A 257416-nucleotide genomic window follows, 5' to 3' on the forward strand; every position below is an offset into this window, starting at 1 on the left:
GGCCGTTGGCAGAAGGCCTGGGTGCGTGCCACATGGGCCTTCTCGTTGAGCAGCTCACAACATGGCAGGCAGCTGGCTTCCCCAGAGTGAATGATCCAAGAGAACGGCAGCCAGAAAGCAGCCACAGTGTTTTTTAAAACCTGATCTCAAAAGCGGTACGCCATCCCTCCTGCAGTACTCTGTTGGTGACATAGACCACCCCTGGTCCATAATGGGAGAGGACAACACCTGGAGGCACATGCCAGGAAGTGGCTCCCACAATCATCTGTATGTGGACCATTGCAGTAACCTCCCTCCTCCCCGGAAGGTTTCCCTGATTGTCCTGTTCCCCAGGGCATCCACAGTAATCCCTTATATAAGACAAGTCAGAGCATGTCATTCTTTTAGCATAAACCTTCCATGTGGCTTCCATGTTCCTCAGTACAAGCCAAAGCCCTAAATGATGGGTATGGCCTCTTGCCATCTCTGGCTTTTCCTCTCACTGTCCTTTGTCATTCACCCTTTGCATGTGTGGTTCCACTTTACCCACAGATACACCTGTGCCTTCTCAGAATCTCTTTCAGGTGTCTTGTCAAAAGTCCCCTCATTAGAAAGACCTGATAAATCTTTACTCTGCCCTCATTGCTCATAGTGTTGAACTAATTACACATCCGTTTGTTTCACTGTAACCATCACATGGACAGGAAGCCTTATTTTCTTATTACTGGCTCTTCAATGCCAAGGACACAGTGAATGGCTACCCTCAGGACCCCTCGTGGGGCCGGTGCTCAGGCAGGCGCTGGCCTTCCTTTCCTCGGTCCCTCCTCTTGGCTGACTCACAGGATCCAAGCTGACTACTGGAACATTCACGTGCCTTTTGTTGCCATCAGTTTGTCACACTCCAAAATTGTCTTTCAAGCTTCAGATCCACTTCTGCTTCACCTGATCTGCTAACATCCTACAGCCCTGCACCCCAGCACCAGTTTCCCATCCAGTCTACCTCCCCACTCAACCCTTCTGCTTCTCTTAAAGAGACCAAGCCCTACCCTCATCTGGATTCCCTCCTCCCTCAGCCCCAGGCATCCATTATCCATTCTCCATCTAGTGACAAAAGCAGCTCCCCAAAACACCTAGAGTGCAGCCTCTGCTTAACACTGACCTGCGCCTGCCTCTGCAGTGTCTGGTACTGTGACCCTGCCCTGTGCACCCACACTGCCCCCTGGAGGCGATTCCTGGGACGCCCCCATGCTCTCCCCATGAGCCCATCTCTTGAACGTCCCCTGGTCATCACCTTTGCCATCCCAACCTTAATACCATTATATACTTAAAAAGGCTAACTTACGTTGCGTTGCCTCCTCCTAAGCAGTATTTATGAAATCTTGTTTGATGTGCTACATTTTTTCTAATACACATTAAAATAACAATGTTAGTAAATACTTGTTCACTTACCACCTAAAATCATCCCTCGCACCACAATGGGAAACAATGGCCCACAGCCGTGCCTGCTTACCAGGCCTCAGCTCTGCCCTCTCGGCCACGGCATGTTGTGTCACAGCGTCTGCTCCAGGGACTGTCCTGCATTCCTTTGGGAAACAGTTAACGTTGATCTTGGTCACCCCATCACCCAGCAAAGGGCCCGGCGCATGCTTGAGAAACAGTTGTTAAACCACTCAAATGATTCAGTGCTTTAAACCAATCAATCAGGATATACTGTTAACAGAAAGCAGGCTGCTGCCTGGGATCCTCCTCAGTCCTCAGAGACCATGATCTAAAGCAGTGTGGCCTGGGTTGAGTGTAAGGGAGACTCACCGCACCGTGTCCTTGGGGAGCATTCGCTCCTGCCCCTTGGCCACCACTGAGGGGACTGTCTTCCCTCGTATCTTGAGGCTTCTTGCTTCTCAGCCAGAGCAGCTGTGACCCTCTGTCACCTCCCTCAGTGACACGTCCTGGCCAGTACCTCCCCGAGGGTGCCTCACCAGCCTGGCATTCTAGGCCTGGCCGCCCCTCACACCCACTCTGACCACGACCTGCACACAGGTTGGGCAGGGCCCAGCTCTCCTTGCTGACAGCAGCTGCCCTCCCCCTGCCCTGCTAACCACCCCGCGGAACCTCCCATAGCTCCTGGGCAGACATTTCAAAGGCCCCACCTCACCTCTGCAGCCTTAATCCTCACAGCTTACCCTCTCTCCACCCACCCCACTGAAGGAAGAGAGAAGCTGCCACATGCTAGGCACACCCAGAGCCCGTGTCAGGCCTTTACCCACATCCCCTCTTCACCATTTCATCTTTACAATCTGTGAGGTGTCGGTCCTGTTACTGCCCCTCAAACTTTACAGCTGAGGAAACTGACTCAGAGGTGGAGACCCTCACCCAAGTCCTACAGCTGACAAGCCTCTCAGCCTCAAGATCCAGTCCCTAGAGAGCCCCCAGGTTCTGACCATCCCTGTGGAGCTGCAGAGGGAAGCGCAGGGGCCTATGCCCCGAGCCTTCCTCCCAGGAGGCTGAGGAGGCAGGCAGATGAGAACTCCCTCCTGCTCCTCTGCATCCCTGCACAGGACCTCAGGACTCTGCCTGTCAGGATGCGGGAATTCTCCAGGCTTCGGTTAAGGCCATCCCTGGACTTCTCACTGGATCCTTACCCACTAAGGACTTTGCCCCTTAATTCTCCCGTTTCCTGCCTCTCCAAGTTTTCCTTCCCCCTGGATCTTTCTTAACAGCAAGCAAAACACATTCTGGTAGCTCCCAGAGTTAAGAGAAAGAAAGCTTTTTCTGAGTCCCTGTCTCCCCTCCCCTTACACAGAACTTCTCAGACTCGTCTCCACTGCCCGCCTCCAATCTCCCCTCTCTGTCCAGCCCTCCTCTCAGTAGCGCATGATGCTGGTGGCCACTCCCTCCCTGGCACACCTCTAAATTTCCACCCACCTCCCTTCACTGAATCCCAGCCCTCTTCTCCTTTACCAGCTCTTTCTCTTGACCTGTTATGCTGAGGTACGTGGTTCAGGCCTCCAACCTTGGTCCTCTTCTCAAACGTTAATTCCAGAGCAGTGGTTTGCTGGTTAATGTGCAACAACCAGCCTTTCAGGGTGGGGTTGGGATGGGTTGCATATATACCCATACCTTCGTTTGTCATACATTTCACTCCTATAAAGGAAATGTAGCATACAGTTTACCAGTGACAAAATATGCAATATCCTTTAAATTCCACATGGCCTACTGATTCTCACCAAAGGTTTTCACTAACTTTTGCTGAAATCTTGCAACCGCAGCATAGCCAACCTATGGCTGCAACTGAGAAACAAGTCTAGTTCTGATGTGAATGTTGGTTTACCTTAAGGAGTAAAAAAGTAAAACAACAAAAATATATGTGGGAATTTCACTTGTTTGTCAGTGAGTACTTCTTTGCAGGATTATAGTTGTCAAATACACTAAGACAATTTCCTCAATTTCCTGTGCAATCTATAGATGACACACACTAAGTTTAACATTAACCTTTTCTTATTTTCTTATGCCTATACAATTCACAGAACAATTAAGCCTTAATTTGTAGCATTTCCCAATTTCCATGGTGTTAATACTCCCACTGCATCAGATTTCCAGCCACAAGTGATGTCCTGAAGGTGGAGGTGGGAAGGGATGCACATGGGTGCACAGTTACTGTTTCCACCACCAGAAACACCAATGTAAGTCATCTCAGGAGCACAAGCAACAGTCAAATGTTAGGAAAGGATATGTTTTGAGTATTTACTACCTTGAAAATTTTTAGCTGTAAATTTATACAGAGTAAAATTCACTTTTTGGTGCACAATTCTGAGTTTTAACACATGCGAAGAGTCGTGTAACCACCACCACAATCAAGACACAGAACAGTTCCAGCACCGTCCCCAAGATTCCGCTGTGCTACCCCAGTGTCGTGGAAACATCCCGTAAATCCTGGCAAAGCCCTTTCTCTACAGTTCTGCCTTTTGAAGAATGTCATGTAAATGGAGAACAATAAGTAGCCTTTTCAATCCGGCTTCTTTCACTCAGAAAATGCATCTGAGATGCGTGGGTCTGCCGTGCACAGCAGGCCATTCCTTCCCACCGTGGGCAGAAGCAGTGCAGGGATGACCATGCTGGTCCATCCACCCCCAGGGAAGGAAGGCACATTTGAACTCTTCCTAGTTTCTTTTTTTCCTTTACAAGTAAAACTGATGTAAGTATTTCAGTACAAGTTTTTGTGTAAACAAAGATTTTCATTTATCTTGGGTAAATACCTAGGGGTGAGACTGGGTTACTGCATGATTAGTATATGTTGAACTTTATTAGAAATCACCAACCTGTTTCCCACAGCGGCTGCATCATCTGTGTTCCCACAGTGAATGAGCATTCCAGTTGCTCTGAATCCTCACCCGCACGGGGTATTGTCAGGTTGGTTGTTCAGGTTTTCCTTTTTTTAGCCACTTTAACAGGTGTCTAGACATGCCTTGCTGTGGTTTTAATTTGCATTTCCCTAACAACTAATGAGGCTGAGCATCTTTTCACTTACCTGTCATTTGTACATCTTTGCTGAAATGTCTTTTCAAATTCTTTGGCTTTTTTTTTTCTTTTTCTTAATTGGGCTGACTGTTTTCTTGTTGATGAGTTTTGAGGATTCCTTATATATTCTGGATACAAGTCCTTTGTCACATATGTAATTGGCAAGTATTTTCTCCTTGTTTGTGGCTTGTCTTTTTCTTTCACAGAACAAGTTTTTAACTATGATGTAATTCAACTTACCAATTTTTAACTTTATGAATTGTGCTTTTGGTGTTATAACTAAGAACTCTACCTAACAAAAGGTCACAAATATTTCTCTTCTATTTTCTTCTAAAAGTTGTTATAATTTTCCATTTAGGTCTGTATTTGGTTTTGAGTTAAATTTGTACAAGATGACAGATATGGGTCAAGGTTCATTTTTTAAACACGGCTGTCCATTGCTGCTGCACCGTTTCTTGAGGATGATTCTTTCTCCACTGAAGTGTCTCTGCACTTTTGTCAACTCAATGGACTACATTTGTGTGGGTATATATCTGAACTCTGTTGTGATTTATTCATCTATGTGTCTATTTTTTTGACCAATGCCACACCATCTTGATTACTATAGCTTTGTCGTAAGCCTTAAATCAGCTAGTCTGAGTAAGTCCTCCAAATTTATTCCTCTTCTTTAAAGTTGTTTTAGCTATTCCAATTCCTTTGCATTTCCATATAAATATTCAAATCACACTCTTGATATCTAAAAAATTCCTGCTGAGATTGCAATAAGTCAATTTTGGGTGGACTGATATCTTAATACTGAGTCTTCCAACCTATGAACTCAGTATGTCTATTTAGATGTTTTATAGTTTTCAGCATAAAAATCCTGCACATTATTCTGTTAGATTTATACATATTTCATTTGTTTCAATGCTACTGTCAATCATATTGTTTTTTAAATTTCATTTCTAATTGTATATAGAAATACAGTTGATTTTTGTATGTTGACCAATGAATTTGCTAAACTTACTGCTAGTCTAGGAGGGTTTTTTTTCTGGTACATTCCATGGGATTTTCTACATTGACAATCATGTTATCTGTCACTAGAGACAGTTTTATTTCTTCTTTTTCAATCTGTATGTCTTTTATTTCATTTTCTTGCCTGACTGCAATGCCCAGGACTCTTGATAACACTGAAAATAAGATGTGAGAGGGGACATTCTTGCCTTGTTCCCAGTCTTAGAAAGAAAGAAGTCAGTCTTAGATCATTAAGTTTGAGGTCTATTGTAGGTGTTCATGTGGATTCCCTTCAGGTTAAGGAAGTTCCCTTCTATTCCTAATTCACGGAGAGTTTTTATCAAGAATGGATACTGAATTTTGTCAAATTTTTTTCTGCATCTATTGGGATGACCATGTGGCTTTTTCCTCTTTAGTCTGTTTACATGGTGATCTGCGTTGAACTCGTCTTGCTTCCCCAGAATAAATGTATTCTTTTATATATTGCTACATTTGATTTGTGAATATTCTGTTGAGGAGTTCTGCCCTGAGGATTCTGAGAGGGACCTTAGAAAAATCTAAAAATCTAAAGTTCTTACCACTACCTCCAAGATACTCCTCTCCAATACCAACTTCTTCACTTACAAAGGATACTGGTTGTAGCTTTTTAACATCTTTCCCCACCCAAAGGGGAAGCAGAGAAGGGCTCTTTTTAGACCTGTGGAAAACAATCAATGATGAATTGCATGGTGGAACCAGAACCCACACCCATGCAGCCTGAGCCTGAGCCTCAGACCTGGGTCACACAGCTGTCTGTCTCCTAGGAGGGTCTGCTAAGGGCCCAGGACCAGGAAGTCAGGGGTGCAGGATGAATCTGGATGAGGCCAATGAGGAGACAGACTGCAGACCAAACTTCATCCTCCCTGATGCCTTGTTTGTGTATATATGAAGTGGGGAAAGGGGCAGAAGCAGTCAGTCCTATCACCCAGCTGTGGGTTCAGCAACCTGGCAATGGTCTGGCTCCCCTCTATGTAACCCCGATATGCTCTTTCCTTGGCCCCAGGGACCCCTGAAAGAACTGGTGGTTCAAAGTCTCTTTCTGCTTTACAGCTATGCTATTTTGTGCAGCATACCTAAGGGCAGCAGAGTTACTGGAGTCCTCAATCAGGCCTCTTCTAGTGTCACTCCTTCCATGGGGACTCCTTCCCATATCCCAGATCAGACCCGACCCTGGTGGTTATGGAAGCCTCAAGGGCTCCAGGATCCCTAGCCCTGGCCTGATGCTACCCTAGGGGTCTCTCAAAGGCCTCCTTCCACAGCTCCCTATGTTTTTGCCAGCCTTCGCCCTAACAGTGCACCTGCTCCCACAGCCTCAGTGCTCACCTCTGCCAGGAAGAGGCCCAGACCAGACTCGTTCCCAGCTGCAACCTCCCCTCTTTCCTTGTGCCAGGGCAGTCCTACCCCCCCTGCCTCACTGTTTCCCTTTCTGAAATCCACCTGCAGAGTCTCCTGACACCATCTTTAAAGTGACTCTTGGCCTTGGCCTTAGCCAAGCCACAGCACCTCCTTTTTGGACCCTGCCCTGTCATGCCATAGAACAGCTGCTCCACCGTCTCTCCTCCCTGCTCCCTCACTGCCTGTCAAGTCAAAACGATCTTCTTCTGAGCTATACATTCAAACTTTCTACAGCATGGTCAGCCCAGCAAATCCCAGCTCTGTTACTCACAAGGTATGTGACCTCAGGCAGCTCTCTGGGCCATGTCTTCCTCATCTGTAAAATGTACTTCAAAGGCTATTGAGAGGTTTTAAAGGCAGTGAGGCAGTAGGTATCCAGCACTTCATAGACTTTGGGTCTGATCCCCACTATGCCCAAGCCCTAAGGAATCCTACCCTGGCTAAACAGGCTCCTGTGCAGCCAGCAGCTCTCCCAGGCTTCCTATGTGTTGTGGCATGACGTGGGCAGGAGAGGGCCTGAGGCTGAGCAAAGTGACTGCAGGGGAGGCAGCCATGAACTTATCCCAGGTTTCTGTGGGCCTCAGTTTCCCCTCAGCTCAGTGAAGCTGAGATTTCTACAAGAAAAGCCAGGATGGGGAGATTTCTACATAGAGGCTGGGAGGGGTTGCTTGAGCAGCAGGAGTGAGCCTCTGGTGCACTGGGAAGGGCTGAAAAACAAACGCACCAGAATCCAAATCAGGAAAGCTCAGAGCAGTGGTTGCCGTGGCAACCTGCAGCAGGCTCCCAGCCTGGCGCTCAGCCTCTCTAGGGTGGGGGCCAAGACTTGTCAGGCTCGGCTGCCCCTGCCTTCACCAGCTCTGTGCAGCTCAGCAGGGACACAGGAGAGGGGCAAGGGCACAAAGAGGCACCTCCACCCCATCAGGTGGGCCCTGCAGGCCTGGGCTCCCACTACCAGCTTTAGGGAGATGACTCCTCTCCCACTCCTTGCCCAGAGCAAGGCCTATTCCCTGCGTGTGGAGATGCCCTCAGGCTTCCTCCAGTGGTCTCAAAGCAACCATGTGGGCACAGGGTAGAGGGGGCAGTGAGGTGATTCCCCAGAGCTCCCATCATAGCTGGGTAAGGGAGGGGACAAGCACGAGGTCCAGGCACTGGTGTAGTGCTTTATGTACATTTTCTCTCATTCCCCTTTGGCAGATCAGAAAAGAGGTTCAGAGAAGTTAAGTTACTTCCCAAAGTCACAGAGCCGCTGGGTGGTAAAGAGCTGGCTCCAAGCTGGGGTTTTCCAACTCCTGGACCCAGACCCTTCCCACAGGGCCTGTTACTGGATGCCCTGGACAGACTATCCAGCACGTCATCAGGGGACCCAACAATCACCACGGGGTTGTGCACAGTCTGCACACACAGAGGAAACAGACAATGGCCTTCATGCCTCCGTTTTAATGGCCAAACCAGCACTGCCCAGATGATGCCCATACCCCAGTAGGGAAGTCCTCCCTCCTGCCTGGTATCTCCTCACAAGCCCACCCAAGCTGGTGCCCTTTAGCCTTACTAGCAGCATCCCAGTCCAGTCCAAGTGTCAGCCTCATCTCAGCTCCTTCAGCAAGCTGTTGATAGAGCCCAGGAGTTCCCGGAAGTAGCCCTCATCCTCGCCGTCTTGGAGCTCCAGGGCAGCCAGTGCCTGGTACTCAGCCTGCAGGCTGACCAGCGTCCTGCTGAGCTGGGGGTCCTGACGGTAGCGGTCCCGACAGGTGGCCAGGAGGGCAACCAGCGTCTGCAGCACCTTTTCTCGGGCATCGTGCTCTGGCAGTGCCAGGAGGTGGGCAGTGATCTCGCACCAGCCCTGTTCCCGAAGGCCTGGCAGAAGGTGCACCTGGCGATACTGCTGAAGCTTCTCTGGGGACGTCTCCTGGGTCAGCTCAGCCTCCTCCTCAGCAAACATCTGCCATCCGCACGGCCAGGTGGCAGGGGTATGGGAGGGGTAAAGAACACACAGATAGCAGTTAGCTCTGCCCTTCAGACTTGAAGGCACGTGGCCGACCCATGAATCGGCACCCTCTTCTTCCATCCCCTTCATGGGAGAAATCAACTGGATTCATGGCTTCACATGTGCTCCCCAACCCATCCAAATGTCCACCCAACTGTCCATCCATCCACTCATCAAAAACAACTGTGCAATGTGCCAGGTGCTGGAAAAACCAAGATGGAGACCTAGTCCCTGTCCTCAAGGAGCTCAGGATCTAGCAGGAGAATAAAAACGAACTGAACAATTCCTACATAGCAGGATGCATTTAGTCCAGCAGGGTAGGGTGGAGGCAGACAGTCTGCATTCAAATTCCTGTTCCACCACGGACAGCTGAATGACCTCTGGCTGGCACTTAGCCTGCCTGTGACCCAACGTCATCACCTCTTACATAGAAGCGATGTGACCCCTTCAGGACTGTTGGGAGGACTCAGTGAGACAGTGAACATGCAGCCAGTCAGTGCCCAGCACCAAGAGCACACCAACAGTGTGAGCTTTGCCATCAAGTATTAACTATACCTTCTGCACCTCAACAAATGTTAGCTGTGCCAGCAGCATCAGAATCATCACCACCGTACTGATCCACTCCCTCAGGGGAGTTAGGACACAGGGGACAACGGAGGATGGCATTTCCCTGAGTCTTGAGGGGCGTGTGGGAGTTGTCCAAGAAGACAGGGGTGGAGGGTCCACACACAGAGGCAGGTTGTGACAACAGGCCTGGGCCCGCCTCATGTTTGAAGAGTGGCAGGTTGTTCTGGTGGATGAGGCATGAGGGTCAGGCTGGGGCCCAGTGTCCCTCCAAAGAGGGTGGCCACTACGCTGAGGGCCTGGGGAGCTGAGGAAAGTTTGGGCAGGAAGTCACATGCATAGCATATGTCTGTTAAGTGCAGAATCCCAGCCCCAGCAGCCTACAGTGGGTACCAATCCTGCCAGGCTCTAGAGGCAGGAAAGGAAACACCTAAAACCTGATAAGTTACCAGCTTATTTCAAATGTTGGATGAAGGCTATGTAGAGATGGAGGGTTGGAAGTGGTTAGAGATGTCCCCCATTGATTGTACTAAATATATCTGCAAGAAGAAAGGAATCACTGCTCTAACTCCAGCAGGGGAAGAGGATGGGGAAGACAAGAGGGAAGCCCAGGAAAAGACTGGGGACCACAGTGGACCACCTGCTGGTACTGGAGCCCATGGAGCTGGGAGAGGAAGCAGGGGAGGGGAGGGGTTCATCATCCTGGGACAGAAAAGGCTGAGAAGGATCTGGTAGTCCTTCCCTAACCTACTCCCAAGTCCTGCCTGCTCCACCTCCAAAACACATCCCAATCCTCACTGCACTTCTGCAGTCCGCTGCCTCCGCTCCCAGCCTACTTCTTCCAGTCTCCCAACTGCAGACAGTGCGACCCAGCCCCAAACCCTTCACAACTTGGCATTTTTGATGACAAATAATGACTCCTTTCCCTGGGACTTCAAGGCTCTGCAGGATCTGCACCTCCCCACATACGTCCTCACTCTGGCACCGTTCACATAAACTCACCCCCAGGGCCTACGCAGGTGCAGCTCCCACTCTGAGGCACACTGTCACCCAATACCAACTCCACAGTCAAACTGACTCACCCCTCAGATCTTAGCACCTCCCCTGACTCCCCAGAGAGGTCATAATCATAAGCCGCCATAGCCTACATGTTCTAGGAGATTCTCTGATAAATGTCTGCCCAAAAACACCAGGAGGGAAGGGACCATGGACTTGGCACAACATCAGGCAGGGCAGACACCCAGTCAACACTTGTGGAAGGAACCAGTGGGCAGGTCACCCCTGTGGCCATTCAGCTCCACGGAGGCATAAGAGGATGTGGGCTCATGAGCACAGGCAAGTGTCCCATCTCTGCAGGAGCCCAGATGTCAGGACACAGTCTCTCAGTAGAGGCCCTGTCAAGAGCCAACAGACAGAGGAAGAAATGCCTGGGGTCCGGCAGACTGCAGAAGGGATATGCCTGTGAGCCAAGGACCCCAACAATCTGAGAGGTAGATCCACATTCTATGGGCATTCCAAAGTTCAGCTGCTACCTCCTCACACCAGTGATGCCCTCAAGGCCCATGGTATCCCCTTTGGCAACCTGATACACCTCTACTTTCAGGCATTTCTGGATCCATCCCTGGGTGGACTAGTTCTTCATTCTTTCTGAGAAACCACAAGGACAGAGATGTCCTGACTGCCTCAAGCATACAGTATGGTTGCCATCTGTCCTCTGGCTGAAAGTCCTCCACCATACTCCTGTAGGAAGATGGCTGTCTCTGTACTGTTTGCAGAGAGACACTAGTTCCTCTGTGATCTTCACAGCACCCCTAAGACTCAAAGGCAGACTCCTGGGGCCAGCTGACTCAGAGCAGCTTTGGTAAGACTGCCAGCAGTAGCTCTCCAGGTATGAGCCACTATACCCCACTATACCAGGGCTTGGGGCAGCAAGGCACCAGAGGAGAGTAATGGGTTTCTCCTGGGAAATGCCAAGCCAATGTACACGTCCTTCCCCAGGCTCGCTGGCCCACTCCCAGGATGTCAACTGTGCCCAGGCCTTATTAATTGGATGTGAGCAGCACATGGTTGCCTGTTCTTCTCAGAAACCAGGTTTCTGCAGCTTGGAGGAGTGGAACAAGGCGGGTGGAGAGAAGGGGGAAGTGAAGAGAGAGAGAGACTAAGAAACAAGACAGGCCAGAGAGACAGAGAGGCAGAGTGAGTGAGTGCACACACACAAAAGCAAATAGCTGAACTGAGAAGCAGTGACAGGCAACCCCGATCCTCAGCCTGAGGCTTGGGGGAGGGGTGTGCAGCGCAGAGAGGGTAGGGACGAAGGGCTGGGCCCCTCTGCCTCCAGCCTTCAGCAGTGGTTGCAGTGGCTGCCCAGCCCTGCTCCATTAATCCACAGTCTGCTGTAGGGAGTGTGGCCCCAGAGAGGCAGCTGAGCAAACCCTGCCAATGCTCTCTGCAGTAGCTGAATTAAGAATCAGGCCTGGATGGTTTTACCCTCTTCTTAATTAAGTCACTTCAGGCTCACAAAGACCAAAGTGAGCTGTGTAGCAAGTCTTCTCCCAGGCGGCAAGCCCTGGGGGTCCCTTGGGCCCTTGAGGGCAGCCATTCTGAGTGTCTGCCCAGAGCCAAAGCTCCCAGAGGAGGCACCTCCAGGTTTCTAGAATCTTAAGATTCAGCATCATTCCAGCCTCTGCCTCCTCAGTCTCCTGGCTGCTCTGACGGCTTCCAGGCACAGCCACTCCATCCCACCTGTACCTTGGCACCCCGACCCTATGCTTCAGCCAAGTGACCCTTCATTCTACGAAGGGCTGATCTTGGCTATTTCTGGCCTTCAGTCATGATGACCCCTTATCAGACTGACCCATGTGCGTGCATACTTGACCCTGCTCACTGCCAGCACTCTCTACTCCCCTCCTGCTCATCAGCCCTCAGGTTTTAGCTCAGTAGTCACTTCCCAAAGGACATCTGACCTGACGTCTCAGAAATTCTGGGCTCCACAGCATCCCAGTCTGCCCATCTCAGGGCTGGCATGTTTGCTCAAGAGTACTCAGCTATGAGGATGGAGGGATGGACTGAAGAGATGGGGGACGGGAAGGATCAAACGGCCAGAAGCAAACATAAAGCAAAGTTCAGGGAGGCAGGGCAGGCCTAGGCACTCACCTTCTCAGTGACCAGGTCATAGAGCAAGGTAACCACGCGCACGGCCAGCACCTCCATGCCTTTCTCCTGGACCAGACTTCTCAAAACGTGCAGGCCCCCCAGCTTCAGGAACTGCTGCTGGGCATATGGGAAGTGTCGTAGTAGGGAGCACAGTGCAAACAGGACCTGGGGAGGCAGAGATCCAGAAGGGTGAGGGGCCATACAGATCTGGCCCTCCCCCAAGGCCAGGAAAAGGCAGCCAGAGGCGCCCCAATTTCCCCAGTCCAGCCCCCATTCTTCCTGGCCCCACCTACCACCCTCAGGTATAGCTATACCCCAGGACCCAGGTCTGTGAGAGTGAGGGGAGACATCAGACACCTCCAACATTACCCAGTGGACAAACAGAGGCCCAGGGCAGGAAGCCAGAGTGTTGGAGCTGAGACTGCACCATGGGTTGAACCCAGGCCTCCAGATGCTTCAGCATGCTGTAGTGCTGCTTTAGGGGATGGAGACATCTGCCCTACGCCACCTAGAAGATGACCAGTCAAGCCCCCAAGAATGATGTGCACAGCCTGGAAAGGAACCCTTGCCTTTTAGGGTCCACAGAGGTGCCGGGGTCTGGGTAGGAAAAAGGGAAGAGAAACGTACCTTCTTCTTTGCAGTGAGGGGCTGCTCCGTGGCCAGGATGACCAGCAACTTCTGCAGGGCTCCCCCCTCAATGGCCTCCACTTGGACCTTTGGGTTGCTGGGGGGAAACACACAGGAAAGTATGACTTCGCACCTACTTGGGGGCACATGCCTGTGACCAACCCAGGTTAGGCAGGGGTCTGGTCCCCTTGGGGTATGGAGCTCCTCGAGCACAGGGCCAGGGACCCCTTCCTCTCTCTCTGCCATCCTGGGTGGCGCACAAAGACATCACAGAGTAAACGCTTGTGGGAGGAAGGCAGGAAGAAAGAACAAGATCCAGGGAGCCTCTGAATCCCTGAGTAGATCCTAAAACAGGACCAACCCAGCTGCCTTCCTGCTGGACTCTCCACTCCAAGACAATAGCTACTGTGATTGTCCCTGTGTCTCAGAGCTCAGCACAGAGCCTGCCATGTCGTAGGGCCCTGGACAATAGGGAATGTGCGAATAAACACACGTGTACAACCATGACTGTACCAACCAACAACGAGCAACATGGAAACACTCAAAACCCAGAGCTGCCTCTGGAACTCCATTCCCGATTCTGGGCTGGAGAAAGCTCAGGAGCTTCAGTCGAACATTTCAGGCACAGCTGTCCTGGATGAAAGGATGGGGGCCTGGAGGGTGAGACCTTCTCTAGGGCTGAGCACCAAATGGTGGACATGGTGATATGATCTTACTTTCTAAGATCAAATTGGTCATCAATTAAGGAGCAAGTGCCAAGCACAGGGACCCGTATAGTTAGGCCCTCGAGAAAGGTCAAGATTCTCTCAGCAGTAGCTTATGAGGCCTCAGAAAAGAAAGTTGGTGGGAATGTAAAAAGCCTGAGACCAGCAGCAAGGGGAGGGGCCAGGCCAGAGGTCAGATGGTGGCTGTCACGTGCACCCAGACAGCAAGCACACAAAGGGCACCATGTCTCTACCTGCCTCTGGCTGCCCTATCTCAGCACAACCACCAAAAAGCACCCTGGGAGACCCCAGAAGGACCTGTTCCTCCTACCCCTGAACCCTGGGGGGCCTCACAGTATCCTGGAGAGTGAGGCAGAGTACAGACAAAACAGAGAGAGTCGACTCTTGGCTGGAAACCCAGGAAAGGGGAAGCAGGTAATCAGCAGTGCACACTGCTGCTCACAAGAGAGGGCCTGGCCCACAGCACAGCAGGCACTCCCTAAGAGCTGACCGGTTGGTATGGAAATGGGGCCCAAGTGAGTCCTCAGTGGTCCACCCTCTCCTACCAGGCATCAGCTTCAAGGTTCAAAGCAGACTTAGACACAGATCCAGTTTTCCTACTGTAAAATGGGAGGCACCTGTGTCTCTCTGCATCCTCTCTGCAGAAAGGACGTGCAGGGTGTGTGCCAGCCTGTCCTACTGCAATTCCACTTGTGTCTGAGGAGCAGCCTGGAGATGGGCTGGGGTCCCTGGGGAAGCAGGCTGACAGCTCCTCTCTAGAACAGGCAGGTGGGCGCTGATGTAGGGGGCCTGGGAGCTGAGCCTCTGCCCTGTCCCCCGTTCCCACAACTAGAGAAAGGCAGCTGCTCCATCAAAGCGTGAGCTAATTAGGGCTGTCTCTGCCATCATGTGCCTGAGGAACACTCACCCGCAACAGGCGGGGTCTAGGAAAAGAAGACGAGCACGCTGAGAAATTCACACAAACGTCAAATGCTGCCTCCCAAGGAAGGGGGACTGCGAGGCCCAGCATCGTATCAGCCTCAGGGAGCAGCATCGGGGAGCCCATCCCCAGAGGCCCTCAGAACAGCAGACACGCCCTCCAAAGACAGCACCTGAAGCTTCGTCCTTGTCTACAGATCTGCTGAGAACAAGACCCAGAGATGAGAATCACCTGACCAGCCCCAGAAGACAAGATCAGACAGGAATCGAGGGGCCTCCAAGGAGACCCAGCCTGAGCAGTTCTAGAGCAGAGCAGCAGCCCTGTCACCAAAATGAGGCAGTGCTGGGGGAGGGGCGAGACATATGCAAAGACTAGGACTTTGCCCACCCAGGTCTCACCTGGTAGGGGAGAGAAGACTCAAATCCCTAAAGAAATCAAAGTACAGACAAGAAACTACCTGGGGCAAAAGGGGAGGACACACACTGTGTAGGCAAGGATCCTTCAGAGAAAGAATAAGTCAATGAGAATAAACAAAAGATGCCAAAAGCCAAGAAGAGAAAAGGCTTCCCTGGTACTTGTGTCACAGGAGACCTGATGTGGGTTAGAGAGGGCCAGATAGCACTCTGCCCCAGCAGGGATCTAGAGGCACTGCCAGGCAGTCCTCAGAGAAGCCCCACATGTAGGACAGATCCTTGGGGACACTAAGCATGTTCTCTGCCATGCAACAACACTGAACAAGCCAGGCTCCACATGTATGAGAGACACCACACCATCATATTCCACTTAGAGGTTTCAGAGTGAATGAATGAATGACTATGTTACTTTAGGCCAGATCAGGTGACTCTGAACCTAAGGTCTGTGGGGGTTCAGAGAAAGAATTGGAAAGTCTGGTCTGGAAGAGCCAGGAGGGCTGCCTGGGAGAGGAGAGACTGCAGGAGGCTGGGATTAACAGGTGAGGAAGACAGCATGTGCTCAGGGAACAGCAGGAGCGTGTACAGAAAGGCTAGGAGATCATTCAGTGGAAGGTGGCCCTGAAGAGTCATGGAAAATGGGGCTGAGAAGTGCAGATGACACCTGACACCAGGGCAGGTCAGGAGGTCTGCTGGCAGGGACTGAGGAGGGGTGACACAGGACCCAGATCCTGCCCAGCAAGCGGAAACTGCTCCTGTTTCTCCTCCCTCAGTCCATAAAACAAGTGCATGCAGCGCACACAGACACCAGGGGAGACCCAGGAAGACAGCCTTCCTCAGGACAGTGACCCCAAGAAGGGTAGGAGATGAGCGGGGGGGACACTCTGAGCCAGGCATAGCCCACCACTCCCAGGTCAGGCTGGCGCTGCTATGTGATGTGTATCTATTATCTGCCCAGGATCCCTTCTTCCTCACCTGGCAGACACCCTTCTCCTCTGCTGCCTCTACCACTCCTTGTGGTCCTGATGGGGTGGGTCCCAATCCCACAGAACACAAGGGAGGGCCCGTGGCCCAGTGCTGCCTCATCATAGCTCCCCATCACCATGGCCTCAGTAGTCACCCAGGACTGGGCAATCAGAGCCCTCAGTCTTTTACACTGGAGTCAAGACAGACAGAAGTTCTCTTTTCCATAAGGTAGGCTGCTATAAGCCAGCAGCACCTACAGCCATGCTGTAGCCAGGTCCCGGATATCCCATCCTCACCCATCCCACCCTACCCCCAAGGAAAGAAGCCCATTTAGAGTAGGAGAGAATAGCTCTAACACAAGAGAAGTAAACCAGAGAGAGAAAGATAAAGCCAGGTGTCTTCTGCCACTTGCCAAAATCATTTTCATAAGGCAATAAATCTACCTTTTCACCTGTAGTAGAGCCCTGAAGGACCTGGGTAAGTAGAGCAGGACCATGGGCCAAAAGTGGTCGAGTGGTTGAATGTGGCCAAGTGCGACATCAGTAGCCCTGGGCTTATACCCTAAGCAACCTTTCCTCCTAACCAGCTAGAGTGAGAGCACCCACGTAACTCTGAGCCTTACCTGAGCCTTCAGGGCTTCACTAGCTCCAGGGACCCTCAGAGGTTCCACACAATACCCTTCTGAAAACAGCCTTTTAGTGATGCCCAGTCAAGTGGCTGAGAAAATGCAGGAGGAGGAGAGTGGGAAAGACCTGGCTAGCACTTCCAGATGGCACTGAGTCCATCCAGGCAGGGACAGAAGAGAAGGGAATTTACTGAGCAACCTGTCCTGGAGGGCATGATCTCTTTCTCCCCAGGCAGCTCAGTCTTGGGCTTTGAATGCTCAGTGCCGCATGCTTTGGGGGAGGAAATGCCCAAAACAGCTCAGAGTAATAGGGGATGTGCAAGGACCAGGGTCTGGAGCACTTACGGTGAGAATCCTGTCAACTATGGCCGATGACCTTGGGCAAGTCCCTTCACTTCAGTTTCCTCACTAGGAGGCAGAGCTGAAACTACCTTGTGTTAAAGATAGAATAGCTAATGAATGCCAAAATGCCAGCCAATGCATTGTGATTGAAAGATTCTAATTACAGTGGGTTTGCTACACAAAGAGCCCAGACCATATTCAGCCCAGATGCCCCAGGCACATGTACGCTGGCCTCATCCACCTCCTAGACTACAGACACAGGAACAGAGTGCAGCCCAAGCCTGGGGATGGGGGTGGGGCTTTCTTGCTGGGTGGCAGGTGGGTGCCCTGACAATTGGGGATTTGAGTGAGTTAAAAGAGCAGAGGCCTGGCATCAGTGGCGCTGGTGTGCTCAAAGTCAACAGAAGGGTATTAAGGACGCAGCTAGTCTCCAATGAGATAAATGAGAATAAACCTTGTTCAGGGCTAAGCCAGTTGGACTGAATAAATACCATTAGCACTTGGATTACTGGGATGTTCACAATCAGCAGGCGAGTCAGCTGTCTGTGTGCAGAGGGACGGCAGCAGCTGCTACTCTGTAAATCTTGGAGGCGGGGGCAGGCGGGGGCACTGCAGAAATGGAAGTGATTGCATTTGCAGAAACCAAATACTCTGGGTCAGGGTGACCGACGTGGGCAATATGCCAAGGGTGAGAGGTCATATTTTAGCTAACCAAGCTGAGCAAGTGCCTAGGGGGCAGTGAGGAAGTGGTGGAGCTGATCTCAGGGTGCACAGCCAAGCCTGGCCAGGAGGTTCATGAGACTGCTGCCCACTTCAGACTCAGGAGCTGCCTTCCTCCTTCCCTGGCACTCAGGACTGGCTACATAATGTTTATGGAAATGTGGGGTCCTTGTCCAAACTACTAGGAATTTCAAGATGGTGAGGGCAGAGCATTAACTTGAGCACAGGCCCTTTTCAGTGAGGGTCCTCTGCGATGTACGGGTCCATGAAGCAGGCACTGCTGGCACCAGGGGAGGGGCAGAGAAAGAGGAAATGCACAGAAATCCTGCTCACGCATGAATTAGAACAAGGGCTGAAAAGGGAGTTTGGATCAGTGGAAAAGGAGAAAAACTAGAAAAGGCAGAGCTTCAGGATGGAAAATAAGGATTAGGTTGACTGGTTTGATGGGCGCTGAGGAAATACTAAGGTGAAACCCCTGGCGCAGAGCCTGTGTCACCCAGAGTCCCAGTCCAAACCTAGACTTCAGGCACCTAGACTTCAGGTAAACTGCTGAACACGCTGGGGTATGTTCTCTATCATGAGTCCTTACAATATTTCTAAGCAGGACAATTATTATTTCTTTCCATTCTCTTAATAACAGAGGGAAAAACCTGCCCTTGCTCTGAAACACTCCCTGAGAAGATACTGTGCAGGGGGAAAAGGGGCACACCTCAAGGATCAGGCTTAATCATCTGTGATCCTGCCTGATGATGTGTGTGCTCACCTTCTTGCCCAGAGAGAAAGATTCCTTCTCTGATGGCCTTACCTTGTCTGGGCCCTCTTGTGTGGCCTTGATCACCAGTGAAACACAAGGGTTTGTAGGATGTGTACTCCTGAACCAGGTAGATTCATTAGGGATCTACCCTGCCATCTAGGGATTAATGGGGTTAAGGAATCAATTAATGAATCAAGACATGGATAGTTACCAACTTAAACAGAAACAGAATAGGATCACCAAAAAAATAAACGCTGCGTACAACTCTTCCACATGAAAGTGAAGTCCCCAGGAGAAACAAAACATCAAGCCTGTAACGAGCCTTGTACCACCTAAGTGTGGTGGGAACCACACTGGGCCCTCAGAAGCTCCACATGGACACTCAGAAGGAGTATCACTGGACCCATTCAAATACGGTCCCCAACCAGATGCCAGTCACATAAGCAAATATGGGGCGCCCACAGTTCACAATGATAATGCTCACAACAGTATCTCTAGGACCTTTTCCAGACAGACAGACAGACAGACAGACAGACAGACACACACACACACACACACACGATGTGATAATCTGCCCACCTCTGGAGAGAGAAAGAGGAAGAGGCACTGAAGAATCTACTTGACATCTGGCAGCTCTTAAACATAGCTCTGCAGCACAGTCACATGGGGGCATTTCTCCCCTTAAATCATTTCATACTGGGCACTTAAAAATTTAAAGAAAACTACACAGAAAAAAAAAGTAAAGAAAAGTCACACAAAAAAGGACTTCCATAAAGAGTTACCAACGTTAGAATTTTACTACATTTGCTTTTTCATTTTTTCTCTATATATTTACACTTTCCTTTCCTGGAACATTTGAAAGTAAGTTGCAGATCTGATGCCCTTTCACCCCTAAATGTATCTAGTGTGTATTTCCTAAGATCATAATAACCACAGTACAATTATCAAAATCAGGAAATTAACATTGATACATGATGTGGAGATACTCAGATTTTTGCCAACTGTCCCAGTAGTATCCTTTTTAGAAAAATAATTTTGATCCAAGGGCCAATCAGGACTTATGATGAATTTAGGAACATGTCTCTAAAATCTCCTTTAATCTTGACATGTCTTTCCTTAGCCTTTCTTTGTCTTTCACGACATTGACAGTTTTGAAGAGCACAGGCCAGTTGTAGAATGTCCCTCAGCCGAAATTTTTCTGACATTTTTCCCTGATTAGATTGAAGTAGTGAATGTTGCCATAAGTGCCACAAAAGCTATGTTGTAACTTTCTCAGTGAATCGTATCAGGAGGCACGTGATGTCACTGAGGCTCACAAATGGTTGTGTTCACTTTACTTGATCATGGTGGTATCTGCCAGATTTCTCCACTTATAAAGACACTCTTTGTCTCTTTGAAACTAATAAATATTTTGTAGGGAGACACTTTGAGATATGAAGACAGCCTGGTCCTCATCAAATTTACACCCAATAGTTTTGGCATTCATCAATAATTCTTAATTAAAATAATTAATACAATGATGTCTGTTAAATGATGATATTCAAACTCCATCACTGTTTCTATCTATATTTATTGGCACTCTACCTGAAAAAGAGGTTTTCCTTCTTTCTCACTCATTCATTCATTCATTTATATCAGGATGAATTCTTATTTAATCAATGGGTTATAATCCATTTCTATCATTATTTAAATTATACCCGATTTAATCCGAAAACAGCCTTTTCATACTGCCTTCTGTATCTTTTTGACACATTTCCATCATTCTGTGAGGACATTCTTACTTTTTGGCACGAGATATTCTTGCACAAGATAATAGTACTTTTCCTGCACCTGCTGTGGAATCAGCCATTTCTCCAAGGGGCACTTCGGGTACTTTCTGAAAATTCTAACTATTTAGAATTCTAACTTTCTGAAAATTCTAAGAGTCTAACCCTCACCCTACACATACTGAATCACAATTTCAGAAGACAGGGCTCAAAAACCTGATTTTCATAAATGTCTCATATGAGCCTTACCAGTAGGCCTGGCATTGATGTGAGCACCATCATTTGGGACAACTAGACCCAATGCCCAACTTTTATCCAGTACAGCACCTCTGATAACTGGCTGCCCAGCTGAAGATTACAGCAGGAGGGAGCTCACCATCAAATATGGCAGCCTTATGCTAGTTTTAAGTTCTTCCCATTGCTAGAAAAATGTCTTCCCTTACTGAGCCAAAATCTGCTTTCGGTTGCAAGTCTGCCCTCTCTAAGTAGAGCGGGTCACCTGAACCTACCCTGACAAATAAGCCCTTCTGAACCTTAGGAGCAGCCAACTGCCCAGAGAAATCTCTCCTCTCACAAACCTACTGTGATGGGATCCTGCAGTCATTCTTCATGTGACTTGAAATCCTTTGCTGTCCTGACAATGCTCTATGAAACTCTTCTCCAAGTACCCACACCTTACCCACAGGGCTCCATCTTGGCCAATCAACCCTTCAGAGTCCAGTGGGCCCAGCCACTCTGCACCAGGGTCATCTGCTCCTAATGCCTGAGGCACACCTAGGTTTTTGGCAGTAGTGTCAGAAAACTGACTTACACTGGGCCTGCCTAGGGTCAAATGCCTGGAGGCTGTTCACATGATCCTCTGATGAGCCAAGGATCCCCCAATATGGCCCTGAATACAGGTACAGAAGGAAAAAAGCAAGTTAAAAATGGTATGGGTGGCTTGACACCTTGTATCTGCTTTTGGGTGGTAAGATTTATTTTTTTAAACAACGAATATGGGTTATTTATAAAACTAAAAATTTACTAACAACAAAATTTTAATATCATTTTAGAATATGAAAATGAATATATGTATAATCATGCATGACTGAAGCATTGTGCTGTACACCAAAAATTGACACAACATTGTAAACTGACTATAACTCAATTTAAAAAAAAAATGTCGCTTTGCTACCTGGGCCCTTCATCCTAGCCTGTCACTATTCTTTTGCACCCTCATTCTGTCATGTATCCAGCATGTTGGTTATCCCTTCCTAGTCTATGTCATCACTCTCATGTCCTCACATAAGAACCTGAATGCAGGCTGGACAGGACAGAGTCTGACATGAGCTCTTTGGCACATCACTACGTGAAGGCTCTGTTGACACTTAACCATTTATAAACAAACATTATTAAGTCTGATTGTTCAAGTAGCTACAAATCCACATATCTTTATCATCTATTTCTCTACCTGATCTATTAGATCATCATGAGATTCTGACAAGTGCTTTTGAAATGCAGATTCTCTCTGTGTCTGTAACATTGGTCTAATCTCCCAGGTCGACAAATCTTTCTGAAAAAAGAAATTAGAATTGGGAAGGAGCATGAGAGTTCTAGGGTGCTGACAAAAGTTCTATTTCTTGACTCAGGTGGTAGTTACATGAGTGTGTTCACTTTTAAAAAGCCATCAAGTATTCTGTAGAAAGAAGGGCAAGAGGGAGGAAGGGATTAAGCTTTAAGCTAGTCTATTTTCATGGAACCCACACTAGCTCCCAAAGATCAATTCTTATCTTTAGAAATGTTCATCAATAAAGCCTCAAAAACTTGGCCTGTTAATCTGAAAACCATAATAGTTACTATCCCGTCTCCTTGCTCCTTTCTCAATGATGCTTCAAGAGTCACACAAATATAGGTCTCATGATAATGTCCTTAGGTTTTCATTTGATTTTTCAGACCCTAACTAATTTGAAGAAGCTGTTAGCTCTTTCCTCCTTCCTCACACTCTTGGGCTCATATTCTTCTTAATCATGTTTGTTCTACTCTTTCTCTCAGGAAGGCCATTCTCCCTTAAAGGTTAGAGGCAAAACAGAAAGAGAAGAGAGGACGGTGACGCCCTTTCTGTCATCTGCCACACTGAATCATTTGACTGAAGCAGGTGGCCCAACGCCTTCCCTGCCATTCCTCTGACTCTGAACATTAACTACCCAGGCAGGTCCCCTGTTCTTAGCATCCCAGGTCCCACCCACCTGGTACTCCTGACAGTGTTCTCAGAGGAATACACCCTTACTCTCTATTTGTTCTTAGTTATAGGCTCCTTTATCATCTCTTAGACAAAAGCTCAACTCTAACTGCTCCCCATGTGGCCATGCTGGTCTGTTTAGGTGTCTCGTCTCTGACTCTTGCAGTTATCACTTGTGACAGTATTTAGCACATTTCATTGTTCAGACTATAAGTCATCATTCCTTTCAAAGCTCTCCCCCAAATATTACATCCTTTTTCCTGGACCTTCTACAATCTGCTTATCCCCAAACTCTGCATTTCCCTTGGCTTCTCCAAACATGGTCACTTTCTATTAAGGTTCCCAACACTTTCACTTTACCAAACAAATCCTTCTTGATGCTCAGAATTTAATTTCAGTGAGGCCCGTTTCTCTATTCTTCTGAGAGATAAAACTGTCAGAAAAGTGAGTTAAGAATTGAAGCAAGTCAATAATACCAGAGTCTTGGTTTTTGCAGAAAGAGATTTTCAGCTGCTCAGATACGTAAAGACCTATAGCACCACACCAACTTGCTTCTGCACCAAGTTTTATAATCTCAGTTCAAAAAGCCTCTTTTACAGTGAGGGTAGATAGCTGACATCTTATCCCAGGGTTAATATGTTTGTTTTTCGGTGGGTTAAGAGCCAGTGATCTGGAACTCCGTTTTACCAAAGAGCCCTAACTCGGTAAGCAAACTACTGAGTAAGAACTGATCTGGAGTCAGAGAGACCTGAGTTCAAGTCCTAGTTCCAGCATTTTCAAGCTGTGTGCCTGTGGCATGTTACTTAATTTCTTTGGACCTCAGTTTCTTCATCTGTAAAATGAGGATTAATAATAATAATATTTATCTCACGAGATTGTTGTGGGGATAAAAAGAAAAACATAAAAAGATTAGCACACTTCCTGGCAAATACCAAGCATTCCAATAATAGTTGTTATATCAAAATATATTATACTATTTAATGAGAATTACTATTTTTACTTTTCTGCCAAGAAAGGCAGAGTGCCTGGGTTTTCAGGCTTTTCAAAAGTGGGAAGGGCTACCTGTGGGAGAGGACAAAGAAGAATGTACCATCTCCCACTCAGCAGCCCTAGGTTCTCATTCTCAGCTCCTCTGGCTAGACTGACAAAGTCAGTACAGGAAGAATGCATAGGGGAGAAATATAATTAACAAGCTAGAGGGCGAGACAGGGAGGAAGGATCAAAGAAGCTAATTAGAACTGGCTAAAGGGAGACCACAGGGTGGGGAACATGGAAGATAGGGCTAAAGAGAAATTATCTGTGGCCTATAATTATTCAATAAATGTCTCCTAGTAATTGTCTCAGGCAGTTTGAGGGAAGCAAGGTAGGATCAACAAGATTAAGCAGAAGAAAATGTAGGCTAAAACATATGGGAGAGTTTTCACAGTGAGATTTACCAGGTTTATTAGAGAACACAGAGAGGGTGTCAGTTTAGGTCATCTATACCAGTTGGTGGTGTAACTATCCCCTTGTGTGCTGAAGGCTGAGGGAGAGCAGGCTGGTCCAGCAAGGTAAGAGGGCTACAGGAAATCACCTGGCCAATCCTTTTCCAAGCTACAGGCAATATACCTTCTCAACAGGCCCTGTGTGTCTCAGGAAGGAATCTCCTTACTCCCCTCAGACCTTGCTCTCTGGGGTTCTAAGTGTGCTGGGATATCACTCACCTTTCCTTCCAATCTCCTCAATCAGAACCAGTGGCATCAAGCGGGGCCTGTTTTGCTTTAGCCACACAACTGCAGAAATGTTCATGAATGAGCCATCTCTTAATAGCAAAAGAAAAGGCAACGATCGTGGGATGGTCTATAGCTGAAAATGACAACACTGAAATGCTTCATTTACAGGATTTGGAAGTCATATAGACTACAAATCTCTCTGCTGTGCAACATACATAACAAGTCCCCAAAATATCCTTTGTTTGCCAAGGTTCTGCTCAGATATTTAAGGTTTCTGACAGTTTAAATATGGTGAAAATACGGTGAACCATCCAAATATTTTGCATCACTGGTATTTGGAAAGATCTTTGGGAACAATGAGTTCTAGTTCTGAGAGGGAAGTATGGTGCCCAGGCTCCTAGTTTTCCATGGGGTCAGATCAACATGGCCTCCTTGGCCAGCTCCATTTCATGTGGCCGATCTCACGGCTTGAGTGAGCACTGGTCTCCTGCTCCTAGCCACTTCTGTCACGTTGCAGCAGAGGAGGAAAATGGATGGAGTGGGTCTGCTGACTCCCTGGCCACGCTCAGGCTCACCATGTCTCCTCTAGGTTAAGAAGGACACAGAGTTTCCCTGATTCAGAAACAAAATTTGGAGGCCTGGTCTTGCCGTTATATCTGACTCACTAGACACCGGAATGGGGGCAAAAAAGGAAAGTGAAGACTTCCCACTATGTGAAGATATTTAAGAACTGGAGAAAAGACCCAAAGGTTCACAGCTTCTGAAGACAGAACAATGGATGGTTTCCTTTGTGAGCATGTTATTTGTCTGAGGCTGTTTGTCCAGTTAGCTGGTCAACAAATTCTGATTGGGCCCAGAGTGCACAGGGTCCTCGGCTAAGCATCTTGGGGCCAGAGCAAGGAAGAGAAATAGTTCTTGCCCCTACTAGACAAAATTAACAGCTGACAGAGACAAGCACAGAGGCACTCTATTAGACAAGTCACTGTGCAAGATGGTGGCTTCAATATTAGGTATAATCTGAAACATGGAGGGCTTGACCAGGAGGGTGTTCTGGAAGAATGATCACAACAAGATCAAAAGTCATCCAGACAGGAGGAGAAAGGCAAAAAGTCTATATGTATTACCCAATTCAATTCAGATAAAAATCTACTTTTTTTTTTCTTTAAAGAAATGTTAAGAATCACCTTCCACATATCCCTTTTAACTCTTTTACTAATAAGTCATTAAAAGGCCTTCTGTGGAATCATTCTAATGTCAACAAAAAAGTTACACTCATAAAATAGTTAATGTCAAAATGGAAATGGTTTGTTTAAGATTCAGCAATTGTTGCTGAATCAAACACAAAATCTCTGTGGCTTGAATAGCAAGGGAAACAAAAGGCTTGACGATTTAGTGCTCGTTAAAGCCTGTCTGGCTAAATTTTAGATTGCAACTTAAAAGAAAAAACATTAAACCAGTTCAAGTGTAAACTGACATATGCACAGCAGTTTTCAGCTGCCTGCAGATGGGCCAAGGACACAGTCTGGAATGTGACTTGCACACGCCAAGGCTGTGAGAGGGTGTGGTCCCTTACTGGGTCCACAATACAGGGGTAGGGCCGAGGTAAGCAGAACCTCAGACAAGAAAGCACTGGGACGTGGAGCCCAGGCTCCCACCAGGGCTTGAGTTGAGCACTGTGGAAAGGGCCAACCCCAGTTATATTTCTCCTGTAGCAAGGCTACAGGACTTCAGGACAGCCAAATGCTACCCTGGGGCTCGCTTCTGCCTGGGAGACGTGGGAAAGCATAAGCTTTTTGCACTTCCTCTCCTCTTCTGGCCTGGCTTGTCAGACACTTCCATGAGGCCACAGTGGGACTCCTGCTTTGATAAATCTGATTCAGGCCTTATAACCTCACAGGCCTCAAGTCTGATCTTAGAAATAGTCCTTTTTCTATAGTAGTAGGTTGTGGGGTGCTGAGCAGAACCTCTAAATCTTCTTGCCCACTGGCCTACAAAAGTGCTTAATTTTACCATCTAGGGTTTGTTTCTTTGAGTCTTAGAGATAATTCTGTCTTTCAGGGTCCCTTATTAAAATGCCACAGCCCCTAGGTTGGGACAACAAGTCGTGTGTAAGCAGGGTGACCACATAATTTACTGTCCAAACTGGGACACTTTCAAGAGTGAAAAAGAGGCACTACTAATTACTGGGACAAGAGGCATAAACAGAACGTATGTTCACCCTATGTATAAGGCTTAGTGCTGAGTTCTATGACAATACGAAGGTGAATAAAGAACTTGCACAGTCCTGGACTCTGGACACTAAGCAGAGGAGCAAAAGATGCTGGGAACAGGTCAAGATTAGGCACCCATGGGAGGGGGAAAATGGCATCCCAAAAGGAAACATCATGACAGAATTCAAGGAGGCAGCTTTACAAAGCTGGGCTCCAGAGCCAGGGAGACCCGAGTTTGAATCTCAGACCTTCTTTCTGTATAACTATAATTAACCTATCTTTGCCCAAGTGTTCTCATCTGTAAAATGAGGATTATTTCATAAAGTCATTGAGAGGATTAAAAGAGGTATCCAATGTAATAGTGCACATAGTTTAATATTCAATTAGTTTAATATTACTAGCATCATCAAGACTAGCTCTCTACGTAAAACCCCAGCTAGCTCTACACATGCCCCAGTCAGAGAAAAACACTTAAACAGCAGGCCAGGCTTCTCTTCCTTGCAAACTAACCCCTGAAGGGCCACTCCAGGGCTGAGTGCTCAAGGGCCTCAACTGCAGCAGCTCCTGAGGAGTGAACTGATGACCTGGCCACTTGCTCTCCTGGTTTTAGACTTCACACACTGGCCCAGCCCAGCAGCTACAGCTCCATCTTCAACTCCTGGAGGCACATTCTATCCATCTGGCTTCCTCTGTGCCAGTTCCCTCAGCAGGGACCACAGAGAAGAGCCTTTCCAAAGTGACTGAGACTTGTCCTGATGGCCCGAGATAATGCTGTGGGTTGAGTACATTCTCCTGGGCCTCTTGTGACAACAGAAAGCAAAATTAAGGGCAGCCCCTCATAGCCATTAGGAGAACGAAAGTGAGTGCTTTTCAGATGTTAAGTCACATAATCCTCATAACAACTCTAGGTGGCAAATACTATTATTACCACCATTTTACCAATCAATAAACTGAGTCATAGAAAGTTAACTAATTTTTCCCAAGGTTACATAAGCACTAAGTGGCAGAGTCCTGAAAGCTCAAGAATAGGAGCAAAGAGACCTGGATTCCACTGGGGCTATAGCACAAACTACTAGCTGAATAGCCAGGAAAGAGTCCTTAACTTGTCTGAAATTTACTTCCATTATTTGCCAAAAAGCTGTGCTACTAAACCAAGAGATCAGTATCAAAAGATACAGGGCAAGTGAAATCACCGTAGAAGTATTTAAATATTATAATGCCACTGCCAACACCCACCATCATTTAGTTATGGAGAGCTGGACCCAGTACAGAGAAGATGGAACCTGATACCCACAATTCTCCCATCCCTAGGACTCTTGCTCAAGGTAAGGGAGGAATTGTAATACAATGGTTTTCAAAGTGTGGTCTCTGGACCAGAATCACCTGGAACTAGTGTGAAGTAAAAATTCTCAAGGCCCCAGCCAAGACTTACTGAATCAGAAACTTTAGGGAAGGGGCCTGGCAATCTGTATTTTAACAAGCCTTCCAGGTGCTTCTGACACATGCTTAAGTTTGAGAGCTATTAGGCTGGAGTGTCCCCGGACAGATGACAGGCTAGGCCTTCTTTAGCCCTGCCCGGAGAGGCCTGCTGCAGGGGCCTGAGACAGAGCCCAGCTTTTTCAAGAAGACCCAGGCTCCAGGGGCCACTGCTAAGAAGATGAAAAGCTCCCAATAAAACCCAGACCTACATGGCCACACTGATTAAAATACAATAAAGAAGAAAAGTGAGAAATCTGACAAAAGGAAAATGCAGCTTCGGTGGGGGACAAAATACAACAATCTTCTGTGGGAGATGAGAAGCACAAAAGGGATGTTAGATGTTCAAAGAACCAAATGTCGAAATGACAAAAAATACAAGAATAAAGACAAAGTGTGGACATCAATGCCACTTGGGCCTCAGTCTAATGACGGCAGTGGCAGGCAAAATCAGTCCCCCCCATCCCATCCAAGACTAAAGCCTGTTCTCCCCCACCCCCAAAACGACAGCCTATATAAATAGAGTCTTGACAAAAAAACTACCAGCAATTAGTCACTGAATCCTGTTTGTTGGAATGAGTAAAGCTTGTGAAAAGTCACCAGAGGCTCTGGTGAGAAAAGCTTGACTAAGGAGGCCATGCAGACTGAGGGCAGGAGCAAGATCATTAAGGCAGAAGGCCTGTGGGGTGCTCCTGGCAGTTTTTGATGCCTGCCAAGTCTTAACCTGGAAGGGAAATGGAGGGCTCAGCCACAGGGCTATAATGAGCTCCAATGTGGACCCACATCCAAGTCAGGAGGCCTTTAATGTGGGCTTGGGCCGGAGGCAGGGTGGGGGTATGGAGTGGGGGACAGAGGAAGACAGAAAGGAAGAGTCCAGTGTAGCAGGCCCAGCCCTGGGCTATGTGTGCCTTGGAGGATGAGGCAGCAGAACACAGAGCCTCTGACCAAAGTGCCTCCATACAGAAAGCCTATTTGGCCACACATAGGTCATCCCTCAGGCCCTGAGGGTATGTGTTTTGCAATCGGAAAAGCAGCCTCAGTGCTTCCATCCCTGAAAGGAATGCTGAAAATGACCCTGTGTAAGGACCAAAAATAGACCTACCTCCACGATGCATTTCTCAACTCAAATGTGCAGTGCTCTCTACTGCCTCTCTGCCTGGTGTCCTCCCCACAACTCTCCTTATCCCTGCCCCCAACTTCATCAAGCTAGTTCGTACTCCTACAGATCTCTCTCCAACAATTTCCTCAGAGAAACCTTTGCTGATCCCCTGACCCACATAAGGCCCCTGTTACACATTCCTGGGGACCCCATTTTCCTTCATTACACCCAACACCTGGTCAAAGTCTGTTTCCCCTACTAAACTGTCACCCTCCCTTGAGGACATGGACTGTGCCTTGTTGCCTGCTCACCTGTAATCTCACTCTCCTAGATGGTCTAGCCCAAGGCCCAGTACTTAGTTAGCAGGATGAGGCTGGCTTGGTGTCACTTCCCTGCTTGGACACTGAGGCTTAGACTGCCCGGCCCCACAAATAGGTGTGTGGATGGGCTGGGCACACAACTGCCCTCCCTTTCTGAGTACCTTATCCAAGAGCTCACACAGGGCAGACCCCAGCCAATATTCTAAATTTTACCTTCTCTTCCCTCTGTCCTCTAGTTTGATTTCCTTAACCAACTCCCTGTGTGTCCCCATCATCAAAGATCCCCATCTGCTTGAGAAAAGGGATACAGCAGAGGTGTTCAATGACCCCTGGGGTACCCTTCTGGGAGTATCTGTATTTGCCCAAAGAGAAGTAGCAGATGTATTAAAAAAAAAAAAACAAGAAATTCATTTCCAACAGTATTAACAGAATTTTAGGCAGCAGCAGGAAGAAAAAAAGATTTGGGGGCCAGGATCTTCCACATGGTTCCTGAAATCATCCTCTGGTAGGAAACTTCCACCTCTACTGTGTCTAAGATCAGCTCTGACTCAATCCTAATCTTAGGCACTGAGTGCCAGTCATGGCGGGGCCATCACAGACATGTCTGCAGGTAGCTAATGTCATTTTCTTTCAGCCTGACCTCACCTGGCTGCCCTCCTTGACAAGAGGCCTTGACCAGAAAACCTAGGCTACAACTTCTGTTTCCTTTTCTGGTACTCTGATACCAATCCAACTTTCCAGACCAATGTCAGGTCAGCACGGCATCAGAGGTGCTCCTTGGCTACTCTCCTCCTTCTGCAATACTCTAAGCACCACAAACCTCTCTGCTCCATCTGAGAGCCACTCACAGTCAGCTCTGCCTGGGGACCCTAATAGACTGACGTGCTGAGGATCCATTGAGGAAGTGGCACAGAGCCACCCAGAGGAGCACAAACACTGGAAGAGGGCAAGGTCAAGTTAACAAATATCATACAATGAGAGAGAACTACATGAACCGCAGTGGCATAATGTAGCATAACAGATGGATAATTAGATTTATTCTAAGAGCTATAAAAGTAAGTAATTAAATAAAAATATGGAACAATGAATCTGCCACAGAGAGACACCTAACAGCCTCATGAGGGCCCTGCAGCTGGCACAAGCAGCTTGGGAAAGAAGCAGTGGGCAAGGAACCTCTAACACTGCCCCGATGTTCTAGGGACAATAAATTCAGCACCAGCTCAAGCTGGGCACCAGGGGACAGCCTGATTTCAGAGGGAGATAATCAGACCTGTGGCCACAAATAGCATTGTGCCATGGGAGTATGGTCCCATGTCTACATATGGAAGATGGGAGCCTGAGGTAGACTGATACACTCCCCATCAATGGCATGTTTGGCAAGGCCCCTGCAAAGCAAGATTTACAGATTTTATTTATCTCTGCAGAAGCAGAGGGAGGAGGTGAAAAATGCATGCACAAATGACAGTATTAACTGACACCAAGAAGGCTGGCACAGGTCTCCATCCTCCTCCCTCCCAGAGGTTGGCAGCAGGTGGTAAGGGTGCTGTTACCCATGTAAGAAACATGAAGTGAGCACCCAGTGTGTGTGAAGTACCACGTTTTGCACAGGGTTTCACCAATGAAGTAGCTTCCCTGGACATGATATTAGGTATTTGGAAGCAAATAGCTTAGCTGGAAGCTATTTCCTATTACTCAGGACTCTTTTTGAGGGACCAAAACTGAACTCAAACTCATGTAAGGGAAGAAGTAAGTTTGCTGGATCTAATCATGAAGAATGACAACTAAAGTAAAAGTACACACAACTGTCCAGAGTCTCAAACAATGTGTCTGGACCCTCCTCTTCCTGCCCACTCCCCGCCACCCACTCAGGCTGCATTTTTAGGCTTTGCTTCCCTCTCTAGATGAAGCTGCTTTCTCCAGGCAGGGATGAGTCTAATGGACACTGGTAGCCCCTAAACACATCAATTCCAGCATAAAGAGTTCGCCCTTTCAAATGGTACAGAATTCTGCGGCAGGACTTTGATTGGCCCTGCCTGTGCCACAAGCCAACCCCTGGACCAATCACTATACAGATGGAAGTGGCACTATGAATGGCTAGTCTCAGTCATATGAACAGCCCTAACTGGAAAGGGAAGAGGTGGGGCACAAAGATTAAAAGCCTTACCTGACCACATCTTTCTGATAAAGAGATTCCCAAAGGAAGAAATTATTTGCCAAAGGAAGAAGATAGAAAAACATGTTGAGAGGCCAAAAACAACAAAAATCAGGGGACTTCATAGCTCACCACACCACTTCAAACTATGATACTGGATAATAATTTGCTCTTTGGGGCTAGATTGGGAGTCAGGCCAGGTATGTAACAGTGTGGCTGGGGCTCTCTTTGCAGAGATCCAGTTTGACCCTACCAACTTTGACTGCTCCAAAGGCTCTGGTGCTTGTCCCTTTAACAGCAGCCCATCCTTGGAGACCTGTTCTCATGGACCAAGGACAGGACCATGAGGACACCAAGCAGCTTCATACTTAGGAAACTCACACCGTACTAAAGCATAAAGCTCACAGGCAGCCAGCTCTGAAATGGAGCAGGACCCAGTGGGGGCCTTCCTAGGACAGATCCTTCCATGTCCTTGGCCTGTCCTTTGTAGAAAAACTTTAGCCACAGAATACATTAAGTCAGAAGTGAGAAAATGCAGAAGCAAAGGAAAACAATCAAACAAAACCAAATAATAATAGTTGAATCATTAAACAAAGTCAAGGACCTTTAGCTCTTCCACATGGGCTACAGATAATATTCTGAGCCACATCCTATGAGCTGTTTTGTAGATACTGAAACCCCGACCAGGTGGAAGAAGGTAACTACATGATGACCAGACTGTAGCCATGATGTAAGCTGCCACAATTCTGAGAACTGGCCTCAAGGAAATGGGAACAAAACAACCCTGGAACTGAAGATTAATTGTACTTAAAAAACGATCAAGACTATGCTAATCAGACCACCACATGACTAACTTCAAGCTGATTGCTGGAGCTGACTGTGTTGTTCTGCAAACAACTGCCTCCCTCTGCCAATACACCCCTGAAACTCCCCTTTAAAAGCTCTTGCCCACTGATTAACAGTGGGGAGTTGGCCTCTGGACAAAAGTTTGCCTTCTCCCCTGGTTGCCAGCCTCTAGAATAAATCAAACTTTCCTTTCTACCAACGCTTGCCTCTCGAGTACTGGCTTTTGAGTGGTGAATAGCTGAACTTGAGTCCAGTAACAATTCCTTGGAGGTTTTCTGCACCCACTAACTTGAATCTCTTTCCCAGAGCACCAACCACAGAGAATAAACACCCCTAATCTGGAAACCTCAGCTCAGCACCTTTGATAAGGAGCCAAGGATAGGGATAATGTTCAGTCCAGAACCATTCCCCTTCATTTCAATGGTTCCACACGGTAGCTCTCTATTCCAAGATACTCCTACCACTTACAGAGAGGAAGCAGATATTTTAGGTGCAGAAATAGAAAACCCACCACATCCTCTCTGCCACAAAAACTACCACTTACTCAGTACCTAGCACAAAGGGCTCAAAGTGGGGCTCTCCCCCTAATCTGGCTTGAAGGAATAGAGCCCTCGACCTTCCTCATCTCCAGTGCCCACTGCACACTCTAACTCCTTCCTCAGGCCCCAAACAACAGCCTGACTCATCTAATTATCAAAGCTAATTATTCCCTTCTCAAGGGACTTTGGGAACTCACACATTCTTCAGGCCACACATATCATACCCTTCCTTCAATGCCCAGAAAGAGTTCTGTCAGGGTTCCTAGGCAGAGCTCAGACATATTCAGGAGGCCTCTTTGTTCTAAGGGCTGCTGAGGACAGGAGATCACAGGGACCCTAAACAGCCAGACCCATAAAAGGCATCTTTAGGCTTCAGCTGCCAAGTTCTACACATTCTTAAGTGATTCTAACAACTTTATCACTGACCTAGGACCTGCCCTAAGTAGCAATGCTGGCCAACATGTGGACCAAGTTCTTTCTACTACTGAAGCCTTCTCTAGAAATAGAGGAAAATGAAGCTCAGCTCCCACATGGAGCAGCTAAATACTCTGGCTAGGCCAGGTACTCTGGGGCCATGTTTCAAGGTCTGGTCCAATGCAGCCACGCTGGGCCCAGATGTAAGAACCTCCAGCCAGGCTGAAAAGCAGCTTGCCCATAGATGGGCCCTCTGGCCCAGAGCTCTTTGAGCTGGCTCTGCTCCTGCTCCACACAAATTTATTGCCACTGTTCAGAGCCCCAGAGACAAGAAAGCGCCTGCCTCCACTTTGCCCCTGCCACTACCAAGCACATGCTAGAACCAATCACCAGCTAAAACCTGGAGTGAGCCTCAGTAACTATGAACCCCAAACTGAGATCAAACAACTTTTTGTGAGCTACAAACTAAATGAAAGTATTTTAACTCAGAAACAGTTTAAACAGCACCTAACCTTCCCCTCTGCTTTAAAATTATTGAACTTGGATAAACCACATACACCAAAATAGTATCTGAATCAAGAGCTTAATCTTCCTTCCCAGAGGCAAAGAGGTGACCAGGTGGATAACTTCAGGGTAACTCTGGGTCCAGCAGATGCCAGGCAAATGGTTCCTGGGGTCTCAAGGAAGGAGAAGAGAGAAGGGTAGTAAGAGAAGGAGGGAAGACAGCAACCACAGGGCTAAGGCACTGGTGACTGCGGGTAATAAGGGTTTGTCCCCAGTAAGGAGAATAGGACTCTAACAGAGCCTGGACCATGGTATTCATGAATAACACTCTCAGTAGCCACCTGGCTAAAGGGATCTGAACAAAGTTTACTGAGTCCACCTCAAAACTCAAACCAATTAAAGGTTGTGTACCATAACAGTTCAAAGGGCTGATACCGGAAAATTCAGTAGCAACTTCTCTTATGTGTTTTAATTTCATTGTATCTTTAAATTAGAAAATAATATAAGCCCATGGTAAAAAAAAAAAAAATCCCTAAGTACAGGAGGTGCAGAATGGAAAAGTTCCTCTTTCTCATACCCTCATTCTTCATACCTTCAGAGGTGAAATCTGATTTTCATATTATATATTTATATGCACTATAAATTTATACATAAATCTTCACTCATTTACTTTTTATATGAATGAAACATTAATGTAAATGCCATTTTCAATGTAGAGGCCTTACTTTACAGAAAGGAAAGGCTCCTCAGGTCTCCTAATGCCAAACAGAGCAGCAAATAGAGTGGTCAATCATATTTTAAAAGACTTCAGGAAGATCTAACATTTCAGAGTGAAAGTTAAATCCAAAGAGTTCCTTAGGGAAACATGATCCTTGGTTCCAATGGGGCCTCTCCCTCTGGCCCAGGGGAGAGAAAAGGCACCTTTGTAAACCATTCCTCCCTGGCTCTCTTGCTCTGTAGTTAGCAGCTTTGCCTCCTCTGCCTCATCCTTCACCCTCAAGCCTGTCACCATCTCTGTCCTCTCCCCTCGGGCTCTGCTCCACAGCCTCCATGCTCCTCTGAACCAACACCACTGGCAGGGCTGAGCAACTGAGAAAACAGGAGATGACCTCACGACCTTCACATTCTAACGTCAGTTCCCAATTACTTGTACTGCTGAATAACTGAAAGAGGAGAATAATCCACTCAGCTGATTTGAAAAGCTGGCCAGGCACACAGATTATCTTAGAGTAAATTATTCACACTAGACAACTGGGAGTAGCCCAAACTTCTATTTGTAGTTCTTCACGTGGAAGAAAATTCAAGCTGGAAACTAAGAATTATGGAAGAGGAAAGGAGACCTTGCTCCCAGGCTCAGATTCCCTTTGTGTTGCTAGGTAAGTCAGTGCCCCTCGCTTAGTCGCCCTTAGGGTCAAAGAGTGTAATAATAATGGTGATGATGATGAGACTGATGCCAATATTATTAGTGACAGCTCTTAATGTATTTATCATTTGCCATGCTCTGTGCTAGGAGCTTTATTTATATTATATGTACATTATCCCATTTAATCATAGTGAGTCAGTGAAGCACTACTGTCTTCTCTACTTCTCAGCTGAGGAAGCTGAGGGTTAGACAAGTTAAGGAACTTGCTCAGAATAGTGTCAAGCTGTCTATCCAGAGCCCAGGCTCTTAACTGAGAAGCTCTTCTGCCACCCAACTCTCACCTCTCCCACTTTGTAAGGGAGAGCCTTCATTACAGAATATAAGAAACGATAATGAATGAAAGTAGCTCTTTTAAAGTATAATTCCATCTACCGTCATCTTGAAAAGACTGGATTTCAATGTATCCCAAATGGCTCCCTGTTCTGAAAGCAAGAAGCCTGTAGGAAGAGGGTGGTCAGCTGGTTAGTTCACTTCAAGAAATCCAGAATCTAAATGCACAAGTCATTGGCAGACTTGCAAGAGAGCACATTCTTCTATCACTCACTTCATCTATCACCATGATCAAAGACTGAAAAATAAAACCACTGTCCTTCCCGTGACATGCCACAACTACAGCCAAGAGGCAGCTCAGCACTGTGAGGACAGAGCACGGGGAGCAGTGTAGGCTCTACAAGTCACACTGAGCACTGCCCACCCTCACAGACAAGTATCTACAAAGTGACTGGGCCAGGCCCTGGACGCCCGAGATTCCCCCTCACAGTGCCTAGGAAAGGGTTCTTGGATACCAGGTATGGTAGCCAGTCTCCGAAAGGGCCACCAGCAATCCCTGCCTTCTGGTATTTATGCCTTTGTATAATTCTCTCCCACACTGAATCACGGCTGATCTGTGTGACTAAAAGAATACAGAGGGAGGTGATGGTGTTGACTTCTGAGGCTACATCATAAAGGGCACTGACACTTCTGGTTGCTCTCTTACGTTGTTCATTCTGAAGGGAGCCAGGGGGACATGTGAACAGAGAGGTTCACAGGGAGAGGAACTGAGGCCTCTCACCGACAGCCAGCACCAATCTGTCAGGCATGCGAGGTGGAAGCAGATCCGGCAACGCCAGTACCAGTCTTAACACTACACTTCAAAATTCCTGCCCCATAGAAACTGAGAAATAATAAATGAATAGTGTTGTTTTAACCCACTAGGTTTGGAAGCAATTTGTTAGAGAGCAATAAAAATCTAACAATCAACAAGAAGGAAAGGAAAGAGATGTTTCATCACGTTCTGTTTCCTGTGAGTGATACAATGGAAGAACTGGGTCTGGTATCAGGGCCATATAGGCCACCTAAAGCCTTAAGCCCTAACTAAGGTCCAGAACACTGTACAAGACAGGATACCTTTAAGGCCCAGACATCCCAGCTCTCCAGTCAAAAAACAAAACAAAACAAAAAAAACCTTGCAGAAACTACAATGCCCACACTTTCGTCTCCAGTCAGGGTAACAGTAATAATAATAATAAAATTAATATTACTGAGCATTTACTGGCTGCCCAGGACGTGCTAGGCGTTCTTTTTACATTATCTCCCTCAGAGGATGCACATAATAGGCACTCAATAAATATTTGTTGCATGAGTGAATAAACTATCATTATGCAGTTCTTCCCTACAAATGCCCTACATCCGCTGAAATAATTTCACCTTTCTATATTACTTATTACTTTAACGTTTGGAAAGCTTACACTGAGCATCATACTACTTTGAGTCAGAGGAAACAATACATAAGAAATTTTAAAAAATTTATTTGCAGGGCAAGTAAAGCTCTAAAGACTATGCACCATCCACTGCCTTCCCAAGAGAAGCGCAAATCCGTCCTGAGCAGACTCTTTGAGATAATGTTTGGGTGAACAAAAAGAAGATAATAATAGCAGTTAAAACTCTCTGATCACTACTTGCCAGGCATTCTTCTAAATGCTTTACAAGTGTCAACACATTTAATACTCTGTAATAACCAACCCTAGGCAAGTTGGCTATCCTCACATCTAATGAGTAGTGGAGTCCAGATTCAAATCGAGGCCATGCTGCTTTTGTCTTATGTTCTAACTCACCCAATCACAGGCCTCTCAAGAGCTACCCGGAGCTGAAAAGAAGTTCATTCCAACTCTGACACTGGGTTGTGGGACTTCAACACAGCACTCTGTGTTGCTTACCCTCCAGACTGTCCTCAACCTCAGAGGAACAAACTAGGTATGCTGGTAGCTGGTGGCGGCCAAAGGATTGCCCTTTTCATCTTACAGCCAAGGTACCAGGTCCAGAGCCAGCTCCAGCACTGGAAAACCAAGGAGATACCATGGTCCTGAGTTTGGGAAGCCAACCACATCATAAAAGTAGCCACATCCATGGAGAGATAATCAATTTTAAAGCATTTTCACTCTCCCTCAAAACCCATACCTAGCAGTCACTCCCCATATCTCCCCAACTCCTTCTCTCCCAGGATTAGACAACCACTAACCTACTTTCTGGCTCTATAATTTGCCTAGTCTGAACATATCATATAAACAAATTCCTACAATATGTGGTCCCCTGCGGTTGGCTTCGTTCACTTAGCATGTAAAGTTTCATCCATGTGTAGCATGTATCAGTACTTCATTTCTTTTTATTGTCAAATAATATTCCATTATATGGATAAACCACATTTATTTATCCATTTATCAGGTGATAGACTTTTGGGTTGTTTCTGCTTTTTGGCTATTATGAATAATGCTGCTGTGAGCATTTATGTATCAGTTTTTGTGTGGACATATGTTTTCATTTGTCTTAGTAATACACCCAGTGGAACTGCTAGGTCATATGGTAACTCTGTGCTTACCCATCTGAAGAACTGAGAGTTTTCCAAAGTGGCTGGATCATTTTACATCCCCATTACCAGCATATAAGAGTTCCAATTTCTCCACATTCTCACCAACACTTGTTATTCTGACAATAGTCATCCTAATGAGTGTAAAGTGCTATCTCATTGGGGTTTTATTTGCATTTCCCTGGTGGCTAATGATGTTGAACACCTTTTCAAGTACTTACTGGCAATTGTGTATCTTCTTTGGACAGCTGTCTATTCAGATCATTTGCCTATTTTTAAACTGGGTTATTTGTCTTTTTTATTATTGAATTATTAGAGTTCTTTGCATATTCTAGCTATAAATCCCTTATCAGATAGTTGATTTGTCAAATTTTTCTCCCATTCTATGGGTTGTCTTCATTTTCTTGATGGTATCCTTTGAGGTACAAAAGTTTTTAATTTTGATGATGTATGTTGACTCTTGAACAACTCGGGGGTTGGGGCGCTGACCTCTGTGGAGTTGAAAATCCACTTATAACTTTATAGTTGGCCCTATTTATCCACAGTTTATATCCACAGACTCAACCAGTCATGGATTCAACTAACCACACATTGAACCAACCTTGGATCATGCAGTATTGTAGTAAATATTTAAGAAAAAAAATTCATGTAATTCATGTATAAGTGGACCTAAGCAGTTCCAACCCGTGTTGTTCAAGGGTCAACTGTATTAACTGACTTTCAAAAATTAATTTCTGACTAAAAGGTAAACTATTTAAGTAGCAAAACCTATCTGTCTTGTTCACCACTATATTCCCAGTACAGCAGAAAGTGTGGAACATGGTAAGTACTCAATACATATATTTTTAATAAATGAATGAATTTTTAAGACCAGAAAAGGTTAAATGTGAGATGGGCTATAAGAGATGGCTTCTCTGCTAGGAGATGGGTAAATAAGATGACATCTGAAATCATTTCTGGTCTAGAGAATATATTAAGAGGGAGAGAATGCAGACTTCCACTGGAGCAGAGGGAAAGAACACTGAGGGATGCTAGACGCAACACACCCGAGAAATATACATCATCAACAATAAATGCCTTATTTAAATGCTTAGTCATTCTTTCTTTTCAGCCACTCTGGAGAGCCAAAAGACAGAACAGTGGCTCAGGAAGGGGGCCATCCTAGGCATAGGGGCCCAGCCACAGCGGGAGGTTCTCTCCAGAGTCCTCAGCTCAGCACAACATCCCTGAGGCAGACTCCAGGCTCCTCTGTTGTTCAGAATTGCTAGAGCTTGTATGTCACTGTAGCTGACAAGCAGAGGTTTCACTGAGGGGAAAAAAGGGGTGAAAACTGGCTCCCTACTCCTCTTGCCTAGCCTTTGCCAAGAAAAACAACAACAAAAAATCTGAAGAGCAGAACGTCCACGCCAGGGTACCTCATCAAAGCACTTCAAGGATCCTGGACTTGACTGCCAAGGGGAGGCATTTCACCAGCCAGGCAAAGAGGGTAGAGGTATGGTAAGGGAGCTCAAGCTTGGCTGCGTTTTGGAGAAACTTCGGACAAGCAGGGCTGGGGAAGAGGTAATTTCGAAGACAATAAGGAATGTGGAACAGAGGTGTGGTAATTTGTCAGTTGCAGCATCAAAGAAAGGGGTTCGAAGACAAGGGACCTTCCTTTCCATTGTGTCACCTTTCATGGTAAGAAAGAAAGGAGGAGCAGAATGAGTTTGAAAAGTGCACACAAACACACACACATACACACATACATATGTGGAGTTGCCTCTAGGAGAGTAAATAAATATTCATGAACAGTTCAGTGTGTGAAAAGCAAGGACAGACGATGACAAATGGTGCCAATTAGAAAGAAAGGGTGGTATCTATTTTTAAAGTGGCTGAATAAACAATAAAGGATAGCTTGTTAAAAATACTGTGCTTGACCCTCTTCCCAATGGCAGGGTCCCCCTCCTGTGCTTGGTGACAACAGGCAAACTCTCATCCCAGTGTGGTGGGTCCCATGTTGCCACGGCAGCCTCATATTTACATTACAGGTTCACCCTGGCTACTTCTCTCCAGCAATAAGGAGATGATTTCTTCTGAGAATGATCTGGGCCCAAGACCACAAGCTGACATGGGCACTCACACTCTCAGTTATTCCAAAAAGAGCCCTTGATGAGGAAGGGGCAAGTTAATGAAGGACCCCAATGGAAAATTCAACTACAGAGGCAATAGAATCTAATGTATCAAAAAAGGAGGTAAGAAATCGCAAACTACCTTCCCTAGGGCACAAAGTCCCTTCATGACAGGAATGTTTGATTAGGGGGTTGGTGAGCCACCAAAAACAGGTTTCTTATCTAGTGCTCATTCCTGATACATATCTTTATTTGCCTCCTAGAATTGGATCTGACCTATGACAAACGGAAAAAAAGGCAAAGAATAAAGCTGATTATCACTCACAGGCAGAAAAAATAAGAGCAACCCAGATATCTAGCTAACTCTCTCAATCTCTCTCCTCCCCTTCATACTCTCTCCCAACTCCCCTCCTCCTTTCTCGCTCTCTCCTTCTCTCTCTGTGTCTATCTCTCTCTCTTTCAGTGTCTGTGTTTCTCCTTCACCATTTATCATCAGCATGGCACAGTGGTTAAAAACTTGGATTTGAGTTACATTGCCAGGGTGTATATCTTAGCTCTAACAAGGTCTAGCTATGTGACCCTAAGGAAGCACTTGACCTCTCTAGGTCTTACTTTCCTCAAATGTAAAATGGAAATGATAATTGTATTTATTCATAATAGTACTTACTTGGATAAATTCAATGAGAAAATTTATGTAAGCCTCTTAGCTCAGTGTCTGGAATATTGTAGGTACTGTGGTTATTTCTAAACATTCTTCATGCCTTGATCTAGACTCTAAATATTTTGAGGGCAATAAATATGCGAAATCCATCTTTCTGGCTCCTTGGAATATAACGAGAGCTGAAATTCAGTAAACATTTGTCAGATGAGTTGGCCTCTCTCAGCCTGTTTGCCATGGACAATAAGCACAGCCACCAAATTATTTTGCCCAATTCACAGTTCCACTGTGCTCATTACCTCATGGATAATCCTCCCAATCATCAGTGAGGTGCACAAGGCAGGCAGCATCTGCCCCTCCTTTCATTAGGAAAAGGTGAGAATAAATTGGAAAACAAACAGGCGCGGGCAGTACTTGCAGTTCCTCTGAGTGATGCCCTATCGATTTTCAAGTGTCACTATTTATAATAACAACAACTGGCAGAGATACAGCATTTTTCTTCCAAGACAATCAGAGCATTTTAAAGGGATAAGCTCATCCTTCTCCATGGCCCCAGCAGGTAGAGGAAAATATTCCCCACTTCCAATGAAGAGCACAAAAAGGCCATGGGCTTTGGCTAAGGTCCCTGTGCAAGTCAATGGGACCCTGGTGCTCCTGGCTTCTGGGTCCCTCTGCATCCCTGGATAGCATCTCTGCTTCCTGCAGGGCTTCCCCACCCATGGTTCTTTTGGTATGCTGAGCAGAGCCACTTCTTAACAATACACCCAGAACACTCCCTCACACCATACACAAAAATAAACTCAAAATGGCTTAAAGACTTAAACATAAGACACACTATAAACCTCTTAGAAGAAAACATAAGCAAAACATTTTCTGACATAAATCTTAGCAAAACCTTCTTGGGGCAGTCTACCCAGGCAATAGAAATAAGAGCAAAAATAAACATGGGACCTAATTAAACTTAACAAGCTTTTGTACAGCAAAGAAAACCATAAGCAAAACAAAACGACAGCCTATGGAATGGGAGAAAATATCTGCAAAAGATGAGACTGACAAGGGCTTACTTTCCAGAATATACAAACAGCTCATCCAATTTAATAAGAAAAAAGTAAACAACTCAATCCAAAAATGGGCAGAAGACCTAAACAAGCAATTCTCCAATGAAGACATACAAATGGCCAATAGGAACATGAAAAAATGCTCAATATCGCTAATTCTCAGAGAAAAGCAAATTAAAACTAGAATGAGGTATCACCTCACACCAGTCAGGATGGCTGTCATTAAAAAGTCCACACATGATAAATGCTGGAGAGGGTGTAGAGAAAAGGGAATGCTCCTACACCATTGGTGGGAATGTAGTTTGGTGCAGCCATTATGGAAGACAGTATGGAGATTCCTCAAAAGATTAAAAATAGACTCATCATATAATCCAGCAATCCCACTCCTGGGCATATATCCAGAGGGAACTCTAATGCGAAAATCTTTTGTACCCCAATGTTGATAACAGCACTATTTACAATAGCCAAGACATGGAAACAACCTAAATGTCTATCAACAGATGACTGCATAAAGAAGTTGTGGTGTATTTATACAATGGAATACTACTCAGCCATAAAAAATAATAAAATAATGCCATCTGCAGCAACGTGGATGGACCTGGAGATTGTCATTCTAAGTGAAGCCAGAAAGAGAAAGAAAAATACCATATGATATCACTTATATGTAGAATCTAAAAAAAAAAAAAAAGACAAGCGAACTTATCTGCAAAACAAACTCTCAAAGAGAACTTGTGGTTACCAGGGAGGATGAAGGTGGGAGGGAATAAATTGGGAGTTTGAGATCTGCAGATACTAACTAATATATACAGAATAAATAAACAACAAGTTCATGCTGTATAGCACAGGGAACTATATTCAATATCCTGTAGTAACTTATGGTGAAAAAAATATGAAAACAAATATACATATGTTCATGTATGACTGAAGCATTGTGCTGTACACCACAAATTGACACAACAGTGTAAACTGACTATACTTCAATTTAAAAAAAACCAAACCAAACCAACACACCCATGGTAGGAGGTGGCATCTGGTACTATTCCAAAAAGCATCCCTCTTGGTGGGAAGCCCTTAGGCATGACTGCTACCTGACTTAGTCCTCCTCTTCCAGCCTGTCATCAAGAATCACATTTCTACAGCAATCCAGAGACTAGGGTGTCACACAGAGAGGGGACCAGGGCAAGGACAGGTCCCTCATACATACCAGAGATATGTGTCCAAATAGATGTCTGTCCTACACCACCTATCCCACACAATGGTGTCCTGTGTTCCAGCCCTGCCCAATAGAGCTTGTCTACCTACCCAGTCACAATAGAGAACACTACCTTCAAGAGAAGAAAAGTGACAGCAAGGCCTAGCAGAAACTGAATGTGAATAAAAATGATGCCTAAGCAGAAAGAGACAATCTCTGTGAGACACAAGCCTAGTAGAGACAGATCTTAAACACTCCTGGATGAGAGTTTACTCTGCTGGGAATAGCTCGCTCAGCCATCTCTCTGACACAAACCCAGCAGGGACACAATAGCTACAAGTAGCGTGTGTCATCCTGGAGGCTAAAGAAGAGCTTCCTATCACATTAGGCTTCACTGAAGGATTAGCAAAGGTGGCTAGAATTTCCCTCTGCCCCAGAGGACAGATTCCAACCAAAATCTATAGAACTGAAGGCTAAGGAAGGCACCACTAAGTTCCTCTTCCACCTTTTATAACCAGCAGGGTTAAGTGTCTAGCCTGTCCTGCTGTCAGGCTGTTGAACAGAGAAGCTGCATTTCTAGGACTCCAGAAGTTGCTCTAGGCAGATGAGGGGTAACATCTAGGCTCAAGTACAAAAAGAAAAATGCGTACTAAGATCCTGGATGCCAAGGATGACTTAGTCTCAGGCAAGACTGGCATTGTACCACCAATTCCTCCCTTTCCCCTACATGTTTAAAGCCTTTCAAGGTCCAGGAAATCAGGCATGGCCCCTAAGCAGGACTGCCATCCCCTCCCCATCCATCCTCACATACTCACAAAAAAGCAAGGAGGAAAATCTGCTGAGCACTGCTTGCTCTTGGGGTCCAGGCTGGAGTGAGGCAAAGGGTCCAGCTAAGGCTGAGCTGGCAAGGGAGGAGATGCTGCTGACAAAAACAAAGGCTGTATCAGACACAGGGGGATTAGATACTTCTCAGCTCAGGGCATTAGACACTATTCTTCACAAAAGAGACTCCAACAAAATAGGCAAATTAAACTCCTTTGTGCCTGACACAATGGTAGCAGTGGAAACTACAGCCAGAGCAACTAGCAGGGCCAAGGTGACGGGAGGACATGGCAGTGGGAAAACGGGGAGAAAGGAAGCAAGGCTCAGTTCTTAGCTCTACAGTGGCCTGAGCGTGTGGTTTCACCTTCTCTGATGTGGGACCAAGAAACCTCACCTCCTTCCCTTGGGGATAGTGCTAAGTCTGTTCAATTTGGAGAATGCCAGGGTTGAGAAACGTCATCAAGGAATATTTTTTTCACCTCCTTCTGAGGTGCTTTGCTGTAGTCATTTCCATCTAGGGATGAGTGAGATTCCTTGTAATTAATTCCCTCTGACCTGCCTAGTTAGCATTTCAACAGGAAAACACCTCCCACGGCAAAATGAACTAGACTTCAAGCCGCTTTCCTTCTGGCTGTCTCCTATGTAAATGAGTTGCCTGCAGCCTGACTCAGAAGAGCTCAAAATGGAAAAATGAACAGGAAAAAAAAAAAAAAAAAAAAGCACAGTTCGAAGGTAAGGGTGAGGCTTGCCAACCAGACAGGGCTTCTATGGGCCTAAACCCAGCATGTTGCCAGGGACTTAGCACCAGCACCAGCACTTGGAAGACAACTCAGAAAGGAAAGGGATAGAGGCACACTTCTCTGGCCAGGAAGAACCTCAGATACCTGATACTCCTCTTGTTTTTATAGGTAAAATGATTACGCAAATGTCAGTTAGCTGGTTGTAGACCTGAGATCATGACCCAGGTGTCCAGACTCCTGAGTACAGGATTAGATCAGAATCATCCTTGGGATCAGGATTCTCTGACCCACATCCTACCCCAAGGCCAAGTTTAGGATTAGTAGTGGCAGAGGGTTAAGAGGGAACTTGGGCTTCCTCCCTCAGGTCCTGGCCCAGGAAGTGTAGCCTGTGCATGAAAGCAAACCCAAGCTCTCTAGCTCCACAGATGATGTTATGCATCAAGAGGCCCCACGGCAAGACACCAGGGCACCCATCACCTTAATGGACTTAGTGATTAACGTGGCTGTAGTCCCCCACAGTACCAGGCCTTCTCCTTTCCCACCCCAGGATGGCAGGGTCTCCAGGGGCAGAAGCTGCCCTAGGTGACTGTTTGATCCAAACATTAAGAAAGAACACATCTATCTATTCACTATAGAGAAGAGACAGTCATTTCAAACCTATACATCAAGCATCCCTGCTGGAAAGAAAAAAAGAACAAAATTAAATTTAAATTCTCTCTGGAAGACTTCTGTCCCCAAAGACAAAAAAAGCACTCTACAGTTTGTACCTAGTTCCCAACCCCAAGAAGCTCTCTGCTCCCCTTCTCTCTTCCCCTTCTGGACAGCTCCAGATGTGTCACGGAGTTTCAATGATTCACTCTAACGATAACGCACCCTCAGAACAATCATGGACTCTGATTGATTTAGGAGGCAACTTGTACAAATACCTGTAATCTAGTTCTAATCTTGTTTGTTTCCATTCCAATTAACCTGCATCAATGGTTTAAAAATGGGAACTGCCTGGTGAATACATCCAATCCATTTTAATAGAGAATAAATCTGGGTTATTGTGACCCTTTCTTCTCTCAGACTCAGGACAGCACCAGCTGTCTCAAGGCGCTGATTGGACCAAATCAGCTTTAACTGTATTCAACTCTTCAAGGATTCAATTAATCATAAAGCCAATTCCATTCTGAGCTCCATCTGTCTTGCCTCCTTCAGGGACTAATAATCACTCACTGTGTGTTTTTACAAACCAGTTGAACTGAAATTAAGACTGATTTTATCATGGAGCACTGAAGAAGAAAATGTATTTCTTGGAGGAAAATTTCAGAGCTATTCTAATGTTCAGTTTGGGGAAAGATATTGTCAAGTAAACAAAAGAATATTCTTTAAAACTTCAAAATTCTTGACATTGTGAAATAATTCTTGCCACCCAAATCCTAGGAAGAGGGCAGCTCCTCAGGAGAACTAGCAACTCTCAATGTTAGATCATGCGACAGACACATTCAGTCTGTCCTCGGGCATCAGCAAGGCATACGTATACCAAAAACGTGAGGAAAAAACTGAGTCAATTTGATATTTAATGCACTACTGTAAAAAATCTAACCAGTCATCTAACCTGGGGCTAGTACACTTTATTTAAAGTTCGAAATTATTTTTATTTTGAATTACTTATTTGTGGAGACAAGGAGATTGGGGAGGGAAGATGGGCACCATATTCTTTTCAGTGTTCAGGACTTCTAGATGTCTTAAGCTGGCCCTGACGATTCTAAGCCCGCACACCCCTCTGAAGGGCAAGAAACATGGCTTTTGTCTTCTGTAAATAATCTGGCTTCCCTAGAAGCATTAAAGTGGTCACTCTGGTAAACACTCAAGATGGAGTCATCCTATCCACCCCCAACTCATTCCCCAATCTTTCTGGGATTATCTCTTTACTAAGAACACGACCACAAAAGGGCCATAGCTCAACCAGTTAGCCACCTGGGTCTGAAAGCATTCCCAACTTGTCAGCAGGCTTCAGTGGGCAAAATGTAAATAGCTAAGCTTTTAATTTTCACTTTTCACAGTTGCAAAGAAAGTATTAGGGCATCTCCAGAGTCCAAAGTGCCTAGTGGCCATTGTGTATGTAGCATAACCCTCTACAACTGATTGTTACAAAATGGTCCCAACACAGTGCAGGGAGGCACTGCAGCCATGGAGACCCAGCATGTGGCTGCTTTACTGCCTTTTTACTGCTTTAACAGGTTTTAAACTAAAATTCTGAATTGCACAAACTCCGAATCAGAACTAATGACACAGTCATTCTAAACTTATCATCAAAGATGCTTTGTGAGTCATACTGGCTCTAAAAAGCCATCAGTAATCACTTCTTAGACACAACAGTCAAATACATCCTTCATTTAAACCATAAGTTGTGCCTAGTAATAAGTCTAATTAAATGGAGCACTGTCATTTACATGGGTCAATGCACACACTTTCCCAAAAGTTTCGACCTGAGTCATTCTACATTTAAGACAGAAGCCATAACCTAAGAATCTCTTTATATACTGATAAAGAATTGTATCTAAAATAGACTGTTAAATGGAAAAAAGCAAGGTGTAGAATCATGTATATATAATAACCTACCTTTGTGTAAAAACACTACATGGGTGTATTTGCTTAAATAAGTATAAATATCTCTAGAAGAACCTGGCAAAACTGGTTGTCTTGAGGAAGCGAAGCTGGATGGCACAAAGATGGGGTGGGTTTAAGTGTTTTCACCATGCCCTTTGTTGTTTTTAACTTTTTTTTTATTGAGTTATAGTCATTTTACAATGTTGTGTCAAATTTCAGTGTAGAGCACAATTTTTCAGTTATACATGAACATACATACATTGTCACATTCTCTTTCGCTGTGAGCCACCACGAGATCCAGTATATATTTCCCTGTGCTATACAGTACAATCTTGTTTATCTATTCTACATTTGGAAATCCCAGTCCCTTCCCACCCCCCATCCCCCTGGCAACCACAAGTTTGTATTCTGTGTCTATGAGTCTGTTTCTGTTTTGTATTTACTTACTTTTTTTTTTAGATTCTGCATATGAGCAATCTCATATGGTATTTTTCTTTCTCTTTCTGGCTTACTTCTCTTAGAATGACATTCTCCAGTAATATCCATGTTGCTGCAAATGGTGTTATGTTGTTGGTTTTTATGGCTGAATAGTATTCCATTGTATAAATATACCACATCTTCTTTATCCAGTCATCTGGTGATGGACATTTAGGCTGTTCCCATGTCTTGGCTATTGTAAATAGTGCTGCTATGAACATTGGGGTGCAGGTGTCATTTTGAAGTAGGGTTCCTTCTGCATACATGCCCAGGAGCGGGATTCCTGGATCATACGGTAAGTCTATTCCTAGTCTTTTGAGGAATCTCCATACTGTTTTCCACAGTGGCTGCACCAAACTGCATTCCCACTAGCAGCATAGGAGGGTTCCCTTTTCTTCACAGCCTCCCCAGCATTTGTCATTTGTGGACTTTTGAATGATGGCCATTCTGACTGGTGTGAGGTGATACCTCACTGTAATTTTGATTTGCATTTCTCTGATAATTAGTGATACTGAGCATTTTTTCATGTGCCTATTGATCATTTGTATGTCTTCCTTGGAGAATTGCTTGTTTAGGTCTTCTGCCCATTTTTGAATTGGGTTGTTTGTTTTCTTCTTCTTAAGTTGTATGAGCTGCTTATATATTCTGGAGATCAAGCCTTTGTTGGTTTCACTTGCAAAAATTTTCTTCCATTCCATAGGTTGTCGTTTTGTTTTACTTATGGTTCCTTTGCTGTGCAGAAGCTTGTAAGTTTAATTAGGTCCCATTTGTTTATTCTTGCTTTTATTTCTATTGCTTGGGTAGACTGCCCTAGGAGATCATTTTTGAGATGTATGTCAGATAATGTTTTGCCTATATTTTCTTCTATGAGATTTATTGTATCTTGTCTTATGTTTGAGTCTTTGATCCATTTCGAGTTTATTTTTGTGTATGGTGTAAGGAAGTGTTCTAGCTTCATTGATTTACATGCTGCTGTCCAGTTTTTCCAGCACCATTTGCTGAAGAGACTGTCTTTATTCCATTGTATATTCTTGCCTCCTTTGTTGAAGATTAGTTGACCAAAAGTTTGTGGGTTCATTTCTGGGCTCTCTATTCTGTTCCATTGGTCCATATGCCTGTTTTTGTACCAATACCATGCTATCTTGATTCCTGTAGCTCTGTAGTATTGTCTGAAGTCTGGGAGAGTTATTCCTCCAGCCTCTTTTTCTTCAGTAATGTTTTGGCAATTCTAGGTCTTTTGTGGTTCCATATAAATTTTATTGTGATTTGTTCTAGTTCTGTGAAATATATCCTGGGTAATTTGATAGGGATTGCATTAAATCTGTAGATTGCCTTGGGCAGTATGACCATTTTAACAATATTGATTCTTCCAATGCAGGAGCATGGGATATCTTTACATTTTTTTAAGTCTTCTTTAATTTCCTTAATCAGTGTTTTATAGTTTTCCGTGTATAAGTCTTTCACCTCCTTGGTTAGATTTACTCCTAGGTATTTTATTACTTTGGGTGCTATTTTAAAGGGGATTGTTTCTTTACTTTCTTTTTCTGTTGATTCATCATTAGTGTAAAGAAATGCAACTGATTTTTGAATGTTAATCTTGTAACCTGTTACCTTGCTGAATTCTTCGATTATTTCTAGTAGTTTCTGTGTGGTCACCATGCCCTTTGAATTGTGAACCATGTGAATATATTATCAAATCAGAGCTGAACACATAAAATTTAAATTTAAGTAAATCACATCATAGATGCTAATCTGGAAATTTACCAGAGTACTACAGAGAAGTCTGACACATTCCATGGAGAAAACAAGAGTCTTACACATCTCTTAGCCATGCAGTTTTAGTGAACCTTCAGGTGCAGACGTCCAAGAATGCAGGACCACAATTAGCCATAGCAAGCGAGATGTAGGGACCCAAGATGTCACTATGAATATCTGAAGTCAGGCTGTAGCAACAAAGGAGGGAGGAGAAAGAAAAGAGCAGGGAAAGGAGAAGGAGGGAGGGCTGGCAGACTGGACAACTTTGTATAAGATACCCATTGCCCTTTGAGGCACCATCTAGCTTGATAAGCCCTCAACAGTTTCTCATCTTTGCAAAAAGGGAACTGAAGCTCATCTACGGCACAGTTCATTGTGAGTTACAGGACTGAAGAAAGGAGCTTTATCTGAATCTTATAAGAACACATTGTTCCAGATCCTAGTAGTTCTCTGACTGAGCAGAAAATGCTACCTGAAGGCCATATCTTAGCCTGAAAAATCAGAGCCTCTAATTCATTTTCTCATTTTGTTTGCCAGCTGGCTCCATGGTCTTGAACAAATCGCTTCAACAGAGGCACTGAGAGGGTTCTGAAGCTCCTGCATTCAGCCATTGTCCATAATTCTTTGGCAAGAACATCTGTGCAATAAGGATTTCATGTTAAATGGCACAGGTATGCACCAGGGCTTGCTGATTCCTGTCCTCTCTTCCTGGCTGAGAGATGCCCAGCAAGTTCACTCCTGGGCCCACTTTCTACTTGGCCTTTGTTTCTCTTTGAATTTTAATGTGCACTCCAGTGTGGGCATGCATTTACTCAAGAGTTCTCCACAAAGACAATGAGGACTGTGAAAGACACTTGCTCAGAGTGAAGGTACCAGAGAGACCATCATGAAGGAAAATCTCTCAGGATGCCCCTAGAACTCCCAACCAAACAGAAGCCCTACAGGGCAGGCTTTACCCTAAACTCCTTGCTGCGAGAATCTAAATGACCTAACCACAAAAGGTAACTTGGAGAGGACTCCTGAGAATTGGGCAGGTGGCTTGCATTTTATTTTTCATGTATTTTCCAGTTGGTTTTTAAAAATGAGGCTTCAGCTTTCCCTTTATCCTTCCCATATTCTGGGTGCTTTGCAAAGGGAAGGCTCCACGACAGCCTAAACCACCCTGCACTTGCCAGTCAAAGAGAACAGGAAGCCTCTCAGACATTCTGTGTTCTGGCATGTTGGCCAGATGCTCTAGATGAGGCTAGGGCATGAGGGCCCAGCTATAATCCTTTTCTGGCAAGCCTGGCTGAAGTGGCAGTGGGAGTAAAGCAACTGATTAAATGCAGTATAAAAGCTGAGAGAAAATGAGATAGAAATAAATTAGCTTTAAACTCAAGGCTGTGTACACAAATGAAGTGCAGTGGGGGTTGGAAGGCAGCCTGGGAAGTCAGTCTTAGAGATTCCCTTGAAACAAAGGGATTATGGATTGTCCAATATGAGGGAATCCTTCTGTTCCACAGCCACATGACAGCCTTTTACCCAGTGCTGTTCACTGAACACTTTACACACATTCTGAGATAATGGGATGTAGCCAACTTCCTGAAAAAGCCCTGAAACTCCCCTCACCCACCAGCAAGGTTTTTAACCAGGCAGCGCAAGCTGCAAAGCATAGTTGTCATCAACAGGGACAGGGTCACTATCTTCTGCCATCTTCCAATTACTGCCCCCCTCTTCCCTTTATGTATTCTCCTGTTTAAGTTTTGGACTACTATTACCTGCAGAAGAAAGGCTGGGAGAGGAAATTTCTAATTGATCAGAATTCAATAAATAAAACACTCTGCAGTACTTGAAGTAAGGCAAGGAAGAGAGAAATTAAGACAGGAGAAATTTCCCCATGTCTGATCTCATGACTTAAATGTCGTAGAGAAACAACTTAGCAGAGGCTTAATTGTTTTGAAAAATGAACCAGAGCAGCAGAGTTCGAAACATGCCTGCCTAGTCTGAGCAGGCCTATTTCTGGAAAGGTTGGTCAGACCTTCTTTTCAGGATTCATTTCCAATGGGCAGAAGCCTTTGGCTATGAAATCCCTAATGAGGCTCAATCCAGCCAGTGCCCTCTGGACACTTACTAATGCATACGCAGATCACTGAAGGAAAGGAAGGTACAGAAAAGGCTTATGAAATCACATCCTAACCACAACTCAGACTGTTGGCTATTGGAGCTAGCCTACATAAGGAGACCTTTCCATAAATCCCATCCGTTCCCTCTCCGTCTCATTCCCTACAACCTCAAAATATCAAAGTCAAAAGCTTTTGTGTGACTGATGACTAAAAAGACTAGGATCTCACTCAAGACCCGTAGATGCATGGCCCTCTCTATGGGAGTCCAGTATCTCCTCAAACTAAAAAAAGAACATGGGCTTTGACATCAAAGCTCTGGGTTTAAAGTGTAGCCCTCCCATAAATTATCTGACTGCCCTTGGGCAAGTATCCTTTCTGTAAAGCCAGAATACTATTACCCACCCCAAGAGTTGCTGCAAGGATTAAATAAGATAATATATGTAAAGTCCCTGCCCACAGTAGGCTCCTTTCCTAAAACCAACCTTTCTCATATCCACACTGTCTGGTCCAGGTTAGTCCAGTCCTCTCTGGCATACTGTGCTCTTCAAGTCCTTCCCATTCTACAGAAAATGAGTCACTGGTAATTTCTCAAATTATTTTTTCAAATCTCAAAAAATGGACAATTTTATGCTAAACTATTCCAGAGTAAAGAGAATTATTATTTTTTTAATTTTAATTTTTAGCTTAAAGCTAATTACGGTAGAAACTGCTAGTCATTCCTCACGATCTGTTCTCCCATTCCTCCACCATAGCCAAATTTTTGCTGGGCAAATAAAGTATAAGTATAAAAACTACATTTGACCAATGGGGTATATCAGAAATATCATTTGCCAGCTTTTAGGATTCTCCTTAAAAGACTTAAGTGTCACTGGTTTCCTTGTCTATGTCCCTTCTTCCACTCTGCCCCCCTAGAATGCAGATCTGGCCATCTAGGATGATGAAGAAAGGATTACTCCTTAGGGATGGCATCACAGTGTGACTAGAAGGAATTTAAGACTCTTGTGTCTACCTGGAACAGGGCTGCCACATCAACCTTAGGCTACTGACCTGAAGATGATGTTTAGGTCTATCTTACGTACAATATTAGAAAGAGAAATTAACATCTATCTTACATACTATATTTTCTGTTACTTGAAGCCAATTCATAATGTCTAGACCAAAATCAGGCACATTCTCCTTAAGTGAGAAATATGACTTACTTCTAACCAACACAGCAAAGGTGACAGGTTGTATGTGAATATGTGTATGTTATCACACTACCTAACACTGTAAGGTCTGTTTCGCTGAGAATTCTCTCCTTGCTGGCTTTGCAAAAAGCAAGCTGCCATGTTGTGTGCTCTTTATGGAGATGGCCATGTGGAGGGATAAACTGGGAGTTCAGGATTTGCAGGTACTAACTACGATATATAAAACAGATAAACAGTAAGGTCCTACTGTTTAGCACAGGGAACTATTTTCAATACCTTGTGATAGCCTAAAATGAAAAAAACAATATAAAAAGGAATATATATATATGACTGAATTACTATGCTGTACACCAGAAGAAATTAATACAACATTACAAACCGACAATACTTAGAAAAAAAAAGAAAGAAACTGAGGGCCCTAAGCTGATAATCTGCAAAAAACTGAATTCTGCCAACAACCACATGAGTTTAGAAAGAGATCCTTCCCAGTCAAGCCCCAGACTCCAGCTACTAGTTATGCAGAGGACCCATAAAGTCATGCCTGGATTCCTGACCCACAGAAACTGATATAATAAATATGCATTGTTTAAGCAGCTAACTTTGTGGTAATTAGTTATGTAGTAATAGATAACTAATACAAATCAAGAAAATTCATTACAGATGTGTAAAGATGATTCACTATTGGGTAATATATAAATATAACTCATGAAACAAGTGGTCACAGTAGCAGGATATCATATAGTCATCTTGGTAGATTGCAAAAGGCATAAAATTCACCATAAATTCCTCTTAGATCACCTCACTGAAAATGAAGTTTATGTATACATACTTAACACTAATGTAACATACTTACTTAATATAAACATATGTAATACAAACAACTACACAAATAAATAAACACATTCACATCAAACACCAGCATCATATATAATTACAAGATACCAAAAGGATTCCTGCCAAAAACAAACACAAATAAAAGTACCTATTATCACCACTATTACTAAAAAAGAAAATATTTATTATTCCTTGCAGGTATTTTGACTATATAAATTAAAGAATAAACTGAAAAGCTTTTAGAAACAATAAAATGATTTAGTAAGGTAGCCTGCAAGTTTGTTTAAATCGATAGTCAACTCTCATTTCCAGTAACAGTGAGTTAGATTATTCAACCCACTATTTGAAAATAATCAAAATAACTATGAGAAAAAAAACTCCCTAAAAAGATCAGAAAAGCAACAAAATGATTAGGAACTACAAAACCAAAAGCTAAGGAAGAGAAGGAATTCAGAAAATTATTGAAGCTACTCAGGCCTACAGCATTCATGGACTCAGTCAAACTTGGGTTTTGGTTTTGGCAGCCTTGTGGGGAAAGGAAAACATAGTCAAGGTCTAGAGCCACCCAAAGTGGAAACCTTCCCCACATTTATCTTGAGCATGTAGTCTTTTGACGTTTCTAGCTTAAAGGTGAGTCAGAATGCACTGTCAATAAGCAATAAAATGGAGGAAAAAGAGGAAAAAGAAAATAGGAAAAGAAAGACCTCGAAAAGTTGAAGCCACGATCCAACCTTCACATGATTTACAAGCTAGGTTTACATCCTTTGGGCAGATTGGGAAACCTCAAGTTGTGAACTTTACTTGAGATGGTCCCAGATTGTTAATTATCTCCAGAAACCTGGCAGAAGAAAACCCAAAACATCTCAGGCCCCCCAAAATTTTTAACAACCAATGAGTAATACATTATAAAATAACCATGCACATAAGGAAATAAGGCACCATTGACATAAACTTGCAGAAAAAGACTTGGAATTGTAAAAATATAAATCATAAAATATGTTTACAATGTTTAAATAAATAAAAGACATCTTTAAAAATATCAGCAGTGAATAGGAAACTTAAAGGTGTAAGTCAGACTTTGAAAAAGATGCAAATAACATTTCTAAAAATTAGAACTATAAATCTGTAATTGAGCACTTGATGAACAGATTCAGCAGTAGATTAAACACAGCAGAAGGGAAAATAAACTAGAATATAGGTCACACAAAATTATCTAGATTTCAGTAGAAATGTGGCATATACATGGAAAATATAGAAAATAGGTACTGTACATAAAAGACTGATAATTAAATACAACTGAAAAACCTTAAAACAATCAGGTGAAAAATGACTGCCTACAGAAGGAAAAACTATTAGACTGGCAATAGATTTTTCATCAATAACTACAGGTACCAGAAGGATAACTAGATATACTACCATTCAAGAAAGAGGGCAAAATGATGCCAGTTTCAGGAAAATCTAAGGGAGTTTACCAGCGCAAGACATTTGGTGAAAGAATAACTAGAGGAAATTGAACTTCAGAAGGAAAAAGTAGGCAAAAAAAAAGGTAAATATGAACAAGCATGAACTGTAAAATATTAGCACTGATTATGACAATGACTAATTTATGAAGTTGGTTAAAAAACAAGGTGGAAACAAAAATATTAGCAAGTAATATGGAAAATGTAGAAATTGGAGTTAAAGCATTCTTAAAGTCATTACACTGAGAGGAGGTAAAAAACTTTACACTTCAGCAGCACAAACAAGCATGTTAAAAATTTAAACGTAATCACTGAAACAGCAAAAATAATCTAAATATGTCAGTAAGTCATAATAAAAGAAACTGTATTAAATTCACCTATTAAAAACAAAGATATTTAATTAGATGAATAAAATCTAGCTATATGCTATGTAAAGATTATGTGTAAAATATTATGGGAGAAATATTGAAAGAAAAGGGATGAAAAAGATATACCAAGAAAAAACTAACAGAAAGAAAGCTGCTAGATTTATTAATATAAGATGAAATAGATTTCAAGGCAAAAATTACTTATTAGGGGTCAAAAGATGGATCATAATTCACTGTTATAAGGCACAATTTACCAGGGGGGTCAGAAGAATCCTGAATCTATACACATTTAATAATGTGGCTCAAAATAAAGCAAAAATTGAGCAAATATAAGAAGAAAATAATATATAATCATAGATATTTCATTACTAATTTCTCAGAAAAGAAAGGCTGGCCACATATTAGTAAGAAAATAGGAGACATGAACATCTTACACACAAAATTGAATTCACATATCCAAGTATATAAAGCAAAAAAAAACTATGTATGTCCATGTATCCAACAAATAAAACACTCATTCTTTAGAAGCACTTACAGGATATGCACAAAATCTAATGACTTGGCAAGCAAAAAAGGAAATCTCAGCAAATACTAAAGAATCATTATCACTCTTTGCTTACAAGGCAAACTACATACGTACCAACACACATACGTACATACACACAGAGAAGGAAATACGGTATAGCTGACCCTCAAACAACACAAGGGTTTAGGGGTGCTGACCCTCTGTGCAGTGGAAAATTCATGTATAAATTGTAGTTGGCCTTCAAAATATGTGATTCCTCCATATCTGAGGGTTCGGCATCTGTGGATTCAACCAATCACAAATCAAGTAGTACTGTAGTATTTACTACTGAAAAACATCTGTGCGTTAAGTGGACCTGTGCAGTTCAAACCTGTGTTTTTCAAGGGTTAACTGCATTTGGGAAACTAAAACCGCATTACTAAATAATTCATGGATTCAAAATTAACCAACGAAACAAACAAAAATGATACAAATTACAGACTTTATATAACTAAAATAGGAAAACTACAGGCTTATATTAATTTTCAAATATAAAAATATTGACTATTAATAAGCCAAGCATTCAACCAGAAAGAGTTACAAAAAGAACAAAAGAATGAACCCAAAGAGAGTATATAAACAAAGTAAGTTAACTGCAGAAGTAAATTAAATAAAAACAAAGGTTAAAAAAAAAAGAACTAACAAAACCAAAACACTATTACAAGATAAACCTATAGCAAGACTGGCCAAATAAATAAGGAGATAAGCACAGATAAATAAAATTAGAAATAAAAAGGGAGACATAACTATAGATGCAGTACAGATGAAAATTTAAAAACCTAAGATAATACTTTAAACAAATTTATGTCAAAGAATTAAATACAATATAGAGGGAAAATGACCAAAATTGACTCAAGAAGAGACAGAAAATCTAAAGATGCTTAATTATTAATGATATTATGAATGAATATAAAAAAAAAAATCAACCCACACAGAAAGGTACCAAGCCCAAATAGTTCTACAGGTGAGTTTCATCAGGCCTTTATGGAACTGGCAACCCCATCTTGTACAGAATGTTCTAGACATCAGAAAAGGAAAGAAAGCATTTTAAATTCTTTTATAATATCACTATAAACTTATAGAACCATGTAAGAATAATACGACAAAAACAAAACAAAACAATATGACAAAGAAAAATCACACAACAAATATCATTTATAATCACAGATTTAAAATTTTTAAGTTAAAAATTAACAAACTAAATCCAACAAAATACTAAAGATAATAATACATCACAGCCAAGTAGGACATTAGAGAACTTCCTAATGCAATTCATCACATTAGCAAAGTAACAGAAACAAAATCATATAATCACTGCTATAAATGTAAGAGATTATCAACAGAATCTAATACCAAAGTATGATTTTAAAAAAAACTTACCAAACTAAGAATAGAAGACAATGTTTTTAGTCCATTAAAAACCTACCATGTGGTAGACTATGTGCTTAGCATGCACGTAGTCCTAGATTCAATCCCTAGTACCTTCATTGAAAAAAAATAATAATAAATCTAATTACCACCCTCCCCAAAAAAACAAATTTAAAAAATGTTTTAAAACTACCATAAATATCATATCTAATGGTAAAATAATTAGAATCATTCCTACTTAAGAAGAGAATAGGACAGGAATGCCTATTAATATTTTAATAAACATTATATTAAAGATGCTAAAAAATATAAGAAAAAGACAAATGGGGATAAAGATGAGAAAGAAAACTTCTTTTTAAGTGATGATTGTCTACAAAGAACATTCAAGAAAAGACACAGGTTAACTATTAAAAGTAGTAAGATTTCAGCAAATTTGTTAGATACAAAAATCATATACCAGCAATGACAAATTAAAAAATGAAAACTTGAAAATAATCCTATTTACAGTAACAAATACTGTAACATACTTAAGGATAACAAAAGAGATTCAATACCTATGTGGAAAATTTATGAAGCTTTAGCAGAAGATTTTAAAATATTTAAGTAGAAAAATTAGCCATGTTCATAGATGGGAACACAACTTTGTAAATATGTTGATTCTCACAAATTTTATCTTATAAATTTACTGTAATTCTAATGGAAATACCTGGAGTTTTTGTGGACCCTAACAGAATGTGCCTAAAATCCATATGGAAGAGTAAATGGACAAAAATATTCAAGGCAATTTTTAAAAAGAATAACAGAAAAGGATTCGTTTTCCCTGATACAGAAACATATACAGCCATAGAAATGGAAATAATATGAGATTGGTGTGAAGATAAAAAAAGAGACCGATGGATCAGAATACAAATCCATACAAACAAGGGAACTTGTTATGTGGTAGAGGAACCATTATAATTCACTGGGGTAAAGACAGACTACTCATTACATGGTGTCAGGACATCTAGCTGGCCACTTGGTAAGAACTAAAATCTATGTATCACAGCACAGAACAAACAAGTTTTAGAATAAAAATCTAAGTGTCAAAACTTAATTTTCTTAGAAGGTAACATAAGAGAACATCTTTACACCTTAAGGTAATAGAGTTTGTTAAAATATAAAGAAAATAAATTATAAACAAAAAATGGTAACTTTGACTTTATAAAAGTACTTTAAAACATCTATAACAATAGGCAACATAAACAATGTTAAACTACCAACCACATTCTAGAAGATATTTGCTATGCTCATAACTGACAAAATACTAGATTATATATAATTTACATGAAAATATATGTACTTTATATAAGCATCTAGATTTTACCTATTTTAAAAATACTTACTAAGCATTAAAGAAAACATTCAATGAAAAAATGGGCAAAAGATCTGAAGAAGTAATTCAAAAAAGTGCAGCCATGATGGCACAAAAACATACAAAAAATGTACTCATCAAAAAAAAAAGGAACAGAGGAAAGAAGGGAAGGAGGGAGAGAGGAAGGAAATCTCTGAGTAGTAGGTATAGTGTGATTCCAATTCTGGGGGAAAAATTTCTCAACCTCTACAGTAGTCAGGGAAAAGTGAAATAAAAAAAGAATGAGATACTGTTGCAGGAAAAAAAGGCACCAGAGGATGGTCATGTCCCAGGTCTCAGGGAGTCCCTGGGACGCACTTCGCCAAGAGAGGGTCCTTGGCTTTGCACAGGAAAGAATTCAAGAGTGAGCCACAGTAAAGTGAAAACAGTTTTAGACAGATACACATCCTATAGACAGAATTCTCTCAGATGGGAGAGAGGCCCCAGGATGCAGGGTTAGTTTTTATGGGCTGGGTAACTTCATGTGCTAGCAAGTGGGAGAATTACTCCAAGTATTTTGGGGGAGGGGCAGTGATTTCCAGGAATTTGGCCACTGCCCATCTTTTGGCCTTTTATGGTCAGCCTCAGAACTGGCATGGTGCCCGTGGGTGTGTCATTCACCATGCTAATGTATTACAATGAGCATATAATAAGGCTCAAGGTCTCCTGGAAGTTAAATCTTCCACCATCTTGGGCCTAGTAGTTCGAACCAATTTTTGTCTTGTCCTCAACGGTTGTGTTATTCTTTTAATGGTTGTGCCCTGCCTGCTTCCCTCCTGTCTCAATACCATTTTACACCCATCAGACTGGCAAAAACTTAAATATATACACACACGTACATGCACACACACAGGCAGATACTATAAAAATATGTATAATACACACAAAATTCAGAAGAGTGGTTACCGCTAGGGAAGAAGAAAGGGAAATAGAAAGGATTATGAAAGGGTTTTCAACTGTACTTAGTATCTTATATGAGAAGTCTGAAGCAAATATAGCAAATTTTAGTTTATTAAATCTGGGTAGTGAGCATAAGATTTTCTAAACTCCTCATGTTTGAAATATTTCCTATTTTTGAAGTAATATGAAGAAAAAACGTTTATATGCTCTTGGTGTAGAAAAGGCTTTACTAAGTGTGTCATAAAAAACAGAAACCATGAAGTTATAGATGAACAACTTTGTCACATAAACATTTTTAAACTTCCATATTGTAAAGTACTGAAAGAGAAATGGCAAACTTGGAAAAAATACTTCCAACACAAAAGGTTAACTTCTAAAATATAAAGAGCTCTACTGCTTCAACAATGCCTGGGGCATAAATTGTTCAACAAACTAATCCTATCAATGTATGACTCCTTTGAAGGAATAGTTTCTGAGGTCCCTGTTTGATGTTTCTACGGACCCTGGAGGGCCCCTCCCAACTGTCTTACTCTTAGTTCCTTCTGCAAACTACCTGGCCTACAGTCTAGGCTGTATCTTTGCTAAATCCATCCATCTCCTCCCAGGTGCCTTTTAACACAACCTCCACTGTTCTTGGGAGTGTCCTCAGGTTTGAACTTCTGCACACTCTGTTGCAAATGAAGTCAGTTCCACTGGGAAGAGATTAGAATGACCTCTTTTATGGCCTCACTTTCCCCAGGCAAAATCTGAGCCAGGGATCTGGAGCTGAAAGTGGGGACAATGAGAAGCTTCCGAATGACACTCCCAATCCAGGAGTTGAGGGCTCAGTGGGTTGGGGGCATAGCTGAGATCCTGTCAGCTTGCCTCTTCCAACAAGGAACTACAACCTCCTGAGCCAAGGAAAAGGCGACTGGGCCCCAGTACTCTCAGCACTCCACACCCAAGGTAGAGCTTTCCTTCCACAAGTCGGGGGTGGGCAAAAGGGGACCCCTCTGCCCCCAGTCTGGAATGTGCTCACCTACAACTTAGCTTCGGCCACAGGTAGCTCACAACAGGATGAGAAATGATGAACTTCTGCTCTTTCTTGGAAGGAAGCCCTCCAACTGGGAGCTGGGGATAAAGGGAATCCCAGATTCCTGGCTGCAGCAGTTTGCAATACAGTCTCTACCTCACTGAGCTTGCAGTGGGGAGGCAGGAAGCTGTCTTGGTTCAAACAACACAGATTCTCACCTTTCTTACCAAATTTCAGTGGATTTCTATGAGCAGGTTTCTTTATTTGCTGTTTGCCCATAGGTCTATTTTCAGAAGCTTTATTTTTTACTATTATTTTAAAAAATAATTTTCCCCAGTCTTACTGGGGAGTGGGTTAGCAAATTTCCTCACACTGTTATGCCAAAGTCACTCTCCTATATCACTTAAAAGTTTATGACAAGCAAGTCTATTCTCTACAAAATCATCAACACTTTAATAGAAAATAGAAAAATAGACAAAAATAGAAAAAGAGAAAGAAACTGAGGTTGGTAGGAATTAAGAAGAAAGTAGGAACAAAATATATAGAAAAGCCCATGCTGGCAGCCTCCCCACCGGACTGAAGTTCCACTATTCTCTTTCCTCAACGAGATAAATTACTTTCTTTCCAATAATCTCAGCCCATGAACAGGCACTTAATGAGAAACCTGGCAGGCCTGAAGTACCTTCAACTTTAGGGAGCATGGTGGATTCTTCCTTAAATCCAGGTGTCTAATGGGATACACATGGAACCAAGAAAGAAATGTCACAGGCAATGGATTCATGGTGTCAACTGCTGCCTAGAACTGATGAAAATGACGTCAGAGCCTAATTCTCAGGCCAAGCAACTAGGCTAAGAGTACCCAGAGCAAAGTTGTTTTCCCTCTTTTTATCAAATATGGCTCCTAGTACTTTGGAGATTCTGTTTTTTTTCTAGCTGTTTTTATGAGTCCAGTTTTCTACAGTTTCACTATGTTGCTAGAAATATATTTTTTCTTAATCATTCTGCTTGGGATTTAGTGGGATTCCTGAATCAGAATTCATGTATTTCATCAGTTTTAGAAAAGTACCAGCCAAGCCTCTTCAAATATAGCTTCTCCCACGTTCTCTTTATCCTTCTGGAACTCATGTTAGACCTTTTCATTCTATTCTCCATGTCTCAACCTCTATTTCATTTTTAATTTTTCAATTTCTGTCAATTCTATATTAAAGTTTACTTAATTACTCTTCAGCATATCTCACTAGTTATTTACCTTATCCACTGAATTCCTAACTGCAATTATATTTTCCACTTCTGTACATTTAGAACTTTTTCAAATCTTCCTGGATATTATCATTTTTAATAGTCTATTATTCTTTGCTCATACTTTTGTTACTTTAAACATATTAAAAGAATTGTTTTATATTCTGTACTCTCAAAACTTTACTGTGTATAGCGTTACAGGTTTGATACATAGTTTCTGCTATCTTTTACTCATGATGCCTTATTTCTCGTGTGTGCTCTGTGATATTTTGATTGTAAGCTGATAACTACTACAATTTGTTTTTCTTTGTGGAGATGCTTTCAGGCCTGCATTTAAGATGTGTTCCTTCAAAGAGGATTTATATATGTTTCAGTAACCTGTAAATTCTGCCAATTTGAAACTACTTTAAAAAAAAAACTTTTTCTTATGGAAATTTTCATCTACAGGCTAAAGCAGAGAGGATGGTATAATGATCACCAACTTTAAAAGTTATGAAGTCATGGCCAGTCTTGTTTCATTTATACCCTATACCATCTATACCCATCTATACCCACCCACTTACTCACCTCCTCCAGATAAGTATAAAGCAAAATTCAGACATCCTATCATTTTACCCATAAAATTTTCAGTACATTTCTCTAAAATGATTTTTTTAAGAAACATAACCACATTACCATTTCACATTAAAAACTTTTAACAAAAATTCCTTAACATTATCAAATACAAAGTAATTGTTTAAATGGCCACAATTATCTCACAAAATTTTTTTTAACATTGCTGATTTGGTCAGGTGCTAAACACAGTGTAATTGGTTGATACTTAGCTATCTTTTAATTTATGGTTTCATTCCTTCCATTTTTGTCTCACAATTTATTTGTTGAAAAATCCAGTAGTTCTACAGTTTCCAACATTCTAAACTTTGCTGATTACATGTCCGTTATATCATTTAACATATCCCCTGTCTCCAGTATTTCCTTTGTGGGGGGGGGGTGTGGAGTAGGTAATTAGGTTTACTTTTATTTATATGTATTTTTAAATTTTTAGAGTATTGTTTTTTTGGGGGGAGGGGATTAGTTTTATTTATTGATTTTTAAAGGTGGTACTGGGGATTGAATCCAGGACCTCATGCATGCTAAGCACATACTCTACCACTGAGCTATACCCTTTCCCCAACTAGTATTTCCTTTATATTACAAGATGGATCTTGATCAGATTCAGATTTTATTTTCTATCAAGACCACTTCATGGGCAGTGGTGTGTACTTTTATCAGGAGATATGTCAAAGTCAGGTTCCCTAAGAAACAGACTCTAAGATTTGTGGTCAAGTGGTTTACTGAAGACTACTCTTGGGGGCAATACCTGTGAGGGTGAGGGAAGCAGGATTAGCCAATGGGAGAAGCTGAACTGTGATGCAGTTACAACAGAGGTCTCAACTGAGCTCTGGATCTAGGATGGTCTTTCAGAGTTTCCTCCTTTGAGATAAGGGTAGAAGCCCTTTGAACCCCTGCACTGTGTCATTGGAAGCAGGCTGCCCCCAGGAAGGGGCCAGAACCTTGGGCAAGTCATCTCCCTTCTGAATTAATTCTTGTAGGAACTGACTCTTGAGCCTTGAGGAGCCAACACTCCCAGATTTGGGGAAATAAATGGTTTGGTCCTAAAGGTACATCATCACATCATTCACTACAAGGCACATAATGTTTGATTGTCTTTCTTTTCACAGCCATTGATGATCATTAACAAGATGCATTAATTCATTTAAGGTTAGAGAATGTTAATATTCTAATTGTATCACTTTCCCTTTTTTAGTTAAAATTTCAATATAAAGATAAACTTCCTCTCAACTATTTGAAATACACCAAAGTTTAGTTCAGTTTGGAAAGGCAACATAAACAAAAATGCTTTATTTTTTCTATTTATTTGCCACTTTTGATTAAGAACTGGTTCCCTAACCAATACTCTCCAAAGATGACCAATGAGGTTTAATCTGTTCTTTTAAGTATCACGATGAACTTAGGGATTTAAACATATTTGATTTACTTCAATTCATTGCAGTTATTATCCTTCTTGAAATTCCCAGTGTTGCACTTATGGCCAATGGGAACTTTTTTAGGTTGAACCCTGAGTCCTAGACCCTAGTAGGCTTTGAGAACTTACTTGCTTTAGATTATGACACGATATCTAGGATCATTTTGCACATGTTTTACTCCACACTTGGAATGAGCCATCACAGTTCCTTTTAGTGGAAAATGCTATTTTAGAGGGAGAAGTTATTTAGAAAATACAATCTAGGAGTCAGAGCTGATCACTGTTAACCGGTTTATTCTTTTTCCCTTCTGGATCTTTTCAGTGGACAGTGCTAAAACTACATTTTTTAAAGAAAAAAACCTATTATGAATTCATACTAATACTTTCGATTCAAAATTAGAACTAACAGGGATTTTACCCAATATCCAATTTTATATCAGTATCTCCCTTCTATTATGCTGGAAGTCCTGGTTCTCAGAAAAACCAGCCTGATTATTCATCTGCTTTATCCCACAATACACACTACAGGCTCAGAATAACAATACCAACAATTCCATCAACAAGATTTCTGAAAAATTTTACAGGTTTTTTGGTCTTTAAAATATATCCAAATAGGGATGTATCGTCAAATTATTCAACTGTAAAATCACATGAAATAGTTCTTCCCTGCGTGATTATGCCACCAATTTCATAGACAGATTCAATTGTTTCACTCTGTTCTCAATTTTTATGAGAAATATTTTTGTAATTATTTTAATTGAGCTTTTGAATTACATAAAATGTATGCATGATTGCAAAGCTCCTCTTCCTACAGCAACCTTTTATCCTTCATTTTTAAAAACTATTAGCACATAATACACATGCTTAATAGCAGTTATTCATACTTTTCTTTTTTTTTTTCCATTTAACAATATATCCTGGGATATATCACAAAAGAAATATTCTGACGTTAGAACACTTCCTCACACCATACCCAAAAATAAACTCAAAATGGCTTAAAGACTTAAATAACAAAACAAGAAATTATAAACCTCCTAGAAGAAAACATAAGCAAAACATTTTCTGGACATAAATCTCAGCTATGTTCTCCAAGGGCAGTCTACCCACACAATAGAAATAAAAGCAAAAAATTAACAAATGGACCTAATCAAACGTATAAGCTTTTGCATAGCAAAGGAGACCAGAAGCAAAACAAAGTGACAACCTACAGAATGGAGAAAATATTTGCAAATGATGCAGCTGACAAGGGCTTACTTTCCAGAATATATATGTACATCTCATAAAACTTAATAAGAAAAAAACAAACAACCCAATCCAAAAATGGGCAGAAGACCTAAACAAGCAATTCTCCAATGAAGACATACAAATGGCCAATAGGCACATGAAAAAATGCTCAATATCACTAATTCTCAGAGAAAAGCAAATTAAAACTAGAATGAGGTATCATCTCACACCAGTCAGGATGGCTGTCATCAAAAAGTCCACAAATGATAAATCCTGGAGAGGGTGTGGAGAAAAGGGAACCCTTCTACACTGCTGGGAATGTAGTTTGGTGCAGCGAATATGGAAAACAGTACGGAAATTCCTAAAAAAACTGAAAATAGACTTACTATATAATCCAGCAATTCCACTCCTGGGCATACATCCAGAGGGAACTCTAATGTGAAAAGATACATGCATCCCAATGTTCATAGCAGCACTACTTACAATAGTCAAGACATGGAAGCAACCTAAATGTCCATCGACAGATAACTAGATAAAGAAGTTGTGGTATATTTATATAATGGAATACTACTCAGCCATAAAAAAGAATAAAATGCCATTTGAAGCAACATGGCTGGAACTGGAGATTGTCATTCTAAGTGAAATAAGCCAGAAAGAGAAAGAAAAATACCATATGATATCACTTATATATGGAATCTTAAAAAAAAAAAAAAAGACACAAATGAACATATTCACAAAACAGAAACAGACTCATAGACATAGAAAACAAACTTATAGTTACCAGGGAAGAAAGTGGGTGGGAAGGGATAAATTGGGAGTTCAAGATTTGCAGATATTAACTACTATATATAAAATAAACAATGTTTCTATTGTATAGTACAGGAAACTATATTCAATATCTTGCAGTAACCTATAATGAAAAAGAAATGAAAAGGAATATATGTATGTATATGGATGCCTGAAACATTATGCTGTATACCAGAAACTGATACAACATTGTAAACTGACTACAGTTCGATTAAAAAGAAATTGTATTATACAACAATATTCTTAAATTTTTCTACAACTATATAGTACTCCATGGAATAAATTATACAGTTATTCAATCAACTCCATGCTGATGGATATCTGGGATGATTCCCATTTTTTGCTACAACAAATAGTGCTATAATGAAAAACCTTGAGCATACATAGGTCTTTTCTTATCTTTATCACTGTACTTTAGAGGTAGAATTCTAGAAGTAGGAATAATATTTCAAAGGGTAAAAAAATATATTTATGTATGTGTATGTATACATATATGCAATTTTGCTAGATACTGCGAACTTTCCTTCTGTAAGGGTTGTAGCATTTTACAGTTCTATCACCAATGTATGAAAGCCTATTTCCCCACAGTTTCACAAACAGAACATGCTATTAACTTTTGGACTTCTGCTATTCTGACAGGTGAGAAACAGTGTCTCGGTATAGTTTTAATTGGTCTTTCTCTTCCTATGAGTGGGGTTTTTTAATACGGTTAAACCATCTACATTTCTTTTATTCTGCAGTGTGTATCTATCCCATTTTTCCATAATGTTACTAGTGTGTTTAATTCTCTATTTTTACATGCTCTCTATATATATCAGGAATATTAATGTTATATCTGTCATATTAGTTACAAACATTTTTTCCAGTTTTTTATTATTATCAAGAACATTTTAAACTAAATTTGCAGTTTGGAGATTTTTAGGCCACAAAAGGAGTATGATTTCCAGCCCCAACGCACTCAAGGTTGAAGAATTTACTTGGAAATTTTTCTACCTTCCATTCAAAGCCAAATTGCCTTTAATACCTCTCCTTCTGAGTATAAGACTTTCATTTTTCTAATTCTCCCTTTCATAGGCTGACCCCAACATAAAGCCTGTTGAAACAAGAGATCTTGGCCACCAGGGAATGACAAGCATCCCCAGCACAGCTATAAGTTTCAGCACCCCTTATCTCCTAGAATTTTTGTTTTCCATTATATTTGTCTTTGGAACTTCTCTCACTTTCTTGCAGCATCACCATATAATGAATATGTTATTTATTTCCCCCTTAGTTATGCAAAGTAGTGGCCCTACAGTTTCTTGTCAGGTGAATTAAGCATCTAAGGAAATGTTTATAAATTTATAAATCCAGCATCTTCAAGTATTCTGAATCAAGAATGCTTCTTAGGAAATGTAAACCACCATTTGCTAGATACATAAGTCTTCTATTCTATTTGTTTTGTTACTTATTATTTAAATTTTAAATACAAATATAGATACATACTCACTGGAGGAAAAAATCATACAAAATAGAAAATAAAATAAAAAGCTTCCCTGCTCTTAGTAGTTTCATTCATCCCACTGATTTTTGGTGATTCCAGCTTTTGTGGACCATTTAGTTTGTACTATGAAATGCTCTAAGCAACTGCATGAAACCTACCCTCTAAAGGTGCTGTGGGTACCACAGACTTGGGTCCTAGCTTCCGCTCTCAATAAGCCCTCCATTCTAATGAGGAAACAGAGGAAAGAACTGGCATACATAGAGAATTAGATATATAAGAGACATTTTAGGATTCCAAACAACAAATGCTAGCAAAGTCCAAAGAAAAGAACTCTGTGGGCTGGAGTTATGCAGGGAAGAAACTAAGAAGGTAGCGAATAATGAAAAAATCTGAAAGCAGCCACATGGAGGACGTGGAGGAGGCAAGGGCACGTTAGAGATAGATTCAAAAGAAATACAGAAGGGACAAGTTCATTAAGAAAGAGGTGCCTCCCTCTCTAGAATGAAGCTTTGGTTTCTTTAGTACTAAAGGAAGCTGGTCAGGGTTAGAGCTCATTTTCCATCTGTTATTAACTGCCACTTGGAAAAAGAAATCTGACTTTGAATGCAACTTTAAAAGCTATAAGGCTATCCAACTGCCTAAGCCAATTTGGTTAATATGCTGATTAATTTATGAGATACAGAATGGTTTGAGCACCTTCCTTGTCACTACAGGAATGTGAAAAATTAGGTCCTGCAGTCAAAATGTCAGAACTAGTCCTAGGAATCATACTTGAACTTTTATTCAAATGCTGACATCTCCAACACCTGACCTCATGCCAATCTCTAACCTTCTATTTTCTAGGCCTTCAGTTGGGGGCAGGGGGCTATATACACATTTCCATGGCCTTAGATTTTTAAATCACGGTGAAGTAACTGAACCATCCACTGTTATATCATTAATAATAAAGACAGCACTCTCCACTCAGCTCTCATATGCTATCTGAAAAAAATTTTTCATTTCCCAAATATCACTTTATTCTTTTGTTTATTCATTTATTTATTTATTAATTATTTCCTAGCATTCAATGCTAGCTCCTGTGCTACATATCAGGCAGACAGCAAGATTAAGATAGAAAATAAATCCTATCCTCCTCAAACTGTCTAGCAGGTGTTATCAACAGTAAATAGGTAATCAAACAAATATTTAATTGCAAATTGAGATGAGTGCTATGAAGAAACAAGGGTATTTAAAATGAATTTTAAAATCTGAGATTTTGAAAATTGATTAATATGAATACGTACAGTTGCAAGTAAAAGAATAATGACTAACATTGTTTCTTTTTTTTTTTTTTTTTTAAGATATTTAATTATCTCTCACAACAGAAGTCTGGAAGTAGATGGTTCCAAAATCAGTATAGTAGCTAAACTAAATCATAAAGGAGCTAGTCTCCTTCTGTCTTTCCCCTCTTTTATCCTCCTCAGCATGGCAGTCTTTTGTCCTTGTGCTCTTTATCTCACTGGTCGAAGCTAGCTATAGCTCCAAGACAACTGCAATAAAGGCAGAAAGAAGTGGACAAGGTCTCTTTACTATCTTTTTATAAGAGAACAAAATCCTTCCCAGAAGCTTTCCCAGCAAATATGTTTTTATGTCTCATTGGTCAGAACTGGGTCACATGCCTATCTTTAAATCAATCTACATTCGTGGAAAATGGGATTACAATGCTTCGTTTAGACTATTCAGGGCTCATTTCCCAGCATCTGAAGAGGGAATCCCCTCCCTAAACACTGTTGCTGCTCTTACAATATCAAGGCTCCTCAGAATAGATTTTTTAAAAAGGAAATCATTGTTTAGTAGGTAACAACAGTGAAAATAAAAATCCACAGGACTCAGTCACAAACTAACTAAACAGGGAGAAAGATGGCTCAAGTATCACCACTCAGAAGTTTCAAGCTTTGGTAACAAAGATTATCATATTACCAGGAATAGATTAAAAAGTGGGAGGAAAAATCTACTTTGTGAGACAGATGAAACTGAATTCCACTTTCTTCTTGAGTCTGAGGTACAATGTCAGAGTCTGGTAGAAATGGACCTGAGGAGAAGGGGTGGACTTAGACTCTGGAGTCACCCACAATGAGGCAGAATTTGAAACTATAGGAAGAGGTAGGCCCATTGGTGGAGAAAATTAAGACTGGAATAGGCACAAAGCCATATAATCTTGGTGAATAGCTATAATTAAAAGATAGTGAGACGATGTTGCTATAAAAAGAAAAGAAGAGGGAGTAATTAACAGATATCCAAGAACCAACGGACTACAATCACACAGCAGTGAACGACTTAAGTTTCCAAAAAAAAGCGGTGGTCAACATTGTTGAATGTTATGGAGATGTCAATGATGCCAAAATACTCTTGAAAAACTTCAGGGATGGTTGCTCATGGGCACTTATTTGGATTTCTTTTTGTCTACTCTTTAAAAAAGTTTGGAAGGGAAGGAAAATATGGTTGGCAGGTTGGAGGCAATGAACAAGTTGGTGATAGGACATGGGTCAGTAGACAGGTAATTGAGAACATCTGTGGGCTAAGAGAAAGGCGCCTACAGGGAGGGAAGACAGTGAGGAACACTCACAGTGAGGCTAGAGGTCAGGATATGGATAAAAACCATATTTAACAAGAGATGAAAATGTGAAGACATGATGGAGGTAGTCAGAGAATATGAGATGTTGGAAAACATGGGAAATGAGTTTCAAGATACCTATTGGATGACAGTGTTATAAAGCTAAATGTCAATGGAATAGTGAATGCTAATCCCCAGCAAACTTACAAAAGCCATCAGGAAAGACAGAGGAGAGAAGATAACATATGAGCACTGAAATTAACATATGAGGACGACAGGAAAAAAAATTTGGAAATAGGAGGCCAAAAAATGGAAAAGGGACACAATCATCTGGTACTGGCCAAATGGTTAAAATTTATTGGTAAAACATCAGTGGGAAGAGTACAACTGAGGAAACCAGAGACACAACAAAGCATGGGGTAAGAGGTTGCAGGTCAGCAGTGGGGTAAACATTCATTATATAAAGAGATGTATGCAATCCAGTATCTGCTAAGGAAGCTCCAAGGAAGATGTCAAAGAGAGTGTAGTACGTAATCCTGTTTCAGGAGTCCGTCAGAACATAACTGCACTATGACTGACTGATGGCACATGTACCTCCCTTCTTGTACCAGGCACAAGTTTATGACTCATTACAAACTATGGATGGTTAAAAAAAAAAAAAAAAAAAAAAAAGGCACTGCATACAGTGAGCAATTACTGTTGCAAAAAAATGTGTTACAGCTGGGTGTTACAGCTCAGTTGTTAACAGCAACCTAGATCAGGATGAGAGACCAAGCAGCACTTGGAGAGTTGGAGAACTCAGGTTTATTATGCCAGCGTGCCCAGATGAGTTAACACTTCAAGCTCTGGACCCTGTCTATAGGTTTACACAGGCCTTTTATAGGCTGCCAGTTTTACACTTTGCAACATCATATGTAACTAAAGTATAACAGAAGTTGACCAACCAGGAACAAGCTTTGTAGAAATAGCCCAATCAGGAGTGAGATAAATAACCAATCAGGAGTGAGCTCCATGCAAATGAAGTACTGCAAATCGACCAATCAGAAGTTACGGAAGTGGACCAATCAGAAGTGAGAGTAACAACCAATCAGGAGTGAAAGAAATAACCAATCAGAAATGAGCTCAGGGAACCAATAGAATTTTAGTTGTAAGTTAGCCGCTTTAGAGGCAAAGAGTAAGATAGAGCCTCTGGGCCAGGGAACCGGATGGTGCTGGGAGGAGAGCAGTGGCCCTGCCTAGGGGTCCTGCTGGTCTTTTTATGGGGCTTCCTGCCTCATTACAAGCCCACCTAATTTCATAATAATTCATACAAATGCATATGAGAATTTGAGTTATTAAAAATGGATATAGCAGAGATGGGAACAGGAGTAATACATACATCTTTGATATAAAAAAGTGGATATAGGACACCAAAAGTCACAGAGAGGCAGGGCCATGAAAACAGCAAAAGCCAGGGATAAGCATACCAGTTTCTTGATAATTTAATTCCTAATAGTTAGAAGGTAAAGGCCACATACAGGGAGATAAGAGGAAAACAAAAGGAGGAGGCTGGTTTGCTGAGAAGTAAAACCAAAACCAGATTACAGAAGGCTGCATGGCTTCTAAAATTCACAAGGCCTTCCCAAACACAGAAACACAATGACCTGCCCGGGACTCGAGTCAAGTCATAGGAAGACCAATGAAAATATCCAACTTGAAGAAAGGAGAAAGGGAGGGAGGGAGGAAAGAAAAAGAAAAGATGAAAATGTTAAAGGCATCAAACACCTCTCTCTCTACCTCTGCTTATCTTCTCATGCAAGAGCTTGACTTGCCTTATGCACCGACAACAAAAACATGGGCAGCAGAAAATAAAAGTGTATGATCCATAATAAGTGTGAATGACATTTAAATAAGGGAACAAACTATTTCAGTGGTCATATAACAGTAAGTGGCCATGTCAATTACATTTATGTCCATTCTTTCTTCTTGATCTTGGAATAACTGCTTCACATTTAACACCACAGAAGAGATCTCTTCATCCACAGAAATCTGTGTGGAGGCCTTATTAAGCAATTAACCCAGGTAGGTAAATACATACCTTCATGAAGAAACAAGATTAACACCAAGGGACATATGTGGTAGAACATAAGCACTTTATAGAAGAGAAAATAAGGAAGATAAAGGTTTGCAGTATAAAAACAAAAGAAATAAAAATTGCCTTATGGTGAAAATTCAGAAAAAAGGACACACAATGAGCATGATTATGTTATACCCCTTATCATTGACAGGTGCTTTATAAGGACTTATTATTGTATATTATTTCATATTCATTCAACCTCATGAAATGCAGAGGATATCTACTATTGTTTCTAGTTAACAAATGAAAAAAATGAGGCTTAGAAAGGTGAAATCACTTGCCTATAGGCAAAAAGCCAGGAAATGATAGAGACTGGACTTGAACCTAGATTTTCTGGCTCTAGGTACAATGGTCTGTATAATCCTCCCAAATACGGAAACATCTGGACTGACTGAGCAGCATTCTTGCCTATCAGCAGAAAACTGGAAGGAATGACCTCCAAATAACATCCCCAAACTGTGAGACTCCGTGATTCCAACATGCTCACTGTCCCTTAAATGCCCTCTTGGTAAAGAGCAAGTTCGTCCAATCACTTTGTGCATGCACACATGCATACATGTGTGCTATGTGTGTGCACTTATGCCTGCTGGGGACAGGTAGGGAGCTGCAGAACCAATACTTAAGACATCAAAAATAAATAATGAATATCAGACTAGAGCACTGAAACCTGCCTCTTTACATAGAAATATTCTTACCTTTCATCAAGTTCCTCTTTGCATAAAACACTGACATTTTCATGATGTTCGGGAGCCTGCTGTTGGCTTCCAAAAGCATGGCGCCATACCATGCTGTCACTGTAACTGCCCTCCAGTGAGCCACCAAAATCCCGGCTAGAACATTTTGAATACAGCAGTTTGCTTGCCACCTAAACACTAAATTGCAGTATTTTATATTTATCTCTATTTAAATTTTAGTGATGCTGCATAAACGTTAACACAGTCTTATGCTAATACAATCACAGAAAACTCTTAATTAAAACCACATATTGGCACAGCCCTGTGGTGAGTCATGGCTGATAAGCAGGTCCAATGTATCCTTCTCAAGTCACTTAGCCCCCTTTAACTAAAATGTGACACCAAGACTTTTCCCCCAAGAAATGTATTTCCAGAAGCAATGGCAAGGGAAATCTAGGATTATTTGTTCACATTCACAGTGAAAAGAGAGTACTCAGGATTACAGAAAAGATTTCCAAAAAAAGTCTGGGGGAAAGAGGTTAAAAATGTTTGAATCAATTCTTCTACGGCTTGAGAAACAAAAAGTAAGCCTCAGTAAGTTCTCAAGCCTCTAAAGTCTCAAAAGAATAAGAACCTTATTGTCCAGGGCTGAAATCACAGCTACCAATGACAAATTCCTAGATTCTTCACTTAACCAGTAGATGCACAGGCAGTGATTTCCCTGTCTGGCTCTGGTTAATACTTAATGAGGTATGCCCTGGAGTCCACAGGACAACCAGGGCTTGAAGATCAGGCAAGCTGGCAAAAAGGGAAACAAAGGTCTGCTGTGCTCCCAGACTCTCCACATGGAACAATTCTTCCAGCGTCCTGAGCTGTGCCTATCAATTTACTAAGAAAATATGCTTAAGTCTTTCAGAATGAGAGGACATCAGATTGAAATTCTGATGAAATAAGCAGAGATGAAAGGCAAAGGAAAATCTTTCCAAAACAAAGGCTCAATGGTAAAAATGTTCAGAATAGCCTTTCTCCTGCAACATCACAATCCCTGCATCCAAGCAGGGCAACCCATCCAAGCCACCACCCATGCCCTGACGAAGAGCAAGAACCAGAATACGGGTTCCTGTTTTAGAGGAACAAATGGTCGTAGGAGTAGATTTTCAAAAATGGAAGGAACTATAGCTCCAATGCACCAATTGCAGCTTGAAGACACACCGACTTTTTTTGGATGACTATAATGATGTGGTACTCAGATCTCTTTCTGCATCCACTCTTTGAATATGCTGTCTCCTTACTCCTCTTGCTTGATCAGTCTTCTAGCACAAGTCAGACTAACTGAAATTTAAACAACTTCCAACCTAGAGAATGTGATAACCTGACTTCATGTTGATTGGTTCCAGGCAATTAGGGGAACACACATTTCCCCCCAAAAGGCCCTCTTTGGTCAGGTTCATCATTTATTCATCATCAAATGTAGCTTTACTGCCAAAAGGATCAGCTCTTGGAGTTCATTCCCCTCCCTCTCAACTATCTACGGTTGGTCTAACTTCTAATTAGCTTTGAATAAAACAGAGAATGTGACCTAAAATACGGTACTAAATGCCCATACATTTAAGATGAGGGGGAACAGAGTTACAGATGATGACAACATGGGTGAAAATTCTCATCTTCTTAAAATAAGTGCAGAATCCAATTCTTATTCTTGTTTCATTGGGATTACACTGAAATATGGATAGGGATGTGCATGAGTTCAAATGCAACCTTCTTCCAGGCAAATCAGGCCAAGATTAAAGCTAGACTTCACCTGAAGGGTCCAAAGGATCCTGACCAATGGGATGTCCATCCATGCCACTCACCTGGAAAAGGCAGCCCCCAGCACAAACGCAGCATACTCCTTCACCAGGGGCTCCGTGCTGTTCAGCCCATTGATCACCACTTGAAGACCACCGAAGGAAAGCAGGTCCTGTGCATTATCCATCTGCAACAGAGGCACTGCTTAGTATAGTACAGAGATCAAGAAAAGAAGAGCTTTTCTTACACCTTTTCTTCTGGTGACCATTCAAGAACAAACTAAAAAGTCAAGTAAAAAGTATTTGGTGGCCTTTCTGACTAATTAGGAAAGGATTTGTAAAAACAAACTAAATTGTAAACAATGTTAAATATGAGAACTCCCAATTCACCTAATATGATTTATGAGCACCTGTGTGAGAACTGGCAGAAATGGCACCTAGCTATTGCTTATGCTAAACATGTCCCGAGAAATTCTAATACCATAATGAGTCACAAAGCTTACTCCTAATGTACAAGCTGTTAACACAAAGATCTGGCGTTATCAGCATTAGTAAATATGGTGCCATGCTTCCTGTTGATGTCCTGCCTTAATGTGGGCAATGGAAGCAGTAGACACTTAAAAAAAAAAAGCTAATTTTTAATTAGAAGTCAGGGACTATAAAAGCAACTCTGTTGCAGGGGGAGGGCTGGAAGAGTGCTGGGAGAAGAATAACGACGGTACCCTTCTCTTCTCTCTTCCTCACCTCATCGTCTAAGCTGACTGAATCTGAGGACATTTGTGATAAATTTACACAAGTCTCTCCCTTAAAAGCTTTAGGCTAGGTCTATGCTACTCTATGCTATTATTGGACAGTGCAGAACATTTCCATCATCCCATAAAGTTCGATATAACAGCACTGGTCTAGGCTATACATAAGGTCCAAATTCCCAAGTCTACACTTTCTTTTATTCTATAGGGGATCCACTCCCCCATGCTTCATTAGTATCCTGAAACAGGAAGGTCACTGGATCCTGTTTCCCCCATGCAGTAGCTACATTTCCCTTGAAAATATCTTTGTTGCTACAAAGGCTGCCTCTTGCTCATATGCTGATCCCACTCTACAAATCATCAGAAAAGCACAGGAAGCTAGAGCCCAACTACATGTAACTACTACTCACCTTCTTCCTCCAGATGCCATAGAGGCTTTTCCTACCTGACTGTATCCTTCTGAAAAGGAAGAGGACTCTAAAAGACAAATCCAGTTTAAAGAGCTGTATTTGACTCTGCCTATGTTTAGGGGTAGGCCTAGCTTGTTTTTACCACTTGAAGATCATCTTATATATTCTGATATAATTTCCACAGAAGCAGGGGCTTTTGTCTGTCTGTCCACTGGTTTAAGTCCAGTGACTAGAACATTACTAAGCATATAGTTAAGTGTTCAATAAATAATCACAAAACCAATGAATAAATTTTATCAGAAAAAAACAATGTTACTGAAATAAACTCCACCGTGAATAAAAAAGGCAATCTAGGGTATGTATGCCAACAAAATGGATGGGTCCTTGGTACCACAGACCTAAAGAAATGGCCAATCCAGGGCCATGAAGTAAGCATGGAGTCTGCTCTACTATCAAATCCCCAAGCCAGGGTTGGGATTTGTCTGCCCTAATCCGTCCTTATGAAAAAGAATGATTATTGGTCCATAGTCTAGCTAACTAGGGAGACTCAGCTGGGTGCTTTGCTAACATAAGCACAAATAATACTTATTGACGCTTCCTTCCTCACATACTCTGATTTTAAAATCTAAGAACTCACTACCTCTCCTTTGATCCTCCTTCTTCCAGGTTTTCTAGATACCAAACCATGGCTTAGAGTCTTGTCACTCCATGCCTGAGGTGGCTACTTATCAAAACTGGTATGAGTTCCTAACAGAGCAGATGCTACCCTAATAGCCCCAAACACACTCTGGGCAACACAGCCCAGAGTCACAGAGCTTCTATTCTGGACTATTTATTACCCCAAAGATAAATCAGGGTATTATAAATGCTAACATTTATATAATCACTTCAGCATTTCCAAGATGTTTTCTTATTTGTTATTTCACTGGAGATGAGGAGGAAGAGTCGTTCTGCCCACTGTACACCCAAGCTCCAAAATCTGGGCCCTTCCCAGTATCACACAGGAGAAGGCATGGCCAGGAACTGGGTATGCAGCTCCCCAGCTGGGTCTGGGGCCAGAACTTTTCCCAGGCTGCTTTCAGGATGGAGGTGGGACAGGCAGAAAGGAGCTCAAGGTAGATGGAGGGAAAACATAAAGAAGGAGGCAGTAGGGAACCGTGCCAACACTCAGGAGGGAAAAAGAAAGGCAGAGCACTAACAAGATAGTGAGAGAACAAGGAGAAGAGAGAAAGGGAGAGATGAGGGCAAATAATCAGAGTCACGTAAGAGAAGGCAAACACATTGCCCCAGGGTGGATGGGGCCCACAGTGACCATTCCTCATAAGTAACTCACAAACGGTTTCCACACACATGGTTTTGCTTTTCACAAATCCTGTTTAATAATTCAAACATGGCTGTGAGGAATCTCCTTGGGCAGATCCAGTCTGGATCTAGTTTGGGCCCATGACTCCTCAAAACATCTAATCAGAGAGTCTAGAATAGGAGTGGACTAAGGAAGTTCCTGGCAAGAAAAGTCCTATCTTCCTCAAAGCTAGCACTATATCACCCCAACTCCCCATTGCAACTGGAACTTAAGGCCGAGCTGTGTCTTCTTTAATCCCTCTGTGAAATCACAACTTAACACTGTTGCACAGAAGCCTGACACACCAGCCCAAACCAAAGATCTCATCCATATTTCCAACCAAAAGGCCAATGACCTAGAACACTTGTGACACTTCTGCCAACAGATCAAGTTTGGCCTCCACCAGGGGACTGGTTCCTGGGCTGACAACAGGTTAAATTTGGTGAAGTCAAAAAATCTGTTAACCCCACCCAGTAAACCATGAAAGCAGAAGGGGATGTCACCCTAGAGATGACACTTCCAGGTAACCAAACAACTTGCAGGGGAAATAAAATTTATTAGGGCCCTGCTAGCCACCTGTGTACTCACTCCCCTCTAGGTAAGATAAGCTCTCATAAAAGGTGGCCTTTTATGCTGCAACTAAAGGAAGAGGCTACAGAAACCTGATACCTAAAGGTCCATCCAAATATGTTAAGATGAGAAAAAAATAAAAGCTGTCAACATCAGAGCAGGACTGAGTTGGCCAATAACCCCTAGGATCCTTAATCCTTTAAATATCTATAACGGAAAAGCTGTTAGAATTTTTGTTTTCTAACCTGCAGAGTAAGAATGGAAAGAGGAAAGAGAACCCAGGTCTATTTTTTTTCCTCTAAAAGGATCACAGGTCTGCTATTTGAGTCCTGAGAAAGAGTTATGAGCAGAGAGAGATGAAGAGGCCACCCCATAATTCCTGCAGATACAGTACACACTCATCCTCTCACCACAAAGGCTGGCAAAATCCTAAAGAAAGAATGTCTTTTAGCCTAGTTTATAGAGAACAAGGATGCTGTCAGGTGTGGGAGGATGTTGAACATCTATGTCTTGATGAGGATCTCAAAACAAGCCTTTGATTATGATTACACAGCCTTCCTGGGCCACCATCGCCCCTAGTCTGGATTAGAGCAATAGCCTCCTATCTAGTTTCCCTGCTTCTACCCATGCCCTTGGCCTACAGTCCAATTCTCAACACAGAAGCTAGGCGAATCCTTTAAAAGTCAGATCAAGTCTTTCTTCTGTTCAACATCCTCCAAATAGTGCCCAGTATCAGTCTTTTCAATGGCCTACAAGGTGCTCCATGATCTTCCCCCCATTATCTCTGAACTTCATCTACTTCTCTTCCCCTTCTCTCAGCTCCAGCCACACTGCTGTTCCTCAAACACACTAGATATGCTCCCACCTTAGGGCTTTGGTACTTGCTGCTTCTCCTGTCTGAGATCCTCCTTCTCAACACTGCCAATCTATCCCCTGCTCTACTTTTTATTTTTCCGTAGTATTTATCACCTTCAAACATATTATTTGTAATTTACTTATTAGTTATGTATATTGTCTATCTGCATCTGCTAGAAGGTAAGCTTCAATTTTGTTCACAAATGTATCTTAAGTGCCTGGAACTTAACAGGCATGCAGTAAATCAATTTACTGAATAAATAAATGGCTTCTCTCGGCTCCTTCAACTTAGATTCACCTATACTCTTCTGAGCTTCATTCAGATGGTACCAGTATTCTGTGTGAGGCAGAAGGGCCAAAAGGTCAGACAGACCTTGTTGCAAATTCCAGCTCTACCACTCACTAACTGGGTGACCTTGGGCAATCACAGGTGACCTGTAATTTATTTACCTCAGTTACAAGATGGGATTAATAGTAGTGCCCACTCAAAGGCAGGTGTGGAAGCCAGTGAATTAATTTGTACAAGGCATTTGAATATGTGCCTTGTATACAATAATAATCAATAAATATTATAATTGTGGCACAAGTCTGACCAGTCATTTCCCTGCTTCAAATTCTCCTATGGTTATTAGGATCAAGGATAAAATCATGAAGAGCATGATTTTCCCATCCCCACCTCTGTGACTCCCTGACCTTTCCACTTTATCGATGACACCCCACCTTCTGGTCTCTGTGCTCCAGTCACCACCGTATTTTCCAGGTCCTCAAGCTCATCAAGCTTTTCTCTGACTCAGAATTTCTGCACATGCTATTTCCTCTGCCTGGAATGCTCTAATCCAATGGGTGGCAAACTTTTCCTAAAGGGCCTGATAGTAAATATTTTTGGTTTTGTGAGCCATATGGTTTCTGTCACAACTACTCAACTCTGCTATTGTGGCATAAAAACAGTCAAAAACAATTTAAAAAAAATACATAAACAAATAGGTGTGACTGTGTTCCAATAAAACCTTGTTTACAAAAGCAGGTCATAGTTTGCCACCCCCTACTCTAATCTCCTCTCTTTGCCTAGCCAACCCCTAATCACCCTTTAATGCTCATCCTAAATGTCACATCTTCAGAGATGCCTTCACCAATATCCCTGACTAGGCCTAGGTCCCCTGTTATATACTCCTACATGACCCTCTGGAGCCCTTATCACAATGTTAAACTATCTCATTAAACTGTTCATTTGTTCATTGTTCAATTGTTCATTATTGAATTGCTCTCTTCAGATTAGAAGCTACGTGGAATAAGGATCACATCTATTTTACCTCTGCTGTATCCTCAGTGTTGAAAAATTAAACAAAGTAACACTCCAAATGAAAAAGAAGCTGGCCCCAGTCTCTAAGAATCTGTCTTACTACAATATATATTGGCCTAGATTAAAAATGCTGCACACCTCGGGACAGAAGTAAAGATGCCAACAATATTTTCTTAGAGCCTAGGATAGAGGAGTTATTTTTGGAGTTGTTAGTTAAAAGTCAGACTTACAGACAATGAAATACAATACCTGATGGACATAATATTCAAGATCAAAGAGTGCAGCAATCTTTTCTTCCAGGCTGGAGCTGGAACTATTGAACTTGTTGATCAGCCGTACCATGATCTGCATGTCAGTCTCAATGACAACATTCAGCTCCTCAAAGTCCTTCTTCAGCTCCTCAATGGGGCGGAAGAGCCGTTTAACCTTGGCCTGCCTTGCCTAAGGAGAAGAGCAAAGGGATGATTAATTAAATCAATTGGGAACATCTCCCCAAGACTCCTGTGGTCTACCATGGATGCCCATCCTCAACTGCTGCTCCAGGACACAACTTTCTTTAATCTGCGCTATCAAGAATCCTAATGCCTTCTAAGATGCCCAGAGGAGAGAGCTCTCAGAGTCTACCTGTATAGCCTTCTGCCCTAAGGACACACTCAAGATTTTCGAAGGTTCACTTACCACAGTCTGACTTCCAATGCTCAGGAAGAATGTAAAGTCTTCTTGTTACAATCACTGAGGTCAGGGGAAGCAATGCAAGCTTACATCCAACCCCTAACGTCACATGGGAAGACTGAAGTCTAAAGTGGAATAATCTACACCTTGGTCCTCTTTCTTCTAGAAATCATAGAGTATCTTTGCTTTGCGCCCTGCCCAATCCAGCAACATTTTAGGGAAACCCGGAATAGGATACCGTGGGTAAAGAGCTGTCAGAGTGGGAGCAATCTGCTGATGAAAATTAAATCATTGTCATTACTGTCAATCTAACTACAGGTGTACAATTTGTTCAACTGTTTGAAGTGGCTAAATTACTGTATGTACTATACTGAAGCCTCAAACAATTTTCGCTCACTCCCTCCCCACCCCACACACATATAAAGATTTAAAAAATGAAGTTATGTTGGAGGTGAATAAAAGACTTTAATTTATTTTATACATGTGACACTCCCTGTTTTCTTAACAGTTTTAGATAGTGCTTATAAAGAAAATCTGAAAGGTCACATGGGTTTGGGTCTATCTTCCAAGAATAATTAAAAGGTACATATATTTATAAAAAGCAGGATGATGAGTAGCTGTCAGCTCCAAATTGCTCATCTATTACCATTAGGTTTTCTCCCCAGTGATAAGCACTCCACAGAAACACCAACCAAAGAAATGAATCAGCCTCTCTTAAAAAAGGACAAGTTCCCAGCAGGGCGATCACATCTATACGGTGCCATATTTTTCTCTTTTAGGCTAAAACAACAGTGAAATGCTCTCCCTATCTCCAGCTAGAGGAGTCTGGGTGGCTGCCAAAGGCCAGGCTAAGGGATCTGGGAAAGCTGAGTCACTGCCTAGAGCTGTGGGATGACAGACAAGTGAGCAGGATAAGAAACTAGTCACCTTTGCCTCAAAAATGATGTATGCCTGGCCCTCAGGAAGGCCTTTAACAAAACTATTTTTTTTACTTTGCAATAATTATAAACTCACAGGAAGTTATAAAAATAGTACAGAGAGTACTATGTACCCTTCATTCAGCTTCCCCCGATGGTAATATCTTATGTAACAACAGAACAATGTCAAAACCAAGAAAATGACATAGGTACTAGACCACATACCTCATTCAGGTACAATTAACTAGACTACATACCTTATTCAGATTTCACCAGCTTTTATATGTACACATTTCCATGGATGTGTGTTTATCATTCTATACAATTTTATGTAATATACAGATTCATGTAACCACCAGAACAATGAAGCTATAGAACTGTTCCATCACCATGAAACAACTTCACTGTGCTCCTTTACAGCTGCACCTCATGCTCTCACCCTCTCCCTCCTGTCTCTATACCTGGCAACCACTAACTTGTTCTCCATCTCTACAATTCTGGCATTTGGAGAATGTTATATAGATAGAACCATACAGTCTGTAAGTTTTTTGAGATTGGCCTTTTTTACTGAACATAATGCATTTCAGATCTATCCAAGTTACTGCACATATCAATGGTTTATTTCTTTTTAATGCTGAACAGTATTCCATTGTAAAAGATGTACAGATGTTAAACCATTCACCTGTTCAAGAATGTTTGAGTTGTTTCCAGGTTTGGGATATTATGAATAAAACTGAATGAACATTTGTATAGGGGTTTTTAAAATAAACTTAAATTCTTATTTCTCTGGGATAAATGCCCAAGAGTGCAACTGCTGGGTCGTATGATTGGTTTCATAAGAAACAGCCAAACTATCTTCCAGAGTGTCTGTACCACTTCCTACTCCCACCAATAATGTATAAAAGACCCAGATTCTCCACATCCTCACTAGGATTTAGTATTATTTTTATTATAGGTATTCTAATAGATGTCTGTGGATTGGTGGTGGATTTAATTTGCAAATCTCTAACAGCTAATGACGTTAAAATTTTTTTCAGGTACTTATTTGCCATCCACATATCCTCTTCAGTGAAATGTTTGTTCATATCCTCTGCCCATTTTCAAACTGGTTATTGGTTGTTACTATCGAGTTTTAAGAGTTCTTTTTATGTTCTAGATAGATACAAGTCTTTTATCAGACAGACAGTCCTTGCTTTGCACAGATCTGATATGCATCAATTTCAAATACCACAGCTTAAATAACACTAGTCTCCCAACATGACTTGTGTTTCAGTTGTCACTTCAGTTGTCATATTTACTTTAATTGTATTAAGTACCAACGTTGCTGATAGCTCTTCAGTCCATAAGTCACTATGTAAATAACATAAATGCAAACCATGATCAGTGGCTGATCACATCACTTTTTTCAAAGTCTGTCAGGGACTGGTCACTTACTGTGCATTCATTATTCAAATCATACACAGATGTCAATGTGTGGTTGTATGGCCTCCTCATCCCCCAAGGATAAACCCATATTAATATTTCATAAAAATGGATAATTTAAAAAGAGAGAACTAATCAACAAAGCTGACAGAGTGCAGCACAGAAACAAAAAGTGATAAGTCTGGCAGTGAAATTCATATTGAACATATATGGGACTACAGATGACATAATTTTTGCTTCAATAATCAAACATAATTTAAAGAACTCCAGAGAAGGACAGTCTATTATATTTTCCCTTATTGTTATTCATTTGATTGTTCTTTGCTTTTTCCTGATGGTTCACGTTTATTCCTGATGGTCTTGTTTCCTTCTATTATTATTTCCCTTCTATTTAAAGAATATTCTTTAGTCATTCTTTAGGTAGGTTGACTGGTAATAAATACTCATAATTTTCTTTTGTATGAGAACATCCTGATTTCCTTCCTTCCACTCCTGAAGGATATTTTCACTGGCTATAGAATTCTGAGTGGAGAGTTTTTTTTCTGCACTTGAAAAATGTGCCACATACTTTTGGTGTCTGTGGTATCAGATGAAAACTATGTTGTCATTCAATCATTGCTCCCTGTAGATAAGGTGTTGTTTCTATCCAGCTGATTTCAAAGTTGTTTTTTTTTTAACATTTTTTATTGAGTTATAGTCATTTTACAATGTTGTGACAAATTCCAGTGTAGAGTACAATTTTTCAATTATACATGAACATACATGTATTCATTGTCACTTTTTTTTTTCACAAAGTTTTTTTTTTCTGTCTTTAGTTTTCAGAAGGTTGACTGTGATGTGTCATGGTGTTTACTTCTTTGAATTTATCTGTTATAGAATTCATTCAGCTTCATAAATCTGTGGGTTTATATCTTTCACCAATGTGGGGAGTTTTCCATCTCTTTTCTTTGATTAATTTTTCAGCCCCATATTCTTTCTCCTCTCCTTCTGAAACTCTGAGACACAAATGTTAGATTTTCTGTTTTCCTACAAGTCCTTAAGTCTCTGTTCATTTTTTTCCAACCTATTTTCTATTATTTAGAATATTTTTTATCTGTCATCAGGTTCACTAATTCTTTTCTAAGTCTCCTCTCTATTCTACAATTAAGACTATGCTGTGATTTTTTCCCTAATTTTTAGTTGTATTTTTCAATTCTAAAATTCCATTCTTTCTATATCTTTTATTTCTTTGCTGAGGTTATCATTTGTTTCAAGAGTATTTATAATTGCTTGAAGCATTTTTATGACAGCTATTTTAAAATCCTTGTTATCTAACACCAACTTCTGAGTCATCTCACTGTTTGCATCAGTTAATTGTCTTTTCTAATTCGAGTTCTGATTTTTCTGGTTCTTGGTATGATGAGTGATTTTCGGTATCCTGGACATTTTGAGTCTTACAGTACTCTGAATTCTACCCAATGTTTCTTTTCAGTAGGCAGTCACACTGTTTAGGTTTAATATCTTAGTTCTAGCCTTCTTGTATGGTTGTGACCCCAAGACAATTTAGTTTTCAGAGCCTTTGCAGTGTTATTTTGGTCTGCTTCCTTTGTGTGTTACCCAAAGCTAATCTAGAAATCTGGGCAGTATTCAACACTGTGGGTCAGTTCTCAAATCTTCTGCTGTATTAATTCTAGTCAGTTTCTCTTGTGGGCCACCAGCAAGTATGCCCAGGACTTCATTTACAAAATATCTTTCTCCAGCTCCCTTCTCTCCCAAATTCTGCCATCAATCTCCAGTTAGGAGAAGGAAAAGCATCACCTGCCACCACCAGACATTCAACATTGGGAATGGAAGTCCTTCCTTGGCCTCTCCTAACATCACCCTGGTGAGGGAACTGAAACACTGCCTCATTGCTGCTGATCTGGGGATAGAAGTTCAGGTTCCTCACTTACCCTACTGACATTGCCCCATGTGGGGAGCAGAATGCTGCCTCATGCTGCCTTGTTCCCACCAGCTGGAGGGTAGAAGCACAGACTCTCTATTCAACCCCCACTGGCATCAGCGCAGCTAAGAGAACTGAAAAACTACCTTGTTGCTGCCAGACAGAGGATGGACATTCAGGTTCCCTTCTTGGCCTCTACTGACACCATCCTAACAGGACAAGCAGCTTGCTACACCCATGTGGAAGGTACAAAGCTAGGCTCCACACTTGTCTTTGTTGGTACCACACCAGTGGGAGAAGCAGAGAATAGCACTATACCACTGAGCAGAGGGTAGAAATTCAGCTCAATTCCTGCCAACACCACCTTGGTTGAGGTAGCAAAGCACTGCCTGACATCGTCTACCGCCACCAGAGGGGGTGCAATTTCAGGCTCCCCACTCAGCTTCTGCTGACACCACTCTGGTGGAGGAATCAGAGTACAGCTTTGCTACACTATACAAGGTGGAAGGTGGAAATCCAACTTCCCCATTCAACTTCCACTAGCACTCAGGGAGGTGGGGAGATTTCCATGGTCTTTGGCTAAAGCAGAATAGATATTGTCAAAAGGTTTTTTCTCTATTAGGCTGCCCTTTTCCTGAAAGAGCAGACTTTTCTTAGGGCCTTTTTTCTATCTGCACCTGTTGGCATTTCCATGATATGGGCTTCTCCAGTGCCTACTCTGGGATACACAGAGGGAAAAAAGAAAGCCAGGACTCACTAGCATGTCATCCCTCAAATTCCAGAGTCCCTAGCCAATCTACCTTCTTCTTCCCACCTTTAAAGTCTTCTTATATTGCTTTTAGTATTATGTCCAGGGCTTTTAGTTGTTCTTAGCAGGAGGAATACAGAGAAATGAGTCTACCTCACCTTGTCCAGAATCAAAAGTTTAAGAAGGCTCTATTTTTAAATGGAGCAATTTATGGACACAGATGAACAACAGGTGACATGATAAAGCATAAAGCATCAAGCAATTTGTATGATAATAGGGGGATGAAGAGATCAGATTCAACAACAATGATCCAAATGTGTTGGGCAAGACTGAGCTTTTCCTCAAAGCATGGAACTCTGGGAAGGACTGATTCACTTAGATCCAATAAGGTACCAATGGATATAATGGAATTGATGTCCTCCCTCCCCAAATCAAGTACAAAAGAAATCCACTCAGTTGATATAACATGACACAATATCTCACAGTACTGTCTTTATATATAAAGTAAAAGCACCATCCTGTATTTGCAACTTACCATGCAAAGATCTTCTTTAAAGACCGAACAAAAAGTATAATGGCATCTCCAGCCAGGAGCCTGAGACACGTAAGGAACTCTCCAACCTACTTCAAGTTAATTTATTTGCCAGTCCCAATGCACTGGCAGTGAGCTGAGTCAGTCCAGAAAGGCTCCAAATGAAAGTGGGAGAAAGACCCCAAGACCCAGCACCTTAGTGAAAGAGCTAACCACCTAAGCTCCACAAAAGTAAAAGAGAGAGTGTGGCAGCCATAGCTCAGAAGTGGCTGCTGACTCAAATTAGCTGGTACAGGGGTGCTGCATTTAGTTACCAGGATTGCGATCTTTCCTTGCACAGGGAAAGGATTATTTTTAAATTAAAAAAACAGCAACTGAAAACTTAAATAATCCTTTGCTTTTGCATTTAAAAATATTTTCATAATATTCATATTTTTCTACAGTAACTGAATTATGGGAGAAGAATGTCACTAAAGAGAACAAAGAGAAGAGACAGGGCCCTCCATCCGCAGAGAAGACATCAAACAAGGAATGACTTTTATGTTCCCATCAGCCCCATGTGGTGCTCATGGTAAGGGAGTATCGAGTAGGAATGAGCCCAACCCATGGCCATAGAAACACCAATTTCTACTCTAGGCACCTGGGTATGCACTGCTCTTCTCTGCTGGCCTCACAATTACATGGTAGGGGATTTGCTTTTTCTCACCACCTGCCCCTTCCCCTAGTTACTATACCTACAGTAGGATATAATTTTATGCATCACCTTCCTTCACCACCACTGCTGCCATTCCGCTACTCACCTTCTCATACCACATATACTTTCCACACTGGGAGATGTGACTTTAGTAAAGACATGAAGACTTGGCCTGCGTATTAACACCCCCTCCTTAGGTCCTCCCCAACACCAAAAAGGAAAAAAAGTCTATTCGTCTCAGAAATATTTTGTTCTGAAGGATCTGAGGAATGTAAGGCTTCCTTCACTAACCAATAGGCTATCAGGAACCTGATGCTGCCCCTTTAAAATACTGCCAGAATTATGGGGTGGGGACAGAGAGATACACAAGGCAAAGGGTGCTGTGAAGAGGGAAAGAGGGAGGGAGAACTTAGAAAGGTCTGCAAGGCAGCCATGGGAGGAGGTTCTTTTAAGGACAAGAATCAAGTGGAAATGTAAAAAATGATTTGCAACATTTTCTGGCTATCACATGCATTCATAATCCATCTAAGAGTAAGATTTCTTTCTGGTAGGTGGGTATCTACATTCCATTCCAGACATTATGGGGGATAACCAAGGGGCTGCAAATTTCCTTCTCATTCCCTTAGCTTGTAAACAAATTTAAAGCTGGAGGAAACCTCAGCTATCCTCTTGCCCCAGCCCTGTGTTGTACATTTAAGGAACCTGAGGCCTGTAAAAAGTTTGCTACATATTCAAAGGACAAGGATAAAGACAAGGACTTGGGCTTCTTCCTTCCTGGCCTAGTTCCTCTGTCCTTTAAGCTTGTGTCTAATCCCAGTGTAAGTGAAGAGACTTGGGTTTTAATCTCTATTCTCCTCACTCATATCTGTGATAATGGAGAGTATGGCTATCTCTGCTTTGTGCGTCAATTTTCAAGTATGTATCAGGAAGTTGGATCCTAACCTAAACAATGACAGAAATGGTCCCAGCATCTTTTTAATAGTCTATAAAGGGTTATTTAGACGATATTAACTGCTCTTTAAATTATTTTACAATATTACTATTACTCTCCCATGTTTATTGCAAAAGCTTCAGGAAATCCTTCAAGGCCATCATACAGGATTATACTAATTCTCTATAAAGAACATCATATACCTTGTCTTCCTTTGAACTCTCCATCTCTGCCCCCTCCTTGAATTTTGCCAGTGCACTCTTGAGGTCCTGAGACGTGTAGGTGTTACCGTTGATGTCCAGCCTGTCCAAAGAGAAGCTGCAAGTCAGAAGGGAGGCACCATCTTTCCCAAGAAAGAAAACCCTGGGTTGCTGGCACTCCAAGGAGAGCTAAGTCAGGCCAGCTCTAACTCAGAGCATGCTATTCTATCTTCGCCAGGTTCAGCCCAAAGTCCAACAGGATGATCTTACCTTGAAGCTAGAGGAGGAAAGAGATGAAGATGGGGTCACGTCATGAAAGAGGAAGAAATGGCATGGGGCAGACAGAGGCACATCTTGAACAAAGAGCTCTCAGCCAACTCCTCAGGCAGAAAGAAGTCTGGAATGTCTGTGCAATGCTGCTCTCAGCACATGCAAGATTAAGACCTCCTAGAGGGCACAAACAGAGGAACTAACATACACCCTATTTATATTCTTCTAGGAAAGGGACCAACAAGGACCTGAGCCTCCTAAGCATGTACCTGACCTGATTCGATAAGTCAGTCTGTCCTTACAAAAATAAGTTGGATAACTTCATACCTTTAAGACCAACCCCTGAGCACAGAATAGATGCAGGAGACATGGGTCAACGTGACAAAGGAATGGGTTTGAGATATCAAGGACTAAAATCAAAGCCAACCACCCTCCATAGCCAGCCTCCAAGGAGAGAGAGGAAAGGAATCAATGTGGATATAACGTTAGGAACCTGGCAAAGACTATAAGGGCACCCTCATGAAGACCCCTGGAGCTGATCCAAACCACAACCATTCATCCTGACTACAGAGAAGGCATTCATGGGTTGGGAGGTGGAAGACAGATTTTGCCACCAGCACTCATTTCAGTTCACTGAAGAAAGGTAAGAAAAAGAGTGATACAAACAGACAAAGGGAAGTGTGGAATGTGGGCTGTGCTTGACAAGACTGTCCAGCCGGTATGGTGGTTACGTTCAACCTAGGAGAAACACAAAAGGTTGGGGAAGACAGGACTACTCGACTGCTCCACTCCAGGCGAGATAAGCACATCAGTCTTGTGGTCCAAGATCCTAGCAGGCCTCAGTTCTCATGAGAGGTACTCACTCAGTCTTTGATCCATCCTAGAGACCCCCTTAGGGCCCTGAGAAAAACGCTTGTCTTCTTTAAACCTCAGTCCTCCTAAACTAATTAATAACAGCTAATTATCCCATTAATTGAGCAATTAACCATGTGTCAGGCACTATTTTAATCTTTTGGAAGTAATATTTCATTTAAATCACTACTACCATTTTATCAGGAAGGGGAAAGAATCCCCCTCCTGCCAGATGCATGAGGATTCCACTGCCCTGCCTCTTGCCCGTAAAAGTGAGCTAAGTATTTAGGGCCATAACTTTAATAGATTATCTCCTCCTTCCTCCAAGACTTGGTCAGGAATAATCTTATCATGTCTGTATCTCTGTTTACTGCCTAAAGTCCCACTCTCCTAGGCCATCTATCATCACCCACTCTCAGCCCCAACTACACACAAACAAGTGTGCACATGTGTGCCTCCATGCTAACAGGCACACACACTATCCTCAGCTGGTATTCTCACGTCATTCTTCACTAAGAAAAATAGATGTTAACATCAAGTATTCCCTCTTCCTCCCAGCATCAGCTCTATACATCAACCTGCATCTGAATCTACATTTTCTGTTATCCTTTCTATTAGGATGGATGACTGTGTTCCTGCTCCTACTAAACTTAGGCTGGATATCCCAGTTACCTTATCAAAAGCTTTAACTCCCATAATTATACCACTCCCACCTGCCTGCATCAATTGTTCCTTGACTGAATTATTCCCACCAGCATACCAATACTCCTTTGACTCCACAATTTCTATCTATCATGCAAATTCCCTGATCCTGTTCAGAGTAAAACTACATGAACACATTGTCTTCATTCACTATCCACACCTCCTTCAATGTTATTTACATTGCCATATGCATTGACCTGGATTCTGCAGGTCTACTAAACTCTACTAAACAACTACTAAAACTGCTCACCAGAATTACCAATAATTGGTGGCCAAATTCCTCAGCCACTAAGCAGCATTTACAGTTCCCTCCTTAAAATACCCTCCTTTCCTGGCTTCTTATTGCCACACACTCCTGGTTCTTCCCCTTCCTTACTCCTTCTCTAATTCCTCTTGTCAATTCCTTGTCTCCTGCCTGAACCGTATATGCTGAACAGCTTGGGAGTTCAACCCTGGACAATCTTTTCTTCTCTATCTCTATAGTCTTCCCTAGATCTTTTAAAATATCTATCGAGCAGTGATGCCCAAATGTGTATCTTTGACCCAAACTGCTCCCCTGAGTACCAGCCAGACTCCTGTATAACTACCTAACTGACACATCTTGGATCGAGGATGTTTAACAGCCACTCCACACTTACTACATCTAAAACCTAGGTCTTGATGGTTCTCCCCATATATGTGTCCCTCTCACAATCTTTTCTATTTCAATAAATATTACCTTCAAGTACCTAGCTGTACAAATCCCAATATGAAGCTTTACCCTGAATGCCTACCCCTTTTTTCAACCCCTACATCCTAATCATAAGCAAGTCCTATTGCCACTACCTACAAATTAAATCTCCTAATCCATCCACTCCTCAACTATGACACCCTAGACTGAGCCACCATTATGTTCTGCCTGACCCACTTAAATGACATTCCAACTGTCTCTGTGCATTGTCTTCTGTCCACTTCAATCTATTCTCCATATACCTAGAAACTAGAGTGATCTTGCTAAACTACATTACATTAAATTACTGTCCCATCCAAAATCCTCCAAAGGCTTTCCATTACTGTTCTACTTAACTGAAGAACATTCAACATGCTCCTCAAAATTCCACATGACCTGGCCCCTTCTACCTTTCCAATCTCATCTCATATTAGTCTTCTTCCTTCTCCTACTCTCTACTCATCTTGATCATTTCCCTGTTTCTTCAACTTGACAAAGCCCTTTCCATAACAAAGCCAGGAACTCTTCTTGTTCTTTCTGCCTGAAATGCTGTAACCCTAAACCTATAAAATTAACCCTTTGCGTGACTAAATGCCCCTCATTCTTCAGGTCTCAGTTCAAACTTCATCTTGACAAGGACTTCTCAAACCATCCTATCTACAGCAGCCTCCCCCAGGGACTAGTCACCTTGTTTATTTCTTCCCTAGTATTTATTACAATCTGTAATTACCTTACCTTTGTGTTTATTTATCTCTTTTCCTGCCTGCCAGCCTCAGTGAATCCAGCATCTTGTCTGTTTTGTTTACTAGTGTACCTCCAATGCCTGGAACATAGGCACTCCATAGGTGCTTTGTGAGATGAGTGAACGGAGTAAGTAAATGGCTCTCTCCTTGGCCCACTCCCTTAACTACATACCGTATTATACCATGGTAAATGTTCAATCCAAGATGGAACAACTTCGATGTAGTTTGTCCCCTATTCCTCTAAACACAGGAGAATGATTCAAAGAAGCTGGTTTTCTAGGGCAAAAAAAGAGATGGAGAGGTACTATGGAGAGGTTGCAGGAACATAGACTAAGACCAGTGGCAATGGCAATGCTAATACATTAAGAGTAAGAGGAAAACCTACTGGGTGCCAACTATACACTGAATGTAGGCAGTGCCAAGAGAATCCTCTGGGACAAGTCAGATTCAGGGAACCTGTCTCAAGCTTTAGAGTCCACAGGCATTATAGCCCTAGGTAGTAGCGTGGCCAGTCACACGTCCAGCAGAACTAACTAGTGGAGAAGCTGCCACGGATTGGGCTGAATGGACTATTCCTACCCCTCTCTAGCTAGTGGTTCTTAACTATGCAGGATCACCAACTTTGACAATCTCATGTAAAGCTGTGAATCTTGTTCCCCAAACACTGTAACAATTTTGAAAATTAGCTGTGCCATTTGGCCTCTGTTCCCACTCCAGAACTAAAGAGGCAGGAAGACGCCGTGAAGTGGAATTGAAGGAACACAGGATGAGGTCTATCCCAGGTGGAAGAAGTCACCACCAAAGACAACGAGAGACTCAGAGCTCACAGCGGTGAACACCCATACTACCTTGTCAGTGCCTTTGGGCTTCTGTTCAGACAGGCTTGCCACTGGTAATAAATGCTAAGAAGGAAGAGGGCATGTCCAGCATATCCTGGAGGATATCCATTCCAAGGCAGAGCCCTCAGAAACATTCCAAAGGAGAAAAGTAGAGAGGCAGGAATGGGGACAAATACTTCTCTCTTATGGTGTGTCTACTACAGACCACATGGATGGCTCTGCTTTGTATTCTAAAGAGGTAGGAGCCACAGACAAAGCAATAAGTGTTCCTACTGATGACCTATGGTCAGATATTGGAGAAATCACTTTCCATAGTATTAAAGCCAACCAATAAAGAGCTCCAAATTAATCAACTTCCTAACTTAATATTCTTTTTTTGCATTTAAAAAAATTTATGTATTTATTTAATAATATCATATTTTTTAAATTATAGTTGAGGTACAATATTATATGGTATAGGTATATAATATATAATTCACAATTTTTAAAGGTTATAATCATTTATAGTTATTATAAAATATTGGCTATATTCCCCATATTGGATAATACATCCTTGTTGCTTATTTTATACCTGATAGTTTTCACCTCTTAATCCTCCACCTCCATCTTTCCCCTCCCCCTTCCCTCTCCCCAATGGTAACCACTAGTTCCTTCTCTACATCTATGACTCTGCTTCTTTTCTGTTATACTCACCAGTTTGTTGTATTTTTTTTTTAGACTCCACACGTAATATCTTACAGTATTTGTGTTTCTTTGTCTTATTTCACTTAGCATAATGCCCACCAAGTCCATCCATGCTGTACACCAGAAACTAACACATTTTAAATCAACTGTACTCCAATTAAAAAGCAAACAACAACCAACCAACCCATTTAAAATATGGGCAGAAGAACTGAACAGACATTTTTCCAAACGAGGAAACGCAGATGGCCAACAGGAACATGAAAAGTTGCTCAACATCACTAATATGAGGGAAATGCAAATCAAAATCACATTGAGATATCATCTCACACCTGTCAGAATGGCCATCATCAAAGAGAACACAAATAAATGCTGGCAAGGATGTGGACAAAAGGGAATCCTTGTACACTGTTGGTAGGAATGTAAATTGGTGCAGCCACTATGGAAAGCAATACGGAGGTTTCTCAAAAAACTAAAAATAGAACCATCATATGGCCCAGCAATTCCACTCTTGGGCATATATCCGAGAAAAACAAAAACATTAATTCAAAAAGGTACATATACCTCGTTATTAGTAGCAACATTGTTTGTCATTGCTAAGATATGGAAGCATCCTAAGTGTACATCAATACATGAATGGATAAAGAAGATGCAGCATATTATATGTAATGAAATACAACTCACCTATAAAAAGGAAGGATATTTTGCCATTTGGGGCCCTTCGTTCACTTTTTTTTTTTTTTTTACTTCAAAAACCAGAATTTTGTAACTGGCATAAACATTTCTATTACATCAAAAACAAGAAAATACCTAGAAATAAACTGAACCGAAGAGGTTACCTATACTTTGAAAACTATAAAACACTGATGAAGGAAATTGAAGATAACAAAGAAATGGAAAGATATCTTGTGCTCTCAGACTGGAAGAATCAACCTTATCAAAATGGCTGTACTACCTAAAGCAATCTACAAATTCAGTGCAACCCCTGTCAAAATGCATTTTTCACAGAACTAGTACAATTTCAGAATTTATATGGAACCATAAAAGACCTCTAATTGCCAAAGCAATTTTTTGTAGGTCGTATTTTTCTCTCTTTCCTTATGGTTTGATGACTAGAGAAGTTCCTTTAACATTTGTTATAAAGCTGGTTTGGTGGTGCTGAATTCTTTAAGCTTTTGTTTATCTGTGAAGCTGTTGATTTCGCCATCAAATCTGAATGAGAACCTTGCTGGATAGAGCATTTTTGGTTGTAAGTTTCCCCCTTTCATCACTTTGAATATATCATGCCACTCCCTTCTGGCCTGTAGCATTTCTGCTGAAAAATCAGCTGATAACCTTGGGAGTTTCCTTGTATGTTATTTGTTGCTGTTCTCTTGCTGATTTTAATGTTTTCTTCTTATCCTTAATTTTTCTTAATTTGATTACTACGTGTCTCAGTGTGTTCCTCTTTGGGTTGATCCTGTGTGGAACTCTCTGCACTTCCTAGACTTGGGTGACTGTTTCCTTTCCCAAGTTAGGGAAGCTTTCGGTTATTACCTCCTCAAAAATTTTCTCAGTTTCTTTCTCTCTCTCTTCTCTTTCTGAGATCTCTATAATGAGAATACTAGTGTGCTTCATGTTGTTCCAGAGTTCTCTTAAATTATCCTCATTTCTTTCATTCCTTTTTTCTGTTCTGTGTAGTGATTTCCACTAATCTGTCTTCTAGTTTACCGATTCATTCTTCTGCCTCATTTTGTCTATTCTTGGTTCCTTCTAGTGTGTTATTCATTTCAGTGATTTTATTCTTCAACTGTGTTTGGGTAGTCTTTGTATTTTACAACTCTTTGCTAAAAATGTTGCTCTGTGCATCTGTATTCCTCTTGAGTTCTCTAAACATCTTCACCATCATTACTCTAAACTCTCTCTCAGATAGATTGCCTACCTCCTCATCACTTATCTCTTCTTCTGGGATTTTATCTTGTGCTTTGGCCTGGGAGATATTCCTCGGCTGCCTCATAGTATCTATCTTTCTATTTGTATTTTTAGGTAGGTTAGTTACGATTCTTGACCTTGGAGAGGTAGCCATCTGTGTGAGACCTCCTGTGTGTCCCAGCAGTACATTCCTCTCTTGTCACCCAAGGGCCAGGGTCCAGCCAGTCCCAGGGTAGAGTCTGGCCTGTGTCTGTGGATTCCTTCCATAGACTTTGGGATTGTTTTCTTATTTCTAGTATCTGTCCCTTGGTGGATGAGGATGGACTAGAGGCTTATGCAGGTTTCCTGTCAGGAGGAGTTGGTGCCTGACCACTGCTGGATGAATCTTGGTCCTAGACCTCTCGGGGGTAGAGCTTTGTCTAGAGGACTTTGTGGCTTAGAAAGTCAGCTGATGGGTGGGGCTGTGTTCCCACCCAGTATGTTGTTTGGCCTGAGGCTTCCCTGCAGGCTGTTGGGTGGGACTAGGTCTTGGTGCTAATAAGATGTCAGCTACCAGGAAAGCTCATGTAGATAAACAATCCTGGAATGTCCACCAGCAGCTTTTATATCCCTTAGGTGAGCTTCTGCTACCTCCTCAGGAGACCTTTCAAAACTAGCAGGCAAGTCTGGCCCAGGTTCCTATGAAATCACTGCCTCTGCCCTTGGACCTGGCACACACGAGATTCTGTGTACGCTTCCCAAAAGAATGAAGTCTCTGTTTCCCCTAGTTCTGTCAGGCTCCTGGAGTTAAGCCCCACTGTCCAAAACCAGATGTCCTGGGGTCTCCTCCTCCTACCAATGCTGGAACCCTGGGATGGGGAGCCTGACATGGGGCTCAGAACTCTCACTCCTGTGGGAAGGCCTCTGTGACTTAATTATTCTTCATCTTGTGGTTCCCCCAACCCGGGTAGGAAGGGGCCCGATTATATCGGGAGCATGACCCTCCAAACGTCCCCGCTGGGGTTTCCAGTTGAAAATCTTTTTTGCTAGGTTCCAGTCTTTTTTTTTTTTTTCCAGATGGTTGTTTTGCACTCAGTTGTGGTTCTGTAGTCACGAGAAGAGGTGAGCTCGTTGTCCTATTACTCCACCATCATGTTCGGAAAATCCTCTAACTCAATACTCTTAAACCAGGGAAAAAACAGCCTTCTCATTCAGAAAATAAGACTTGGCTTAGATGTGAGAAAAGCCTTCCTAAATACTTTGAGACACTGAAATATGTGCATATATGCATGCTAGGGATGGAGGAAGGTTGACAGGGGTCACAACAATGAGATTTGATTCTGTCTTAGATGGTTATGAGAAAGTAATCATCATATAACTACAGGTACAGGTCTATCTAGAGATATGGGTGAAAATAATGATCCTTTCCAGTTTCGGATGACTATAAGGAAGACAACTATCTCCTTATCTTATGTATCATAACATAAAGTTTAATTTTCCAACAGTGAAAACTGTCCAAATTTGATCAAGCTAGTTTGTGGGCTTATGAGTGCACATGAACAAGATGGATGACCTTTTGCCAGGTATATAAAGGAAAAGGTAAAAATTGGGTATCTAAGGTCCCTTTCTGCCTCATATCTAAATGTAAAATATTGTTGTAATAAAGAAGTCCAAAGACTGAGTTACATATTAACCCTACTAACTCCATGACTGATTCCTAATACTTACATATACAGGCATATCTCAGAGATATTGAGGGCTTGGTTCCAGACCACCACAATAAAGCTAATATTGCAATAAAACAAGTCATATGCATATTTTGGTTTCCCAGTGCATTTAAAGGTTATGTTTATATTACTATAGTCTATAAAGTGTGTGATAGCCTAAAAAACAATGTATGTACCTTAGCTAAAAAACACAAAAGTCAGTACAACCTATAGTCAATTAATCTTCAACAAAGGAGGTAAGAATATACAATGAAGAAAAGACAGTCTCTTCAGCAAGTAGTGTAGGGAAAGCTGAACAGCTGCATGTATCAGTGAATTTAAAACACTCCCTCACACCATACACAAAGATAAACTCAAAATGGCTTAAAGACTTAAATATAAGACATAACACCGTAAAACTTCTAGAAGAGAACAAAGGCAAAACATTCTTTGACCTAATTCTCTGTAGCAATGTTTTCTTAGGTCAGTTTCCCAAGGCAAAAGAATAAAAGCAAAAATAAACAAATGGGACCTAATCAAACTTATAAGCTTTTGCATAGCAAAGGAAACCATAAATAAAACAAAAAGGCAACCTATACAATGGGAGAAAATACTTGCAAATGATGCGACTGACAAGAGCTTAATTTCCAAAATATGCAAACAGTTCATACAGCTCAATATCAATAAACAAACAACCCAATCAAAAAATGGGCAGAAGACCTAAAAAGACATTTCTCCAAAGAAGACACAGATGGCCAATAGGCATGTGAAAAGATGCTTAACATCGCTAATTATTAGAAAAATGCAAAACAAAACTAAAAAGAGGTATCACCTCCCATCAGTCAGAATGGCCATCATCAAAAAAGTCTACAAACAATAAATGCTGGAGGGGGTATGGAGAAAAGGGAACCCTCCTCCATTGTTAGTGGGAATGTACATTGGTGCAGCCACTATGGAGCACAGTATGGAGTTTCCTTAAAAAACTAAAAATAGATTTACCATATGGTCCAACAATCCCACTCCTGGGTATACATCAGAAGAAAACTCTAATTCGAAAAGATACTTGCACCCCAATGTTCACAGCAGCACTATTTACAATAGCCAAGACATGGAAACAACCTAAATGTCCACTGACAGACAACTAGATAAAGAAATTGTGTTACATACATACAATGGAATACTACTCAGCCATTAAAAAGAATTAAATAATGCCATTTGCAGCAACATGATGAACAAAGAGATTATCATACTAAGTGAAGTAAATCAGAGAAAGACAAATATGTTATCTTATATGTGGAATCTGAAAAAAAAATGACAAAAATGAACTTATTTACAAAATAGAAACAGACTCAGACACAGAAAACAAACTTATGGTTACAACAGGGGAAAAGCAGGGGTACCAAGGGATAAATTAGAGGAGTTTAGAATTAGGAGATACATACTACTATATATAAAGCAGATAAACAACAAGGTCCTTCTCTATAACACAAGGAACTATATTCAATATCATATAATAAACTATAATAAAAGGGAATCTGAAAAAGAATATATACACACATATATGTAACTGAATCACTTTGCTGTATACCAGAAACTAGTGCAACACTGTATGTAAATCAACTATACTTCAATTAAAAATATATATTAAAAATACCAAAAAACCAATTACAATAGTAACATCAAAGAGCTAATCACAAATCACCATAATATAATAACAATGAAAAAGTATGAAATATTTCAAGAATTACCAAAATACGACACAGACACAGGAAGAGAGCAAATACTGTTGGAAAAATGGTACCCAAAGACTTGTCCGACACAGGGTTGCCACAAATCTTCAATTTGTGAAAAACACAATATCTGCAAAGTGTAACAAAGTGAAAGGCAATAAAACAAGATATGCTGGTACTAGACAGAACAGGAGCAGCAAACTATCTGTAGTAACTAGGTAATATTTTAGGCTTTGTGGGCTTATCAGACAATTGTTCCAACTGCTCAACTCTGCCAGCATAGCAAGAAAGCATCCAAAGACAATATATAAATGAATGAGCATGGCTATGTTCCAAAACAACTTTATTTTTATGGACACTGTAATCTGAATTTCACATAATTTTCATGAGTCATGAAATTTTCTTCTTTCATTTTTTTTTTTTCCAACCATTAAAAAAATGTTAAAAACAACTCAGCACGTGGGTCATACAAAAATAGGGAGTAGTCCCAATATGGCCTACAGGCCATAACCTGTTGGTCTCTGTGTCAGGAACTTCATGGTTGGTATTTATACTGACCTTTCAAACTGCACAATTTCAGCAGCCCCTGCAAACCCATGCCTCAACCTCCTTCTCCCTTATTGCAGAAAATAGCAAGCAAAGAAAACTTGGTAATTCAAGGCAAAGACCAGAAAAAGAGAGACTGAATTGCCCCAAATCTAATACAGTCTAAACTGATTGTTAAAAAATAAGGCAACTCTTACCATCAGAGAACTTTTATACTAGAAGAAGAGTCTGTTTTAATACGGACTAACAAGAGGAAAAGTGAGTCTGAATTAAAGACTTTAAAATGCAATTTCATTTCTCACCAAGGAAGTATTACTGCAAAACAGAAGGCCTAACAGGACTGTTTTAATGAATAGATGACTCATCTGTAATCAGTGCATTAATTGTTGGGATTCAAATGTATGCTCTTAAAGTACTGGGAAAAACAGCTTCACTTTTAAAGCAGGTTAAGCATTCCCCCTACAGCCTTTTTTAAACTATCAATTTGCTTTGCAAACTATTTCTTGCCAAAGACTGTAGAAGTAAACTTCCATAAAATCCTGACAGATTTATCACAAATTCTAAGCTATTAAATCTCAAAAATTTTAAAGGACACATGTATTTGGGTAAGAAACATTACAGTCATTACTTTCAGTACTACAAAATCAATTCTGTCAGTCTCCCATCCCTAAGGTTGACACTGTACCTTTTGCCTTTTTTCAGTCCTTTCAAATTATTTCGAAACTTGTCCTCATCTTGGAGTTTCACTTCTCTTTCCCCAGTCTGGAGATTCAGTCGCACATGGGATCCTGCAGGAACAGTCTGACCTAAAAGCCAAGAAGAGAAGGCTTATGAGGAGTACAGTGAGTGGAGGGTCACAGAAATGGAACAGGTGGCTAACAAGCCAACAGGACTTATCCATTGATCTCTCTCTCTAACACACACACCACTCACATATTCTTTTTGCTAATCCTTATTGAATAACAGAATGAGGCAAGGTAATAAAGGATATCTGCACTTCAATCCAGAGACCAATGTCTCCCAGTTAGAACTTGCATATTCAAGCTATTCTGTTTTCTTTAAATTGTGCTATAATAAGCCTTTTTCTTATGTGTAGTAGATGAATGGCGAATACCTGCTCACCCTTCAGGACACAGCTACATTACTGCCTCCTCCAACACCCTTTGTGCCCCTCCCTTGACAGCTCCACAGAACCCCAAACAACTTGTCATTCCAGCAGGCTTACACCTTACTACCCTCATCAATTTAATGAGGCTCCTTCCTCCCTAACTTCAGGGACTGCAAGTCCTCCTTTTTTATTTCCCCAGCCCCTAGGACTGAGCTTGACACATAAAAATTGTGGCATTTAACATGTATAAGAAGGGATAAAGAAGAAAGAAGAGACTGGAAGGCAGGAGGACATAGCAAGCCGAAAAAGCACATAATGGAACTGAGAGGCAAACTAAAAACCTATGCCCAGCTATCTCAGAAGAACTGCTACATTAGCTGGGAAAACAAGTGTTACGAATGGATGGGCTGGCTATTCATACACATTGTACAAAATTACCCAAGGATAGTTAAAAAGTAACTGTGCAAGATCACATACTACAAATGGAATGTTATACTTATTCAATCATTCACACATTCACTTACCAAACAACTACTATACACCAGGCCACTGTGGTAGGTTCTAGGAATACAAAGAGGAATGTTAATGGCAAGAGGAATAGAGACAATTTCAAGAAAGGGACTTTACAGTAGACTAAAAATTTAGAAGCAGAGAAGCTACTTTGACACCTGAAATTTGATTGCTTTCTCCTGCCAGTGAATGGCATTGCTTTCCTGATGCCAAGCTTGATTCAAGAATCAAAAAAGAATGACAATTTGAAAAAAACCCTTCAAGGGAATCATACAGAAAAAGTTCTCTTAGAATGATCAGGTAAGCCCTGAGTATAAAAGGCTAGTGATGTAGCAAGAATTCAAGTTTTCTCAATTCTTGCAGGACCATAATGAACTCCAAGTTCCAACAAGTGCCTCCATCAGAGAACCAAGGAGCCAAAGAAACACCATACCTAGACATGCTGTTTTGTTCCTGCTGCCCTACTTCAGCAGAGAGTTTCTGTATCTTTACCTAAAAGTTAAATGGGAGCTTGAGAGTGAGTGTATATGCATAATGATCCACTTCTAACTCCCATCCAAAATGCTACAAAGATTAAAAAAAAAAAGTATGTTCAGAATAGAAAGGGGAAACCTTTCTCTGGGGAGGCTTTCTGAATAAGGTTAAGCAAGGGGTTAAATGAGGCAAAAAATGAGAACCAGACTGGGTGAAAAAAGAACCCAAATAGATGGAACCCTGCGTGCAAAGGCTCAGACACAGAAACTGACAGGCTGCATTCAGCAGGCAGAAAGCAGAAGAGGCCAGAAGAACTGGAATGACTGTGGAGGCTGTGGTCTTGGTGCACCATTGGCAGCCCAGTCTGCAGAAGAAAATAAAAGTAATAGCTGGGGAAGTTGGTTCTCAAAAGAGATGAGGCCAAATACTGGCAAGAACAAGAAAGAATCGGTAACTTCTACCCAATTTCTACAATTATGGGACAAGAGGAAACTTCTTTAGCATTAATACAATCTCTGAATGTATGAATGGGAGAAATTATCTCACTGAAGAGATTCAAAACTGATAGAAAAACAGAGTATTTTCCCGGCTTAATGCTAGGCAGGTCACCCTTGATACTCTCTCTACTTTATCACCCCTCATAACCGATCAGTCTCCCAAATCTGTTGTTTTTCCTGCTATTCATCTCTTGAATTCATACCCTTCTCTCTGTCCTATCACTGCTCTTGTCTGAACCATCATCATATCTCTTCTGGATACTGTCATAGCCTTCCCACTAGCCTCCTCTATCTAGTCTTACCTCTGAATACAACTGTTCTTTACAATGAATGATTTTTTTTCCCCAAAATACAAATATGACTATGCCATTCCCCTGCTCCATATCTTTAATGTTCTTACTGTTCCTAAAGTTGAAAGTCCCCATGTTGGTCAATGAGGCCCTTTAGTATCTAGTCCCTGCCCGCCTCTTCAGCCTTGTCCACTCCTCATTCATGCTTTAGGTGACACTGGCCTTTTTTCCATTCCATGAAAGAATCATGCTCCCTCCTACCATGGGGCCATTCCACCTGCTATTCTCTTCACCCAGAATCTTCTTTCCAACCCCAGCTTCCATCTTCTTATCCTTCCTATGAGCTAAAAGTCTCTTCCTATGAGAGTCATTCTCTTCTTCCCCAGATTAGATATGGCTGTCCCCTAAGGCTTTCACAAGCCTTTCTTTTAAATAGCACTTACCATAATCAATAGTGACATTTTAGTGTTTTATTTATCTGGTTAATATAAATGCTCACCATTTTATCCTCAGGGTCTATCATAGAGCTAAGCATACAGTAAACCCTCAACAATTTTTTGTTGAGTGAAACATTAAATATGAAAGAGAAAATTTTAGCTTATGTAGAGATGTGTGGAACAGTAAGGATTTTCACTAGGGCAAGTAGATTCATAATAATTAGTAATCATGTTAATAGTTATTTTTAGTAGTAATTGTAAATAATAATAATAATAATAATAATAATAATAATAATAATAATAATAATAATAATAATAACAACATCTTAAATTTCCAGTCTTTTGATCAAAATTAGAAATAAAAAGGTGAAAAAGTACATGACTTTAAAAGTCTGAGCACATGACAGGAATAGGTTACACTGTGCTAAGCTGGCCAAGGAAGAGACTAGGATCTTGTGTGAATCTATTTTATTTGGGGAAAATTCCAAAATTACTCCCTTCACATAAGCCACCACAGGGGGCAAAAGCAACCACAATAACATTAACTCAAAATACAGGTTACGTTCATTTAAAATACATGAAGCCATCCACAGCAGCAGTGGCAGAGGCAGAAAAAAACAGTATTTCAAATGTTTCCACCTCATTGGGAAAAAGGCCAACTTAGAGTATAATCTGAACTGCTTCCTTTCTAGGGCCTCTGTGAAGGGATAGCAACACTGGAGAAGAATAGAGTGGAGTCAGAAAGTCACCAGATACATGCAGGTACAGAGTTAGGGATTAGGGGTAGAGAGGAAGGGGACAGGCAGAAAATAAAGATAGGAAGCCAGAAAGGCAAACAGGCCTGCAAAACCTACAGTGTCTGTTTTCCTACCACTGGTCTCTGCGGCAAGATACTGGTGGTAGACTGCATCATTGTCACCAGTTTTATTCCAACTACCTCCCTTTGCTATGTGACCTTTCAATTCTTTGTACTAGTGGTAGAGTGTACCTTCTCACCCTCTGACTTTGGACTTGGCCTGTGATGTGCTTTGGTCAGTGGGATGTTAGCAAATTTGCCAGAGGTTTGAAGTGTGCTTGTGTGTTTGGCTTGTCTCTTGGAATTGTTTATCACCATGAGAAGAACATGCTCCACTAGCATTCTGATCCAAAAAGGATAAGAGATTCATGGAGCAGACCTGGACCCAAACTGCAGACTAGAGTTGAGCCCAAACACGGTCAGCTGAGTCTAGCCTATCTGGAGACATGTGAGCAAGAATAAATGACTGGATTTCTTTTTTAACCTTTTACTTTGAACTACCTTTAAACTTATACAAAACTTGCAAAAAATAGTACAGACAGCTTCCATATATCACTCACACACTCTTTCCCAATGTTAATATCTTACACAGCCATAGACAATTACCGGGAAATTAATACCAGTAACCAAACTAAAGATCCTTTTCAAACCTTACTAGTGTTTCCACTAAGGTCCTTTTTGTTCTAGAATCCCATACGGACTGTGGATGTTATCTCTCCCTAATTTCCTGCACTCTGTAATAGTTCCTCAATCTTCCCTCGTCTTTCATGGCCCTGACACCTTCATGGAATACTGATCAGTTATTCAGGACTGTCTGGTCATTGTCATGATTAAACTCAAGTCATGCAACCATAACTGAAGTATCACAGAAATTATGTCATGTTCTCAGTGCATCGTATCAAGGAGTTTGTGATGTCGTATCTTATTCCTGGTGATACTGGCCTTGATCAACTAACAAAAGTAATCTCTACTGAGCTTTTCCACTGTGGTAAACAAAAATCATGGCAAACTACCAAACTGTGAAAAAGTCTGGCAGTTTCTCAAAAAGTTAGACACAGTTACCGTATGAACCTAGCAATTCCAAATCTAGGTGTATATCCAAGAGAACTAAAAACATATGTTCACACAAAAACTTGTACATGAATGTTTACTGCAGTGTAATGTATAATAGCCAAAATGTGGCAACAACCCAAATAACCACCAACTGAGGAATGAATAAACAAAATGTGGTCTAGCCATTGGGTGGAATACTATTCAGTAATTAAAAGGAGTAACAGACTTCAAATCATGCTGTACATCTTAAACTTATACAACTGATTTATATATGTTAATTATATATCAATAAAAGTGGAATAAATAAAATATAAAACAACTACAAAAAGGAATGAAATACTGATATAACATGGATGAACCTTGAATGTTTTACATTAAATGAAAGACAGATACAAAAAGCCACATATCATGATTCCTTTCACATGAAATGTCCAGAATAGGCAAATCAATAGACACAGTAAATTAATGATTATCAGGAGCCAGGGGAAGGGAGGAATAAGGAGTGACATCTAATGAGTATTGTTTCTTTTTGGGGTGATAAAAATGTTCTGGACTTAGACAATGGTGATGGCTGCACTATTTTGCATATACTAAAAACCCTGAATAGTTTTTAAAAAAAATCATAGGGGAAATATTTTGAGATTATACAAATCTCCTTTCCCCTCAAATTTTGCACACCATTAGGGGGATCTGTTTGCAACAAATGCCACTGTGGTGATAGTCTAATGGTAGTTTTCTACTCCCCTCCTTCCTTACACATAAATTAATCAAAATTTTACTGCAAGAGAAAACTGTCACTCTATTTTAATTATTTATTTTACCTGTATGTTCTCACAGATATATTGTTCTGTGAGTTATAATCCAATATTGTCATTATTTATTTTGTTGCTCAAATTATTTCAGCTTTGGCAATTAGGAGCTCCTTCAGGTTAGCTCTTATGTTGCTTTGACAAATCCCTTCCCCCTTCCATTTTCTTTTTTCAAGTATTTCCTTACTTTCTGGCTCCATAAGATGTTCCAAGTTCATCTTGCATTTTCCTCTCCTCAGCCTTGGCATCAACTACTTTTCAAGGATTCCTAGCTTCTTCTATTGAAGAACAGTGTTTAGAAACCACTATCTGCATGATAGGTGTGCTCATTACTACTACAGCGTCATAGCTCCAGGGGTTCTACCTCTAGGACAGGGATAAGAAATTTATGTATGTGTATACATATACATATATGCATATGTACACAATCTACATTTCTGCATCTGTCTGTGGATCTTTTAAAAACCAAAAGTTTATACCAATATCTCAGATTCCAACCTAAAATATGTCTCTCCTTTCCTTATTTGCGACTTCTTTCTCCAATAGTGAGACACCTGCCTCTTATTATCTGCAATATTTTACTTATTGTTCAATTCTAGGACACATATAAAGTAGTTTCAAAATTGCTAACCCATATCCCTGTGAGAAACACATTTACTAAACTATATGACAGCATTTATATATAGTCTCTTTATCTTGAGTTTTACAGTATCTAGTCAAGATATCATTTCACAAGGTCTTTTTCTTCCCTACCCACTTCATTATGATTATGTTTTCAATTTGTAATCTTCGGTTCATTTGTTAGTGTCTATTCCATTTTGTGGTTCCGACTCCTCCACATCATGAATGGTTTAATTTTTTATTTTGGGGCATCTGAAGGGTATGTCAAATATTACCACAGTTCTAAGAGTCAGAGCTATACAAAAAGAAATTACTGTTATTTTAAGCTGAGTTTTAAAGTGGTCTGCTTATTGTGGCAATTCATTCCAGTAGTCCTGAAACAAGGAAATTAAAAGTGTCCAATATAAAGAACAGTTCTTTCTCCTGAAATTATATCATTTCTATCTTTTTAGTGTTAAAATGTCCTTTTATAAAATGAGATAATGATGTTGATGGATGATAGTCGGTTGTTTCTATATTAAGGCCCTTAACTCAGCAAAGTAAAAAAGTTGGCTTTTGGTCTCCCAAATTTTCTTTTTAAGTTTTTCTGGTCCATGAAACACCATAGTCTAGAAACCACCCATCTATTCTACCAACCATTCCTAGGACATATGAGAATTATTCCCATTGCACACTTTAAATAAGTGAATTTTATGGTATATAAATTTTATCTCAACAAAGTTGTTTAAAAAATTCATTTCTTTGGATAAAGCAGTACTTCTCCTTTTGAATCCCAGAATGGCAATTAGTCTATCAGATACAGTTCAAGGTGACAGCAAGTATTTCTAGGGGTCAAGAAAAAGCTAAGCTCAGAGCCTAAACATAAACCCAGAATGACAGTTCAGGGTAGGGTAGGAAGAAGAAAATGGGCCTAGAAAGCCTGAAGCCATGAAACACCTGGGCAAGAAGAATCCTGGTAGAAGGGTAGATAAGAAATATTGATACAAGATTTAGAAGCCAACTCAAATGCCCATGAGAGGCAGGCAAGTAAGAGAGGTGAGTGAGGAAGGTCATCTGTAAGACAACAGGGAGTGGTGAGGGCCAAGAAAAAAATGCCTCCTCTAAAAGCATTCAAATTTTAAAATATAAAAGCCAAACAAAATGTATCTATAAATGGAATTCAGCCCACAGTCAATTTGTGTCTACTAGAAAAGATGTTTCACCTATTGACAAATCTTGCCTGACTCAGTCTTTGTCCCACCTCATCCTAGTGCCCAGTGATTGGAAACTTAGCCCTTCTGGATTCACAGTGGCAGCATCCTCCTTGGGTAGTGCCAGCAATGAGCCTGCTATGTAACCTGGCTGCCCTGCTTCACTGGAGACAGGGCTAACTGAGATGCATGTGGCAGTGCCCTTGTTTTTGCATTGGCATCAGATGCCTTGGGAGTTTTATGTCACTGGCAGGTGTAAGAAGCATGGGGTGTGTCCTCTATAGGCTTCTAACTGGAAACCTCCCCATCCAGGGACTTCCAGGCTCTTTCAAGTCATACCTGGATGCAATGGCAGAAAATCAAAGGCTGCCCTGACATGGCTTGCTCAAATGAGAACTGACCATGTGACCAAGAGCCCCGGAACTCTGCTACCCACTCAGCTCTTTGAGGGTCAGGTAAACTCAGCCAAATTTTTTTCTTTCTGAATCATCATGCCCTTATATGTCAAATGACAAGAATCTATTATGTCTGCTTTCCCTAATGTATTAGATTTGTTGTGAAGAATTAACGAGTAAACACTGTGTCGGTGCTCAGAATAAGTTAAAAGTGCTTCAGAAAACACACCTCCCAAAAGGTAAATGTCAACCAAGAGAAAAGAAAGACATTTTATCTATCAAGTCCTGAAGCTATGTGTTAACAAGAGTAAAAATTCCTGATTATGCCAAGTTTCTGAAGGGCAGGGACCAATTACTTGTGCCCACAGCTCAGGTTCAACTCCAGGCACACAGCAGGCCACAAGAAAGGTCAGCTTGAATGCCAGCCCCCTGCCCCCACTTCCAAGACCAGAAGGAATAGGAGGAATATGGGACAGGAAGCAATGCCACTCACCTCACGAGGGCCTCCATGCTCCTAACCAGGGCTCCTCAGAGCTAAGACTTCACAGACCCAGTTGCCATGACTACCACAGCCCTTGTCCTGCTTTTTTATTCAAAATCCCCAAACAAGTCCTGGCAAGATCCCTGCTTCACACAAATGAGCATCTATCCTGTCTCCAAGGCAGGACTTGAACTGAATCAGTAACAAAAAAATGTGCACAAACCTCTCTAGGGTGCTGAACCCTGAACCAATGCTTAATGTTATTTTTTCGAAGGGAAAAACAAAGAGAGAACTTTTGTGTATGCAGTAAAACATATAGTGAACCAGTCTGGATTGTAATTATATTACACATTTTTTAAAAGGACTAAACAATGACAAAATGAGAAAAAATAAAACTATCCTCCAAACTGATTTTTCACTCTGTCATATAATCTACAACTGGGGCAGGGCCTTAGAAGAGTTCTCTGACATGGCTTCCAAGCAAGGGTGGAAATCCATCACCTGCATTAAGGCCCTTCAGATCAAGAGACACCATAGTCTTCCTCTGGGAATAGCTATCCTGACAGCTCCTATCACACTCCAGAACTACTTTCCAAAATCTTATATGCAGTGACCTAACCAATGTTTCCTTCCCCATTCTCAAGAAGGATAGACAACAGTTGCTCCCCAACCTCTATATACAGAATTCACAAGAGCAGTGCCCTTCAACGACAAGGACTAGCAATGCTACTTAGAAGATTTCCTGTGCTACAGTTGGAGAGAGAACTCTGAACAGCCATCAGAATAAAAGCTCAAGGTAACCCATATATAGAACACAGTGATCTTCCTTCCACAACTGGCTAGTCAACAAGCATTTAGTGAAGATTAGATATGAGCCTCTCTGCTCTGTTCTGGGCATTCCTTCTACCACACCTTACTGAGTACCCACTGAAGAAGGTCACTTGCTGGGTTGGGCACTGGGAAGGATACCACATTAACAAGACCAACGGCTGCCAATGAGGACTGTGAAGTAAATGAGGAAGAGGGATAACAACATTTAGAGTTCCAAGTCCAGAGAACAGCTTTCAAGCAAGCAAAGAAGTGGGTATATTCAGGGGGCAATGAGTAAATCCATTTGAAGCTCAGCATATAAGACAGGGAATGTAAGAAGCAAGGAGGCCAGTTAGAAAACCATTATACTTGACCTAATCAGATGTAATAAAGCTCAAACGAGGGGAATGGGTAAGGAATGAGAAGAATGAGGTAGTAATAAAAGATGACAGTATTTTGACCAGAAAAACTAGGAATATTATCATGGCCCTGTTGGTCCTCCTTCCTCAAAAGCACCAGACTTAGGCATGTGCAGTGACTCCTCCCATCAGCCCAGGAGACCTGTTAGAGCCCCACGATTTAATAAAGCCAGGGATTGAGTAAAGGAGAACAGGGGAGAAGAGACAGATGGGCTACTTTCACCCAGAGACCCATGGCACCCCATGCCTGTTTCCTAGCCCACTGATTCCCTCCATTCCATGTCTATCTTTACCCTCAATGTGTCCCAATTTCCTCTTTAGAAGAAGATCCAGTGGGACTAACAGGTATAGCATGGCCACTTAATCAGAGCACTTGAATTTTTACATCCATGCTGGGAACTGGTTTTCAATAACCCTATTGATTGCTATAGTCTACTAGTTCCTGCCATTTCTCTTTTTTAAAATATATATTCCCCACACACCCTCTACTCTCTCAACCCTACAAAATCTTGAATATATTAAGATTTCAATTCATTTTCAATTGTGTATATGTGTATGTGTTAGGGATGAAGAGACTGGGAAATGGCTCAAGAAAATTAGAAGAGGAAAGGAATCATTAAGAGACCAAAGACAAGGCAGTTGCAAATAAACCACAGCACAGCTACACTTCTAGCTCTCTAATCCCATTTAGGAATTATTGAGTCAAATAAAATCACTTTTTAGAAAGTCTCACTATAATTGAACTTAACCATGAGACACTGGCAATGAGCTTCACTTAATAATTAGGAGGGGGGAAATGGCAAATTGGGAATGGAGGAGTTAAATATGCCCTTTTCCCAGCAGTCAGGGGCCTTAGCTCCACTACAGCGCATTTTCTGGAGAAGATTCTGGAGAAGATTCCACTGTGCCTGCATTTCCCACCCAGGCACAATTTCATTAGCAGCTCATTAGCAAGAGTGGCAACCATTCCTGACTCTTGTTTTTCATAATATTTATTGGTTAATTGACACTTTGAACACAAGTTGACTGAGAACCAAATGAAAGCGCTAAAACCACTCATTAGTCAAATTTAAAACACAAAGACTGTATTCTAAATATGCCCTTTGTTTCCATTTGTTTTCCTCAAACAGAAGTCATAATTTAATAAGGGGGTTAAGAAAGCAAAGTACCAAGATACTGCGATTTCCTTTTTTAATCCTCTCCCTACTCCAACCCTTTCAGTCCCCAGGGACCCTGACATCATAATTGGCTCTATTTGTTCCATTTTACAGTACCTGTTACCTCCACAGCCAAATACAGTTCTGTGAATTATTTCAAAACAGTATCAGCTACCCCTAACCTTTACAATTTCCCCAGTGCCTGTTGCAAAAGCCCCTTAGTTTGGAAGCTCCCTGCAGTGAAAAGAGAGGAATTTCATAGGAATGAGTTGAGCAAAATTCCTAGGCAGAATTTCTCTCTAGATCAGCTCTAAAGACAGGAATCTTAAGACTCCCTTTTTGAAGGAGGCGGGCACAGAATGCAAACCAGAATGGGAAAAGATGCAGATGGAGCAAAAGATACAGTGTGGAGAAGGAAATCAAGGAAACAAATGGTCCCAAGTCCTTGCCCCTGCATCGTCAGAGGACATCCCGTAGATGTAGGCAACTTGAACAACAGAATGAGGTTAGTCACCTGAGACTTCTTTCACCTACCAAAGTGTAATGACAATCCCAACTTGCTGCCTCTGAGCTTAAAGTTTTGGATCATGAGTATTAAGAGACCTACTAAGTAGTGCTGTGCTTTGCTCTCTTCACCTGCACTGCTAGTTTCACCAGAAGGAGCTACAGCCTCTAGCACTTAGGTGACCTGGTCAGTTATCCAGTGCAGTGGTAGAGGGCACAGAGTGAGGCAGACCTGGGCACCAGGTCTAGTTCCACAGCTTAATAGCTGTGAGATCTTGGGAAAATAAGCTCTGTGGCCCATGTACAGAATGAGGCTCAGGGTACCTACAACTTCATAGAGATCATAGAGTTGCACTGTGAGGAGTAAGAGATAATGCAAGTGGGATGCTTAGGGTTGACTCCAGAGAGCTCTCAATAATGGTGTTTGCCAGGCTCTTATCTCTCTTTGACTCGATCAGTTTTCCCAACTATGAGACAGGGACCAGTGCCATTATACAAGGTTACAGGTGTTAACAGGCTCTCAGGACGTACTTGATTAAGTGCTGTAGAGGATAGGTGAGTCCATGATTTTTACAGGATATTCATGTCAGACTGCCTTATTACGGTTGCAAAAAGTTCAATGACAGTGAAGATTTCAGGACATCCAAATTGAGGGGGCAGGTGGTTAAACCAGGCCTGTACCACCCTGTAAATACCCACTATAGCCTTCCTTGGCTGGGGCCAGCAGTAGGCCAAGCAAACCCATTTAAGATGGGACAGTGTTAACATGAAAGGACCTGGAGATGACCATTCTAAGTGAAGCCAGAAAGAGAACGAAAAATATATGTGGAATCTTAAAAAATGATACAAATGAACTTATTTACAAAAAAGAAACAGACTCAGAGACAAAGAAAACAAACTTATGGTTACCAGGGAAGAAAGGATATGGGAAGGGATAAATTGGGAGCTCGAGATTTGCAGATACTAATTACTATATACAAAATAGATAAATAACAAGTTTCTACTGGATAGCACAGGGAACTATATTCAGTATCTTGTAGTAACCTATAATGAAAAATAATATGAAAACGGATATATGTATGTATGACTGAAACATTATGCTGTACACCAGAAATTCACACAACATTGTAAACTGACTATACTTCAATCAAAAAAAAAAAAAAAAGCTGGGACGGTGTCTATCTATCCCATTCCCCAAAACATCAGAACAGAAATCAGAGGCCATACCCAGTAGCATAACCCAGGGAAACGAGGGGGAGGATTTAAATGAGAACAACTGACAGCCAGCAACAAGGGAAAAGGGTTTCAGGTTTCCCAAGGAACTTAATTCAAACACAGGATTAAGCCAGTTTTGCAACAATGCACCATAAAGCTTTATAAAAGCAGCTGCCTTGCTCAGGCTTCATGCTCCTCAGGGGACTGTGCTTGCCGGTGCCCACCCAAGCATGGGTGAGGAGGCCTGGATGTTACGGGCCACTGAGCACAAGGTTGGTGCTCCAGCAAACCTGCTGACGTGTATACTTCTGACAAGCAGCCTGCTCCACACTTCCAACCCATTGTCACAACAGCTGATGCTGCCCTCAGCTGTGCCTCCCCACAAATGTTCCCAATCCTGAGCACCTAATGTGAACTCTGCAACAAGATTTTATACACTCTACCTGCTATACACTCTTAAGTTCCCTACAATGACCCAGGCAGTGCTTGAAGTTCTAGCCTTGGTGCGTACTCCCATTCATGAGTGGATTCACTCCCTATTGAGTGCTTCTGGTCTATATATCCTTTTTGATAGAAATCACCTCACAAAAAGTCATCTCCAAGACACTCTATTTCTACCTCTCATTTCAAATTTACAAAACAGAAGGCAAAATCCTCAGAACTCCAGGGATGCCAACATCATACGCTAGAAGGAAACTTAGGAAATCATGAGGTCTAATCTCCACTGAAAAGATACATGATGCCTCCTGTGCCATGCCTTCTGCCAATGCAGCCAGGTGAAGCACCCCCCCCCCCCAGGATAACTCTGTTCGCATCCCTCTTCTTAAAAACCTTCAGTGGTTCTTTGCGAAATTCCCAAGTACCAACACCAATACCCAAGTTCAAGGCCCACCCAATGCAGTAAGGTCCCTACCTGATATTCTCTGCCTTATATCCCCTCATCCACAAATACCCAACCTCTCCAAGTTCATTCATACTTTCTTTGGTTCTTGACACTGTCTCTTTACTTGCTTTTACTCTGTCAAATTAAAATCCATTTTTTAACAACCTAGTTCAAACTTTTTAATGGCCAGTGCAGTTTTATACATTATCTTCCTTTCCTTTCAATCTTGAGTGTCTTGCTTATTCCTCTGCAATGGCACTTCCTCTATTCATTTTTTCTTACTCAGTTGGGTTCTTGTTACTCATTGAACAGATAGTTACTAACCACCTACAATATGCCATATTTTTGGGAAATTCAGGATGAGACATGGCCTCTCTACTCTTAAGGAAATCCCTGGTTTAGTGAGGGAAGCAAATCCATAAAAACATACTTGTTAAATTTTCCCCAGTAGGTTATATTCCCCTAAAAGTCAGGATATCTTTATATTCCTACACTGCTAAACAGAGTGCCTGGTACATAGTAAATGTCCATTGTTAGCTTTATGGGAAGAAAAGCAATTTCCTCTTTCTGCAATGTGGGGCAGAGGGATATATTGTTGCAAAGACAGTCTTTAACATGGAACCAGAGGAAAATAAAACCTAATTTAATAAATACAACACATATTTTTAAATGTGTTTTAATTCCACAACCCAAAAGTTAAATGAGATAGAGATACAAAGAGAAACAGAGCGAGAGATCAAAACAGAGTGAGAGAGACAAGCAGGGCTTAGCTCTTAACTGTTAGTGAAACACACACATCAGACTTCACTGTGGACTTCAGAGTATTATCACCTCTGATTACAGGCTTAGGTGGATGAATTATTGGTCATAGCTCTACAAGGGCTCTTTATCCTTAAGCTTTCAAATATTCCCAAGTCTACCAAGCAGAAGCAACAGAGAACTGGTGGTTAGGAAGGCAGCATGGACTATGTCACCTGAGATCAGTCAGCAAAGACTCTAAAATTGTATGTGAAATATTTAGGTATATAATTACATTTTTCTGGGAAGGTTTACAGCTTTCACCAGTTTCTTAAAGAGGTCTGTAAATCACTCTCCCTACACACTTATAAACGTGCATACCTTGGAGAGCCAGTAGGCCAATACTGGCAAAGCTACACAGCAACAGGCATCCTAATACACTGGAGATAAAGATATAAATCAGTGCAATTCTTTCAGGCACCTGGCAACATCTATTAAAACTGTAACTGTTCCATTTGACCCAGCAGATTCCACTTGTAGAAATTTACCTAATAGAGACATTCACGGAAGTGCACAATGATATATGGACAGAATATCCATTACAGCATTTTAATAATTACAAACAATGAGAAATAAAACAAAATGTCCACCAGTAGAGGATGTATCACATAATACAGCATATACTATCAATGAAATACAACAGTCTCCAACAAGGAGGAGACTTACACCGACAAAAAAAGACTAAGACTAAGCAAAAAGAACAAGTTGCAAATATATGATTTCATCTTTCTTTTTAAAAAACATATATGTTAATGTGGCAGCAGCATAGTTCTTAATCTATCTAAATCCTCACATTAAACAGACTCAGCAACCAGATAGCAAAACCAACCCCATAAGCAACATTTATATCAAAATGAAGTGAAAAGATATCTACAAATCCCCAAACAGAAGCAGGTGAAGACAAATCTCCAAATGACATCAGATCTGCATGGTATCAGTCTGTATAAGACAACACAGGAAGCAATGAGGTGTCTGACAAACTTGAGAAAGCAAAGTCCCAAAGTAGTCAATTAGTATTCTCACACACACACACCACAAAGTGGGCCAATGGGAGAAGAGTAGCTGAACCTCGGCAGGATTTTTCTCAGTCCAATAGTGGGCAAGTACAAGAAACCTGGTGGTAAATTTTCAAAGGGCTAGAACAATCTAGCCCCACTGAACTCTCAAATTTAATTAACCAATGCTCCTTATCAGGACAGGGAGACACTGAGAATGCATGTCTAGGAGAGGAATCAAAATTAAGTAGAACTGGGACAACAGAAATAAAGGAAAGTCCAGATAAAAGCAGAGAAAGAAAATAGAGCCAGGAGACCTCATAGAGCAAGATGCCATGTTCTTGAATACTACAAGAAAACAATAGAAAAGGAAGCAGTGTGAATTTAAAAAAATAATAATAAAGCCAAACTTCTTTCTGAAAGTTCAAGAAATCTAATCGCACATAAAAATGGTCCAAAACAAGTACTGAGGTCAAATCTTATACAATAAAGTTATTATAAAAAGAAAAACAGAATAAGGAGAAGAATAACATCCCTGCAGATAATGAAAGCAAGCCAGAAAAACATGACCATGAACAGATCAAAACTTCAACTTAGTATTTCAAAATGAGCTAAATACATTTTTTTAATGATACAAGATATTCAAGAATAAAAATAAGAAATGAGGTGCCAGAACTCAAAGAATTAGAAATAAAAGAACCAATAATTACACAAGAAAATGCCTTAAGATAGAGTGTGAAAAGAGGAAAATCTGAAAAACCAAAAATGAATGAAGTAAAAATAATAAAATTTGTCAGAAACTGGCAAACAATACAAAAAAAAAAAAACAACATTAGATAAAGATAGCCCAAAAAAGTAAAGAGAACAAATACCAAAAACTGTAATTCAAGAAAAATTTCTCCTAAAATAAAAAAATAGTTTAAAAAACTATATATTGAAAGGACACACTGTGTACCTCAGAGAATACCAACCAGTAATGTCCAACAGCAAGACATAGTCTAGTAAAACTACTGGACTTAAAAGGAAAAAAGAAAAAAGATCATTTGGACAGCTAGGCCCAAATTACGACAATTAGATTGTTATCTGTTTTTGATAACAAAGCCTACTGTCAGAACGTGAAATAACATATTTAAGATACTCAGAGTAAGAAATTGTGAACCAAGGAGTTTATATTTACCAAAGGGATTTTTGGGTATAAAGACCACAGACTAACTTATCAACACACAAGAACTCAGAGAATATTGTTTTAATGAGCCCTGCCTGAGGAATTTATGAGAAAGCCCATTTCAGATAACCAAAATAGAGAGAGACTGTCATTAAGACTGGTGTTAAGTATCAAATACATATAATTAAATAATCTGAAGAAATAAGAATAAGTATGTGTTAAAACGAAGGAAGTATATAAAGGCTATATGCTCTGACAATGTAGACACAGTACAGCTATTTACAAATGATGAGCACAGACACACAAAGGAATGTTCTTAACTTTTTTCAGTAATCATATCAGAGGTGATAGCACTGCCATTCTGAAACTGTTATATGTATAATATGACTCAGGACAAAGGAGTAATTATTAGATATTCTAACTGTATACTCCCCTGTATCCTAGAAGGAGGATTCTTAGTGTGAAAGAAAAGAGATACAGACATATTATCTAAGAGGTTAAATAAAATCCTGTACTCCTGAGTATGAATATCTGTTTGAATGCAAGAGGTATATTATCATATATATTTTCCAGCCCTCATCAACTGAAAAGGCCTAGAAACAATGATTAACACAGTAGCAATTAGCAACCCTAAAAGCCAGATTATGTCTTAAGACATCATTTCCTATACAAGAAACCAAGGCTTCCTAGAGCAATGGCTGATTCCAATGCTAAGCAGGAAATAAAAAAGAGGATGTTGTCATACCAGATAGCAAAAGGGCTATCAATAACTACTACGGTAACATCAAAAGAGCTTACTTGCAAACCATCAACTGACCAAAGTAGAGACAATTTTAGTTTCAGTAAAAATAGCTGTTGCAGTGGGTTGAAACTTATCAAATATTCTTAAAGGAAAAAAAAAAAAAACCCTCAACTAATCATCTTCAGAGGATGACTAGGAAACAACTCATAACCTTGAAAACTTATCAGTCAGGAAAAAGAACCAAGCATTTACCTTGTCTTTCCTTTATGAACTGTACCATTGGGTAACCAAATCGTATATGAGGGGAAGTGTCTTATAATCTTTATAAAAGTTATGCAGCTAAAAATAAAAAGGAAGTGACAGGTTTGAATATCATCACCTTGTAACCCCACAAAAAGAGAGGCAATCAGACATGTACTTCCTAACACAAGAATCCAAACCTATTTATAGTCCTATAATAGGGATAGAATCTGAGTCTAATTGAGCCTCTGAATAAAGCCGACAATCTGTAAGAAATAGTGAGGTCTGAGGAACATGACCAACTGCCTCACAAGTACGAAATCAGCAAAATTCAATCATGGAAATGGCCTGAGTTCTTCAAGAGGCAAACTGCAAGGATAAGGAATGGAAGGAGGAATAACCAGTGGATTCAAGAAACTTAAAGGATATAACAATTTTTTTAAATGGTTAACACTTTAGAGTCTAGGGTGTACACTTGGGTAATACACTATTTTAAAATGCAAAGAAGCAATTACTGAAAAAATCAGGGTAACAGTTCCATTTGGTAGGAAAGAGAGGCTTCTCAGGTGCTTGGTAAAGTTCCATTTCTTAACTTGGGTAGGATTTCAGGAGTGTTCGCCTTATAATAATTCATTAAGCTATACATTTTTATTTAATGTTCTGTATCTGTATTTAATTTTATAATGAAAAGGGTTTTAAAAGAGTATATTAATATATATTTTCTCTGGTGAAGAAATTGGACTTACAAGGACTCCTACATTGTATGTTATACATCTTATGACTCTTTCTTTTTAATGGTGAGCATGTATTACTTTTAGTATTAGAAAATTAAATAAAGATTTATTTTAAAAAGAAAAAAGCAAGGGAGCTGGAAAGAGCAAACCAATCAACTATTTGATGTCTCTTACTATAGAATGGGTTCATTTGGGCTCCCTTGAAATATACTGTTGTAAATGGGATTTGTCTATAAATTATGTATCAACAACACATGCATTCTAAAGTGAGAAATAATGACACAAGAGTACCATAAGAGTACCATATAGTCATAATCAACATATTCTACTCAGGTACACTCTAACACATTCTGCTAAGCAGAGATGAGTCCAACCAATCAAATGTAAATGGCATTTTTGCAATAAACTATGTCACAGGTATTTTGCTAGGGTTATGGCTTTACAAGGAGATGGTCCAGAAGGCTGGGAACATGGGCCTTGTTCAAACACAAACCAACAAGATGCTGGGTTCAATCTCAGTGCCTTTATTCCCAAATGACCCTGAATAGAGCCCTCACTCAACCAGCCAATCTGTCACTCAAGGTTTAAGCAAGAAACCAAAGAGTGGAAGAGAATGGGCACTTTAGGAGGATCTGTACCCACATTAGCAGTGGTGGGTGAGGTGGGTGTGGAGAGGATTAAAGAGTTTTTTAAATAGGACTCATTTCCTTTAAATCCCTCTTGTCTTCAGAACTAAGGATCTGAGTTATGTTTAATGCTTGCTATGGACTGAATGTTTGTGTACCCCTGCGCAATTCTTATGTTGAAACCTAATCTCCAATATGATGATATTTGGAGGTGAGGCCTTTGGGAGGTGATTAGGCCATGGAGCCCTCATGAATGGAGTTTGCACCTTTATATAAGAGACTCCTGCCCCTTCCATCAAGTGAGGCCATGAGAAGACAGCCATCTATGAACTGGAAGCAAACTCTCATCAGACACTAAGTCTGCTGGTCCCTTGATCTTGGACTTCCCAGTCTCCAGAACTGAGATATAAATTCCTGTTGTTCATCAGCCACCCAATCCACAGTATTCTGTTATAAAATTCCATACAGACTAAGATGATGCTATATGACCATAATGACTGAAATGCACAAAAAAGCAACCAGAGTCTGGTAGCATTATCCACAGAAACCTCTGAAAGAAGGGTGTCCTGACCAACCTAGACAGAGTTCAATGCAGTTCTACCTTGAGGTTGGTGGATGGAAGCAAGACTTTTCAAAAGCTTCCATCCCCTGGAACTTTATTTCTCCTCTGTAGCACAGGTAACTCAAAACAAGGACATCAGTCCAAACTGCTCTATGGAGTAACAGCAAAACTCCAAGGACTTTTCTGAGTGACAGCCACTGACAGGCATGAAAATGATATGTGTGCTTAAGTTTTTATGTCTAGCCCTACTAACTCTACAAAACTGAAACCACTTCCCTAAAAACCAACTACTCCTAGATGCCCCAAGCAGTCCCCACCACTTCCCTTGGCTCTGCAGTCATCACTAACAGAATGCGTCACAGGGAAAAAAAACAATCATAAGATAATGCTACATAAATGCTAGTGTATTTAGGGGGAATAAATGTCAAGGTAAAGCAGAAGTATTTACTTTCCATGAGGGAGATGGTGATTTTGTATGTCAATGCCTATTATGCTGAATTGATATCAGTTTTTACAAATCACTAAAATATTTCACATCATCATTTTGGATGGCTATGGTAGTCACAGTGACAGAACCTACAATGACCTTCCACAAGCTTTAGAGTCCAGACATCTGGAGTTCACAACTTCCTCTATTCTAAGGTTCCATTTTCCCAGGACACATAGTCAGGCATGGAGAACAGGGAAGTTGTGATTCCCAATGGAATTTGCCACAAGCAAGCCCATCCATCCTCTCAGCCTCTTGGCATTCCAGAGAAGCTGTGGACCCCAGGTCCAAGGACCCTAATGTCCTATTATTTAGTCCCTTCTGAAAGTTGCTTAAAAGTGACATAAAGGAAGCAGCTTAATTTACAGCCCTATTCTTTTAATCTTGGTCAGCCAGACTTTCACAGACATCAGTTTATTTCACTTTATAATATATTAGACAAAACAACAGTACCAGAATCAGCTCCAAGGCAGCAACTCACTCTCAGGGGTTTGGCTGACATTTATAAACTGATCCTATTTCTCTCTTGTGTTTTATGTTATCAGCTAAACCTGTCAACTTAAATTACTGCCTTGTAACCAAATCAGAGTTATCTATTACTCTGGTATGTGTACATTTCTGAAGCTTTGTACCTATATCAAATTTTGCAAGGGTAGAAAACAAGACCATAAATAAACAAATGGAGAACAGAATATGCTACCATTACTTCAGCAACAGAAGCTAAAAGTCAAATGCATTACATGGAAAGCCACTAAAATGGCTGAATATATAGACCTTGGGAACAGCAAAAGCTTGATACTAATATAGTCATTTGTACATTGCCCCATCCTGTGATCAATCTCTGGGCTCTGATAGTTCAAAGCATCTCCATTTAGAAGAGTAAATAACCATCCCTAGGGCCTGTGACTGGTGGGTGGACATTTGAAAAACTGGGGGCATGATGTCAAAAAGGTCAGATTTACAGCCACTCCATTTAGTTCACCAGCACAGTAACAAAGAAACCAATTTCCCTTCAACTGGTATGGCTAAACGGTCACTCTTACTCAAAGACCACTGTGACCCAAATTGACCAAAAAAATAGCCTCCAATAAGACATTTTAAAAAAAGCTATTCCCAGGGTGGGGCCAAAACAAACAAACAAACAAAAGCTATTTCCCTCTCAGGACTAATTCTGGTTATTTAACCACCACCTCCTCCACAATCTAAAAACAAAATTTCCCCCAATTTTTCTAGGATTTCATGATGCCAAATATATGATATTTCATGAACAAAATGCATAATTTCTTCTTTGTTTCCACAATAAATAACTTCAAAACAACAAAAAGTGCAAAACGATGACATACATTTCAATTTCCTCCAAATTTCTATTATCCAATACTTAAGATTTCCTCATTATTTCACCTTTTTTACACTTTACTTAACTTGTCATAAGCATCAGTTATGACTTTCAATTACAAGCTCACAGTGGCCAGGGACAGTAATTTTTTAACTTGAATATTTGTACAGTTCCCCGCCCGGCAGCATATCCCCAGAAAGCTGACTGCAGGCTCAATGGATGGAAGGGGCATTCTATGGTCTACAGAGAGGTGCTGAGGCTTGAAAGAAAAATGACCACCTGAGACACCACCCATCAAGAGGGACTGGTGTTTCTCTAAGTTCTCTTTGGCTTTCATAATGAAATTCTAACAGGCCCAAATCCTGGAAAAGTAGGCCAAAGTCCCATCCTACAACAAAACTAACTCCCCAAACTGCTCTTGTCTAGAATGTAGTTCCAATACAACAATCTTTTTCATTCTCTCTGGGAATTTACTGTTCAATCTCCCTTAGCTTTTCTTAACAGGTACCATCATACACCCACAAACCAAGGCCTTCATACACATCCAGGGTATATTTCCCCAAAGTCACCTCTATGAATAAACCTGAAAGGGCAGAGCAAAGTTCTGTGCAGAGGCACCAAAACAGTCACTAATGTGCTGAGATTTGAGAGCTACCACAAAGACACTGCAATCCCAATGCCATCCCCAAATCCTACTAATCAAATCCCATTGATAAGAGTCATCTTTTGGATCAAATCTTAAGTTCATCCTAGGACAAACAACATGTTTTAGTGCACCTTAGGAGGAGGTCATGGCAGGGTAGGAGTGGTGTATACGAGTGTGCCTTCCACTGTCCTCATTTTCTCTTAACACTGTCCAGACAAACTAAAGCAAAGATCAAGGAGGTTCATATGTAGATCTGGGATTTGGAAAGATTTTGTATGATCCCATGGACCCTCAGCACAGCAAAGATGTCCCTCCGCGGTCACTTATGCTATGGGGCTATATTTTTCCATGTAAAATCTTACATACACATTTCTGGGTACACTAAAAGCAATATTTGGTTACTATACACTCCTGTGTCTCTAATACTTGTCTAACCTAACCATGTCTGAAAAAAACTAAAGAATTATAGTGGACAAAATTGTAATTAACAAAAAAGCATCCCAATCTCTCACTGAGGTGTCAGGAAATTTTAAAAACCTTCATTTCTGGAATCATCTTAACTCTCTTAGAATGCTTCGGACTTCATTTTCACTATATACATACTGAAAGCCAAGTATCTTCCCACCTGAGCCTCTCAATTTCACGAGACTTACTTTCTTCATGCCTCTGTGCCAGAGAGAGTCAGAGCAGTAGGAAAAAGCAGGCCCCAATCTGCAGAGGCCACCCACATGGTCAGGTACAACTTCTCTGCTGAGAAACGTGGCCTCACATTGCATGTCAACTCCTCACCCATCCCAGTGGATGGAGAACCGCCACTACACGGCATACGTATAAAATGCCAGGCAGCGATCCCAGCGTTGCTCCCCATGGCTTTAGCTAGCAATATCTAGCACTTTCCACTTGAGAATTTTAAATTAATAAAGCAGCAAAATAAATGACCATCAAGCAGGTATTTAAGACACATTATAGAAAAGGAAGTTATGTTTCCACATCAGCAGTAAATTAAGGCAGACCAGCATCAGCCATCTACTTTCTAGACCAGCATAGCTCAACAGAACTTTCTGTGATGATAGAAATGTTCTAAATCCATCCTGTCCATTACAGCAGCCCCTGGTCACACATGGCTATCAAACAACTGAGATGTGACTAATGAAACTAAGGAACTGAATTTTTAATTTTAATTAATTTAAATTTAAATAGTCACAAATGGCTAGTGACTACCATATTAAACAGCACAGAAGTAGATCCTCATTTCACAAATAGCACACATCCCTGGAGTACTGTGAAGGCCCAGTCAAACACTGGATGGAAAAGGGCTTTGAGAGGCATGATGGGCAGCACAAACATAAGTTGGAGTCCTGGGGCTCTGCAGCAGAGGCTCCTTTAGGGGACTCAAATCCAGTTTACAACACTGAATATCTCTTGCCAGTTCCACTTCAGGAGACTCTAAGCCAAGGAGTAAACAAGAGCAGTGGCTGTCTAGAGGAGTCAGATAGGAGGCCAGAGATCCATTAGTACTACATCTCTTTTGAGGACAAGAATTATGGATAATTCCCCTCTCTCCAGAGCTAATTGTTATAATAGATACCTACTCCCTGAAACAAAAATGCTCAAGGGCCATCTCCATAATTTAAAGGAAGGCTGAGTGTAATTGAATACAAACATAAATAATAGATGAAAACAAGTACAGAATACCCTGCCCTCCCAAACAATTCAGATAACCCTTTCAGAGATGGAGAGGGGTGAGATGGAAAATAATTTACAAAGGAGGGGCAAAGGAATAATAAGTTGTTCTGGATTTCTTTAGTTCAGGTGGTGGCAAAAATGAACTAAATGGAAAACTGAACTCTACCTAATAACTAAAACCAAAAAGTTCAACAAAGTAAAAAAATCACTTCATAATCACATTATTCTTACACAGCCTACGGTTTTCCTCCATTTCTGAGGTCTGAAGGAATTATCTCTATTAGCAAATGTGCACTAGCTATACCAATATTTTCCAATGACCTTTTTCTTCTCCATACCAACTTCAAAGTCCCAAGAAAAGAAAAACCAAAGGGAACAGGTAGGAAAAGCGGAGATTTCTACTTTCTCTCACATAGTCACAGCTAATATCTTTCAGCAAGTCCCCTAGACCTATACTTACTTCTGATCTTAAACAAAAGAATTTCTTATGTAACTCATGGCTATGGTGTTTGGTGGTGGAGGTGGATATATGTTATTGTACTTGGCACTATATCGTGAGTGAGGTATTTTTCTCCAAATAAAGCTATATATAAACACAAAAATTGCTGGACACAGATTTTACCATCCATGGACACACTAATGAAAATACTCAAACAATTAAGATTTTTATTAAAAAGGCCAACATGTGTCCATTCATTTTTACACTGCCACAATGCACACGGTATAAAGAGAAATGGATCATTCCAGATAAAGAGCTGTAGGCTTAGGTTGTCCTGAAAGATGAAACACTGACTAGTTAGATTGTGAAAAGTCCTGGCCAAAGCTTTCAATCTTAATCTGACCACTATTTCAGTTCCTGCCAAAAACCAACCTGACAGTAGATATCTGAGGAAGGAAATCTAAAGCACAGGCTCTCTCCACTCTGCTAAGGGGATTCTACTCTGTATCCTAGTTAAAACTGAATAATCCTCACTGGATTTGTCCCCTACATAACAAATTCATTAAAACCTGCTTTCTTCCATGTCCTCAGATTTCGTTCAGGTTCTATGTAAGGAACAGATTGGAAAAAAAAATTGTGCATTTCCTGAAAAAAATCTTTAGTTAAAGACATTGTCCAGTATATGATTTAATGTCTATTATAAAAATGCTTTTAGCTAAGTAAGCCAGAAAGAGAAAGAAAAATACCATATGAGATCACTCATATATGGAATCTAAAACAAAACAAAACAAAACAAAAAACCAAACATAAATACAAAACAAAAACAGACTCATAGACATAGAATACAAACTTGTGGTTGTCAAGGGGGAGGGGAGTGGGAAGGGATAGACTGGGAGTTCAAAATTTGTAGATACTGACAGGCATATGTAGAATAGATAAACAAGATTATACTGTATAGCACAGGGAAATAAACACAAGATCTTATGGTAGCTCACAGTGAAAAAAAATGTGACAATGAATGTATGTATGTTCATGTATAACTGAAAAATTGTGTTCTACACTGGAATTTGACACAACATTGTAAAATGACTATAACTCAATAAAAAAAATGTTTAAAAATTGCTTTTAGATCAGTCATTAAGAGTACCAGGAAAAAGCTTCTTTCTCAGCAGACAACCAGTATAATTTTGGGCTATTTTATTAGATAATAATAATTATGTGATTCATCATATTTCCCTTTTTCTCCTGCCTGCCAGGACATTCAGAATTATAGTTAATGTTTAGATCCTGTAACCAAAGTAGCTAAGGTGGTTATTATATTTATTTTCCCCAATCCCATCCAATCCCATATCCACTGAGAGTTTTAATTAATTTTAATTTATATTTAAGCAGTCATATATCTTTCACTAAAAGCTACTTAAAGTTCTTTTAATTAGAAGGCAGCCTCAAAAAAGAGTTGTACTACCATATTATGAGCACGGCATTAACCACTGTTATCACAGTGTGGTATCGATGATAGTTCACTTAATAAATTCCTGAAAGTGAGTACATTCAGGGCAACAGGAAGGCAGGCATACAACAGAACACAGCATCCTTCAGGAACAACTGGGGTAGGGGAATGCTCTCAGAAAGTAAGTTTGGACGGCAGTATCAATTCTAGACAGGGCAAATATTACTTTTTTGTAGATAAGAAAACAGATGACAAAGAGCTCAAGTAACTTGCCCTAGTACCTGGATCTCTCCACTGTACCAAAGTGCTGTGCCCATGAACCCCTGCTGTGAATAGAGCCTTCACAGACCACATGGATGGCTACAAGGACCACAGAAGATAATCCTAGATGGGGAGAGAGGCCACACCAACTAAAAATGAGATATACTCAAGCCATTCTCATTGCAGCCTATTAAGTATGTTCATAATAAGTCATGATTTCTAACCTTAAGGGTATAAGAGGGGACAGGGAAGAAAAGAGGAAATTAGCAGTAACCAATTACCTCTTGATGCTAGGCATTCAAATAATAGATAGATAGATAGATAGATAGATAGACAGACAGACAGACAGACAGACAGACAGACAGACACATAGATACATCGATTGATCGATCGGATCAATCTCCATTTTCATAACAATCCTGGGGGGTAGGTATTCCCATTTTACAGATAAGAATACTTTGGTTATACTACTAGCCCAACTCAACAAATATTTACCAAATATCAAATTACCAAGCACTGTGGATTCTGCAAACCACAGTGGTTCCTGCTTAGAGTTGGCTGGTGGTAGAACTGGGTCTGCAACCCAGGTTTGTCTGGCTTCAAAAGCAGTTCTTCCACCACTGACATTGCTTCCCCCTGTCTCTAAGCCAGGCTGAGGACACACTGAGCCTGACAGTATTTCAGGAACAACCAAATCTTAACTGTCAACACCTCTGCTGCCTCTCCCCTAAAAAGCAGATTGAGGCCAAATAGCAAAGTCTCTCACTGTGTGCTGTAAGTCCTTTGATGCAAAAGACCAAAATCTATGCTGATCTGGGGCCTGGAAGCACCTGCAAAGCAGACATCATTAAAACTCATGAGAGAGATTGGTGCGCTGGTAGAATAATGGATTCCCCAAAGGCTGGACAGCTCAGCCCCTCTGGCCCAAAACTCTCCCATCATTTCCTCCTGCCATTCCTGGCAGGCACTAATCCACACTTCAATTACTTTGTGTCTTGATGGATTGCTGAATTGAATTTATCTCATGCTAGGTTAGGGCCTACGTTGCTATATGGAAATGGATTCCTCTAGGGATCAGTAAGAACACAGATGAGATTTCCAATCACATCCTTGTCAATCATAATCCCTGGGATCCTAGTCAGGAAGCTGGTAATAAATTAAAGGCCAATCGATCAGCCCCATCAGGCATACAGCTCCTGCTCAGGAAAAAGCAGGGCCTTTAGTCCCTGCCAAAGTATAGGAGCACTAAAGCCCCAGAATATCCAGATATGCCAGGGGCAAGGCAGCCCAGCTCAACCAACAGTGATGGAGCAGCCACTGAACACAGACACCTAGCCTGGCCCTAGAGGGGTTCAAGGATTCAAATGATACAACTCCCTCTGATTCAAGAGCAAGAAGGGGGAGGCCCTTTGCGCTCTCTCTCTCTCCACTTTGGAGATGGCCCGCACTCTGTCTATGGAATGTGTACCTACTTTTACTTTAACCTGAGCCCCCAATTCCCACATCTCTTTCCTTGCCTTTCTCTTGCCTTATACTCTATGCAGTATGTTATCTCTCTAAATAAATCTACCTTAATTCAAAAAAAAAAAAACAGCAAGAAGAGGGGAAATAAGGCAAATCCAAAAATTACTGTAATATGAGACTCGATGTGAGCTTCATATGAGAGGCTGTGGGGTGGGTAGAGGGGCTGAGGAGCAAGGAGTAAAAGCACCTGCTGGTGGGAGAAACCAGGGAGGAGAAAATGTAGATGAACCTTGAAGGTTGGTGACAACTTTTTTCTCACTTTTTTTCTTGCTTTATTATGCTTTATGTTTCCTGATTACTACAGAAATATATAACCATTATATTTTTAAAAATCAAACATTACAGGAATACATAATCATCCTACAATCCCTATAATCATTACTTTTCTTTAAGAATAATCATTAAAAGGACATAGTTTTCCAATTTTTTCTCTATACATTCATATACATTTATTACTAATAATCTTTTCAGGAACAGAATTATACAATATATATACTGTCATACAACATGTTTTTTTTATCATCTAGCAGTATACCTTCAATATCATTCCATGTCAGCACATATTCATCTACCTTATTTCTCAACAGTGTCACAGTATTCTACTGCAATTTATATAAATCAATATGATTTTAACAGGTAGAAATTATGTAGCCTGGGGGCAAGAGAGTGGAGAAACTGGGGAGCGGAAAATAAGTTTCAGGATGAAAAGTAACATGAGCAAGGGCAGGAAAGAAAGTCCAGGGCACAATCAGGGAAACAGAAGCAGTTCCATGGCTAGAAAATGAGGTATGTATAGGATCACAGTAGGAGGTAAGGAGGAAAGAGAGAGGTTGTGGGGCCTCACAACCCAGGCTGAGAAGTTGGACCATAACTCTCTAGGCAATGGGGAAGCATTTCAGCTTCTTCTGGGAAGTCATGCTACAATGGCTATGACAGAAGAACAGTCGCTTAGACAGACTGAAGCAGTGGCCGATATGTACAGAATGCACCTAGAAGCAGACCCACCTGGAGTTGGGGAAACTGGGCAAGGAACCACAGCTCAGTTAGAAGTCATGGGGTGGGGATAAGAAGGAACAGTGGGAAGGGAAACAAGTGATAGGACACAGCAAAGCAAAGTGACTGATGAGAATGGGCTGGTAAGGAGGGAAGGAAGGAGATGCCAAAGTTTCAAGGTAAGGTAACGGGGAGAATAATGACGCCAGGATTAAACAGGAAGAATGGGTTTTGGAGGAAAGTATTACGAGCTTGGTTTTAAAGAATGTGTAGCTATAAACAACAAGTTCATACTGTGTAACACAGGGAACTATATTCAATATCTCGTAGTAACATGGTGAAAAAGAATATGAAAATGAATATATGTATGTTCATGTATGACTGAAGCATTATGCTGTACACCAGATACTGACACAACACTGTAAACTGACTATACTTTTATATATATATATAAAAGAATGTGTAACACCAATGGGACAATTGGATATATATCAGGCAGCTGAAGACACAGGATGGGTTCAGGAGGTAAGGCTGAGGCTGGAAACGCAGGCTTGGGAGTCATCTGATAGCAATGACAGCTGAAGCCAGAAATCTGAGGCAGAAAACGAAGAGAAAAGAAACAATTCTTTCAATGGCCTTGATAAATAGCTACGTGTGAAAAGTAGGAGAGAGAAAAGGAGTCAGAAAAGAGGTAAGAATGGACTCTAGTGCAGTAACAAATGTAGAATTTGCCAAATTTAACTTCTACATAAATGAGAGGTATTAAAATAACAAATTATTATATTTATAGGCTTTCTTCCTTCTTCCCTCTTCCAGCTCCAGCTCCACTCCTAGAGCTAGCAATTAGACACCAATTTCAGCTCAGCTCCCAGGACTCTTAACTTCCACCCTATAGCCAGCCATTCTTCATTCCTAATCGTATGATCCCACCTCTTTCCCTATATGACAACAAGGTGAGGAAATCAATGGGGCTGGCAATAAATAATGACAGGTGCCATGAGGTCCATGTTACATCAAGAAGAGTGAGGCTACAAGGACACTGAGAGACTCTAAGAACCAAGATGAGGTTGATGGGCCACAGACCTGACTCCCTGAGGTAAAACAACAGCTTTTGGGAATTAGGAGTAATCAACAGACCAGAACTGGGGGGTCAGTCATATTGTTTTAAGTTCTGGAGACAGGAGGTGACAGAGTGGGTAGGACTGTGAAGCTATGGGAGAGCCACCAGAAGCAGAGGAAAGCCACATAATTCTCAAGTAATGGGGAGGGGCAAAGCCTCCCCAGAGAAAAGATAACCAGATCACTCTCTTCATATCCTAAATGGCTACCTATGGCAAGTAACCAGCCAGCCATCCACTTCCAGGTGCCCCCTCTCTCTTCCTAGAAGACAGCTGGCACCTGTCTACCCTAACTTGGGAATCTCCCTACCCGCTTCCCCCCACAGGACCACCGTGCCTCTGTTCCACACTCTATTCCTCACTCTCTCTTTCCATGTTGAGCTATTATTAAGCCTGTCAAGCTGTTATCTCTGGAGCACAGATTCCTCTAAAAAGATGACACAGAATTCTGACCCCCTGCTTCCTGTCGCTGCTCTGCCCACAATAGTTCTTTCATTCACTCGTTTAGCAAACATTTGTCAACTGCTGACTAGGTGCCCTTTCATTTTGTTCTTTCTCTGACAAAGAACAGTGAAGTCAAAAACACCATGAAACATTTTGAAAACCCAAACCACTCCTGGTTAGTTGACTGGTTGAGAATAAAACCTTTCTAATAAGCAAGATTTCACTCCCCATGGGAACTCGTTCCCAAGTCTTCAAATGCCAGGGCTCGGCTCATTCTACCTGACCTGGTGCCAACTCTACCAGCCCACCTGGCTTCTGTCCACTAGCTCAGTTTCTAAGAACACTGCCTGGGACAATTATGGGAAGAATCGTCCCAAAGAAGTCAGTTTCCCATATGCCTGAACTCCAAGCTGTTCCCAGCTACACTGCCTATACTGTGGCAAATATGTTCAGATCCCCCTTTCAAGGAAAAACTTGCTTCAGTCAGCAGGCAACCTACACTGTTAGCTCCTTCAGGGTCTGTCTCACCTCAGTCAAGGTCATAACCTTTAGGAGCAGCCTATAATTGGGTACTGAGTCAGCCATAGGTATAAAAACCTTACCATTCTGGCCTAATGCAAGACGACCAAAAAACAACACTCACTCCAGAACTCCTTGCTGGGATGGCCATGGCTTCACTGGGTTTGCATCACAGTTTGACTTCTTCCTCTTTCCAATCCTACTTCCATCCCCTTCCTTTCACAGATGTTGATCCCTCATAAATACATTGCAACTTGGCATCCATCTCAGTGGCTGCTTCAGGAGAACCCAACTCAAAAATTTTCCAACTTGTGAAGATGCTATGCTTTGTGGATCCTATTTATGGCAGGACCCCAAGCTCTGGTAGGGCTATAACACTGTCTTGTCAGAAGGAAGCAGAAACAAGTAAATAGTCCCTCTGTGACTATGCAACATTTGGAGGACTCCCTCAAAAGCCCTGAACTGAAGTAGTGGCCAAAGTGTCTAGTACCACCCACCAATTATAACCACGTTTCTCTAGTTAGCACACTCTATTCCTCTAGTCAATCATTTATTTAGAGCATCTACCCTCCCTGCAACCTGTGACTCCCCATTCTCAGTAGAGATCTGGCCTTCTACATCACAGAGCATACAGAAACTATGAGATGGAGTCTCCCCAATGTCTCCTTTCCAAAGGTAGACTCTATCCCTTTTCACTCCACACTCACTCACTCTATTCCCACCCAGTGACAACTACTGATTCTTCTTGCTCCTCATCTTATGAGATTCCGTGGCAGTACCTTACTTAAGAGATCAGTATCTAGTCCTAAAGTATTCACCCTGACTTCCTTGAGACTGCACATCACTGGTTCCCTCCTGCCTCTAAAGACTCTCCTTCCCCAGATTCCTTTGCCAGCTCATCTTCTTCTACCTACCTTTATAAAGGAGTTGACATTTCTCTGAAGTCAGTCCTTGCTGTCTTCTGGGGCTCATCATACACCCCCCCCTCCCAATAAAGCACCAAAATAAAACTAGAATGATCTACTAGACAACAAAATAAAATATATTGCAAAGTCTATATAATTAAAATGGTTTGGTAACTTACACACGAATAGACAAAAATAGGGAACAGGAAAGAAAATTCAAAAATAGACCCAATTGCCTATGGAAATCTAGTACACAGATAGTATCTCAAATATGTGGGGAAAGGAGAGACTTTTTAATAAGTGTTGGTGGGATAATTTAACAGACATATGGAATAAGACAAAATCAGTTCCATTCCTTATGCCTGTATAGCAGAATAAATTTCAAACAAATCATATTCAAATGTAAAAAATGAAACTATACAAGTATCAGGAGAAAACATAGGTGAATTCCTTTATAACCTGAGAGTAGTGAATAACTTCCTAAATATGAGTCAAAACTCCAAAAGCAATAAAAAGTATTAATAAATTTGATTATGCAAAGATAAAAATAAGTTTATAAAGTTTTAAATGCATGGAAAACAGCATGAGCAAAGTAAAAAGACAAATGACAAACTGGGAGAACCTTGCAACTTAATACGTCAGCTCTCTACATCCATGGGTTCTACAACCAACCGTGGATTGAAAAAATTCAGAAAAAAATTCCAGAAAGTTCTCAAAAGCAAACTTGAATTTGCCACGCACCCAGAACTATTTATGGAGCACTTACAATGTATTTATAACTATTTACATAGCATCTATGTTGTATTAGGTGTTTTAAGTAATCTAGAAATAACAAAGTATAAAGGAGGATGTGCATAGGATATATGAAAATACTACACCAATTTCTACAAGGAACTTGAGCAACACAAATTTTGGTATCTGTGGGAGTTCTAGAATCAATCCCCCATGCATTCCATGGGACAATTATATTATGGACAAAGTGTTAACATCTCTAATATATACAGAGCTTTTAAAAACAAAGAAGAAAAAGACCAACAACCCTATATAAAAAAGGACTGGAGATATGAACAAGCAGTTCACAGAAAAGTGAATTCAATGCCCATTAAGTATATAAAAAGATGGTCAATTTTGCTCAGAATATAAGAAAGGTCAAATAAAACTACAGTAGAAAATCATTTCCCACCTATCAGATTGGCAAATACTTATCTGCAGGTGACACTACAGGGAAACAAGCACTTGCGTACACTGCTGATAGAAATGCAAAATGTATAATCCCCATGGAAGGTAACTTGGTAATATCTAATAAAATTACAATTGGACTCGCCCTTTGACCCAGAAATCTGACTTCTAGGAATTGATTTTAAAGGCATTAGCAACAACCTGAATGATCTTCAAAGGAGATCCTTCCCCAGGGCCTTCAGAAAGAAACACGACCTGGCTGATACCCTGATTTCAGCCTGAGACCCTCAGCAGAAGATCCAGTTAACCAGTATACCTGGACTTCCAACCTACGTACACTGTGAGATAAACCACCACACCACTAAGTTTGTGGTTATTTGCTACACGCCTATAACTTGTAATATTGACCTGCAGATGGGACAAAGGATTTACATAAGACTAAGACTAAGATGGGAATAAGTCGGCTTTGCAAGATCTTAGGCAATCTAATTTGGCTGGATGGCAGGTAGGCAGAACTAGGGACTTAGAACATCTAGGTTCTGGAGGCCAGCTTTCCTTGACTGACCATCCACTGAGGGTGGGGGAGTGGAAGGTGAGGAAGAAGGTGGAGGAGGGGAAGTCCCTGGCAGGCTGCCCTGCTGGTAAAGAGCATGTGATTACTCAGACTTTGAAAGACACTCAAGAATCTTCAAGTACTTCAGTTTCTTTTTATCCCCTCTCTCCTGGACACTCAGGCTTTAAACCGGACAGCCTTAAAAAAATTTTTTCTAACAAAAACATAGTCTGTTATTCGGTACAAATTTCTCCTCTGTAAGTATTCCTTTTATATAAGTCTGCTTCTGCAGATAATTGAACCCAACTGTGATATCTGAATAGTTTTAAGAAAGTACACTCTGCTCTACTTGCAAAGGGAGTCCTTAAGACAGGCAAAATGGAAAGGGATGCAAGATGCCCTGCTAATTTGTCTCCAAGATGAATCTACTCCAGGCCCAGGCCCAATCCCTGTACCCAGCAGGGAGCAGACCTTTGCTCAGACAGCACCACAGATGTGATGGGCCCAGCACCAAAAACGTAAGGCAAAACCGCTACATCTTCGGGTTCAAGACAACCTGAAAACTACAGGAAATGGGAAATGTCAAACACAAAGGAAATATCTTTTATCTTACAGTTCTGTTGTTCCTCATGACTTTTATTCAGGCCTCGAATCTGTGTGACTCCATTCTTTGGGAAGTATGTCCTATGAAGTCTAAAAAATATATATTATGAGATATCCAGTCTCAAAGCAGGAAAAAAACAGGTGCCACTAAACAGGTGCTGCCCCAAATCCTCCAGAACTGAGTCAGGTCCATCTGTCAACCAATATTCCCCCAATTCTTGCACCTGGAAAAGTGATGACAGTACAATTTTCCACCCAACAGAAAGTTCATAAAAGCATCAGAGGAAAGCACAGGACCTCTGGCATGGGCACTGAGTATGGAAGAGATTGGTGTTCAATAGTTCAAAACTGCCTTTCCATCCCTTGCTCATTACACTGCTATCAACCACACATTTTTCTAAGAAATTTTTTAATCCATACTTTTAACCATGCATTTCCTATTTATTACGTCAGGTAGGTTTGCTTTAGTTTGTCCTAAATTTAGTTCCCTTAAGATCAAGCAATGTTGTCAGGTTCTTTTGACCAGGATTTGCTAAACCAGTCCACATTCCCACCACCTTTATCTTTTAAGTTTTCAGTGCTTGTCACAGAGAAGCTAAGTACATATTCATGATTAAATGAATTTTCCTTCACTAACCTTACTTTTCTAGATCAAAGAGTCATATGCTTCCCTCGTTGTCCTCACCACCATACACATTCTACATCTGTCATAGTGAACCAGCCAGTCTCAGATTACAGGTTTAACCATGGGTGTATATTGAGAAGGATGTCTCTCACACTCCAACCCTCACTTTTAGGGACAACAATTTCTGCCAGGAAAATAGTAAATGATATCATTCACTTGTTCTTCCTGCTGGTGGGTGAACAAATTGGAAACACACAATACACCTCTGACATGATTCTCATTCCCATCTGAGCTAAAGTAGAATAGAAACAAGTGTCATTTCCTCTATTAAAATGGGAAACCACCAGAAATCTCAAAAGAGAAAGGGAAGTCCAAACACAAAATCCTCTTGTTAACGGACAAAAGAGTGATACAGAGGAATTCATTCTTTCATTCATTAACAAATATTTATTCAACACCTGCTATGAGCTAAGCACAGTTCTGAGCCTTTAAGAGCCAGATGTGAGCCAGACAGACCAAAATCCCTATTCTCTCAGAGTTCTGTAGTGTGGAGATAGATGATAAACAATATCAGTGAAATACATAATATTAGACAGTAAGTGCTAAAGAACAAAATAATGCAGGGAAAAGATACGAAATGTCAAGGAGGGAAAAAACTTGTTTCAGATGGTAGCCAGGGAAGGCCCTGTTTCAGAAAGTCACTTTTTAATTTTTAGAATAATTTGAGGTTTAAGGAAAATTTACAATGACAGTACAGAGATTTCAAAAAAATTCTCGTACAACTCTCACCCAGTTTCAGTTCCCCTAATGTTATCATCTTCATTACTGTGGTACATTTGTCAACATTAAGAAGTCAACAGTGCAGGGTGTGGCAGAGTAGGAAGACCCTGACCAACCTCACCTCCTCCCATACACCCACCAAAAATTTAACTATTTACAGACCAACTATCAATGAGAATAACCTGAAGACTAGCAGAAAAGATTTTCCACAGCTAAACATAAAGATATAAAGAAAGAGCCACAACAAGACTGATAGGAGGGACAGAGACAAGAGAGTCAAGACCCACACCTTTGGGTAGGTGACCCACAAATGGGAATATAATCACAACTGCAGAGATTCTTCCCAAGATGTGAGGGATCCAAGTCCATACCAGACTCCCCAGTCTAGGGGTCCTGCATCAGGAAGTTGAGCCACAAGAACATCTGGCTTTGAAGGCCAGTAGGGCTTGCATATGGGAGAGATGGAGGGCTATAGGAAATAGAGACTCTGCTCTTAAAGGGCTCACACAAAATCTCACATGCTCTGAGACCCAGTGCAGAGGCAGTAATTTGAAAGGCACCTGGGTCAGACCCAATGCTGATATTGGAGAGTCTCCCAGAGAGGCAGGAGGACACCTCCAGGGACACAGGAACTGGTGACAGCCATGTTGGGGAGTTTATTCTACCACAAGGACACTGGCAATGGTAAGTACCATTTTGGAGTCCTCTCTCTAGCCCATCAGCACCAAGGGCTTACCTGCCCACCAAAGGGTGTGCACCAATCCAGGGACCGCCCCCTCCACCCCAAGTCCTGGTGCCAGTTACATCATGACCACCAGCAGGCTGGCATCAGTCCCAAGATCTCTTGGGCTGTGTAGCCAGTCATGCCATAACCCAGCTTGCCTTCCAGTGGCCAGCAGCCTTCATACAAGGCAGGGCCTGGCAGCTAGGTTCTTGGGCCAGGGGCTAGGCTAGAGGCTAACCCCACCTACCAGCACATCCACAGTGGCCGGTGCCACCAAAAGAGGAAGGCTCATGCAGCCACATTGGGGGTACTCCTAGAGCATATAGCTCTGGTGACAAGAGCAGAGTGTGCTGCTGGGCCCCAGAGGATATCTCCCACATAAGGCTACTTCTCTAAATTTGGGAAACAAAACCAACCTACTAAAACACAGAAATAAAAACAGAGAATTAGGCAAAATAAGGCAACAGAGAATGTGTTCCAAATAAATGAATAAGATAAATCTTCAGAAGAACAGCTAAGCAAAGTGGAGATAAGCCATCTACCCAATAAAGAGTTCAAGAAATGATCATAAAGATCCTCAGTGAAATCAGGAGAATGGATAAACAAAGTGAGAAATTTAATAAAAAGTCAGAAAATATAAAGAGGAACCAAATAGACATGAAGAACATAATAACTGAAATAAAGAATACAGGAAATAATTAATAGGAGATTAGATGATACAGAGGAAAAGATCAGCAAACTGTAAGACGGAGTAGTGGAACCCACCCAAGTGAATAGAAAAAAGTATTCTTAAAACTGAGGATAGTTTAAGGGCCCTCTGGGACAACATCAAGCATACTAAAATTTGCAGGATAGGGGTCCCAGAAAAAGAAGAGAGAAAGGGGCAGAGAATTTATTTGAAGAAATAATAGCTGAAAATGTCCCTAGCCTGGGAAAGGAAACAGATATTCATGTTCAGGAATCACAGGCAGTCCCAAACAAGATGAACCCAAAGAGATCCACACCAAGACACACTGTAATTAAAATTGCAAAATAAAAAAAAAAAAGAAAGAAAATAGAAAATGTGAAAAGCAAGAGAAAAGCAACTAGTTACATACAAGGGAATGTCCATAAAACTATCAGCTGATTTTTCAGCAGAAACTTTTAGGCCGTAAGGGAACAGCACGATATAGTGAAAGTGATGAAAGGAAAAACCCACAACCAAAATACTCTACCTGGCAAGATTATCATTCAGATTTTAAGGAGAGATAAAAAGTTTTATACAAAGCAAAAGCTCAAAGAGTTCAGCACCAATAAGCCAAATTAACAAGATATTTTAACGGGACTTCTCTAAGCAGAAAGATGACAATTAGAAATATGAAAATTACAAAAGAAAAAATCTCATTGGTAAAGGCAAATACACAGTATAGGTATTAGATCAACCACTTATAAAGCTAGTAGGAAAGTTAAAAGATGAAAGTAGCAAAATTATCTGTAGCCACAATAAGTAGTTAAGGGATACACAAAACAAAACAAAAAAACGAGGTAAAAAACATTAAACGTGGAGGAGAGGGTAAAAATCCAGGGCTGTTAGAATGTATTCAAAATTAAGAGATCTCCAACTTAAAAGTCAAATATGTCGACAGAAAAATAGTCATATATGTAGACAGATAAAGATACATAGATAGTTAAATATATAGTTATACATATAATTATATAAAACCTCATGGTAACCACAAACCAAAAATCTGTAATAGGTACACACACAAAAAAAGAGAAAGGAATCCAAACATAACATTAAAAACAGTCATCAAATCACAAGTGAAGAGAGCATAAAAGAAGAAACAAGAACTACAAAAACAACCAGAACACAATGAACAAAACAGCAGTAAGTACACACCTATCAATAATTATTTTAAATATAAATGGACGAGGTGCTCAATCAAAAGACAGAATGACTGAATGGATTTGAAAAAAAAAAAAAAAAAGACCCATATATTTGCTGACTACAAGAGACTCACTTCAGACCTAAAGACACCCACAGACTGAAAGTGAAGGAATGGGAAAAGGTATTCAATGCAAATGGAAATGAAAAGAAAGCTGCAGTGGCAAAACTTACATCAGATAAAATAGACTTTAAAAGAAAGACTGTTAACAAGGGACAAAGAAGGGCATTACAACTAATGACAGAGGGATCAATCCAACAAGATGATGTAACACTTATAAATATACATGTATCCAACATAAGAGCAGCTAAATACGCAAAGCAAATATTAAACAGGAAGGAAGAAATTGATAGTGACATAGTAATAGTAGGGGACTTAAACACCTCATTTACATCAATGGACAGATCATTCAGACAGAAAATCAATAAGGAAACAGTGGCCTCAAATGACACATTAGATCAGATGGATTTAATAGATACACAAAGAACATTCCATCCAAAAACAGCAGAGTACACCTTCTTTTCAAATGCACATGGAATATTATCTAGGATATGTCTCATGCTAGGCCACGAAACAGTCTCAAATTTAAAAAAACTGAAATCGTATCAAGCATCTTTTCTAACTACAACAATGACACAAGAAATCAACTAAAAGAAAAAAAAACTGCAAAAAACACAAATACTTGGAGTCTAAACAGTATGCTACTAAACAACCCAATTTTCAGTAATTTTTCCACTGAAGAAATCAAAGTAAATCAAATGAAAGCACTTAGACACAAATGAAAATGGAAACGATGATCCCGAATCTATGGGACACAGCAAAAGCAGTTTTAAAAGGCAAGCTTATAGTGATACAAACCTACCTCAGGAAACAAGAAAATCTCAAACAACCTAACCCTACATCTAAAGAAACTAGAAAAAGAAGAACAAGAAAAACTCAAAGTTACCAGGAGAAAAGAAATCACAAAAATCAGAGCAGAAATAAATAGAAACTAAAAAATAATGCAAAGATAAAATGAAACTAAGAACTGGTTCTTAAAAAGATAAATGAAATTGACAAGCCTTTAGCCAGACTCATCAAGAAGAGAGAGAGCCCAAAGAAATAAAATCAGAAAGGAAAAAGGAGAAGCTACAACTAACACCACAGAAATACAAAGGATCACAAAAGATTACTACAATCATATGCCAATAAAATAGACAATCTGAAAGAAATGGGTAAATTCCTAGAAACATACAATCTCCCAAGACTGAATCCGGAAGAAATGAAAAATATGAACAGAGCAGTTACCAGTAATGAAACTGAATCAGTAAAGCAAGCAAATAAACGAAAGGCCAGGGGAAGGCCAGGGCCGGATGCATCACAGGTGAATTCTATTAGCATAAAAAGCATGAAAAGAAGAGTTAACACCTATTCTTCTCAAACAATCCAAAAAAATTGAAGAGGAAGAAACACTTCCAAACTTACTCTACAAGGCCAACGTCACTCCGATACCAAAATCAAAGACACACACACACACAAAAATTAAAACTATAGGCCAGTATCTCTGATGAACACAGATGCAAAAATACTCAACAAAATACTAGCAAATCTGGGCAGGGGGTGGGAAGAGATAGACTGGGATTTCAAAATTGTAGAATAGATAAACAAATTATACTGTATAGCACAGGGAAATATATACAAGATCTTATGGTAGCTCACAGAGAAAAAAATGGGACAATGAATATATATATGTTCATGTATAACTGAAAAATTGTGCCCTACACTGGAATTTGACACACTGTAAAATGATTATAAATCAATAAAAAATGTTAAAAAAAATACTAGCAAATCAAATTCAAAAATACATTAAAATAATCATGCACCATGATCAAGTGGAATTTATCCCACAGATACACAGATAGTTCAATAACCACAAGTCAATGTGATATACATTAACAAACAGAAGAATAAAAATCATATAATCATCTCAATAGATGCAGAAAAAGCTTTTAACAAAATTCAACACCCATTTATGATAAAAACTCTCCACAAAGTGGGTATAGAGGGTATAAAGGCCATGTATGACAAACCCACAGCTAACATCATACTCAACAGCAAAAACCTGAAAGCATTTCCTCTAAGATCGGGAACAATACAAGGACACCCACCATCACCACATTTATTCAACATAGTACTGAAAATCCTAGCCACAGCAATAGAACAAAAAGATTGTAATATTTTCCAATCTGTAATCTCTTTTCAAATTTATACTAAAAACACCTCCAACACTAAAAAAAAAAAAAAAAAAGGATAAAACATTACTCACAATTTGAGTTTGCTGCTACAAAGGAATTCAAATTGGAAAGGAAGAAATAAAACTGTCACTGCCTGCAAATGACATGATACTATAGAAAATCCTAAAGACACCACCAAAAAATTGACTAAATGAACACAGTAAAGTTGCAGGATACAAAATTAATTTACAGAAATTTGTATACACTAACAATGAACTACAAGAAAAAGAAATTAAGTAAACAATCTTATTTATAATTGCATCAAAAAGAATATCTAAAACTAAATCTAAGGCAGTGAAAAACCTATACTCAGAAAACTGTAAGATATTGATGAAAGACACTGAAGATGACACAAAAAAATTCAAAGATATACCATACTCACAGAGTGGAAGAATTAACACTGTTCAAATGACCATACACCTCAAAGCAATTATAGATTGAATGCAATCCCTGTCAGAATACCAATGACATTTTTCACAGAACTAAAATAATTCTAAAATTTATACAAAACACAAAAGAACCCACACAGCCAAAGCAATCTAGAGAAAGTACAAAGCCTGAAGCATCATGCTCCCTGATTTCAAACTGTTCTACAAAACTATAGTAATCTAAACAATATGGTAAGGGAACAAAACTAACACACAGATAAATAGAACAGAACAGAGATCCCAGAAACAAACCCATGTTTATATGGTAAATTAATCTACGACAAAGGAGGCAAGAATATACAATGAGGAAAAGACAGACTCTTCATGAAATGGTGTTGGGAACACTGGACAGTCACATGTGAAATAATCAACCTGGACTACTTTCTCACACTGTATACAAAAATAAGCTCAAAATGGATTAAAGACATCAACGTAAGAACTGAAATCATAAAACTCATAGAAGAAAACATAGGCGGTACACTCTTTGACACTGGTCTTAGCAGTATTTTTTTGGATCTGTCTCCTCAGGCAAGGGAAACAAAATAAAAAATCAACTAATGGTACAACAACAAACTAAAAAGCTTTTGTATAGCAAAAGAAACCATCAACAAAACAAAAAGGCAGCCTAATGAATGGCGAAAGATATTTTCAAATGATAGATAAGGGGTTATACCCAAAATATACAAAGAACTCACACAACTCAACATCAAAAATAAACAATCTGATTAAAAATGGGCATAGGACCTGAACAGATATTTTTCCAAAGAAGACATATAGATGGCCAACAGATACATGAAAAAATGCTCAATGTCATGAATTATTGGGAAATGCAATCAAAACCACAATGAGGTATCACCCTATACCTGTCAGAATGGCTATTTTCAAAAAGACAACAAATAAGTGTTGGCAAGGATGTGGAGAAAATGTAATCCTTGTGCACTGTTGGTGGAAATGTAAACTGGTATAGCCACTATTAAAAAAAAAAAACCAAAAACAAAAACAGTATGGCGGCTCCTCAAAAAAATAAAAGTAGAACTAAGTACCATACAATCTGGCAATAACACTTCTGGGTATATTTCCAAAGAAAATAAAAACACTAATTCAAAAAGATATATGCACACCAATGTTCACTATCGCCTTATTTACAAAGACATATGGAAGCAACCTAAATGTCTATAGATGAATGGATAAAGGCAATGTGATATATATATTATATATATAAAACAGATTATTAGCTCTAAAAAAAGAATGAAATCTTGCCATTTCAACAACATACAGGGACTCGAAGGTTATGGATTTCATTCATACATGGACTCAAAAAACAAAACAAATGAACAAACATAACAAAACAGAAAGAGACTCAGATTCAGAGAACAAACAGGAGGTTGCCAGAGGAGAAGTGGGTAGGAAGATGAGTGAAATAGGTGAGGGAGGTAACAGGTACAAACTTCTGGTTACAAAATAAATGAGTCACAGGGATGAAATGTACAGCATGGGAAATACAGTCAATAATATTGTTACAACTTTGTAGGGTGACACACGGTAACTAGACTTACTGTGGTGATCATTTTGTAATGTACAGAAATACCAAATCACTATGTTGTATACCCAGAGCTAGCAGTGTTGTGGGTCAATTATACATAATTAAAAAAAAAGAAAAGAAAAGAAAAAAGAAACCAACATTGTTAACATTACTAGTAACTAAACTCCAGACTTGACATTTAACCAGTTTTTTCCACTAATGTCTTCTTTCTGTTCCAGCATACCATTCAAAATATCACACTGCATTTGGATATCACATCTTCTCTGGTCTATGATAGTTTCTTGGTCTTTTCTTTGTCTGTCACAACCATGATAGTTTGAGGAGTACTGGTCAGGTATTTTGTAAAATGTCCCTCAATTAGGATTTGTCTTATGTTTGTCATGATTAGAATGGGATTATTGGTTTTGACAAAAAATACCACAGAGAAGAGCCACTGTTTCCACATTATATCAATAGACGCACCATATCCACATGGCATCACTGGTGAAGTTACACTGGATTACTGTGGTAATGCTTACCAGGTTTCTTCACGGTAAAGGTACTATTTCCCCCTTTCCATAATCTATTCTTTAAAAAAAAATTATATATATATATGAAAATGAATATATGTATGTATACGCATTACTGGGACATTGTGCTGTATACCAGAAATTGACCCACTGCAACTGACTGTACTTCAATTAAATAAATAAATAAATAAATAAATAAATAAATAAATAAATAAATAAATAAATAATAAGTAAGTAAGTAAGTAAGTAAGTAAGTAAGTAAATAATCTATTCTTTAGAAATGAGTCACTAAATCCAGATCACACTCAAAAGATTTAAGCTCCACCTCCTGGAGAGGGGAAGCATCCATATATATATTATTGGAATTCTTCTGTGAGAAAGATTATCTTTTCTCTCCTATTTATGTATTTATTCATTCATTCAATCAATCATTTGTTTATATGAGTTCAGACTCACATATATTTATTTTATACTTGCAGTTATAATCCAATACCATATTACTTCTTTTGTTGCTTAAATCGTAGCTTTGGCCATTGGAAGAGAAGATCGCTTCTGAGTAAAGATCTAAGAAAAGAGAAAGAGCCACAAACCTATCTAGAAGAAGAGCATTCTCTAGATAGTGTGATGAGCCTGGTACATTCAGAGAACATGAGGGAGGCCAAGGTATCCAGAGGAGAGGGACTGTGAGGGAGAGTAGTACAAAATGAATTGACAGAGGTAATGGTGGTAATATATATCATAGAGCTGGGCAGACCACGGAAGGGAGTTTGACTTTTTTTTTTTTTACTTTCTTTTATTTTGTTTTTGCTTTGCTGGGGGGGGGGGGGTTGTAAATCAGGTTTGTTTGTTTATTTGTAATGGAGGTAATGGGGATTGAACCCAGGATCTCATGCATGCTAAGCACGCACTCTACCACTCAGCTATATCTTCCCCCTGGACTCCATATGAGAAAGAAAGCCAAAGGATATTTTTGAGCACAGGAAGACATGACAAAAGGATCATTCTGGCTGCTGTGATGAGAACTGACTGTAGGTGTTAAGGGCAGAAGGAGCAAGGCCAGTTAGGAGCCTACTACAATAATCCAGGTGAAAGATAATAGTGGTCATGGGGGTAAAAAGAAGTGGTCAGACTCCGGGTATATTTGAAGATAAAGCTGTTAGGACTTGCCATCAGATAGAATGTGAGTGTGAGAGAAAGAAAAGAGTCAAGAATGGCTATTAGGATTTTGGCCTGAGTAATTCAAAGGACAGAGTGGCCATTAACTGAGATGATGAAGGTTACAGGAACTCAGTTTTAGACATGTTAAGTTAGAGATGCCTATTAAACATCCACAAAAAGATGTCTGGTAGGCAGATGGACAGATGGGTCTAGAGTTCAGCTAAGCATAGGCTGGAAACTGAAAAAACTGTATGGGAGCCATTAGCATACAAATAAAATGTAAAGCTACTAAGCTAGATGAGATCACCACGAGCATAAGAATAGATAGAGTAGAGGTCCAAGGAATGAGCCTAACACACTCTGGCACTGAAAGAAATCAAGGCCTTCTTACATGCCCTTTAATTAGAGACAAATTTAGCCAAAATTTCCCCATCCATTGTGTGCCTGGTACTGCTCTGAAGTCCATAACTGTCAGGTCTCTTAGTATGCAACCTCAGCTCTCTCTCACCTCTCTGCAATTCCCTACTCTTAACGTGCTGCTGTGCAACTGGTATACATCATGAGACAGTCATTATTGCCATCATCGCTTTTGCAAGCTGTTCCTTCCACCTGGAAAACCATTCCCACTCCACCTCCCCAAATGTCAGCTCTTTTTCAAGCCCTAGGTGCCCCATCTTATCTCTGCTTTATCTAACTACTCAGACTCATAATGAATGAACCTCTACTCTGAAGCAGTCCATCTCTGAATTTCTGAAACATTTGCTACCTGTACAACTAGATATTTATCACTTATTGACCTGTATGGCTAATTTTACCTATAAATAGCTTTTATTTATATGTACTGCAGCTTCCTTTAAGAAGGAGAATAGCAACTCAGCCTTTTTTGTTCCCGCAACAGTAGCCTGGCACAAATACCAATACCAAATATTGAGCACATAGCAGGTGCTCAATAAAGGAATGCAGATTATTTCATGTCAATTTTGTTATCCAATCCAGTTCAGTAAGCTCCTTGAAGGTAGAGGCTTGTTTTGTATCCCTCCCTCAGCTGGAATGAGCTGGACATAGGTGGGCAGGCACACAACATCTGCTTACACCCAAGAGATTGATGACAATGAACCTGCCCTGGGGACCTACAGTCTTGGCAAAAAACAGTGAGAACGTGTGTTCTGTGCTGCTTCCTGTCTTCCCTGAAGCCAGCTATTCTCTAGTCAAAGGAGAGCAAATCCCAGGGCATCTGATGTGTGATGCAGAGCAGGAATGATACTCTAAGCCTGGTTATCAGATAAGAGGTTACCTTAGCTGAGATGCTGGTCAAGAGAATCAGAAAAGACAAGTACTTCTACTTTGGTGAATCTCTTCTAAGAAGAGAGAGAGCACATAAAATATATATAAGAATGTCTACTATAAAATTATTTATAATAATGAAAAACTGGAAGCCACCTACATGTATAACAATAATAATCAATTAAGCATAATTTCGTATATTCATGCTTGATAAAGACCAGCACCTGAAAAATGTTCACTATGTGACTAATTATGTGCTGGAGGCTCTTAGCTTTCAAAAGTCTGCAAAATTTAGTTCCTAATTGCTAAAGGGAAAGTATTAACCTCAAAATAGTACATAAAGAATGAGAGCACTTTCGTAAAAACTGCAAGAACATAAACCATATTATCTTTACAACTGGATAGTGGAACAAGGGTGGATTTGTTGTTTCCCTTTGTGCTTTTCTGTGTTTTCCAAGTTTTCTGCTTTGAAAACATACTACTTCATCAGCAGGTGGGGGAAAAAAAAACCATTCTAAAAACAAACACATAAGAGCCAAATTCTCAACCATCTAAGCATTGACTGCTAGAAGGTCCTACTTCCGATGTAAAATCCAAGAATCTTAAGCTTGAGCCGTCCCCGATATGGGGACGGTGGTATCCCTCTCACCCCTTGTCCACACACTCAACAGAGAAATCCAGTGAAACTACAGGACTAAGCTTCTTGAAAGAAAGATTCTGTTTTGTTTATCTTTGGTTTCCCACTCCCAGAGTTTTCAGCACCCTTAAGGCACATATTTAGGTGCTCAGTACACATGAATGGGAAAGAGGAAGTGTGGTGAACTTCTAAGGCACAGATGCTGCTAATGCAATGACATTACCCTACCCCCATGCTACCCACTCCACCCCATCCCATGTCTGGTCCCTTCCTCCTCTATCTCTAGGCATTGTACAAGCCATCCAAGTAGCTCTTAGAACAAACTGCTGACTCTTTGCAGCACAGCATTCAGCTTCTGATTTTTTTCTTTCCTTTCTCCCTCTTCTTAAAAGGTGATCTTGCCTTTCAGCTAGTACAATATGCCGCAGTGAACCAGCATGCCAGTCAGTCTGCAGAGAATCATTGAGAGAATGAATTTGAATAATAAAAGCCAGAACAAGGAGATACCTTGGAGAGAGACTTTGTGTAGTACCTTCAATTTAGAACCTCATTTCAGTGGCTAATGCAGTCGTTGGAGGCATTAGCCTAATTTTTGCCAGGAGAGTTCAACAACACAGCGGTACTAAACATGGGCACAGAGGACCCTGCTCATCTCAGAGATGGAGTGTAGAGAATGAAATTAGCAGCACTGCGCTTTCTGGTGCAGAGGAAAGTAAATCCCCACACCCTTCCCCCAATTCATCACGAACCATGCTTAAAATGAAAACACAGAGGCATGCGTATGGGAGTCAGCAGGAGCGTGAAGTTCAAGGGAAGTCAAGACCCCTGAAGAGCCCCCATGGGGTACTTATGGACTGTAGGAAAATTAATTTCAAAGGACATCTAATAAAGGCAGATCTTGTCATTGCTAAGCCCTTTGCTGAGACGACTCCAGAACTTGCCAGCATGTCAGTCTACTGCAGATAGAGATAGGGAGGAAAGCCCACAAAGACCAGACTGGAAGTGAGAGGCTTAGCTCCAGACACATATCCACAGACTCAGGGAGTGGGGAGATGGTCCCTAAAGCAAGAGCTTCCCATTGGCTAGGCTAAAAGGAAGTCACATGTGGTCTGGTCCAGACTTTCCCAAAGTCTCTCCCCAAGTAGTCAGTCTTGCTGCAGGAGCCAAGCAGCTCATGACCCTCTGCTTTTCTGTGGCTTTGTGAAGAGGTAAACAGGAGCTTCAGAGACAGCAAAAATATCCCTTGGGAGAAGTCTCTGAGGGGCTCCCACTCCCTTCTAGACAGGGCCCACAATGGGCCCAGTTATGGGTCTCCCTGGCTGGCCAGGCTGAGGAAGGCACTCTTTCCTCTTGTTGTAACAGGTTGTTGGCCAGCAGCTCTCCCTCTGAACCTAGAGATTTCTCATTGTCTCTGGTCCCCAAAGACCTATTCTGTTCTCCATTCTGTTATCTTAGGTTCTTTTGACTTACCTAGGGATGGGTGAGGAAAAAAAAGTTTAATCAAGACTTCATAGCAAAGGATTTTCTAGAACCCAATGCTCCTTTTCCCTCTTCCCTCCCCCACCAGAAGGTAAAGGAGGGCCCAATCTCACCAATAACTCATTCTTTTTTTGTTAATTGAAGTATAGTTAATCTATAATATTATATGTTACAGGTATATAATGATTTACATTTTTAAAGATTATACTCCATAGTTATTATAAAATATTGGCTATATTCCCTGTATTGTACAATATATCTTTGTAGCTTATTTTATACCTAGTAGTTTGTACCTCTTAATCCTCTACAGCTATATTGCCCCTCCACTCTCCCCTCTGGTAACTACTAGTTTGTTCTATCTGTGAGTCTATTTCTTTTTTGAGATATTCAACTAATTTGTTGTATTTTTTTAGATTCCACATATAAGTGACATCATAAAGTATTTGTCTTTCTCTGACTTATTTCACTTAGCATAATGCCCTCCAAGTACAGTCATGTTGCTGCAAGTGGCAAAAATTCATTCTTTCTTATGGCTGAGTAGTATTCCATTGTATATACATGTAACATCTTCTTTAACCATTCATCTGTTGATGGACACTTAGGTTGCTTCCATATTTTGGCTATTATAAATATATGGCATTTATTTGCTTTGGTTTTTTTGGGGGGGTAATTAAGTTTATTTATTCAAATACTTATTGTAATGGAGGTACTGAGGATTGAACTCAGGACCTTGTGCATGTTAGGCATGTGCTCTATCACTGAGTTATACCCTCCCCCAGGCTATTATAAACAGTGCTTCTATGAACATTGGGCTGCATGTATCTTTTCCAATTAGGTTTTGGTTTTTTTTTTCTAACATATAAGCAGGAGTGGAACTGCTGGACCAGTAACTCATTCTTAACAGCATCATGGCCTTACTAGCGCTAGCCTGGAAGCCTCAGTGATTTTAAGAAGTCAATACTGTAATGGCAGACACAAAGACACCTGTACATCAAGACTTATGCATAGAAGGGTGGGGCTGTCAACCTTCTTGATTGAATGGATTCCCAGTGGGCTGTGGTGCTTAAGGCCAAGGCATTCTGCTGTGCTCTCACTGTACTCAACACAATGCTAGGCACATAGCAAGTACTTCAACACCTCAGGACCTGAACTCTTCCTATAAGGTCTCTCCATAAAGTCCTAAGGATATGAAAATTGTGTCCTGTACCTCATAGACACTAAAAAAAATAGCCCTACAGGAGAAGCAGGGGTTACCTGGCAGGGAAAGCAAAAGAGATGAGAAGCTGGACACCTCAGACTCCATGCAAAATGCATACACGATGAGGGGAGCAGTACAGGGATAACGAGGCAAAACTTGCTCTTCATATACACTGCCTGCCTGCCAAAATTTACTGGATGGCAGGGATCCTAGATCTGTGGGCGAGGATTGAGTCATGTTATGCATCTCTTTATTCTAAGCAGCATGTGCAAAAATTCCTCCATCTCAGGCAGGGAAAGTGATGGTCTGCAACCGGAAGCACAGATTTCATTCTAATGCTGAAGCAGCCTCCTCAAATTACAAAGAGTCCATTCTGGAAGAAGCCAAGATGACTAGACTGTGGCTTTGGATAGCCAAAATACCAATGCCATGAAACTGTATCATCACAGTGCTGAAAATTTCCCTTTAAGAAGCATATCTTCCTATAACCATAAATCAATCCCTCACTGCAATTTTAGAAATCTATCCCCCCCCCCAAAAAAAAACCCAGCTATTACAAGAAACTCTAAATGCTAGGCACTAGATGCTGAGTTCCAGTATAATTAGGGTAGATTCTGAACGGTGCCCTGAGGCAGACCATACAAGAACAGGGTAGAAAGGAGTTTACATACACTTATAAAGCTCATTTAGGGAATAGGCTGTGCATAATACATACAGGCTCAGGAGTGTAGACACTCCCTCCTGGTGGTGGCTGAAAGGCAGGCTTTGAGCTACAACACTGGCAGATGGCTGCTTTGGTGGCAATTGTGTACGCTTCAACAGGCACCTTCTCCCGTCTACCCTTGAGCACAGGCTTATGCTCCCACGAGGGTTGGGGAGCACCAGCAGACATTACTCCCAAAGAATGGTGCCTTTCCCTAGGGAAGGTAAACATTTCCATCAGAAGGCAGAAGCTGACACAAAGCAATTTCTCTCTATGCAGGGAAAAGGAGCCACAAACATAAAGTTGCTCATTCAAGAGAGACAGATGATCTCCGCAAGCCAAGCAGTGCCAAACTGTCTGTAAAGGGTCTGCACATCCATCAGCACAAGTGGCTGCATGGGGGAGGGGGGGCAGAAGCATGGAAAGCCCACTCAAGGTGCAAGACTCTCTGGCCTCAGGCCACTTGTTATTTGACTGAATGGAAGCCCCTGGAGAAAGGAAGCTGGTCACTTTTCTACTGAGTCTCTAGTCTGAGCAAAGATGCAGCCAGGGTTTGATTTGGAGCAGTCTCTCTCCTCCAGTCCATGTGTTTCCATTCCTCCCAACCCATACCCAAGGTCTGTCCAATTCAAATCTCTGGGCTTCACAAGCCTTCAGGGGTAGTTTACTGTTCAGTCTTGAGCCAGACACTTCTCCCTCCCACCACTATCTCCCATGGTTTGTTTGTTTGTTTGTTTTGAGTCACATGTGGCTAAAAGAAAAATGACAGTCTTATGCCTAAAATAACCTACAGAGAAATATGGTTTATGAACTCCCCTGTAATACAATACATAATTCAGAGCCCAGCCATTTGTCACACTATTGAATAATCCATACGCATCCCCGGGGTCTGACAATAAAATTTGTAAATCAATAGCAAAAAGCAGTATACGTTAGCCACTGAGTTAAAATACAAAGGACATTCTTTAGCACTGATTTTTTTTTTTAAACTCCTAAGATATGGGCTTCCAGAAGGTGAATACTTGTGAGGGAGTTGAGTGCTAGAATGGAGGACTTTATACTTTCCAGACTCCCCTGATAGTTGACTTCAATGAAAAAATAACAACTCCAACACTTGCATTCTCCCAATGATAATAACAGCTTTCTTCTACAAACCCTGCTATTAGCACGACGGAGATGGCCACATCAGTCATAAAAAAGCATATGTACCTTCTGCACCCAAAAAGAGCAAGCAAAGGACATGCTTTGTGCAAGAGAAAGGCACTTAAAACAGGAAAGAAAATAATAAATTATTGCAAAGCTTGATTTGAACTTATTTTTCTTTCTTCTTGATGATCAAACAGTGAGCATGAGCGTAGGGGTAGGCATCTCATACTGCAAACATATTGCCATAGTGATTGGTGCTTAGATAAAAGGATAAAATAGGCAGTGTTTCATTTATATTCCAAGGAACAGAGACAAGTGCACTGATCAGTCAGCCCTGCAGAGACTCCTAATGCCAAATGAATGGTGGCCTCCTCCCCAGTCGCTATGGCACCACTGCAGAATAAGATATGTGGGATATGTGTCTGTGTTGTCATCTGACCAATTAGCTGCCTAGAGCAGACCTCTGCTTGGGATGCAGCAGGAGTTCGGGTCTAAAGGCCAAGCATTGTGGACCCATAGTAAGAGCCCTCCTTGTGACGCAGGAGGTTGAGGCTAAGTCAGATGTGATCTGCTATGCATGGCTCCACCCTGGTCAGTTTCTCCTTTACCTAACAGGTCACTTGAGCATTCATTTACTTTGTTTTAACTTTTTATTTTGAATTAATTTTGGACTTAGAAAAAAGCTGCAAAAACAAAACAAAGTTTTCATATACCCTTCAGCTTCCCCTAATATTAAGATCTTATATAACAATTACTGAAACTAAGAAATTAACATTGGTACAAAAGTAGTAACTAAACTACAGACTGTTTGCACTTCACCAGTTTTTCCTCTAATGTCCTTTTTACTGTTCCAGAATCTAATGCAGGATACAACACTACATTTAGTTGTCATGTCTCCTTGGTCTCCTATCTGTGACAACTCCTCGGTCTTTCTTGCTTGGCATGCTTGAATACTGGTCAGTTAATTTTTATAGTATACCTCAGCCTAGATTTGTCTGATGTCCACTCATTTTTACTACAAGAAAAGCAATAGCAGCTAACATTTAAGCTACTTCTATATACCTGGCATTATAGTAAACACTTTAATGCTTACCTTATTTACCACTTAAAACAACCCTCTGAAGTAGGTATTAATACTATCCTTATTTTATAATGAAATATCATTTGTAGGATATTTCACTAAACTTCAGTGGAATTACATAACTTTCCCAAGACAACTCAGGTAAAATGGCAGAGCTAAGATGGGAACCTGGGTAGTGGAACTCTACAACACTACTATCTGCTATATTCAAGGCATGGCAACAACAACCAGATGCCAAAATACAGGATGGACTCTGCCCTTTGGCTACTCCCTCCCCAGAGGATATGCCTCTTTGAAGAGAGGACATTCTAGAGTTTTGTCTCTTTTCCAAAGGAGATAAACTATCCACTTTACTTTCTAAGTTTTGCCCACATAACCAGAAATTTCTTCCTCTTGACAAGAAGCACCTTCCTGACCTAAAGACAAAGAAGAGGGGAAACATATGAGCATGTATATTTGCCCAACTCAAGAGAACTCTTCTAACAGCTTTTTCAAATATATAGAGACGTTGCAGTCAAAGGACAAAAAAAACCAAAAAAAACCCCAACCTTCTGAGACTGCTTCTTTTCCATGTCATGCCCAGAAACATCCAATGATGGGCAACACAAGCTGACACCTTCTCTTTAGCATTAGGCTCTTTGGGAAAGTTAAGCATTCATGTAGCACGGTGGGGGGGGTGTCAAGGGACATGGCTATTGGAGACAGCCTGGGAAGAACTCCAGCTGCACTCCAGGATTTGTTGTTAACGCTTATGACTTTAGATCACTCCGTTCCACAGACTTGATTTTTCCTAAATCCGCGCACTGGCAATGCTAATGTGTTTTTTCTCTCATTCTGACTGATCAGTAAAATAACATGGCTGAAAGGATTGGCTTGGAAGACATTTCTTTGATGCTGGCAGAATTGAGAAAATATTCCCCCAACTACACACTCCCACATCTATCTATCCCTGCTACCTGACAATCTGCTGCAGGCAGAGGCCATTACAGCAAGGAATCAAAGAAGGTAGAGAGGGCAGGCAGTGAGGAAGGAAGGGAGAAGGGCTGAGAGCATAAAAAGGAGGAAGAGAAAGAGAAAAATAGATTATTTTGTTCAAACTGAGTCACTATAGAAACAAGACTTTCACGACATACATAAGCAGGGTTAAATGACACCAACAAATAGGTGAGAAGACTCAGCCTTACTCTGATTTGTCTCTATCTTATTTCTCCCCACTTCCCCCTCAAAGTGCACCTCCCAACCCCATCACTTAGATAAGTGTCTGTCAATCCAACATTTCATCTGGTTGCCCCTATTATTGCCAGTTTTGTACAAGAAAGAGCCCCTCCCCCTTTGAAATCTACCATTTTATATCTAACTCCAACATATCTCAGCTAGCTATTTTGATCAAATACTGGAGGTTGAAATGCTAATGGCCTCTGGGAACAACTCCTCCAGCCTCTCTATCTGCAGTTTAACCCAGTGGGAATCTAAAGCCAGCTAACAGCCCTCCAATCACACTGCACATAGGGCTACTTACTCCACTGTGTTTACGGGACATCTGGATCTACCCCTAGGATCCCTAAGATCTAACTTAGGAAACAAAGATGCGGTAGCTTGAATAATTCTTCCTCCTCTTGAATAATATCCCTTCTCAATGTCAATAGCCTCCAAAATTCACATTATTTTGTCCCCAAAGAAACTTCAAAAAGCACTACTTTCAAGCAATGATCCTACAGTTTCTATCTTCAGAAGAAAAAGAAAACCCTGGGAAGAGCAATGGGATCTGAGGTTCCTTCACTGACCAAACACAGGCTCCAAAAGAGTCGAAGGGAAGAGGTAACCACTCCTTTATGAAGCACCTTGAGGCCTCCTTCAAATAATGTACACAAAGCACCAAGGACAAGAGGATTTTCCAAAAAATGTTAGTTTTCCCCCCTTCCCCAACAACCAGACTAAAGTTTCTGGGTCCTAGCCCACCTTAGTCATTCTTGGCCACGAGATATTAGACAACCTCCTCATCCTCTTTCCAAAAACATGACTTCGCAAAACCAGGATGACAGAATGGAGATTAACAAGATGACATTTATACAACATTTAGAGAGCTACTTAGGGTGGAGGATAGGGGTAGTTCTCTTTTTCTCCTGGGGGAAAAAAAACTTTACCAAAATACCATATTACTATTCTATAAAAACTCACCTCTGCCCAGATAAATTAATTATGGTCACAAGGAGTCAAATCTGAAAACTTTTTAATTAAAAAAATGGTTCTCTCCTTTCAAACAACTGCGTTATACAAAACATAAACAGACTATTCTGAGAATTAACTCAAAATACAACTCAATCTTTGTCTCAAATCAACATATTACGAGAAAGAAGGCAAGACCAACAACCTATTAATTTATGAACAGTAGCAAAACAAAATCCCAACATGAACAGAAGTGCTATCAGCCTGCTCAGAGCACAAGCAACAAAAGAAAGACCTACAGAGCCCACTGCACAAAAGTTTCACTTCATTCAGGTTCTTTTCATGCCTGCCTAGAAGATCAGTGGCTAGTAAGGTGATACCTCAACTCGGTCCCGGAGCAAAGCCAGGAGCTTCAAAGAGCCTTCATACTCCTTGGTTCAGAAAAAGGAATGTTAGCGCAGGTTCAGAGGAGCTTCCAGTAAAGCTCTTCAATTTGTCCCACAGGCCAAATAGACGAAGGTCTCACTCACCAATCCCAAAGACAATAATCTCCTTAATGATCTTCCCATCATTCCTCACACTCTAGCTACTCACTGTCCAAGGCTCAGATTTGTTCTAGAAAGTCACCAAACCCACTGGCTGGCCTACACAAAGTCAGGCTGCCAGATGTCAGCTGGGCCCTGATGCTGAGCAATGCATAGTTCTGACCTCTTCATTGTCTAAGCAATTTCTTCACAGTGGTTCTTCCTCAGTCTGTCCATTCCTTAAACATCGGACAGAGTCCTTCTGTTTCATCATTCAAAGTAAAAGTCACAGCCTGACTCAGAAAATTGAAGACACCTAATGGAAGCTTCCTCAGTTTCCCTCTACATCTCTCCCCCTTTTCCTTGTTTTCATCTTCTAATTTCCAAGGCTTATCATATTCATGAACCTAAGACTGTCCATCTGCCAGCTAAACAACTTTGCTTCATCAAAGATCTCCTCTCTGGGATTTCAAATCTCTCTCAACACTGCCTCCTTTCCCCTTTGCATTCCAACATACATAAAAGCTCTCTCCATTCACCTTCAATGACACCGCCCCTGGGAAGATGTCCTTCAGTGTCACACCTCTGTGTTCTCTGAGTTATTTTCCTGTCTAGGGGTCTTTCTACACCATAATCCCAGGCAGGCAAGCCTCTGTCACTGCCCACCATGGTATCTCTGACATTAAGCACCATACCTGGAACATTGTATGAGTTCAACAAATGTGCAATCCACCCAGGCAATAGAAATAAAAGCAAAAATGAACAAATGGGACCTAATTAAACTTATAAGGTTTTGCACAGCAAAGGAAACAAGAAGCAAAACAAAATGACAATCTACAGAATGGAAGAAAATATTTGCAAATGATGCAACTGACAAAGGCTGAATTTCCAGAATATATAAATAGCTCATACAACTTAAGAATAAAAAAACAAACCCAATCCAAAAATGAGCAGAAGACCTAAACAAGCAATTATCCATTGAAGACATACAAATGGCCAATAGGTACATGAAAACATGCTCAGTATCACTAATTCTCAGAGAAATGCAAATCAAAACTACAATGAGGTATCACCTCACACCTGTCAGAATGGCCATCATTAAACAGTTCACAAACCACAAATGCTGGAGAGGATGTGGAGAAAAGGGAACCCTCCTACACTGCTGGTGGGAATGTAGTTTGGTGCAGCCATTATGGAAAACAGTACGGAGATTCCTCAAAAAACTAGAAACAGACTTACCATATGATCCAGCAATACCACTCCTGGGCATGTATCTGGAGGGAACTCTCAATCAAAAAGATACATGTATCCCAATGTTCATGGCAGCACTATTTACAATAGCCAAGACATGGAAGTAACCTAAATGTCCACTGACAAATGACTGGATAAAGAAGTTGTGGTATATTTATATAGCAGAATACTACTCAGCCATAAAAAAGAATAAAATAATGCCATCTGCAGCAACATGGATGGACCTGGAAATCATTACTCTAAGTGAAGTAAGCCAGAAAGAGAAAGAAAAATAACATAGGATATCACTCATATATGGAATCTAAAAAAAAAAAAAAAAAAAGAAAAAGAAAAAGGAGGAAGAGGACACGAATGAACTCATCTACAAAACAGAAACAGACTCACAGACATAGTAAACAATCTTATGGTTACCAGGGGAAAGGGGGTGGGAAGGGATAAATTTAGGAGTTTGAGATTTGCAAATGATAACCACTATATAAAAAAAATAGATGAAAAACAAATTTCTTCTCTATAGCATAGGGAACTACATTCAATATCCTGTAATAACCTTTAATGAAAAAGAATATGAAAACAAATATGTATAATTATATGCATGACTGGGACATTATGCTGTACACCAGAAATTAACACACTGTAACTGACTACACTTCAATTTAAAAAGTAACATGAAAAAGCAAACTTTTGGTGTGCCTAGCTCTGAAATTACTTTTTTTTTTTCTCTTCTTTCACTTATTTTCAAACCCCTCAAGCTAAGGAGTTTGTAACATCCTTCTTCATTTCCTCATCTTCCATTCATAGCACAGCCCCTAATTGGACTAAACTACACACTTACTTTCACATATTTAGATCTAATATTTTTCAGTTCTCTTCCCTCCCACCACCACCCTCTATCCTGATGGAGGGGATGCTGCTCATCATCATCCCATTATTCTCCTATACATCCCTGCCTAACCAGGTAGATATACTCTCACTTTAGGTCTCTGCTCATGTCATGCCCGCTTCACTCATGCGTCCTTCCTGTTCTCTTCTCTACCTTGTCAAATACTATCTCTTCTTAAGTTATCAATCAATTCCTACCTCCAGTACTTTGACAAACCTTAAAATGGAACCAGCTCTGAGAAAGGGCCTCTTGTTCCAGCTCCAGGCCAGTCCTTGAAAGCTATTCCTAGCCCCAGTTAATCCCAACCTTGGAGATGGCCTAGATGGTCTTAGCCTGTAGGGTGAGGGCAAAATTAGAGAAAGAAGGGAAGATAGGGCTACACAGACTCCCTGAATTAAAGTCACACCCTGGGTGTGAGGGCTGGGACTGGTTTTTGCAGCTAGTTTTCCATTATCCCTTCTACAGCCTAAATTTTTTATTTCTGTCAGTTTGGGGATCCTAATCTTTGAGATCCAAGGCTATGCCACTCTAAGTTCTCTTTATTAAACCTCAGAGAGAACAGATAGATGAATGAAGGGGAGGAAGGGGAGGATAAGGGCCTAGGGTGAGCATTAAGCATATAAACACTCATTAGAAAGCAGATAGCCAACAGCTGCTCTTTATAAACACCCAAGTCAACAGATTGCTAATTGGATCCTGGCTGCCCCATTCAGGTAATGAAGGCCAAAGCCCAGGAAGAGATGCTCTGGTGCCAGCAAGGCACTTAGCCAGTCTCAGAGTGGCCTCAGCCTTGGCAGTGGCTCCAATGGAGGTCACGGGCCTTTCTGCCATGGCCTCCACCTGCTCCCCTAGGAAAGTGTGGAATTTGGCTACTAAGGGGCAGTGATCAGACATTCTGGGAGAATTCCACATATGGGAAATGATGTCTCTCTGAAATGAAGTGATCTAAACTATCTTTACAGAACCCTCAGGGGCCTTCTTGTATTCCAGTTCACCACCCTTTTCTCTCCCAGGACAGGGTAATTTGGAGCCTCTGAAATTGCTCCTAAAGGCCTCAAGAAGCCTGGCATCCTGCTATGCCCCAAGCAGTTCCCCTGACAAACTCATATTGACAAGGAGCAAACAAGATGCTCCGAGGGGAGAATGCTTAACAATGGTTAGGGAGGTGGCACTAATCAGGAAGACAGACCAGAAGCATAGGTAGGATAGAAACAAATGAAGTTCTCAGGGAATCTCCAGAAGACCTGAAAGGTTTCAAAGCAGAAGACGAAGACACTGTGCAGGAGGTAGCACTAAAGGTAAGCTCTGTTGAACGCTTCATCGTGAAAAGTTGTTGGAGATAGCAAGTTGTGTTCAAGAGAGGAAACAGATTACCACCACACCACATAAAAACCATGCTGTTTCCTCTAATCCAGCCCCTGCTCCACCTTTCCAGCACCACTCTTGAGCCAGAGGCCCCCTACTATAACCCTCCCTCAGTCCATTACCTCCTGGCAGCAGCCAAGAAGTCCCACTGCCCCACTCCGATGAGCCACAGGAGCTTAGCTATGAACTGCCCTTAACCAATACTCCTACTCCCACCCACTGTTCCTGGGCCTTGAGGTTTATATGCACCTGTGTGTGAAGGACTGGACAGAAAGAGGTCATACTCTTGTGTATGATCCTAGAGAATGAGATAACTCAGAAGGAAGATAACTCCTGACTAGGAGAGGAAGGAAGAGTCACCTGCCTCCCAATCACAGAGCTGGGTAGGTATCAGAAGGCACTAGGAACTTTGCCCCTTAGTCTCACCTCAACTGTAGCTTGTGGTGTAATAAAAAATATAAATATTTGGTCTTAATCCCTGGTTCCTGAAATGACTCTTGGTGGAGGGCTTAGATAACTTCAGGATAGGGGGCAGGCCACCAGAAAGACCAAGACTTGATAAAGAGGGTTAGAACTTTTAGCCCCATCTCTAAGGAGAGGAGGGGGGCTGGAGACTGAGTTCAATCACCAATGGTCAATGACATAATGAATCACGCCTAAGTAATGAAACCTTCATAAAAGCCCCTATGGGACTTCAGAGAGCTTCAGACTGATGAACACATAGAAGTAGTAGGAGGGCAACATGCCCAGAGAGGGCACTGAAGCTCTGCACCCCACCTCCCATACCTTGTCCTATGCGTCTCTTCCATTTGGCTGTTCTGAGTTGTACCGTTATAATAAACCAGTAAACACAAATAAAGTGTTTTCCTGAGTTCTGTGAGCTGTTCTAGCAAATTATCAAACCTGGGGAGGGAACTATGGGAGTCCCCAGTTGATCATTGAGAAGTCCAGTGGCCTGGCACTTGTAACTAGCTCCTGAAGAGGTACTGGGACTCAGCCCTTTAACTGTGGGATCTGACACTATCTCCAGGTAGACAGTGTCAGAACTGAATTGAATTATTGGATACTCAGTTGGTGTCTAAGGACTGGAGAATCACACAGCCTCTTATAAGCTGCAAGGGGCCAAAGGTCTCACAGAGACAATCCCACAGAATCATCCAGACCAGAATCAGGTGCTTCTTCAGACAGATGTCCAGAGCTTGCAGGAAATCAGACTTCCTTAAATACTTGAAACCGAGTAGTTGATCCACCATAAATGAGGTTTTTAAAATTCAATTCCCTCCTATTGCTGGTGCAGATCTGAAATGATCTGACCAGATGGCTGGTGCTCTATAATTCTTGGATCGCTCTCATCAGTTGTTGATGATTTGGATTTTTTTTTTCTTTTTTCTTTTCTTTTTTTTTTTTAGCACACTCACATGAACGTGTTTCTGCACAGGCTTCCTGCATGCTCCCATCGAGTGGGCTCTTTGAGCTAATGCCAATATTTCAGAGGCTCTCACACAGTATTTCAGAGCCTGGGAGTCAGCTCAGGTCACTAAGAAGCTTCAAGTCTGTTATTCCCTGAGCCCGTATGTGGCCAGCATGTAGTGCTGGGGCATGGGCAGAATAAGAGGGGCTTTTTGTCCAGATGCCTCATTACCTCCACTTCTATTTCAGGTCCTCAGAGAAAGGGAGCAGGAGCATAGGTATATTTTTAAATGACAACTATAGTCATTTATTGAATATTTCCTAAGTGCCAGGCCCTGTGTGAAACATTTCACATATGTTAATCTTGTTTCAGTCTCACACTATCTCTGTGAAGTAGATATTTTCATCCCTATTTTCAGATGAGGAAACTAAGGTTCAGAGATTCTAATCAACCTGACCAAGGCCACACAGTTCAAAAAGAACTCAAGGTGGGGTTGGAGGTTTAAGTTCATAAAATTTGACTCAATGCTCCACCAAGATCTCAGGGACAGAGAGAAGGCCCTGGCTTGACCTCCCCATACCCTCTTTATTGCTCTCATTGAGCATGGGACACTTTCACCAGGACATCCAAAACACTTTGGTGCCTTTTTCTCTCTGTATCCTCTGTAAGACTATAAGCTGCTGGAAGACAGTGGTCATGTCTCACTTGCTACCCAGAAAGACATTATGGCACAGAGGTTAGGAGCTCAGGCTTAGGGCCAAAGCTAGATCTGAATTCTGACTCTACCACCTATTGGTTGTTTGGCTAAGTCACTTTTCTCTGAAACTCAGTTTTGTCTATAAAAGTGAGGGTAGTTATAGCAGCTGCCCTGGCACAGTCAGTGCTCAGTAAATGTGAATTATTATCTGTCTCTGGCTACCAGTATGGTGTGTAGCACAAAGCAGGATCTCAGAAAATGCCCAGGGCACAGAAGCCCCACCATATCTGGCTGTGACCAGCTTTCTGTAACAAGTACACAAGCACAAAGCCTGGAGTTCAGGGGTCCTCAGCCCTAGGACAAATGCCTGAGTTCCCTGCCCAGAACCCACAGGACCGGCCAGCAAACAGCTTTCCTCAGCTTGCTTGTGAATAGCTGATGCTGAATCCACACTCAAATGCTTGCTATGCCTCCGTAGGTATGACAGATCCTGAAATAAACCAGAAATGAGAGACAGAGACAGGAAAATCACTTCTAGGAACAAGCAGCTCACAGTGTGGATGCTGACAGTAATAAAACAGAGGCAGAGAGACTTTAGGAGAGTGACCTGCAGCTTCCCCAGGGTTGAGCCGCTGGGGTCCAATTCATATCAGGTGTGGTAAGAAGGTCCATGAAAGTTATGGGTTGCTCCCCTGGTATTCCACGTCACAGCAGGCAGTCGGGAAATCTACCTTCACATGAGCCAAGACCATGCAGCCCATTATCTCCTCCTTGGAGACCTAAGGACAACAGAGTTGAGGTCCTCCCTTCAGAGATGTTTAAGGTGACAGAAGATACTGAACTGGGGTCAGTAACTACCAACATAAACTAGCCATTTTGCCATTCTCTTAGAATTCTCCAAAAGAGACTCCACCATCTTCCTATGCCAAACCTCTAACTCTCAGGCAGAAAATGCTGTGCTAATCCCTTCTGCTCCCTTATCAAAAATCCCTATGGAGGGAGAGAGGTAGAACATTCTATGACTACAGAAGTCTCTCCTTGTCATCCTGAGTTCCCTTCCCTATCTAAAGCCAAAGAAGACAGGAAGGCTACATGCTCATGCACCATCACTGGTATCTAATTTCACTACTGAGTTGAAGGGGTAGCACAAATGGAGAATGTACCATTTAAAATCAGAACTGCTATGTACTGAGTAATGTCTTCATGCTAGGAATCCTCACATCAGTCTCTGCAGCAGGCAGCACAGGACATTTCCCCCACATCACCAATGGGGAAACTGAAGGACAGAAGCATTCAATAACTTGCCCAAGATACCCTAAGTAGCAAAGCTAGGATTTGAACCCAGGACTGGCTGAGCCAAAAGTCTAAGCTCTTTACCACTAAATTATACTACCTCTTCATTTAACTACCCATCAAACAAGTTTCCAGGCCTGATTATTTTCCTTTTAACCTTTCAGTAGCTGTGATGGAAGCTCCCAGGCCACATTCAGAATGTGATGAATGAAATACACTCTGATTACAGGAAAGGGTCAGCTATCCACTTAGACCACTGAGAGGTCAACTTCCTACCAACAAACATACATAGAAACCTTCTCAGTATACACACAGAACACCTTGATCCTGCACTGGGACCTACGAGAGACTTGTCTGACTCCACAGTGCCAGAATCTGAATCACCCCTCATCAGACCCTGAGGCCAGAACAAGCCTCTCACATACCCTCCCTTCACCACCCCTGCTTGGGGAGGGGGTGAATGTAGGCACAAACACTCTTGGGATGGAACAAGCATGACTGGAACCAGAGTTGCTCTTCCCCCAGAGCTGTGGGGCCTGAGTGTCTGTGCTACAGCATGACAAACCAGACTTTAGGGCAGCTTCAAGAGAATTTGAGGAAGAATTTATGAGGGGTTCTTGAGAAATTAGGAAGCAGGGAGTGATGTCAATGGGGCAGCAAGTTAAATGTAATAATCAGTACTGTACTCTAATTCTCCAGGAGGTGCTCAGAGCCCTCAACCTGCCAGTGACAAACAGGCTCTGGCACACCGTCCCAAAAGATACAAAGAGTGGCTCATTTGCTTAACCATTAATAGCAGCTCCACTGCCCAGAGGCGAGCCCTGGGTCAGAATCTGAGGCTTGTTCTGCAGTGTGGACCAAGGCCTTGAAGGGTGCTACAGGAAGAGAGTAGGAGTGGGAGCCACAGGACACTGATCCCCATCTGCTCCAGGCACTTACCTGGTTAAAAGTGGTACAGGCACTTTTAATCACATAAACTAGTTGATATAGCCCACATCCTCTACTCCGCATCCCCTGAGAGCCTTTCTATTTTTAGTCCTCAAAGACTGGGGGGCTCAGTTCTTAGGGAAGGTGGAGGAGCGTAGCCAGAGGTTGGATCTGCTGAACCCACTATCTCTGTCCCTAAAACCTCCCTCTACTCAACATTAGATTAGCACCTACTTGGCTTCCTTGGTGATTCATCACTCTTCTGTGGCAGCAACTACCTGTATGCAAGCCCAGAAGGAGCAATAATGCTACCAGAAAGTTGGCTGGCACAGCGAATGCTGCCCCTGCAAGCACAGCAGCAAAGGGGGCATTGAGGACATGGTGATGAATATCAGCAAGGAGGTGCTGAAACTACACTCTGGCAGATGCCAGGGCTTGCCATCCACCTTGCCACAGGGCAGACGCATATAGCCTACTCCTGAGAATGGGCCCAAGTGTCACCACAATGGGGCTCCAGACCAGGACAGCTGGGACTAGAAGGACAAGTGAGAGGAAGGTGGGTCTAGTCTCTGGGTCAGCAACATTGACAAGTTGGCTAAATGACATAGGTCAAGTCACCTAACCTCTCTGAGCATCAATGTTTTAATATGAAAATAAAGATAAAATAGTTCCTATTACTGTGAAGACTGAGTAAGATTATGTACATGAAGCACCTAGCATGGTATCTGAATATGGTAAACATCCATAACTGCTGGCTTTTTTCATTATTATTTTAAGCCCTAGGCCCAGGCTCATAAAAGGGTTAGAAAGTTGTTGCTGTTGAGGATGCCCCATTTAAAAACGAGGCCAGGACCAGCCCCTGTTTCTTGGCACAGGTTCCTTTAACAACAGAACACTCCTGCCCTGCACCGGTGCTCAAGACTCTCTGGTGAACAATATTTCAGCAGCACTGAGCCGAGCAGCAGAGCCCAAAATAGCATTTGCAGAGTGAGGCACATGTCACTGCCTCTCCCGTGTTTCAGAAGTGCAAGGAAAGAAAGTTTTCAATCACTTGCTCAGAAAGCTTGGCCATCCACCACCTGCCTTCCTTCCAGGGTGCTCAGATGCCACAATCTCTGTTCTGCTGGAAAATGAAGGCCTCTAAGCCTTGCAACAGAAGCCACTGCTCTGATGGAGCACACTGTTCCCCTACAGCAGGCCAGAAAGTGGCTACTTCTTCAAAGAATCCCTGTGGGGACAGGGACCCACACAGTTTGAACTCAGAGTGTGTTTCCTGGGGACAGGGATGAACTTGGTACCTGGCCGAAGGGCCTGCCACTCATGGGTCGGATGAAACACCTCCAGGACCCTGGGGTCCAGCTCCTCCTCTGCTGTAGTTTCCTTTCTCTCTCTTTCTTCGGTGCTGCTCTTCTCTGGGTTGGTCAGTGCAAATTCCTTCAGAGAAAAGAAAACACAGGGCATGACCCACCTCAGCTGGTTACCAGGCAAGCAGAAAGAAAATGGCCTGGGGCAGTACACTCTTCTCCTCTATGCCCTTCCTGCCCTCCCCAACCCTGTTTGGACCTTTCACAAGGTTAGCCTCAGAACCAGTACGAGTGAGGTGATATGGATATATGAACACAGCATGTGTTTTGTGTATATGGCACTTCTGTAAATGCATTAAAAAAAAGGTCCAGAAAGCTCCATACTATCTTGAGGGGGTTAAGAGAACATACTGGGTAGAGGGGTTGATAAAAGGAGACAATAAGAGCCTTTTACTTTTCACTTGATAAGTTACCATACTGTTTGATGTTTAAAACTCATACTCATTACTCTTAGAATAAAAAACTAAAGGTATTTACAAAAAAAAAAAAATGAATAGTAGAGTAAGGCCTCAAACGGTCCAGAGATGTACAAAAGCTAGCCGCTAAGGCCCAATTAATTCCTAAGCAGCCCAGCAGGGCACAGGTAGTGCCTGACAATTCCCCAGGGTTCCTAAGGGGCATAAATGACCTCCTGAAGCATTCCAATTCACGGTGGAAGCGGTACAAGTGGGGGAAGGTGCAAGTCCAGTAGGCTGAGGTAAGAAGATGCCCAGATTAGAAACCTCTTCCTAAAACCTGTTTCCTTCTACCCCATGGAGATCATGGAGGATTGATGAGATGGTGTCTGTAGAGCATTCTGAGCTCAGGAGACAGCGATGTAATATAAATACAAAAGTATTATTCCTTTTTCTCCTTCCCAGCCTCCCATTCTTCCTGTCCCATTTTTAAACCTGTACTTATACAAAAGCAGTAAGGCCTCAGGAAATTGGAACCAGAGAGTTCCAGAGATCTGGGCAATTACATTTGAGAGGGCAAAGAAGAACCCACACTAGCACACCGGGAGGTCATTTCAGACCTTCCATCACTTTTCCTCCACCTCCTAGTTCTTCCCCTAATAATATTAAGTATATTTCATGGATTCCTCCTATGAACCCAAATCTGTGCTAGGTACTTTACACAGATCCCAGTTTGGTCTCCCAAACAATTTTAATCCTGCATGGGAGGACTGAATGATGAATCTCTTTCAAGCAGTCCACCAGCTCCAGACAGGTATCCCCGCCAGAAGAAAGGTTAAGGTGTTGATGATGACAATATAAAGTGCCTCCAAGGATTTTTACATTTCAACCAGAAATAAAAGCATGAAATTTAGATTGCAGAACTTCAGATCTTGTTAAGAATCAGTAAGGAAAGTATCTTCAGCAAGAAGGGGTCCTCAAATCACGTCACAAGTAATAAGAGGCACTGACCACAGTATCATGATTAAAAACTTAAACTCCGCTTCAGAAAACCCAAAGTTCAAATCCAAGTTTCTTTTGACTCCAGGAAAGTTACTTAACTTTTTAAGTCACATTTGTAAAGGAGAAATAACATCTCACTCATACATTAGAGGAGGTATTACCTTGTAAATCACTAGCCTTGGCTACATGGTAGCCATTACACTTATTACTTGTAAGGGCAGGTCAGATGAGTCTATGCTGTGACATCCGATAGTGACTATACAATATGGCATCATTCAGGAAGGTCAGGTTTGGTCTGTGGTCACCTATGCAGCCTGACCCCTCAAACTCATTCAACCCTTTCAACCTGAAATCTGCACAAATCTGAGCACAGAAGAAAACTAGAACAGAAGAGTAGAAGTACTTCTGAGACTACAGAGAAGACAGACTGGCAGGAGGTACCCTACATTCTGAGGGCATGGATATCAAACTCCCAGAAACCGAGTTTCTTGAGAGCAAGTACTGTGTCAGGCTCTTTCACCACTGTATACAAACTAAGCTCTGGGCTAAGCATGGGGTAATCACTCAACAAAGGAATGAAAAAATGCCTTCCTCTGACAGGCAGGTATGTCATGGATGTCTTAGACTGAGGCATGCCCAAAGTAGATGAGTCGGCTGGAAGCCAAGCACTAGTCTTCTACAGCAAAACAAAGACCACAGTGTCCACTCAGTACCCAGAGCCTAGCCATGCTGATCAGCCTCTGCCAGAAGCACCATACACTGGACCACAGGACTAAGAGACTGTTAATAAGATTTACCTCAGAGGCACGTGGGTTAAATGCCTCCAGGGGCCAGGCAAGGATGGATGTAAATGAATGCTGTGTGCCAGTTGTAAAAACAACCGGGAGTGGTAGGACTGTGAAAAGTGTGCCTTGACTAAGAAACACAGCTGCCATTCAGTTGGTCACCACTGCCACGAAGGCATTCAACTTGAAGAGAAAACAGAAATCCAGATTTTTATGTGAAATTTTCTTATTTTCAGAACTCTAAGAAGGCCAAACTAAACATCTCTGAGCTTTACGTTACAACTTTAGTGCATCTATCAGCCAGGCCTGGCAGGTGCAGATATAAGCAAGCAACCAAATCCTTATCATCAAGAGAAGTGGAAACAAGCAAATGTAATGGTTATGATGAAAATATGTCAGAAAGCCCTTCAAAATCTAGGCAATGCTAGTTTTCATTCTGTTGAGTAGGGACTGAGAAAGCCTCTTTTTCTAGATCTTTAATGAGATTAATAGAGTAGTTCAAGAAGGATTAGAACAAGACATGAACCACTGAGACACAGGCTTCATGCCCTAGGAAAGCCAAACATTTTTTGCATCAACCCCATCACTGCTCACAATGTTTCTTGAGCTTCCTCTTGTAATCATCTTTGAACTAGATTTTAAGCTACACACACACACACACACACACACACACACACACACACACACAGAGTGCCATTATTTTACAGTACATCTGTTTTTAGAGAAGATGACAGAAATTTGGTGCTCCTCTGTCTGATTAGCTCACCCTGTTCCCCAGATCTGGCTCTAAATGACTTTGGCAAGCACTGAGGGAGGCTCAGTCATACAAACACACCACAAGCTACATAGTCACTTCAAATGTGGAACTCCAGGAAAGGTTTTGAGGAAAGGCAGCATCATGAAGATGAGGTTGCAAGGATCACAGCAGCAACCATTTATTAAGCTCTTATCCATATGCCAGCATTGGGCTGAAGTGCCTTCCATGTCTCACTACTCATCCAAATTTCATCTGTGAAACACATACTTTTATTCCCATTTTACAGATGAAGATGGACACAAGGCCTGTGCAAAACCAAACTGCTGAGAAAAGCAGAGCAGAGACTTAGGTCCAGGACTGCCTGGTTTCAAAATCCATGCGTGAATTCTGACTCACTCCTATGTCTCTGTTCTTAGTCATATGTTCTCATGGTTACGCCCTGGATGCTGAGGGAAGGAAGCAGGGGGCAATGAGATCACCCTAGCACACTTATCAGCATATCCCCATTCCCAAGGGAAGGCTGTTATGGACAAAGTAAGAAACATAGTCCCAGAGAAAAGGACGACCCTCTCTTTACCCTCGAAGTGTCCTGAACAGGAGAAAAAGACCAAGAGGTGAGGGAAGCCAGCCAGCCCTTGGTCAGCTCTGAAGTAAATCCCTTGCTCTGGTGCCCTCTCAGCTGGTTTCTCAAGCCTCCTGCTGAATACTCAGCACTCTCCTCTCCCTGCCATCATTACTCCAAATACCAATTTCCTCTTAAATGGCAAGAAATCTCAGCTAAGGTGTTAGCTGACAACAGCTTATGTCATACTTCCTTACACTTATATCTAAATAAGAGATTCTTAAAGACCAAAGCCTTCAAGATTCAAAAGAATGAATGAATCTCTGATAGCAGGTGGATAGACGCTGTGACAGAGACAGACTGACAGGGCAATACTTTGGGATAGGAGTCTGGCTGACAGAGCCCTAAATTAAACCATGGAAGCAGCCACCTCTACTAAAAATAACAGCTGACATTTATTGACCATCCATTGACCATACTGAAACAGCCCCAATGCTGGGTGCTTTATATACATATAATCACACTTAATATACACTAAAACGTTAAGAGGGAGGTACCAATCCTGTTTTACAGATGAGGAAACAAAACTCAGAACTGGTTAAACAGCCAAAGTAGGAGGCAAAAGGAAGTTTACCGAGGGTATGCGCTCCTTCCACTGGGTTCCACCACGTTCCTTATCATCCACCATTTTTTTGAAGGCTAGTATACAACACAACCCCATTTCTTCGGCATTTACACAGCTCCTGAGATGTGGCATCCCAAGGTGGCGCCACAGCAGGAGCCAACAAGGGAGGTTGGCTCCAGACCATACCCTGATAAACACAGTCACCCTTTCCTGGGGACCACTAACCTGTACAAATGCCCTTGGTGAGGACAATTCCAGGTCATCAGGAGCATTTGCCTGGACTCTAGGCTCTGAAGAAAGGATCATAACCAACCCCACTTGTTGTGAAGGTGGCTGGCTGCATAATTTGGATTTTAAGTGCCATCAGGGCAGTGATTTTTATGGTATGAGAGAAAAGATGCTTCAACTCCTACTTGTACTTAGCACATGATGAAAGATTATGACAAATGGATACAGCTTAGGAACAGACATAAGGATAAAAGCAGCTTCTGCTGATGAAAGTCAGTATTAACATTTTTCTGAGACTAGACTCAATAGAGCTAATATAAATGGGCCAGAACAATTATGGCTCTGAAAGCTCATCTATCTGGCTGGATTATTATCCAAAAGGGAATTTACTAATACACAGTCCATAAGTAAATTCATCAGCATGCTTTTGTTAATTGTGTATCTGCTAAAGCTCATGATGGGGAGCACACAGATCCTCATGAGCTGCAGGTTGAAGGGAACATGGCCCTGATCTCCAGAGACACTTGGGTGCTTTTCTGTGCTAGGTTATGCCAGAGACAGCCCCAACCTCATGCTGTGGCCAGTTCTACCCTCGGGGACCAGTGGGATTCCATTTTTATTATCCTCGAAGAGGAGACCAAAAAAACCCCAGCAGTAACACAATCTTAGTCAAAGAACATTAAAAGCTCAAAAGGATTCATGACTCCTAACTGTACATTCTCTCCTGCTATACAAAATGGGGGAGAAAGGCAGAGAGAAAACAAATGACTTCAGAGAGAAGGTGGAAGCTTGCCATGAGCCAGAGGTGAACCTCAGCTGAGCTGAACTGTTATTAAATTCACGACAATTGTCATTTGCACTTCAAGGCCCTCAAGCTCCAAAGCCTCTAGCACTTTACCTAACATTTAAGTGGGAACCCTGGGGTTGGGGAAGGTGGCCAAGGGTGGCGAAACTGTCAGAGAGCCGACATTCAGGGCATCTAAAGGGAAAAAGAGAGGGCATTGGGAGTTCGTCAAGGGCAGACTGTTGCTGGAGCAGGCCAGGGAAATGGGGCCAGGACACCCTGCGAGTAAGCCAAGCTCAGGGCCTTCTGGGGCACTCCGTCCCTGCCTTTGGCAATGACATAAACCCTGAGCAGTAAGGCCTGGGTTGATCAAGAGGAGCCTGGAAAGAACATGTAGAAAAAGACAGAGGAAAAGAGGATACAGAGATACAGACTGAGAAATCACACCAAAGTGGGGAGTAAAGGAAGAAGCAGTCTGCAGTTCATAGAGTTGTTGAGGGGATTAAATAAGAATATATACAAAACTGTAGAATAGATAAACAAGACTATACTGTATAGCACAGGGAAATATATACAAGATCTTATGGTAGCTCACAGCGAAAAAAAATGTGACAATGAATATACGTATGTTCATGTATAACTGAAAAATTGTGCTCTACACTGGAATTTGACACAACATTGTAAAATGACTATTACTCAATAAAAAATGTTAAAAAAAGAATATATATATAAAACACTTAGTATAATACTGGGTAAATGGCAAGATTATAATTAACAACACCAATATTATTATATGACTACCATCATCATCTTTCCCCAAACGGAAACTATGTCCTGAGCTTTAAAAAGAGGCCAGAGGACTAAGGGATGGGAGGAAGAAGTAAACTTACTCCGTGACCCAGCACTGGTTACATTCTTGTAAAAAAAAAATAAAAGCTCACCCTGCTCCCACAGCAGCCATGGTGACACAGAGGCTTTCCTGGATCCAACAGAGATCCCTCTACTTACAGTAAGATACTTACCGAGTTCTGATGACTGAGGCAGAAGGTGAAGCAGGACGCCATCAATATGCCGAGCAGCATGCCCAGGGTAGCCATCCTAAACAGGAGCATGCCCTGGCCAGGCAAGGTTAGAGGCCTGAGGAATGTAAACACAGAAAACAGAAGGTCAACAGGAAGGTGGTGCCTGACACCCCATCCAGCATAGTGATTCCCATGATGTCATTTATTTGACAGATTCAGACAATGTGAGACATTTTCTGCACACAGGTCTTCTACCAGAGGTAGAACTGAAGATAGAGGTCAAAGTGAAGTAAGCCTCTATCTCCTATATGGGGAGAGATGCTTTGGTTGGAACTGTACAGACAACTAGGACTCTTGCATGCGCTATAAAAGCCCTGGTCCCTTTCTTCTTCATTACATACCTGTATCAGGTTGCACAGGGTGGTACTGGCTGTAGTGAGGAAAGAAGGAAACTAACCAAATGACTTGTGTGTGAACAGACATGGGCCCAAATCCACATAAACCTTTAAAACCATTCACTTCTAAATCATATTCACTGTTATACCTGAAGATAGATGCCATCAGCACCCCCTAAAACAGCAAAGTTTCAAAAATTTTTTTCCAAAAGAAATAAAAGCAAGAATAAACAATTGGGACCTAATTAAACTTACAAGCTTCTGCACAGCAAAGGAAACCAGAAGTAAAACAAAACGAAAACCTACGGAATGGAAGAAAATTTTTGCAAATGAAACCGACAAAGGCTTGATCACCAGAATACATAAGCAGCTCACATGACTCAGTAAGAAGAAAATAAACAACCCAATCCAAAAATGGGCAGAAGACCTAAACAAGCAATCCTCCAAAGAAGAAATACAAATGATCAAAAGGCACATGAAAAAATGCTCAGTATCACTAATAATCAGAGAAATGCAAATCAAAACTACAATGAGGTATCACTTCACACCAGTCAGAATGGCCATCATTCAAAAGTCCACAAATGACAAATGCTGGAGAGACTGTGGAGAAAAGGGAACCTTCCTACGCTGCTAGTGGGAATGCAGTTTGGTGCAGCCACTGTGGAAAACAGTATGGAGATTCCTCAAAAGACTAGGAATAGATTTACCGTATGACCCAGGAATCCCGCTCCTGGGCATGTATGCAGAAGGAATCCTACTTCAAAATGACACCTGCACCCCAATGTTCATAGCAGCACTATTTACAATAGCCAAGACATGGAAACAGCCTAAATGTCCATCAACAGGTGACTGGATAAAGAAGATGTGGTATATTTATACAATGGAATACTACTCAGCCATAAAAACTGACAACATAATGCCATTTGCAGCAACATGGATACTCCTGGAGAATGTCATTCTAAGTGAAGTAAGCCAGAAAGAGAAAGAAAAATACCATATGAGATCGCTCATATGTGGAATCTAAAAAAATAAAATAAATAAAAAAATTTAAAAACCAAAGCATAAATACAGAACAGAAATAGACTCATAGACATAGAATACAGACTTGTGGTTGCCAAGGGGGTGGCAGGTGGGAAGAGACAGACTGGGATTTCAAAATTGTAGAATGGATAAACAAGACTATACTGTGTAGCACAGGGAAATATATACAAGATCTTATGGTAGCTCACAGTGAAAAAAAAAATGTGACAATGAATATACGTATGTTCATGTATAACTGAAAAATTGTGCTCTACACTGGAATTTGACACAACATTGTAAAATGATTATAAGTCAATAAAAATGTTAAAAAATAAAATAAAACAAAACAGCAAAGTTCAATATTCCCAAGTCACAAAGTTTTTCACATCACTTCTCAGATAGTCAAACAAACCAAAATGCAGGCCTAGTGGCTGCTAAAATTTAAATGACACAAGGATGAAAGGATATCCCATGTTCATGGACTTCAGACTTAATAGTATTAAGAAGACAATACTACCCAGAGCAATAAGCAGATTCAATGCAATTCTTATTGAAATCCCAAAGGTGATTTTTACAGAAATGGAGAAATCCATCCTTAAACACATATGGAATTTCAAGGGACCCCAACAGCCTCAAAAAATACTGAAAAAGAAGAACAAAGTTGGAGGACTCACACTTTCTGATTTCAAAATTTACTACAAAGCTTACAGTAATCAAAACACTGGTACTGGCATAAGGACAGACACTGAGAGCCCAGATATAATTACATATATATGATCAATTGATTTTCAACAATGGTGCCAAGACAATTCAATAAACTGTTCGGGAACAACTGGATATCCACATGCAAAAGAATGAAGTGGACCCTTCCCTTACACCGTATACAAAAATTAACTCAAAATGGATCAAAGATCTAAATTTAAGAGTTAAAATTCTTAGGGAAAATCTTCATAACCTTAGATCTGGCAATAGTTTCTTAAATATGATACCCAAACCACAGGTGATAAAAGAAAAAATAGATAAACTGAAGTTCTTTAAAATTAAGAATGTTTTGTGCCTCAAAGGACATTATTAAGTGAAAAGACAACTAACAAAATTAGAAAAGTATCTGCAAATCACCTATCAGATAAGGGTTTAGTATTCAGAATACATAAACAACTTCTACAACTCAACAACAAAAAAGCAAGCAACCCAAATAAAAAATGGGCAAAGGACTTGAACAGACATTTCTCCAAAGAAGATATACATATGCCAATAGGGATGTGAAAGAATTCTCAACATTATTAAAGAAATGTAAATCAAAGCCACAATGAGACACCATTTTATATCCACTACTATGGCTGTAATTAAAAAAAAAAACAGAAAATAACAAACGTTAACAAGGATGTGAAGAAACTGAAACCCTCCTACATTGCTGGTGGGAATATAAAGTGGTGCAGCTGCTGCAGAACAGGTTGGCAGCTCCTCAAAAAGTTAAATATAGAATTACCATATGCATGATCCAGCAATTCCACCCCTAGGTTTATATTCTTCTCAAAAGTTCTGAAAACAGTGACTCAAAGAGACACTTCCATGTGAATGTTCATTATTCACATGGAATATCATTATTCACAACAACCAAAAAAGTAGAAACAACTCAAGTATTCATCAAAAGATGGATTTTTTTTCAAATGTGGTGTATACTTATAATGGAATATTATTCAGCCACAAAAAGAATGGAATTCTGATACATGTTTCAACATGAATGAACCTTGAAAACATTATGCCAAGTGAAATAAACTAGACACAAAAAAACAGACATTGTATGATTCTACTTAAGTGAAATATCTAGAATGGGAAATTGGAATAGTGAATAAATTTTGGTCAGTAAACTAGAGTGGAAGTCAAAAGAACTGAATCCAAACTGGCACATTGTCCAGAAAAGGCAGAAAGAAAAATAAAATAAAGTAAAACAAAGTCAAACAACCACCACTTAGAAAAATTCAGAACATGTCAGTATCAGCCCAGACCCTTATAAAAGGTTTGTGTGTTTATCACTCAGCCCCAATACACCTCATTAGGCAGTTTACTCAATAGAGTCTTAACTGAATTAATTGTGGGGGAATGTATCTGAAGAGTATAGTGTTTTTTACCTTTTCTCTTTTTCATTCCTGCCACACTCCTCCATGCTTCATCTCAATAAATTGGTCCTCTGGCATGATTACAGTGGAACCCAATATCAGAAGTTATTACCCCGTGCCCAGACTATGCCTTCTCAGGGGCAGATGAAAACTTTCCCTAAGGACATCTGGAGCCATGAAGGAAAACAGCCCTGCTGGACCGGCACTGTGCTAAAAAAGCACAGCCAAATGGAAAGCAAAGCCTTGGGAGCTAAAAATAGCTGCTATACTCACCCAGCAGCAAAAGCCTTTGCTTTCTGCCAGTTTCTCCCCCCGCACCCCCCCCCCTTTTTGTAGACAAAATGGAACGGCTGAGTGCCACATGAGCTTTCCCCAGCAACCTGGCTCCCTGGGGCACCAATCACACTGAAAGACATGGAATGAGTTCAAAGCACAGCACTAAGTTCTGGATAGATGCCTGGCCCTGCCTGGGTGTGCAGGGTTCTGGGGATGCCAGGCTAGATGAGGATGAACAAGAGGAAGAGACTGCCACATCAGGAGTAAGAAGGCTAGAAAGGCCGAGGGAGATGGGTCCCAAGAGGACACAGACCTGGAGCTTCCTGCATTCTTTGCTGTGGGGAAAGGGGGAATAAAAAATGGAAGGGGAGACTCACAGCAGTATCAAGACAGCATAAAATAAGAGAGAAAAAGATTATCCCCAAAGCTACAGATTTCCCTTCCCCTACATGAGACTGTTCATGCGTATATGCATATACACATACAGAGTTAGACACTCCCTTCTTACAGCCAGGGATAAACAATGGAACTGATATGGGGGAAAAGACGAGGAAGTAGAGATAAACGAGAATGAAATCAAGAGCAAAGATGACAAATGAGCAGGAGGAGGAGGCCCACAAGAGACTGAGGAAGAAGAGGCTGGGGACAGTTGATACACAAACAACAGCTTACCCACCTCCTGGAGTGGGAAGGGGAGTGGAAGGAAGGCAGGGTAGCGGTGTACAAGAGAAACGGCAGCTCCCACAGGGTTCTCAGCTGCCTCGATCTCTTGCACACACACTAATACCCTCAGAGCATTTTCTGCCAATACTAAGGATGAGAGATTGATTCACAAATAGATCCTTCATCTCCCTGCAATAATTCCACATGGACTGCACATCTGACCTATTCATTGCCTCCACATATTTTTCCATGAAACATAGAGAAAGAGAACGTGGTTGGGGTGGTGGGGGCGATAGGAGGGATGCCTGGGGAAAGGCTTAGGAGAAGCGAGGCTGGGAGAAAGGTGTGAGACAGTTTCCCAGGGTTTACAAGGCATCCAGAGATCAACTGCATACACTGCAGGACACAGGCATGGGTAATGGTGTCCTCTGTCCTCTTAAGGCCTGGCCAGCAACTGTCACCTGGGCCTTACCCTTATTCAAGAAGTGGCAGGTGGAAAGTGAGCAAGCAAGTTTTCCCTGGGCTTTATGCTGAAGCAGGGGGAGAGGAGGAAAGAGGGAAAGGGAAAGTGGCACAAAGCTTTGTTCTGCCAGGATGGCTTGCCATCACAAGAAAGGACCTAGGCAGCAGCAGCAGCAAAAGAAAACCTCAGACCCTGACAAAAGTAAAGTCAAAGTCATGGCATCCCACTGAGGTACAGTTTGGCACAGCTGGCCTGACGTTAGTGTCCTCCTCAAACTACTTGCCAACTACTAACCCTGACTCATCTGATCACCTACCTGTGGACACCCTGTGTAACAAACTTCCCCATCACCCTTGGTTTCAATGGAGGACAGACAACATCTTTACATTTTTGACCTTCTTCTCACTTACACCACCACCACTCAGTCCAGGAAAGGGAAATATATTTCAGTGTTCCACCATAACTCTGTCCTTAAAAGTATCCTTGGGCTTTGGGACAAAAGAGGTAATAAGGTACTTGAGATGCCCATTTTTCTATCAAAACTGGCAATTTGTAGCCTGTACTTCTACTTATAGGTTGGATGTTCTCAGCAATCTGTATTGCCAGCTTACTTCAACCCAGAGCAGATGCTGAGGTGGGAGGAGGCCCTTGGACTCATTAGCTAGGCCCCCCTGGTGCCTCATATCCTCCTCTCAATTCAGATGGACTGGAGGAGGGGACTGGGTCCTATAAGCAAGACCTCTTTCTGTAACTTTTATCTTCTCTCAGACAGGAAAACAAAAGGACAGCATGGAGATGGCAGGAAGCCAACAGAGGAAGGAGGGGTAGGACTGCTGGACATAGCTGGCAGGCCCCATGGACAGTGGCTGCTCTCCAGTCTCAGGGCCACAGCACAGGGAGAACAGGTAAAGGTCACAAGTGTCCTGGGCAGGTAGAGCCACCTCAGCAGCCTGCCTGGGTACACTTGGAACTCCATCTTATAAAATGTTCATGTTCTTAACCTACAGTGTTATGTCTAAGTATTTATTTCCCCAAATCTTCCAGAAAAAGTGAAAGGGCAAGATTTTCTACTTCCATCTTATAAGAAGGAAACTGGAGCAAAGAAATTAAAAACATTAGGTTGAACGTGTAGTACACGGATTTAGAGTCAAACAGATCTAAGGCCAAGTCTTGGATCTGCCAATTCCTAGCTATGTGATCTTGGACACAATACTTCACTATTCCTCAGTTTCTTCATCTATAAAATGGGCATAATAAGAGTTTCTACCTCAGATTGTTGGGGAGAATTAAATAAAACAATATGTGGAGGGGAAAAAAAGTGAGGAAAGTGCCAGGTATAAGCACTTGGCAGCTAGTTATCACACCATCATTACAGCAGAGATGAAGACTTGACCCTAAACCAACAGGCATTCAGAGCCAGGCCAGCACCCTAGAACCAATATCCAAAGCTCCTGCCTCCTGCAGGATCTATATACCCTGAAGCTAACCCGACATCTCAAATTTTAGGACCACAGCGTTTTGTTGGGTATCTACTCTCAGGAGGTGAAGGAAATAGATATGAGAGAAGGATCCCCCACAGCTGAAAATGGAGATACCCCAGACAGTTTTCTGCTGAGCCTGAGGCAGACCCAGCCCATTCAGTGCTTTTCCTAGCACATTAGTGTCCAGAGAGCCAGGCCACCATCATGGAGAATAGCTGTAAAACAATCTTCTGCTTTACAAACTGAAGGTTAAAGAATGGGCTCTTCCCACAAACACAAATTCATACTATTTATGGGCTACACAAACTGATATACACACACAAACACACACACACGTCACTCACCTCTACACAAACAGAAGCTCACTGCCTAATTTGAGCAGACAAATATGAAGCTGAAGAAACAATGCAAAAATGACACTGAAAGGACAGCCCTGACATGGGAGAACAATGTACAAAGGATTAGGAAGAGAAATTGATTTTTAAAGAATAATTTGAAGGACAAGAAAAGTAAGTTTGGAGTAGTCAGGAAAAGACATAAATTAAACAGAAAGTCAGGAGGTAGACAGCAATTAAATGAAAAGAGGCTTTGAACAGCAAAATAAATGTGGCTTCTAATCTGTCTAACCCCTAACTGGCTGAGGCTGGACTTGGAACATCCTTAAGCCACTGACCATTTGTGTAATGGGGACAGTATATGTCCCAAATACTGAAGTCATGCCTAGGGCCAAGCAAACAGGGAATGCTCTCAACAGGCTCCCTAAAAGGGAAAGTGATTAGAGGAGGCTATTGGAGGATACAAAGTTCACAACAGACACAAGCCTCTGCCTGACCAGAGAGCTACAGAGCCAAAATCAGCTTGTACAGCCTTCAAGGAAGAGCCCAAATGAGGCCTTTCCAGTGGCAGCCCAGAGACAGGTGCTGGCCCTGCCAGAGAGCCATGGAGCCAAGAAGGGCTCCAAGGACCCAGCTGGAACTGGAGCTCTGGAAGGAGGGCAACATAGGTGGAATGAAATAGGAAGGGGGCCCTGCTGACCCCTTCTCAACATTCTGTACTTCAAAATGACCAATCTTATCTCTATCTGAGTAAAGAAAACAGATCTTCAAGAAGGTAGTAAGTATATTAGCAAAACTGCAATCCCAGAGACAAAAGATAGTGGCTCCATCTAAAAGAAATCCAGTGACAAGTAGAGTGACTGGATAAAAGGGAGCCCAGTCTTTAACATATATAGAAAATAATCTTATGGTTACCAAAGAGGAATGGAGGCAGTGGGTAGAGATAAATCAGGAGTTTTGGGGTATATACACTACTATACATAAGATATATAAACAAGAAGCTACTGTGTAGCACAGGGAACTATACTCAATATCTTATAATAACCTATAATGGAAAAGAATCTGAAAAAGAATACACACACACCCACACACACAACTGAATCACTCTACTGTACACCTGAAACACTACATTGTAAATCAACTATACTTCAAGGAAAAAAAATTTTTTTTAAAGGGAACCCAGTCTGGACCTCTCCAGAACTATCCTCCTCAGCCACAGCCTTCAAAGAATCCGAAGGCTGGAAAAAGGCTTAAGACTCAATCTTCATTTAGACTGCTGCAGATCCAGAAGACACAGTAGGCATTCAATATTTACACACAGAATAACCAGAGTTCAATGTCTGTAGGCATGGGCTTGTCAGTGGACTCAGGAAGGCTCTAGCAATTTCATGCCTGTTGAAGACAAAGAGGTAGAGAGGACTAGGGCAGGGCAAGAATGTTCGTGCTCTTACCCAGAGATGACAACAAAAGCAACAATCGAGTCCCTGTATTAAGGAGAAACCTTAAAGACAAAGGAACAATGGGCCAAGAAGAGTTTAAGCCATGGCTAGAAGTTAGGACAACAAAGAGGAGCGAGCTAGGGAATCAGATAAAGAGCATTAAGAATAGTATAGAATTACACAGGTCAAGAGAGGAGAGAATCCTGAGACTATCAAGTTGTGGGCAACAGCGTCAAGAGATCAGTGAGAATGAGGATGAGAAAAGCCACTGGATTTGGCAATGAGGCAGCCAGAGAACCCTTCAAAAGCAGGCACAAGTGTGAAGAAATAGAGACACAACTTCGAAAGGTTGAGAAGATTCACTGAAGTTTGGAGATTTGGGGTCACTTCTCCAAATCCAATTTTTCCAACATTTTTACTAAAGTCATAATGATAATACAGAAAAAGACTGATTCCAGTGGTCCCATAGAGAGATTTTCCCATGTCATACACTAGATTCCCATGACGGCATAGAGCTACGTTCAATATGTATGTCCTCAGGATAATGATGGGCACAGTAACACCAGTAGAGGGAGGAGGCAGTGAGGCAAACTCTCCAAGAACAAACTTCCATCAAACACTACTTCACCTTCTCTGAGTTCTCAGCCATGCCTCAGACTGCTCAGAAGCTTCAGTCTTTACACTCTGTAGAGCTGTCATAATCATAACTGTAGCACTTGGACTGAGGGATAAAGAGAAACACCCCTGTGACACTCACTCCCCAGTATTCAAATGCAATATTTGCACAGCGCAGAGGAAAATAAATTTGGTCTAATAATAATTATAGTCAACATTTATAGGGCACTTTCTGTGTTCCAAGCAAAGTTCTAAGCTTATTTTCTCTTTACAACAACCCTCTGATGGGGTTCTAACATGCTGCTCATTTTAAGCATGAGGGTTAAAATTCAGAGAGGTTAAATAATTTGCCCACAGCGAGAGAGTGGGAGAGTCAGGAATCAAAACTAGTTGGGCCCCAGCACCTATGCTCTTCCCACAGATCATGCTGCCTTTCCATGGACTATGAAATCAGCCATTCATTTTATTTGTTCTGCAACACTGTGAATAAAAATGCACACATTTTGGTCAGTAGAGAAATTTTTAAGTGAGCCTACTGGGGCCCTCTTGTGGAAAGACCCACTTCTAATGCACGCATCCAAATTTCTGCACATCATACACAAACACAGGCAAAGACACAGACACATACACACACACATTTTGATTACTTTATGTCCTTGGCACAGCCCCACCCACAGTAGAGGCACAGACATTCAAGAGAAAGAATGCCCTTGACTCATAATGCAACCAGTTCACTGGCACCCTGTGTGACTTGACCTCTGAACCCATAATTCAGGCTTTCCAGCTGTACAAGAAGCAAAAACATTCCTTGCTCCCCTTCACAGAGTCCAGCACCAGGCACTCCCCTCATACGTACCCAACTGTCTGGCAAGAACTCAGCAGTGGGGAGGAGGGAACTATGTTGGGTAAAAGTTGGCCAAGATAATACCTAAGGTCATTTCCAACTAGTCTATGATCCTATTCCCCACCCAGGAAACATACAGGACAGGATTATTTCCACATAACAGATGAAGAAAATGGAGGCCCAAAAGGTGAATGGGGCTTGCCTATGCACATCAGCAAGTAACCAGGTAAATTAGAGAAACACCCTGGACCTGGTCAGTGTACTTTCCATTAGGCCATATATTGCAAGTTCCTAGCAGGGAGTGGCCAAGGAGACCTACTCCTTATACTTGCTCCCTGACTCCACATAAGGTCCTGAGAGTGATCAGTCTGTGTCTGGTGATAGCAGCCAAGCTTATCAGAAGCTCCACTCAACTCCATCTCTACTCCAGTGTAATGAAAAGAATCTGGGCTCTGGATTTCGACCCAGGTCTCCCCAACTGGTTGTGAGACTTTGGACTGCTGCTTAACCTCTCTCCAAGTTTCAATTCCTTCATCTAAAATGGGACTTGACAGTAACTATTTTGTAGGATGGTTGTTAGTATTAAATGAGATGATACTACGCATACAGCACAATGCCTGCCACAAAGCAAGGGCTCAAGAAGCTTGTAGCTCTAACAACTACCGTTAGAGAAAATTTTAAGTGAAGGACAGGATAAACATATAAAATTGTTTTCTATTCTGAAAACCAAGTCTCTCCTTGAAACCCAGCTTCCCTGAGCAACCAGTCTGCCCACACACCTGGACCACACTCTAGGTGACTACAAAGGCATTTCCACTGAAACCTTTAAGCAATACTGGCTGGCTCTGTATCAGTCCCCACTGAAGAGTTAACTCAGAACAGCCACTTTAGAGCCTAGCTTCCTGGTGACTCAGGCCTGTTTCCAAATTCCTGCTGCTGCTCTCCTACCTGTAATGGAGAATAGGGAAAGCAGGAGCAATAGGGGCAAATTCAGCACACTTAAACTGCTTGGACTACCCTAGACAGGGTCAGCTGGCATCTAGGGAGTAAGGGCTCCAGGCCCTCTCCTTCCCTCTCCTTCTAAACTAATAACTAGATTTCCTGACAATAAGCATTATGGGCTTTCTTTACAGCCTGCTCCCTAACAACACCAAGGACTTTCATACACTCATTTACATACCATAGTCTGGGCCTGGGCAGGGATCAGAGTTTATCTTTCCTTTCCCCTGTCATCTCTCAACTTCCAGAGGTCAGGGTCTCATAGTGGGACTATGATAGGGAGGAAGGTATGACTTCTAATCCATAGCTCCAAATGGACTATCTGAAAATCAGTAAGCATACCAACCCTTACTCTGTGCCAGCCACTCTGGCACTTTGGATTATAAGCATTCAGCATTCATACTTTAGGAACAGATACCTCAGATCCCCTGAGCACACTGGGAATCATACTGTAGAACAGAACATGCAAAAGATACCACCACTGCCCTCAGGTGGCTTACATCCTATTCACAATCAATGAACAGTATGGCTTTCCACATCTGAATCTCTGATAGTATAATTAAAAAGAAAGGCCTCTTAAGGAACACTCCACAAGAAAACAGATACTGTTCTGGGCAACCTGAGACACAAATTACAACTTTGAAATGATGAGATAGGTAACAATTAGGGGGCTTCTTAAACTAATTGAGGAATCCCCAAGAAAGCAGCATTTACTTACAGAAACCCTTAGTGGCAGCTCAAAGACAGGTCACCAAGCACTGAACTCGCCACTACCATGCTGGTTGACTATGTATTCCAGGTAAGTCAGCAACTGAAGCATCATGTTTTATTTTTAACATGACTGAGAGTCCAAGACTATTTATAATCCCAGATCCTTAAAAACTTGAAAGGAGGATGGATTTTAAAATGTACACATTTACATACGTGGGCAGAAACACAAAAATCAGACACTCCTCAACAGAGCTCAAGGAGCCATAACTCACGGCTTTCACAATCCCACTTAACACCCAAAGAAAATCTGGGTGCCTTCTCTGAGAGATGGTGGGAGGCTGGGTGGGTAGCCAAGAAACAAAGAAACCTAAAATCATCACTTGGCAAGACAATTAAGGAGCAGAGGATTTTAAATGCATTGTTTCTGACTCTAAATATGTCTACATTTATTACCAATTTGGGATCAGAAATCACATTTAGTTCTGCCATGACCACACACTAAAAATATTAAGCAGAGTATTGCCTAGGAAACAGCAGTCCTCTCTGCTGCAGCAGCCCCATTTCAGAGCTGACTCTGCCATGGTCCCAGGGCTCCGCATCCTGGGCTTTGCTGAGAGCCTAGTTAGAAGCAGAACTGCCACCGTCCTGCTAGGGCTTCACTTGTATTTTATAAAGCAGCGATAGGAGCCAGGGCTAGAGGCTCAACAACCTCCTCATGCTCTCCAAGGTTGCTGCATGGTCAGTGAAATTCCATTTCATGGGCCTATAACAACCAGAACCCATCAGACTAGGAGCTTCACAAGGGTAGGGACAACAGTCTACCAAATCCACTGCTGTATCCTCACTGCTGAGCATTGTGCCTGGCACTACTGGTTGAATAAAATCAACAATCTAAAAAGGGATCATCAGGAATACACAATGGAAAATAATGTAATTAAAGTAGGTGAAAATATAGACTATGGTTGTACATAAAAACAGGTACACAGAATCCTTTTGGCAGGATTACTCTAGAAGCTGGTTCGAAAAAAATATTGCTACAATTTATGTCAAATAATGTTCTGCCTATTGTTTTCCTCTAGGAGCTTTGTAGTACCCCATCTTACATTTAGGTCTTTAATCCATTTTGAGTTTATTTTTGTATATGGTATTAAAGAATTCTCTAATTTCATTTTTTTATAGGTAGCTGTCCAGTTTTCCCAGCACCACTTACTGAAGAGACTGTCTTTTCTCCATTGCATATTCTTGCCTCCTTTGTCATTGATTAATTGACCATAAGCATGTGGGTTTATTTCTGGACTTTCTATCCTGTTCCATTGATCTATGTGGTTGTTTTTGTGCCAGTACCATACTGTTTTGATTGCTGTAGCTTTGTACTATGGTCTGAAGTCAGGGAGCATGATTCCTCCAGCTCCATTCTTCTTTCTCAAGACTGTTTTGGCTATTCAGGGTCTTTTGTGTTTCCTTATGAATTTAAAAATGTTTTATTCCAGTTCTGTAAAAAAGGCTATTGGTAATTTGATAGGGATTGCACTGAATCTGTATACTCACATATCCTGATTTTAAAACTTTACCACCAAGCTACAATAATCAAAATAGCATGGTACTGATATAAAGATAAACATATACTCTTATATTGATGTAAGAACAAACATACACTTTCATAGCATTACATCAATTGATTTTTTAACAAAGGTACCATTGGCTAAAAATGGATCAAGACCCAAATTTAACAGCTAAAACTAACATTCTTGAAAGAAAGCATAAGGGCAAAATTTCATGACCTTGGATTGGGCAACAGTTTCTTAAATATGACAAAAAGCCCACAGGTGATAAAAGAAAAAATAGATAAACTGGACTGCATCAAAATTTTAAAACTTTTGCACCTCAAGGGACACCCGTAAAGAATGAAAATACAACCAACATAATGGGAGAAAATGTTTGCAAATCACATAAGGGTTTAATATCCACAACGTATGAACTACTTCTAAAACTCAGCAACAAAAAGACAAGCAACCCAATTTCAAAATGGGCAAAGATCTTGAATAGCTATTTCTTCAAATAAGATATACAAATAGCCAATAAGTATATGAAATGACTCTCAGTATCATTAGTCATTATGGAAATGCAAATCAAAGCCACAGTGAGATACTATTTGGCACCTATTAGGATGGCCATGTTTTTTAATTGAAAGTTAAGTGTTGGCAAAGATATGGAAAACTGGTACAATACAGTGAGAATATAAATGGTGTAGCCACCATGGGAAAGTTCAACAATTCTTCAAAAACCTAAACATAAAATTATCATATGACCCAGCAATTCCACTCCCATAACCCAAATATCTGAAAACAGTGACTCAAGCCGATACTAGCATGCGAATGTTGATAGTAGCCAAAAAAGGCGGAAATAATTTAAGTATCCATCAATAGATAAATAAAATTTTTAAATAGATTTTTATATGGTATATTTCCATACAGTGACATATTATTCAGTCATAAAAGGAACTGAAGTTCTGATGCATTCTGCAACATAAATGAACCTTGAAAACATTATAAAATAATGTAAATTTTCTGGCTAAGTAAAATGAGCCAGACACAAAAGGACAAATATTGTATAATTCCACTTATATGAAATATCTAGAATAGGCAAATTCATAGAGATGAAAGTAGATTACAGGTCACCAGTGGCTGCGGGGAGTGGGTAGGTATGGGAAGTTTCTGTTTGAGGAAATAAAGTTTTAGAAGTAGACAGTGGTAATGGTTGCAAAACATTATGAATGTAATTAAAGCCACTGAATTGTACACCTAAAATGGTTAAAATGGCAAATTTTTTTTGCTATATATATTTTACCTCTCTAAAATAGAATATAAGATTACCCATGAGTTGTTAATTGCTGAAACTGGATAATGGGCACATGGGTACATCATTATATTTTTCTCTCTTCTAAAACTTTAAGAAATAAAAAATGTTTCCTGGTTTGTTTTTTTTTTTTTTTGCCAGATATTCTTGGTTAAGGTAAAGAAGTATCTTTCTATTTCTAAATAGCTAAAAGGTTTTTTATCATGAATGGTGTTAAATTTTATCACATTTTCTCAATAAGATGATCATACAGTTTTCCCACTAATCTACTAAAGCAGAAAATTTTATGTGTAGATTTTCCAATATGAAACCACCCTTGCATTTCTTGGGTAAGTCCAACTTGGTCAGATGATCATTTTTATATTCTGCTGGGTTTGATTTGCTGTGTTTTGTCGGTCCTCCATACACTACTGTAATTCTCTCTGCAGCTATCATTAGAGCCACCAAACTATACTGTAAACTCACTAAGGGAAAGACTCTTTCCCTCATCCACTGTTCCATCTCTAGCTGTGTCTAGGACACAGTAGACACTCAATAAATGTATGGCTGATAAATAGGTGAATGAATGCGGTGGCTGGAGAGATGAAGAGGTGAACAGATGAACACTTTAATCCAAAACAATAACACACTGGAAAGTGTGGAGAGCAGATTTTTCAGGTGAGGAGACCTTCTGAGGGCTCACCAACCACTCCATAGAGGTACCTTCTATGTCTATGGGCAACTCAGCTTGTCTGCAGCTCTGTTAACTGAACCCCAGCCAGAGACTCTCATTTCCCCTCTTCCCCACATTACCCAATCAGTAACTTCCACACTTCAGTGTCTGCTTTCACACAACAGGATGCAGCCCTCATAGAAGCATATCCCAAAGCTGAGATCCTGTGCTGGGATTAAGGAGGAATGTGGCATTAGTTTCAAATTTAAACTACTCCCAACCTTAGAGTTTATTCCCAACAATCAAAATGGCCTCATCCCCAGCCCTGATTGGCACAGCAAGAGTCCATCCCATTAACAATTCACTGCATCAGCAGTACAGAGGAGAGCAATCAGCAAGGGAAACAGCTGAATTATTTCAACAGCTGTAAATTATGTGTTATCTCTTCCCCTCCTCCTCCAAGTCCATGATGAACTGTGCCCCACACCTCCACACTGAACTTGGGTTTGTCAAGTATCTATGCGAACTGCAGAAACCAAACTTGAGTTCAAGAAGCAATATTAAAAAAGCACTAATTAACTGATATTTAGGTAACTGTTTAATGTCAACAAAATCACACTTTAACTTTAAACATCTCCTGGTCTATTAGTTGCTTAATTAAATTCCTTAAGATCCCTGGACACTGGTACAGAGCATACTGCCCTGGGAAGCCATTCCCAGGCCCTGGCCTTCGCAGGCTGTGGAAGAGGAGGGGCCCAAATCCCTGAGGAAGTGCCAGGAGAGCCCAGTTTTCTTCTAGAGTCTCCTAATGAGGTGGTTTCTCTTTACAGCTCTGCTGGTCTCCACAGGGCAGCAAGAACATGACAAACACATTCTGAGCCTGGAAAATCGCCAAGCGAGGCTACAATTTTTTTTTAATATTTCTTTAAAAAAAAAAAAAAAGCACACAGAAACCCAAGAGAGATGCTTTTCCCATCTGGTATCTGTTCTTAATAAGACTGGTATATCACGAGACACTGAAGCATGTGTACAAGGGGGATACAACAGGATTCATGACAGCAGGTAGGGTCAGGGGGCTCTGCAAGATGCCACCAACCAAATCCCAGCCTGCCAGGAGTTATCAGCCTGCAACTGACAGGGGTACAGCTCAGCCAACAGCAGCATCCTAAATTGGAGCCTGCATAGGGCTTCTAGGTTCCAGTGAGTGAGCCTGTGACGGGGATGCCAGCAGGACCCCAAGAAGTCTCTCTTGCCACAGCAGGCTCCATGGGGATGACTTGCCAACTAGTCTTCTCACAGCACCAGATTTGCTGAAACAGGGTAACATGCCAGCTACCTGCTCAGGTAAACATATCCTAAAATAATCAGTTTCACAATCGGCCTCCAGGCAGAGCACATTCAGCCGAGGATCAACAAGCATTTGGAGCCCACTTTTTAGGTAGGAGATGCTCTGAACCCAATACTGGGTCATGACTAAGACAGTATCATTTTAAGAACATCAAGGGTGTGAGAGATGCCAAGAGGCCCTCCCTTGTCTCATCCTTATAGCACGGGCCCCACTTCTTCCTAGTTTCCTTACAAAACTATCCCCTCACCTCTCAGTTGGACTTACTTTTTTGTGACTGTCACTCAGAATCTTCCCTACACCTTCTCTTTTGCCTGAAGGGCCTGGCCTGACACAAAGTAGGAAGCAATTCTTTCCAATTATTCCATCCTGACTCCCACTGCTCAGGGATTCCTCTTGTGGCAGCTCTCCTTAAAACAGCCACAGTAGCTCTACACTGGAAATTGACACAACACTGTAAACTGACTATAATTCAGTTAAAAAAAAAAAAAAACAGCCACTGCAGCCCCTGGTAATGCCAATAGAAAACACTGTACAAGAGACTTGATTAATATTACAGTTTCTCACTCTGAAAGGCAACCACTCCCATCAACAGCCAGGCACAAGCCCCGTCTTCGGAGAACCCAGATGTTTGGGCTGCAGCTCACAAAAACATGCAGAGCATCCACAAAAATACAAGAGCACTATGCCTATCCAGCCCAGATACAGTGCTCACTTACTACCTGCAGTTTCACACCCATGCCAAAGCCATTTCAACCCCAGATGAGCACTTAACAGCCACACCAACCCATAAAAATATTTTTGCAAAGACCATGTTCGCTCTCCCATACAGGAAAGCTATCGAAACAGCAAAAATTTTTTCACTATGAAAAGATGAAGAAACTCTTACTGCCTATTAGGGAATATACATCTAGTTGTTACCACCTCCAATACATCCAACCAGCAGATTATTCATCCTTCAACAACTGTTTATTGAGACCTGCTGCATCCCAGACATGTGCCAGGTGCTGGAGATACAAAGGTTAAGTAAAGGATCCTGTTGTTCAGGAGCTTCCAAATGGGCAATGGAAATGGATAAGTAAATCAGTAGTTACAGTAAGCACTGGGTTGAAAGAACCCTGACAGAGATGGCTAGACAGCTCTGAGGTGGGTAAGAACAGGTATCTTTGTCAGGAGATGGGGGTCAGAGAGGACTTCCTAGAAGAGGAGAAAGAATAAGTCAAACAAAGACAATGAGAAAAGCATCTGAAACAGAGGCAAGACTGCATTTTGAAGGCCTGGAGGCATGAAACTTGGAACATGCATTTAATTCAACATGCTGGGGCAAAGGGCTTATGGGGAATGGCATCATGATATACAAGAACTCACTCTGCCAGACGAGTCAGATGGGTTTCAAACACACAGCTCACTGCACTGTCTTAACAAAGCTCTGGAATCTCCTTTTCAGAACTGACCCATGGTAAAAGGGAGACTACAGACAGGAAATAGAAGCCTGCTAAAAGGGTCACTACTGTTTGTGAATTTTGCCTATGAACTCATTCCTTTGCCTTGCAGTTTAGTGGTTTGTAAACTCCTGCAAATTCTCAACATCTGTTAATAGAGTCAGAACAACAGAATTTGGAGTTGGACTGCATTACCCCTGACAGTAGCCTAAAACCCAAGTGGATAACCTGAACAGGAAAACAGTCTGAGATTCCAGGCACATTCTCCCTGAAGGATATACCTGCTCTACTCTCCTCTGTATGGTTTTCACATTCAACAAGTCCAAAACTAAGCTCATACTCTTCCCTCCACAGTACTGATCCTCCTCTAGTTTTGCCTAGCTTTACTGCACAAGCCAGCAACCCAGGGGCTCCCCTCAATATCTCCCTCTGCTTTCCACCATTTCCCTTCCACCCACTGCCCATCCATTAATTACTGCCAATTTTATCTACTGTCTCCCTTCCTGTTCACCTGCCCAAATTGATAAACCACACTACCACCACCCTTCAGGTGAGGGCAACCCAAGTGGATCATCACAATGAGGAAGCAGACGGTGCATAGCTTTAATTAACCTCTTATTTTCTCAGCCCAGGGTTTCTGGAATAACCCACTCAGTATCCTGAGTTCCTCTGAGAGACCCTCAGTAAAAGCCTCAGATGAAGTACATTACTCAGGGAACCCACTCAACTGCAGTAACAAGCTGGAATGCAGGCTGCATGAGGATTCGGTGTCTTGCTTGAGTCCTGGGAAGATACCAATGCCTTGGGAGCCCAGAGCCCAAAGCCAGCCTCTGACTATGGGAATCAAATTCCAGGCAATGCAAACTTGCCCCTCTCCAAAGCCCCATCCTTCACAGCCTGTGGAGACATACTATGGGGATCATCACTGAGCTGAAGAGGCTTCATCCCTACTCCCTCTGCCACAAGGGATGCCATTTCCTTCCAACAAAGCAGGTAGAAGAGAGCAATTTGGGGGAGGATGGTATCGGTGCTGACAGTAGCTTAGAAATCAATTTCCCAAAATAAAGGATAAAATGTACTGAAGAGGAGGGGGAGATCTGGCCATGGTGCTTAGCCTCAACTCACTGGAAACTTCTCTTCATCCCATCCCTTACCACTGGCCCTCCCACCAGCCCAGAAGCAATAAATGTTGAATGAATGAACAAATGAATGAAGAAATGAACAAATAATCAGACTGAGAGGCTGGAGGCAAGAGGCAACAGGAGACAAAGAGGGCCCTGCTCAAAACCATCCTTCCATTCAGATGTCTCCAGGCACCTACTACATACTTTGTACTTGTGCAAGGTGCTGGGAACACAAAGGCTGCACAAACTATGAAAGAGAAGACCGGCAGAGAAAAAAGCACTCTCCTTCATCTGCCTGGGATGGCATATTTCCAAACACTACTTTAATAGCACCTCCTGTTTCCCTGACATTAAAGCCATGCCTAACAGCATACATGCGAATAAAAACTTCACTTTTTATTGTATCCAGTACTTTGGGGCCTTGTGGTTTCTTTTCCTAGGAAAAACACATCATTCATCTCCTTGATTAAAAATTGATTTAATTTGGCTTTCATCAGGTAGGTACAAGGGGAAAACATAGATTCACAGAGATAACTTGCCCGGCAACAGGGCTGTGATGAGCTCTGGTGACTGCACAGTTGGATCCCAACCCACCACCAACGAAAGAAAATTAAAAAGCTCACAACATGAAGCTTAAGCTCCAGCCAAAAGGAATTATCTTCCAACAAGCGTCTCTGTCGGATTTCTGGTTAATGTAAAAATTTTTCAAAAGGAAAGCAAAGGAAACCCCAAGGATATTTAACATATAACTTTGAATTTCTATATTTTTCAAATTCCCTTGAAGGGAGAAAAGGCAAAGAGGTCTTTATTTCTCAATCCTACTTTTCAAAACTTTTCCCATTGATTTGACATTGTCATAAAAATTTTCAATTTGTAGAGAGCACAAAGCAGAGGAAGGTACAGTGGCTGAGGAATTTTAAGCTGCTGTGAAGGAGCTCTGAGGTGAGGGCAGGAAAGCTGCAAAAGAGTTGGGAGCTACAGTCCTGAACACCACATGCTCAGCAACACAGCCTGGGCCCCGTGTCTGAGTTCAAACACCAAGGACTCAGGTGTAGGGTAGGCCACACTCTCTACCGCACTTCAGGCTCTTGCACGCACTGATTTGGAGCAAGTGGACAGACTTCCCTGCAGTGACAGAGGGTCTTAGGGTAAAAGATCAGCAAACTACAAGTACACACCTTGATTAAATGTTAGCAGGATTATTTTATAGCCAGAGCATGGATTTGATCCTACTCTCCCCTGCTTGAAACCATTCAATGGTTTTCCAGAGCCTCAGGAAAAAGGTCAAATTCCAGAACCAGGCCTTCCACCATCCAGCCCCATCAATGTCTCCAGCTTTCTCTTCCCTCTCCCTGTCTATAGCTGGCCTTATGGATTTTTTTTCCCCAACTCTCAAAGACATCTTATTTCCCACCTCCAGGCATTTGCACATGTCTGCTTAGAACTCTGTTTCCCCTCCTCTTTACCTGGCAAATTCCTACTCATCTTATTAAAGATTTGTTTAAAAGACATCTCATCTAAAAGACACTTCATCCAGGAGGCTTTTGCTGATACACCTCAGAAGACTCAATTAGAACAAATGGGACCTAATGAAACTTACAAGCTTCTGCACAGCAAAGGAAACCAGAAGTAAAACAAAAAGAAAACCTACGGAATGGGAGAAAATTTTTGCAAGTGAAACCAACAAAGGCTTGATCTCCAGAATATATAAGCAGCTCATACGACTCAATAAGAAAAAAATAAACAACCCAATCCAAAAATGGGCAGAAGACCTAAACAAGCAATTCTCCAAGGAAGACATACAAATGATCAAAAAGCACATGAAAAAATGCTCAGTATCACTAATTATCAGAGAAATGCAAATCAAAACTGCAATGATGTATCACCTCACACCAGTCAGAATGGCCGTCATTCAAAAATCCACAAATGAGGAATCTCCACACTGTTTTCCATAGTGGCTGCACCAAACTGCATTCCCACCAGCAGTGTAGGAGGGTTCCCCTTTCTCCACAGCCTCTCCAGCATTTGTCATTTGTGGATTTTTGAATGATGGCCATTCTGACTGGTGTGAAGTGATACCTCATTGTAGTTTTGATTTGCATTTCTCTGATTATTAGTGATACTGAGCATTTTTTCATGTGCTTTTTGATCATTTGTATGTCTTCCTTGGAGAACTGCTTGTTTAGGTCTTCTGCCCATTTTTGGATTGGGTTGTTTATTTTTTTCTTATTGAGTCATATGAGCTGCTTATATATTCTGGAGATCAAGCCTTTGTCGGTTTCACTTGCAAAAATTTTCTCCCATTCCGTAGGTTTTCTTCTTGTTTTACTTCTGGTTTCCTTTGCTGTGCAGAAGCTTGTAAGTTTCATTAGGTCCCATTTGTTTATTCTTGCTTTTATTTCTTCTAGGAGAAAATTTTTGAAATGTATGTCAGATAATGTTTTGCCTATGTTTTCCTCTAGGAGGTTTATTGTATCTTGTCTTATGTTTAAGTCTTTAATCCATTTTGAGTTGATTTTTGTATATGGTGTAAGGGAGTGTTCTAGCTTCATTGTTTTACATGCTGCTGTCCAGTTTTCCCAACACCATTTGCTGAAGAGACTGTCTTTATTCCATTGTATATTCTTGCCTCCTTTGTCAAAGATTAGTTGACCAAAAGTTTGTGGGTTCACTTCTGGGCTCTCTATTCTGTTCCATTGGTCTATATGTCTGTTTTGGTACCAATACCATGCTGTCTTGATGACTGTAGCTCTATAGTATTGTCTGAAGTCTGGGAGAGTTATTCCTCCAGCCTCTTTCTTTCTCTTCAGTAATGCTTTGGCAATTCTAGGTCTTTGATGGTTCCATATAAATTTTATTATGATTTGTTCTAGTTCTGTGAAATATGTCCTGGGTAATTGGATAGGGATTGCATTAAATCTGTAGATTGCCTTGGGCAGTGTGACCATTTTAACAATATTGATTCTTCCAATCCAAGAGCATGGAAAACAGTGTGGAGATTCCTCAAAAGACTAGGAATAGACTTACTATATGACCCAGGAATCCCATTCCTGGGGCTTGCATCCAGAAGGAAATATACTTCAGGATGACACCTGCACCCCAGTGTTCATAGCAGCACTATTTACAATAGCCAAGACATGGAAACAGCCTAAATGTCCATCAACAGGTGACTGGATAAAGAAGATGTGGTATATTTATACAATGGAATACTACTCAGCCATAAAAACCGACAACATAATGCCATTTGCAGCAACATGGATGCTCCTGGAGAATGTCATTCTAAGTGAAGTAAGCCAGAAAGAGAAAGAAAAATACCATATGAGATCACTCATATGTGGAATCTAAAAAACAAAAACAAACAAACAAAAACAAAGCATAAATACAGGACAGAAATAGACTCATAGACAGAGAATACAGACTTGTGGTTGCCAGGGGGGTGGAGGGTGGGAAGGGATAAGACTGGGATTTCAAAATTGTAGAATGGATAAACAAGATTATACTGTATAACACAGGGAAATATACACAAAATGTTATGATAACTCACAGAGAAAAAAATGTGACAATGAGTGTGTATACGTCCATGAAGACTGAAAAATTGTGCTGAACACTGGAATTTGACACATTGTAAAATGATTATAAATCAATAAAAAATGTAAAAAAAAAAAAGAAGACTCAATTAGGCACTGCCACAGCACCCATACTTCCCTCTTCATAGCACTTACTACACTTTCTTATATAGCCTCCACTGCAAGGCTTTAAGCATCATAAGGATAGAGACCACATCTAACTTGACACAGAAGAAATGTATAGTAAATTCTTGAAAGATTTAGATTTTGTTCAGGTTCACTTTTCCGTTCTAACCTGGTTCACTCTCCAAGCCAGCTATGTGCTCATCTCCCCTCTCCCCTGCCCCAACCCCTCACATTCCATTCTTAATGGATGATTTGCCCAGACTTTAACCTCGAGCATGTTCATCAGTCATCTGTGCAGCACCTGCTGTGTGATGGACACAGTGTTAGGTAACTGAAATACAGAGATGACTGAGCCCCTTCACCTACCTTCTAGGAGAAGAAAAAGCATACAAATAACTGTCACATAATATGACAAGTGTCATAAAGGAGAGATACATGGTGTGTAGGTGGTGCAGAAAAGAATTAAGTCATTCTTCCCAGTATTCCCCTTTGCCCCAGTATTCCAGGCTAACTCCTCTCTGTCGCTTCTTTCTCACAGATAGAATCCCTCCAGTGCTCTTCCCTTGGGTAACTAGCCCAAATCAGCTTCTCTCAACTGGGTTCTCATTCAGTTTCAGATTAATTCAAATCCTTTCTTGTCTTCTATTTTCTCACTTTCTTCAGTTCCTCTCCCAGGCATCTAACTCATATATCTCTGCCTCTGCCCTATCCTTAGCCAACTTGTCTAAGCTACTATTTTTCCATCTCCTCCATCTGTCTTGGGTGATCACTTGACATTTACGAAACATCTGCACTTACGAGAAACATACATAACAGTCCCTGTCTACAACGAAAAGAGGGGACCCTTGAGGCCAAAATACTAGAAAAAATTAAATGCAAAACAAACCAACCTTCACACAGCCTTTCTCCTCTACTGTTTCCTCTTGCAGATCCAAGTGCTAAAGCATTTTGGCCCCCAACAGTATACTCAATTCTGTTACATTTCCAGGGATATTGCAGCATCCTTCATCCACTAGCCCCCAGGCACCAAAGTCCTGGTCTGCCCCTCCAGTCTCTCTGAATGCAAAGGCCAGTCTATCCAGCCACACGTTCATTTAATCAACGTATACTGAGTACCCCTAGGATCGAAGAACCATGTTCTCCACAGTGCTTCGCACAATGTCCTGTATATAACACATGCTCGGTTAACATCTGTGATTAAATCTCTGATAAGAAAATGAGCCTCTTCTGCCCCTTGCCCAGGAATACTCCAGTGAAGAAAAAAGGGGAGGGGAGGGGAGGGGAGGGGAGGGGAGGGGAGGAGAGGACAGGAGAGGAGAGGAGAGGAGAGGAGAGGAGAGGAGAGGAGAGGAAAGAACCCTCTGCAATGAAGCCTGATGTGAGAGGTCCCCCAAAAGCCTCTTATTCATCTGAGCCTAGACCAGGGAGAATATCTCAGGTAAGAAGATGCTGACACAGCCCTCCCATCAGTGTGCCAAGGAAGCTACAGAAACCACCGTTGTAAAACACTCTTTTAATCAAGTGACTTGCTTCCACTAGTATGGATTTAGGAAAAAATTTTCTCAAGAAAACAGTAATAAATAGAGGGGAAGAAAAGAATAGAAATTAATGAACATAGTAATTATCCCCCAAAGTTGCAAATCAGAACAATTCCTCACCTGAAGACAAGTATGAAAAACAAGATTAAAATGCTTCAGGGATGTGTTTGTGAAACAGCAGGTAATAGAATAGATAAAATGTATTTACAGTACCTCGCTGGAGAAATGTACCTTTTTGGCTAATAGCTATCACATACTAAATACCACTGTAAAAATAATATTCTTCTATGCTTCATTATGGAGTTACAATTAACCATGGGAAAACAGCAACACAGCAAACTGTCTTGAAAGGTAATTGGTAACAATTCCAGAGTCCAAGCTTCTCCCCAGGTATTTGGGCAGAAGTGGGTATGAACCAGGTTATACCCCTCATATTAGTCTGCTAGGGCTACCATAACAAAACACCATACATGGGGTGGCTTAAACAATAGAAACTTATCTTCTCATAGTTCTGGAGGTTACAAGTCCAAAATCAAGGTTCTGGCCGATTTGGTTTCTACTGAGAGCTCTCTTCCTGGCTTGTACACAGCAACGTTCTCCCTGGCCTCATGTGACATCCTCAGTGCATGGACGCTGAGAAAAAGGGAGCTCTCTAGTATATGCTTCTTCTAAGGACCTTAATCCTATCAAATCAGGGCCCACCCTTATGACCTCATTTAACTTTAATTATTTCCAAATTACTTCCTTACTTCAAATATTGCCAAACCAGAGGTTAGGGCTTCAACAAAGGAATTTTGAGGGGACATACACATTCATCTCCTAATGCCTGGAACCTTTAAATGTTACCTTATAAGGAAAAAGGGTCTTCACAGATGTGTTTGATGTGTTTAAGTTAAGGATCTTAAAATCATTATCCTGGATTATCTGAATAAGTCCTAAATACTGTATACTATCACAATGTTCTTATAAGAAATAGGCAGAGGGAGATTTGACACAGGCACAGAAGAGAAGGTGATGTGAAAACAGAGCACAGAGATTTGAAGATGCTGAACTTAAAGAAAGGAGTGCTGTGGCCACAAGCCAAAGAACGCCAGCAGCCATAAGAAGCTGAAGAAGTAAGGTTCAGATTCTGCCCTAGAGCTTCTGGAGGGAATGTAGCCCTGCCAACACTTTGATTTCACCCCAGTGATATTAACTTCAGGCTTCTGTCCTCCAGAACTAGAAGAGAATAAATCTCTGTTGTTCTAAGTCACCAAACTTGTGTTAACCTGTTATAGCAGCCACAGGAAATTAATATACCTAGATAGTAATGGCAAAGCCAAGAGCTGAACCTGGGTCCTTAAGACTCTAGGTCTGCACTCTTGAGCCCTGTTTCCTGCTATTTTTCTGCACACAGCCTCCCTAAGCCAGACCTGCGCACTGTCTGACTGATGACTCTACCAAGACCAGAAGTAATCAGCATAATACAGCTCCTCTGCTGCAATGCCCCCAGATAAACCTCTCTCTTTCCTTCCCCCACGTCACAGCAAATGCTTATCAGAGGCCAAAATAACATCTTAGTGCTTTAACTATCAGGTTTGGAGAGAAACAGTCCACAGTCCAACATCTTGATGAAAAAGCAAACCAAAGTGTCTAACAAAAGTTTTCATCTAACTTATTTGCACTAGACTATTTTCTATAACACTGAGAAGCTTCTAACCTCTGGTGCTCTGCTCCATTCAGCCCATGATTTATTCTTTCCCATACAAACATGTTTGGGGAAGATTATCAGCTATAATGTCCTCCCCCGGCCCCCTGTTCACCACTTGATGACTTCTCAGGGACACAGAGAGGAGAGAGCAACACTGAGCCCTTCTGTCAAAGCCTTGTAGATGAGTGTCAGTGTGAGCAGGCTGGCACAGAGGTGCCTCAAGTTAACTAATCCTGGAATTAACAAGCAAGCTAATAAACATATTACCAGGGCAAAGGTACAGCATCCCAAAACACACTTTTTGAACCTATTCTGACAAATATGATGAGCTTTATTTACACCCCTTCAAAATACAGGTGGTGAAACACAGCAGTATGTTTCATAAAAATAATGGTATCTTGGTAATGGAGGACATTGTGGCTGTTGTGGCTGTTGAATCTCGGCCGAGGAGCCAGCAACAAGCTGTGGGTTTCCAGAACAATCAGCTTGCTGGATTAGCAAAGGAGAAGACTTCGGACTTACTAACGTAGTAAAACAATAGACAACTCATTACAGTACCCAGAGTTTTTCTTTTCTTTTCGCTAGATGCTTTTTTCCTCTCCCTGAACCTCATACCTTCCTTCATGTTTTTTCTAGCGACTTCCTACCTTCTCTTCTCTTGCCAAGAAGGTTCAATCTGATATTCCTTCAGTGTCTTAAAATAACAACTACATTTAGAAATTATTTACTCACCAGACACTGGACTCACAACAGCCCTATGTCATAGGTACCATTGTTATATTGTTACATAAGAGAAAGCTAAGACTCAGAGGGGTAAAGTCATTTTTCCAAGGTCACAGAGCTATTCAGGGGCAAAGCAGAATTACAAAGCAAATCTGACTCCAAAGCCCAAGATCTTAACTATATCAAACCACCTGGCTCCCAAATGAATTGGGGGCCTTACTACTGTGACATAGAAAAGATCTTACAGAGACAAACCTACATATCTTTGGCTTGAGGCTCTAACTGCTAGGGAAGACTAGCAAAAATGCTTTTGAATCATCCAGGAAATTTCTTTCATTCCTCATTTCTCAGAAAGAATCATCTGGAAAATACAGTCAGTTCCAAGGACTCCTTGGGGGAATACAAATGAATCTAAAAATGAAAGCAAGTTTACCCCTTCTCCAGATGAACCAAAACCCCTGGATTTAGCAGTACCCGAAGCAAGCCCACTTCTGCTCCCTCTACCTGCCTAAATCTCAGCAGACTGTCACCAACAAGATCCTCATTCTACTACCAAGGAAATAACAGAGTCTCCAAGTCTTGGGAAGAAAACCAAAAATAATAATAATGCAAAAAGAGAATGAATAAGTAAGAAGAAAACAAAGCTCAAGCTCCTATTTATTATGTATCAAAAGATTCTGTTTTTTCAAGCTTCTTATTAAAATACTCTGGCTCCAAATTCATTTTCTTTGCTTAGTCCTAATTATTGCTTCAGCTTTCTTCAAACGGACCCCCAAAGATGTTGAAAATGTAACTGAAAGGTCTGCTCCTTCCATGGGAGCTGCAGGGAAACTCTGACTTCTTGCTATGAAACGCTATTTTGTAATTTCATAGATAATACCCCAGAATTAATCAAGATAAAGAGTTCTCCATTTCCCCTAGCAACAGAGCTCACTGGGGCTAGACAGGCAAGGCAAAAGAAAGATGGTACCAAAAGAGAAAAAAAAAAAACCCATTTCCTCATCTAGCAGCACATGCACAAAACAGTCTCCCAAATTCTACCCAAATCACTAGGCTAGTACTGATGACATCAAATTCCAAAGCTACATATCACATAAGAGGACACTGTCCATTCTAATGGGGTAGGGGTCAGGATGAGAAACTGAGGTAGCAAAGAAAGGGAATGGAGAAGAAATGTAAACCATAAATTAAGGCTCAAAGCCCTGCTGCTTCTCCTGCTAAGAGCTGGCAAGGAAGGACTGAATCAACCTTCTAGGTAAGACCATGAAAAGGGATGTTAAAAAAAAATTGAGAGAGAAAAAGGAAAAAGATCAGAAGAGAGGAGTCTTACTGCACCAGGTTTGCAATTTGTCTGCCTTCAGAGCTGAAGCTCTGAGTAGCAGGTTTTTTAAGGTCTATTTTAAGAGCTTTGAGGCCTTTGGGGAGGAGGGAGGAATAAACCTCACTAATTCTACCTTTTTCAAAGTCTCCTGAATTTTGCTGTAATGGAGGGCATTTGCATGAAACAAGATGGATTCCTCTCAGAGACGTGTTCATTCCTCAGAAAACGAACATGTTCATGTGTGTGCAAGCATGTGTAAGAGAAGAGAGACATTTGAGAGCTGTTTCTCATAGTCTATTAGTCTACCAGATGCACAGGTGAAGAAAATGGGGACAGGACTGGGAGGCCTGATCCTTCAAATCCGTTTGAACACAAAGACTGGCCAATGATTTTGAAGTTCTCACTCAGGATTTATAGAAAGAAAAGAAAATCAATGCAAATAAAAATAAAAAGAGATACATGTTGGTTTACTTTTTAACCAAAAAATAAACCGAAACAAACAAACAAAAAAACCCAAATTAAAAAAGATCTCAATCTAAATAAATAAATAAGTAGATAGATAGCCTAACAAGCTACCTGAAACTTAGGCCATCATCATCCCTGGTTTGGGGACTCCCTGGCTGATCCACCTCTAAATGACTCAGAATCATGGATTACAGTCAAAACGGGGTGGGAGAGTATAACAGTGCACTTTTCCCATCCCAAATTTCTACAATCACACACACAGAAAAACAGATTATATAGCCTGGGGGAAGCGGAGATGGAGCCTAATAACATGTTACCCATAATCCTGTCCAGAAGAAAGCTGTGAAAATTCTGAAAGAAAACACTCCTTTGAACAAGAATTGCAGAAACAACAGAAGGGTCAGGAAATACAGCAAGTGAGAGAGATTAAAGGAGTAGAGATGATCATCACCTCAGGAAAAACTGGAAGAGAGGGGGTGAAAAAAGTGAGAAGTAATGATTTTTGAGCCAAAAGAAAGCTGCTTCAGAGAGCCACTTGCTGTTCTACCAAAAAAGCCACCTTCTGGTACCAGAATCTCCAAATACTTGTCTTGCTGGCTTATAGCCGAAATTCTTACATAAAAAAACTGAGTTAGGGGGATTCACTACAAGTGGGCTTCTAGGTAACTTTAAACATAAATTAAAGATGGTCCCAGATAGATGGAGGACGGTCAATAATAATAGTATCAAGTTAAGACGCTGACTTAGTAGTAGCAAGAGTGACCAAATACCCTGAGTTAGCCACAGGGATAAGTCCTTCAAAGGAGGAAAATTAGCAAAGGAGACAACTGACAAGGAGTTGTCCAATGTCTTTCCTTTACTGAGCTTTATAGATAGTGAACACTCAACAATATCTAAGGTAGGTTAATATAACCATGTGGTTAGACAAGGAGACAGAAAAGGCAGCTTTGAGTGGGAGAAAGGGGGCCTTGGAAATGAATGAAGACCAGTATCTGCAGGGCTACAGTTCTCAATAAACACAGAACCTTTTTTAGGAATGTAAGCCCATGTCTGCTAGCTTACCCTGCTCCAGACACCCTCTCCTGCTCATATACATACCTGGGATTTCATTCTCTAAATCCAGGACCAGGTCTTTGAGCACTAATAACATTTAGGATCCAAACACTTACAAAGGTGCCTGGAGTTCTGCACCTTCCTTAATCTAGGAGCTTGAAGCGCTTCCCTCACAAAGCAAAAAAGACTGCTTAGGACCTACCAGGTGGGCACACCAGCACTGAGCCTATACACAGCCTACAGCTCCCTAGGTTACAGGCCCTCTGCAAGGGGAACAGTCAACTGGACCAGAGTCTCACTCATAACACTAGTATTTCCCATGAGAAAAGCAGGGCACTGCCAGAAAAGAGAAGCACTATTCCCTCTGCCCGCTCCATGTCTCACCCTGCTACTCACTCACATTCTGTGAATTTGTATCTATCTGTCCATTGTCAATTTGTCAATTCTCGCCTAACGCCCTTGTCTAAGTACTTAGGTAATATTGTAAAAAGTGTCAGTAGAAAATCAGAGTGAGATAAATTTGCCATCCTGGTGAGCTTCTGTGTTTGTTTTATTCCAAGTAAATGCACTAAAGCTTGCTTCCGTATAACAGAAAACCTAAAAATCAATGCCCAAAGCCCAATAACCACAAACTCCCCTTTCCAATAACAAAAAGCCAGGAAGAAAGCAAGCTACATAAAATGAAGCCAGAGAAAAATAGCCTCTCCTTAGAAGGTTCCAATTAATAGTTGAGGGGAAGGGGGAGGACATTTAAAAAGTAATATACAAGAAAGAAAATCATCCTGATTACATTTATTCAGGAAACAAAGCATTATGAATGTGAGAACCTATGTACCCAGCCTAAGTAATACCAAAAATCCATTCTCATTCACAAGCTCATTCGTTCAGTAAATGTTCTCTGATCATCTGTTATATGCCAGACACTGTTCATACCTCTGGAAATACAGCTGTGAACATGACAGACATGGTCTCTGTTCTCATGTAACTTACATTGTGGTAGAGGAAAAACGGAGTCAACAAGAAGCAAACAAACAAGAAAAATTATCAGATGGCTGTTATGGTGACATAACTGGTTACTTTATACAGGAGACAAGGAAAGACCTTCCTCCTAAGTAACAGCAGAAATGAGATCTGAATGACAAGGGCCAATTAAGTGAAGAAGTGAAGATGAGTGAAGAGTATTCCAGGCAACAGTTGGAGCAAAGGACTTCTACATGATGAACAGAAAGGTCACTGTGGTCAAAACATAAAGGTGAGGGGAAGAGTGCAGGAAATGCGGCTGCCAAGGCAGGCAGGCAAGGATCTGCTCAGTAAAGGTCTGTAACCAGGGAAGGGAGTTTAGAACTTATTCTAAGTATGATGGTACGTCAGCAGACAGTGAAAGGCAGGAGAGCTGTGTGCTCCTTAAGAACTTACTGTGGAATGTTGATAACTAATTCCAGGATGTAGACTGACTTTTCAAAAAATTTATCTGGCTACAGAAGTTCAGAAGAGTTTCTTTTCCTAAGAGAAATTCTTCATCTGTAAGTTAATGAATACGTACTATGTGAAGGGCACTGTGCCAACTATTATACATACATTATTTTATTCAATCCTCACCCAATACTACAGGTAGATTTTTATTTTACAGATGAGGACACCAAAACTCAGAGAGGAGATGAAGTGACTTGCCCAAGACCACACAGCATGTACATGGTAGGGTCAGGGCTGGAACCCGGGTCATTGTGACTTAAAAGAGCCGGGGCCCCAGCCACTTTGCTCTAACAATTCCAACCCCTTTCCTGACGGGGAAGAAAGAGACAATAGTTCTTTTGGGTTACCACTGAAGCCTCCTGTCTATTGCTTTCCATCTATTCTCATGTTCCCCAGTGAGGAACATAGTTTGGGGCTTGACTCCAAACACCTTACCCAGGAATATTCCCTAACAACCCAATTCCAATCTCATAGTTCCATGCCCTTGGCCGGCCTTTCCCAGCACCTCTGGTCCCAACTGGCTTCTCTACCTGATGAGGTTTGAGTTCTTTGAAGGCATTAGAATCCTCATGATTCACTGAGCTCCTACCACATGCCAGGCACACGATTTACATTATCTCGTTTCATCCTAACTGCCCCAGCATCTTTTTCAGATGAGGAAAGTTCAGTCACAGAAGTTCCAGGATAGGGTCAAAAACTAATAATTAGCAGAAAAGGAATTCTATTTCTTCCTACAGAATGCACTGCACATAGCTTACTAAATGGTGAGTGAATGAAGAGACATACTAACTCATCAAGAGACATACAAACCCCTACCCCCCTGAATGAGGAAGAAAGCATGGGCACAGGTCAGGGCCTGCATATCCAGCTTGAGATACTCTACACCAACATATCATCTCATCTTCTCAGCGAATATAGGCTCCAGTTCAGAAAATGTGAAAGGCTCTGTCCTTCCCCCAACCTCACTTTCACCCACCCAGGAATCAAATAAATCAACTTTCCCCAAGACCTCCATCAAATACAATCCCATTACAAAGGTCATTTCCTTCCCCACCCTCAAGACTACCAGAGAGCATTTTATTTCACTAACTCAATACTGAACAAACCTTTACAGAAAACACAACCCAGCTTATTTTTCATGGTCTCTTTTATGTCAACCACCTTACACAATATTTTACAAAGGAAAAGTAGCAGCAACAGTAGAGTGTTTTAAGGAATAGGAGCCAGGAATGTTCACCACCAAAAATGGAGACTCATGCAGCAGCAAAAAGAGAAGGCTGCTCCAGATGGTGCAGTCCTATCAAAAAGCAGGGCTACCTTACCAAGAGCTGAGCACCCTCCACTCCCAAGAAGGGAGCAAACAGGAATCAAAGCATGTGGGAGGCTATGGGCCACAGAAGGAAGAAGAGGCCCGGAGGAAGACAAAGCATCACCAAGTGGATATCTGATCTGGACCCTCCCGAGGTGATTCCTTGTTTTACTGAAATGTGATCACACAGAACCAGACAAATAGCAGAAAAAGTGACAAGAAAACTGAGCACCTCAAGACCAGGACTTCTTTATGCCATGCCTAGGATGGAGCCCAACACATACCACACATGTAAGACAAACAAAAGTTAGCCAAATAAACTACCAACAATCATTACCACTTTTTACTCAGCATTTATCCTGTGAAGGAACCTAAGCACCTTTCATATATTCTAACTGATAATTCACAACAATTACCCTGCAAGGTAGATACTTATTATTATTTCCCCAGTTAGAGCTAAGAAAACTATCGGTCAAATTGTGCTGAACACTGGAATTTGACACAACATTGTAAAATGATTATAAATCAATAAAAAATGTAAAAAAAAAAAAAAAAAAAAGAAAGAAAACTATGGGTCAGGGAAGTGAAGTAACTTGTCCAAGATCACATAGCTTATAAGGAGTGGAACAAAGATTCCTAGTTAAGGTCTGCCCAATTCCAAGGATCATGTTCCTAACCACTATGTACCATGGCCTTCCAGCTGTGTAAGTGGAAGGAGACGTGGGCAAGGCCACAGTATAGCTGAGGAAGGGCTCTGGTCTGGGGTCTAGGACCGCCTTCCACACACCTAGCACTTGGTCTGACAGCGTGTGACACTGACCGAGGCTTTTTTATACCACAGGTCCCTCCTATACCTCAGTCTTCCTGGTTACACAGTGGGAAGAATAATTACAGCCCATTTCTGGCCCCTAGACATTGGCTGCTACCAAGAGAGAATGTGCACACCAACATCAACCAGAACTGAGTGTTAAGAACCTCAGGTGTTGGCTTTGCTAACTTGGCGTATCACATCTCAGGGAGGTGCCTGTGTCAGTGTCTTAAGTGGTCCAAGGTGAAAGGGGTAGCCCTCGCCCAGTAGTGACAACCAACAGAGGGATGGTAAGACACAGGTTACGAAGTGCTCTGTTGCTGTCATATGTTAATAAGTGACAGGTCTGAAACCTCCAGGCCTTTTTCTGGGAAGGTGTAAAGATGCCAAATGCCAGCACTCTGAGCCACCACATCTGCTGAGTGACCAGGTGGCCCCAACAACACACTGTCAGTGGGCACTGAGAGAGGACTTGACTCAGGATGAGCAAGGCAACACTTCACAGGGTCCAATCTCAAGACTACCATTTAGTTGACTGAAGGAAAACAAGTAACCTATTACAGTAATTTTTCTTTTTTTGGTCTTCATTCTCAATCCCTCATCAAAATCCATCTAATGTACCATGACAGAATGATCTGTTCATACTGCAAATTCAATCATCTCACTACCACAACCACAACTAACAACCCTTCAAAGGATTTCCTGCTCTTCCAATCAAGGCAAGATACCTCGCCATGGCTGACCAGGCCTGCCCTTGCCAATCCCTCCAACCTCACCTGTACCTATCTCCTCTCACTCTCTGTGCTCTGGCCACAATTTCTTTCAGTTCCTCATGGAAGTTATGCTTCTTTGCACCCCTCAACCCCTACCCCACTCAGGCGGCTTTGTAAAAGCTGAGCTCTCAGCCTGAAAAGCTCTTCAACCACATGTCACTTTGCTTAGTAAACACCTGTTTGTTCTTCACAATTTAACTCAAATGTCACTTCTTCAAGGAAGCATTACCTGATACCCTCTTAACCCCAGGACCAAGTCAAAAATTCTCATGGAACCACATTCCTTTCTTTCCACACATTGATTACAATTATAATTTTACATTTACGTGTATGATTATAATTTGATTATGTCTATATTCATCAATACTCTGAGCAGGAACTGTATCTGACTTGGTTACAAGTATATCTCAGGGCTGACCATAGTGTCTGGAATATAACAGACACTATATGTTTATTGACTGAAAGAAAATTTCAGAGAGAAAGAAAATGAAGACCTGTACAAATCAAATGGTTCTGCTTAGAGAAGCTGTTCACCTCTTATGACCTTAAGGCAAATTATTCTTCCCCTTCCCCCTTCCTCTTTCCCAAATTTCTTCCAGAAGTTACTTTCTATGTCCTGCCATTCTCTAGACTGGTGGTAGCCATAGTGATAACCTGGCTTACAGCCAAAAACAGTCTAAATAGATATCACCTTTTCTGCGTGCTCCAAGCTTCCAAAATAAAAGTCCACAGCAAAGTCCCAGTCGTACAGAAACACAAAAACCTTTACCCAGTAAAGAGACTGAGCCAAACAACTAGCAGACTCTGCAAGAAACAAGTATTCCTCAGAGCAGTGCCCCCAAGTGACCCACCCAAAGGAAAAAATGGGAAAGGAGGAGGGCTGCAGGAGGCTGAGATAGAAGCAGGTACACCATTCCCTGAAGGGATTTTAAACCCCATCTTTTACTCCTTGGATGAAGCAAAGATGTGCACAAACATTAAATATCAAAAATCCCCCGATGAGGCAGCTTCGGAAGAGCTCTACAGATTGTAGCTCAGAGAAGCAACACCCATGCCTGAAGAAATTCACACCAAGCTCTAATTGAGACCAAAATTCGCTTTACAAGCAGAAGGGTCTTGTCTATGCCCTTCTACTCTTTAGGATAGGCAGGTAGGGTAAGGTGGAGGAAGCAGAAGCATTTACTGAGTTCTATTCAATGGCAGGCACAGTGATAGGTAATTCAGACAGGACTGCTAGGGAGAAACAAATAAGGCACAGATGAGCACACATAAAGACGGGTAGCTGAGCTTCAACGAGGTTTAACAACTTGTCCAACAGCCAGTGAATGACAAGGTCAGGAACAAACCCAGGTCTGCATGAATCCACACACTCTTTTCTCCCACCCCAGGGCTGCCTTTGTGGGTCATCTATGCACCCAGTTCTGCTCCTCACCCCTTCACCACCACCTTCCTAACCAGAGTGAGAACGTAGCTCCATCAAGGAGAGGCTGCCTTCTGCGAGCACAGCCCACCACAATTAGTATGTATATAACTGAGGTACAACCCCACATCCTAGGTATGGAGACAGTTCACTATAAGGAGCAGAGCTCATCACCTATAGCTATGAGGATGAGGCTAGATTTTCTAAAAATCCCAAATGGGCCCATAGGGATGAAGTCTCTGCCTTTCCCAGAAGCCACTGCTGCTGGGTGCTAGGACTGTAATCCTGCAACCCAGAGAACCTTAAATCAAAGGATGGTGTGTGCTCCATCACACCATAAGGCAGTACCTGCAGGGCAGACAACCCCAGCTGAAGTCTCCATAGCTCCTCTACCTATGCAATGGCGGTAAACTCTATACCTGAATCATCCACATCCACACGGCATCTCTTACAAGGTTAAGCATCCATTCATTGTACTGTAGTTCAAGGTTAACCCCCACCTTGCACTCATTTCAGGATCTGCTTCTTATCAAATGCTATGCCAGCTGATTATTATAACTATTATGCCATTATAATAACATTACTGCACTTTTTCTCTGCACTTGACATCTGTTGGCTGATAGGTTTAACTGGTACATAAGCAATAATTACACAGTGCTCTCTCCTTTCCAATGAAGCCTCTAGTGTGACACTTAAAGTTAAACCAACTGCAGCAAATGCCCAGCCCCAGCAGCAGTGGGAAACATGGCTTATTTGGGCTCAACCACCATACTTCCAGTGGTCACAGTGACTGAAACAGAAGTTCCACTAGGTCCCTAATTGTTGACACACTCCTCCGTTTCTGGGAAGGTGATGGAATTTGGGGGAAACACCAAGCAGCAAGCAATTTATTGTTGAAAACCCCTACAGGACCAGAGGAGTCATGTACAGGACTCAGTATTACAGACGTACAAGCAGTGCCAAATCACAATGCTACACACCACCACAAGAGAAAAAGGAGAGGAAAACACACTTCTCTGCTGGAAGTTCTCAAATAAATGGCGTCCAGAGAGCCATTCTGCCTGGTTCCCTATACACGCTTCTTGGCAACTGCTGGTAAAATTGGCAACAGGGAGAGGAAAGGGGAGCAGAGGACTATCTTCAGGCCCCTGTTTTGAAACTGAGAAACCCATCAACCTGGCTGCTAGGCCTTCTTTAAGTAGGGTCCCTAGGGGCCAGGATGCAGTCTGGAGTCCAAAGTGAAGAAGCAAGTTCCACTTCTTGTCAGACTATTTAATCCACCTGTCACACTATTTATGACAAAATCGAGAAAGATGTGAGATTCTGTGACTGCAGAATATCAATATGCCTAAATCACACATTAGCCTTATTAAAGGAAAGGCAACCCATACCGAGGCTGCATAAAAAACACACATGATAAAACAAACCCCACCAGGAGACCAGGGCTGCCCCACTTTGTTCTCCACCCTGTAATACACAGGGCTCTTTTTTTTTTTTTTTTTAAGGCAGAGAAGGGGCGGAAGGTTATCTGAATTTAAATTACCAGTGAACACTATAATCTGTGTGCAAGGAGAAAAGGAACATTCAAGAGTGCCAAGTGCAGGCCTTTAGGACATGTGTGGCTGAGGCAGTAGTAGCCCACAGGGCTTTTTCCTTCAACCTCAGCCCTCTATTCTCACCACTTGGGAACAGGCAAGCCAGCAGGCAAGGCCCAGGCAGTACAAAGGGGCACTGTCTCCTAGGTCTAGAGAGAAGACTGCACTCAGAAGAAAATTAGTATGAAGCAAAAAAGAATGAGTAAGATCATCATCCACAGAAGTAACCCATATGAGGAGGGGGTTTTGAAAGGTGTTTCTGAGGGCAGAGATCATATCTGTCTCACTTACCACTATACCCCCATGGCCAAGCAGTACCTGACACACAGTGGGTGCTCAGCAAAGAACTGCAGACTGAAGGGTAACCACAAAGATTCCTTAGGTTGGAACAGATTGAAGAGAGCTAGAATCTAGTTGTGCCTACTGTAACCTGTGGTAAAAGAAGGGCTGCGGTCTGCAAAGGATACATAAAGAGGAACCTAGAGAATAAGAATGAATTACTCTCCAATACATTCCTGGTGGCCTGAGAGACTGACGAGTGTATTTTGGTCAGAATATAGACACAGCCCTAGAAGGACAATGCTGGGAGGAGAGAAGAGAAGATGGAAGGAGAGAGGGGAATAAAGAGGACAAGATATTTACCGAGTGCTTACTATGTACATCTCTGAAAACCCCCGGGGGGGGAGGTTTACAAAAGAAGAAATAGGAGCAGAGCGGTTAAGTAACTCATCTGAAGTCTCGCAGCTAGTACATGGTTTAAATATGGGTATATCTGACCTATGGCTAAGAGCTTTCCACCATACTTAACCTTGACTTCCTCCAGGGCTGAATTGGCTCCTGGTTCACCTTTCCTATGGTGGAAACAGTGTTCCTACCTGTCCATACAAATAAACTTGGTAGTCATGTTTCTTAGAGTTAATAAATTAAATGGAACAGTGGCTTGATGGTCTCATGAATTTCATATGCTTGAGATAGCCCACTGAAACTTAAACCTGGATGAACTGAGTTTCCAGACCTACAAAGCTGCCAACTAGTGAGGCCTTGACTAAGCCATCAGCTGGTACGTACCTCTAGGACAACTCTAGCATAGCAAAGGTTAGGGCTGGATGAGGAAAAGATAACCTGAACGTGATCTCTGCATGTCCCCAACAAGTTCTCTTCACAGACTGCAAAGGAGGTACCAGGAGCCTCTGAGTACTCTGAGTTGTGTCAGTAATGCCCATAATTCTCTTTGAAGGCAACCTAATTCTGATTTAAGTAAGAATAGAAAAGGTAAAAAGTCAAGGATTTCTATTTGGTTCTTTTTTTTTTTTTCTACTTAAACAATGATTTTATTGCTTGAGTACACACAAATTTATGCAACCAGGGCAGAAGCTGTGGATGACTCATATTTCCAACTGGGGGGGAGGACTCGTTTGGTCTTGTAATAGCGAGCCAACCTATGAATACGGCTCTCAATCAGAATCAGACGGAATTTAGCATCTTTATCCTTCCTGTTCCTCTCAAGATGCTTCCGAACAGCAACAGCCTTCTTAATTAAATGATAAAGATCCTCAGGAAGATCAGGAGCAAGTCCTCTGGACTTAAGAATCCTCAAGATTTTATTGCCTGTCACAAAACGTACTTGTGCAACACCATGTGAATCTCTCAGGATCACACCAATTTGTGAGGGAGTCAGGCCTTTCTTGGCCAGTTTGTAGATCTGCTCCTTCACATCATCAGACGTCAATTTCAGCCAGGTAGGTACGCTGCGGCGGTAGGGCAGAGCTGACTGGGACAGGCCCTTCCCGGGAGCGTGCATGCGACCCATGATGGCGACGGTCCGGCAGCGAAAAGTCTATTTGGTTCTTAGAAGCAATTGAGCCTTCCCTCCATAGTGCTCACAGCCTTTCTGAAGCTTCCAGAGACATTCCACATCCGTGACACCAGGGGCAGTAGAGCAGAAAGGGCAAGACGATTTTCAACATTACATTCTGAAGAGACCAGCCAGTGTTTCTAATGGATGTGAATACCCTGAACAAACCCAGGGGAAGCTAAGAAGTACTAAAATACACGGTCTTTCAGGGTTGTCTGTTTATTTTGCCTCCCATATGAGGGCTTTCATTAGTTAAAATTGTCTTTTTCAACACGTAAGGAAGCTGATGATTCACCCAGGTGCACAACAGCTGCTGGGAAGACCTGTGGGAAGAGGCCACTCGGCAAAGGTGGGCTGTGTATGGTGAGAAGGGTCTCCCAGGAGTGCCCTACATGCCAAGCCATATGCTGTCAGGATATTAATCCAAATCCATCTTGTGCACTTTACTCTCTCTGGGATGTGGAACATTAAATTATATCCAAGGACTATACGAGTCCTTTCAATTCTATTCCACACTTACTTCTTTGCTAAAAGATTTGTAACCTGGAAATAAAGCCCTCTGACTAATAGCAGCATGAATACTCAGCAAAGAAAAGGAAATCAGACTGTCAATTTAGGCTTCCCTAAAAGGTATCACCCCACTGGAGCCTTAATTTACCTTATCTAGAATATGGAGAAACCTACTACTCACCCTTTTTCCCCCAAAGACGACAGATTTAGGTAATTGAGAGTCCTAAAGAGGAAAAGGCTAGAGCTAAGAGGAAACACCAAAGCTCCACTACTGCCCCAATTGAATAGCTCTGGAAACCTGTAAGAGAGTTCCAAAAAGAGAAGACTACCTCACTGCCATAAGAACTTACAGCAAGAAGCATGAATACAAAAAGTAAGGCAAGCTGGATTAGTCATGGCTCTACCCTGACTAGCAGTATGACCTCAAGTAAGTCATTTAGACTCTCCAAACCTCAATGTTCCACCTCTATAAAATGGGGATGTTGTAAGGATCAAATAAAATAATGTATCTGAAAGCCATTTAAAAACAGTAAAATGTTGAACATACTTTAAGCCTATTTATCATTCCAAAGATCTCTAGGTGAGAAACCCTGAAACACTTCTGGGGGCAAAGAGGCAAGGCTGTCACCTTTAAAAGGCAGTCTACAGTGACTGGGTCCAGGTGTTTGCAGAGAAACCCATGTTTTAGGAATAAAGTAAGAACAGAGCAGAATTTGAAGAGATGATCACACTTGGGTCTCCTTAGGTACTTTAAAAAAAATGTAACAATATATGTACATAGGTCAAATTAGAAAAAGCACACAAGATATACAGTGAAAATTAAGTCTCCCTCCTTTCCCATTCTCCAGCCACCCAGGAGCCCTCACCAAAGACACTCTTTTCAGTTTCTCATGTATTCTTCTAGATATTTCAATCAGCTAGTTTCTACCTCAGATGGGGATACCATTAGTGGTGACACTTTCAGAACCAGAAAGTAATGCCAAGCAGTAAGCACTGTCAGGGGCCCTTAGAGACTACAAAAAGAACAGGACAGCCAGAGGATGAGATACTGTCCTGCAGGAGGTTCCATGGAGGTGCAGATTCCATTCTGACTATTATACTGCATTGCCCCTTGGCTGACCACACTTAGGCAATGATTTTGTACAATCTATTTCCCTTTCTGTTGTGCTTGTTCATCCAGAACTCCTTCTCAGAGAAGCCATTAACAGGAACAGTCTCTGGGACTTTGTGCTGGAACAGCCTGACCACCAGGCCCTTAGAAGTTGACAGAAGCAAGAACAACCATCAAACCTGCCTCAGCAGAGGCTGGGCAAAAAGGGCAAAAATTACTTAAGTCCCTAGGTCACCATCTTTCTGGGAACTGAAAACAAGGAAAGATGAAACCCAGTCCATACATGGTCTCTGTAGGACTCAGCCCAAGAGACTAAGTCACTACCCATAGAAAATTACAGGATACTCTTAACCAAAGCTAGGCCTTCACAAAAACTTCCTAAAATACTTTCAGGTTATACCTTCCCTTCCCTTTCTTCTTCCACAAGGAACTTAAATGTGTGAAATTCCAGCCTCTACCCAAAGGTCACAAATGGATACCTACAGGTCAAATCTAGTCCACAGATGTGCTTTGGTAGTTCCTGGAGATTTCACAGTAAAATCTGGATTTCTGGCTTCTCTTGCAGTATGAGATGCAAAGACCACTAGAGCCGCACTCACCCATGGCAATAATAGGCTGAGCAGCAGATGTCCCCCATGAAGCACATAAGCACTCCAGTTTGGCACAGTCTAATGTTCCCTGCTGTCTCACACTGTTTCCTACCTGAAAACATCTTTGAGTTGGAGACCCCTAGCCAGTGAGTGACAGAGAAGGCTGATCAACTGGTAGGCACAGCAGGTGACCAAATAGTTGGACTCCTGGATTCAAAAGCATTTATTAAACACACTCTGTGTGCCAGGAATTGTGCTGGGGGCTGGGTACACAAAGAAAAATAAAGGATGCATTTTTGCCCTCCTGGAATTTCTAATCAAGTCGGAAAGGTAAGACTTACTTTAAAGAATCAGACTGTTTCAGACACAAAGGGCTCTGAGAGTTGAACATGCCAAACTCACTGTGATTAGGGATCAAGGAATATCTCAGGGAAGAACTGGGATTTGAACAGGACTATTACCATTTCTCAGGCATTCACATATTCATCCATTCAACAAGCACTTATGGTATCCATGTTATACTCAGCATTATGCTAGAAACACAAAATAAAGCACGTCTATGTCCCTGAGAAGGTCATATAATAAAAAACACAAACACTAACCAGGATAAAGTATGCTGAATTCTGTAATCAAAGTGTTGCTATGGGGATACAGATGCGGAGGTATCAGGCAAGGCTCACTGAAGAAGGCAGATCTGCAGCATAAAGTAGAAGACTAAGGAGAGAGTACTCCGGACAAAAGAAATGGCAAATTTGCAAACATGAGGCATGCTTAGAGGAGCACCTGGATCAGTTTATCAGGAGCAAAGGGTACCCGTGAGTAATGGGAGATGATATAATTAAAGTGGACAGGGATACGCAGCAATAGGCATGGAACACGAGAACAACTGACACATTTGGAATTTATTCAGCAGCCAGTGGGTGCCACTGAAAGCTTCTAAACATGAGTGTTCTCCAATCAGCACTGTATTTTGGAAGACCCTAAGGGGCAGAAATACACAGTGTCCTGGAGGAAGCCAAAGGAGGAAATAGGACGAAGCTCCTATAATAACTCAGGTGCAGTTCCAGGAAACAGAGGAAGCACTAAGACTAGAAGACAAAGATAATGCAGAGGCTTGCCCCAAAATCTAAGACAATGGCATTTCCTTGAAAACACATTTTAATTTCTTTCTTTTTTTTTTTTTTTTAACCTATTCCAACTGGTCTTTCCCCCAAATAATGAAATAATGAGGTTTTACCCTATTTGTTTCATTCAAAGAAGGCACAGGCTATAGTCATGATGCTCAGGATTTTTAAAAACTCAGCTTGAGATCAGAATAATGGGGGGTTGTAGCTTCAGGGGCTTTTCCCCTACTTCCACCTCCATTGCTACACTGAACGAGCTGCAAATCTCAAAAGCAGAGAGCCAAGTTGAGCACAAAATCTGGATCACATAATTGACTGTGGCTCCCTGACCTTGCACAAGGCCAGAAATGGGCATATAAATCAGAAAAAAGCCATGACAAAGAAGTCAGAGTTCCCTTAATGAGCTAATTGCTTCATGTCTGGCTGAAGAGCAGAAGGCAAGAGACAAGGAGAGGGCCCAGGAAGGCTCAGGACCAACCAGACCTGCTCCATTGAAATCCCTGTGTCAGACACTGAACAAGAAACAGAAGCCCCTGGCTAGGACAGCCAGTTAGAGCCTCAGAAAGGTGAGAACTAAGTTAAGTAAGGAAGGAAATGGCAGATAGGTTGTGAAATTCCTTGCTGTTCCCAACTTTTACTTATTCAGCATGAGCTACCTGTGATCACTGTAACTGATAAGAATAATAAGCCAACCAACGAAGAAGTCAGACAATGATGCGTCTGTTAAGGTAATACTTACACAGTCCACATAACTTACCCTCTAACCAAGTCTCGGGTCAATTGGAAACTGCGGCTGTTGTCATTATTGATAGTATACACAGCACTTACACTGTACCAGAAGCAGCACTTTTCTGTATATATTCTCTCAATTTAAGACAGCTACTAAAGTAGCTATTACTATTCCCATTTTACAGGTCATGAAATCAAGACTTACAGAAAATAAGTAACCTGTTAACGATCTGATAACTAGTAAGTAAATAGCAAAACATAAAACCAAGTGACCTGACCCCTGAGTAGTTTTAAACCACTCTGGCATACCATTCATTCGTTTACTCTCTTCTTTCAGAAATGTATTAAAGGTTTGCTTGGGTCATGAGGTAACGTCCAGTGGTTCACTGACTCCATTCTTCACACTCACAGCAGTCTGGCCTGGGCACTATTTTCATTGTTTCTAAAACAGGTGGAAACTTCAAATCTATTTCCTTTGGGGTAAGAGCAAAAGGAAACACACTTCAACATGAACATGAGAAAAATCAGCATGACAGCCAAAAACTTCACCAGTGAGAGTTTTAAGTTAATAAACAAGTCAGTCAGTGGAGGCAGGACCTTCTTAGTCCCTAGAGGCTTTTAACTGCAACAGCATCTTGCATCTTTACAAGGCTCTAATTCTAACAACTTCTAAGGCCACCCTCTGCAGGCCCTCTGGCTTGAGTTTCAGCTCTGCCACTAACACATTGGTGGCCCTAAAAAAGATATATGGCCTATTTCACTTCTCTGGGGCTCAGTTTTATAGTCAGTAAAATAGGAACCCATCGAAAGCAAAACTGAAGCACTAGGTGATGACAGAACTAGAAGGGTATTTCCCGACTCTTCACTCACCAAGGTACTACAAACAGCAGTCCCTTGGATATGAAGCCGACTCAGTGTTGATGTTTGCAATGAAATTAAGACTTTCTGGAGGGGACAGTATAGTTCAGTGGTAGAGTGCATGCTTAGCATGCATGAGGTCCTTGGTTCAATCCCCAGTACCTCCATTAAAATGAATAAATAAATAAACCTAATAACCTCCCTGCCTCAAAAAATTGAAAGGAAAAAAAAAAAAAAGACCCCCTTGGATGATCTCTTCCAGCACAGAAACACCATAATCTTAGACTTCAGCAGCTGGGCCCAAGGATGGAGACTTTGCTTCAAGAATATAATCAAACCCAATCCTCATGAGTATGAGATGGGGAAGGTCATAAAATCAACCTCAAAACCTTGCATAGGAGCTGGCCTCTTATGACTCCAATGCTTACTACTCTCTGGATTCAAAGCATGACCGATCAATGTTGTCTGTATTGATTGTCCTACTTTATGTTACTGCCACTGAACTGAAGCCTGACAGTTTTCTAGAGTTTGGTCAGAAAGATGCTACCTCCTTGGGAGCCTCACAGAAATGAGAAGCATAAGCATGAAACTATTCCAAAATGCAAAGAAATGTCCGTTTAAAAGTCCACTGGCATTAAGCCTTCCTCACCAGAACTTTGGGATGCATCTCTCATTCTACTTCCATCTTCTAGAACCCCTCCTTCTCACAAGACAGAAGGGGCAGGTGACTTGCAGAAAGGGAAGTGGCTAGACGTGGATCAGTTCATTTGACTGCTGTGTTCCTCTGTCTGTGATACTAATAAATGGTAATTAAAAGGCAGGATCAAGAATGTCTTTAGTCAAGATATAGCCAACAAGCAGACCTCAGAAACATACTCCTTTCCATTTCTCTGTGGATGTGACATGTTACACAGGTTAAACATGAAACACTACGCTAAGACTCCAACTTCCAGTCCAGAACACCTGGACTCAGCTGTGAGAAAGAAGGACCAAAGAAACACCAGAGCAGCAGATGGTAAATGCAACACCTCAAAAATCCAACATTTGGAAGAAAATAAAAACAATAAAAAATAAACTCACAGAATGGCCATCATTAAAAAGTCCAAAATGATAAATGCTGGAGAAGGTGTGGAGAAAAGGGGATCCTGCTATACTGTTGATGGGAATAGTTTGGTGCAGCCATTATGGAGAACAGTGTGGAGACTCCTCAAAAAACTAAAAACAGTCCTACCATATGATCCAGCAATCCCACTCCTGAGCATTTATCTGGAGGAAACTAATTCAAAAAGACACATAAACCCCAGTGTTCACAGCAGTACTATTTACAACAGCCAAGACATAGAAACAACCTAAACGTCCATCACCAGATGAACGGATAAAGAAGTTGTGGTGTATTTATACAATGGAACACTACTCAGCCGTAAAAAGAATAAAATAATGCCATTTGCAGCAACATGGATGGACCTGGAGATTGTTATACTAATCGAAGACAGAAAGACAAAGAAAAACACCATCTGATATCACTTATATGTGGAATCTAAAAAAAATGACACAAATGAACTTATTTACAAAACAGAAACAAGACTCACAGACATAGAAAACAAACATGGTTACCAGTGGAGGAGGTATAAATTGTGAGTTTGGGATTTGCAGAAACTACTATACATAAAATAGATAAACAAGGTTCTACTGTATAGTACAGGGAACTTTAGTCAATATCTTGTAATAACTTATAATAAAAAAGAATATGAAAAGGAATATATGTATATAAATGAAACACTATGTTCAACACTAGAAATTAACATGACATTGTAAACCAACCATACGTCAATTAAATATATATACACACACACAATTTTTAAAAAAGAAGAAAAAACTCAATTCCAGCCTCTTTGGAGAAATCCAGGTAAAAAATATCCCTCCCACCACCTCTGCCCACATTCCATTTCTTCTCCAACTCTCTTAACATTATTAGGCTTTGAGGCAGGCAAAATGGAATAACTTCAGAAAGGGACAAATAACTTCTGCTCTGAATTACTAGGACTATCAATAAGCAAAGCAGATGTCATTCTTACAAATCATCATGCTCACAAACATCTAATGGTCAAATAGTTTACTAGGCCTGCTGCACCCTTTTGGTTATACTCTGTACACGACATGCTCAGTGATTACGAACAGCTCTGCTGATTGGAAAATGGAAGTAGTAAGGACAAATCCAGAGCTTTCACCTTCCTTAAGGCCAACTAGCTCAATCTTTCCATGACAGCCATTAGCTAAAGCCAGCCATCTAGTAAGAGGTCCAAACAGGAGAGGGTAACAAAGGCACTATCTCTAAGGTATCTTCAACCTGGAAAAATTCAGTTATCCCTTTAACAGCAGGAACTCTCACTTCAGTGTCCCCAACATTTTCAATTGGGCATGGCACCTAATAGGGCTTTGAGAAAATAAGCTGAATGACCAAATAACCTGTTGATGACTGCAGACTCTTGAGGGGTGGGAGTGGGCAGCACAGTGCAACAGAAATAGCTTTGGAGTCAGAACTGGATTTAAAGACTGGCTATATCAAACTTTTTTATCTTAATCAGATCACAGCCTCAGTTACCTCATCTGTAAAATACCAACCACCTTACAAGGTTGATGCGAGGACTGTATGAGATAACGTTCTCCTGATTTACCAGTTTGGTATTGGAGGCATTGAAAATGCTTATGGTGATAGTGGGAACTTCTAGATAGGAAACAAGCCTTGATGACTATATATTAGTGACAGAATACCGGGTAACACCATGCATTCTCAATGAAGGCAAAGTCTCCCCCAAAGGGGTGAAAAATTATTCCTGAGGAAGAAAAATCTTAGATATTATAGCAGTCTGTGACCCTCCAAAGGGCCACAGTACATAAACGGACACAGTCAACCTGTGGTATTAAAATTCCATGGTGGGTAGGGTGGGGGAGGGAGGCAATTGGGGGGGAAAAGTCTCAAAAGGTAATAATGAACAAAAGGATGAGAAACACTCGATTAAACGTCCAAAGGGCCGATCCACTTTCCACAAGAATCTAATCATACTAGCACCCTGATCTTGCACTTCTACCCCCTAGGACTGTGGGAAATAAATGTAATTTAAACCAGCCAGTCTGTAGTATTTTGTTATAGCAGCCCATAACTGAACTAAGACAATCCTCCATGCCTCAAATAGTGACTAGGGCACTATTAGGAGAATGCGGGCAGACAGTCAGCCAACACAACCACACCTTTGTCTATGAGCTGCCTGGTGGAAACTGAAAGAACTACAAGTCAATGCTAAACATAGTCAGTTGCTCCTGGATTCTGTCTCCTAGGTAGAAAATTGCATCAAGTGAGGATGCCAGGTGTAAACCCTCCACAAATTAAGAAAATTCTGGCAGGTTCTTCACATGTGTTCTGAGTAGCTTGAATCTTTTACGAGGTTGTTATCCCAAAGACAAACTCAATTACTGAAGCTAGGAATCAGGAGTTACCCAAAGCCCCACCTGAATGACAACAGGCAATTCTCCCCCACTTAGCAGTAAAACCCTTGGTGAAAGTAAATGAAGCAAAGAAAAAGGCAGGATATTCCTTCTTTAGACCACATATAATTAAAGTAAGAAGCTCTATGCTGCAGACGACTAAGGCTCACAGCTTAAGGCCGACTCAGAGAAGAATGAAGTATTCGTTCTTGCTCAGAAAGAGAAAAGATTAGCTCCATAAGGACAGGTCTCCAAATTGACACCAAATCCAGGAGTTAGAGATGCCTGCACTACAGAGCATGATCTAAGCACCAGCTGCAGCCCCAGAGAAAAATCCCCAGGAATCCATGACCAAGGGGTTGGCATTGTAAGTATGTTCAGATTAGCTCTCCTGAAAAGAGGCTTACTCCAAGAGACTGGCAGACAGCCTCTGCAGCACAGCTTCACTTAAGAAAGGATAGATAATGAAGAAAAAGATAGAAGGCAGGATGAGAAGGTCAGCATGAGGCCACAAACATAATGAAATGACAATTAGAAGTCATCCATCCTTGCCTTTAGAGACTATCATGTCTTTCTGAATATTCTCATTAATAGCAAACCTTCATCCTTTGAGGGTGAAAACAGTTACTGCATCCCCACGTCCCAAGGACTTTCATATGTATTACTACATTTAACTACTCTTCAAAGTATTATTCCCATTTTTATGCAGTAAAAACCAAGCCCAAGAGGTGAAATAACTTGTCCAAGGTCATATGGCTAATAAGTGATAAGACTCAGAATCAAAACTCATACTCAACACACACCAAAAACCAACTACGCCTACTTAAAACGAACTGTTAATTCATCTGAAGACAAGTCAGCTGACAAGGCTGCTTAACTATGCCATTTAGGGTTAAAAAAAAAACCAGTATGGTACCATGTATTAATGAAACTGATCTCTCAAATGGTTCAAAAATGTTTCTGAAGACAATTTCAGAGGTGGATTTTCAAAACTGCTTTGGACACAAGAGGCCCTGGGTTCAATCCCCAGTACCTCCTCTAAAAATAAACAAATCTAATTATCTCCTCCCCCCAAAAAAAAAATTAAAAAAAAAAAACTACTTTGGACAAAGTCCACATCTCTTAAGTGATGCTACCCTTAACCCCCACCACTTACACCTACACATACCATTCTAAAGGAGAACAGCATTCATTGACAATTAAGTTCTGGAATGTCTATTTGAAACCTATTTTGTTATTTTTCAGTTTCACTTAGTCTCTTTTTTTTTTAGGGGAGTACCATTTGAAAGGGGAAGAAAATGGTGTGTTACATGCCTTTCCACTCTGCATCTACAATCTATAAATTCTAAAAGTGATATAATGATAATAGTGTTTAATGCACATCAGGTAATGAGCTACGTGGTTTTCAATTTATCTCATTTAATCTTCACAATAACCCTACCAAGTGGCCACTGTTACTTACTACTATTTCACAGACAAGGAAACGGAGGCACCTGGAAGGGATGCCCCTTGACCTGAAACCAAAAGCTAGCAGAGCCAAAACTTGAACAAGCAGCCAGCTCCAGGAGCCTCTGTTATGCAGACACCAGAAGCTTCTTCAGCTCTCCCCTGCCAGGTTCTATCACACTCTCAGAGGCTTTTCCCTCAATCCATTTAACAACCTACCCGTAAACACTGAACTATCACTGATGGCTTCCAACTTCTGGCGCTACTTGCCAGCTTCTGCTGCCATGCTCCACCCCTAAGATTTAGAAAGGCAAAGAGAATAGCGGATAAAAGTTGCTAAGGGAGGAGAAGGAAATTACCTCATGCCAGCAGAACACACAGGAATGCAAGTCGGCCTCACCTCCAACCCGAGACTGAAATGCAAGTGGGTGCACAAACGTTCCCATGGCTGGTAAATTTGGACTATGTCTCCTCTGGCTACAAGGCAGAAAAGAACAGAAGAGGTACTAACATTTACTGAGTGCCAGCCACATGGGCCCTAGAAGACAGAACCAGGCCAATGGAGATCAGGTTGGGGGAGGCAAGGGCACTCAAGAGTTCTGGGAAAAGGAGAAATCAAAATAATGGGATTCACACGATTAAAAGGGTGAAATGAAGGAGGTGGAGGCCTCTCCCCGGCAGCTTGAAAGAAGAAAGAAGGGTAGGAGCCACTCAAGAGAAAAGGCAGCCCTCAGCGTCAGGAGCTAGGCCAGAGTGAGGGGCAATTAGCCTTTTCTCCTGCCAATGAAACACACCTGGACTCAAAGTCGCCCTCTGCAGAGAATAGGAGGCATTCAAAGACACCAGGGAAGGAGAAGAAAGCAAGAATCAGAAGACAAGGCAACTTCTCATTCCTGGGCTACCACATCCCTACTAACATATTCCCCATTCCCACCATCTGTATAATGGGGCAATAAGTCTTTCCTGTTGCCAATTTCATCAGAACCACACATGCATTAACTAGCAGATTAAATTCACTACACATCCAAAAGAAAGGTTAAAACAAATCTGGTGTAGCAAGATCTTAAAAACCTAAAGGCCATGCTCTCAATTGAAGCTCCAAACCAAGTCCTGATCCATGTTATACAGATATCAATCCTGATATCCTCATGCCCTGGTTCCCATCAAAATCCTATCCAATCTCCAAATCTGGCTATTACCAGAAAAGAAAACAGCTTAATTGGGTTGAGAGCTAAACAGACACAGATACAAAACAACGCATTTTTCACACTGTCAAAGCAAGTGTTTATAAACATCAGTTTCCTCTCTTAGCCAACATGTAAGATTCATTCTTTTCCTGCCTACCTAGACTCGGTTTAATCTAACTTCCTCAAGCCCCCAAAGTAGTTTGTCAATTTTGTTTTATTTAGGTCAGAAAGCCAGCTGGACTTGAATGGAGGTCAAGCATTTTTAAATATCTATTAGAAAACTAATCTTACATATAAGTCATATTTTTTAAATTATTATTAATTTTTTTAAGCCCTCTGGCTGCTATAGTGCAAAGAAGCCCCCACTGGCCTCTTAGATATTGAGCATTTACTGACTCCTTGTCTTTCCCATCTGGAGCCCCTGAAATAGGGTTCCAATTTCATTTTCTCCTGCCTTCTGAAGCAGAGAATTTCAGAGGGAGGATTTCAGGACCACCTGAATCAGAACCACCTGAGGAGGACGCCAGGTGCCCATGCCCCCATTTATCCAAAATTCCTGTGAATAGAACCCAGAGCTATGCAAAACCTCCTGGGTGATTTCAAACACACCAAAGTCTGTAACCCTACTTTAAAGTCAAGTATTTCATCTCCTAACGCAAAGGAAAACACACAATAGGAATGGAAATACGACGCGGGTAGGGTGCAATTCCCTATAGTGAAGAGTCGCCAGCAAGGTTCTGGAGCGGTTACACAAACGCAGAAACTGTGGCCGGGAAAAGGGAACAGGGAAGAAAACTAAAACAGTTGCGGAGCCAAAGCCAGTCTCGGAAACCCACTGCCTCATCTCCTAGCACTTATCAGGGTTACTGGAGACGTTTACAGTGGGAAAGGCAGGGAAGGCGACCCCTGGGCTGAGAGGCCAGGTCTGCAGACAACACTGAGGGCCTAGTTGTACGGCCCACTTCGGAGACACTAGGGGACCTAGGAATAGCGCTGGGAAGGCCCCGGGGACGCTGGCAGGAGGAGGCCTGGGCAGCGCCCTGAGCCCCCCGCCCAGGCCCAGGGCCGAGCGGCCCACACTGGCCCCTACCTTCGGCTTCCCGCCTGGCAGCCGAGGGGCAAACACAACCCCCACAATTCCAGGCGGCCGCAGCGACAACCAGCTCCCGATACGCAGAAAAGGCGGCCTCCGTCACTCGCCATGAGCGCGTAGCTATTACGACACTCGCCTCTTCGCCCAATTGCCGTCTTCTAGAACAGCCGGCAGCCGCCTCACTCCCTTTCTCGCGCTCAGAGTTACCAGCCCCGCCCCTCTCCGGCTTCCGTTAAGCCCCGCCGCTCAGCGTCCACCAGGTCAAACCTCCTTCGCTCCGGTATCCTTCCGCCGGCGTGAGAGACTCCTGGAACAGATGGCTGTAGGCCTGGTTTTGCTTCTAAACTAGAGGAAAATAGAACTTTGAAATTTGTCTTTGATTTCCCAATAGCTTAATTTCTTTGTAGGGGAAGGATCATCAGAAAGAATTTAGAGGTGGTAGGGCGTAAAAATAAATCAAACTGGTGTCACTGAGTACAAAGCCTAGTCTCAAGCAATAAATAGTCCTTAGAAAATTCATGCAGAATAGACCACCTACAAGTCACCTACTTATATACTTATGTATTGTGTGAATTGACAACGACCAATTATTTTGAAAGTAAGTCATCTGCAGCTCTAATTCTGCTCTACCACTGAATACCTCATTTATATCTGCCAGGTGCTGTATATACATTATATTTACTTATAACTTTTTAAGGTTATAACTGTCACCCCCCTCCCCTTTTTATAGATAGGGAAGCTGAGACTCAAAGATGTTGAAGGACTTAAGCAAGCTCATACGGTACAAAAGTAGTAGAACTGGGAATTTAAGCCTGATACGGGTGCCTGCAAAAATCCTATTCTCTTTCCAGGATATCATCTCTTAGACCTTCCCCTTGCATAGAGTTGCTTACCCTGCCCAGTCAAATGGGAAGGGGGGCTCCCTTAGAGTCCAGACACAGTGATTTCTGGTCATTTCCGAGTGGAGAAAAGGATAATCTAAATAAGAACAAATAATCAACTTATCTCTGGAGATCCTTTCCCTCTTCTATGTATTATGTGAGCTTCTAGCAGTTAATCTGTTTTCTTGATTATGTTTACTTCAAGCAAATGGGAAATTGACTTTGCAACCGTGAGCAAACAGTGGTTAGTAGCCCAGGGAGGGAGAACAACCCCTGGGCAATAGTGCAGTAGGTAGTGCCAGTTTATTAGAAAGGCCTACATAAGACACTTCCCTGGGACTGGATGGGAAAGGACAGGGAACAGCTCACTTTTCCCATAGAACACCCAGGAGCCCAGTGTGAGTAGCTGGGCCTAGGAATAATTCTAGTTTGTGTCACTGCCTAGTACCATGAGGACAGATAGTAAATGTTCAACGGATATCTATTGCATCAGTGATATGTTGCAGAATGAACATATAAATTACAATTGAGCCTGACACAAGTTATAAAAAGATATTAATAAAGTACTCCAAGATTAAGATGCTTAAAAATAGAATAAGCTCAAGTCTTAAAATGAATACAGAAATGCATGAGCCAAGAGTCCAGCTGGACACAGAGCTGCCAGCACTCACAGGAGCCTGGCTTCCTTCTTGAGACAGATCTAACCAGCACAAGTGTGTGGGGAAGGGAAATCCTGTGTCCCCCAGTCCCCAAACCTTGAAAAGCCCTAACTGAGAACCACCTTCCCAGGAGAACTAGCTCTGTGCTCAAGCCTGCTGAGCTGCTAGAATCAGTGTGCAGGGCCGGGCCTACGCAGACTACCTCCACTCTCATGGCCCCCAAACAAGGAAGGTGACTATAATGGAGAGAAGTTTGAAGTCCAGGGATCAGAATGGGTGGTGGAATCACAGTAGTCTCTCTCTTTGTTTCCCTGTATTATTCTTGGAACTGAGCAGAAATGTTTTAGATTTTCCTTTAAATAGGTAAACAACAACTAAAAAGCTTTCTCTCCCTTGCAGCTCTGTTGGAGAGCTTCCAAGTTCCCTCTTCCAATCCCCAGTAAAGCAAAACTTTGGAAGGGTACAGAGCCTGAGGAACCATCTTCAACCTTGCCACCACCAATCAAAGGAAACCATAGTCCCCACCCCCAGAGCCCTGGTTAGGCAGAGATTTATATGATTAATCTGGCCTTCCTCAACAAGCAAAATGTGTTGGGTAGATCATTTCTCCTCTGATCAGTCTTCCTCAACCTCCCACAAGCCTGATACCTAGTTGTGTGAAAGCATTCCTGGCATCAGGAATTGGCTCCTTGCTCTCTCTGAATAAAGCTAAAATGTTTAGTGTGGGGAACAGAAGCCCTTGCTCTCTGCGTCACCACCCTATTGTCCTGCCTCCTCTTCTCTGAACCTCCCCCACTCCAGCTTTCACCATACACTTTAAATTCTGCTTCCAGGATTCACTCCTGGACTCCAGACATTTTCTTTACTGGAACGTGAGTACCAAGCTACATGCCAGCCACTGGCTGTGAGGATACAGCTATGAAACAGTCCCTCAAAGATCTCAGGCTCAGATGAGAGAGACAGAAATGTAAACAGACCAAATCAAAACAGTCCAACAAGGGCCGTAAAACAGAAATATTAACAGAGAGCTAAAAGAATAGCCCACTTAGTTCACACTGCTGTCTTTCTTTCCAGATCCCTTATGGGAATAACAAAACTCTTTCATAGTCATCATCTTGTTTGCTCCAGACAGCCTTCTGAGGCAGATGGGGCAGATTTTATCCCCATTTTACAGATAAAAGAAAAACTCTTCTCCCTGAACTCTTCAGAGTTCTGCTGTCTAATACAGTAGCCAGTAGCCATGTGTACTATTTAGATTTAAATTAAATAAAGTTAAATAAAATTTAAAACTCTATTCCTTAGTCACACTGGCCACATTTCAAGTGCTCAAGAGCCACATGTGGCTAATATCTACCATATTGGACAGTGCAGATTATAGAACATTTCCATGATCACTAAAAGCTCTATTGGACAGCAGTGCTTTAGAGGTCCTGAGAGGCAGTGCAAGGGCAGGAGTGTGAAGCCAGAGAAAGCTCTGAGCATTCCCAGAAAAGCTAAGTCAAGCTGCCAACATGGAAGAAGAAAAACCTGAGCAGCACTGCCAAGGAGACCAAGAGTAACTGGACATCTGAACCAGGGTCCTCTACTTCCTGGGATACACTCAGATGGAGTGGGTGACTGCAGCCAAGGCAGGGCAGAGACCTGGGCAGATGACCTCTACGCTGGGACCTGGGCACACCTGAGCCCATATAAGCAGCTTCCTTGGTGGCAATCAAGAATTCTAGTTCTCTGGGGAGGGTATATCTCAGTGGTAAGAGTGCATGCTTCACATACCCAAGGTCCTGGGTTCAATCCCAATGCCTCCATTTAAAAAAATTAATAAAGAACTGTAGCTCTCTCTATCTCAGGAGACGTCAAGGACCCCAGTGTCTGTGTTTTGATCTGTCTCTGGTGCATTTCTGAAGGCCTCAGTAACAGAAAATGAAAATTTTAAAAACAGTGTTTTCAGACCCTGTGAAAGGGATGTGAGGCCTCTGAATGGCAGCCTCCTACCTGCTAGCAGGCTTTGGCATCTCCAGGGGTTTTGGCCAGAAAAAGGTCAATAAATTTAAGCTGCATTTGCTCTCAGCAAAACAGGCCTCCTTGGTTCAAAGAGAAGACACGCAAAAGAAGAGACTTAGAAGACAGACAAGATTTCAAAGGGTTCTTACCAAACAGCTCCCACTGAGGCCAAAGCTAAACTGCAAAAACCATGATTCTACCTCCAAAAACAACTTCAACCACACACCTACTCAAGTACACAGACATCAGACACAAACGTACTGCCTGCAGGCACCCACAAAGGCACTGAATCACAGGAACACACACATAGTTAGGGCAGACAGCTATAGCCACATAACAAAGCATTCACAATCATTTATTTAGCAATTTGGGCAAGGCTTGGCAAGGAGGAATCGACTCGGCTCCCCACACTGTCAGCTGGCATGGCTCAGCTAAGGCAAGGTGCTCACTCACATGGCTGGCAGTTGACACTGGCTGTTGGTTGGGACCTCAGCTGGCACTGTTGGCCAGGATGCTGACAAGTGGCCTCTCCCAGTAGCTGTTTGGCCTCCTCACAACTTGGTGGCTGATTTCCAAGAAAGAGCATCTCAAGAGAACCAAGCATTAAAGCACATCATATTTTTATGATCTAGCCTCAGAAGTCATGTAGCACCATCTCTGCCATACTCTATTGGTTGAGGGAGTCACAAATGTCTCTCCACATTTCAGGAGAGGGAAAGAGAGCCCACTGCTCGATGGGAGGAGTGTCACCATCATCTTGTAAAGAGAATGTGTGGGATGGGATATATCATGCCAGCCACCTCTGGAAAATACAGTTGGCCACAAACCCCACATCCGGGCACAAGCACCGACACTCATGCACAGAGCTTACACATCCAGATTCGTAATACTCACATCACACAGTCATGTTTACATGGGTAGATAAATGAAAACATCCTGCATTTACATATAACCCTGAAAACCAGAGATCCTAGGGAAACCAGACTGGTGACAGACGGAGTATACCTAGATATCAGCTATCCCCTCATTCTGCTCCATTTCTCCAGCAAGAATCCAGACTGCAAAAGCATTAGGGTGAAATGCAGAATTTAGTGAAGTTATCACAGGGGTGATGCAGGAGAACTTTAATATCACACATCGTGCAGCAGACAACTTAACAACCTACCTGAGCAGTTCTTTCCCCTCAAGGCCCTGTATCAACAATGTCACCTCCATGGATCATTTTTTATCTTTTCTTTTCCTTGCACAGTACCCAGTCAGACAGTTCATATCTCCATTTCCTGGATTTCCCCTCAAGCTTCCAGATTCCTAACCCCTTAATCATACAGACTGTTTCAGGTTTGCTCAGACCCATGGTAAAGGACTGATGTAAAGTCAGACAAGCAGGGACTGGAACCAGAACCGAGGTGGTCTAAAAACAGGCTATTCTCTCAACTCTCCTTCTCACGAACCACTTATTCTCCCACTCTTGATGTCTGCATCACATCAAGATGTGTGACTGGCCAGGACAATTTAATTGTACATTCTAAATTTGGGGTGAGCCAGGTTAACTGGAATAGTACATTACAGCCTCTACCTCTGTACACACCTGGAAGAGCCCAAAGAATCAGGCCACTGCAAGGCTGTTGGAGGATAGGTAGCCTATGTGGGCCCTCTCCTGGTCCAGTCTGTGCCTATCCCCTACACAAGGGCCAGGGCCACTTCAAGCAGAGGGCTGCAGAAGGAAGGGTGTCATTACAAAGGAATCCTGGGCATGGTGGGTACCACAACTGACCATGCCCGCACAATCCTGAGTCAGAAAGCTGATATTGAGAGAACCCTTCCCTCCTCTGACATTGTCCCTAATAAAGGTTCCCATGCACCAAAGCTTTGGGAGATTACACGTAGAGCATAAGGTTTCCCATGTGGCATGTCACAGAACATTAGATCATCAGATCCAGTATCTTTGTCAGCAGAGAACCTAGATTTGGGGTTGTGGAGCAGTGTAGGAAGGGGTTTTGAAATTAGACAGAGGTTTCAAGTCCTGACTGCCCCTCACTAGCAGCTAAGCAAGTTACTTTAACCTTAATCAACCTTAGAGGTGCCTTTCCTTATCTGTTAAAAGGAGATAATATTAGTACTCAACTCAGTAATTGTTATGGAGGTTAAATGGAATAGTATAAAACATTCAGCCTGGTGCCTGGCACAGTAAGAGCTGAATAGTTCTTAGCTATTAGTATTATTCTTTTCTATGGCTGTTGGCTACACAGACATTGTGCTAGAGGCTGGGCAAAGTTAAATTACACACATATACACTTGTGGGTTCTTATAGACTCGCACAGGGGATCCCGCTTTATATCCCTACTTACATTCTAAGTAATTATCCCACTCCCAGACCTACACGTACCACACACATGATGCGTCACGCCCAGACTGTATATGAGCTTTCGTGGAAAAGTTGGAAGAAGTATTACTCAGGCAGACAAACCCACCCTCCAGTCAAAAATGAGATGAACAAAAAATGAAAGGTATGGGACTGTGCCTGGGACAGAGAGTTTCAAGGGGGCTCTTCTGAGGAAAAGAATACTTCATTTTCTGAGCTGGGTGAGGGTGACAAGTTGAACATGGATTTTCTCAGCAGTGTCTTTATTATTCCATGTATTAGAGCACACAGTAGGCCGCTCAGGTCACAAGGGGCTGGTCACATGCAACTTACCACTCTTATTTGTTTAGCTAGTGTGGCTTCCCGTTTCCCCACAGCCTCTGCAGAGACACCTGGGATGGAAGGCATTGGTACCAAAATCATTATGGAAATATGAGACCCATTGAACCATCATTAGAGCCACTGTGGAGAAATAAATCTTCCTTGGCTAGAACTGAATTGCATAGCCATAGGAACCCTGCTAACACCTGTTCCTCAGGAATTGGCAGTGGTAAGAGCTGAAGAGTGGAGCGGTTGAGGGGTCCTTCTCCGGGGCTGGGGATCTAGGGGCTGTGGCCTTTCCCACTCCTCACCCTGGGGAACAATGACAATAATAACAACCTAACGTTAAACAGAATTTTTGTTTATAACTCTTTCTCACATTCATTAGAACATTTAATTCTCACAGGAATCCTGTGAGATGCAGGTTACATTGTCCCTCATTAACCTAAAAGGAAACTGAAGTTCAAATACACTGAGAAATGCAGCACAGCAGAGATGACCCATGGTAGCCCAAAAATGGAACATGCGGAATGGAGTGCTTCTGAGAGTCCAATTAGACCTCATATTTCATCTAGTTGCAAATCTAATATATTTGTATTACAAATAGGTCAGATTCTATCTACCAGAGGGTATCCCTTAATCAAGAAATTTATTGCATTCATATAATCACTAGCAATATAATAGTGAGTGAGCTGACTTGGTCCTCACGTAAATTAAACAATGCAACTTCTTTGCATTCCTGTCATTGAGAGGTGGGGTATATTTCCCTTCCCTTTGAATCTAGGTTGGCCTGTGACCGCTTTGACCAACAGATTACAGAAGAAATGATGCTCTCCAGTTATAAGCCTAGTCTCTGAGAGTTCCCATTTCAGTCTTTTGGATCCCTGAGCCACTCTTTAATAAGTCCAACCACCCTGAGGAAGAGACAGTGTGGGAAGGGAGAAGGGCCCAACGGAGCCCAGCCTTCCAGCTGTCTTAGTACCAGACATGGGAGTGAAGCCTTCTTGGATGCTCCAGACTAGACCAGCTTCCAGCTGAGTGCCACTGAGAGCTCCCAGTCAATATCATATAGAGTAAAAGAATCATCCAATCAAACCCTTCCTGAAGTCCTGATGCACAAAACCATGAGATATAACAAAATGGTTGTTTTGGCAAACCTTTTCTATAAAGGGCCAGACAGTAAATATTTTAGGCTTTGCAGGCCATGTACCATCTCTGTCACGTATTGTTCTTATTTGGGGGTTTTCTTTTAAAACCCCTCAAAAATCTGAAAAAAAATCTCAGTTTTTCAGTTATACAGGTTGTAGACTGGATCTGGTACATGGGTCCTACTATGCTAACCTCTGTTTTAAGCCACTAAGGTTTGGGGTAGTTTGTTATCTATAAATAGCTAACCAGAACAGTCCCTCCTTCACAAAGCTAAACACTGCAAGATGACATATAACAAAACAATAATTAATAATTAAACTGCTACACACGCTCCAGGTGCCAGGGGATTTAATATCACTGACAGCTTCAGGATAGGACTTTCCCGAAAAGTAACATTTAAGCTAACACTTGAAAGATGACTATAAGTTTACAGGTGAAAAGAAGCAGGGAAGACTATAATGGCCCAGCCATTTTGGCTCAGTATGGGACCTTCTAAAGGGCACTGCTAGTTCCAGAACTCTCTCTTGGACTGGCCAAGGGCCTACATCATATTTTGAGTTCTTCCTCCACCCAGTCTTCTGCTTCCTTCGTTTCATAGGTATTGTCCCCTAATAAACAACTGGAACCCTAAACTCAGATTCGGTGCCTGCCTCTGGAAAACCCAGCTCATGACACTTGCTAAAACTAAAAGGGAATTTATATAATTTGGAAGTCTACATAGGGTCCTGAATTTCAAGCAGAGATAGATTTAGAGATCCAACTAGGGTGACCAACATGGAACACAGGACTATCAGTGCTAAAACCAGGCAAGTCCCAGACAAACTCCAGTGTGTAACCAGGTCTTGATATCTCTCCATGCCTTGGCTCTACTATCACCTGGGTTGGATAATTCAATCTCAGGCTCTACATGTAGCAAGATAGATCAGCATGTTCAGACTCTATATTCTTTCAAGTTGAAGTCCTGTAAGAGGAGAACTAGTTTGCTCCCCTCATAGCTCTAAAGGATTTGATTGAGTCTTATTGGCTCTCATTGGCCTGCTTGGGTCATGTGCCCTTTTTTTTTTTTTTAGTTTTTTTTTAATGGAGACATAATTCACATACTAAAAATTCATCCTTTTGAAGTATGCAATTAAGGAGTTTTTAGTATATTTACAATGTTGTACAATTATCACCCTTATCTAATTCCAAAATATTTTCACCACCTCAAAGAGAAACCCCAAGCCCATTAGCAGTCACTCTCCATACTTCCTCCCTCTCATCCCTGGCAACCTCTAATGCACTTTCTGCCTCTATAGATTTGCCTATTCTGGAATTTCATATAAATGGAATCATATAACATATGGCCTGTCTTCTTTCACTTGGCACAATTTTCATTCATGTTTTCAAATTTCATCCATGTTGTAGCATGAATTAGTATTTCATTCCTTTTTATGGCTGAATAATATTCCCATTGTATGACTATACCAACATTTTGTTTATCCACTCATCAGATGATGGACACTTGGGTTGTTTCCATTCTTTTATTGTTATGAATAATACTACTTTGAACATTCATGTACAGGTTTTTATTTGAACACCTATTTCAATTCCCTTGGTTATATATGTAAGAGAAAATTGCTGGGTCATATGATAACTCTATGTATGTCTCCATTTTTTAATCAATCACTATGGCCTGGAGGATGGAATGGTCTGATTGGTTTAAATCTAAGTCATAGGCTCTTCTCCTGGTGCTAAGAGTAGAATCAGTTTCACTAGAACCACACAGACTGAGGAAAGAATGATGTTTCACCAGAAGGAAATGTTGAACAGCTATCGGGTGATAGGTGACTGGACTCTAGGAAGCAAATCCACAGATGACCACTGCAAATAACTTCTTTTATTGAATGCTTACTGTGAGCCAGACACTATGCTAAACACAGGCATTACCTCATTTAACCCTCATAGAAACCTCATGAGGTTTCTACTATTATTCCTATTTTACAGATGAGGAAACTGAACCTCAGAAAACTTGAGTAAGTTGCCCAAGTTTGTATACTCAGGAGGTGGGAATTTGAACCCAGGTCTGATTGCAAAGCAAGATGTCAAGAGAAAAAACAGATTTTGAGTTACATTAAAATATATCTGCTAGAGACTATTGCATTTCATTTGCCCAACATTTTCATAATCATTGTAGAAGAGTCTGTGTAACCAAAAATTTCCTTTTACTTCAAGAACAAGTTTGTATAATGAAAAATATCACAGTTGACATTTTTCCTGTTAGATTTCCAAGTAAGCTTCCAATTTAGTCAGATACTACATCATTGGCATTGAAATTAAGCAGCTATATTTCTCAGAAAGCCCCCATGCTTCTTGTAACTAATCATCTTTTTCAAATAGGTCTAGCAGAAATTCAGTTAAATTATTCTTGTCATGAGATTAGGAAATGCAGAACTCCACATCATGCTCTTGACCTCCTTCAGACATGATTTACAAGAGCTCTTATCATAGACTCTTCTATGGTCCTATGGTGAGGACCTGGCCCAGGGATCTCTGACTCCCTACTTTCTGCTCCAGTAGATCAGAGCTTGGATGGTGTGAGGAGGGTGGGACAGAAGATGTGAGGTAGCCAAAGAGTTGAAGAGGTACAAGGAGTTGCATTTCATTGTCCCTGATCCTCCACCAAATCCAAAATGCCAGACTTTGGAATATCATGGCAGAATAATGTCATATTAAGCTGTAAACTGTATTAAGTTTCATACTAAGCTGCAGGCTTACAGCAGCACACTGACATCTTGAGAGACCCCTTCCCAGAGGCTCTTAAGAGACCTCTTCCTCCCTAGGACACACACATTCCCCAAGAAAGCAATTTGCATTCTAAGCCTTTGAAAGATTTACTGCCAGTACCACAGACAAATTAGTGAATGCCCCTGCAGTTGATTCCAAAGACAGGATGTTCATTTGCATGAGGAGTTGCATGTCACTTGAATTATATTTGCAGGTAATTTGCATATCACGTCTGCCCTGTCAAAATGTACATAAATCCTTTATACTTTTGCTTTTTTATTTTCTAAAAAGGACTATGCCTCCACATCCTGCCCAGACTGTCTGGTAAAATTACTAGTCCAGCATTTCTAGCTTGATTGTGAAGATTCTCACATGCCATGCTAAGGAAATTTCAAAGTGTAGCAAATCCCCAAGGATATCAGAAACCAGTTTAAGACACTTCGTTCATTCATTTATTCAACAAAGCTTTATTGAATACCTACAATGTGCCAGACACTGTACTAGGTGCTGAGGATATATATATCTATGAACAATGAGATAAAAATAATTACAGCATTAAAAGTTAAATGCTGTCATTTCAGAAGATCACTTGGCACCAACTCAGTCAATAAACACAAGTGTAAACCAACACTAAAATCTCCTCAGAGTGCTTAGTTATAAGGTGGTCATCTGGGTATAACAGATTATGCTAATTTTTTTGTAAGAATAAAATTGTTTGCATATCAGAAGCCATTTATTCTAAAGCAACTGCCAAGTAATATTTCTAGAAATGCATTGGAGAAAGTATAAGAACATACATGGATGGTACACACCAACTTCAGGACAATGATTTCCTGCCAACTTTGCAGAAACCCTTACTCGGGCACTGACAGTGACTGCCGCCCACTCAGGTCCCCAGTTCCAACTACACTGGTAATCAGCCATGTGCCATGGTGGGAACCTTTGGGACTAAATGTCACCTTACCAGTGGAGATGACCACGGAGAGCCTCTGAGACCCAGTGGGTCTCAGATGAATGCCAGTTCAAGGTGGTAGAGGCTATGCTCACTTTTTAAAACTTAATCCTGAAATTAAATAGTACATTTCTTAGAGGGTAGAAAAGACCCATGAGAATGCATCCCCAATGACCCATGAACCCCAGGTTGAGAAGTACTGATTGAGGAGTCATTAAAAGATTTAAGCAAGGAAATTAACTTGGATTTCTGTTGTAGAAAGATCATTTGGGCAGCTTACAGTCAGGGTGGGCGGGAAGCAGTTTGAGGCCAGAGGTTGAGGGATCAGAGAGACGCTTCAATAGTCTGGGGCTATCCACACTGCCAGCCTCATAAACCTTGCCCCTTCCCTGGCGTCAGTGTGAAATCGAGTCACACTACTTAACATGGTGGCTTCAGAAGTTTTACATAAAAGTTTGTACAGTCAAGAGGAGGGGTCACAACACATATCGTTTCACTTGAAAAGTAGTTCTAGATATGTCTACCCAAATTCTCTTATGTAGCCATGATTGGTAGGTCCTTCTCAACTCTCCCATCACTCAGCTCTCAACTGACACTAGTCACTCTCCTTGATCTTTTAAACTCTGGGACTCCAAATTCATCATACCTTTATTTTGTGGAGCAATTCAGCTTCTATCCAAAACCCCAGGGAATGTTTGAAAACAAAGGGCCTTTCAGTTCCAGGACCTACAGTACGGGAGGTTGTAATCAACTTTTAAAAAAATTCTGTCCTGAAGAAAAAGTTGGTAAGGACCTTATCAAAAGAAATAGCTCTGTAATGGAGAGAAGAGAGAGACAGCAAAGGGAGAATCAGAACTATAGCAGGGAAAGGCAGCCCATGGCCATATACAAAGTTTCAAGGGGTAGACCACAAACAGCTCTCATTAGGTCTTGGTCACATGGTTATGGTGGATTGCTTCGTTTAGTTGCTCACAGGTGCCCAGACAGGGTCTGGTTAAAAACCCAGGGTAATGCCAACCATATAAAGAGGAGAAAGGTGGTGGAGGAGAGCCCAAGGAGATGTGATCAGAGAGGTAGAGAAAATGTATGGCAGAAAACAAGAGAACAGTTTCAGGAAAGAAAGATCCAAAAATGTAAAACGTCATGAGGAAAACATCCACAGGAAAACTGGAGAGAAGTCACTGGATCTAGCAACTAAATTGACCTCGTAAGAGCCGTTTTAGTGATGTCTTGTGGAAGACACTGTTTTTTACTTATCCCAAAGCTATTTTTCCACCCTTCTTCCCGACTGGCAAGGACTATCTCCCACTACAGGGGCTCAAAAATGCCAAGGATAAAGAACTAAAATCTTGCAGAAACTAAAAATAAATAAATCAGACAAAAAGAAGCGCCAGATACTTTCTCAATACTCCTTCCCCAACTCCTTTAAACCTAAAGGTAGACAAGTGACTTAGTTCTGGACAATGGGACTTGAGAATAAGACTGGAAGATTATGGAAAATATTTTCCTTTTCAATATAATAGGTATCTTCAACCCCTTCCTTTCCTGCCTTGGAAGTTGTATGTGAGCTCATGCTGTTCAAAGCTGTGGCAGCCACTTTAGGACTATGAGGGGATAAGCCCAAGAATGGAACAAATACCCTGAGGATGGCAAATGAGAAAAGCCTGGACCCTTAATGACATTACTGAGTGGCTAAATTACCCAAACTTGAAGCTACTTAGCTCTGGATTTTCTTGTTACGTGAGAAAAATAAATGTCCACACTGTTTAAATCACTATTAGTCAACTATTTATTTACAACCATGATACATGATGAACATGGAAGCCAGAATTACATTTACTGAGGAGGGAATGGAAAACAAGAAAGTAAAGAGTCTCAGTGTTGTCCAGTGGTTTCCAAATGCCAATTAATGAATTAGCTGCATTAAAATTACAGAAGGAGATTCCTAAAAATACAGCTTTCCAGCCTTTATTCCTGGAATATTCTGACTCAGTGAGTCCAGCACAGAGCCAAGGGATCTTTCTTTCTAATAAGGGCCCCAACTGGTACACCATTTTGGAAAGTTGTTGGCACTTATAAAGTTGAGTATACATATGTACACCTACCCTTTAACCTGCAATTCCACTCCTAGATATTTACCCAAGAAAAAGAAAATTCTATGTCCACAAAAAGACATGTATGAGACTATCCATGGCAACCTTATTAACAATAGCTGAAACTGGAAACAAGCCCAAATGTCAATAGCAGGAGAATAAAAGAGTTTAAGGACTGGGGATGATTATAAAGATTACCAAGTGGCACTGGAGGCCTGATCACGACTGGAAATCAGATATTGGAGCCAGTAAGCATGGTTCTGTGGTTTTCTCTAGCAGCCTGGAGGCAGGAGCAGAGAAAATGAATCTTGTCTGAGCTATGTATGGGAGAGTGTGAGGGATGAAATGACACATAGCAAAGGAACTACAGGCAGTGGTGAGAATGGAGACAAAGTGACTATCTTTGTCTGAGAGTACTTTTGAATCACCCCTGTCCGGGCTTCCCTTATTCTGCCCCCTTTAGCTCTGCCCTCTGTGTTTCTTGCCTCCTCTTCTTTGTATTCAAAAGTAGGAAAACCAGTCCACCCATTTTGCATACTGAAACTGAGGCTTAAAGGACAGAAAGTAGGAAAGTTCGAAGTCGATGTTGAGAGAAGCTCAGCAAAAGCTTAGGGCAAGGCAGAAGTGTCCCTGAAACATTCAGCCTATCTGGGGATCCCAGAAAGAGCAGAGGCAAATTCCGATTTTATGTGACTGCCAAAGAGGTCGACCCTGCTCTCATCGAGGGTCTGAGGAGCTGTCATCTATGGCATAACCGGTAGCCTGAAAAATTAATTGGCCTGCTCCAGATAGGAGATAAAAGGAAAATTCTGTCCAAGCAGGTGTCACACTAATTTGGCAGGCGGCTGGATGTTGATTTGCATATGTCAACATCCTCTTCCCTTCCCTCTCCCTTGTCCCTCAGTCAGGCTCGTTTCAAGCTGATCCCTGAGGAGGAGCATCAGAGAAATGCAGCCTTGAAGGAATGAAAAGGAGGCTTTCTAAGGAGAGAAGTCCAGGAAAGAAAGGGGGAACCAGCTATAAACTTACAGCTCTAACTTCCCCTTCCTCTCTGTCCCTGCAGGCTCAGTGGAAGGAAAGGAAAATAAAGTAATGCTATCAAAGGTCTATTTTGTGTACAGGTCTATGCTGAAGGCATTTAAACTAATTTCCCCAACAATCCTGCAAGTCCAAGATCATACCCAAATAAGGAAAATAGAGTTTTGGGGAGGAGGAGTGTCATACAGGTAGTGAGGGGCTGTGTCAGGACACCAGGGCAGGTCAGTCTGACTCAGACTCTAAACTGTTTCTACTGTAATGAGCTGATTGCTTAATGTGTGTGTCAAAGATTAATCAACCCTATAGCCAGTGTAGACACTTAACTGTAGAGCACTGACTTACAGGAGAGGATTCAATTTCCCTAATTCCCAGGGCACCTAGTGACACAAAGGGAAATGACTAATACTGTCACCCACCAACAATAATAACAAAACACAATAGGAGCCACCACTTATCGAGGTCTCAGTGCTAAGCATTGTTTTAAGTGCTTTATAGGTATTACCTAATATTTATCTCCACAATAAATCTATAAGGCAGCCAACAATTATCCTTTCAAGCACCCATGGAACATCTAAAAAACTGATCACATACTAGAACAGACAGCACATCTCATCAGATATTATAAAAAAAATCAATAGACCACTTTCTTCAATCAAAATAGAACTTAACAACAAAAATATAGTAAGGGTCCCATGCATTTGGAAATGCTTCTATACTTATGAGACAAAAAAATAAATCAAAATTGAGATATTTAGAAATTAAAGTTAACTGTGGGAAGCAGATAAAGTGATATTTAAAAGGAGATGTGTGGATTTAAATGCTTATATAAGAAAGGCAAAAACTAGAAAAAAGCATTTAACTCAAGAAATTTAAAAAGAACAGACTAATCCAAAAGAGAGTAGGAAGAAGAAATCTTAAGACAAAGTCAAAATCTAATGAACTAGAAAATAGAGATACTACAGAGGATCAAGAAAACTTTTTGATAAGCTCAATCAAGAAAAAAAGAAGGCCTAAATTAAAAATATCAAAACATTTTAAAGGGAATATACCTGCAGATAAAGTAGAAAATTTAAAGTAATAAGGAAATACTGTAAAGAACTTCAGGTCAATAAATTTAAATTTTTTGGTGAAATGGATACCTTCCCTTAAAATGGATAAACAATCCTATAATGGCAATATTATTATTATTATTATTATTATTGTTGTTGTTGTTGTTGTTGTTGTTGTTGTTGTTGTTATTTTCACAGATGAGGAAACTGAGGAACAGAAAGGAACTTGTTCAGATTTGCATAACTAGTAAGAAATAGAGTCTGGATTTGAAGGCCAAGTCAGTGGACTGCTAACTCACCTTTCCTCCCTCCCACACTTCCTGAGCACCTTCCATTGTGTGAGGAATTATAGGAATTGAAGACAAAGTTCTTACTCTCAGGAAACTCCCAATCTAGGAGAAGAGACTAGGACTGGAAAAAGGGTGACTCCAGTGAGGTACCTAGGTCACAAAATTTAAAGATGAATTTACTGTCACTTGCAGAATTCTCCTTAAATTTTGCACTCTAGTCTTGATTCTGCTAATAAGCATAATCACCATGGCAAAGTTACATGCCTTCCACATCTTGAAACAGGTAAGAATTTTGAGCTATGGATGTAAGGAAAGGGCATTCCAGGCAGGGGGGACTAGTATGAGCAAAGGACAGAGCAGGGAAGCAGCATGATCCCTGGTGGGAACTACAAGCAGTTTGATATTTCAGAGGCATACAAATCAGTGCAAGGTAGAGAACTGCAGCAGAGAGGCTAGAAAGAGATGTCATGTTATCATAGGTCCTAAGGACCTAACGATTTAAGCAGAGGAGTGATACACAGGCAAAGTCAAATTTTAGAATGACCCCTCTGGCTGGAATGAGGATGGTGATGGGGCAGGAACAATGCTGAAGGCAGAGATGACTTTGGAGGCCATAGCAGCATCCAGGCAAGAAATGAAGAGAGCCTGCACTAGGGCATTAGCAGTTGAAATGGAAAATAGGAAGTGGATTTAAGAAGTATTTGAGATGTAAAGTTGTCAAGACTTAGTGGTTGAGTGAATGTGGGAGAAGAAAGTGTGAATGGAATCAAGAATGAGGCCTCTCACCACCCAGTTTCTATCACAAATAACAGGAATGCATAGTGGCAATACTAACTTCCATCTCTTTCTTGATTCATACGTACATCCAATAATCTATCCATTTTTTATTCATTCATTCATTCATTTTTTGATTCATACATCCATATGTCCATCCAACTATATCTATCCTTCCATCAAATTCTTGTGATTGTCAAAGCACATGAAGAATATGTATATAAAAAGATACACTACTTGGCCTTACTCATTTATTCATTCAATCACTAAACATTTATTGATCTCCTCCTGTGTGCCAGATATTATTCAGGGTAATGGAGAGATAGCAGTGAAGAAGCAAAAAAGGTCCTGTTTAGGGATCTAATGTGCTACTGGGAGATACAAATAAAATGCTATGAAATAATATAATTTCAGGTAGTGAAACTTCTTTGTAACAAATGAAACCAGAGATCCTTAGAGAAATGGCCGATTCTAGGGATGGGGCAGGAAATATATAAGCCTGGAGCATCTTGCAGTGCCAGAAAGAAAGGAAGGACTCAAACAAAAACACAACAATGGAAGTGATCAAAGGGACATAAGAGCTAACTTGAAAGAGCTCCCAATAACCAAAATTGGAACAATCTGAGCAATAAAATTAAGTATTACCCAAAGTATAAAATAAGTATTCATGAGTCCATACTGACTTAAATGAATTGACTAAATAAACAAACAGGGAAGAAGAGACAAATCTCCCTTGCAGAATTTCAAATAATTTACATACATCCTCCACATTCAAGGAGGTGGAGTACAACTCCCCCTCCTTAAGTGTGGGCCGTACATAATGACTTCATTCCAAAGAAAACAATGTGGAAAGAGGTGAGGAGTAACTTAACAGTGGAGAAATGTGGCAAACTTAAACTCAGCCAGGTGATCAACAATAACATCAACAGTAATAAGTCATGCTGATTGATATGATGTAATGAGAATTGCACTTTTCTTCTGTAGTTCCCTCCCCTAAAGCCATAACCCTAATCTAATCATGAGAAATCTCAGACAAATCCCAATTGAGGAACATTCTGCAAAAAACCTCACAAATATTCGTCAAAAGTGTCAAGGTCATCAAGAACAAGGAAAGTCTGAGAATCTATGTCACAGTCAAGAGGAGTCTAAGGCGATACGATGACTAAATGGAACGTAGCGTCCTGGAAATGAAAAAAAAATTAGGTAAAAATTAAGGAAATCTGAAAAAAATATAGACTTCAATTAATAATAATATACCAATATTGGCTCAATAGTTAGTGACAAGTGCACCATACTTAAGCAAGATATTGTTAACAAGGAGGGAAACTGGGTGTGCACTGTATGGAAACTCTGTACTGTCTTTGAAACTTTTCTGTAAATCTAAAACTATTTTAAGGTTAAAAATTTATTTTTAAAAAATACTTTGAAGGAAAATAAAACAAGGTAGAGGATAGCAAATGATAGAATGGTGTATATTTTAAATATCGTGGTCCAGGACTGCAGGTTTCTCCTTGCAGTGGTGGTGGGAGAGCAGAGTATGCACAGTGGCAGCCGGAGTCATGGCAGAACAGGCATTTAGAAAGTGTCTTCCCCTCTTTGACTGTGTATGAGTTGAAAGGACTGCAGCCAAAACTGTAACCAAAGGAGGCATTATGCTTCCAGAAAAATCTCAAGGAAAAGTATTGCAGGCAACAGTAATAGCTGCTGGATGGGGTTCTAAAGGAAATGGTGGAGAGATTCAACCAGTTAGCATGAAAGTTGGAGACAAAGTTCTTCTTCCAGAGTATGGAGGCACCAAAGTAGTTGTAGACGACAAGGATTATTTCTTATTTAGAGATGGTGACATTCTTGGAAAATACGTAGACTGAAATGTCACTCTTAAAATGGCATCACATGAAGCTGCCCATTCCACTGAAGTTCTGAAATCTTTTCATCATGTAAATAATTTCCAAGTCATGTCTCTCTTTTATAACAAACTAATAATATCCAAACTAAAAAAAAAAATAGATGTCCAGGAAGTCCTCCTTAAAGTGGTATTAAAACAGAGCCTGAATGAAGTGAAGGGAGATCAATGCAGAGATATTAAAGGAAAGAACTTATCAGGCAGAGGGATCAGCAAATGTGAAGATCTTGAGATTAGGGCACATTTGATATGCTCAAAGTCATGAACCTGTAGTGACGTAAATGACAAGACTACTTGGAGAGGTAGGCAGGGGTGAGATTACGTGGAGCCTTTTTAATTTAACTTAATTTTTATTTTATTTTAGCCTATGATTTTTTAAAAATTGTGGTAAAATGTGCATAACATAAAATTTACCACCTTAACCATTTTTAAATATACAATTATTATTACATACATTCACATTGTTGTGCAACCAATCTCCAGAACTCTTCATTTTATAAAACTGAAACTCTATACCTATCATATGAAGCCTTTTAAATCATAATAAATATATTAGTTTCCTCTGACTGCCATAACAAATTTATACACCTTGGTGACTTAAAGGGACAGAAATTTATTTTTTCTGTCAAAAGTTCAACATCAGCTTATATATATTCATAGTTCTTTTTTTTTCACTGCTGTGAAGTGTTTCATTGAATGAATATACCACAATTTATTTAGCCTTTCTCCTATTGATGCACATTTGGGTTGTTTCCAGTTTAGGGCTATTATGAATAAATTTGCTATGAACATTCTTGCACATGTTTTATTGTCCATGTGTGCACTCATTTATCTTGGGTATATACCTAGGAGTGGAATTGTTGGATAATAGGGAAGGTATATGTTAATTTTAGTAGAGACTGACAGTTTACCTAAGGCCTTTTCCCAGTGACATTGCCACCACCATATCCTTGCCCACATTTGGTGTTGTCAGAATTTTAGCATTCTGGTACGTACATAATAGTATCTCAGTGTGATTTTAATTTGCATTTTTCTGATGAACAATATTACTGAGCATCTTTTCACTGGACAACTTCTAGCAGAAGGGAGACATACTTGATTTAATATTCTTAAGATTACTCTGACACCTGAGTTTAAAGGTAAGGAGCAGGGATGGAAGTAGGAAGACCAGTTAGGAAGTCATTACATTAATCTAGGTCAAAGAGGATGATGGCTCGAACCAGGATGGTAATGATAAAGTAGACGTGAGGTGGTCAGATGCAGAATATAGTCTGAAAACATAGCTTACAGAGCTAACTGATAGATTGGATATGGAGACTGAGGGAAAGAGGACTCAGGACTGACCCCTAAGTATCTGACTTGACCATCCAGGTAAATGGAGATGCCTCTTGGAAAGAACTGGACTGTAGAATTGTGCAGGGAATGGTGAACAAGGAGGCTCAGGGAATCAAGAATTCTCTTTTGGACTCAGCAAGTTTGAGATTCCTGTTAAAGATACAAGTGGAGATTTCAGGTAGGCATTAGATATCTGAGTCTGGAGCTCAGAAGAGAGGTCCTAACTAGAGATATATTCATCAGTATGTGAAAGCAGCATTTTTGTTCCTTTCCTGTTTGCCCATTTGTTCCCCTCTAACCTTGAGAGAACCTAATTACAGGAATGAGATCACTAGGCAATTTAAACTAACTCCTGACCTATGCTCTCCTGAATGCACACCATGCCTTGCCTAACCTATTGATTCTTTTCTTAAATAAAAAGAAGAAAGAAGAATTAAGTAGTTAAAAAAATGACTATACACCTTAGCAATCCTGCAGGCAGATCGCCCAGGCAAGATAACATCTGAGGAGAAAAGTGCAGCCAGTTTGCACACAATGGAGAATGATGCAGAACCCAACCACCTGCCTCAATGATTCACGGAGATTCCTCCCCACTCTCTTTCCCCTTTAAGAACTGTCATGGCTGAGTAGACTCTTTGGAGTTGGTCTCAGGACATAGGTCCACCTTCTTGTCAGATTGTCAGCTTTTCTAATTAAAGCATCTTTCCTTTCTACTGACTCTTATCTCTTGATGAATGGCTTTGAGCAGCAAGCAGCTGAACCTGAGTTCAGTAACATATAGGAAGTATTTAAAGACTGATGCTAGAGAAAATTATTTAGAAATGAATTGGGTAAAAGATGGATCCCTGGGGGCCTTGAACATGTAGAAGGTATAAAGATAGGGGAAGAAGCTGCCAGGAAAACAGGAGGAAAACCATGAGCTTGTTAGTGCTCAGGAAGCCAGGTGAAGGAAGTATTTCCAAAAGAAGGTGTCATCAACTAGGTCAAATGCTGCTGAGACACAGACTAAATGACAACTGAAAATTGACAAATGAATTTGGCGAGTAGCTTTAAGTTACTTCTTATCCAAGGGAGAAGCTAAGAAAAGTGAGGAAGTAAAGGAACCACTTGTGTTGCTCTGAAAAAAAAGCCATCCTTAACCAAGATGTCTAGGGGTAGGGGTGGGGACGTCCCAGAGAGAAAGATGAAATGTTCCAGATTGTTAACATCGAATACTTGTGTCTCATCACCAGCCCAAATGGGGTAATTACTAACTTTTCAGGCTAGAAGGATCATCACTAAACACAAACATCTCTCCTGTCTTCCAGGGAACTACACCTAAACTTGCAAACAGAAGAGCTTGCTGGCTAAACGGACCATGCTGGGACTCTATTCTTTCATTCATAAAGTATTTATGGAGCCCCTACTATGTGCCAGGTAGTCTTTAGGCTCTATAGAAATAGTAGAGAAAAAAACAGACTAAACTCTCTGCCTTCAGGAAATGATAGCATCTTGTGCCCCTGTATTTTCCTCTAGTCTCATCCTCTTTTGTCCCTGCCCAGAGGCCCTGAGGCTACAGGGCAGAACTAGGCGGATCTAGCCATCACACGCTGAAGGCTGGTAGGACAAAAAACTCTCCCTTTCAGAACAAAGTACAGAGATTAGGCCCCTTGGCATAGGGTAAATTTCCCCCAGAGCCAAACCCAAGCTGGGAGCATAGGCCCCACATCTGGAGTGCCATTAGTTTGCATGTCACTACAATTATCATGTTGGCTCCAGACAAAGCTGAATCACAATTGAGAACAGGATTTTAAATCACGACTTTCCACAGTCTCATTAGGTAATTGATGCTGATCACATTGCTTAATGGGGACCCATAAAATGCTTGCTATTTATATTACAATGGGCAGAGAAAAGGCTCAACTAACCAGATAATTGACTGATGATATGAGGGAATAGGCTGAAGGGGTGGGAAGAAGCAGGGAAACCTGATGAAGTTTCCCTGCCTCTGACTTTTAGTGTCTTATTGGTGATGATTATTTAACCGGATTCATAGAGACCATGCCCTGGTCTTCACAAAAGCCCAGAGTTGCTCTTCCCAGGAGCCAGGGACTAACATAAGAATTGTCATTTAATAGGATTTTCTGCAGCAGGCTAAATCATTTGCTAAATGAGCAATTTCAATCATCCTTTCCCATCCACTAGGAGGGAGTTAAGCTCACTTCTCCTCCAGCCTATACCCCCAACTCTCACATCCTCATTCCCTCACCAGCTCTTAGCAAGAAAGATGGTCTGGCTGAAGTACAGAAGGTACAGACTGTAGCAAGATGCTGTGGGCCCAACTGAATCCACCTCAGATCATGGGGCTGTAAGAGAGCTGCAGCTCCATTCCCCACACCTGCACACCCTAGAGCACCTTGGAGACCCATGTACAATATCCATATGCTGATCTCCCTAGAACAGAGTTCCCAGGGCAGGACAACTTCCCTGAAACTCACCAAGAAGGGGCTATAACAATTCCTACTGCAGAAAGGGGGGTGGAAGTAATGAGATTCATTTCATTTCATTTCATTATTGAGATATGGGCCTTTTCAGCAGGGTCTCATTAGGTAATTGATGTTTAAATCCCACAAATCAAGGCATATAAGGCATTCTCATAACCTTCAGGTATTTGGAAGAGATCCTAGGGAAAAAGAAAGAATCATCTCGGGAAGGAAGGAGCCATAGCAACTTCAATCTATGGGCTGAAATCAGGTTAATGAAGATGTGTCTGGCAAGGAAGAATTCAGCGTTCCCATGATTCTGCCTCTTGTTTGGCCTGGGATCTCACTACATCTGGATTCACTTCTACTTGCTTCATATGGATGACCCCTTCACTCTCTGTCTCTGTCCCTCTGTCTCTGTCTCTCTGTCTCTCTGTCTCCCTCCCTCCCTCCCTCCCTCTCTCTCTTTCTCTCCCTCCTCTTTTATGCTCCTGCTGTCTCCTTTTGTACTGGGATTGATAGATGGCATGATGACCTAGTTAAGAAGGAGGACTTTCTCCCCAAATTGATCTACAGTTTCAATACAACCCTTATCAAAATCCCAGCTGGCTTCTCTGCAGAAAATGACATGTTGATCTTAAAAATCATGTGGAAGTGCAAGGGACCCAGAAGAGCACAGGAATTTTTAAAAAGAAGAATAAAGTTGGAGTATTAACACTTTCTGATTTCAAAACTTATTACAAATCTATGATAATCAAGACAATGTGGTACTAGCATAAGAATAGACATGTAGATCAATGGAACACACTGGAGACTCCAGAATAAACTCTCACATTTATAATCAGTTGACTTTCAAAAAAAGATGTGAAGACAATTCAATAATGAAAGAATAGTCTTTTAACAAATGTTGCAGGGACAACTGGATATCCACAAGTGGAAAAATGAACATGGACTTTCTCATTGTACTATATATAAAAGTTATTTCAACATGGGTAATAGACTTAAATGTAAGAGCTAAAATTATAAAACTCAGAACAAAATGTAAATCTTCATGACTTTGGGTTAGGCAAAGCCTTCTTAGATATGACAACAAAAGCACAAGCAACAGGAAAAAAAAACTAAGTGGATTTCATCAAAATTAAAAATTTTTTGTGCTTCAAAAGATGCCATCAAGAAAGTGAAAAGACAACCCACAGAATAGGAGAGAATGCTTGCAAATCATAAATCTGATAAGGGACTTGAATCTAGAATATATAAAGAACTCTCACAATTCAATAATAAAAAGAAAAATAACCCAATTTAAAAACGGGCAAAGGATCTGAATAGACATTTCACTAAAGAAGATATGCAAATGGCCAATAAGCATATAAAAAGATGTTCAACATCATTAGTCACCAGAGAAGTGAAACGTAAAACCACTAGGATGGCTATAATAGAAAAGATAGGTAATAACAAGTACTGAACAGAATGTGGGGAAATTGGAACCCTTACTCACTGCTGGTAAGATTGTAAAGTGGTGCAGCTGCTTTGGAAAACAGTCTGGCATTTCTCAAAAGGTTGAACACAGAGTTACCATATGGCCCAGCAATTCCACTCTTAGATATACATATACCCAAGGGAATTGAAAACAGGTGTTCATACAAAAATTTGTACATGAATGTTCATGGTAACATTATTCATAACAGCCATAAAGTGGAAGCAATCCAAATTTTCATCAACTGATAAATGGATAAATATAATATTATATTTTATGGTATATCCATACAATGGGAGATTATTGTTTGATTCCATTCATATTATTGAGCAATGGAAAGAAATGAAGTACTGATACATGCTACAACATGGATAAACCTTGAGAACATTACACTAAGTGAAAGAAGCTACTCACAAAAGACCACATAATGTGTGATTACATTTACATGAAATGTCCAGATTAGGCAAATCTATAGAGGCAGGGGTGAGGGTTTTGGGAGATGTGGAATGGGAAGTGACTTCAAATGGGTATAAAGTTTCTTTTTTGGAGTGACAAAAATGTTCTAGGATTGACTATGGTGATGGTTGCACAACTCTGTAAATATACTAAACACCATTGAATTGTGCACTTTAAGTGAATTGTATAGTATGTAAATTACACCTCAGTAAAGATTATATATATATATATATGTGAAGAAAAGCAGCAGGCAAGTCAAAAGTTAACTAAAAATTCTGTAGATATTGTTACAACTAAGATGTTTGTTTTGCTGGCAAACCTCAGTTCTGGCACCTGCTGAATTTATGACCTTGGACCAGTTACTTAACCTCACTGAACTCAGTTTTCTTATCTGTAAAATAAGCATTCGGTCAGTATAAGAATTAAATAAATTAACATGTAAAGACACCTGGCACATAGGAAGTGTTCAGTTAATGGAAACTATAAAGCATAATCAGGAAATAGCAGTAACTAGAGGAGAGAGTAAAAAATAGTATTTATGGGTCAAGGCTACATTCATACATTTATGCCTAACATCTGGATGGGCACTAGGGACATAAAGAAGTCCCTGACTTTGAAGAGCTAGACAGCTGAGGGATCAGGCATTCCTGAAAAAAAAATACCAACAAAATGAAAGAAGTGGTACAACAGAGTCTTGGACAGTTTGCTCAGGAGCAGAGGAAAAGGCTTCTAAAGAGGAGGAGACTTTAAGATTTGGCCCATTGGAAAAGGGATGTCCCCTCCCTCACTGTGGGTGCCCTAACCAATGGGAAGTACTGCCCCCTCCCACCCTGGCGGAGAAGACTGGATAGAGCCAAACCAACACAGGCAGAGGCAGAAGTTAAAAGAGCAATTATGGATTGATTATTTGTGGCCAGGATGGGCAGTGAAGCTGGCACAAGAGATGGAGGATGGTGCCTACCTCCCTGGACTTGCAAGAGATAAGGTGAGCCTCGGGAGCTCCTCCTCTCTCCCCTTGTTCCTTCCCAGCTCCTCTAGGCCCCTAAGCCTCTGGATCACATTATCCCTCCCACTAGTCCTCTTTTGGGGAACAGCCAATACTCTGTGGGCAGAGCATGATGCCTCCATCACTCCTCCCTCTAGTGACTCATCACCAAGACTGGGGGTGGCAGGAAGTGCCAGAGCCCTAGAGCTGCAGCCCCATCCGGATGCTGGCAGCTTAGAGACATCCTATCTTCTTCCCTCCTCCCCCTACCCCCGCCACCTCCTCTACTTCTAGCTCTGACTCTTGACATTTCTATGTAAGAGACATCCACCATCCCCCAAACTCTTGTTGCCTTTCCATTGCCTCCAGACCCTCAACTCTGGCCCCCAGGGGCTGCTGGGTTGAAACAGCCTGATCTCTAGGGAAGTAGGCACAACCCAGACCTGGGGTCTTTTCCTGGGGGAGGTATCCAGGTAAGGTCTGTATCCCCGTGGCCAGGCCTTTTAGAAGCATTGCCCATGATGTAGAAAGCATTCTGAGCAATGTGTAAAACAACAAAATTATTTTATTACATGCTAAAGGCTTCACAAGTTTTCTCATTTATTCCCCACAATAGTTCTATGAGGGAGATACTAATATCACTGTCATTTTGGAAATGAGAAAAGAAAAGGGGAATCAATTTGGAAAGTAGCAGACCGGGGCTCAACCCCAAGACTCAGATCTTGGGCTCTTAACCACCAGGCTTTTCTGCCTATTTTGGGGACAGAGGACAGCTGACCTCCTCCTCAAGCACAGCCTCTGAGTAATGCAGAACAGTATATGCAATCCTGAGGCCCTCAGTACAACTGCCCTGAAGTCTGCCTGGGGCTGAGAACTTTGACCCTAGCCTCCCTCCTATCCCCCTTGCCTCTGTGGACCTGCTCCTTCTCCATTCCTGAGGGGTGGGAACATGGAAGGCTACTCCAAGGATTCTTATCCCCCTCAAGAGCCTATCTTCCTATTAAATTTCTAGAACAAACAAACATTAATGTGCTTCTGGGGTGCCCAGGAAAAGAAGAAACATTGCTTATAGGTGCAGGCCAGCAAAAAGAGGTGACAGACACCCAACATAACCCAGGCTTGCAGACAGAGCAGACACCTGCAACCCTGAAGAGGCACAGAGGTGACCCACATCACAACAGAAATAATAATACTCTTGAATTATGTCACACTTTATAATTTCTCAGGCACTTTACAAACATTTGATTCTCCAGATGACCTCCAAGGACCCAAAGAGGCAGAAAGCATCTTTTATAAGCTGTCACCACCTGTCATAAAGTTTTCCCCCCAGAGGAGGAAAAGCAGGAGGCAGGCAAGGCAGTGAGTGAGTTAACCAAATCCAAGCCCCAGTAGGTAATTGATAGTTTTTATGGTGACTTTGTTCTCAGGCTCCTCAAATATCATATTTCCACTAGCTCACCACATTTACATAACAGTGCAGGGTGAGAGACCCTGATAAATCTTCTCTGCATGAGTCTGAATACAGTGAAAATGTACTTTGTTGACAGCAATTTGTTTTACTACACTATTGCCCTTTAGTTTAGGGAGGAAAAAGTAAGGCTATTGCTTTATGAAGGGAGGCAGGAAAGGAGGGGAAAGGAGGGGAAAGGAGGGAAAAGGGGAAAGGGAGGGAAGAAAGTCAGAGATCTGGAAAGAGGAATGAATGAGAGGGAAAGAGACAGAGAGAAAGGGAAAGCTTTAGGAAGAAAGAGGAGGCAAGGAAGGAAAGAAGGACAGCCATCTCAGCAGTCAAGGGTTTAGTGGAGGGGGATGGAATGATTCTGCGCCAAGTGTGGCTGGCTGCTGAGGAGCAGCCCACAGAAGCGGGAGTGAGAAAGAGTCAAAGGTGTTTTGGGTGAGTGCCAGGCCCTCGCCTCCATAGCTGGTCAGGAGAGGCTGGGAGACTAAGGAGGGTCACAAGGCACAGGGCCCCTTTTATCCACCTAAGGTGTTACCAAAGACCTCTCTGGATCTTTTCCCATCACGTCCCACCACTCTCCATCTGCCCATATCCAGAAAACAGGTGGGCTCAAGGGGCATCAGCACTGAGCTCTAAGAATCCTTGGGCTTGAAGTTTTTCCGATCTAGAGGCTTGGATTTCGGTTCCTCCTCTGCTACTAATTTAGCTGGATAATTTTAATCCCCTAAACTCTCAGCTTTGGTTTCTCCATTGGTAAAATGGGAATTTATTATTCTATCCAACAAGTATATTCTGACTGTACGCCAGGCATTGTGCTCTGGCATTGTCCATACAACAGAAAACAAGAGAGATTCATAGCCCTTTCCTTCAAAGAGAGCACAATCCAATAAAGGTAACAAAATCTCCTCTGAGAAACAGACCCTGCCCACAGTAGGATAAGATGGACGAGAGCGCACTCTGTGCCAGGCTCTGTGCTAAGTGCTTTCATGTGTAATTCCTATAATCCTCACAGCAACCCAGCGAGAACGGTCCTGTTATTATCCCCATTGTACCGATGACAACACCCTCCTCAACACACCCCATCCTGTAACCTGGTTTCATTTTCTTCACAGCATTGACCACTATCTACGATGAAATTATTAACTCACTTGTGTGCTTATTGCCTTGTTCACAGCTATAGTCCAAGCATCTTGAGCAGTTTCCGACCCAGAGTAGGTTCTTATTGACTATTTGTTGAAGGAATGAAGGAACAAAGGGATAAGACCCTGAGGAGTGAACGCCACCCTGTCTCCCACGCAGGATGATGACGAGGGGGAATCTGAGGGCAGGTGCTGGAGCTGCTCTGTCACTGCAGACACAGGGGACTGTTACCAGCTGACGTTTCTTTAGTGAGGAAGAAGTGTGTGATCTCCTCCCTACTCTCCAGCTTGTTTCTTTTTTTTTAACTTCCCTCGGATGTTCTGCCCCTTCCTGTCCCATTACTAATTCTGCATCCTCTAATTGTATCCTCCTCAGTTTCTCTGTCTCACCCTCATTCTTGTTCCTTATGCTTCCCTGCTTCTTTGATTCTCTTTAAGAGAAAGTTCAATACTGAGTTGCTATTGGTGATTTCAGAGGCCAAGTGGAAGTTTTCTTGTGTCAATGCCTTCTCCCTACAGCGGGTGCTTTTCTCCACCTATGAAAGGACAGAGTTTTTTGCAGGGGATTTTGAACCAGTGCTGGTGGTCTGTAGGGGAGGGGTCTCAGGACCACAACACTGACCTTCCCACACCCTCATCCCGAGTAACCTCACCAAAGCCTTTACCACAGGGGCCCCATAACCAACAGAGAGTTACTTCCTCTCCCACTCTATGTGTTATTTGTATGCTATTTGCAGTAAATATAAATCAGAGGATAATAAGCCTGGCTTTTCCCTCTCTCTTTAGGGTTATGAAAACTCTCAGTCCATTGCATAGCAGGGTCTGCTGAGGATATAACTGGCAAGGCCATGGGTTAAGTATAGGAAAACCATGTCACCAAACATGGCTGGCAGTATATCAGGGCGGTTGGGAGTGTGGGCCTCGAGATTCAGACAGCCCTGATAGAGTAGACTGTAGGTGACAAAGGCAGAAGTTGTGTGTCAGAAGAGTCCTTTGGTACTTTCCCCAAATCAAGCATTCTTCCCAGGACAACCAGAGCCCCCTGTGCCAAGTCAATTGTAATACTCGAATAGTTGAGTTGGGATTATTTCTTGCAGGAATGTCCAACTCACAGAACTCTGAGCTCCTCAAAGTTAAGAACTCTGTTTTTTCTTCTTTGCATCCCTAGAGACAGCCTATACGCTGGGCATAAAAGAATGACATTGTTTGGAACCATAGATACTCATTTACTTCTTCTAGACGCTGCTATTCCTTGAGACTTTGTTGTGCTTAGCACCTACTGTGTGCTAAGTACCCTAAATTTGTTACCTGATTTAAACCTCATAATGACCCTTGACTTAGGGATTAAATGAGATAATAAGCATTATCTCTCACCTGGACTATGGAAAGTGCCTCCTTCTGGAAGAGCACTGAGTTCTTCCTCATTTGACACCCACCTTCTGCCTTTGCCACTAACAGTCTATTCACATAGCTGCCAGGGTAAGTGTTTTAAAATCATGTTTACTCTTCTCAGAAACCCTTCAATGGCTCCCCATTTCATTCAGCATAAAGTCCAAAATCCTTACTATGCTCTACAAGGTCCTATATCATATATCACCTCCATAATCCCCAGGCCACAAATTTTACTACCTCATGCCCTACCACTCTCCTGTTTGCTCTCTCTGGTAAGCCATACCGGCTTCCTGACATTCCTCAAACATTGCTGCACATACTTCTGCCTCAGACTCTTTGCACTGGCTATCCCCTGTGTCCACAGGCTTTATCCTAATATCTCCATGGCTTGCTCCCTTGCTTATTTCAAGTCTTTACTCAGGTATAACTTTATCAGGGAAGGGAGGCCTTCCCTGACTGTGCTGTGGTAATTTTAAAATATGCCTACAAATTCTTCCACATTCTTCCCTTCAAGAAGTAGAACTCAATTCTCCTCCCCTTGAATGTTGGCCTGACTATTTTCTAAATAATTCAGTATGGCTTAAAAACAGTGTGTAACTGCCAAGACAAGGTCATAAAAGGCACTGTGATTACCCTAGTTTGATCAGGAGAAAACATCAGACAAACTCAAATTGAGGGACATTCCACAAACCACTTAAGTACTCTACAAAATTGTCAAAGTCATGAAAAACAAAGAAAGACTGAGAGACTGTCACTGATCAAAGGAGACTAAGGAAACATGATGACTAAATGAAACATGTCATCCTGGATTGGATCCTCGAACAAAAAAAGGACATTGACAGAAAAACTGGTGAAATCTGAATAAAGTCTATAGTTTAGATAATAGTAGTGTACCAGTTTTGACAAATGTACCGTGGTTATGTAAGATGTTAACATTAGAGGAAGCTGGATAAAGTGTATATGGGAACTCTCTGCACTATCTTCGCAACTTTTCTGTACATGTAAAATTATTGCTCTCTTTCGTGGATCACACACTGCCATATCATGGGGCTACTCAAACAGTAAGAGTGACATACTGAGTAACTGAGGCCTCCAGCAAATAGCCATGTGAGCAAGCCATCTTGGAAGATCCTTCAGCCCTAGTGAAGGCTTCAGATAACTGCAGCCCTGACATCTTGACTGCAACTTCAAGAGAGACCCTGAGCCAAAACCACCCGACTAAGCCACTCCCAAATTCTGGACCCTCCTAAACTGTGAGAGAGAATACATGTTTATTGTTTTTTTAGGCCTCTAAGTTTTAGGGCAATTCGTTATGCAATAACAGATAATTAACACATGCCCATATCTAAAATAGACTCCTTATAGTCATACTCAACCCACTTTCCAACATCAATTTTCTTCATAGCACTTACCACCTTTACCACCTGACACAATACAAGTTTGTTTATTTAACTTGTCTCCACACTAGAAGGTAAACTGCATGGAAGTAGAAACTTTGTTTTATTCATGTCCCCAAAACCTAGAACTGTGCCTGACACACAGCAAATGGTGAATAAAGGATAGTTGTTGTGGTTATTTTTATTGGACAACAGAGGTTTAGGTAAAAATTTCCTTCCCTGCCCTCACCTGGAACAACAACAACAACAAAAAAACCCAGCCCTTGGGGTTGGGGGTGGAAGACGGGGGCAATGTGGCACGGGGAAATGTGAGCAGAGGTGAATCTGAAACCCTGAGTTCTGAGTCCAAGTTCCTCATCCACTGAGATCCCTTAGACAAGGTCTTCCTCCCTCTGGGTCTTTGTTTCCTCAACTATAAAATTCAAAAGAATGGGATTACCTACAAGTCACCAAGATTTCTTTTAGCTCTAATAACTAATGATTCTAAGGGTGGGCTGGGAGAAGGAGGCACAAGAGCTCAATTCTGGATGGAGGAAAGGAGAGGGGTGAAGAATACATTCCACATTCAGAGGGACCAGGCAGGTCCTGCCTCCCTTCATCTTGTGCTCACTGCCTGGAAACTTTCTTGCATTTGATAATCTATTCCTTTGCCTGGAGGCTTAGCTCCCTTCCTCTTCGAATCCTTCCTAAGGTCCCAGGCTGGGTTAGCTACTTGTGCCTCTAGATTCCCATAGCCCTTTGCACAGTCTTTATAAGGCACTTTCCACATTGAATAGTAATGGGACCTTTGTGTCCTAGAGCCTTAGCTCCTAACAGAAACAAGTCCCAGGGAACACTCTCAGGCTTGCAATTCCCTCCCAGGGAACTTGGACCCTAAAAGAAGGAAAAAGAAAAAAGGGAGAGTGGGGACAACCAGGTACATGCTGGGACTCCCCTAAACCTTTCCTTTTTCCCTCTTCTCTTCCAGTTTTAGCCTCACTACCTAGAGAAGCATGCGTACTGGCCTGCCTGCCTCTCTGTCTCATATAAATATTCTATCAAATGCCATTTATTTGAGCCATACCATCTTTCCCCTGCTTCTCCCTCCTTTAGTCCTCCATACCTCTCCCACAGTAGACTCACACTAAGTCCCTTCCCAACATCTATTCCAGGTTTCTGAACACTTCCTTATATTTGGTATGAAGACAAGTTTGAGGACCCATTTTCTCTCCAAAATTGTAGCTCATGTAAAGGCTTGAAGAAATTGGTATGTGCTGGGAATCACAGGTGGTGTGTGTGTTATGTTTAATCTGTAAAGTGAGTTTGGGAGCAGTGGATGAGGCAGAACAGGTAGGTAGGAACCAGCACTGATGGAGAATTTTGTCTCATAGGCCGTGGATGCACAGGTTGGAACTCATTCTCCTTCTGCTCAGCCCTCCTCACTTACATCCATTTGTATCTCTTTCTGTCCCCCTCTCTGATCCTCACCCTACTCCCCCACTCCATCTGGCTCATATCAAAATCTTAGTAACACCAAAAATTTATTGAGAACCTTCACTATGTAAGCTTTCTGTTCACATTACAACCTTTCAGCACTGATGAAGTAGGTATTATTATTGTCCCTACTTCACAGGTGAGGAAAATGACTCCAGTAAGTGATTTGCCCTAAGTTGCAAAACAAGGAAAAAGCAGAGCCCAATTTCTTAAGCATTACGGCAATTAGCCCATGCTCTCTGCCCTTTTCCAAATCTCTTCTTTGGGGAAAAAATGGAGATGCTTTGAGGTCTAGAGACAGAACAGGAAAAATCCAGGGACTGGGCAATTCTGGAAGAGAGATTTCCAGGTTCTTACGGGACCTATCATACCCAGCCTTGCTCATCCTGCTGTGCTTGGCAGGAAGTCTCTTTCCATTCTTCTGACTCCCTGTGTTGGTCCACTTTCTTCCTCCAGTTCCTACATCTTCCTTCACCTCTTTGGATACTGCTTATCCTTGTCTTTCAAGGTTCTAGGTGATGTGTTTGTTCTAAAAATGCCTGAATGGACCAAGACCTAAGGAAGTCTTCCAGATAATTCAAGTATCTGGAGGCCATACCTTCCCTCTTCTCCCTCAACTCTAACAAAATGGGGTCTGTTCTCACCCTGGGCTTCGAAGGTTTTCCAGCAAAAGTTAATTCCTCTCTACCTCAATTCCTTACGCCTAGGCCCTCTCAAAGCTAAAAATACAGGGGGGAGGGTATAGTTCAGTGGTAGACTGCATGCCTAGCATGCATAAGGTCCTAGGTTCAAGCCCCAGTACCTCCATAAAATAAATAGATGAATAAACCTGATTACCTCTTCCCTAGAAAATTAACTTAAAAAATAAATAAGTTTTTAAAAAGCTAAAACTACATAACCACACAAACTTCTCAGAACATGCCAAGTTCCTGAAATTTTTACACATGAATTTTCTCTCTATGGAATGCCAGAATCCCCTCTACCCCAAGTTTTTCACCAGGAAGACTCTTAATTGTCCTGTCTTGACTCCAACATGACCTTTATTCCCACTGATATCATCATCATGTAGGTCATCATTTCTTGCCTGGACTAGTCCCTCACTGGTCTCTAGGATGCTACTCTGGCCCTACAAGATCCATTTCCCACCCTGCACCCAGAGCAATCTTTCTAAAATTCAAACTTGATCTTATCACCTCCCTTCTTAAGGTTTCTCCTGCCCTCAAGGTAAAGCCATAACTCCTTCACCTGGCTTTAAGCTCTTCCACCCCACTCCCATCCACTTCTTTTGAACTGTGTCTTTCAGGCATGCCAACCACCATACTAGTGCTCCAGCCAGATTTCCTGACATATTTACTGAGTTCCTTGAAATGTGTCTGTTGTATTTTGACCCTACATGATGTTCCCTTGGCCCAAGATTCTCTTTTCCCTCCTCCTTCCCCAGCTGACTTCTACTAGCCCTTCAGGCAGGTCTCAGCTCAAACTCCCTTTACCACTGAGCCCTCCAGAATACCATAGACTAGATAAGCTGCCTCTGATTTCTGCCCCCAGTATCCTTTGTTTCCCCCAGGACGGCACTTATCCTGTTTGTTACTATTTATTTATTCATATGTTTCCCACACCCAACTGGGAGCCTACCTTATTCCCTGCTATAACTCATACCCCAGTACTGGTAGGCTCTACATGAACAACTGTTGGAGTAGTGAGTGAACAAAGCCTTCTCTGTCTTCACATTACAGACTCAGACACCCACTGCTGCTTCTACCACCACCATCCTCATAGTTACTATTCTGGATTATTTCTTCTCTGTGTGTTCCTCTCTTTATGGACTGGGATGGTATCTTCAATGTCTGTACTCCAGTGCCTAATACAGAGCTCAGCATTCATCCTTTCATCCATCTTCTCATTATTTTAAAAAATAGTTATTATCTACTATGTACTAAATACTGTAGATACAGCAGCAGTGAACAAGGTAGACAGGGCCCTGCCCTCAAGTTCACATTCTAGTGGCATATTTGGGTGACTAGTGAACAGGAAGTTCAGTGGATCTCAGTCTAATGGGAAGCCCCCGAGGGTTTTCCTGTTCAGAGCTACAAAGCAAGGAACACAGGCTTTAAGGGAGCAGAGTATATTTTCTTGGTGACCTCTGGACCTTGCTTTGTCCGGGTTTCCTTGGGACTAGTCATCAAACAGCAGCAGAAAGGCGGGGGGGGGGGGGGGGGGCAAGTGGAGAGGGTCCAAGCCTCCAAATACAGGAAATGGTGTTGCAGCCCAGAGCCCACAAGCACTTTGCCAGGATATCTGTCTTAGAGCAGAGAAAGAAAGCAATCCACAGAAGGAAAGACATAAATGCACAGAGGTGACAGAGGAAAAAGGAAGGAGAGAAAAAGTGGAACAGAGAGAAGGGAGAGGAGGAGTCAGAATTACAGGGAGAGGGAAGGAAACTGAGGCACAAATAGAAGGCCTGCAGGATTGAGCCCTGCTGGTTTGTTGCTGGGAGGAAGCTCCGGGGTATAGCTCTTCATCTGGGTCACTGGAGAGAAAAAAATTCAATTTTGAGCCTTTGGGATTCCCTAGATGCTTTCCAGAGCCCTCTGATCCCTCAAATTTTCTTTAGCCCCATCTGGCCATCCCAGCAGGCTTCTGCCAGGGACCTGCCAGCCCCTAAACCGGGATATACTCCACTCAGACTCTCACAAGCAAGGAATAGGCAGCGATGGAAAAACACAGTTGCTCTGGGCATAGCTATGTCTGATTTTCATCTTTCTCAGAAAAGATCATAGAAAAGACCCATCAGTTTCCTAATGGGGGGCTCCAAGCTCTGCTCTCTGAAGTACAAGCCTGACCATATCCTAAACTGCAGGCAGAGAGCAGAAATTTCCCTGAGCTGGGAGCTGGGGAGTCGGAGGCCCCACCCCAAAAGCTCCCAGATGCCAAGCTGGAGTCTTGAGTTCTCAATAGCTCTGCTGCTCTTGTCAGCAGCCTAGGCTGCTCGCTCCTGAGGCTGCGATGCCATCTGCTGCTCAACTTGTGAAACTGTCTGACTCCGGCTGCATAGTTAAGGCAGAACCTAGCAGGAGTTGGCAGGGGACCTGCCTGAGTCTCAGGAGAGCCATGTCTTTGTCTCTGAACAGACCCAATACTGGGCCTCAGGGACAGAACAAATGCTCTCTTCCCTGTCATCATTCTTTTTACATTAGGCAGGATGCCTTCCCAAGAAGGTGCATTAAGGGTACGGAGGGGTGGGTGGGTTGGCTTTGCCCTTCATAAAAGTCCAGTGTCATTTCAAGGTTAAATTGCCCAGAGAGGTCCTAGCCTGCCGTTGAAGTTCTATAGCTTTCCTGAGAACATTTTTTTTCTTTACAAGTTTAACTAGGATTATTGCACAGTTTGTTAATTGGGTGAATGAAATAATGAGGTCAGGCCTAGAGGAAGTGGGGCTTTGAAAAAAGCACTCTCCTCCAGGATTGAAGATCCTCAGTGGGTTTCTGAAGCTCCTGCTCTCTGTGTTGTCCCTGTTCAGGCCTCAACCTAGATACAGTTGTGAGCTCCAGTGTTTTAGAGGCCATATGCTAATACCTGGCACATATTGGTTGATATTTATTGAAGTAATGGTTACTTTGAGAAAGTTTTCATCCTCAAACCAGCTACAGTAACCTGCCTCTGAGGGGATCCTCAATGACCCCCATCTCTTGATATTCACAAACTTGTAGTCCTCTGTCACATAGTACCAAGGTTTATCTGTGTGACCAACAGAATATAACAGAAGTAATGGTTAGTAACTTACAAAATTAGATTATAAAAGATATGGTAGCTTCCTTCTTGGTCACTTTCTCTCAGAGGGAAGGCAGTTGCTATGTAGTGAACAGCCCTATGAGGAGGCTCACGTGAAGGAACTGAGGCCTTCTGTCAACAGCCACATGACTGAACTTGGAAGCAGATCCTCCAACCTCAGATAAGCCTTCAGATGACTGAAGTCCTAGTGGACAGCCTGACTGCAGCCTCATGAGTGACTCTGTGTCAGCTCAGCTGAACTGCTCCCAGTTCCTAACCCTCAGAAACTATGTGAGATAAACTTCTGCTGTTTTATACTCTTAAAGTTTGGGGGTAATTTGTTATGTAGCAACATAACAGACCTGTCATATGGTACATTATTATTACATCATGGCATATCATCCGCATTACATCATTTCATTTCCTTATAAGATCTGACATCTGGACCCCACCCTCTCAGTGTCTCTAACCTCATCTCCGACCACCCTACCCTCTCCCCAGTTCACCCCCACCCTAGGCTCACTCTTGCCTCAGGCCCTTTGAACTTACTTTTCTCTCTGCTGGAGCCCCCTCCCAGGCAACCTAAATCTCTGCATGGTCATTCCCTTATCTCCTTAAGGTCTTAATTCAAATGTAGCCTTTTCAGTGTAGACTTCCTTGACCACCTGCACTCTTTATCTGCAACTCCCACATCTGCCTATCCTCTTCTTTATTTTTATTCCTAGCCTTTATGATTGGTCACTGCTCTGTCCACAGAACCTGGAATAGTGATAAACACAGAACAGATGTACAATACATATTTAGCTGAGTGGGAAAACATGAATGTCATAATTCTCCAATTATAGTATTATGTCTTCTAGATCCTGTATCATATATCATATGTCATATTATGATGTCACATATATATTATATTTAAATGTAGTACAAGACAGTGCAGAGAAAATAAGGCAAAAATAAGAAGACATAGCTTTGTTGCTTGCTGGCTAGCTATGTTACTATGAGCCAGGCACGTAACCTCTCCGAGCCTCAGTTTTACTCATCTATAAAGTGAGGCTATTATAACTTTCCTGTTCTATCATAAAGTGGTCATAGAAATTAAGTGATGATGAATGTTACAGCATTAAAAAAAAAAAGCTCTAACACATAAGTGTTTCTGAAATGTGTTCCAAAGATCACAGGTCCCAGGATATGCTCTGTGAGGGAAAAAAAAGATCAGGAAGTTTGAGAAATTTAGATTCCAATACTCTAACCCCTCGTGGACATTCAAAATTAATTAGCATATGAGAGGCTCTGAAAATCCTGGATGAAAGATCGTCTCCCAATGTACTTGCCTACACTTGGGGAAACCTTGCTTTCTAAATATACACAGCATTGCCTTTGTTATCAGTGTAATATCGTTACTTTAGATCAAGAAGGAATTCTAAAGTTTTTGAAACAGAAATCCCAGTGGGGTGGGCGATGAGATCTAACAGCGGGTATGAAGATTCACAGGAGGGAGGAGGAAAAAAAGAAAAGGAGGAGATACAAGGGTGGAGAGAAGGAAGAAAAAGAAAAATGATGGTAAAGGGAAAAAAGGACAGCTAAAATAATGTCCTTTGAAAGGAACTCAGCAGAACAAAGGCAACCTGAAATTTCCTGTGGGTGGGGGCGAGGGAGGAAATCCAGGAATCCTAGTGCCGGCCTGCTGAGCCCGGCTTATTCCTTTGAGTGTTGCCTCTGCCAATTTCCACAGTTGGAGCTCAGGCTTCCTTTTACAGTTTCAAAGAACCTCTGATTGAAGAGATTTTTTTCTTTATCAGGGAGGAGGCATCAGGTAAACCAAATCAGCAGCTTCTCAATTTAGTGTACTTACTAAGTGGCTGAAAAGGCAGCTGCCATTTTTCCTTTCCTTGTAAGCAATAAGCCTTCTTGGCAGTAATCGGCTCCCCAGAGCATGCCTGGCTTAGAAAAGGAAAAGGTATAGCAATTCCCCCTGGAAAAGATTCCCCAGGCTAAATGGGACATGAAGAGGTTGGCAGGTTTATTCTCACCCTCCAAGTAGGCCTGCCCCAGCCCAGTCTAAACAGATACTCTTAGCAAAAAAGATTCTGTAGCTCTCTCCGGCATTTGCTCACATTTCTAGCCCTCATAGTGAGGAAGTCCTTTGTTATATCTTATTTCAGTCTTTTTGTATAATTTTATTTTTTTAAAGTGCCTTTCCTTTACCCCAGAATAAGAGAGTAATCTGTCATAAATTCTATGTGTAGTACAACTGATGGGAACTAATATAGTAACAACCTGTTTCTCAGGACACATAATTGGTAAATACCAAATGAAGAAGCTCATTTCCCACCAACTGAGAGACTGAACCTTTTTTTTTTTTTTTTTTTTTTGTAATTGTGGAATTCAAAGGTGGGATAATGAGGTACTAGAAAAGGAAGCAACATATGTCGGGCACCTGTCTGGTCCCTTATGTATATGCTATCTCATTTAATCATCACAACAACCTAAAATGTGGAGATTATGATTCCCATTTTATAGGTGAGGAAACTGAAGTCCCGAGGTCACTTATCTGAAGTCAAACAGCTATTATGTAAGTGGTGGAGTCAGAATCAGATCCACCTCTGACTCTCAAATTCATGTTCTCTTTATCCTGGAGGCTTGTATATATCACACAGAAATCTGGGTCTTTGGTTTACTTGCATTCCTTATGATATATTTAGTTTATTCTTTAACCCCACAAACATGCCAGAATTTTGGCTACTTTCACCTGCCCATTTACTGCAGGTTAAACTTAGCATCCGAAAGGTGCTGGTGACTTCCCTCAAGGCTTTCCTGTGACTACAACTGAACTCAGTCTACCTGATGTCCACCTGCCTCATCAGACTGTAATCTCCATAATGGTAAGGGCCATGTCTGTCTTATTCACCACTGTAAGGCAGACAGAAGACTCTTGAAAGCAAAATTAGAGAACCCAAAACAAAGATTAAAAAGGCCAACATTTATTTTAAAGAAGCAAAGAAGAGGAGAGAGATAGCCAGGAAGAGAATGAGAGACAGCAAGATAAGAAAACTCAGCACAAACAAGCAAGATAAAAATAGCCTCTTGCCACTGTCCTTTTAAAATTACTTTCTATACTTGAGCCTAAGTGACAAGTGAAATCTCCTCTGTAATTTCCCATGTGTTCAGCTTAATGAATTTCCGGCAAATGGTTTCAGTATTGGAGGGCCAATTTCGACACTGTGGAGGAGGGGTTGGTGAGAAAATGAGGGGTATGAAAATAGACTAACTAATTGAGTCTAGAAACCAAATGAAGGGGTGATTGGAGGTATGTGAGAAGGAAGCCAAG

The 257416-nt window shown here is 41.6% G+C and overlaps 2 protein-coding genes and 1 pseudogene across 3 annotated transcripts; 1 reads left to right on the plus strand and 2 right to left on the minus strand.

Annotated features, from left to right (window-relative positions):
• Positions 1-8338: 8338 nt before the first annotated feature.
• Positions 8339-218702, minus strand: SIL1 (SIL1 nucleotide exchange factor). Of its 2 annotated transcripts, XM_064484330.1 has the most exons (11): positions 218508-218597; positions 216590-216707; positions 167885-167999; positions 161659-161794; positions 99385-99505; positions 88035-88134; positions 80244-80435; positions 74835-74956; positions 13250-13346; positions 12623-12787; positions 8339-8860 (listed from the first exon to the last, which is right to left on the minus strand). In XM_064484330.1, the coding sequence occupies exons 2-11, from the start codon at positions 216592-216594 to the stop codon at positions 8504-8506; spliced, it is 1410 nt and encodes a 469-aa protein (XP_064340400.1). In that variant the 5' UTR covers positions 216595-216707; positions 218508-218597; the 3' UTR covers positions 8339-8503. The 2 variants fall into 2 exon arrangements, with proteins under 2 accessions (XP_064340400.1, XP_010980416.1); XM_010982114.2 differs by lacking the exon at positions 216590-216707 and having other exon boundaries at positions 218508-218702.
• LOC105090757 (small ribosomal subunit protein uS15-like) lies at positions 205826-206378 on the minus strand. Its single transcript, XM_064484328.1, has one exon. The coding sequence runs from the start codon at positions 206332-206334 to the stop codon at positions 205879-205881; it is 456 nt and encodes a 151-aa protein (XP_064340398.1). The 5' UTR covers positions 206335-206378; the 3' UTR covers positions 205826-205878.
• A 17699-nt stretch (positions 218703-236401) lies between the features above and the next one.
• On the plus strand, positions 236402-236811 carry LOC105090777 (10 kDa heat shock protein, mitochondrial-like; annotated as a pseudogene).
• The last annotated feature ends 20605 nt before the right edge of the window (positions 236812-257416 follow it).

The sequence above is a fragment of the Camelus dromedarius genome, chromosome 3 (assembly GCF_036321535.1).
Source record: "Camelus dromedarius isolate mCamDro1 chromosome 3, mCamDro1.pat, whole genome shotgun sequence".
In the NCBI taxonomy this organism is placed as follows: Eukaryota; Metazoa; Chordata; class Mammalia; order Artiodactyla; family Camelidae; genus Camelus; species Camelus dromedarius.

Excerpts from the sequence above, each read along its gene's own strand:
- LOC105090757 (XM_064484328.1), bottom strand. The coding sequence starts at position 206,334 with ATGGGTCGCATGCACGCTCCCGGGAAGGGCCTGTCCCAGTCAGCTCTG.
- SIL1 (XM_010982114.2), bottom strand. The coding sequence starts at position 218,620 with ATGGCGAGTGACGGAGGCCGCCTTTTCTGCGTATCGGGAGCTGGTTGT. Across the intron at positions 12,788-13,249 it reads CCCTCACTGCAAAGAAGAAG|GTCCTGTTTGCACTGTGCTC; the intron begins GTACGTTTCTCT and ends CTGCCTCCCCAG. Across the intron at positions 8,861-12,622 it reads ATGACCTGGTCACTGAGAAG|ATGTTTGCTGAGGAGGAGGC; the intron begins GTGAGTGCCTAG and ends TGCGGATGGCAG.